At 39.9% G+C, this 288,358-nt stretch overlaps 1 protein-coding gene across 1 annotated transcript; it reads left to right on the forward strand.

Annotated features, from left to right (window-relative positions):
- The first annotated feature begins 5,647 nt into the window (after positions 1–5,647).
- On the forward strand, positions 5,648–138,257 carry Kcnn2 (potassium calcium-activated channel subfamily N member 2). Its single transcript, XM_059246502.1, has 8 exons — positions 5,648–6,927; positions 7,529–7,624; positions 37,307–37,725; positions 103,572–103,713; positions 120,519–120,629; positions 128,770–128,897; positions 134,970–135,039; positions 137,655–138,257. The coding sequence occupies exons 1-8, from the start codon at positions 5,650–5,652 to the stop codon at positions 137,940–137,942; spliced, it is 2,532 nt and encodes an 843-aa protein (XP_059102485.1). The 5' UTR covers positions 5,648–5,649; the 3' UTR covers positions 137,943–138,257.
- The last annotated feature ends 150,101 nt before the right edge of the window (positions 138,258–288,358 follow it).

A 288,358-nucleotide genomic window follows, 5' to 3' on the forward strand; every position in this document is an offset into this window, starting at 1 on the left:
GATCGAGAAGAAAAAATGATGGAGACTTAATGTGTCTTTAGTATTTAGGGCCATTTTAAAATTATGATCTTTGATTCCACTTTTGCTGGCTGTCTACCCCATCTGGGAGATACACGAGCCTCTCCTTGTCATGTAAAGTCTGGCTCCTTTCTCTTAATGTCACCAATCTGCCATGAAGAGAAGCAAGAATGACACAGGGTGAGTCCAAGAATGACAATAGGAAAAGCCTTCTGAGTTGCAAGACCATGAGCTCTGTCCTCCGCAGCTGTGGAAGACCAGGCAAAATAGCCCCCAGTAGTTCCAGCAAATAGTCTCACTGATCGTTTACTTTTTGCTAGATGTAGCCCCAAATAAGGAATGCCCTGGCTGGTAGCAAAGTCAGTGAAAGAGTATGGAGTATAGCTGAACATCTCAGAATCATGTTGTTGTTGGTTTAAAAAAAGAAAGCACACTTCTATTCCTGTATCTCTCTATGTATTTTTAATTGGGCATCTTGGACCAGCAGGCACAAAGTACTTCCATTTCCTCCACACTTATATTAAGTTCTCTCAAATTATCCTGTTGATCCAGTGAAGCCAACGAGAGGAGAAAGATCACAGGAAACAGAAGAGTCAGGGAGAAAACACTCAGAGGCACCGCTATCCACTCTTGGGTAAGCGGATGCAACCCGTGTGTGATTCTGCTGTGGAGCAAGGCCCCTAGGATGTGCAAATGACACACCACACAGACCCAAAAGATTGTCGAGAGATCTGGCTTGTCCTTGCCGCTCACCAGTGTCACCTTAGGCAGGGCAGGCACTATCTCCGGTGTTCTCCTTACCTGCAAAATGGAGATAACAAGAAAACCTTCTCTACCGTCTGCCTGGACTTTTTGCAAGATACAAATAAAACAATACATTAAGAAACAGTTTTGTATAATCCACTGGGCTTCAAACAGTGACCCCCCTCTCTCCCACCCTCCCTCCCACCTTTCTTCATTTCTAATAGCAAAGGGATATGTGTTTATGAAATCCGCAGACTTAAAAACCACTATTATTCAATAATTTCAGCGTTTTCATCCATTTAATATGTAACCTGAGTTAAATTCTGCTAGCAAGATTAATATGATTTTAACTTTTGTGTCTTGCTAGTATCTCTGGGACTTCTGTAGATAGGTTAATAAGTTGAGAAACAGTAGAAGACAATGAAGAGAATAAAAAAAATCAATAGAAAAGTTAATTAAATTAAGGACTGGGGCTCAACATGATTTATTAGCCTTTGGAAAAATAGGTTAATACAGGTTTAATACTTTATCATCATGATGCAGGTATGCATACATGCATCAAAATACATATTTTTTTAATGTTTGCCTCAAATATGTATTAATTGTGACACTAGGGAATATATGATTTAAAATAATGTTGTTTGGTGGACCTTTGAATTGTCGTCTTTCAGTAAACTTGCAACTATACTAAGAAAACAACTGATGCTGTCTTGATTCCCCGCAATCTATTGCCAAGGAAAATAAGCTCAGAGAGGCTGGATCTCATTACAGCCTTTAGGTTCAGTACTATCAAAGGATTGACTCAGCCAGGCAAACAAAACAAAAACCCATTCTCAAAATGGCTTAGTTGCTTGACCATGCAGTGTAGGAAACAGATTCTTTTGTTCTGACTGCATTTTAGAAACAAACCCAGACACCTAGGTCAAGAGAGTCCTGCCTTTTAAGGGACAACGAAGCAGAAAGTACAGACAATTCCTATGTAGAAGAAAATAATAAAAAAGGAACGTAACAGGGATTTGAATAAAATAAGACAGTGGCATAAAACCTACTTGAAACTTTTAAAACTAGGCATCTGTGGATCAGGAAACCCATTCTATGACTGTGTGTTTAGGGGCTGGTTATGTTAGATGTGTGCCTGTCCACAAGCTTGACATATAACAAATATGGAAAAACCACTCTTAGAAGGCATAAGAAAAAAGAATTATAGCCAAAAAAGGAAAAGAAAGGATGCTAAAATGGAGATGCTGTTTAACTGATGAGATTGCAAGTGCATTTTGTGGGTGACTGTGACCTCTGGTGTTAATCTAGGGGAATTCCAGCACTTGCTTGCCTTCATGGAAGAAAGGGGGAGAAATCTAAGTGTGAAAGCTTCTCAATGGAAACCACAGATCATTGCTTGAAGTATCTCCTTTTCCTCCCTCTCTCCTTTCCCACTTACTCGAAGGTGTAAGTGCAAAACACCATCCACATGAAAAGCAGTCTTTTTGCTTTAATTGCTTCACTTTGCTGTGTTTATTCCTATAATCCTATATAGCAGTGGTTCTCAAACTTCCTAATATTGCAGCCCTTTAATACATGTTGGAAAGACCACCAACCATACAATTATTTTTGTTTCTGCTTCATAACTGTTATTTTGCTACTGCTATGAATCCTAATGTAAATGGATTTTGGATGGAGGTCAAGACCCACAGGTTGAGAACCCCTGCTACATAGGACCACATTCCCACAGAGTCAGAGTCACTATAATTTAAATGTCTGCATGTGAACTTATGAAAATCATCTACCAGAGCAACACTGATAACAAGGATGTCTTAACCTGGCACCTGTCATGACATATGGCATTTGTCGATGGTGCCCAAGCATCTTTCAGACTAAAGATGAAACAATGGCTGCCTTTCTAAGCCCGTGGTTTTCACCACGAAAGAGCTTCCAGTCTGCCTCAGGCACAGCATGTGTTAGCAAGGAGGTGTTAGTTGTGCTCAGCTTACTCCAATGGAAGGACAGTGAGGGTCTCATTGGCCTGATCTCCATCTCTCTAGTCATAGTGACTTTCGCATTATTTTACAAACTCTTATGTTGGCCATGCTGAAGTTAGGTCAGTATGAGCTTTGGTGTTCCTGAGATCCCATTTCCTTTAATTTGTACATCTTCTTTGAGAAAAGTGAGGACCCATGTCTCAGTAACCCAAAGTATGCACACATAAACACAGAGAGAAAGAAGTGTGGGGGGGAGCACAAGGTTCAATATTGTTCACCCTTTTGTTTCTGAAGCCCGTGAGAAGCTTTGACTGTGATATTTGAGAAAGTCAGCTGAAGCTTAACACAAGGGGATGCAGCTTTTGTTTTCCGTATGACATTTTCATAAGTCTAGAACCTTATGTATAATTTAAAATGAGTAGCAGCTATTGTGATATTTGGGGAGACATCTCTAAAATCTTTTCTAAATTTATGAGCAGGTGATGAGCATATTAATTTTTGATATACTTCTTTGAAGTATTTAGAGATAAAGATGAGTCAAACATTTCACTCAGTCATCTACGAGGAGCAATGAAAAAGAAGCCTGTACAATTTGCTGTGAAGTACACTAATAGATATTGGGTGGATTTTATGCTTGAGTTAAATTTTTTCCAGACTTAAGGGTGAATAACTTGGAAGCTTTCATTTTAAAGTCCATGTATTTCTGTATGCGTCACTGTACCCGGCCCTTTGTTTTTCAAGACAGTAACCTCCTATAGTCCAGGCTGGCTTCAGACCCACTGTGTATGTGAGGGTGGCTTTGAACTCTTTTCCCTCTTGCCTCTGTCTCCCAAGTGTAGGGTCTCAGACATGCACAACCACGCCCTTCTTTCACTGGAATGATTTTCTGTAGTAATGTGCCTCATATGTGCATTTGTGCACTATCAGATACCTTCAAAAGATCAACAAATTTCTTCATTTTAAACACTATTTGTTTCCCACATTTGAGATATAAATCAAAAAAATCACAATAGATAATAAGAATAATGCCTTTGTTTTTAGCCACTAACATCCAATTTTTAACCAAGATCATTTAGAAATTCAAGCCCCGAGTATTCATTATCTCCTGTCAAGGACTATGGCTCTAACGGCAATTCTCTCCCTTTTCCTTCTTAATCTATTTGCTTGTGTGCACGAATATTTTCAATTGCTTAACACACTTGCAAAGAATATCCAGAAATAAATTATTCACTCAATGGCACTGAGCACAAACACGCACACTTTCAAGCAGATACCAGGTAAGCAACTTTAGGGCAGCTGCTGAGTAGAATGTCAAGAAATTGGATCCAGCTGAGAATTCCAATTACCTAATGAGAGCGATCCGCTTTCGCTTTAATGTGTTGGTCTAATCTGTTAGCAATCTCCATCACAAAAACTATTGAAATCACAATTTTAAATTGAAACATTTAACTGGCCAATTTCATCTCTCTTTTTTTTTCCTTTAGGAAGCTAGGAATTTCAATTCACAAAGAAATACAAATGTTAGACTTAATGATGGAATATTAATCAAGAGCCCTCAAAAAGACCTCCTACCGTTTTGTTTGTGTATAGCTCAATAAGGACACACCATGGCAAAATTCAAAGTGCAGTTCTACTGGTTTATTAGAGTATAATTAATCATTGTATCTAAGTCGAGTGAAACGCTCTGTCCGAGGGCAGCGATTATTCAGTCGAATCACCACCACGGTATTAACTGGCAGTCAGATGGCTATGGGCATCCGTCAACCTTCACCAGGCCCCTCGCCCAGCCGCTGCAGTCTGGCTATGACAAGGAAGATGCTTGGCGTCTGCGCATTAGTGACCCGCCTTTGCTTTGTGTCTGTACTGCAGGTCTGGAGGAAGAGGAAAACCGGAGAAGCTGGCGGTCTGCGGTGGCTGAGCTGCCCCCAGACCCTGGAACAAGACTCATCTGCACCACCAAGGTAGCCCTCGGACCTACCCACTCAGGCTGCTGGACCGCCTGAGCGCCCGAGCCCCGGACCCGGCGGCCAGGGGCGCCAGCCCCTCATGTTCCGGAGAACGCGCAAATGTGAGCGGGCGCTAGTGGGGAAAGCCCTCCGCCCCCGCCAGGGGGACCCGGGAAACCCGAGCGGGCTCCTCCCCGGACGCCGGGGATCCCCTCCTCCGGCCCCGCCCCCTCCTCCCCCTGCCCGGGCGTCGCGAGGTTAACCCTACCCGCGCCGCAACGCTCTCCTCTAAGAGCGGCCGCGCTGCCAGTCCCAATTCTGGGACTTGGGGAGCTGGGCGGCAGGGACAGATCCCTGCAAGGGGTCGGATATGATCCCTCAGAGGCCAAGCCGGGTATCCGGCGCTGGCTTGCTTCCAACGCTGATACATTCGCATAGGCAGTCGCCAAACTTCTTTCCCCGCTACCCAAAGCCTTGCCCCCGCAGTTCCTTGGCCGGCAGCCTGCAGCCCACTCTCGGCAGGATGATCGGGGGAGAGGGAGTGGGGCGAGCAGGTGCTCTCTTGCGGCCCTACAAGGCGAGAGGGCGGGAGAGTGGCTCGGGTTTCGCACCGTCCTGGCGCCTGCCCCATGACCAGAGCTGCAGTGCCCCAGGCAGGTCATTCGGGCTAGCGTGTCCCGCACCAGTCAGGGGGCCGTGACAGTAGAGCGAGAGGCACCGCTCTCGCTCCCACCTCTGCAGCCCGCCGCTATGCGTGGGGGAGCTCAGTCTTCCCAACCATGGTCCCGGACGCGCGCGATCCGCAGGTGGAACCCCTGCCCTCGAGTGTCCTCACCCCGGGCCAGAGCGGGCCTGCGCCCCCCGGGATATTCATTCTGCAGGCTCCCCTCCCAACCTCTCTCACACACATGCTCCCCGAAGCCGCGCGCGCCGCAAACTCAGTCTCGGTCCCCGCAGGTGATGTCATGCCCATTGTTTTGGTGCGCCCAACCAATCGGACTCGCCGCCTGGATTCTACCGGAGCCGGCATGGGCCCTTCCTCGCACCAGCAGCAGGAGTCCCCGCTCCCGACCATAACGCATTGCGCAGGGTGCACCACCGCCTGGTCTCCCTGCAGCTTTAACAGCCCTGACATGGAAACCCCATTGCAGTTCCAGCGCGGCTTCTTCCCAGAGCAGCCGCCGCCACCGCCGCGCTCCTCACACCTGCATTGCCAGCAGCAGCAACAGAGCCAGGACAAGCCGTGCGCGCCCTTCGCGCCCCTCCCGCACCCTCACCACCACCCGCACCTCGCACACCAGCAGCCGGGCAGCGGTGGCAGCAGCCCATGCCTCCGGTGCAACAGCTGCGCCTCCTCCGGTGCCCCAGCGGCGGGGGCGGGGGCGGGGGATAACCTGTCCCTGCTGCTCCGCACCTCCTCGCCCGGCGGCGCCTTCCGGACCCGCACCTCCTCGCCGCTGTCGGGCTCTTCGTGCTGCTGCTGCTGCTCGTCGCGCCGGGGCAGCCAGCTCAATGTGAGCGAGCTGACGCCGTCCAGCCATGCCAGTGCGCTCCGGCAGCAGTACGCGCAGCAGCCCGCGTCCGCCTCCCAGTACCACCAGTGCCACAGCCTGCAGCCCGCCGCCAGCCCCACAGGCAGCCTGGGCAGCCTGGGCTCCGGGCCCCCGCTCTCGCACCACCACCACCACCCGCACCCGGCGCACCACCAGCATCACCAACCCCAGGCGCGCCGCGAGAGCAACCCCTTCACCGAAATAGCCATGAGCAGCTGCAGGTACAACGGGGGCGTCATGCGTCCGCTCAGCAACTTGAGCTCGTCCCGCCGGAACCTGCACGAGATGGACTCCGAGGCTCAGCCCCTGCAGCCCCCCGCGTCCGTCGTAGGAGGAGGTGGTGGCGCGTCCTCCCCGTCTGCTGCCGCCGCCGCCTCTTCCTCAGCCCCGGAGATCGTGGTGTCTAAGCCGGAGCACAACAATTCCAACAACCTGGCGCTCTACGGAACCGGCGGCGGAGGCAGCACCGGAGGCGGCGGCGGCGGCGGCGGCGGAGGCAGCGGGCATGGCAGCAGCAGCGGCACCAAGTCCAGCAAGAAGAAGAACCAGAACATCGGCTACAAGCTGGGCCACCGGCGCGCCCTGTTTGAGAAGCGCAAGCGGCTCAGCGACTACGCGCTCATCTTCGGCATGTTCGGCATCGTGGTCATGGTCATCGAGACCGAGCTGTCGTGGGGCGCCTACGACAAGGTATGGGCTTCAGCCCCTAAGTACCCTCCCGGAGCGGGAGCCAGGTGGTTGGGATAGGCGCCGGCGGGAACCCTTTGCCTGCAGGGTCGCAAGTGTCCCCAAGATCATCAGAGTGCCTCCTGGAGCAGCAGAAGCAGCTAGGACGCACACCCCATAGTCAGCTGAGCAAGCAGGAGAGGAAAGTTCTCAGGGTTATGAGTGTCCACCGCATCCAGGTGTGTTAATACGTGGCTCCTGGAGTCGGTAGAGAAAGCGTGCGTGTTCCTCTCCTGGTGCTCAAGTTTCGGAGGCACCTGCAAACCTGAAGTGCTTAAACTCCGGAGGAACTTCTCTAGCCTTTAGCGAGCCAGGTGCCTTGTTTTAGTCCTTGATGGTGATGACCCCGCCGCCAAGCTCGGAGTTTTCCCTTGCACCTGGCTCCTCTCCCTTGGCTTTGAGGCCAAATAATTTGCATCCCAGAGCTAAGACAGATTGCCCCCCACCCCCGCACCTGCGTCCCCTGCAATGAGTTCAGGTCCACGTGCTCGGAACTGACTCTCATGGCCTGGAAGGTGCTTGAAAGTGCTTCTCTCTTAAAGTGTTCCATCTAACTGTATTGCAGGCGTCGCTGTATTCCTTAGCTCTGAAATGCCTTATCAGTCTCTCCACGATCATCCTGCTCGGTCTGATCATCGTGTACCACGCCAGGGAAATACAGGTAACACAGGCTCCCGGCTATTTTTTTTTTAAATGACCCAAAGCCTTGCAAACAGTGTAGGGGAGAGGGAAGCAGGGCAGCAGGGGCCTTTCCCAAGCCAGCCGCTATGTCCTTGCTTGAGGTTAGAGGAGACACATGCAGTGTTATGTCAGGAGGACCTGCTCTCTCAGAAAGTTAAAAAAACAAAACACCAACACAGCATATACACACGCAGACGCATTTGGTAGAGTCTCAAGATTTTCCCCAACTTCTTTGGGTCGATCCCCTTCCACTAGTCACATGTTTTTAAAGGAGAGATACACACTATCCTGAACCTGTGTGGCAATGTGTGTTCTTCATTGACACATCTTTTCTTAATGAGTAAGTCATTAGGGGAGGCCTTGCATATCGGTATTGCCTATAATTATAATAGAAGAAAATAAGTTCACGGTATCACTAGCCTATATCAACATGTGAAAAACACCACCCCTTTTCTCTAACACACTTTACAGCAGCTTATTTACTTCATAAAGTGTATATAACTAACTAATCTAGTTGATCATTAGCTGCAATCATTGTATTTTAAATGTCACTTGAAGGTTAAGACCCCTGCCCTCATGAGCTCTTACAACAAGAAAATATTTGCTTTGCTCTCTGTTCCAGCTGACTGCTGTTGATAGAACCCACTCCAAAAAAAAAAAAAAAAGTCTCAGTTGTTTTCTCTAGCCCATAGTTAACACACAAACACGTATTAAAGTTTGGGGCCTTAAGTAACTAGGGAATTCAAAAATTAGATTGATATTTTCAAGCTTGGAATTTATAAGAATATTTTTGAGCCATCCTTGGTCATTGGTAGGACTAGGAAACCTACATATTTAGGCTGCCTTTGAACATAAAATATTGTATGCATTTGTCAGGCAGTTTAATGTTAATTTAAATTATTTTCAAATTAGTAATTACTCAATGCACAGTAAGGATAGAAGAATTCAATCTCTTGGTTTGGTTTGGGTTTGGATTTTTTTTTTGTGTGTGTGTGTGTGTGTGTGTGTGTGTGTGTGTGTGTAGACAGGGTTTCTCTGTGTAGCCCTAGCTGTCTTGGAACTCACTTTGTAGACCAGGATGGCCTCGAACTCACAGAGATCCACCTATTTCTACCTCCCTAGTTCTGAGAACAAAGGTGTGCCACCATGCTGGGCTGAAGAATTCAATGTTAATGACTGTCCAAACAGAATAAAGAGAACTCTAACTCCAAGAGAAGAGGAAAAAAGACTTCATTTTGCTTCCTTGTTTGTTAAAACTTTGACAAGTGTGTTTTTTGAAGGGATGAGTTTAGAGAATGAGGGTAAAACCAGAGTATTTGGAGTGAGAAATGATATACTAAGGCACGTGGGGCTGAATTTTAATATTAGGACAGTATATAGGGTCGTCTTTAGTGCAGTCTTCACGATGGTGGGATTTTGAGATTCTTCCAAATGTCTTCTGTGGTGCTTTAAGCCTGAGTCTTTTTGGTATTTTTCGAGACAGGGTTTCTCTGAGTAGTTTTGGTGCCTGTCCTTGATCTCGCTCTATAGACTAGGCTGGCCTCGACCTCACAGAAAAAAGTAATTTTTACTTGAAGAGTGGAAGATAACAAAGGATTCTTGACTTAGTTTACAGACAGGGACAGTCAGAGGAAATGAGTAGCTTGCTAGATCAGGAGGTAAGAGGCCCAACTTGAAAACAGGTGTTGCCCTCTCCGCTTCCTCTAGCATTCTTCCTGCTGAGCCTTGCTGGTGCTAGCCAAGAGTCCTGAAACAGAGTGAGGAATTGATCTGTTTCCCCTCTAAACACACATATTTGATGTATGAACGGGATTGAGCTTAAAATGCTACTTTGAGTTTTTTTTCTAGGTTTGTAAGAACTAAATGGCTTAGAATGTTTTGCTTGGAGGACGGAGTGGTTTTGTTTAATTCATGATGGCAGGAGAGACCTTGTCAATTATGGCTTTTATGAATCTTAAGCTTTCCTAGTGTGGGCTCTTCCACCCAAAAGCACACAGCTAAATAAACAAGCATTCACCGGGTGGGGCTGGGGCGCTGCTTGTGTTATCCTGAAGAACAGAGGGTCTTTTAAAAAACATGAACTTCTAAAGAATTATATAGAGAGTTTTTTTTTTTTCCATAACTCCATTATAAGGGGATCTGCCTGAGATTAATTATGTGTCCTAGAATTTTGATACGGTGTAAGAGCTCTAGAAATGTATAGACACAAATAAATATAAAATATTTTAACAGATTATATTATGCTTGACACATTGCCCTCGTTTACTAATGTGTGTTTCAATTGTTTTGGATAGATAGTACAGCATAAGGGACGAAAGCGGGGACAAGGATTGGCCCTCTGGAGAGTACAGGCAGTAAGCTTATTTACCGTTCATGACACAAACATCACAGGATGCTAGATTTAAAGTTGGGCTTATTTATGATCTATGTGCTGCTGTTAAACCTGCCATGTTTACTAGGATTACTACACGGTAGAGACTTAGGTAATAATATCAGGTTATGTTGGATACAGCTTTTACAAAAGCTCATTATTTTATCAAGAGGGTTTTCACTTCCACTATTCTTATACAATGCTTCCTCAAAATTAAATAAAATGGGCCAGAGAGCTGGCTCAGCAGGTAAGAGCACATACTGCTCTTGCAGACAACTGAGTTGGGTGCCCAGAACCCACATCTGATGGTGTACAACTGCCTGTAACTTCAGCTCCAGGGGAATTCAGTGCCTTGGGTCTCCTCTGGCACTAACACTCATGTGCACATACCCACATACAAACACATAATTTAAGAAGTAAAATGTTTTTTAAAGTTCTTAAAATTTTTTTAACAAAATGGAAAGTAACGAATATATGTGGAAACTCTGAGCTAGAAGTCAAGAAGAACCAGAAAAAAGTGCTCATTTATCCAAAGAACATAATACTTTGCCCTGAAGCTCAAAGAAACAGTGTATGTAATTATGATCATCATGGAAAATTAGTAGTTGTACCCTTCTTTTAATGTTTTTTGTATCACCATGGGAAGTGTATTTCTTTCGTATAGATTTTTTAGGCTAATGGACACTTCAAGGTTTATTATAAAGAATACCAAATATATTGTTTTATCTCTGAGGTAAGGCAGCAGGCAAATACAGGGGGTGTGCTGCCATTCGGGGCATGCCCTTGAATGTAACATGTCATAAAAAAAATGACAGTTTTTATTTTTTACTTTTGGCATATCAGTATGGTGATTAGATAGTGACAGGTAGCCAGGGTGAGTTTCTGGTGCTTGATGTATTTTTCCACTGTATTCAGGAAAAGTGGTTTAGCTGATGTCTTGACGTTCTGTCCACGAGAATCCCTTAATCAAGCCTGGGGAGGCCCTGACATTTTCAACGGAGAACCTTGGAAAGCAAGACTCAGTGTGACCTTTGATAAAATGTTTATACACGATGTGGCAACATAAAATGGTTCAGGTGACTCATGGGTGGAAGTGTTTGGATTAAAATAGTGTGATGGGGAGGCTTTAGATCAGAAGAACCCAGCACAGTACAATTCAGCTTTGGGGTTATTTTTTCAGTACCACAGACAGCTCAATGCATGGGCTACCTATATAGTTCATTTCACTAATTACTTTCACTCCTCACAACCAAAAATGAAATTACCCTCATTTTTTTTTTTAATTTGTCAGCAATGCTTATATAGAATCCAACAGAATGGGGGAAGGTCTCTAGCTCAGGAGATATTGGACTTTTTCAAATGCCTATTTGGCTTTGCGTTCTGCATCAATCAGCAAATCCAGAGAGGAAAAAGAAATGCAGGAATAAAGTGAATATATAAATAAACAAACTTTAATATATGCTTATGCAATCACCATCTTTTGACAAGTCCAAATGACTATAAGGGTTGTGATTTATTCAATTGGAAACTTGTTGTGATACCAAATGAACAACTTGCTGCCTCCTTGTGCCTCAAGGTTAAGAGCAGAGGCATGATTTCTGGAGCCATTTCTTTGTCCTCACCCTGCAGTAGGGCTGGAGATATTTTTTTTTTTTTTGACAGAATAAATATAAATGAAAGTCTTTAAGAAAGTTCAAATACAGAGTTCATTTACTCTTTTCAACTTTATCTCCCTACCATTTTTTCTCATGGCAGCAACTTTATTATAAAAATGAGTTGTTTAGAATTTTTTTAGATTTGCCAAAACAAGATTGTAAAGTGAGAAAGGAAGCCCCTTGGAGTGCTACATGGTCTTTCTGGTTCTTACGGAATTCAGAAGACTGACAGGTCCTGTACTTTAAATTGGAAAGGATTTTTCCTTTGGTAATATAATTACATGATAAGTAGCACTCGGGAAACATTTAGTTTTCTTTGGATCATTTATAATAGAATTTCTCTGCATCTCTTTCAATCTCGGTTTTCAGAGATGAATGATCTAGTTCTATAACTGGAAACATTGAAATTAAGATTTCTCTTCACTTGTGAACCATGGCCCCGCAGAGGAGGAGGGCTTGCTGAGGATGGGGTCTTAGTGACCTGCCCGTCTCCCAGGCAGTGGGGGGAGGTGGTGGGGAGGGGAGGCTTGCCTTCTCACTGGCTGGTAGGCCTGGTGTTCTCCCTGTAAAGGAGGAGAGACATTGGCTTTCCCACTTCTACAGGGAGCATGCAGATCCTCCTAGACCATGTGGAAAATACCCCATGTAGTCCTTGTTGTTTTTACAAAGTAATAAATACCAGTAGTAAACATAATCCCAACAGCACAGAAGACTTTAGAGAAAACCAAAAAAGTTACATTCTTTGGACACTTAGTCTGTTTCTCAGAGGCAACCACTTTTAAGTGTCTTTCGCATCCCCTTTGGATTTCAAAATCAAATATTTAGAAGTAGCTATATACATATACAGCTTGTTTTTAATCCTTAATGCACTTTGGAGGTGTTTCCCATCAGTCCCTAGTGACCTGGCTCATTCTTTCCTTGAATAGCTGGATCATATCCTATTTTATGATGTGTTGTGGATTTCTTTGTCAGCCCTGTGATGAGTGCTGATGAATAATTTGAAGTTTTCTAATTTTTTCTAACACATATACATACATATTAATATATACTATATATAGTATATAATATGTTCTAATAATTTATTATAATAACTTATCTATATTGTTCTTATATATTGCATATTTAATATATATGTATATGCATGAGAATGATATATTCTAGCAGTAATATTGCTGACTCAGTGATAGGACCAGAGGTGTAGCTCAGTGCCCAGCATTGGCAAGACCCCATGTTTGAGCCTTGGCACCAAAAAACCCTTTAGACAGACCAGTGCCTCTGTCCCTGCTTTCTTGAACGTTATTATTCTTCCACAACAAGCTGAATCCTGGATGTTATAAGAGAGACTTTATTAGTTTTTTTTTTCTTTTCAAGGACTAAAAAGCTTATTATCTTCTTGAACAAAATATTTATAGGTAAAATGTTTAGAAAGGACCTCACAGGCTTATTTGCAACTACTTTGTTATATCCATCAGGCAGTATATTACATAGTATCCCTGAAATTGTATAATCATTGTAAAGATGTGGTCAGAAATGAATATTTTGAAAATTTATATTGTTTGACTTTAAAAATTTTGAATGAGGTTAGGGAAGGTGAAGAAGACTAAAAAGTTAGAAATTATCTTAGATTGGCCTTAGGTTCTGTTGTATCTATAAAGTAGATGGAAGCTATAGCTACAGGATGACTATATGGCTCCACAGTTGCTGGGGTGGAAGCTGCCTTGCTTCGTCATGTGATTAGCAGCTCAGTGGCGGATTCTATATTGCCCACAGCCTCCCTGTCAGTAGCAATGACACTCTGAAGCCTTTTGACTAGGTGTATACTGCAGTAACAAAATCACTCAGGACGAATTTTCTCCACCCGCCTGTGTAAAGATCTCTGCATTATTAATGGGTGTGACACTAAATAATGTGATCCTGGTGTGTTTACAGAGCAGCATCACAAATGAATGGAGAAGACAGCTTCAGGTTTACCGCTAGTGGCTGGGCCTGACCATCTGTCCCTTTTTGGGGCCACTTTGTGTGTAGCTTGAAGGAAGGGACACTGAGGACTGTCATTGTCCCAGACCATACTTGTCAGAGCAGGCTAAGGAAGCCTGCATTGATTTAATGCCAGCGAAATCATGTTTGGTCAGAATATGGTTTTATATGGATGCTTTTAGCGAGGATTTCTTCATGTCAGGGAGTAATATGTTATTCATTACTTTAAACCATATCTCAACCCAAACTTCCTTAAGAATTCTGTTGATAAAACAAGAAGGGACTGACCTTAGTCACGTTTTAGTCCAGCATTGTACCCAGCATGAGAATGTCCTTCATGTCATCTTGATAAAAGTGTTTAGCCAGTTCCTGTGTGAGCATCCTTCCTGGAAGGTTGTCTATTCCATCATTAAGCAACAGTTTTAAAAATAAGGAAGGGGTTCCGGAGGATTTTCTTCATAAAGTCCGGTTTTATTCAGTCCATGATCAATATTTTGAAGTTTTCCTGTCAAGCATGGTGGTACACATCTGTTATCCCAGCACTCAGAAGACACAGTTGGGAAGATTACTGGTAAATTCAAGGCCAGCCTGGACCAGATAGTGATGTTAAGTCTACTTTGGGATACATAGAAAACTCCTGTCTCAAAATATAAAAGCAAACAACAACAACAAAGAAAACTTAAAACAACAGTAATAAAACTTTGAGCTTTCCAAATGCAATGGTAAATAATATGGAAAGGTTCATTTTCTGGACCTAAGAGCTAGTGAAGAAGGGAAAAAATAGAAAAAAGAAAATAAATCCTTGGAAGTCCGGCAAATACCATGGTGAGGATATAAAGGACCGAGATGGAAAATTGGGGACCAAAGATGCTATGTACAAACAGAAGGATGAGTGGGATTCTCCAAGGAGGTGGTATTTAAACTAGGCATAGAGGAAAAGTTAAGTAGCCAGTATCAACAGAGTCTGTGGTAGCAGCCCATGCAAAGCCCTAGTAACTAGGTGGAGTTTACTGTACTAAGCAAATCAATGTAGCCCAAGCTGCAATGGAAAGGTACCAAACAAGGTTTGAGAAGATACAGGGACCTGCTGTGGAACCCTCACAAGGCCGTGGGAAAGATTTTTAGTACAATTCTCAAGTCACTGAAGTGTTTAAACTAGAGACGACTCGTGTTCTAACGTAATGTTCCAGAAGGGTTATTTTACTTTACACTGAGGGCATTACACTGACTCGGAGACTGCATAGCAGTCTTGGCAAGCTATGCCCTAGAGAGAAATGATGTTCACCGGCCTTGGGTAATGGTAGTAGAGAGGAGATGTGAGATCATTCCAGACCTGTACTGAAAGAATAGACTCAGATTCATGGATCTGAGGCAGGGGCAAGTCTGGATGTAGAGATCACTCTTGGAACTCTGTCTAGAGCAGTCGAGTTCATGGTGTGGAAAAAGGAAGATTTGCTAGACCTCGTGGTGCACTTTTGGGACCTCAGGTGCTGAGGCAGGAGGATCACAAGTTTGAGTCCTGCCTGGGCAACGAAGCAATAACCTGTGTCAAAAATACAAGATTGTACCAGTAATGTAGCTCAGCAATAGAGTGTTTGTTTGCCTGGCATCCACAGAACCTTGAGTTCATACCCCAGTACTGGAATTAAAAAAATAAGATTCACGTTGAAGGATAGGATATGGAATCAATGTAATATAGTTGAAACTATACTGATCATATATATACACACACATATATATATACATACATATATATATATACATACATATGTATATATGTATATATGTGAATCTGAAGTTTGGAAGAAAGATCTGTACTGGGAATTAAATTTAGGCATCATCAACATAAACTATTTAAGCTCACAGGAATTGATGAAATCACTGAGCAAGAACAGTGAAATAAGAGGGCTGCAAGGCGATCAGATCGTTTTCTGACATCTGGAGGTTGAGTAAAGGAGGCACTAGAAAAATAAAGGAGAGAGAGAGAGAGAAGGCACTGCCTTTGAGGTGGAAGAGGGCGAGATGGGGGTGTTGGAAGAAAAGCACTTCTCCCCACGTTGAATTGCTCAGGTCCGTTAATTGGAGAGCAGAAGAGCTTTTTAGATTTGGCAAGTTGAAGGTCATGGCTGACCTTGCTTTGCAGTTGAAGTACTGTGAACTGTAATTTCCAGTGTAGCAGGATAAATTGATTCTTTCACATTTACACATTGCTCGGGTCCCTTTAAATGTCCTCACCGTTAACCAGTCCTGGCTTTGTTCTTTAAATATTCCTCATCAGGCTTTGAATGCCCCTGTTCGCATTCTTCTGGATGTACACCATTTTGGTGAATTTCTTCTTCTGTAAATGAGGTCAGAAATGACCCAATGGATCCAGTCAGGATGACAAAAAAAAAAAAAAAAAGTACCACATTTATTTCAGCCGTCACTGGTCTCAAATGGCCATGCTTCCCAGAAACTGTCACCAAGTGACACTTAGAAGATCATTTATTGGATGAAATGATTGGCTTTATATTTTCAGATGCTGTTAAGTAGCGTGTTGATTTCATGGCAATGTCTCCGCTTGTCAGTATTGTTTGAGTCAGAATTCTGGTGTTCATGGGGCACACATTTCTTCAGGTTTGGAAAGGATGGTGTGTGGATGGTGTGTGGTGTTTGCTTGACTACAGTATCCACACTGGGGCTATGTTCTGTTGCAAGCAATGGGTCCTGATCAGTGGTTCTTAGTGAGATTCTATGCCTGCCCCTGACAAATGTACCTCCTTTTTCCTAGTTTTGGGCCGACAGAAAGTTTTAAGTGTGTGCCTTTAGAAACCATGCCCACAGCATGAGAGAGCCAAGACCTAGAATCAGGCCCCATTTTGTTGTTTATCACATGCTTGGCCATCAGTGACGTTTTGTCCAGCCTTTTAGGTAACACCAGCTCTGGGTGTTTTGACTATTAACCAACCCCAGTTTCTCTACTTTTGCTACAGTAGTATCACAAGGACCTGTCTGTCCTCTTGCTGAAAAGCTACGTATTTTAGGTGAACTGCAGTGTCACGACTGTCCAGCCTATTAACAATATCCAAGGACACAGGGGTAATTTGCTTCTAATTTTAAGCATTAGCATATGTTTCATGATCTAATGCCTTTTCTCTTAAAAAAAAATTGGCTTTTTTTTCCCTTCAGGCTATAAAATTAATAACTACTCATGTTGGAAAATGGTAAAGCATAGGAAAATATAAAATGGGCTACAAATACCACCACCCCAGAGGTAATGGTTTTTCCTGTTAGACTGGGCTCATATGGAGTAGATGGGTATGTATTTGCTATGCAGCTCTATAAAAGAAGTTCTTTTGATGTGTTTCTTCTTGCTATTTCTATGCCAGCACATGTGCTCCATAGCTGTGTTTCTCCCCGTCACATGTCTGTGATCAATGGGAATCTTTACCTTATTTTTTGGATCCTTAAAAAAGGATCAAACACATTTTTAAAAACTAAGTTTTTCTCAATCCCTTGAAGATAAACTGACTCAGAGTTTCTCTGGTGATTTCCTAAGGATCACCTATCAAGAGAGCAGTTATCCAGTTAAAGTATGCAGTTTCAACCAGCGATGGTTTGTAAAATTGGCCTCTCCAAACTTTCTTTCACCCCTTTTATTACTGGAAGTACTTACTAATGACTTCTTTAGTCACCAGCTTGGCATGGTCTGTGTCCAGGCCCAGAGAACCAGCAAAGTTTTTGAGTATTGTGCTGTGTAAATCTGGGAGAACTGCTTCTCTATAGCTTAGAAACTACTGTTTATTCCTCCATAGTCTTGGCTTTTAGTATTAGTTGACAGTTTAGGAGAAGAATATCCCTGTTTAATAATTAAAGTTTACATAGAAATCACGTGAAAGCATTATCTGAAGATAAGTCCAGCCCTCCCCCCAAAATCTATAATTTCTGAAATTTTTCTTATTAAACTTGCCTGCTGAACAGAACCATTTGACTCTCTTTTGGGTTGTTTACTGTTTTTGCAACATAGTCTCCTGGCTTTGTGTCCTGCCTCTGGAGCCAGTCAGTCTGGATTCCCTCCAGGTTCTATCACTAATTAGCTGTGTGACCTTGGACGAGTTGCTGAATTTCTCTGGGGTTGAGCTTCCTTGTCTGTGAAATGGGGATGATGGCGTACCTGCCCCACTGGGCTGTGAGGAACATTATTAAGGACTTCAACTGTTTTAATGGATTTCATGCAGATTCTGACTGCTGGTGAATCCTCTGAGGAAGAAAGCAAGTGGGCCTTTTGAGGTTGGGGTTTCCTGTCTGTAAACAAGTGGGGCTAACAGTTCTGACCCACCTCTGGCTTGGCTTCCACCTGGAGCTCTCTCTACAATGAATTAACTCCTTCATACCCACCTCTGGCTTGGCTTCCACCTGGAGCTCTCTCTGCACCTAGTTAACTCCTTCAGGCCTCACAGCTGGCTCCATCTTCCTCACCACTAATTAGGACCCTAGTGACTTAAAAGAGTTAAGCAGGCACGCTGAAAAGTAAGCATAGGGAATAATTTGGATAATGGAAAATTCTGGCATTAAACCCCTGCTGGAAGGAGAGAGGTGGAAAACAGCCCGAGGCAAACATGTAAACTTCAGCAATTGGTAGTACCTGGGTCTGGAATCACTGTGGGTCCACAGGTTATTTAAATTGAGTGCCCCCCTGTTCCTGCACTGACTTTACATCTAGTGAGAGTTTTATACAGTGTGTCTCCACCTGTAACAAGAGTGCATGGAGTCCAGTGGTCTGAAAGAATTGTGAGATTGTGTGTGTGTGTGTGTGTGTGTGTGTGTGTGAGTGAAACATGACCTATGATGCCTCAAAATGTACCCTCTTCAACGACTGGTTTACTTTTAACCAGGGAGCAGGATTCACTGCAAACAGTAATCAACTGAGTGTTTATTATGCTGGACTCAGGTTTTGAGCAATGCATTTTTGTTGGTTTAGTCTTGGACTTTGATTTTTAATTCATGGGACACATTGGGCCTTAAACTTTGAGAAATTTAGACTTCAACATGTAGACAAGCCCTCACAGTTCAATTTGTTCACCAGAAACTTCTCCTTTGCCTTCTTGAATATTCTGATCATTTTTACCTAATTATGTGTTCATCTGTAATGGCTGTCTTGTGCCAAAATGAGATTCTTTCTAAATAATTTGTCTACTTGGACATGGGTATAGGGCTTTGTTTAGTTACTCAGGTATTCATCATCTGTCAGAAGGCATCCATGTCCCAATGCCTAATAAGTATTTGCAAATGAGTTTTGTCACAAGTATACTGAACTCTTACAAGAAAGTATGTTTATTATGGGTTTGACCTTGAGAAACAATGATTTTTATTAAATTTCTATCTATTGCTATGAAAGTTAAATATTACATGAATACTAAATTTTTAAGCTATTAATTTTTTTCTGAATAGTTAGGGGGACTTTTGACCAAGCATTGGATTTATGTTTTATGGTCACAGAATATTGAAATCACTGAAAAATAATTATTATAAATTATTAGCCTATGTGCTGGTTAGTTTTTAATGGTCAACTTGACGTACTTGGCGAGAGGGCACTTCAATTGAAGAATTGCCTATATCAGGTTTGTTTGTGACCATGTCTGAGGCTCATTTTTTTGATTGCTAATGATATATAGGAGGACACAGCCCACGGTGGGCAGTACCATTCCTAAACAGGACTGTATGAGAAAGCTCACTGACCAGGAGCCAGGGAACAAGTAAAGAACATTGCTCTGTCTTCGTGAGTTCCTGTCCTGACTTCCCTCAGTGATGGACTGTTACCTGGAAGTATAAGCCGAAATAAAGCCTTTCATCCCCTATTTGCTTTTGATTACGGTGTTTATCACAGCCACAGGAAAGCAAGCTACAAGAGCCTATTATTGTTGAGATTGTATGCATATAAAACTGACGGACATGAGATTTGTGATAGTTATCTTAACGCTTTTCAGTAACTGGCACTGCTAGATATCTACTCAAGCAAAGCTCATAGTGGAAAATTTAATCTATGTGGAACTAGCTTTACGATTTTGACACTTGAATTATTGCTTTGCAATAACTTAAAAGTTTGCAACAGGTAACTTTTCATATGGAAAAAGAATCCCATACTTGGATCAAGTTCTCATATTACAGAGCAAAAATTGTTGTCTTTTGAGTTAAAATGAAAAAAATGCATATACATACATGCATACATATGTACTCACATATACACATACATATATGCACACATACATATATTCATACACATATCTTCTGCAAGTTATTGCTTTAAATTTGAGCTGACAGCTTGCACCTGTTGGTAACACTGTGATTATTAATGCTGTGAAAATATTCTGAATTATTTTTTTCTCATTAGTATTTTAGTCAAGTGCTTAACTATTCTCAACAATATCAAAGGAGTTATTTAATGAATATGTATTTGAGCACACAACCAAGATTTAAGCAGTAGTGATAGAAAGAGAAATCTCTGATATGCTCATTTTTTGAAAAAGAGAAAGCACCAACAATATTAGATTCATGAATGAAAGCTTTCTATTATTCTCTGATTTGATATTCACGTATTCCTGTGGATTTATCTCATTTTAAAAGGCTCCCTCTTCTTTATTCATTTCCTTTTTTCCTTCAGGATATGTTTTACAGTCTCTTTTATTCCTTTGGACAATGATTGTTCTTTTCGGCTGTTGAGTTCTGACCACGTTGTGCCTCTCATTTTAGGATATGTCCCTTGAGTATTCCCACCATCGGAGAACCAGGATCCAGCACACTGGCTGTCCTGTTCACTGTCTCACTTAGTCTGATATGGGGCACGCAGATTTCGTCAGTACAGCTGTTTTCAAGTATTTTAGCTGTTGAGTGTGTCTTGTTGCCGCTGTATTCACAGAGGGGAGGAGGGCCTGCGTTTTGGACTTAGTCCCTGGAACCCATATTAGAACCACCTGCAAGGACCACAGTGAGTAGCCAGTGGGCTAGCCTGAGCTCTGCAGAAAGAAGCCTTCCCTGTACAATGGTAGGAACCCAGAAGGCCACAGTAAGATGCTGTGTGTGAATGGAGAGAGTAAGCTCCTCTTCAGGCCCCAAGCTGTGATTTATTGCTCTATGGAAACAAAGTTCAACAGCATGGTAAGCGATAGGACCAGAGGCTGCTAAGGTGGGACCAGAGACCTATGGGGGATACACTCTGGCTGCATTCCAGGCTGAATGCAAGCTTCTATTGATTTGTCCTAATCCGCCCCACTTTTCTGTTGGTGTGAATGATGGTCTGTCCTTTCCCAATGGAATCTAAGCAGTTGGTGACTTTCCTCCATTTTCTTAAGAACAATGGGGTACTACAAAGCTAGCCGTCATTACCAAAATGATTAAAGAGGGAGCAGCAGCTTTCACGTGGAGTCTAGTGGCACAGACCTGTAATCCCTTACTCAGGAGGCTAGGTGGAACGATAGAAGTTCAGAGCCTGTCAGGGTTACGTAGTGAGTTCAAGGCCAGCCCTAACAACTTAATTGAGATGTCTCAAAATAAGAAGTTAAAAAGAAAGTAGGGGTACTGTTCAGTGGTAGAATACTTTCCTAACATTGCGAGGCTTTAGGATCAATCCCCAGTTAGTGCTCTCTCTGTCTGTCTCTGTCTCTCTGTCTCTCTCTGTCTCTCTGTCTCTCTCTCTCTCTCTCTCTCTCTCTCTCTCTCACACACACACACACACACACACACACACACACACATACCACACACACACACACATACACACACACACACACACACACACACACACACACACTTTGAAAATCATCTTCAGACTGTTTACCTAAGGAGTCATTTGAGGAGCAGCCTTGCCTCACGGGTTCTCCACAGCCCATCCACTTGGCACACTTGCTTTCAGCCTCTCTGCTTGTTTTCATTTGGGAATATTCTGGGGAAACACATGTTGTGTTTTGAGACTACCAGCCACGTCCGGATTCCCCATCTGCTGCCGGTCCTTCAGGGACTTGCTGAGGATACACGATGGTCTGTGGCCTCCAATACTCTTGAGTGTGCCACCATCCTCACAGTGTGGAAAAGAAGGCACAAACATACTATGTTCCAATCATGGTGGGTTGCATCTGTCATTTGTGTTTGTATTTATATTGAGTGTTAAAAAAGTTTGTGAGACCCAATGTTTGGAAGTGATAGAGAACAACTCCCTGGGCCTGTGACTATCCAGGAGGCTGTGAGGAGCAACACTGAGTAGAAACTCCCAGAGGGCTGTGTAGGAGGAAAGATCCAGTATATACCTTCCATGTTGACAATCACATGTGCGTCAGGATTGCAACACAGTGAGGACTTTGGCTCTGAGTCCCCAGAGATTTGGGTTCACTCTTGTGTTATCTATCAGGAGAAGTGATTATCACCCTCAGACTCATTTTCTTCATCCGTGGAATGGAAACAATTGTGCCCCCCATGGGAATATATAAGAAAGTTAGTGACATTGTGCTTGTGAAGAATTGACATGCACCCAGCATGTTGTCATGCTCAGGAGCTTCTCACCTTGCCTCTTCTCCCATCATCATTTTAAAGCAGAGTCCAAAGTCTCAAGTTCTGGAGGAGCCTACCAGAGGTTAATAATGGGATATAATTCAAGGGAGATGAACCAAGTTCTGTTAGGCAAGGATTTGGGGCAAAGAGAGCAAATATTGATTAATCAGTTTGGAGGTTACCAAACTATAGTCCTTTCCCTCCAATAAATCTGGCCTACCTGTTTTAAAAGCTAAAGTCTCATTGTGCACATGGCCCTGCACATTTAAGGGGAATGGGATATTCCTGCATTTTTGTTTTTATAGCTGAATCTAATAATTGCAACAGTGACCATATGGTAAGCAAAATAGAAAAATCCTTCCTCTCTAGGCCTTCACAGGAAATAGTTGACTGACCTCTAGGTTAAAGAATGGAACAGTCAACAAAAGCAAGGAGAAATGAGGCCAAATGGCTTCTGCACCAAGTCGTCTTGTTCTTTTGGCTCAGGTCTTTGATACTAAGGTATGGTGGGTTGAGGTTGAAAAGTACCCAACCTGAGAAATGGAAACCGCTGGGGTAAGGGCTCTGCTATGTCCTGAGTTCTCATGTTTTCTGGACATGAGGTGAGATGCCACGTGAACCAAATTGATATCACCAAGCAAGAATGCAATGGCTGTGCAAAGAGGCTTCTGGAATTTAGGAATTTCCAGTCATTCTCAGGGAGGCCTGTGAGGCAAGGCCAGTCTTATCCCATCTGCAATAAATCCAATATTGTGTAAGCCAATCATTGCAAAGCTGGTATCTGTAGCTAGGTAAAACGTTCATGCTGCTGTTGGTGTAGCTGGCCTCATTTGGGAAGGGAAACTCATGTGCTTATATTTAGATCCTCTTTTAGCTGACTGTTTCTAATCACAAAGTGGGAAGTAGTAAAGAATATTTTATTTAATTTCTTATGGTTGGTGTATCTGCCAGCACGTACTTTATTAGTTTGCTTGCTGACTTTTGTTCCTACTGATTAAAGGCATATTTCACAGAAATAATCTCTTCCACTCTCAGTGGACTGCTGGGAACTCCCCTTGGAAGTCCTCAGGGGGTATTTCCCATGTCCCAGCCAAGCTAGTCTCTCCAAGCTAGTCTCTCCACTTGGAAGTCCTCAGGGGGTATTTCCCATGTCCCAGCCTAGCTAGTTTCTCCCCCAGGTAATCCTCGGGGAGGGGGGCATTTTCCATGTCCCAGCCAAGCTAGTCTCTCCCCTAGGCTTCCTTGCTGCCTTTGACATTTGCTCTTGGAGAAGGATACCACACTCACTACCTAGGGCCTTGGGGAAGAGTTTGCTTTTTGTCCTGTCCCACTGGATCTTCTCTGTCCCCTCTGTCACACCCCTGGGTCCTGTGGCTGCTTCCTCTGTACTACCCTTGTCATTGTGGCTGCATTCTGCACACAGGTGCAGCACATTCATTCCGGTTATCAGACTCTGACCTCTCAGGTTCTCCTACAGCCTCTGCTGCATTTATATCAACAGGGATTTTATATTTGTACTATTTATATTATATGCTGTTCAGATACCTGTATCCTAATACTCAGTATATATTATGACCTATAATATGTACAATAGTTTATATATGATATGTAATGCATTAGATATGATATATAGAAATGATATGGCAGTCTATATTATATGCCAAATTTTACTATATACTTTAGTATTCATATAGCATTTTACAGTAGCTTAGTATTTTTGTTTAAACTTTTTCTTTTAGCCTCATCTTAAGTAACAATAGAGCCAAAGTAAAGAGAATATGTTGAGGGGTGATAGCTCTACTGTCCCTCTAAGGCTCAGGGAACATTATGGAAGAGGGGTTGGAAAGGATCTGAGGCTCAGAGGATGGGGACAAGTGTAGCACAGAGATGTCTTCTGGATATGACATATCCATGGCCACTCATGAACTCCCTGCAGCTCTGGTTATCTGTACAAGACACAAGATTGGGCCCCTCAACATTTCGTCATGTGTAGGGGAGGAACCATTGTGCCCCACTCCTCCCTGGGGAACCATTGACAATTTAAGACTGTCGGGGGGAAGGGTGTCGTTTTCTTCCCTTGTGTAGTGACAGTTGCCCTTGCTGCAGTAAATTACATCCCACCCACGCTCATCAAGAAAGTCTAATTAAACTCAGTGGGTCACACACAAAAACAAGACGTGAAAATGAGAGGGGCCTTGTTGAGGAGTTCCAACAGGACAAGGGGTGAAAACAAGTATTATTCATTATCTAAGTGTATGGAACTGTCAATACAAAGTATTTTTAAAAACTAGTATCCAGGGAAGTACAGAAAATACAATTGCTGTGTTTTCTAATAAACAATAAAGTAAAATTGTACATAAACAGACAGCATGGTCTGGCCCCATCTCAAAGGAGTGCCTGTGTAAAGCCTTAAGGGAGTTCATCCTGCCTGCTGCCCTCCTTGGTTCTCTGGTGTTATAACATAGTCTCCTTTGTTGCCATGTTACCCGCTGGTGGTCCACCCTCCCTGCTACTGCCGGAAGGTCCGCCCCAGATCTGATGTAACAATTTGACAATGCTTCCCTGACTTTATTGTTTCACTGTAGCATCATCACAATGTAGCGTAGACCTTCCTTTCCAGACCTGGCCTGACCTGGCCACTGCACACCCATTAACACCTCCATTCCCGTTCTTCTCCACCAAATTCACTACTTCTCCAGCGCCTGCTTGGGGTTCAAAGGACTTTACAGTGTTTCAGGCCCTTGGAGTCTAGAACGCCTTTCTGCCTTTGTTTCCTCAAATCCTGTTGATCCTTGAATATTTATGGGGAACCACATCTTTCAAGAAGCCATTTCTGCCTAACTTAACCATCCTGATTATTTAGCTGCTCTCTAAAAACAGACAGACAGACAAACCACTAATGCAGGGATAAGCAATCCCAAGGTGAAATAAAAGATGATCCAAACACGCATTTCTCTAACGTTGCTCCAGCAATGCATGGAAACCTATTAGCAACTCACAGCTTCAGTTTCTCACCTATAATCCTGGGGTCCATGTGACCTAGCCCACAAAGCTACTTGGAAATTAAGTTGCTTTTAGTCCAGTCCTGGCTAGTTTTTATGTAGATTTGCACAAGCTAGAATCATCCGAGAGGAGGGAACTTCAATTCAGGAAATGCCTCAGTAAAACTGGGTTGTGGCAAGCCTGTAAGACATTTTCCTAATTAGTGATGTGACAGGGCCAGCTCATCGTGGGTATGGCTACCTTTGTGCTAGGTGGTCCTGGATTCTATAAGGAACCAGGCTGAGCAAGTCATAGGAGAAAGCCTGCAAGCAGCACCCCTTCATGACCTCTTCATCAGCTCCTGCCTCCAGGTTCCTGTCTTGTTGGAGTTCCTGCCCTAACTTCCTGTGATGATGAACTTATGGAAGTGTGGGTGAAATAAACCTTTTCTTTCTTAAGTTGTTTGTGTCACGGTGTTTCATCACAGCATTGGAAACCCTAAGACAAGTCTAGTGCTGGACACAGCAGTCACACAAACCATTCTACTGGTGTCACCTTTACCATAATTAACCATTACAGTCACAATCATGTTTCTCCTAAGTGTCTGTTGATGAGGTGCTGTTTGATTTGTACGATGGATGTCTCTGGGAGTAATAAGGTGAAAGAGTGATGAAAAATACAAGATACAACAGTGACCTCCAGACTCAACTAATGGAGGTCGTTATTACCATGGGAACTGTCAGACTCTGTCTACGTCAACTGTCAGCCCCATGAGGACAAGTGTCACATGTGAACCTGATGGGCATTCCCCTGGCTGTGCTGTATAGTCGGCTTCCATGAAATAGCTTCATCTATCTTCCCTCCATGTCATTGAATGGCAGCTATGTAAGTGGTCCCTATGGCTTCATCTGTGAAGTAGAGGCAGCCAGCCACCCTTGCTCTTTTTCTGCCATTTGTCAAAGGTTGGTTGAGGATGGGTGTGAACCAAACCATCTCCGAGGAGGTAGGATGACATTCTTTCTGATGTGCTAAGAGGAGCTTAATAAATGTGCCTTTCCTTAGCGAAAAGCTCTTTCTGTGCTTTTGTGTTCTTCTGTCATAATGTTTGGGATCATTAAATAAATTTAGCTTTATAAACCACTTGTATTTAGTTTGAATTTAAATAATTAAGATGAATAGGATTCGAGTCAGCTGTCATTGGTTGAAATCATAGCTATGTGTTTGTTTCTGCTCTTTGTAGCTATCTGAAAAAAAAAAAGACAGATTTTGTTCAACTTGGTTTAAGGAACTGTGGACATGGATCTATCCACATGCTGTGGTTTATTTCAGCAGGCCTTGGGAACTGAGGCTCTGGTAGTTCTGATCATGAAGCAGGAAATGGAGACATCTCCTGGGGCCTCCTTTTTTATTTTATCCTTTTAGATGACTATGATGTCTCCTAATGTGGCTGTCCTCTTGGGCGTCTGTGTCTTTACAAAGTGCTCTGTTGACGTTTTTGTTTTCAGCACCCATTAACCAGATACCTCCTTGAAGTCTTGTCCAGTTATTTCACACACTTTATTCTTCCCCTTCCCTGAGCAGCATGTATGGGTGCTACTGGTTCTGAATAACTGAGTTCTTAGCACTCTGAATTAATCTCTGTGATCTGTTTTACCTTTTCCAGGGCTTTTGTACACCTGTTTGTTTGTTTGTTTTTCAAGATGGGGTTTCTCTATGTAGCCCTGGCTGTCCTGGAACTTGCTTTGTAGACCAGGCTGGCCTCGAACTCAGAGATCCACCTGTCTCTGTCTCCCAAGGGCTGGGATTAAAGCATTCACTTTGACCCGTAAGTTGGCCCTACCATGTCATTCTGCCATCCAGTGATTTTATGGAACTAAACTAGTGGGAGGTGGGAAAGGAATCGGTCTGCATCTGTTATTCACATCCTTCTGACAGCACAAGACCTTGCTTGCTGAGTAGTGTTTGGGTTTGGTAGGATGGCAGGGTTACCTCTGTTCATGGTCCAAGTTCTTGTTTAGCCTGCAACAGTGTGCTAACACTGACGGGTCCAGATAGCTGTACTCATGGTTTGGGATGCACTTGGTAACTGGCTTCAGCTTCAGTATAGAGCCCATCCTTTGTTTCCCCAGCTCTTCTCAATCCTGGCATTGTGTGAGAGCTGCTGCTGACTCCATCAGACCCTTCATTTTATTACTGCTTTCTCTTTTATACAGTATTCGGCGAGTCTTCCATGTCTTTTATGCGATGGCAAAGATAATGATGAAAGGAAGTGAATATTCTTTAGGGAACTGTGTTGAAAGTTTGACTGGGTGATGATAGGGATGATCTGAGATGGAAATGTCAGATGAGGAAAGATGCTAGAAGACTATGGGCCACTTAACCCTTTGTGGCTGAAGCTCATAGGGACAGAAAATTACTAACATGACTAATGCAGAAAATCATCCTGGACTTGTTACCTCCAGGCTTTGTGATTGGGAAAGTCTAGTAATATGTATGAGAATAACTCATATACTTTCTGTAGACCAGCCCTGTGCCAAGTACATTATACACATGACTTCATTTCAGTTCTTACTGAGCTAGTGAGTAGCAAAACTGGGACTCAGATTCATATCTTCAGATCTGTTAACTTCAGAGATTGTATTTTTAAGGGAATGGCTCCATATAATTTTATCTGGAATGTGTGAAAAAAGCTGTACCATTTTTTCCACTTCAGTTACAACCAAAAAGTTACCGCTTCCTAAAAATCTGGTGTCCAAACATTTGGTTTACTTTAATATAGATAAAGGAGATCCTTTCCTTCAAATGGTATTTTATGTTACCCAAAGTTCACCACAGTTGATTCAAGGAGACTGTAGTAATCTTTATCTATAATTAATTGTTCCATAAGATACGTCTTCTTTAGTGTTTTTCATCGGTCTCCAGGGATGACCACAGTGGTGGGATGGGAGCCAATACTCAATTACCCATGAAAGTGAAGTAGAGGGCAGGAAAGAATGCTGATGACCAAAATAAGATCTGGATACATCGAAGTCCATGCCATGATGGCACTCCTCTCTTGGACGTCCATCTGAACTCCCTTGTTTGGGTGTGACTGCTTTTTCCTCTGAAGTCTCATCTGTTATAGCCACCTTCCCATATTAGTTAAGTGAGTGCCGGTTTGGAAAAACACAATCTCTAATAATCTCCATAATAACATTAAATGTGTTACTGTGATCAAAAGTGGCCATGGAGTTTTCTTTCATACCCGACTTCAACTGAATGGTGGGCCCAACTTCCTTTCTGTGTACTATGCAGTTCTCTGTGATTTCCTGCCTCCCATTCCTTTGCCCAGATTGTTTATTGACAGCATGTACAGCTGTATGTTATTAGAGCCTCCTTTACGTGTTTGGAGAGACTGAGCCACGACATTCATTGCGATTTTTGTCCTTTTGTGCAAGCATTACCTTGAACTTGAAGTATACTACTATTCTGCGTCATCATGTACAGCTCAAGTATCATCCTGGAAAGCTTTCTGTGACTTTGCATACTTCGTTCTTCTGATTCTATGTGTATGGGTCTTTGGACTACATGTATGTCCGTGTACCGTGTGTATGACTGGTATCTGTGGAGGCCAGAGAGGGCAGCAGATACCCTGGAGTTGGAGTTACAGATGGCTGGGAGCTGCAATGTGGATGCTGGGGACCAAACCCTGGTCCTCTGCAAGAGCACCCACTGCTCTTGAGAGCTGAAACTTCTCCCCAGCCCAGATTGTTTCTCCTTCAATGGAACACTGAAAAGAAATTTTTACTGATTTTGAATCCAAAGTATAAAAATTGGAAAAACATAATAAAAATAACATTGGTCTTGATTGGTCCTAGCACACGCGTACTCAGAGATGGTCCCAGGTACTAGGGCTTAATTACAAGCATTTTGAATTTTGACAGAATTGCCACTTAATGTCTGTTTTGTCCTTTCTTCATAACCATGGAAGTATTAGTATAACAAGCATTGTGGTCATCAGGAATCTAAATAGAATATTTTTGGTTAGGAAGATTGGAAAATTAAACAGCAGCTACAATTGAGTGTATTTTTACTTAACCTTCACTCTTACTGAGGTGGGATCGACATGTTTCTTAAGGCTGTATTCTGATTTCAAGGGCTTAGCCTAGGAAACCTTAAAAGAGCTGCAGCAGTGTCACTAGGCTTGCCCTTGGACTTTTGTTCCTTGTAGCACACACTTCGGGAATGTGTTTCCCCAAACCCAGACTCTTGGCTTGAGAGCCCTTCTGGTGCCTTCTTTCCCCACAGCTTCTTCACTGGCTTCAGTCCCAACAGTGCCTTTTGGTGCACATGAAAAAGACGGGAAGAAAAGCCCAGCCACTGTGCAGGGGACTCTGCGCCTGGACTCCCCGACAGTTGGCAAGTTTTCTCCCTTCTAATCTTTGAGCTTTTGGCTCATGGCAGTAGAGGGGTTTGTTTGTTTGTTTGTTTGTTTGTTTTTTCATTTCTTCTCCTCTTAGGTTTTATTTATCAAAAGAGAAGATTACAACCAAAGCTAAAAGAGCCTCCCATTTTATTCCAAGTCAGGTTACCCACCATCTACCAGCAGCTGCAATGGTGATTAAGAATTTGTGTGTGTTGTTCCGTGGCATGTTCTGTTCGCTCTCTGAGTGAGACAGTATCTGTAAACGCTATAATCTGGCCACCTTTCTTCATGCTAATGCAGGGCTCGCCCCAGAGATTTAAAGTGTGCCCCTGAATTTGCTTTCAAGCTGCATGTTGGAGCTATAGTTTAGTTCATTTAACTTTGTATGGTACTGTTACATTTGTATCTATTTCAGACCTCTTTTTGAATTTGTTTTTTTTTTTTTCCTGTTTATTCTTGTTCTTGTTGTGGGTAGCAGGAGGACTTTCAAAATTCATTTCCCTCTGTAGTAGTCTAGAGGTTACATAATTTATATCTTCCATTTTAGTGATCATTCTTACTTTTTAGCAAATATGTATAGATAATAATGTTTAAGATACATCAGAGTCTCTGTCCTTGTATCAAGACGACACACCTCCAAGGTACCTTCTGGTCTCCATTTCCTTTCCCATTTGTATTATCAGTGTCCAGTATCCTATTTATATCTTGCTTTTCAGTGTTATCCAAATTACTTCAGATTGTTGGTGATTATAATTATTTATAGTTTTTATTTGTCTACTAGCATATTTTCTTACTCAACAACCCTTACTTCTGATTTCTGTTGCTATCTTACTACAACATGTTGTTTAACACTCTTTCTCAGTCTATGTGAGAATATTTTTCACACATCCTCATTATATGAATTTCCTGGGGAGATGCCAATAAACTTTTACCCAACCCAGATAGACTACTGTTGGCAAACCAAAGAAACGGTTCCACCAACACCTAGCTTGGTGAACCACTGAGTTTATTGGGGTTACTTGCAAGATCATGACTCACTCAAAGGCCACTACATCTCTGGAAAAACCCACCACATTATGAATGACAGCTCATGAAATTTGAAGTCTTGAATCTCCCTACACACCTTGCAATCAAGTCCATGGAAGAGTCTCTTCTCCCCAGATACCTTTTCTAGCCTTGGAGGTGGGGCACTTGTGAATTTTGGAACATTTGGGGTGCCAGAGCCCAACAAGTTTCATGAGTTTCCTGAATCTTTGTAATTGTCATTAGCTTCCTAAGTGGGAAGAATATTTTACCTCTGTGGAAATAGTTATGCAAGGCCTCCTGAAAGATAGCCTGGACAGTGTTTTCTTTGAATAGTTTGAAGATCATATTTAATTATTTCATACTAACTTGTATTTTAACAATATGGATAAAATATTTCTAAAATTTAGACACAATTATTATAAGTCTACACATCACTGACTTCACAGAAACGTTCACCTAAGTTTCATTGTCTTACTGAGGTCAGCACTGTTTGGAACATGAGGCTGTACTGCATTTGGACACAGTGATGTTCTTTGGAGACTGAAGTGTGTTAAATCGTGTGGCCTTTCATTAATTGTTTTAAGCCTGGTGCTTCAGAGATCTCTGGTGTGTGTGTGTGTGTGTGTGTGTGTGTGTGTGTGTGTGTGTGTGTGTCTGTCTGTCTGTCTGTCTATACTTCTTGACACACTGATTTACTTACATGTAATAACTCTTTCTCCAGTCAGTTGTTGCATTCCCTACCAAACTGGGCAAACACATGCAACTTAATTGGTACCATTGCTGGTAACATCTTGTTCTTTATAAATTTGTTTTATAACTACTAAGTGGTGACAAATGGCAGTCTCCTTACTGTAGAGATAGGTTCTGTAGAGAGATCATTTGGGTTCTTGTCCATCTCTGTACTTCATCCATATTACCCTAACTAGTTCCTTAATTTTTGAGCCTTAGCTTTCTCTTAAAGTGAAGGAAAAAAAATAACACTGTCTAAATAGTTGTCCACTTGACATGAGTCCATACTTATCTAACATACAGCAATATTATCTAGGTGAGATCTTTCAAATTCCGTCTCAAACATTGTGTAGAATATGAAGTTCTATACAACTGAAGTTAGAGACAAAGAGTTTTGCAGATGAAGAAGCTGTAACTTAGAGAAAGGCTGAATTAGGATGTGCTCCGTTTCTGTTCCCACAGGGCACAGGCCGTAATGTGGAAGTCTATTTCAATATTTGTTTCTGCCAGAGAATAAGAGGTTTTCCAAGAGCATCAGGGAGTTATATGTGACATTGCAGAAATCATAATGTAAATTAGGGGGTAAACATTCATTTGCTTTATAAATATTTGATTTCTTCCACCTTTTCAGAGTTTCCTGATGCTCCTGTCAAATTATGTGCATGTTAGAAAACCTGAACTTTAGCTTTGGGCTTTTCACTTACTCATGGGGTGACCATGACAAATCCTTTCAATTGCTTGTCCTTTAATTAAGCTCTTAAAGGGCAAATGTACTAATAATTATGAACTGCCTTTTAGCTAGCTTTTAAGTGCTTAAAATAACAAAGGTGATGATATTATATTTTAGCTATGTAGCAGTTATGAATGCTTCAAATGAAAACATACAGCCTTTTATTATTATACATTAAACTTTTAGAATGAAATGAATTTTCTCGTATTTAATTGTGGCTTTGCACTTTTTAGCCTTGCTTATAGTTTATTCCCCATCAATTAATTCCTTGCTCCCTTCCAACATCGTAAAATTGAAGATGAAGAAGTTGAGTCATTCTCTAGTATCATTGAGTTGAGGATTGGTGGTCAGTCACACTCAGACTGAGCTCTGCCTGGCTCCAGATTCTGGAGAATGAATGCATAGGCCACAGACTCTAGTATTTTCTGTGGTTTCCATTCTATTGAGAGAAACACAGCAGGGAATTTGAGCATCTCATCTTTTGGGAAGAGCTCACAAGTTCTTTGTACATGTACAAACTGGCATGAGCTGCAGTGCAAGGTGAGTGTAATTATGAGTGCCCAATGCATCAGTGCCCAAAAGTGGGCACAGTCGCCAGAAACCCCATGGAAGGGGTCAAGATTTGATTTTAATTATAGTAGGTCTGAAGGGCAGCAGGTTCCAAAACCATGTTAATCTCAGTTACCCCTGGATCAAGTAGATGATCCTAAGCTTTTATCTGTGACTGAAGCACTTGATTAGATGTGAGGAGGACACTCAGAAGCTCATGTTTCATCAGTTGATGAGAATTCCTTCAGAAGCAGGCACAAGGTGAAGCTTGTGGACTTCCTCTCAAGTCTGAGTTTACTCTGTTTTCTAGTCAACTTCTCTTCTCCTCCATGGTTAAATTTTCCACTTTAAGAACACAAGTTCTCATTTAGTTTATACAGCCACTTCTCTCGAGGGTCCATGGAATACTAACCTTATTTGTAGGTTCGTGGTTTGACTTTTATTAGCATCGACAGAGTAGGTGTTGCCTCATCATAGCCAAGTAAGGTTGACATTATTTTTATTTCATATTACAAATGAGCAGGTTTAAGTTTAGAGAGTTTAAATATGTTGCTCCAAACCATTCAGCTAGTAAGTGGTCCAGCATGTATTAAGTACAAGCTTCTCTGGCACTGCAAATCGTGTTTCCTATGACTCACACTAAGAGATTTCAGAGCAGTTGGTTGACACTTGAAAGTCATGAACAGGAGCCATCCACCCACCAACAGCTCCACCACACTCAGCAGCTTTCACATTTTACATTTCGGTATCTGAAATGCATTCCTTTTGACTGATTTCTTGACTGTTTCCTCCATAAAGTATTTCTTTTAATAAATAGCCTTTTTCCTATTACAGCTGTTAACACAGAAGTTTAAAATATACTAAGTTAAATGCAGTCTTAGTTTTCAGCTGCATAAATAACAGAAAATCCAGTTGATGGTGGGTGCTGGCTCTGTGGCCTCAAATGTCCAGGCTGTCATTGGTGTGATTCTTTCAGAATCTTTAGATTTGGCTCATAAGATGGGTGCTGCAGATCTAGGGTCCACCTGAAAGAGAGAAGGAAGATGCCATAGCTGGTTTGTTCTTTTTTCTTTTCTTTTTTTCTTTTTTAAACCAAAGGCATGCTTTTGTGGCCTCTAACAACCTTGTGCTTAGGACTGGAGATCCTAACTGCATCATGTTTGAAGAGTGTAGGAGAGAGAAAAAGAAGTGGCTATGGCTGTAGTGGGGAGGGACAGAAATAAGGAGTATGTGAGTGTTTTTGGCTCACCACTGCTCATAACAGAAGATGGGTCTTCTTTTATCCTTCCCAGCTGTGAGAAGGGCTTGGACAAACTCTAGCATGGCCCATGTTTCAGACTGGAATTCAGGAAACAAGATGAGCCCAGGTCTCCCTGCATGAAGGGACCTCATTGAATACTTGTTTAAAAGTTAACAAATATTATTATTATTTTATTCATGCTGTTGGCAATAGTTATAAAATGTAATCATTCAAGGTTTTGCTTAGTAAGGTTATTTTAGCTACAAATTGAATTTCTGTGTTTGATTCTGTATATGATCGCTCATAACAGCAGCCATTACTTTCTAGAATTGAACATGGAGACTGGTAGGAAGTATTTGAATGTCTAATGGCCTTCTTCAGTCTCATCTTCCTTTTTCTTATTTTAAATGATTTTTCCTTAATTTTTATTAGTTATTAATATTGTTCACATGCTCCCCAAATTAAAAGTACTTAAGTTTATTTTATTATCTGTCATTCTGTTCTTTCCAGTCCTCAGGACCTTAGTTCACCTCCTTATATGGTTCTTAGCGTTAATTTCTAGTCTTTTATCAGAGGAATATTATAGACATGAAATACAAATATGTGTTTCCCCATTCAAAAAAAACCTGCGTAAATGCTAGTAGATACATTGTTCCAAAAAAAATTGTTAGTACTTACTATATCATTCCATTTAATAGTTTTAAATAAATTTTCTTGATCTTTTTTCCCCAGGGCTTATTGTTCTGTTTGGGGGATGTCCAGAATTTCTTTAACCCACTTCTGTATTAAATTATTCACATTATCCCAGCCTTTTGCAAATATAAAAGCAGTGCTGAAACACTTGACCATGTGTTTGCTGTTGAGCACACATGCAGATATGTTGTTGTAAAGAGATGGGAACGCTTGGCCAATGAGGATCCGGCCTGATGAACTGGCCTCCTCAGGAGCTGGCAAAATTCACAGTTGCCTTCATTCCCAATGCCTGCAAGTACTGTCAAGTGCTGTTTTTTCCCCTCTTAAAAAGTACAGCCTGTTACGAAACTTCTACAACCTTTTGTTTTTTTTCTGGCACTGAGGATCAAACCTAGGGTCTTGTGAATGCCAAGGCAGTGCTCTTCTCCTACTCAGCTCTATCCCAGGGCATTCTTCTTCTTATTATTATTTGAAACAGGGTCTCCTTGAGTTACTCGGGCTGGCTTTGACTCAAGCTTCTGCCTCCTTAGTAGCTATGGTTACACAGGCCTGTGATACCAGTTAACCAGGCTACTTTTTTGAATCTAAGTTTAAAAAAAAAAAAAAAGTTGTCTGATTTTTCTTTTACATTAAGGTTAGGCATATTTACTTTAAAATGGGTTTTTTTAATCATTTTTTATTTTATTTCCATTCCTATATTTGTGCCTTTATTTTTCTATTGTGTTGCTGATTTCTAAAGGAACATCTATACTCAGAGTCTTTTGTGATAGAGAGGCAAACATCTCTCCACCTCATAGCTTGATGTTTGTTTTTGTTTTGCTCACTTTATTATGCTTTTGGCATGGCACAAAATAAATAATAAGTAAATAAATACTTAAATACATACATACATAAATAAAGTTTCCTAGAGTGAAATGTACCTGCGTTACTTACTTTTCATTTGTTTGTTTCATGGCTTAAGCCAGCAGCCCAGTCAGAAAGCCCTCATTTCTCTGAGCTTCTGGAAGAAGTCTGATCCGCTACCTTCACTGAGCTCTTGGGTTCAGTTTCATAGCAGATCTCTCATATGCGTGTAGTTTTCCTGGGGAGGGCAGGCCTCAGTCCTGGTCCCAGCTTTGTTTGTGGCGGCCCCTGGCTTGTCTGCAAGTAACTTTATAAGAACTTGGAAGTTAAGAGTGAAGACTGTCTTCCCTAATGAAGCTGTCTTCAGTCAACCTCACCAGTGGGTGAGGGACTGACGGCAGGGAGGTCCCCCTGGAATTAAAGGAGCCCTGAGAAAAACCAACCCCACCCAGTATAGACGGCTGGCCCTGCTTCTCTTTCGTGCCTTGTATTCTTTTGGGTGAGTTGGAATGATGCAAACTCATTTCCCTCTTAGGGAAGGCACGTGGATCCCAGGGAAAGTGGAGTTGGGTATGGCATTGCTTTAGACACATGGAGCTTGAGAGAAAAGCTGGGAGGAAAGGATACAGGGGTGTGGGGGTAAGAGCGTGCAGAGAAGGAACAGGGCCTTTTAAAAGTCTCTTAAAGATCCTTTGGAGTTGTGTGATTCTCAGCCCCTTTGGAGGTAGGTTTCAGTTTTACACTCTGCCTGTCACTCAGAAGCAAGTTGGTAAAGAAAGTAAGTAGACCCTCTAAATACTGACATATTTTTTATTAAAAAAAAATCTAATGGCTTTCTATCTCCTTGAATCCAGTATCACACAGAAGAAGCATTTTTTCCCCTCCAATACTGTTATTTTGTGAAGTAACAGCAAAGCAAGGAACAGTTTGGGTCACAGGAGAGAAGGACCACATACAGAATAGCTAAGCAAGAACAGGGACCTACCTGATGTCCATGGAGGAGAAGAGGACACACAGGACATAGGACACAGCCATGTGGAATCTTCCCCCAACCCCTCAGCAGCTCACGCATTGAGAAGGCAAATATGTACCCTTTGGTTGCTTTTACTCCTACTTCAGTTGACTACTTAGCAGAAGGAACAGAAGGACACCTTTCTTGGTGGGGAACACTATTGGCATCAGGGCAGAGGAGTCTTCCTAGTCTGCAACCATACAGCAGGATTGGCACCCATGGATTCCTGGACTCAAATGCCAGGCGCTCCCACAAGTCGTCATGTCAGCCAGAAAAATGAACACACATTTCCAAATGCTTTTGGGTACTCACGGACAGCCAGGGTCTGGTGTCCTTGTTTATAAACAGCCAGGGAAGCAAGGTATTCTTTTCTTAATTGTGGTATAAGAGAAGACAAACATAAGAAAAAGTAGTCTTTATGAAGGAAGAATTGAAAAAAGATATAAAACAATAGTGAGGGAACTGGAATAAATGTTTCTGCCACGTTTATCTGTGGTTTCTTGTGATTTTTTTTTTCTGAAGCCAAGAATAAGATTTCTCATAAGAATGCTTATGTGTCGCTGCATTCTAGGGTTGAAGTGACTACAGAGGCACCCTAAATAGCATCATGCATGGGTTGGAACACCGTCTCTTCAAATGGAGAGCAATCTGTTGCAAAGCAAATGTAGTTTATGATTATCCAGTAACCTGGACTCCCAAATACTTTGAGTCCCTCTGCAGCAAGCGGTTCGTTCTAAGTTTTGTGGAATGGAACCCCCCTCTGATCCCATTGCCCACTTCTATAAATAGTGTACCTGGCTAGAGTTTCCAAGCTGTCAGCTTTAGCTTGCCCCACTGCTAAGCATCACCTGTTGTCTTTTTAAGTTCTGCACTAACACTTGTGGAGCATTCATGCCATACTGAAGCTGCTTTTCTACTTTATTTTTTCAGTTATTCATGGTGGACAATGGAGCAGATGACTGGAGAATAGCCATGACTTATGAGCGTATTTTCTTCATCTGCTTGGAAATACTGGTGTGTGCTATTCATCCCATACCTGGGAATTACACGTTCACATGGACGGCCCGGCTTGCCTTCTCCTATGCCCCCTCCACAACCACCGCTGATGTGGATATTATTTTATCTATACCAATGTTCTTAAGACTCTATCTGATTGCCAGAGTCATGCTTTTACACAGCAAACTTTTCACCGATGCCTCCTCTAGAAGCATTGGGGCACTTAATAAGATAAACTTCAATACGCGTTTTGTTATGAAGACTTTAATGACTATCTGCCCAGGAACTGTACTCTTGGTTTTTAGTATCTCATTATGGATAATTGCCGCATGGACTGTCCGAGCTTGTGAAAGGTAAGTTTGCTTCTTTTCCTGAGAAAATAATTTGCCATATAGTATCTTCAGAAGTGAGAGAAAGAACATGATGTGCCTGAGTTTTGAAATTTTTTACTGTCTTTTAAGTAAGAGTAACAAAGCTTTCCAGAAGGTTCCTGTATAGAGCTAATGCATTGATGGTTGTGTATTTTGCTTTCTGATTTGATCAGCTCTCAACAGAGAGTTATCTTTGTAATCTATCAAAATTCAGAGTCCAGGACTTTTTGTTGTGGCTCTGTGTGGGAAATGTTAACATTGTTGAGATACTTCTGGCTTAAGTATTTATAATTATTGAAACAGGAAGTCTTGATACAACATGTTTGAACTTTAGGGGACCTGCTAAAGTAGTAAAGTTATTTGTTAGCCATAGTGCCAATTTGTACTACTGTGTGCATGATTACCTGTTAGAGACTTGATGGATGCACAAGCTGGTTTCTATTGAACATTCAAGAACAAAAAGAGACAGTATGTGTTTCTTGTCTGAAAAGCACTGGTGTTTCAGGGGTGCACACATACTGTCTGTATTCAGAGGCTGCTCACAGAGTCTGAACCAATCAATTATATCATCAACAATGTTCACTTCATTGTTTACTAAGCAAAATACATTTATGAATGGCCTATAGAAAAAGTCACTTAATGGGTAGTGAGTATGGTTATACGACTCTGGTAGGAAATTCAAGGTGAAATTAGCATATGAGAGATAAAACTGTTCCTTACTCTTGTATAGAAACCTTACCCTTGTATAGAAACAAAATTTCCCAACTTCACCATCCATATTGTGACAGGGAAAATCTCATTGTAGAACTCTTCCCTCCTCTTCATAGTTTTTATTTTTATTTTCTCTGGAATAAATAGCACTTCCTTTACTTTACTTTCCTTTGTTGTTTTTGTTTTTTTGTTTGCTTAGATTTTTTTTTTTTTTTGCTTCTGGCTCAGTTTTGTATATTCTTACAATGGAATCCTCTCTAAGCCTTACCTCGTTCTGTAAGCCTCCCTCTTTCTCTTAAAATATATTGAGCTTTCCTACATTTTCCCCTTGAAACAGTGGCTTTTAGAACCTTTTTTTTCTTGCTGTGTCATGTTGGAGAGGTTTTTTTGTTGTTGTTGTTGTTGTTTGTTTTTCCTCTGTGTGTGTGTGTGTGTGTGTGTGTGTGTCTGTATATGTGTATGCGTGTGTGTAGTACCTCTTATTTTTTACTTATGCTTTTATTTATTTACTGTGGGTGTTCATATTTCGTGATAATTTCTAAGAAAATGCAGTATGTGAGAGAATGACCTTGACAACATGGCAGTCTGTATTCCCAGATGATGTTAATGAACAGTGTGGCTAGATACAAGTATTCCAGACTGGAAAGTCATTCTTCAGAAAAGTGAAGAATTTCATTTCGCTTTGTGTTCAGAGTCCCTCAGTCTGATTCCATTCGCATTTTAATCTTTTTTTTTTTTTTCTTTTTCTTTCTGAAAGCCTCCAGGATTGGCATTCTAAACTGTACAAGGTTATGAATCTGTTTCAGTCTATGATACTGGGAACTTTCTTGGCCCATTCTGTTGTGAGAATTTTGATTGCACTGTGACAGTCTGAGACTGTTAAATAAAGTTTACCTTGAATCAGGGGCCAGAGCTAGTGACTAACTGACCGGAACTGGCCATACAGAAGCCAGCAATTTGGATAGAGAAGACACACTGGGAGAAAAGGGTGGGGGCTTGAGATTGGCTTTTCCTTTTGGTTTTGGGACAAGTGAGGAGACATCTCTTGCTGGGTCTCCAGCCAAAAATCAAGGTCAGCTGATTGCTTCTCGGCTTCTCTGATCTAACAGGTTTTTCACCACAAATCTGACTTCTGAGTCTTTGTTGATAAATAGAACGATAGAGACTTAGATTAAGCTACAAATTGCAGCCATGGCATAGTCCGGCCACTGGACCCAAAGGACCTCCTGGCCATGGCCTGAGTGGTCAGCGGGGTGTTCCCTATGGGACTGTGGGGCTGCAGACGATAATTAAAATATCAATAGATTCATGTACAGCCACTAAGCTGTAAGAAAAACATCACCATTCAGCATTGGGATTCTTGTTCTTCAATTCTGAGAAAGGAAACTGATTTCTTAAAGCTCCTGGATTTTGTTGTGTGGATAACGGTCTCCATATGTTAGTTTTTTAATGTTTTTCTTATTTTCTGTCTATGCTTTGCTTTCCATGTTGGAAGACAACTTCGGTTTTATTTTTAAGCTTTCTGTTAGGGATTAGGGGTATACCTCAGTGGTAGAGCCTTTGCCTAGCAGAGCTGGGCTCTTGATGCAATCCTCATTATGGTGAAAGCAAACAAACATGTAAACATAATTTTGTTTTTGGAATTAACATCCTCCCTGCTATTCATTAAATTCCAGTGTCTACTTTTTGACCCCATGTGCTCATTTGTGTCTGATAGCCTCCCACTTCTCTTTTACTGTTCTATAGGGTTGTATTTATCTGACAATGTTAAGGGTGCTTTCAGAATTCATTTCTCTTTGTATTAATAAAGATACATTATTTTCTTCTTTTTTTGCCTGCTGTTTTAGAAGCTTTCCTTAAACGCTTGGGTGTCCTGGGCTGCATGCTCATACTGAGGAGCTCATGTGAAAGAGTCTGTTGGAAGCTTTAGGTTTCTGTCTAGAACTGGCCAACTGTGGCCTTCACTGAAGGGAGATTTGGTTGACAGGAGGGACTAGCATATTTTATATATCCTCTGAAAATCTGACCACCCCATGAGCTCATCATTGGAGCCAGAGTATGGATGGCTTCTTTGCGGGAATTCCTGTGAAAGCAGGGGAGTTCTAGTCAGGGTGTGTTCAAAACCACTCACTCAGCCAGTTCACAACCCTGCTCTGTTCTCTCCTGACTACAAAAGTCCAGAGTCCTACAAGCCTGGCTAAGGGCAGCCCTCATTCCCAGAGCAGAAGAAAGGGTTATGTGTTTGTCTCTGTGCAGACTTTGGCTATCTTCTCCCATTTAAAGCTTGGCCATGTTCCTACCTGCAGTGGGCCGGTGTGGACCATGCTGGAGTCATATGGGGGCAGGTCCCCAGTGTCCTGAGAGCTGCTTTTGTTTAAACTCTGATCTAGAGTTCTGCTTTCTTGAGTCAGTATGAGATCAGCTTTCTGATATATTTAGTTCTGTGTTGCCTGCCACTCATTTTATCTTTATGGATTTATACTTTTTTTTTCTTATTTGCTTGAAGTTATCTATAGTCATTCTTAGAGGGTTAAGAGAAGGAGCCACAAGGAGCATGCATGCTGGGTGAGTTCATCTGCTTTTCTGCAAATTTGTCTGTGGCGAGGCTTTAAAATCATGCATCTGAATCTTTCTGGAACTTCTCTACCTAAGTATAGGTATAGCATTTGAGGGATTAAAGTGTTCCCTTTGTTTTTGGTTAATTTTTGCTATATTGGGAATCAAACACAGCATTTGCTCAACAAGCATTCTACTACAAAGCTCACTTCTCTAGTTCTTTTTAAAGAAAGGTAAACTGCTTAAGGTAATGCTTATCACCTAGCAATCATGGTATTTATGGGCTTATGATGTTTTCTACAGCAGATGTACTTACCAAGTTGAAGAATGACTATTAAAAACTTAGTACATATACCTATTCAGATTCTAAAGATTAAACCAATATTTCTGTGTAGCAGTGTGACTGTGGTGGGTAAAAGCATCCTTACTAATATTTGCATGAATTTGGGTGGTCTCTACTGTGATTGTTTCCAAAGACTAATTTAAGTCACCTCAAATTGTTCACCTGCTATGCATTTTCTTTTTCTTTAAATGGCTCATATCATCATCTTTATCCTAAGTATAGAAATTCTGGGGCAAGCTGTGCCACCTGACAGCAGAGCAGCCCAAAGGATATGTGTTTTTGTCAGGCTGAAATTGTGAGATGATAGCCATTCCTATCTTCAACAGGCAAGGGAAAGAGAAAGTGTCCCTTGCACCATGAAAAGGAGTCTACAGGCAGGAGTAACAGAAGCGAATCAACAGATCTTTGGTTTTTGTGGGAAAGGAGACAAATGCCAGGCTCAGGATTGCAACCGCAAGCCTGAGTCCCAGCTTGCATTTTAGAGGGTGGGTGACCTCAGGCTAGGCACATTACTGCTTCTTGCTCATCTTTCTTCATTTGCAAGCTAAATGATTTGAGTAGTTATTATTTAGCTTAACATTTTATAATTACACAAATGTGAAAAGACATAAAATCATTACCCAACACTTTGATAGATTTTCCACAGTTGAATTTTTTTTTTTCAGCAAATTTCCCATTTCGCTTTGGAAAATCTCCAGATTGTGACTTTTAGATGCAAAGATATGTATCTGTTGGGACTGGGCTCCACTACTCTGCATCTTGATTGGTTGTGGTTTTCTGTAATGGTCTCTCTGTTGGAAAGGGACGTTTCCTCGATGACGGTGATGCCTACATTCATCTGTGGGTATAAGGACAAACATTTAGAATGTAGTTAGGGATTATTCTGGTTCAGTGAAGTGGCTGTTGTAGGTCTTCCTCCAAGATTGTGTGTCCTACAAATGTCATAAGCAACAGCCATAAAATCTCACCAGCACAGCTCTCCAAAAGTTGAGCTGAACAAGGATGACAATAGACATTCTGATGTGCACAGGGAAAAGCCCTGAGGCCTCAACCCTACACAAGGAACTATAGGCAACTAAGGAATGCTGAGAGCCGGAGAAATAGTCTTCTCTGGGAAGATCACACCAATTGGTTATCCAATACCACTAGCCAGCCCTAGGAACACACATACAAGTAGTATTATACAGACCGAGCAGGCCATATTTAAGAATATTTATGTGTATACATATACATATATGTACGTGATAACAATCAATGAAAAAAAGGCCGCTATTTTGAACGAGAGCAAGATGGAGTAAATGGACAAGTTTGGAGGGAGGAGAGGGAAAAGTAAAATTGTACAATTATACTATGGTCTCAAAAAATAAAATTTAAAATCTGCAAAGATACATAAATTCTTTCACAAAGTTTCCATTTTAAATATTACTGTACAAGCCGGCCTTTTTCTCCTTGATGTTGGCTTGCCTCTGTCTCTCTCTTCCCCTTGCTTCCTCTGTCCTTTCCTCCCTCCTTTCTTCGCTCCTTCCCTCCCTAACTTCCTCCATTTTTTCTGCTTTCCCTCAATGCCATCCGTTTTCATTTGCTTTTCTAAGTATATACTGTTTCACATAAGCATAACTCCCTTATTCTTTTGGTCTAAGTGAACCACACTGTCTTATCTTTGGCCCATCTAAGTATCCTGTCTACATTAAAGGGAGATATTTTGTATCAAATAGAAATGTAGACCAATTTCTAAACAGTCTTATTAAACAAGAAACAGAGCCAAATACAGGGGTAATAGCTGAAGAGATCAGAGAAATAGCTAATAGCCACAATTAGCCTTTAGCTTACCACCTCACCATTGCTTCCCCAGAGAGAGTTTCTTCCTGTCTAAACTGCTTTTTATTGCCTTCCTGTTCTGCCTTCTCTTTCGCACTAAGCCCAGCCACATCACTTCCTCATCACTGCCTGTCTATACAGACCTCCAGGTCTCTATGGTTGGTACTGGGATTAAAGATGCGTGTCACCACACTTGGCTGTGTCCTTGACCACACAGAGAGTCTGCTTGCCATGTGATCAGATTAAGGGCATGGGCTACCACTGCTTGATTTCTGTTTATGGCTCCACCATGTGACCTCTGATCTCCAGGCAAACTTTATTTATTAACATGCAAATAAAATCACATTTCAGCACAAATAAAATATCACCACATAGAAATTCTCTTTTTAATTAGTTATAAGAATTTTAAGAACATTTAGAGGCTGGAGATATGCTGTGGCTGTTAAGTGTACTGTATATTGCTGTTGCAGGAGACCCAAGTTTGGTTCCCTGCAGCCACGTCAGGGGGCTCACAACCATCTGTAGCTCAAGCTCTGGAGCATCTGATGCCTTCTTCTGGCCTCTTCAGGTACCTGCACTCATCCACATACAGACAAACACATAGAAGCATAATTAAAAATAAGACAACCCTCTTAAAAATAATTCTAAGAATATTTTAAGATGAAGAGAGTCAGACAGCTTTCTGGAAAAGTTGTGTTGATCCCTGTCCTCCTACTAAGCACAGAGTTTCTAGCAGTTTCTTGAAAGTGTTCTTCTCTATTGATGGGGAAGGCAGCTATAGGTGGCATCTATTTTTCATCCCTGGTGTATTGTGTATTCAATATTTATTTGCCTGTGAATGTAAATGTATATGTGTATATTGTACTATGTATATACTATGGATGTGTGTATTGTATAGATAGTATGTATATATAATACATGATTTATAATTATAAAGTTTATATTTTTATACTTTTTATATGTATGTCTATACATATATATGCAAGTATTTATTGACTCATTTATTTGGGTGAATGATAGGTAAAAGCAGAGAAATCAGAATTCTAGTATTATTTCATTTGCCTCATTGGTTAGTAAGTATCTACCTTCAGCTAAATGAGAGTAATCGCCACACTCTGGTTCTGGTGTAGTTTTGTGTTCAAGTGAACATCTTTTCCGATGCAAGCCAAGAAGTGTGACATCATCCTGGTAAATGATCTGACATTCAAAATGGCTCAGATCTGGACATTTCATCAGGATACATCTGGGAGAAACTTCAGGGGACCTTGAGAAGCAGAAGAAACTGGAACACCCAAGCTTAAGTCCCTGGACTTTGGGAAGTACCCAGTCCCCATTTGCACCTCCTCGGATTTCTTTAGTTTTGTAGAAATAGCCTCCTCCATGGCCAAGTTAGCATGTGTCAAGAGATGCTGTTCTTAAGAGGTTATCGTAACTTGACAAGCCTCCATACAGGGGCTAGTGCTGTGTCACACTGGGAAGACCCCCTTGTCATTGCCTTGCTTTTATTGCTGTTGTCATCACCATCAAGGTCTGAAGAACAACTAGCATGTAAATACACATCAGGAATTCCAAGAGGGAAAGTGATACTGGCTTGTCTGCATCATCTGAGACACATTCTTGGTGTATGTTAAATAGTACTGAAGTTTTAGAGACTGGGAGGTATTACAACCTTCTGCAGTTTAAGAATCAATCAAGTGAAATATTTCTGTGTTCAATATATTCTTTTCTTCTTTTGACGGAATTTCAATAATCTGGAAGGGAAGACATACTCAAAGACAAATAAATACTGAGCACATGGAGCTAGGGACTCTCGTGCCAGTGTTTCCAAGTAAAAGTCACACTGTGCTACTGTCATAAATCAGAGGAGTCAGGAGTGTTTCTGTCGCTGGGGAAAGGGTCATGTAGTTAGGATATCAATGGCCAAATAACTGCATACTCTGATTTATTCATTGTCTTGTCTATAAACACATTTAAATAAATAAACTCATATGCATTAGTTGAGAGGGAGATGTTATAGAAAATCAGTTTGAAATAGTTTCATTTTGAAAGTGGGAGAGTTAAAGAAGCGAAGAGTGAACTTGGGTGTGACTTTCTTCTGGAACTGTGACCAGCATTGTAAACTGGTTGACTAAGTTCCAGCACTAAAACCTAACAGATAAAAATTAACATGGTATTTATTTCTCTCATGATCAAAGATAATCTGAGAACCAGAGACTTCCACTTCAATATGCTTATGATGTTAATAAGTATGTTATAATATTACCCAATGGAGTATATATTTATATTCTACTCTCTGTGTGATAGTTTCACTAATAGTCATTTACAATATATTTTCAAAAGTTTTGTTTTTAATCACAGATGATTTCTCAAATACATCTGAAACTTTGTTCTTATATATTGTCTGGTGGAATACTACAGGCAAATAATACTCCATAGTAAAATGACACACAGTTTAAGTTTTACACAAGTAGCTGTCTTCTGACATCAGTGTATTGAATGGGTTGTTGAGGGAATCTCCTATCAAACAGAATACCTCTGGTCTAGGGACACACACCAGTAGGACTTCCTGAAGAAAAAGAGCAATGTGTTTTGTAATTAGATAGTCTTTCACCCTTTTAGCCCTAACTTATAGATGATATATGGGATTTCACTCTCTATTGGTTATGGGCTCTAAATCATGTCCATTTATACTCTTATTTGTGAGAATCCAAAAAGTTAATTGTTATTAACATCTAGTACATCAGTTCAGCGTTACACTGATCCACTTTCTCTGCCTTAGTCTGTATATTCAAGATCATTCGTTGCTTACCCTTTGTAGAGCGTGCTTTAAAATAATGCCAATGGTAGGTTCCATTTGTAGTTGGAATGTTCCTTGGGCCTCCAACCAGCTCCCAAATAAAGACATGGAGACTTAATATTAATTATGAATGCTTGGCCTTAACTTAGGCTTGTCCCACAAGCTCTTTTAACTTAACTTAATGTGTTTCCATTCATTTACATTTTGCCTTGGGGACTTTTTCAACTTTCTTTCATTCTGCACGTTCTACTTTCCTTCTTCCTCTGCATCTATCTGGCTGTCTGGCTGGCCCCTGACATTTCCCTCTCATCTCCTTTTCTTTCTTCCTTGAGCCTAAATTCCTCCTCCTACTTACTCTCCCTGCCTGAAAGTTCTGTCTATACCTCCTCCTTTGCTATTGGCCATTCAGCATTTTATTAGACCAATCAGGTGCCTTAGGCAGGGAAGGTAAAACAGCAACACATCTTTACATAGTTAAACAAATGTTCTGCAACATAAACAAATGCAGTATATCTTTTCGTAGTTAAACTCAGCACATGTTTGCATAGTTAAACAAATATTCTGCAACAGCTTTCAACGTGTGATAACTGCATTTGGTGTGTATACATGGCTTGGATCATAGTCTTCACTTGGCTTTTTCTAAACGAGTTTGAACTTTTACTTTCCATTTTCATGTGACATATGCCAACTTTTGGAGGAGGAAGGATAAATGGCACGTGGATGTCTCACCTGTTCTATTATGGTTTTTATTCTTAATATAGGATTATATGCAGGGGACTATAATGGAGATCTACATTTTACTGTGCCGGCTCATTTTCCCAATTCATCAGCCAAGATTTTATCTTATATTTTCAGGAGACTCACCCAGAGAGGACTGCTGTCTTTAAAGCCCTGGCCTTTAGGGTTGCCTGGTTCTATCTCATTTGCTTAAATTTGAAACATGGCATTTCTGATGGAATTTCTTTAATATTTTTTAAAAGTGTCATTAACTATGCCTTGTGATACTAGGCAAACATGCTCTGGCACTTGGGGTTGTTACAAAGTACTGGATAATTATATTATTTTTCACCTCTCCAACTTCCAGCTGTTGCTAAGTCAACACCAAGCCTTTCATCAATGGATTTGTAATATGCGGCTGATACTAATGTAATACTTTGTTTACTTCCAGGGTCTGATTCATACAATACACTTATAGAGTTTTCACGCTCATAAATGAGTCACAGCTTTAAAATGGCCCTTCGAGTTAGAAAACTCTGCACTTTAGAAGCCGTCAGCATGCATTAGTGACTCGCAAAGCCTCAGTGCTCAGTATTATTTTCCCAAATAAAGTGGTCGTTAAAGTCTTTTAAAAAGAAAAGCATGGCCTCAGGCTCCATTTTCTCCTCATCCCTATATAGATCTATTTGGGGGGAAGGAGTCGACCTTCAAGATAACAAGCAAGAGTAATATTTGGAGCAGGGGGCTTTGATGTTCTTGTCTCAAGAATAAGGGGTGAAAAATGTCTTCAGAGGTTCTTAAAGCCACCACGACTCAAAGTTGAACAGCGTAGGCATCCAACCTTAGTGGACACCTGACATAATATTTCATAGCAGGCTTATCACTATCACATCCATGCTCAAGTCCAGATCTTATGAAGTATGAGCTCTGTCTTCTTCCCAGATTTGGGAAATCCCTGAAGTTCTATCCAAGTAGAATGTGTGTGCAAGGTATATACATGAAGGTTTGGTCAGGGAACTCATGCAGTTCAGTTTCACTGGACCACTTTGTTTTTTATAAAACTTAATACCTTTCTTAGACCTCGGGTTGGATTGGGGGTAAACAATGTTTATTATTTGTCCATAGATTTTTTTTTTTTTTGCATTCTATTTCTGTTTCGTTTTTTTGTTGTTGTTATTGTTGTTTTTGAGTTCTAGGCAACAAACCAAGGTCCTTGTCCATGCCAAGTGGTGTCTATTTTAGAGCTATACACATACCAGAGCATCTTATTCTTTGATTTTTGATGCTGTATTACTGTAAAATTGTATTAAAATAGAGGAGGAAAATTTTAAGACAAAGTTTCTTCCCATGCAATAAAATTTACACATTTTGGGCATGCTCCAAGTTTAGACAAATCTGCCTCATATTGTTAACAGTCAACTTTTATAACCTTAATCCATTAATGAAGTTATTCACTGTTAAGAGATAGAGAATGAGGCCTTTGTGTTCTATCCCAGAGCTGCTGTTAGGTAATAAAGCACCTACTGGGTGTCAGGAAGTCTGCTTGGCTGTTTTCCAATAAAGAGAGGCACGATCTACTTCTCTACTAGTTGCTAGCCTGGCAGGGCAACATCTAGTTCATGAATGGCTCTTGGATGCCAGGAAGGCCACAGTCCTTGAACTTCTGTACCCTGACAGTTGCAACTCTTCTTGGTCCCTGTGTTAAAAACCCCCATGGATAATAAATACTCTGATTGCTGCCAAATTCCCAGGAATGCTGGACAAAGCCCAGTAATGAGATATGGAAATTTAGTGTGGTGCTGAAATCAGAGGTACTTTGATCTGCTATTATTCAATGCTTAGTGAAAAGTACAGAATAATAATAATAATAAAAATAGAACTTAATTATCGAGAGTTTCAGCACAATTTTTGGCTAAAGTATATAAAAATGAGTATTACACAGTACTCATTTTAAAAACAATGTTAATGAAGCATAATTTATGTGTAATAAAATCTACCAATTTGAATGATTTAGTGCTGTGGGCTGGTGCAGCCACACCACAATACAGCCTATGAAGACAGATTTGCCTTTCTGAAGCATTCAGATCAGCAAGATCAGATAATAAAGCTGAAAACCCTCTACAGGTTTCTCAAGACACCAGGGGTCACAAATGTTTGTAAAACCTGTATCAGCATCAAGTTTGTACAGTTTTTTCCCATTGTTTTTCTTTATCAATACAACATAACTATATGTATTTGTGTTGTACTACATGTTAAGAGTAACCTAGAGATAATTAAAAACCTACAGGTTGCTGTTGATGCTATGCAAATACTATGACATTTTATGTAAGAGTCATTGAGCATCCATGGACTGTGGGTATCCACAGGCTCCAGTCTCCCATAGACACTAGATATGACATATTATTTCTTGCATTTGGCTTCTTTACTTTGCCTAAACATGATATTTATCTCTGTTACAGTGTGTCTGACAGTGTGCTCCTTTTTATTGGTGAACAGTGTTCTATTATAAGAACATTTTATCTGCCTGTTCATCACCTGATGCACATTTAGATGGTTTCCTGGTATGGGTATTATGGGTAGAGTTCTATGAATTTTTGTACAAAAGTCTCTATGTAAACATGCATTCTGACCCCAGGCAAATATCTGAATGTGTATCATTTTATATTCCTTTAAATATGGCAATATTTTATGTGTAAATAGTTATATTTTCATATTAATTTGTATATTGGATATGGATAAATAGCATTGGCCTCCATGTATATAAGCACACATACATAAATATATGTATATAAAGAAACGTACCTATATAAATTACATACATTTACTTACATAATATTACAGCCATCCTAAAAAGTAAAAAGTAGCCTGATATTATGTATATAATTTGCAGCCCTCTAGTGAGTAGTGATTTTGAATACTCTTTAGTGAACATTAGCTCTTTGTAAGTCTTTGGGAAAATAGCTATTCATTTTTCTCACTGGTTTTTAAATAGGTTCCTTTGTTTTAGTATAATTTAGGAGTTCTTTATGGAGTTTAGTTATCAGTTATTTATCAAAAACATGGCTTATACATGTTTTTGTGTTTTTTTTTTTAACTTCTCTTCTCATTGCTTTGTAAGTATGTCAAAGCCATGCAGATTGCCTTCTTCGGAATCAGTCTTGCCTCCACTTCTAAGACAATAGAGGAGAAGAAACTCAGAGACCTATCACCAACAGGTGGGACTCCTTGAAGACACCCACTCTCTTACTGAATTCTCTTTCCTCCAGGCTGTGCTTTCCCCATTCTGAAGTCTTTCTCAAAACCACGTTTTCTAATGTAAAAGAGAGGAAGGAACAAAGGAGATTTCCTTTCAACGCCACTAAAGATCTTCCCATTGAATTGATGATGTTGACAGCTATGAGACGTGAAGCCAGAATATGTCACACCATCACTTAGGGTGAAAGTACTCCTGGCTTGTCTTCCTTGGCAGATACTTAATGTTATTGTTTTCTTTTCCATTTGAAGCAATAATTCATTTTGATTTGTCTTCTGCTTTCATGACCAATGGCCAGATGTCTAATGTGCTTCCAAAATGTAGCTAGCAAGACATCGTGAATGGCTATGCTCCTCCTCCTCCTCCTGCTCCTCCTCCTCCTGCTCCTCCTCCTCATCCTCATCCTCATCCTCATTGTGTGCCTTGCTGAGTTTCTGACAGCCCATGCTCAGGACTTTAAAAGGGGCATGCTCTAGCTGTGGGCTACTGTTTGGCTAGTTGGAGCATCAGCAACAGATCGGCATAGTATAATGCAGAGAGATGCACCATATGCTTTGAACATGTGGTAGTAGTGATTCCATGTTGGCATGGGTGGAAGATGCTTGGGTGATTGCTGTCTGGTACCTATGCTTTCAGGACTCTTCTCTGGAAGTTGTCTTTTGAAAACTTTGTGTTGTATTCAACAAAATGTGCTGTTTTAGTTTTCTAAATTATACTTGATAAACTAGCAAAAAGATGCAATTTAAGTGTAAGTTTTTGCAGGCTTTTTGGTGTCTACATAACAGCTTTAGAACCTCATTTGAAAAGTCATGTAGCAGTCACAGTATGTTAATCTGAAAGTCACAAAGCAAGGCCTAAGTATCAGAGCCATTGTGTTTAGCAGAAAGTATCTTTTCTGTCAGTGATCATGGTAAAAGTTAAATTTGATGACCTACTTTCTTTAATGAGATCAAGGGGGTACATGGAAGTGGCTGTAGGGAGGAAACAGAAAGGGGTAGATGTTGTAATTATTTTATAATCTCAAAAAGTTATAAAATTTGGTTTCCAGTAATCCATGTGGTCACACTTACTGGTCATTATAAGCATTCTGTGTTTGAACAAAGCTGTGCTACCTATCCATAGAGTCCAGTTAGGATACTGTTAGCTCAGCAGAGCAGTGTTTAAACAAAGCAATACTGACTCTGTCCTTAGAATTTCTAACATGCTGTATTTCTGAGAATAGACGATGTTTACTACTGTTGTTACACTTATATGCCTACTGTATTCCCATTGTTATTTTTTTAATTATATATAGTTATGGGGCACAGATAGTACATGTATATAACATAAAGAACAAATTGAGGCATTTATATTTCTCTGTATAAATATTTTTTCTACAGTTTGATTAATAGAATAATTACACATATTTATGAGATACAGTGTGGCATTTTCAGCACAGTTATATAATATGTACTTGTCAATCAAACTAATGAATGTTTACATCTCTTTATCACTACTTTGAGCATGGAGTGCTCATGTTCTCTCTCCTAGTTATTAAGCATACAGTAAATTACTGTGAATTATAGTGACCCTATTGTGTTATGGAACTACAACTTATACTTCTTTCTGTGTTTTGTTCAATTTCCCCACAACCTGGTTACCTAAACCCTGCTAAGCCTTTAGTAATTGCCATTCTCTCTTCAGGTTGGTGTTTTTAGCTCCCATGTATAAGAGAGAACATGAGGTATTTGTCTACTGTATCTATCTGACTTATCACCTGCATGGTTCACACTAGATACAGCATGGAGGAAAATGATGTTTTTCTGTGGATAAAGGGTAAAGTAAATGTCCTATACAAAGCAATATCATGCTGTTCAGCCACAGAATGAGACTCTACTTTAAAAAACGAATTATAGGAAATTCAGAGGTTTCCGTGAAGTGAGAATTCACATTGCTGTTTCCTATTCCCATCTAAAGATGCTCATTTTTGTAATATCCTGTGACAGGTTGTGTTACTCGTCTTAGCCACCTCTTGTTGTATCATCCAGATCCCTCATCTCGTAGCCCTACTGAGGTCATTGGTTTATTTTGATGGGGCAAGTATTTGGTAGGCATGTGGTAACTGATGATTGGATAGAGAAAAGAGTAAAGATGCCATGTTGGAAATGTTCCATGTGGTCTGTAGAGCAAGGAAGATTACTGTAGTCAGTAGCCAGGAGATGGCTTAGTGATATTGGTACTTACTACCAAGAGTTCTATCCTTAGGAGCTACATAGTGGAAGGAGATAACCACCACACAAGTTGTCCTCTGATCCCCACACATACATCAGGGTGTGCACCCTGCACCCAGTAAATAAATGTCATAGAAAATACCCTTCTAGTGGTCCTATTAGGTTAAATTAGTTCAGTTTGGTGGTGTTCTTTAAGTGCCAATTGTGTCCTTCTCCTTGGTCAAATAGAGGTAAAAAGCTGTAGCTCCATCAATCTCCTTGGTGAATAAAACAAACAAAAAACCAAACAAACAAAAAGAAAACACCTTACCTGGTACCATCTTGATCCCCATGGAGCTCTTTAACAGACTTCATCATATACAGAAGTACATGTCCTCTACCAGGTCAAGAATAAGACTGACTAGTGTATTCCAGTGAAGATCTGTAGGCAAACGCTTCTGCACAGATGTGTACCAATCATGTCTATTAGATGGAAGGACTTAATGTATCAAAATTACACTCTGTAGTGTTCTTATGACGAGAATCACTAATGAGACTCTATGTTAAAGGCATATGTTAAAGTGGTATCATCTTCTAGAAAATGGTTCCTTTGCAAGTAATTAGTTTCTTGATTTAGTACGTTAATGTGGCTTAATGAAGAGTTCTGTGCTCATTTCGAACGTCTGTGAAGCAGTGGTGGAAGCGGCAGTTGTTGAATATGTGAAGATTGCAGACACATTGGTTTTGAGAATCTGAAGCCTCCCTCTGTGCTGGTCAGTGAGGGGCCTCACAGCAATGTGGCAGGCATGGTACAGCTCCGTTTGAAGTCCTGCCCTATGTTCAGGCTGGAGAATTTCTATTTCGTCTGCTGGAGCACACAGACTTCAGACAGAGTTCCCCTGTCTTTTATCTTGGCTGTTGCTTCAAGGGCTCTCAGCTCAGTACAGCTGGAGTCATTGCTGAATTACAGAGGGAAGACAGAGGGGATCCTGTTCTAAGGAGGCTTTAGTGACAGAGCCCCAAAGCAAAGAGAAATACCCCGATGGCTGTGAGTGACCCTGAGTCAGAGTTCTCTTTCATTTTTTTAAAGCTGCCTGTTGTAGATGACTGCCCTTGTGTCCTCTGTACTCGCCCCCCCGCCTCCTGTGTGTGTAATTCTGAGTACAGCAGCAGGAACAGGCAATCTGATGTCGATCTTGTTAGGAACACACAGGGGAAGTTCTGCTCCTGATGTCCACAGAGCTGAGAATCTCAGGCTGGTTGTGGGGGCTTGTGCCTATAACCCCAGTGCTCTGGAGGCTGAGACAGGAGGCCAAGCTAGGCTACATATGGAGTTCAAGGCCAGCCTAGGCTATATAGTGTAAGAAGAACTTGTCTACTCTCCTAAAAAGGAATGCTTTCGAATTCCCACCACCCTCTCTAGAGGAAAAAATCCATCATGAGGTTTAAACTACCAACTGTAACTTCCTCGTCCAAGAATATCTTTAACCACATTAAGAAGTCCAGGGAGCTTTGAAAGATAAGAATTTTTACACATAGTTCTCAATCTGGTTTTACTTTTGAAAAGAGATTTTATCAGGTTTGGTTTTTGTCTTAATTTGTTTCTTATGGGTAATTTCTTACTTTGAGGGAAAAATAGCAGAGACCAAGGAAATGAAAGTTTTATTTTCAGTGTGTTGAGCTAGCTAATTGAGGGGAAGACTAACTATATAGCCCATGGGCCAGATCTCAGCTACTACTTGCTTCTGAAAAGTGCACAGGCTAAGAATAGTTTTTGCATGCTTAAATTGAAGGGAGAAAAGAATGTGTAGCAGAGACCATATGGAGTCTGCAAAAGCTAGAATATTCCTTTGCCAGCCTATAATGGTGCAAGTTCATGGACCCCTGAACTGTAGAGGACTCTTCTGTTTATATTTTGTTGCAAGCAGAGTGTGGTATTTTACATCTTTTGGGGGGATTAGGTGGTGGCTTACTTTTTTCCTGCATCTTAAATCAAGTAAGAGCCCTCCCTGCCAACAATATTATCTCTAGGACTAAATATAAATGTTCAGTGATTGTCAAACACTGACATTGGTACAGTGATAGGATAGCTTATACTGATGTTAATCAGTTTCCTAAACCATCGAAGAGATTAGTGCCCACTAGATGCCTGCTTCTTTTATTTCCTGTTCTTGCTCGGCAGATCTACATTTTCTGTCTCCCCCTCCCCACCCCCACCCCTAAAGAAAATACAGCATGCTATGAAACAGTTGCTCTGATCTCATGGGGAATCTAGCCTCCTAGATTGTAACTCCACTGTCCTTGAGCTTTTCATAACAATTGCTGAATTGTTGAGAAATCTAAAATCTGGACAATGTGAGGACTAGGTCTTGGAAATGACGCCTCCAGTCATTGAAAATTTGGAGCATGACTTTAACTAGGAAAGTCACCTGGTCTTGAATGATCACTCTGAGTGACATGTGGACTCCCCTCCACACGTGTGAAGACCTCACTCTGTACCTGTTCTTCAGGCAGTGATAAGGGGAACATTATTTTTGTTGTTATTAAATAACAGGGAGTTGTAATACACAATCACCTTTGCCATATGGCTTCCAACTGCAAGCTTCCGTCTACCAAGTGAAGCCCATGCTTCTCAATATACACAAAACTGACTAGCAAGAGGCTACAATGGTCCCCATTAGGTTTTGTTGCAAAAATCTCTGCAGGGCTATGAATTTTGTATTGGATAACCTGAAATCATATACACTCAAGATACATCAAGCAGACTCAACAGGATCTCTCTCTCTCTCTCTCTCTCTCTCTCTCTCTCTCTCTCTCTCTCTCTCTCGTGTATGTGTGTAATAATAAAAAAAAATCAAAGAAGTCATCAATGTGAGAGGGAGTTGAGGAAAAAGGGAGGGCTTGTAACTAGGGTACTTAGGGGAGGGGTTGTAGTGAGGGAAGAGTAAAGGGGAAATTATATAACTAAATTTTAATTATTTCTTATTGTAAATTTAAAAAGACTCTGTAGGAACCTCTTGTGAGGTTTATTTGCTGTGCTTCTTTAGCATTACCACCTCCTTCACAAACATGATACTTATTCCTGAGAACATGAAGGAAGAAGGCCTGTGGTTTGACAGAGATACCAGTCATCTGGGACAGTGCCGTGGTTATCATGGCATGTTTGCATTAAGAAAGTGCTCACACAAAAGGTTTTATGAGAGATGCAGTACTTTAATGTCGATCTTGACTGATAAGAACTTCATTTTACAGTCACGTTTTAGTTCCATTCTCTTCCTTCTTCATTCCTTGTTATCCCCTAGAGAGGAATGTGTTTGGTATGTTTGAACTGATCCTGCCTAAAGACCATTGTTTCTTGGCAGTTTTCAAGCTATGGAAGACTAATGTCTCCCTTTCTTCTTCTTCATTTTTGATGGACACATTTTTCATACTCAGATAGATCAGGATGTGGTGGGGAACTGCATCTGTGCTCCTTTCTCAAAATTCTTGATATTTCAAATGTTGCAGATGTCTGTGCTTTTCCAGTATAGGCTGAAGTTGTCTTAACTAGTTTTCAATCTGTTCTGTAAATAGCCTTGGATATCCTTGATCTAAGCATACACATACACACACACACACACAGAGAGAGGGGGGGGGGAGAGGGAGAGAGGGAGAGAGGGAGAGAAAGAGAGGGAGAAACACAGACAGAGACAGAGAGAAAGAGACAAAGAGAGATCAGTTATTAATGAATCATCTTTGCTGGAAAGGTAGACACTCTGAGATATAACATGAATGCAGTACCGTACTTGAATAAATGTGTAAAAAATAAAAATAAAAAAAATAAACCCCAAAACAAACCAATGCATGTCTTAAGTGTTCTTAAAATAATAACATTTAAGGGCTAGAGAGATGGCTCTGTGGTTAAGAGCGCTGGCTGCTCTTACAGAAGAATTGAGTTTGGTTCTCAGCACCCACATGACCCCTTACAACCCTCTGTAACTCCAGTCTCAAGGGGTTTGACTCCCTCTTTTGACCTGTGCAGGTACTGCATGCATATGGTGCTTGTATATGCAACAAACACTCATACACATAAAAAGCACTAAAAACTAAATAAAATGGGTCAAATCATATAAAGATAATTAAGTTACATTTACATAGAATGTGTCTATAGTTTGCCTACTTTGAGTCAAATAAAATTAATCAAATTTAATGGGGTCTTTTATTTAAGGAAACAGTTTTGAACCACCACTATATTATCCAGCTTTTTATTATCAGTATTATTCACTGATATTTGACAAAAGCTTGGATCATTTAATCACAAGGAAAGTATATACAAGTCTTCTAGAGAGAATGAGACTCCATCTAGAGGAGAATTTGGAGTGCAAAGGCAGGTGTGTACAAATCAATGGGCTTGTGTAGACATGTCCAACTGCTAAAAGTTAGATAACAGCATTTATGTCCCTAAAACCCATTTGCTGACATCTAACCACTAACCACCAATGTGATGTTTTAGGAGATGTTACCTTTTGGAGGTGATTAGGTCATGATGGGAAAAACTCTCTTTGACAGGATTAGCACCATTGAAAAAGACACTTAGGAAATTGTCTCATTCCCTTTGGCCTTGTGAAGATACAGAGAAGATGTTTTTTGTGAAGCCAAAAGCAGCTCATTCTAACTGAATCTGCTTGCTACTTTGAACAGGGACTTCCCAGCCGAGTGAAAAATCCATGCCTGTTGTTTAGAAATCACGGTTAAATTGTTATAGAACCCTAAAGAGGTAAAGGCCCTTACTTGTCGTTACAAAATAAAAGAGACTATGCACATACAATGCTGAGGACTATAAATAGCTAAGCATTCAAGATGAAGAAAAGGTCCAAACTTTATTGGATGTCATCCTTTAAACATCTATTGGTAATCCTTACCATGTTATCTCCTGGTATTTGCACTGAGAGTAGTCATAGGCCATTTTATGTGTACAGAACATTGTTATAGACTCATAGGTGACTGGCCCAAGGCATGTGAATGTCTCAGAAAGTAGAGTTTCTTAATACTAGTTGGTATTTTACTAGAAAAATGATTGGCACTTGTGTCATCCTTTGAGTCCAAAGATTTTATGAACCTCATGGCTGTTATTGGTTGTCCAGACACTATCTTAAAAGCTAAAAGTCATGAATCATACTGTGTGCAGACAAATCAAGAACAGAGGAGACTGTCAGTCTCCAGGACCCAGCACATGAGCCGGTGTGAAGCTGGTATTCAATGACAGTCTTGTCCATGGAGAAGCTTCTGAAACAACCAATTACATTGTTTTTTGCTTTCCTCAATTTCCTAAGTCACAATGGACTACAGTTTAACTAATCCTAGTTCAGCTGCTTGAGTGCAGGAAAGATGGCTCTTCTGACACCTCTGTGCCTGTCCTCGACTATAACACATGAAGCAACGCCAGCAATCAGTCAACAGTAGGCAGATGAGTGTTGGGGGCTAATGCTGTTTGCTAATTTTGAGGTCCTCTCTTAATCGCGGTGTCACATCTAATTAAATTGAAATATAGATCTATGTCTGTGTTCTATCCCTAAAAAAGGTACAAACTAAATGATACCTTTACTAAGTTGGCTGAAAAAGGCTATCAAGGAGAGTTTCATACTGTCTTCCACTCAATTTAGGGTTGTCTTGACTTACATTAAGACCTGTTTCTAAAGGTAGTCACACAGTGGGATTTGGGATGTGAATTGATCCTCTACACAAGTCTAAGACAGGAAATGAGATAGAAAACTCCTGAATGCTATTGGGGATGTGTAAGAGTAGCATATTCTTTGCTCTCTGGGAATTTAAATGGAAGAGGGTAAGTTTGGTAAATTGTAAGTGAGAAGTATGCATGCACCTAGATGGACCAACACCAAGATCATTCAATTATAATTTTAAAACTTACAAGACGTTGTAGAGAAGAAAATGTTTGATTAGAAACTTTGAAGTAAAGTATTTTCAAAGACCAAACAGTAAGGCAGGGCAGCCAGACTCAAAAGAGGACATGCAGAAGGCATCCACAGAGTTAGTGCTGGGGCAAAGCTATGTCCGCCTCCCACATGAAGTGAAGAATTGATGGTTGTTAGAGATTAAGCTACCTACGGCTGAGCTGTGGCAAACAGAAGTCTGGCTTTTCCCCCAAAAGCACATCCCCAAATACTCCCTTGATAGTGTTTGTACCAATTCTATCATTATTTTTTAGAACATTGATTATATTGGTATTTATTTTTTAATGCTTTTATGTGACAAGGAAACTTACTGTGACTTTAGCAAATATTAAACCTCCGTAACTTGTTCTGAGTAAACAAACATGTGTAAGCCCTCTTCCTTTTGATTTGACCCAATATGCGAGAGATTGCCATGTCCCTCCAAAGAGATGACTGCCGCAGACAAGGGGAATAGACACAAAAGAACATGTGTTGATGACTTCTCTTCATGCTGTCCTCCCCAAGAGTCAATGACCCTTACACCTGCCTGCTCAGAGTGTGATTTCCAGCCGAGAGAGCCTCAGCTAGCAACACAGATCACGTTATGAAGAAGAAAAACTAGCAGTAACACATTCATTATTAAGAAATGTTTGGAGGAACACCTGAACTTGGGGCAGCAGTGGTGGGACTTTCTCCACTTCAGGGTCGCTCTCCTCCATATGACCTTAAGAAAGCTGATACAGGAGAAATGCTGAGTGACCTGTCCCAGGCTCTGAGCACCTGTTGCTCTTATCTACCTCTGAGGCTTACACGCCATTGGTGACTCAATGAGACGCTTCTGACGTCAGCTTCTGTTTTATCTCTAGCAGGTGTACTTGCTTCAGTCCTGTCTGGGCTACCTCCTCCCTCACCATCCTCAAGTGGCTGCTTCTGTTAGCTCCTAGAGGCACAGCTTTGATACATTTCACCTAAGGAGGGAGATGAGACTCTGACAGCAGATCCTCTGTGCATTGACTCCACCTAGATTAAGTCTAAAAAGTGATGTTTCTCTTTCCTACAAATATCTGGAAAATAAATATTTCGATATTATCAAGTCACAGACTATAAAGGAACGTGGACTCACACGTAGAAAAGAGAAGTAACACCCCCTTCAGCTGTGTTTGTGGGGTGAGTCTACCTGTTTGAGCTTCCATCTCTATAGGCTCTGTGATTCCAAAATTTCACTGAAAAGATGAAATATAAGGAGAAATGTAAAAAAATATATTGCTTGTTTCATAGACAATGCTAAATACTTATCTTTTACAAAGATAATTCAAATGAGCTGAGTGTATTGATTTATACATATAAGCCCAGTACTTAGGAAGCTGAGGCAGGAGGATCCTAAGTTAAGTAACAAGTTCCATTTCAGGTCTGGAAAACAATGTGAGACCTTGTCTCAAAACAAAAGCACTCATAATAATAAATTAATGTATTACATAAAAGGTTTTGAATCTTAGACTTCCCTAAGCTAAAGCTCATTTTGATTTTTCTTCATTACAGTTTCATAAGTTAAAAAAAGATACAATTTTTTTATGATGTATTTAGCTGAAGATTTTGCTTGTGGTTCCTAAGAGCCTCTTCCCTAAGAAGTGAGGTACAAAATGCCTGTCTGTCTGTCTGCCATCTGTCTGTTTGTCTAGCTAGCTACCCACCTACCTCAAAAAGGTCTCTGGCTTACTAACTTGGTGAATGAAGGAAGTGACTAAGGAGGCTAGTCCTTCTTAGCTCAGATTCTTTTGCCTTTGTGGTTCCATGATGACTTAGAAGCTCTAAGAAGGAGATATATGCTTAGTGCTGCGATTATGTTGTGTTGATCCCTGTGCACTGTTTAGCACAGTTGAGTCATGTATAGCATGGTCCAGCATTATAATAAAATGTAATCATTCTAATGAGTTTTATCCATCTTTCCTTTACTGTTGCAGAATATCCAAGATAACAATGTGAATGACAAAGGGTTTCTTGTGGCTCAGGTTGGAGGTTTCGGGCTCTAGTGAGTTGGCCTGGTTTCTGGAGGGCAGTGGTACAGTGGAGGAAGCTGCTAAACTCATGGCAGCAAAGAAGCAGAGAGAGAGGAAGAAAATGATCTGGGTCCCAATGTCATCTTCAAGGACACAGTCCTCATAGTTTAACACTTCTCACTAGGTCCTGACAAAGTTCCCGCCACCTATGAATAATGCTGATGGGGACTAAGCCCTAATAAATGGAGCCTAGAGGGACATTTAGCATGTGTATAAACTAAACATGAGTCAGCTCCATTTAAAAAAAAAAAAAACAACCCAGCCTTACTGTGCCTGATGCTCCCTTTCTCCTAAAAATGGAAGTCATTATCTCCTGCCTTCTTAGCAGGGAGGGGGAGTGTCACATGCAAATGGACAAACATGGACCCATAGGGAGCAGTAGGCAAAGTTTATAGTTTATGTGTGAAATATAGACATGGATGATAAAATGAGATCCATAGCATCTGTGGCACTGAAGTATATTGTCATTGGAAACATGGATAAAAATGTTCCTTTGGGGATGAAAATTTTCCAAAGACTGATACGGGCAGATTATCCTAGCACATCAGTTTTGGAGCTAGAGGTTCGGGGGTAAAGGTAACCCTCACTTCAGTTACCTGGCAGTTAGGTTGAGAGGCTGGGCCTCAGACCAGAGCTTGAATGACCCCAAAGACCTTACCTCACTGTTAATGTGCTAGAAGACTCTGTTTACGGCCAGCTAGGGAGACTCTAGGGACTCAGAAGCATATACTGTTTTCATCAATTTTAATCAAACGTTGAGTGCGCTGGCGAAGTAGTGAGGGGTCTATTAACAGCATTTTTAAGCAGGCTATATCATGCAGCTGTGTCCTGTGATGGTGAATGTGTCAGATTCAGTTTACTTATGTCTATAGTAGCCAGGCTGGACTTTTAAAAAAAATTGCAGGAATTCCAAGGTTTATAATGAGTACTCCACTGTAAATGTAAATTTAAAGCTCTTGCACATACTTTTGGCCTATGACATAGGCACAAGCCAAATCCATGTGAGTAGATCACAACCCCCATTGCTTTCTTTTGGTAAATGCCAGTTCTCAGCCCATGAGACATGTAATAAGACCCCAATGTAGGAGCTACTGAGTTCTTACTAGCTTAATGTAGTTACTGTACATGTTCATGTGGTGGCCAGCTAACGGCACAGGTAGAAGTGAACTGTAAGTCCTGGTGGTCATTTTAGGCCATTCATACACACTTAGCCAGAACTTCTGGAGTCTCTTTCCTGAGACTGAGACCCAGACCCATGAACAGCACAGCTCCTTGGTACTTGATCATAAGGACTCGCCACATGGGACTTTTCTGTTCCTGCCACTAAGGATGCTGCATCCACACACCCTTTGATACCACTAATCCTCCATGACAAGAAAGGATTAGGAGACAAACTAAAGCTGGTCCCTTTTAGACTTATTCTAATGAATGTGATGATTCATTCAGGACAGGAAACATCTAGAACATGAAAGAAAACAGAGAAAGGGGACATGTCCAGGAACAGGAGGGACTTCAAATTTCAGATCCCAGCAGGGCAGCCTTCATAGGACTCACTGCAAAAGGAACAGGGGATTGATTGCAAGAGCAAAGCCTTTGGCAGTGAGGCAGGGATCCTGTCAGGTGGAATCAGCTGATGTTAGAAGCAGTTGTGATGGATAGTTATGACATGGGTTTCTCTAAGCCTTTTTGAAAATATAGGACAGATTCCTTCTGTCTACTGTGAGGTTGACGTCTGTGTACCTTTGGAACCAACACAAGCTGCCTAAGGTTTCTTACCCCTCTGAGTCTCTGAGTGATGGAAGGGGTGGGTGTTCGTTTGTTATTTGTTCCTAGGTATCTTTTAAATATTGGGTTGAAGACAGCAGCTTGTGGTAGACAGCGTTGGTTGTACTGCAGAGTGATAGCCTAGCTTGGAATCCAGAAAATGTTCCCTACCTGTTTGGGATTTTGTAGACCTTAACCAGACTTCTTTGTGCCCCTGTTTACGTATCTGTAAAGTGGCTATATAATAACACCTGCTCTGTATGGACATTCTCAAGACTCAATTATTATTTTTTTTCTTTGTTATGTTTTGTTGAGACAAGGTCTCACTGTAACAGCTCGAGCTGGTCTCAAACGTGTTACTTTCCTGCCTCTGCTCTCTGAGTGTGGGGATTACGAGAACACTCCATCACACCTAGTTTTCAGTAATTTGATACTTTTAACATGATAGATGAAAGTTTATCTAAACTCTGTAAGCTGCTGAACTCATGGCAACAAGGTTTTTTCCAGATAGAGTTTCTCTGTGTACCCTTGGCTAATCTGGAACTCACTCTGTAGACCAGGCTGACCTTGAACTCACAAAGATCTGCCTACCTCTGCCTCCCAAATCCCGGGATTAAAGGCATGTGGCAGCACCACCACCCTGCCTAAATAAAAATATTTTAAAGACCTTATACAAAGAATTTGTTGTCATTGAATAACCTGTGAGTGTTTTAAATTGTATAGATGTATCACTCATATGTATGAGAAAGTGACTTAAATAAAGTGGATGCTTTCAAAGAGTTTCCTGCCTAGAGGTTCTAGTATTTGCAAAGCACGTTTGAGTTGGACCTTAAGAAACAAAACCTGCTCCTTCTAGTGCGTTTGGGTCCTTGGCCGCTGTGGGTCAGGTGGTGTGTTAGTATTACACTCTGTAACCCACACTGGCTTCCCCTGAGGACACAGCTCCTCCAGACGCTTTCTCAGATGGTGGCTCTTTTTCACCGACACCTCACCTACCTCCTGACTGCAAGTTCTGCTTCTAGACCCGTTGTATTCTTGCCATTCGCCTTAAAAGACCCCAGCCCTTTGGCAATGTATACAGAAGTACCCTGCTTTAATTCTCTGCTTGCCTCCCAAGGGACCTGCCTCATACCTTGGACGTCTCCCATGCATCTCCTCATCCCTCAGTCATCACTTTGGATGGTTTTGGTGCCCACATAGACAGCATGCTTACTCTCTGGCCTCCCGGGTCCTTGTACTCCCTGCTGTTCCACCTGAGGTTCCAGGACTCTGGAACAAACCTAGACCTTCGCCACGCTTTGGGTGTGAGATCTCCTGGGGTGTTTCTGCTCAGAGCCAGTATGGCGCCCAAGACTCTGCATTTCCTGTGGGCTCCCAGGTGACATGGATGTTGCTGGACCCATGATTCCGAAGTCTCCAGCTCAAGGTGTCCAGATTCTAAACACTATTTTTAAATTCTGTCTCCCCCAGTGAGGAATTCCAGACTATTGACCTCCCTGCTCAGCTTCCATGCTCCGTGGTGATAATTCCTCCTCTGTGCATATTCTCAGCCCCTTCTCTCCATCAGAGCCACATGACAGAAAGAACTCCAGCCTTGGTTAAATCTGTCTATCCACACTTACCTCTGTATCCGACATCAGATCTTGGCTGGAGGAAATATAACGTGCTTATGGGGCTCTCAGTTTTTCCCTCCTGCACAACCCCCATTGGGTCTTCCTACAGAATTGTACTAAGTCCATCCCACTACTCTTGGCTGCCTTTCTTCTCCAAGTTGCCACTGTTTCTCCTTCACAAGGGAAAGGGACATAAAAATGGTTCTGTAATTGCTGTCTGTCTGGACTTCTCAGGGTCATGCTTGAGCCACTCAATGGCCAGATATCTTTAAAGATTATAAATAAAATCCTGTTGCTTTTCTAATCAAAACCATCTCTTACTTCCTATTGAATCTTTGAATGAAGCTGAAGGCCATAATTCTCCCTACCCTTTCTTCACAATCATCAAGCCTGTCCCAGCCTCAGGACCTTTGCACTTCCCTCTGCTTGCAATGCCAGCTTCAGTTATGTCCTGGCCATCCTTCCTGATGCCTGGCTCTTGGATCAGGAAGACAGGTTCTGAGGACACCTTTTAAATTCTTCCTTCTTTCCCTCCATGTACCACTCCCGGACCTCCCAACATAGTATATTGTCCCTCATAGCACTTATTATTGTCTGACATTTTCTATACCAAAATAGCCATCATGTTCTCTGTGTATCAGGCATTATTCTAACTGCTTTACAGCTATTAATCGTCTTCACTTTGTGGTAACTCCGTTGTAGACCTCTGTTATTACCCTCATCTTACAAATGAAAATCCCGAAACCCAAAGCCGAGTCACTCACGGAAATAACACAGTTGTTATATGTGGGGGATGGAAATTGAACCCAGCTGCCCTGGCTTACAGATCTGTGCCCTAAGTCCTATCGCTATCCTTCGCTTCGTGTCTATGTGTGATATAAAGACTCAGGCTTAGAAAAACTACCTAGTACACAGTGCACATGTATGACTGTGGATGTCCCGCCAGTATGCAAGTCTATGGGGCAGGGACTTGGTATCTTCTAGTTACTGCCATATCCCCACTACTAGAGTGTTTGCCTGGCACTTAGATACTTCAAAGTATTTAGTCAGTAAAAAAAACAAAACAAAAAAACCCAGATTCTTCTGGTCTTGCTTTCTGTACTAAAAAGCATCAATTTGTTGTTTAAAGAGAGTTATGTCAAGATTTTTTTCAGGAAAGTCTGTGTGGGGCATTTTTCATAAATATAAGAGTATATTTCAATTGTGAATGTCAATAAAGTTATATAGTATTAAGTATTTAAAATCTACTTTCCCTTAGTAAATTAAGTAGAACCTATAAATCTCAATATATTCTTCATAAATACAGTAAAATGAAAGTGAGTAGCATTGTGATCTGTTTACTAATGGCTGATTAACTCAGGCTTACCAGACTCAGATTGTAAGTAGTCTCATTTGCAAACTTACTGAATTAAATTTCCTTCATTAATTAGGTTCTGTTATAATTCAGGTGTTCACTTTTGTTTCTTAAGCGTTTCAAAGGCCCAACAAGAAGCATTTACAATACAAACAAGCCAAATGTCTCGAACGCTTATGTTAGTTATACTAATTAAAATATCTTAGCCTGAAATCACAGTTTTATAAATAATCAATTATTTCTAAACTTAACATTATAAACAGCACCACAGAAGTCTGATATGCTGTGTTACGTCGACTGTGTTATAGGTCTTGGTAAATACTGGAACGCTTAGTCTGATTTTGTCCCCAGGAAATCTGAAATACTCAGTTTTTCACTGAGGTGGGGCACGGGGTACAGAGCCTGCTGCACAGAGGATCGCCGATTCAGACCCATAGGCCAGACCCGTTCTCCTAGTCGCTCAGCCCAGGACTCTGAAGGCCTCTTCTCCAGTGGAACTTGTCACTCTCATGCATCTACCTCTCCTACTTCTTATATAGTTTTCCAGCTTTTAAACTTGCACACAATGCCTTCCACATCTGTATGACTAAATTCTGTACCCACTGTCTCACACCCTGGATCCTGTTAATGACCATCCCCATTTAGAACCATGCATTTAGTCCATTCATGTTCTTTGCTAGAATAGCCTGACTGATAGATAACTGACGTACCATTTGGCTCATCCAGCTAGTGCTTTTCAGTAAAGTCACAGAAATGCAGATGTGTGCAACGCTCATTACAGGCAGTTTTAGAGTACTTGTATCACCCCATATCCATTGCCTGTCACCCGTTAATCTCTTCCTTCCTCCTCAAAATCAACTACTAACCTTATTTCTGACTCTGGAGGTCTTCCCGGGCTTCATATTTATGAAATGATATTTCAAGCTTGACCCATACAATATCATGTTTTAGTACTTCTTGTGTGGGTACCACACTTTCTTCAGCCCCTTGTCTGTAGTATGTAAGTGTTTTCCACCTCATGGCTGTTGTGATTATTACTGTCATAATCAGGCGAACACATATTTTTGTGTAGACATATGCTTTCAGTCTTTTGAGTATATACCTTCAGAAGTAGAATTGTTATGTTGCATTGATAGAGTTACAGTTACAGTGTTGTGTTGATGGAGCATTCCGAAGTACTATTCCATTGCTGCACACAGTGTTAATATTCCAGTCTCTCTCTAGCTTGCTGTTCTGAACATGGCCAAATTCTTTCAGTCTTTACATTCTACTTGGTATGAAGTGACATCTCACTGTGATTTTATTTGTATCTTGCTAGAGAATAATGGCACCCACTAGTGTTTATGTCCCTGTTAGTGATGTAGAATGCATCACATATTCTAGACGTATGTCTCTAATCAGATTGATCTGTAGATATTTTCTTCCTTCCTCTACATTGTCTTGTTCTTCATAGTGTACTTTGAACAATGGACATTTCAATTTTATGAAATCCAATTTATATATTTGTTCTGCTGCTGCTGGACCTGTTGATGCCAGATCTAAAAATCCATCACAAAATTCAGTCTCATGCACAATCATCCCTGTGCTTTTTGTAAAATTCATACTTTAGTTCTTCGCTTTAGGTCTTTCATCCACATTGAGTTAATTTCCATATACAATGTGAAATAAGCATTCAAATTCATTCTTTCACCAGCAGCCATAGAACTATCCCAGCACTGCTTTATAGCAACTCCTCACTCCACGGGCTGCTTTTACATCATTGCTGGACATTAGTCCACTGAGATCTATGGGGAAGTCCATCTGTGGATGGCCAGTCCTGCCCTGTTGCCTTTCTGCCACTGCCGCACCTCTGTCTCCTGTTCTCTGTTGCTTCACACCAAGTTTTGACATTGCAGTACTTCAGTTCACAGCCTTGTTCATTTTGTCACGATTGTTTTGGCTACCCTGAGTGCTGCCTGTGTGTTGGCAGGCCTAAGCAATTTCCCATGAACTTTAGGATTAACTTGTTTGCTTCTACAAAGAGCAGCTGGACTTTTTAGGGTTGCATTGAATCTGTAAGACATTTGGGTAGCATTTCTGTTTTAACAAAGTTGAAGGTACTGATTAGTAGACATTGTGTATCTTTTCATTTAATATCTTCCTTATTTTTCTAAATAGCATTTTGGTACTTTTCAAAGTATATAGTTTAAGCTTCTTCAATTTACTCACAATAACCTGACTCTGATAATATTTTTATTTTTATAGTTGGCACATGAAACTGTGCGTATTTACAGTACCCTATGTGATTTTTCAGTACATATATACTTTGTATATACTATGCACATCAAGGTTAGTATATGAACCTATTCAAGTATTTATTATGATCTTTTTTGTTTGTATTTTAAGTGTGCACACTTGTGGGGTACAGTGTGGTAATTTTTTATACATATTTACAATATGTAATGATCAAATAAATCAGCGTTGTTAGCATTCCTGCCACATTAAGCATTTAAACTTTTTATTAGCACATAATTGTACATATTTATAAGATGCAGTGTGATATTTTAATATACCTATGTACTGTATACTGGTCTAATGAGGAAAATTAACAGTGCTATATTGCTATCTCCTGTTGCTGCTTTATGTTTAGAGCCTTTGACCTGATCTTTTATTTATAAAATATTTGGTAGAGTATTTTATTTTTTAAATGCACTTTTTATTGTTTTAAAATAAAATATGATTATACCATTTCCACCTTCCCTTTTCTGCCTCCAACCCCTTCCATGTGCCCTTCTCACTCCCTTTAAAATTCATAGCCTCTTTTTCTTTAATTTTAAATGTTAAATATGTGTATAAATGTATAAATATATAAAAAAAAAGCCTGCTGAATCTGTTTAGTGTTGTTTGTATGTATCTGACTTCGGGGCTGACCATTTGGAATTGGATAACTCATTAGGGAGCTCATTTTTGGAATGACTAATTCAGCATTCCTTATTTGCCTGCCGTTCCTTATCTAGGTGAAGGGCTCCAAGAGATTTCTCCCTCCCTTGTTAGCATGTCTGGGTGGTGTGCTTCTTGAGGTCTTGCTGTGGATATCACTCTGTTTGCTGTGAATGTGTTGCTCTGATTGGTTAATAAATAAAACGCTGATTGGCCAGTAGCCAGGCAGGAAGTATAGTATAGGCAGGACAAGGAGAGAGGAGAATTCTGGGACAGAAAGGCTGAGTGAGGAGTCACCAGCCAGACACAGAGGAAGCAAGATGTGAAGGCAGAACTGAGAAAAGACACCAAGCCACATGGCTAAACATAAATAATAAGAATTATGGGTTAGTTAATGTAAGAGATAGTCAGTGGTAGGCCTGAGCTAATGGCCAAGCAGTTTTCATTAATATAAGCCCCTGTGTGTTTACTTGGGTCCAAGTGGCTGCAGGACTGGTGGGTGAGAGAGATTTGTCCTGACCATGGACAGTGGGACACAGGAAAACTTCAGGTACAAGGTCTTATTTAGGGAGCCACATTGTTGAGGTGAAGAGTGAGGCTTCCCTGTTGTTCTCTAATACAGTCTCACAGCGGATTTCCTGGTCCTCTGGCTTCTGGAATCTTCTGCCCCCTCTTCCATAATGTCCCTGAGCCTTAGGTGCAGGAGCTGTGTTGTAGATGTGTCCATTAGGTCTGGGCTACCCATAATCCCTTACTCTCTGCATTTTGACTCGTGGTTTCCTTTAAGGGTCTGATACCAAGAGGCGTTTCTACGATGCAGTGAGAACTACACTCGTCTATGAATGTAAGGACAGTGTTTAAAATGCAGTTAGGAATTATGTTGGTTTAGTAACGTGGCAGTAGAGGGATTTCCTCTAAGACCCATGACCCCACTCGCTGGAAAAAATTGGGTAACTTTCCAGTACCAGACATGATTCCCATGTTGTTGAGGGAGCCTTAAGGCCAATTAGATAGCTGCCGGTTGCTATAAGATATGAGTCCAACTATTGCACCCTTAGGGATATCTTGCATGCTTGTCATGGTTGTAGTTCATAGGAAGAGCTATCATTGGTCGCTTTCTTCCCTTGTCGGCTTGTACAGTATCGTCTGGTACTATGACAGATCCAGTTGGAATCCTCCAGGTCATGTGTCTGAAGTAAGTGACATCTGCAGCAATAGGGCCATTCCTTCACCAAAGGGAGGCCACTGAAGCCAACAGCAATAGCCTATATTGTTTTTGGAGACTCTTGGACATCCACCATGACCACAATGTTAGAGGTGGTTTCTCATACCTGGTGCTGGGGATTTGTTAGTCTGTGGATTTGGGCAGCGGAGGGTGGGTGGGCATTGTCAGCCCAAGTAGCATAACTTCATTTGTATACATATATATACATATATATATATACATATACATATGTGTGTGTGTGTGTGTGTGTGTGTGTGTGTGTGTGTGTGTGTATTATGTGTGACTTTAGGTAAATTTAAAAAAAAAACAGGATTATTCCTTATGGGTCCTTCCAACATCCATAGTGTTTTTTCCCTCCTCCTCCTGTCTTCATTTGTACTGACCTCCTTCCCAGTTGAACACCCCCTGCATTTTTTCCACCGCCCTTCATATCACCTGTGTCCTGCTATTCCCCTCCCTAGTGCTCCCTCTCCCATAGTTCCTTTATACTTTTCTGGATTGTCTGGTTACTCCAGGTAACGTATTCACATCTGAAAATTCAGAGCTAGGAACCTCAGATGACAGAGAACATGCAGCATTCATCTTTCTGTGTCCTGGTTACTTTACTTAGTGCTATATTTTCTAATTTCATCTATTTACCTGAAAATATCATTTTTCTTTATAGCTGAGTAGTATTCCACTGCATACTCTTGTCTGCTGCTAAGGATCAAACCTCAGGTCTTGCTTATGTTAGGAAAGTGATCTGCCACCAAGCTACCTTTTATTATTATTATTTTTCTATGTAGCCCAGGCTGTCTTTGAAATAATGTGCATTAGAACACCAGAATTTACTACTTCTGGCTGACTCTTTTTTTAATCACTTATATAGCGCCCCATCTTCCATTTCCTTCCCCATGTTTGCTAGCCTGTCATAATCCATATTGTACATGCAAGTATTATTTTGACATAGACAACAAATGAGTGAGGACATGTTACATTTACCTTTCTGTGTCCAATTCTACTGAACATGATGTCATCTCTTCCACCAGTTTTGCTACAAATAGACCTTGTTTTCCCTACATTTTTATCCATCAATGGGCATCTTAGTAGTTGTGAGTAGTGCAGCAGTAAACTTTACTGTGTAGGTGTCTCTTTAATGTGAAGACTTTTTCCTTTTTAGATGTGTACCAAGAAGTAGAGTAGATGGATCAGATGATGTAGCTGATCATTCTATGCAATATTCTGTCATGATAAAAAAACTTTGAACTTACTTAGAATAGAAGGAACTCATTGCAATGGAGTGAATGCTAGAGTTAACACACTCACAGCCAACATCACACTGAAAGGGACAAGGCTGAGCACTTTTCTTTAAGATCTGGAGTGTAACAAGAATGGCCGCTGTTACCACTCCTCCTCAACATGGTAATGAAAACCCTAGAGCAACTGGTAAAAGAAAATGATGATGGTATTTTAAACGGAACTGTTTTCTTAATTTTATCTTCAGAATGTTCAGCATGAGCATACAGCTGATACTTCATATTGGTTTTGCATCCTGCCACTTTACAGAACTTATTCTAAATTTTAGCAGATACATTAGGATTGCTTTATGTAGAAAATCATATTTGAGAATAAAGACATTAAACTCTTCTTTTCTATTATGATGACATTTGTTTGTTTGTTTGTTTATTTGTTTATTTGACAAATTTCTTTGGTAAAATGCAGTGTTGCTTGGAAATGGCAAACATGAACACCCTTGTCTTGCTTTGGACCTTAGGATGAATGCATTCCACCCATTCAGCATGCAATGAATGCCAAGAGGTTTCATAGTGGGCCTTTTTCAGGGTGTGTACCTACCCTTATATTCAGTTTGTTGTGTGCTTTATCATGAAGGGTGTTGGCCCTGGAGTTTGTCAAGTAATTTCCTGTGTCTGTTGAAATGATCATGTTTTCAGGCATAAAATCAAATTTGGATGCCTGGTAAAGGTCCCATTTGGTCACATGGCATGGTTCTCTTTATATGTTGTTTATTGGGTCTCCAGTATTTTGTGGGTGCTCTGGATGCATGTCTTCATGATGCAGAGATAATGGTCTGTATTTTTTTCTGGTTGTGTTATTGGCTTGGGTCCATAGTTAATATTGGCACTACAATTAGGTTCCTCGCCTCCCCCCTTTATTTTAGAGTATATGTATCAGTTACCTACTGGTGTGGTGGCACATATCTTTAATCCCAGTTCTCAGGAGCCAGAGGCAGGCTGATCTCTGAGTTTGAGGCCAGCCTGGTCTACAAAGTGAGTTCCAGGACAGCCAGAGCTACACAGAGAAACCCTGTCTCCAAGGGAAAAAAAGAGAGAGAAAAAGGAAGAGAGAGAGAGAGAGAGAGAGAGAGAGGAGAGAGAGAGAGAGAAGGTATCGCTTTGTCTTACCTGTGGTTTTAGGCTTCTCATCTGGTTTTCCAGCTCATTCTGAGCTTTTAAGATCCATACTGCATATGATTATGTGGAGCATTGCTGCTCATCTATGACCCAAGTTCACTACTGAATTTTTAAAGCTGTAGTTGTAACTGCTGTAAGAGGATAGCGACCCACAAAGAGCTCCTCTGATTTGTGTATAGAGCAGTTGTATGGGCGGGGGAGAGAATCTCTGCTCATAGCATGGTATGCTCAGTGGAGTTCTAATTTTGTCATCTCAATTCTCTCACTTGGTTCATAAGGCAGATTCTCTGATTGAAGCAAATAACTTTGTCCCTGGGACAAAGTATAAGAAGATTCCAAGGAGTGGAAAGCCTCCCATTTCAAGACTAGGAGGCATTTGCTTGTTATATGACAAGAAATGTCTACATAATTCTTATTCTATAACAAGCAGTGGGGATGTGCTGGTAGCCTGCCACCTGCCAGCACATGAAGTCATCTCTATGCCTCCATTACACACGTGTTTCATTCCCTCCTCATTTTATACCTTTTCTCCTTCTAAAATCAAACAGCCCAGAATTTTCTTGACCTCTAGCTTACCAGGTCCTCTCTTGTCTCCTTAACAAGTATGTTGATCTGACCATTTCTCTCAAAAATTTTCTGATCTTCTATTTTCTGTGTTTGGGTATAACCATTTGTGTATAGTACCCAAAGGAGGCCAAAGAAGGGTGTCAGATCCCCTGGAACTGGAGGTACAAATGGAGTTACCCTGGTCCTTTCATAGAGCAGTCAATGCTCTTAATCTCTGAGCTATCCTTTCAGCCCCTCTTTCAAATATTTTTAATTATCGTTGACCAAAAACATTAGACAGGTGTGTATAATAGAAGTGTCTACACTGCAAGGAAGGAAAAAGTAAAAGAGAAAAGATGTGAATGAAATGAGCCTGGGGGGAAGGAGAGCAGGTTGACCATGTCAAGATTACTCTGTGGATTGACCATGATGGGTTCCCATGACAGTGGAAGTCCCAGTGGCTCTCCAAATATTTCTTTCCTTGCTTCCCATTCTTGTATCCAACTCTGAATTATGTTCACGTTGTTTGGGGTTTATAACAGCTACACCCTGAATGTTTTGCTCCAGTTAGTGATAAAGGATAGAAGATATTCCTTGCCTGTATGTGTGTTGATTTCTCCTGGGATGTTTTCTTGCAGCTTTCAGTAAATGGGGTCTTCAGGAGTTAAAGTAATTTCTTCCTTGGAAAATCTTTGAAATTTGATATGGAATGCTCATTAATAAGGCCTTGGATGAATTAAATGAGGAATAGACCTTTAGACACTAAGGCTTATTCTGTTTAATATTTTGCCGGGCGGTGGTGGCGCACGCCTTTAATCCCAGCACTCGGGAGGCAGAGCCAGGCGGATCTCTGTGAGTTCGAGGCCAGCCTGGGCTACCAAGTGAGTCCCAGGAAAGGCGCAAAGCTACACAGAGAAACCCTGTCTCGAAAAACCAAAAAAAAAAAAAAAAAAAAAAAAAAATATTTTAATGATACCTTTTGGCCTTCTTAGCCTGACATCACAGCAGAGTCAATCCATCACAGATGATTTGGCTGTTTATCCATGAAGAGATAAATTACAAGCATTAATGTCAAGGTGCTACTTCAAATTCCTTGTGTGTCTCCACCTCTTACGAAATTGAAAGACATTATGAGCATCTGCCTTTAGATAAGAGCAATATGCATATTGATGAGAGATACTTTAAAAGATGAAAAGATTGAGCTGAATAAATAGTTCAAGGGTTAAAAGCACTGGTTTTTTGGTTTTAAGAGGACCTGGGTTTGCTCCCCAGCTCTGATGTAGAAACTCACAAACATCTGTAACTCCAGGCATACATATGGTGCATAGACATACATGCAGTCAAAACACCCACACACATAAAATAAATTAATATTTTTTAAATGAAAAGATAAAAACAATGCAATAAATGGAGACTCTTGGGCTATCTCTGTCTCAATTCGGTAGTGAACCAACCACACTCCTCATTTCTTTCAAAGGTTATTCTACATTTCTGGTTCTCTTTCTTTTTTTCAGTGCTGAGGACCGAACCCAGGACCTTGCGCTTGCTAGGCAAGCACTCCGCCACTGAGCTAAATCCCCAACCCTCTGGTTCTCTTTCTATGGGTCATATTTATTCAATGAAAAGGTGATAGCTCTTCATCTGTGTTCAATATCAATACTACAAAATAAATCTTAGGAAACTTTGGCTTTCTACTTCATACTTTTGGTTGTGTGAGGATGTTACTATTAGAATGATGCAATTATACATTCTAAAAATATATGGAAGCTGTAATAAATGCTTTAAAGATAAAAACACTTGGCAAATCTTAGCAAAATAGTAGTTACAATAATTGATTTCAAGTATTAAACTGACTTTGTATACTGAAAATAAATTTAATTTAGGCATAGATAAAAATTCCTCTTATACATCATTAAATTGAGCTTGCCAATATTTTATTTAAATTAAAACATAATCACATAACTTCCTTTCCTTCCTTCCTCAACTCGTACTGACTTCTTTCTCTTCAACCCTTCTTTACCAGCTCCCCTACCCCCACCCACTTAGTCCCTCTCAAATCCATGGCCTCTTTTTCTTTATTTTTATTGCATATACAAATGAATACATGTACATGTACAACCTGCTGATTCCTTCTAGTGCTGCTTGCATTTACATGATTTCAGGGCTGACCATTTGGCATTGTATAACCAACTGGGGAGCTCATCCCTGGGGGAAAAAATTCTCTGTCTCCCAGCATTCCTTGGGTGTTTATAGTTCTTTGTCTATGGGTGGATCCCTGTGACACTTGCCATGCTAACATTGCTGTTGGTGTGGTCACTGTCCAGGTCTTGTTTAGTCTATTACTAAGATGTCAGGAGTGTGGTGTCCCCGTCATTTCTAGGAAAGCCAACCAAATAGCAGGTTCGTCAATGCTTTAGCTCTTAACATCTTTCCACCCCCTCTTCCACAATCTTTCCTGAGCCTCAGGTGCAGGAGTTGTGTCTCGGCTGGGTCTACCAGGTCTAGAAACATCATCAGTTATTTCCTGCATTTTGAACAGTTGTGGTTTTCTGTAATGATCTCCCTCTGCTGCAAAGAGAAGTTTCTTTGGCAAGAATTGAGAGCTGCCTTTATCTGTGCCTAAGAGTGTTCAGGAAGCAGTTAGGAATGACGCTGATTTAACAAAATGGTGGCAACAGGTTCTCCTTTAAGATTCATGACCTCATTAGCCCATGGTAATTGGCTACCAGATAGACAAGGTTTCCCTCCTTCTGATCAGGCCTTAAGTACAACTAGAATTGATTTCCACTGACACACGGGTACCACTGTTGCACGTTGAGCAATATCGTTCAGGGCTGGTCACTGTTGGGATTGTTAAGCGTCATAGCTATTGATTGCTTCCCTGATTTGCCAACTTCCTCAGGGAGAAGGCTTTCAGGCCAGACCCAGCTCTGATCCTCTGGGACCTGTGTCTGAAGTGAATGGTATGTTCAGCAATAAAGTCTTACCTTCAACCTCTGGGAGGCAACCCAGGAGGACAGCAGTAGCCTACATTGTTTGCTAGTCTTGTGGGCTCCCCAGACCAACAGTTTAAAAGGTCGTTTTTCACACCTGGAGCTAAGGTTTCTGTGAGATGGTCTGTGGCTCTTGTGGGGAGCTGTGTGTGTGTGTGTGTGTGTGTGTGTGTGTGTGTGTGTGTGTGTGCTATGTATGTATGGGTGTGTATTATATGCAATTTCAGGTAAATATAAAATAATATATTTCCTTGAGGCTTTTAAAAACATCCTTCGTGTTACTTTTCCCTCTTCTTGCCCTCTTTCTGTACTGACCACTTTCCAATTAAAGCCCTTTCTCCATTTTACCCATCCCCCACTTTATATCACTTTTGAGGGGAGATTAGAAACCATATTCATGAAACATATCATCCATAGTTTTACTGCCTTTTAATGTCTTTTGTTCCGGGTGTTAGGGTGATCTTGACTACTATCTAGAAGACATTACAGAGAATCCCTGGACTTTATTCATTAAGCTTAGGGAGACTCATCAGCGTATTCATCTGAACCCTTAATGTTCAGAAAGGCCTTCAGCGACTCCCTGAATTCCATTCATTAGATGTAGGCCCATTAGGACTATCTGTGTGTGTATGTGGTTTCTGGAAGAATGGTCTATTCATCAAGTTTATCAGATGTGTGGTGAAAGTGTTGTTTGTAATTTTCCTTTATTAGACTTTTTAATATTGGTGGGTTAATGGCTTTTTTCCCCCTACTTCTGGTATTTCTGACTTTTTTTCTTCTCTCTTTTTATTTAATTTTCCTGGTATGAGATTTATCAATTTTTAACTGATCTTTTCAACAGCCCAAGTTTAAGTTTGGGCTTTCTTGACTTTCTCTAGTAGCTTTTGTTAGTTTGTCTCTAATTTCATTTCTAACTTCTAAGTTGCTTCTTCTGTTCTGGTTATGTTCAATTTCTCTTATGCCTCTTTTGTATAGTTTCCTAAAGCAGAAGCATTGAGAGCTGATTTTAGAACTTTCTGCTGTTCTAATACATACATTCAGGCCTAAAATTTTTCCTCTGAACCCTGCTTTTAGTGTTTTTTTTTCACATTTCAATAAACTTTTTACATATTCATTTATCAGAAATATTTTCACATGTCTCTCGAGAATTATTCTGAGACCTGTTTTATTTTGAAGTTGTTTAATCACCAAGAAGTTGCACCATCTGGCTGTCTTGACTTGTGGTTTTATTCCAGTGCAACCCCAAAGGATAGATTGTCTGATATCCATGCTTAAATGCCTTAAGGAGTGTTTAAAGCCCCCCAAAAGTAGTCTCTCTTGATGAATGCTCTGTGTGAGTTTGAGAAAAAAAAAAGTCTATGCTGCTCCCATGGTACAAAGTATTCTATAAAAGTCAATTAGAGGCCATTGATCGATGGTACTATTCAGTTCAACTCTCTCCTCACCAACTCTCGGCCCACTGGGCCTGTCTATTAATAAAGTTGTATGGAGTCTCCAAATGTATGGTGCCTTTGTCCATTTTTCCTTGCAATGACGTGGCTTTTCACGCCCCATATTTTGACATTCTCTCGTGAACCTCTCCACATTAACAGCCTCGTGCCTTAGTGGAACATGGACCTTTTCATCAGCTGCAATTCCCCTGGTTCTACTGTTGACCCTTTCATCGGTATGCAATGCCTCCTTTGATAGCTGATGCTTTTCTTTCCTTGCTCTCAGGTCTCCTATGTCGGAAATTAGTCCTTCTTTTGATTAGTGTTGTTACAGTGGGTATTTCTCCATCCCTTTCTTTTCCTTTACCTCTGAAGAATTTTTCTGGGCTATCGATTTTGTTTGGGGTGTTTTTCTTTGTTTTCCCTTCTCAGTTTGATCCTTGGCATTATGTGAGAATCCTATTGATTTGATGAAGCAGAGAAGTGTTCTCTTGCCCTGTGATTGGTCCCTGGGCTATGATTTTCAGAAGTGCCGCTCGGTCTTCCCTGCCTCCCTTTAAGTGAGACTGAGGGGGCTGGAGGTGGTGATTTTCCTTCCTCTTTCCAGTAGTACAACTCATTAAGTACAATCCGTGCTTGGCTAAGCGGGCTGGTACTTATATGCTAAGTACTGCCACCTAAAACTGACTTTAGAGATGGTTTCTGGGTGGGAGTCACTTGAGGCCACATGTGCTTCTCAGTATGTGTTTGTCTCTCATTTTGTGGTCATGGTTTGTCCTTGTTGATTTTCAGTTTTACATCCTTTATTTGTTCCTTGCTGAAAGATTGAGTGTGATGACTTCTGAACTCATTACACTGTGTAGCAGAATCTCATGGTCCAGAGGCTCAGTTTTGAATTCCAACATAGTACTCTACCAGGTGGTGTGTATATAACTCTAGAGAGCTTTATTTTTGAAATAAGAAAATCTAGTTTGATCAAAGATCCAGGTATAAGTATAACAGAATTTCTTGTCTTAAAAATTATCTCCCCAAATCCATGTTATTTTAGATGCTTGTAATTTAATTATACTTTTTAGACTCTTGTTTACTCTGTCTTCCACATTTTGAGGAGTAAAAGCTTATTTAAATGTTACAGGTAGTTCACACAATCATTTTGAGGATTCTTAATTTAAATATGGTGAAATTTAAGCATTCTTTCTACATGGGAAATTACCTTTCTTTAGGGGTTGTTGTCAGTGTGGCAGATGCATCAGCTGGGCAAGCCAAGAGCATTGGACTTTGTTGTGGCTAAGCTCTGTGTAAGGTCCCCCTTAGATCTGGCTAATCCCTGATTTCCACTGTCATGGGTTCTTAGCTCTGGAAACCTGGACCTGGTCAGCAGTGCAGCAAGCTTGTTTTCATCCTTTGGCCCTTGCTCTGCAAAGCTGTAGCTCACACTTCATCCTCTCACGGAACAGGCAAGGTCATCTCATTAGAGTTGAAATATGAAATGCTACCCTGCAGCTCATCATTCTCCCACTGAAACTGAGATGCTGATCTTAAGAACAGGCTTTGCCAGCTCTAGGCTTTAGTACCAAGGTGGTTATGATGCTGTTCATTGTGCACAGTGGCTTTTGTAACATTTCTTGGGTTCTAGTTACTTCATTGGAATAGTAGATGTAAGGATTTTCTCAACACCTTTGAGATGTTCTTGCTGGTACTATTTGGGACTCTTTTATATGCAAATGGTATGATAATAAATGTTCAAATGATTCTCTTCTTTTCTCTTATAGAACCGTTAAACAACTGTAAATTAGGAAGACAGAGAATTCCCTGAGTTGGACAGTCTTGGCTTTGTAATGCCCTTAAATAGCTATGGCCTTAAAAAATCAACCTCAAGAAGTCTGCATTGCAAGACTTGATTTGGCCTACGCTACTTAATTTGAAACTCCACCTCAGTGCACATGGGCCTGAGGGTTTGTCTCTATTAGGATGAATCTGTGTTTCCCATCTTTTGGATTGTGTCTAATATCAATAGGTAATGGAAAACATGGCCTAGGTTTTTTGTTTTGCTAAATGAAGGCATGTAAGCATGAAAGAAACTGAACAATGACTAGTACATTTTGGTTTCTAGCATTTTCCCCAAATCTACAGATGCTATAATCTATACTGTCCAACCATCTTCAGTGATGGTCCATCTTCAGTGTCCAATCCAGTCAGTACTGGCAGGGTGTGATATTGAATCTTTGAGTTACGGTTAGCGATACTGGAGTACTGGATGTATAGTTTACTTAGTGCTGTTTACCTGTTGATAATCATGTACCAGTAGTGGTGTACATGACAACACATATTTGGATTTTGTTGGTTGGTTATTTGGATTTTTTTAAAACTTCTCTGAAGAGAGAGAGAGAGAGAGAGAGAGAGAGAGAGAGAGAGAGAGAGCGAGCAAGCATGCATGAATACATTATAAGAATAAAAAAGGGTTTAAGTACAAATCTGTTATCCAGTGAAAGCCATCAAGGAGAAAAATAAATACAAAAACAATCAAATTGGGTGTATAAAGAGTGTATAAGATTTTTCAAACAAGCACTGAAAACACAGTGACTTTGGCTCAGAGACTTAAATGGATTTCCTTCCTGAAACTGTAGAATGATTATCTAGGAATTGAGAACAATGTTGTAAGAAAAAAAGAGGGGAACTAAGAAAGGAAAAAATAGATGGAGGTGGGAGACAGAAGCTAGGGCATTGAAGAACTAGCATTTCTGTGGGTGTCTTTGGGGTAAGAGACTTTCATGGCACTGGGAAGGAGCACAGGTCATGAGTCTGAGGGAGGGGCATCAAGGAGCCACCACGTGTGTGTTGGTGTGACTGACGCTGGAGTGTGTTAAACTTTCTGTGGGGTCCGTGAAACTTTGGCTCTCCTAGGTTTATTTCTGTCTTGGTGACTGTTCCTTCTCTCTAGTTATGTTTCTCTTGCATCTTATCAATGCTGAAGGACCAGGAGCAAAATAAGATATTTGAGTGTTTTGACCAGCTATACCAAAAAAAAAAAAAAAAAAAAAAGAAAAACAAAAACAAAAACAAAAGCTCTGAGCCTGTTCCTTCAGCCAATCTGTTCATGTATTTCCTCTCACCTTTATCTCCTTAGTCTTACTGAAGAAAACTGAGTAGCTGTTTATCTCCTTGGAGAGAGAAAACAGACTGCCAGTGTTCTGGCAGATTTGAGTGCTGTGGTCTGGTGTGATATATCGATTCCAGTAGAACACACAGACTGTATTTACAGTCTACAGTATAAGAGAGCTACAGTCACAACACCAAGAGAGGGTGAGAGCTTCCAGGAGATGGTTAGTACCAGCCTGGGTTGGATGTTCTGCTGTATGGCTCACTACCTGTCCTTCCCCATGTCTGGGTGGAATTTTGGCTCAGTCGGTGGCATTAGAGAGGATTAAGATAAGAGAAAGTGTAGAGTTCCAGGGATGGGACATGGCAGGAGCAGAAAAACATATTTTGGTTTCATCTTTTGATGTGTTGGGGACAGGACATGGAAAGGGATTAACAGTTACAATCCCTAATCTTGTTCTCCACTTAAAAATATTTATTTAGAACATTGGGAAGATGCCCCAGTATTCTTAGGGACTAGTTTGGCCTTACCAACTACACCAACTATTACAGACATATTTTTCATGACGCCTTCTTCTGTTCCCATTTACAGGGAGGAATGGCAACATCACCATGTGTCAGATGTACCCCTAGCCTAGCACACTAGACTGCTAGTTATCTTATCTTAGCACTTGATCAAAAAGAAAGTCTTAGTTCTTTGTCTTTCATCCCATGTGCATTTTCTTATTTCTCCATCTGGAAACTCTTGTTGCCCATGAAATGGGGGGCCCAAACTGCAAAGCTCTGATGCTGAAATTCTCTTTCTACAGAAGCATTTAACAGCCTGGGTTTGTTGATAAGGATGCATTTGGTCTATCTCCTGATGCCACCGTAGAACATGTTTATGCCAACAGAGTATAATCCCTACACATTGTGGATATAAAGGTAACTTAGACATTATAGTGCATGTTTTTGCACTAATATTCAGAGAAGACAGAAGTATATTAAGAAACCCAGGATTGGATATTCAGCAATATGATAGGCTTGATATCCGAATGGCCTGAGTTACAAAGTATCCTAAAAAAAAAAAAAAAAAAAAAAAAAAGCATGTTTCTCCGACAGTAGGAATATTGGCATTGACTGTCTCCCAAGCTTCTGCTGAGCTGTTCTGAGATCCACTTCTAATTTTCAAAACCTAGAGGCATTGTACTTTTAGTGCCACTTTTTCAAAGAAATAACATAAAGAATGTGATCTGTATTGAAATATGACATATAGTCACACCAACCTCTAAAGAACAGATTTTCAGTTCCCACTACAGATCCATGCTGGCCTATTCTGTGTTCTCTTGTGCTGTGATATATTTTGTTGCAAATGCTGTTTATGATGGTGGTTCTCAATCTTACCACTTAGCAGGCCACCAGCAGATTGGAAGAATATGCTTGCCCAAGTCCTATCCCAGTGAGTCGGAGTTTAATTGGTTTGGGGTTGTAGCCCTGTAATCGGGACTTTAAAAGCTCCCCAGCTGAGTGCAGTGGTTTGTGCCTGTAATTCCAACACTTGTATGGCTGCAACAAGAGAAGTTTCAGTTCAAGCTAGCCTGAGCTACAGTAGAGAGTTCCAGTTAGCCTGAGCTACAGAGAAAACTCTATTTCTGAAAACTAAAGAATGAAAGGTTGAGGGAGGAAAGGAGGTAAGAAAGGAAGAGAAAAGAAAGAAGAAAAGAAATCGAAAAACAAAACAAAATCATCACCATTTCCTGGATGATCTTCATGCATAGCCAGGGTATGGTCATATTTTTCTTTGGGCCACCAGCTCACAAAAGTGACATGGAGACTTCTTATTAATTATGAAAGTTTGGCCTTAGCCTAGGTTTGTCCCACCAGTCCTTATAACTTAAATTAACCCATTTATTTTAATCTATGTTCTGTTGCGTGGCTTGGCTTGTTACCTCATCTCTCCATACTGCTCATGCTGCTCTCTCCTGACAACCTTGCACTTCTTCCCTGAGTCCACGCTATCCCCAGAAGTCCCGCCTAACCTCTTCCTGTCTAACTATTGGCCATTCAGCTCTTTGTTAAACCAGTCACAGTGACACATCTTCACGCAGTGTAAAGAAATATTCTGCAACACCAGGGTACTAAATTAATTTCACTATGGCCTAAGGGAACTTCACTGTAGTTGGGAAACTCTTAAAGGGGTATATCTTTAGAAATTTAATAAAAGAATTGGGCAAATATTAAATATACTACCATGAAAGAGAATCAAGCAAAAACGTACTCCCTCCCAGTCTTAATGAAGCATGCATTTGGGGGGGCTGGAGGGGTAGAGAGTTGGCTACCTTGGAGATATATAACTGAAGGCGTACTCCAATATGCTTTTGGATTTACCCATCCCCACATTGAGAAACCATCATTTAAATGCTGTGGCAAAAACAAACATAAACCCTTCTGGAGGGATGCTTTGATGGAGTCCAGTGGGACCCTTTCTCCACATAAAACATAAGCTTCTCTTCCCCTCCAGCCATCTAAAATCCCCAAAGTACACACATTCGAGTCACTGTTGAACAATGTAGGAAAAATAACCAAAGAGTTTCAGTACCAGGCTTGACACTTCACATATTTAAATGGGAGGGGGCTCTATGTGGTCACTGATCGGAAAAAGATCAGATGAGAAGTGTAAAGATGATTTCTGCTGAAAAAGTCTACAAAGAAATTAAAAGAACCAGAGATGAATCTCAGAGCAATGAACTGTAAGGTGAAGCTAAAGAAATATTTGCTGAATATTACATATTCCTTTTGCTCTGAACACATCTCTGAGAAGAGATGGAAAATAAAAAACCACACACATAAAATGAGATAATTTCCAGAAGGGAAAAAATAATAAAATACAATATGGCTTAAAGATTTCTTTTTTTTTTTAATTTTAATTGAAATAGAATTATATCACTTTCCCCTTTCTAGTTCCTCCCAGATACCTTTTTTCTTTGGTTATTATTGTTACATTCATGCATTCATGTGTATGCACACACACACTCACACACTCACACACACATACACACACATATATAGCCACCTGCTGAGTCTATTCTGTTAGTTGTTTGTAAGTGGTTTCACAACTGACCACTCTGCGTTGGACAGGCCTCTCATTCCAGCAAATGGTAACCATCACAGAAAGCCACAACTGGATACAGTGCCAACGACAGATCATGGGAATCCCATGCTCAATGAACACATACCCATCACATCTGCATCTGTTGCTCAGGGAATGTTGTGGGAGAGTGGGAGGAAAGACTATAAAGCTGGAACACCAGGAAGTCCGCTGTAAAACAGTCTCTCATAGAAGCGGCGGCATAAGCAAGACTGGAGCAATGTCCATGGACATGTAAAGGTGGAAGGGGGAAAATGTGAGTCCCCTAGAAAAAGAACTATAGGCAGCTAATGACTGTTTGGAGAGGGATAATTAGCCTCTCTCAGGGATGAGCCCCCTTATTTGGTGGAGATTTCTTTTTAAATTAATGAGCTGTAAATCTAATTCTGCAAGTCCATTAAATCCCAAGCAGGGTTAAAAAAAATCTATTTTAATCTAGGTGGGCATCTCAATAGTTTAAACGCAGAGGAAAATACCAATGCCAAAGGCAGTAGCGCAATGCAGTAGCAAATCTTACAAAGCCAGGGCAGTAAGAGCCTCTTAGAATTCTATGCCTGCATGTTTCATTTTAAAACAAGAGCAAGTCAAAGATACTGTGTTGTAGAATATTATTTTAAGATGTGTTACATTTGTTTACAATGTGGAACATTTGTTTAATGATGCAAAGATGTGTTGCATTCTTTTATGTTATATTTGTTTAATTCTGTGAAACTGTGTTCTTGCCTGTCTAAAACACCGGATGGTCTATTAAAGAGCTGCATGGCCAATAGTGAGGCAGGAGAAAGAATAGGTAGGTGGGCTGGCAGACAGAAAGAGTAAATAGGAGGCAAAATCTGGGAGGAGAAGATCTAGGAGCAAGAGAAATAGGAGGACTCAAGGGACCAGCCACCCAGCTATACAGCAAGCCACAGAGTAAGAAGTAAAGAAAGGGATATAGAAATAAAGAAAGCTAAAAGCCCAGAGACAAAAGATAGATGGGATAAAGTTAAGAAAAGCTGACTAGAAACAAGCCAAGCTAAGGCTGGGTATTTATAATTAAGAATGGCCCTCCATGTGTGATTTATTTGGGAGCTGGGTGGCAGGTCCCCCAAAGAGTAAAAAGTCAAAAGAGTAAAAGAGCAAAGAGTAAAAAATAACCAATAACAATACTAGGTAGTGAAAAAGTGACAGTATTTTTACAGGAAGCAAGTCCTCACCAACAGGCTTTGTAAGAACTCCCTTCAGAGAGGAAGATAAAAACTCAGGGATAGCTCTTACACCTGCGGTGTCCGAGGAAATGATGAGAAAAAAGGAGCCGTGTGGGGAATATAAAGAAATGTGGCCGGGCGGTGGTGGCGCACGCCTTTAATCCCAGCACTCGGGAGGCAGAGCCAGGCGGATCTCTGTGAGTTCAAGGCCAGCCTGGGCTACCAAGTGAGTTCCAGGAAAGGCGCAAAGCTACACAGAGAAACCCTGTCTCGAAAAACCAAAAAAAAAAAAAGAAATGTGGACAAAACTGTGATAGCACTAGGAATGAATATGTTAGAGGGTCAAAGACATAAACTAATGTGTCGTGGAACAGGACAGGTGCAATGTGGGTAGATTATGGTCTTCTAAAGGACCATGCATTGTTCAAAGGTGAAGGGAGCATGCTACTTACTTTTCTTTCTGCCTTGACAACATACCTGGAAAAGGCAGCTTGAGGAAACAAGCTGGTTTCACTCACAGCTTGAGGGTACAGTCAGTCCATCACAGCAGGAAAGGCAGAGCTGTGGGAGCACGAGATAGCCAGTCACATTGCAGCCACTGTCAGGAAGCAGGGACCTGCTCAACCCACTTTCTTCTGTTTACTCACTTCAGGATCCCAGCCATGGGTGGGTTTTCCCACCTCAATTAACAGAATCTAGAAGTTTGACTCCTGCAAGCTTTTGGATCCTACCAAGTTGACAATCAGTATTAGCCATCACAAAGAGCTATCAGAATTTAACTGAAAGGTCGTAAACTCAGGATAGCTAATACAGATTTGATTAAAAACTAGATGTTTAATGCCCAAGCAGATAGAGCATAGAACATGAAACCCAGAGAGCCATAAGGATTTTCACAGAAGCTTGATAGATGAAAACCCACAGGAATTAGATATCCAAATGAATGATGCTACTAATCTTTGAAGTTCTACCTATAGAAAATTTACAAGAGATATATCATACACACACCCACACACAAACCTGAGTTGGTGGGAAATTAAATATTGGGAAAATATAAGACAAGTAAACATTAACCAAAAGTGATTGATTCACTGTATTAATATCACTTCAAATAGCCTTTTAAAACAAAGGCTTTATTAAGAATCAAAAAGTTCATTGTATTATATAAAATGCAACTTACCAGGATATAAACAGACAAAATTGGTTTGTATATGAATTTGTGTAATCTAAGATCTCATACAAGAAAACAATGAACAAATTCAAGCAAAAATGGACATGTTTACCCTCATATTTGGAGTTGCATAGAATTCCTAATTTTAAAGGACATGCAGATAAAAATGATCAAGATTATAGATAATTTAGTAACATTATCTATGCATATATCAAACCCAGTAATCAGAAGTTGCAGAATACAGATTTTTCTCTAGAATGCACAGACTTTCAAGGAAGCTGACCATATGAGATCCCATGAAATGTGTCTCAGTAGATTTCATATCATTAGTATCAGTGTGTGTCTTATGTTCTCAGACAAGAGACAGAGAAGCTAGAGAGAAAAAAGAAACCACCAGGAGAAATTAAATTTAAACAACAACAACAACAAAAAATCCTGTTACCTTTCCCTACTCTCTATAATACCGATTAGTTTCTGGGGAAACTCAGTGACAACATGAAGCTCCTATCCTTTCAAACTGTGTATTAATGTAGAAAAGAGGGGGGATCATTCTTGTGGTGACATCATTCTGTTCTCACTGCTCTGTTTTTTTTTTAAACTCAGCAAGCAGTCACAGATTTGTTCCCCCAGAGAACACACAGGTGTCTCCTTGTAACAGGTTACCAATATAAGAACATATCTAAAACAAGGGCTTCATAAAAGAAGCAGCTGGCCTTGTGTCACCTCAATTCACACCCAGTCGTCTTTTACCCAGCGGCTTGTTCATCCAGAATTCAGCTAAGCAAGAACCAAGACAGTGAATGAATAGCCAGAAATACTAGTGCTTCAAGCTGATCTGCCTTATTCATAGAAAAAATAATTGGCGGTCTCAGTGAGTGCCTTCTGCCTTTCATTAGACGCCATTGTGGAGCAGCTCAGAGTCCTAGTTCTCAAATAGCTGCAAATTACAAAGGGAAGGAAGCTGCTGGCGTGAGGCTAACAGCAGTTAGTGACAACCTGGCTGTAGGATAAACAAATCAGTAAGAAAGTGACTTCACTAGAAAATAATCTAGAGCCATTCAGGTAGGAGCCTGTGTCCCTCTAGTGCATCAATGTTATAGCCAAAGAGTGCTCTGTGTGTGTGTGTGTGTGTGTGTGTGTGTGTGTGTGTGTGTGTGTATCTGTCTGTCTCTGTGTATATGTGTAAGTGTGTGTATCTGTCCATGTATATGTAAGTCTGTCTAAATATGTGTCAGTTTTTGTGTGTGTCTCTGCCTCTCTCTATGTGGGTGTATGGGTGTGGGTGTCTGTCTGTCTGACTGACTGACTGACTGACTGTGTATCTATCTCTTCATGTGAGTCTCTTTGTGTCTGTGTATCTCTGTCTCTCTTTCTGTCCCTCTGTGTGTGTGTATCTGTCTGTGTGTGTGTGTGTCTCTGTGTGTATCTCTGTGTGTATCTCCATCTCTGTCTTCTCTGTTTCTCTCTATGTGTCTCTTTCTCTGTGTAACTCAGTCTGTGTGTAGGTGTCCATGTGTCTCTGTGTCCCTGTGTCTTTATGTCTCTGTTTCTCTCTCTCTCTCTCTCTCTCTCTCTCTCTCTCTCTCTCTCTCTCTCTCTCTCTCTCACTGTGTGTGTGTGTGTGTGTGTGTGTGCGCGCGCTCTCGCTCTCTCTTTCTCTCTCTCTCTGTGTGTGTGTGTGTGTGTGTGTGTGCGCTCTCTCTCTCTCTCTCTCTCTCTCTCTCTCTCTCTGTGTGTGTGTGTGTGTGTGTGTGTGTGTGTGTGTGTGTGTGTGTGTGTGTGTGTGTAGGCAATGTCAGTAGGAGAAAAAGAAGAATAGCTTCTGTTATGAGCACACAAGTTAAGACAGGGAACATTTACATATTGAATTGTAGAGAAAAAAATATAGGCAGGAAAAAAATATGTTTTGGAACAGATGGTTACCAGATATTTTGGACTGAATTATCATGAGTTTACCTGTCAGCTGAACAGTGGAAAATCCATTCACCAGGTGGGGACTCAGTTTCCTCAGTATTAGACATTCTCATGCTTCTGTGCTCAGATCACGTCTCCTCTCTGCCCTCATCTAGTACATCTCCATGACCTGCTGTTCTCAGCTGCTTGCCTGACACATGTTTCCAAGGCTTAAGAATGGCAAATGGTGGAAGCCCCACACTATAGACCTGACTTTGGGACTTCTAATCTAGAGCGAAAGATGAGAGATGTGTACCAGTTAGAACAGTAAGGACAGTAGAGAGACATATGACAAGACATGAAATGTTTCTTCCTGACCAGGAATAAGAATACAGCATGGGGAAGGATGAGGGGGACGCATAGTCAGGGATTCTGTTCAGGTGTGTAGCAGTGAGGCAAAGGTGGTAAGGGAAAAGCTGGCGCTCCCTTGGAGTTCAGATGCCAGGGGTTGGGGGCAGGGCGTTTTGGGTAGGGGCATGGTTGATTACCCAAATGCTGAGAATATGGGGATATTTAACACAGCACTAACAGTTGATTTAAAATTTTTCTGCTTCAGTGGAAGTCTTATAGGTTATTTTCGGCATCTGGCCACATAATGTTCATTGTTCTCATGAAGAAAGAACTTCAGAATCATCAGGAGCTGCTTCATGAAGGTTACATAAGAAATATCTTGCTTCCTGAGTCCAAATCAGATGGAAGAGTTAAAAAAGAAAAAGAACACAAGGATCTCAAATTATCCATTGCATAAAATATTTAATTTTCTATGAATAAATGGATTTTACTAAAATTATTTTTCTGCCCTTAAGGGCTCTCAGGAAAGCAGTTTAATGAAGGGCACTGATTTTAGAAGCTTTAAATTTTTTATAGTAGAAATAATCTGTGAAGGCCTATAAAACAGATCCATGGGTGGCCAGTATTGAATCCTGGATGTCAGTCTGCGAGCCTTGGGTTTACTGGCATGTCAAACAAAGCCTCAACTTGCATCGGAGCATGAAGAGGCTGGAGTGCAGACTCACCTTGGCTGACCATAAGCCTGCATTCTGAGAGAATTGGTTCACATGTCTAAGTCTCAGTTTCCTAGCTATTAAATAAAATTGAACTAGATAGCTTCTGGTGTTTACTTATTAATCTTAATTATAAGGAAATGGACAGTGGATATTCAGAAAGAAAAAAAAAAAAACTTCTGAGAGAAGACATGTGAGATTTCTTTCCTAGTGTACCCTAATGTCCTATCTGTCCCTAAACGGAAAGTGACAATGTACTAGTAAGGATTTTTTTTTTCTTTTTAGTTGTGTGAGATTTTTGTTTGCTCTTTTTGTCTCTTTGAGTTATAACATCATTTTATGGGTAGTTCTGGTTTTGTTTAAAATTGGTTATTTTTGTTAATTGCCATTAAAAATCAGACAAGTATGTGTCTACAATGCCTTCACTTTCTGAACAGCCCTGTGGGACCCTTGGTATTGCAGACACTGTAATGAACAGGACCTTTAGATTTTAAGAATGTACCTGTGGCTCTTGTTGTTATAAATAGGGACAGTTTGTCTTCTGTTACAGTGTCGAGTTCTCTATAGGCTGTTTCTAGCATTTGTCACATGATTTTCATTGTCATATGCGTCAATACCTTTAGAGTCATCAAATGCTGCTGTATTAGCATTATATAAGGAACATTTTCTTCTGCAGTCAAAATCCAACGATGTACTAGGACCACAAGTGCTGGAAAAATTTCATCACAATTGAGGGACATGTTCTTTTATATGGGGGAGACGCATTAATAATACTTTCCAACTAGTTCCATGGAGTTAGAATTAATTGCGCTGAAATTAATATAAAATAGAGGTTTCCTTCAAATTTGTTAATTTCTTCATGACGAATGACAATGGAAAACAGGAAGCTACAGATGAGTGTGTTGGCATGAATAATCTAAGTTATAAGTCTATTTGGCTACATAGCAGAAATACAGCTGTTACGTTTGATTTAGTCTGCTTCTATATTCCTATTTAAAGCAGTTAATTTCCAAATTGAGACCTCTTTACTTATTAAGCTTATAGGATTTTGACTCTTGCTAATCCACTATGCAAAATGTATTGGGCTCCTACTGGGAACTGAGTACTGAGTCCATCAGTAGGATTGAAGAGACATCCCCCTATGGGTGCTCAATGGTTAGCGGAAGAGGCAGGTGGTCCAATAAAAAAGGGAAGCTATAATTGAGTGCAAGGCCTCTGCAGCACATCTGGACTCCTGCCTAAGGGAATGGGGAATACTTCTCAGATGGGAAGAGCATTGAAGATAGAAATGTCAGCTAAGGACAGTTAGAAGCAAAGGAGCAAAAGTGACAGACTTGGCCATGTGGCTGATGACTGGGGAAATGCTGAGAAAGGTGAGTTCGAACCAAATTATTAGTGGCCTTGGATACTATGTTAATGAATGTAACTGTCTTTCTAGGCAGTATAGACCCACCCAAGGTGAGCAGACAAAGTAACACAGTTCAGCTTATGTTTTAGAACAGTGCTTCTCAACTTTCCTAATGCTGCGACCTCTAATAAAGTTGTTGTGGTGACCCCTAGCCATAAAATTATTTTCATTGATACTTCTTAACTGTAATTTTGCTACTGTTATGAATCGTAATGCAAATATCTGTATTTTCTGGTGGCTTTCTGTGACCCCTGTGAAAGGGTCACTGGACAAGGCCAAAGGGGTCGCAACCCACATGTTGAGAACTGCTGTCCTAGAAAGACTGTTCAGGCAACAGGGGAGAGGACAGTGTACAGAGACCACAAGAAAAGGAGAGACTCGTGTACTACTGAGATGTCTGCTCTATGCTCTGGCCTCAGTCATCTCATCTCTAGAAAAAGAAAATGGACACGGGATCTGCCTCACTCATCATAAGTCTGTGTTAAACATCCATCATGTCAGTTGGCATTCATTCTCTCTAACACGGGGCACAGGGCTTTGAACAACACAAGACACAGTGACAACCCTTTAGATGAGTGCTGGTGTCAAAGCAGTGGGACTGGTTCTGTGTACCACGCGGCTTGACGGCAGACAGTCTACAGGCCGTTCTTAGGAGGAGGGGGGCGGGCTGACAGTGCTGAGCAGTGACTTTGGAGGTAGAATATGAAGGAAAAGAAGCTCAGCTAAGGAAGAGTTAAGGTGTAAGAGAAAAAAGGGACAGCACATGAGTGCCCTTAGGAATGAGGGCAGCATGTGTCCCATGAATGGAAAGTCCTTCAGCTGGAGCCCAGGATGCAAAGAACTAAAACGGAAGAGGCAAGCAGGAGCCATGCCAAGAACAATGGCTCAATTTGGGAGCATTTGAAGGTGTATGTGTCGGAACATATGGCTCCTTGATTTCAAGGATGAGGCACAGGTAAAGACAACTCCATCTTGGGGCAGCTTGGTATTTGGAGACACAAGCTGAACAGATGGGAAGATATGAAGGGAAGCCAGCTGAGTGCTGTGCCGGGGTACTTAGGAGAGACAGCACCTACAGACATCTGGCCACTGTTCTGACCCGAAGCCTCAGCACAGCCCTGGGCGGACCTGCCTGTTCTGGTGTCTACACCAGAACACTGTGTCTCCAGTGCTTCATGTCTCATCTAGTGAGTCAGGAAAGCAGACACAACTTCAGAAAGTCTACATCTCTTCTGAGCCATCCTCAAGAGCTTCCTGAACTAATTGTTCTCTTTGTATCACACATTACACTGAGCCCAGTGACTTAGGCAGTGTGGGTCTTCATCATCTGGGCTGGATTCTGTTTGAAGCCCTATGTCAAGGCCAAAGTGTCATTTGTGCTCAGAAAGCTAAGTTCAGATTCTCCGCACATTATGTAGGATGGGAGATTACAATTCCGAATTCCATGTATCTCTATGTATATGTACACATGTTGTGTGTATACATACACACATAGAGCAAGAAAGAGAAATTGTGTGAGATATGTCCTGAACAATATATTAAAAGATAGTTGTCTAATAATTTCAAAATAATCAGCCCATATATTAATTACGTATAAGTATCCTGGGAATCAAACAAGCATTTAATAGCCAAAAACCAAAAATTCCATATAATGTACTTTATTTCCATTTAAGAAAAAATATGGCAGTTATTTCTGACATCTTTTTTGATTGTTTGAAGTCAACACTTTTATGAAGCCTTCAGCTGCCTTTATATCAGCAAGAGAATGTATGTTACAAACAAACTATATGACTTAAAACAATGAACATGTTTTTAAATCAAACACAAGGAAAGGAAATGGGCTGGATTGAGTGTTGCACCATGGAAACATGTATTGGAAATAGTTTTGACATATATTGAACATGAAAAATAATGAAGGGATCATCGCTATACTTGTTCTATGACTTTTGCATCATTTTCTGTCAACATACATATGATTGAGCAATATAGAAAATTATAAATACATGAATGGTGACCTTGTTTATGCTTTTTTTTTTTTTTAGTAAAATGTCAGATGAGCAGAGTGTGGATACCTGAAAATGGGAAGACTCTAGCATTTAAGAGGATCTGAAAAGTGTGTGATCAATGGGGCTCTACCCACAGCCATCCCTCTGTGCATCCCACCTTGCACACTGGCTGTATCCCAGAGGGTAGAAATGGCAGGAAGGATGGGGAAAGAAAAGGGGGCTGATTGCCTTCCTGTAGCGCTTAAGACAATCCCTCACCTTTCATGGAAAATCAGAACTGGTCAGTGAGGATTCTTGCCTTCTCCTCTGGCCCCAGCACCTGCTGTATCAACTAAAGTACTAAGGGAATTGACACATCTGTACCAATCAATATGCAACATTGAGTCAAAATTTGTGAATTCTTTACCCAAGAAGCATATCCCCAAAATAAGCAATCGGATGAGAGGGAAGCATCGAATGCTGTGTCTTAGGTCCCTGTAGCTGATGTGTCTGAGGATGTGGGTTATGTCTTCTTTCTTACTCCCATTTCACTCCAGCAGAGAATGGAGGTTCAGGGATTCTTGGGGATGGACTGTTGTTACTGCGTTGTCATAGCTCATGGTCTATGCCTCTCCCGCCGCAACTCAACTTCCCATCCTCTTTCTCCAACAGGGCAGTGAGTAATCCTGCATAGCTATTTGAGTTCATTTTAAAGTTCATCAAAATGAAGTGAAAAATCCCTATTGGCCAGCTCTACCCCAGTATGGAACTTTTTCATTCATTTTGTGAAGACTCCTTCTGGGCAACTGTGCTGCGGTTCTTACTTAGTCGAGTTTTTATGTTTCTAGGTCAGGTATTTTTTATGAACTGCCTGGAGAATGTCTATGTAGAACACACACAGACACTTACTTCGAGGCTGTCAGTTATCCCTGCGGTTACCAAGCTGCGCACATAGTGATTCCTAGCCTGATTTGGTGGAATATTGATGTTGATCCTTTTGGTTTTTGCCTATATACCTAATCCTTCACCATCACCACAGAAAGCAGTCGGCAGTTAGATCCAGCTGCTGCGCTTGGCCAAGGGGTTGTCATCACCCTGAGCTTTTCATTTTAATAGGAAATATCATGGGGCTGGCAGATTCACATGTGTGCGGTGTAGTTTAATGGGAGCAAACATCAGTAAAGGCTTGTGTTGAAGGATATCCAGCAAGCATTATACAACGGAGGACCAACCAGCACATCCATTTGTTTTCTTGATTTTTGGAATACTGCTCCTTGCTACTCTCTCTCACCTGCAAAACAAGGGGCAGAAGCTTCTTTTGCAGTACCATTTGGCATTGAGTCCTGAATTTCCTGAGTAGGAAGGTTTCTCTCACCAACCGGACAAGTCAAATTCATGGCTGTCCATGGAAAACTTTATTTCATCCAGGTAAAGTGAAAATTAATTTAAATATCCATTTGGGGTTACTGGCTGCAGTGATGGGTGAGACTCTTGCCAGTGATCTCGGTGAGATGGGTGTGTGGTTCCACTCACCAGGTATACACTCTCTGTCTTGTTGCTGCTGGCGAGAACCTCCAGGAAGCATTTTTTGATGACCATTCCAAATCCCTAAAACTGTTCAAAGCTATGTTTTAACTGTCCAAGCTGCAACTCTAGTAGGTATTCTGAAATTAGTTCTTAGAGTCAAAATGGGAAAATGTAACTGGTAAACTGTAGATGTAACCAACCTTCTTATTAAATAAACACAGAACCAATACAAAGAAGAAAGCCAAGAGGTCAGAGCTAAGAGCTAAAATCTTACCCTTTTTCCTGCGGTGGTCCTACCTCTCCGAACCAGAGCTACTTTCTGTGTTAAAGTCCTTATATAGAATTTTTGTTCTGCCTTCTCATTGGTTGTAAACCCAACCACATGACCGCCTCATCACGGCCTGTCTGTATAGACCTCCAGGTCTTCCATGATTGGTATTGAGATTAAAGGCATGTGTATCCAATATTGGCTGTATCCCTGAACACACAGAGACTTACCTAGCTCTGCCTACCAAGTGCTGGGATTACAAGCGTATGCCACCAAAGCCCTTCTTTCCTATGGCTTGCTAATAGCTCTGACCCCCGGGCAACTTTATTTATTAACATACAAATAACATTTTAATACAAATAAAACATCACCATAGTAAACCTTGAAAATGACCTAAGAATGTGTGTGATCCTTTTCATCAGCTTCGCTGGAGTCCCCTTCAGCTGCTTGTCCTGAGAACTTGCTCTACTCTGGGTTTAGTGGCTCCATTTCTCTGACTCTGTCACCAAGGAATAAAGCTACGGTGCTGAGGAACTTTCTACTTCGCTAGGAGCACAGCTCAGAACTGTGCAGGGCTGGAGGCGGGCCAGAGCATCTTGTCATCAGATGTTCCCCATGGCAGTTTTTATTTGATGGATTTTGAAAATTAAAAATTTAGTAGTGTGCCGTGGTGACCGCCTCCCATAGCTGTGGGCCTGTCGAGGAAGTGGCTTTGGGTCAGCATGGTACGTTCTTTTCAGTTGACCGAGAGCCCTAGACAGAAGCTCTGTCAAAATTTTCTCAAGGGTTCACAGTCCATACAGACAGAACCAGGGACCCCTGCTCCCTACTGACAGGAAGACAGAAGTGCAGTGTTAGCCAAGGAGGTACCTACGGACCGAGAGGGTAGCTGCGGGAAGGGATGTCTTTTCTTTGTGTCTACTTTCGCATTCTCAAAAAGGTCTTGCCCACTATAGAACACAGCATCCATGTAGACTTCATTTCTTTATCTTGATGCTTGGGAATATTTGATGAGGCAGAAGGTCAGAGTCTTGCATCTGAGGGAAAGTGAGGCTCAGAGCCCGAGAGTCCTTTGCCTTGGTTCAGACACAGCTAAAAGTTGGGCAGTACTTCGCATTCAGTGAATTCCCTTGCCCCATCTCAGATGCCTTTTCCATCCTCAAATGCGGATTCGTATCCAACATGGCCTGGTCTGAAACAGCCAGGGGGATTTTTATCTTTTTATAGATGGGCTATTAGGGTCTGACCTTTGATCTAGAGAATCCACGCTGGGTGAATTGTGGAGCTGTGCTGTAACCCTAGATCTATCTTTGACAGGAATAGAATGGATCAGCATCCAGAGAGAAAATCTCATTCCACCCCACCCCTGCCTCAACCACCACAACACACATTCAAGGGCCTCTCAGATTCTGAGTAACTACCTGAGCTGCTTGGTATAGGAGTGGAGAGGCCAGGTCCCCTTTCCTCTACCCTGATTCCGATGGTGGAATGCCACTTGTTTTTAGAGTGTCCAGGAGAGGAGCTTTTACTCCTGTGTCATAGAGACGGAGTGGGGCATCAGGAGAGGGCATTTCTACACATCACATTGCTTCATGGCACCAGCACCAGCCAGGCAAATGCCAGAGTGAAGGTGAGAATAAACTGATGTGGTACTGCCACCTAGTGGCTGCCCTTGGCCTCTGAGAAGTACAGCAAACAGCCAACTTGCTGTCACCCTTTGGAAAATCCTGGTAGGAATTCCCAGAACTAGTACCCACCCCAACCAATACAGAGGCACCTTCTCTGCCAGCCACAAAGGCTGCCACATGGCAAGTGTGGGCTATGCCCATGACAAATGTGGACTGGGCTATGTGTTCTAGTAAACTTGACTTTGGGCAAGGGGAGTTTTCGGCCTGGCCAAACATTGCTGCGTCTCCATACTAGAGTTCACTGACACTGGAGGACCTCACAGTTACATCAATGAAGTCTGCCCCAGAAAGTTAAAATAAGTCCAGTTAGGAAATCAGGGAGGAAACAGAAATAGTGAGAACCTTGGATAAGAAATGCCAGCCCGTCATAATTAAAAGGTCCTTCTGGCATTTGCTAGTCCCATGAGTCCTGAGAGTACAGTCCCAAACAGGCTTTTGTGCCAAATTCCAGACTCTCCTGTTTCACTGATGTGCTGGTATGTTTTGTTGTTGTTGTTGTTGTTGTGTGTTGTTTCTTTTTTGTTTGTTGTTTGTTTTGTTTTTTGAGACAGGGTTTCTCTGTGTAACTTTGCACCTTCCCTGGAACTCACTCTGTAGCCCAGGCTGGCCTCGAACTCACAGAAATCCACCTGCCTCTGCCTCCCGAGTGCTGGGATTAAAAGCGTGTGCTACCCCACCCTCCACCCCTACCCACCCCCGGCAGTGTGTTGTTTCTTGAGATAAGGTCTTACTAGGAATTCTTTACTGGCCTGGAAGATGGTCCTTTGGCTTCTATCCTCCTCTGGGATTACAGGCCTATGCTACCACACTTGGCTCTTCAGGTCTATTGATATGAAGCTTGCTACAACTTTTTCTGATGTCTTTACTAGAAACCCAGCTAGTTCCTCAATATATCCTAGGAATTCTTGATTTTTGTTTGTTTGTCCCTTTGGTTTTGGTTGGTCCCAGGTTAAGGTCAGGAATATTCTCTATTCATGGGACGACATTCCTACCCTACAAACTATTCCCACTTGACCTTGGAATGACCTGTTGAGTGTGTGCATGTAAAATTTTCTATTTGTGGTTTTTCATTTTATTTGCTTAGAAATAAAGCCATTTTAAATATGAACATACATTATTGACTTAGTTGTGATAGACATTTAATATTTAAATAATATTCCTAGAATATATATTGGAGAATATCAGAATTTGTTTTATTTAAAATTAGTCTCATTCCCACGACCTGGGAGGTAACTTCTCTCCAAGAGCTGTGCAGATTTCCCTAGCCATCTTAAGCAAAGAGAACCTGGAGGAGAAGGCCTTCTCTCTGTTAACAGGATGTTAATGTATTGTCAATCTTGTGCCTGAAGCGTTTGGACATAGTCAGATAGCTATAATTGTGTGTGTGTGTGTGTGTGTGTGTGTGTGTGAGAGAGAGAGAGAGAGAGAGAGAGAGAGAGAGAGAGAGAGATCAGATCTAAGACTGTTAACCTGTTGACACTAAACATTGCTGATATCACTTCCTCCAGCATAAATGAATACTAGACTCAGCCCATGAAACGTATTTGTTGTCTTTTCAGGGAAGCACAAGGGTCCTATTCAGTCTTGAAAACCTGTGTATGTTCTGCCATTCCCCTCCTTCCCTCTGGGAATGTTGAGCTTTATTTTAAGCTCGGTTCAGCTTATTTGCTCAGAACATATCCACTGATGATGGCGTCTATCCAAAACTGAATCTTCTGTATCCAAAGTATGAATGAAACTCCTATAGGCTAAGGTGGGAAGAAATCATGGATTTTGGAGAGACAGAGAAATAGAGACAGACACACACACACCATGCAGATATATATATATATATATATATATATATATATATATATATATATATATATATATAGAGAGAGAGAGAGAGAGAGAGAGAGAGAGAGAGAGAGAGAGAGAGAGAGAGAGCGCTTGACTTCCCTAAATCAAAAGAGGAAAAAATTCCAAATGTATAAAGTCAAAGGAACAAAATAAAATTGAGGTAATAAAAACTCACTTTACATCAATAAAGAATTACATAATTTTGGAAAACTTGTACTGGTCTGAGCCAAAAGTTAAGTTGGGCTTTAGAAGTAGCCTTGCGCTGTGTCTGTCTGCTGCTCTTGCTACTTTATATCTCTGGGATCCTCAGGGTCCTAAGACCTTATGTTTTGGACACAGTGATGCTCAGAAAGGAGGAGGAAGGACCCGAGAAAGTCGTGGGTTAGAGCAGTTCAGTCTCTGCTCAGAAATAACTTTCTGAGAACTGTTTCTAGAGTTGTTTCCTATTGCATACCATGACAGCATTTATACTTGAGAGCACCATCAGGTTTTTAGTAAAATTTTTACATTGGCTGAAGTTTATGTTTTAATCCTGATTTAAAACTGGTTCTAGGCATCCTCGCTAAAGTGTTACACAACCCTGTTGTTTCTTTCCATCTCTTCTATATATTTTCCCTCAGTATGTCTTTGCACTGTTTATTATAGATTTCCTATTCCCTTACTACCCACAATCATGTTTTGTGAACACAGTTTCTGTGCATTCTCTATGCCTCTAAAAGTGCCTTTATACATAGAAATATTCAATATCTGATTGAATGGGAATCCCATTGCAGAAGAAAAGAAAAGAAAAAAATCTAATGCCTTTGCAACTTTGTAACACACTAAAATCACCTGGGAAGCTTAAAAGACAATCCATCCCTATGTCATAGCGCCACCTCTAGAGAGTTGGGTTTAATTAGTAGAGGGGCAGTGGACAGTATTTTCTTAATGGTTCCCAGGAGACTCTAATGCAACAACTGGTGAGTATCCCTGACGCAGAGCGATGGAAAGTAAATGATTCATGTTCCCTCTCCTGTCTGAACCATTGGTTCTCAGCGCTTCTCTCCTCTGGACAGATATCTTCCTTCCTTGGATTGCTTCCCATTCTTATACATCTGGATTAGTAGAGTCATACATTTGGTCTGATTTTCCTGTAAATAGAAACTACACGCACAGAGTTGCATGTGCATGATGGAATCGTCATGTATATTCCTCTCATGTCTCTGAATCTGTAACTGGAAACATGGACTTTCAGACTTACTGACATTCACGTTTGCCACCAGTTAACCTATACTGAAAAGGCTGTCTGGTAGTCTCAAGGCTCACCGTGGAACTTGATGGAGTCATAGACATCTCTCACCCCCTGAGGGGTCACCTCCATTCCAGGCTAGCACTACACAGAGAACCGTATATAGGTTCTGTGTCTGTTCAGTGTGCAAACCAAGCAGAGTGGGCCTGAGAAATACCTGTTCAGTTCCTTGTTCTCCTGGATGCCCCATTTCCCCCACTGCAAAACCATAAAAAAAAATAGATTGCCCTTTCCAACACATCTATAATAGTTAAGTTTGGATCTATTTTTTTTAGCTTTCAAATCTTCTCCTTTGCTTATTATTTGCATTTCACAGTGATATCCCTTGGCTTAGTTGTTTATTATTATTATTATTATTATTATTATTATTATTATTATTATTATTATGTTTATAGATTCTCTTAAAATGTTTCCTTTAGGAAAAAAATGCCTGCTTTCCAGTTTTCCTGTTGAAGAAATAATAGGGCATTTCATCCCTTCCAGTCTCTATTGTTATGGAAAGGCAGTTGCTGATGCTAAATCTCCACTCCTGAGAAGATTTTTGGTTTTGGTTTTGTTTCTTGTACTTTTTCTCTCTTTGTGTTCTATTTTCTAGGCAATTTATTTCAGTTTGCATTGGAATTATGGTATGGCTGTGATTATATTGTAATTTGAATTGTATCACTACAGTATTCTCCTAGAGCCATCCGTGATGTAGCTTACAAAGCTAAGGCACTCTCCTCTGTCTACAGTGTCTCAAGGTCCTTCTGTGGTCCCCCTCTTCTCTACCTCCTCTATTTTATCTGCACTACTTCTTCAGAAAGCATAAAATGGGTGCCAACTGTTACTCATTTATATTGGAGAGGGAGATTTGGAAGACAGTTGGAAGCTCTGTTTTAGGAGAAAGGATATTTATCCAACAAGACTTGGCAAAGGGTGAAAGCTGATGTTGTATTAAGGAGTCCTCAATTTCTTAGTGTGAATGTATTATCTCTTCTTTGAAGCTGTTCCATTTTTTCAATTTTAAAAACTTCCTTTCTTTCTATTAGCAAGTTGTCATACTAGAGTCAGGGATAGGGAGAGAAGGGGGTAGAAATGGATGGTACCGATTCGTTTAAAAACCTGAAGTCCCAATCTTTCCCAGCTCTAAACATTTCTTCTGCCCCTCTCTGGACCCTGAGTCCCTGATTCTCCAATCTGCACCTAAAGAATGAGCTTTCTTACTCCTGTTAGTTGTTTGGAAGGAACAAGGAGAGCAGGTACCTGTAGATCCATCACCCCTTATCAGTCTTTCTGTTATCAGTTTTGTAACTTACTCGTTCCTTGCGTGGTTGATATCTGTGTAACTGGAGATAGCTGGGCCCTTTATATTTAATGTGATTGAGGATCTACTTGGATAAATGGGCTTCAGAGCTCTGTGTGCTTGATTTATCTCATCTGTTGCTTATTTCCCATCCTCTATTTCTACCCTCTTTGGAAGCAGTCTTTCATTTCTTCATGTTTTTTTTTTTTTTTAATTGGGTTATTCTTTGGTTTGTTGCAGTGGAATTTTGTGGAATGTAGCATGCCCATAAGCTTAAGTCTATGGTGTCTAAATTAACAGTTTTATCTCCACTTAATATCCTGTCATTTCCTGTGGTCTGTCTTTGATTGATGGCTCTCCATCACTGTCCATACGGGGCTTCCCTTTTCCGGCATCAAACAGTTTTCCATGAAGATACTGCACCACTGGCTGGGAGAATCAAGGAGGCTTCTGCAGAGCTCTTGAATCTCTCCCTCTGGATATCCCTTCTTTGGTTTTTGGCCCCTTAATACCTTAGCCTCCTTAGACTCTAACTGTCCCCTTCCATTCATGGAGGCCTCAGAGCTCTGCCTCTTCTCCTTCCCTGGGATTATTCTGTAGATTCTCTTTGGACATTAAAATAGGACAAGTCTGTAGTTCACTTTAGTTTTTCACCCTCTCTCCAGAATCTTTGTCTGTTCTTGATGGATAGACAATATCTTGTTACCCATTATTCCATTTTTTTCCAGATTTTTAAAAGTTTGTTTTATGATCAAGTAAAAATGTAATAACCTCCATTGTAGTTGAAAACAGGACACATTTTCATTCATAAAAAAGTTTCTTCCTTCTCTCTGGTGCCTCCTTTACTTTCCTTTGGTTGCTCTAAGTTTACATCTTTTTAATTGTGTTGCCATAGTTACGATGTTATTTCAGGAAAGAAGTGGTTTTAGGAGAGAAATGATGGTATATTGATCACATGCATTTGATCTCTGCAATGCTTGTCATTATATAACCAACTCTGAAATTTGAGACCAGAATTGAAATATTTTTGTCACTTTAATATTAATTAAATGCTTAATAGAGAAGCATTGATGAAAATAGTTTGTCAGCTGTTAACATCCACAATGGAATCATTTTTGCTGCTGTCAAAATAAGTTGTGCATTGACCTTGGGATATAAGATGACAAACATAACTTATGTTGACTAATGAGCAAGAATCATTCCTCTCTGTTGAATCTGTGAGTGACTTTGAGAGCCTAGCACATGGCCCAGGGAAACCCAGACTGAGACCAAATTTGACAGTGCCACATTAGTCAATGAGCACCAGTCCCCCTCTGTACTTTTCCCAAAACTGGCCAGCAGTGCAGAGTCGAATAAGGCCCAGTATTAGTCTTCAAATACTTCATTACTTTGATTCTAAAGGCAGCGTAGATGAGCACATTATATATTACATATCTTGTGACCCATATGAGTATTTGTTGAATGCTGTTAGGAAGCTGAGAGGAAGAGGACAAATGGAAGAACCATACTGACCCGTGCATAGTTTGGAGAAGAAGAACGATGAAAGAGAAAGCGTGAAGTGCTAGCCTTGGCCATGTAGTGCTGAAAAGCAGTCGGAGTGCTGGTCAGGGCCAGCCTCCCCCTTAGTGAAGGTAACCCCTGTGAACTTGAACAAATCCTCAGACTCACGTCAAGCTGTCATATCGGTTAAACAGTGCTCGACACAGTAGGCAGTGAATGAAGAGATGAATAAGGCATAGAAACTAAAAAGCGGAATCTCTTTTAAGGTGGTAAAGCTATAGAATTCCACAAAGCCGACAGTGCTGGGCACGTAGAAAGCAGTGCAAGTGTCTTTTGCTGGAACCCCTGGCATCCTTAAAAGCTTGACATCATGGGGCATTTCTCCCGCCAGTGTTACTATTATTTGGTGTACCTTTTATTAAATTAGCATTCCCATTGATCAGAGATTGCATCTAAAATGTGAGCAGTTTCTTCATGCCTTTCTCAGACAGTTTTTCTTGTGAAAAAGGTGAGTTATCTGACTCGTCTGTGAAGTGAATTACTATAAGAAGAGTTTACATACCTCTTTAGTCTTAAATTATATGCATTAATCATTCACAGCAGTGTGACTCTGGCATTGATCCAAAACCTAGGGATGTTCTAAGCGATAGTGTCACTGTGTTGATGAGTCTCATATAATATTTGGGTTTGAGTTGCTAAGAAAGAAATCAGGTGATTATTCTAATAGTGTCTAATTTGGTCCTTAATTACCTCACTTTGACTATTCACAACTGAGCCTGTCTAAATGTAACATAAACATTAGTATGAGATTTTTTTTCCATTCTGAGCTGTTTTCAGACAGTTTTATTTTATAATCAAAAAGAACAATTTATGAAATCCCAAGCTAAAAAAACCCAACTTCTAGAAATGTACTTGTTTCCAATTAGGCTTTTCGCTATAGGTTCATGGTCTCCGACACAGTATAAGGAGCATAGCATTTATAAATACCCACTAACAATGTAGTCGTGTCAATCATAGCATCTGACACAGGGATGAAGAAAGGGGAGATTTGTTATACATTTAAGATGCTTTATGATCAAAGGTCGGCACACTGAGGAAGAGTGAGCTGGACATTTCCAGTGAGTGCTTCAGGTTTCCATTGGTGGTCATGTACCACTCCACAAATTCAAAAACCGAATAAAAAGTGCTAAAAGAAGAGCAGATACATGGAGGTTGAATTTTCCTCATAGGCAGCAGTGAGAAAGGCATTCCCAGAGACCCCAAGTTGTAGTAGCAAATCTCAAACTCTTCTTTGCAGTCAGTTGTTTTGCCAAAGGAAGAAAAACCATGTGCCTAACTGATAAGTCTTCTGCTACTTACAGTGGTGGTATGGAAGCCATTCAAAATGAAGACTCACTCAGCATGTGTCTGACACTAGAAAGTGAGACTGTCTAGGACACAACTGTCAATATAAGGAGAGTTAAGAGTATAGTAATTTCAGCGAGTGATCGTCTAAGTTGTAAAATACTACATGTTAAAAGGGGGGTGGGTTGTTGAGACTCTACTGAGAACAAAATAAATACAATGTATTTATACATGGACTTTGGGAGATTAGAGATATGTGCTCTTAAGTAAATCATGCTTTGTCAAGGAGAACTTTAATTTCACAAATAAAATTTGAATAGGAAATGTGCTTCTCCTCTTATCCCTCCTGTGCAGCCCACACCAGGGGCACAGCAGTACGTGCCCCCGAGCAATCATGGCAGGGACTACGCAGTAATGTACCCTGACATCATGAATGGGGTATAAACCAAAGCTGACTTAATTATGTTTTAAAACAGAGAAGACTATGGAAACTGTTTAGATCATGTTATAGCTAAACCTAGCTCTAACCATATTCTTATACCTCGTGTATACACTATACCACAAAGATAATCAGTGGAAATGTACCCAATGGTCTCCATGGAATGCTAGGAATACCTCCTTGACTCTCTTTTGACAAGGATAGCTTCCTGGGACATCTTGGGAATGAGCATCTATAGCTAGAAAAAAGTGGTTACTCCTTGGGCATGGCTCAGTCAAGGTGACTACCTTATCCCTTATTTTATCAATACAGTAGTTGTCCTCACTCCTCCTTATGCTGGGTTTCTGATCACAGCAGCCTGTCACTTCTTAGTTGAGTACAAGTAGCAAAAAACAGGACCTTGGCTTCTCTTTATTTAGAAGGCACAGCAAGAAATGAGAAGAGTAAAGGACTCGCAACTAGTGTCCAAGAGAAAGAAGGACAGGTGGTCCTTAGTGGGAGGTGGGTACAAAGCAAAGAACTCTGTTGGTGACTACCGTTCAGGCTTGAGTGCTGTAGAGACCAAAGAGGGCCACTCAGCCTTGTAGCAACAGAGACATGAATCACAGCATGTTTTTCTGAGGTTGACGACCAAGGTGGCCTGATTATCATATGCATGTGTGTCGGACGGTGTGTACATGCTTCAACCTGAATTGATGGAGAATGAGAAAAAAAGGTAGCAAACATAGTCCCAGGACAGGACACAGCAGGACTCTTCTTACTACACAGGGAGCATGAGATCAGGGCAGGGCATGTTGTCACAAAGGCTGGGCACATCAGCTAGGAACCCCAAGGTGCTGAGACTGTCTACAAAGGTAAACATATGCCGTCTTGCAGCAGTGAGAACGTTGGTTTTCCTACTGTAAATGATTCCTTTGTGGTATCTTTTTTTAAGTCGAGGCAACTTCTTGACATTATTTGTATTTGTAATATCTCAGCACATCTAAACATAAGAGTTTATTGAAGATACGGTGAAGCCATCGAATTAATTGAATTGTCCTTAGCTGCTGTCCTAGAGATTAATTATAAAACATTGGCCTTGTTTGCTGTTTTTCAGGTACCATGACCAACAGGATGTTACTAGCAACTTCCTTGGAGCAATGTGGTTGATATCAATAACTTTTCTCTCCATTGGTTATGGTGACATGGTACCTAACACATACTGTGGGAAAGGAGTCTGCTTGCTTACTGGAATCATGGTAAGTGTCTTTCCCCTTCCATCTCTTTCATTTATGCTTCAGAAGAAACAGAAACCACTCAGTCCGTATGTGTAAATGATTGTGAGTTACTCATAAAAAACAGTTTTGAAATATGTTGGGAGCTTAAAGACCTCTATTGCATCATATGTAACAGAAGTTTCTGTCCCGCTCAGTCCTGTCTAGTTGCGTCTAGTCCTGCTACCATTCGGTCCCAAATAAACACACAGAGGCTTATATTAATTATAAACTGTTTGGCCTATGGCTCAGGCTTATCATTAACTAGCTCTTACAACTTAATTCAACCCATTTCTATTAATGTATGTTTTGCCACGTGGCTTCGTGGTGTTACCTGTGTTCCATTACATTTTGCCTCCCCACCCCCACCCCCCAGCCCTGGCAGCACTCAGCGTCTCCTCTGACTCTGCCTTCTTCTCCTTGTCTCTCTGCTTGGATTCCCTGCCTGGCCTGTTCTGCCTTGTCATAGGCCATAGCAGCTTCTTTATTAATCACTGGTAGCAACACATATTCACTCCCAGCATACAGAAAGACCATCTCACAGCAATTATATAAAGTTATTTCTTCTGTTATTGAATGTTGGTTGGGTGAAAGGCATAGGTCTGGGAACTGTACAGGGAGTACAGCAGAACTAGACACAAGCTGTCCCTGGGGGACTCCAGCAGAAACCCTGTGTTTTGGGAATGATTGGTAATGACACCTGAGTACATATAAAGAAGTAAATGTTTAGGAAACTGGAGAATAAGAATAGGACCATATCAGAGAAATAACCTATGGAGAATTGACTTTTAAGACGAAATGAGACTTCTGGGCCAGGAATGGGGTGCCATCTGTTTGAGAGCCACAAGTTAAAGAATGCAGTTTATTTGAACAAGGTAAGTAGACAGGAATAAAGGGGGGACATGGACATTCCTGAGTTGGGAAACTGGAGGTAGGTTTCCTGTAATGGTAAGTGATGGATCTTTTCCCAGTAGGCCTAACAAATTCAGGCATGTTATTTGCCCCTCATACACTGTGGTGTAGCCTGAACTGCTGTACCCCATTCACTCTATTGTATAAAAACTGGAAAGGCACTTCTACCGTTAAGTAAGGTAGCTAAGGCTAGAGTGCTTCTCCAGCCAAAGGACCAGCAGAGACCAGTAGAAAGGTTAAGTAAGCTTTAAATAAAAGCACTCATGGGGGCAGGAGAGGTAGGCAGACCATGAAAGAACTGGCTGCCCAGCCTTGAGTACCTTACAGATTTGATTGCAGATTAAGGTGAAGTAAGAGTGACCATGAACCTTTGAATGTGGTCACTGTGCTCTGCCTTTGAGCCTATTGTACATATATTGTGGCAGGGAAAGTCCTACACCCAGTGTATGGGGTAAGACCTCAAGTCACGGACTGCAGTTGGAACCATCCCTTGTGCAAGATTGTGTGGTGACCACTTAAAACCAGTAAGGTAGCAGAGAGGTCATGGGGCTTAAGAACTCAGATATGTACCCTAAAGTGGAGAACACCAACTCAACGTCTCTACACTGTCCATGCACTAGGTAGCAGGAGAGAATACCAGGTGGCCTTTTTAAGTTCCTTGAGTACTGTCCTCTCAGAATGGAGTCACCTGAAGCATTTGCCTAGGAAGATGGCTCCACAGATTTTAATTAGCTGAAAGGACTGGGAACCTGAGCATCGGGAGAATGGAGACATGCTTCTGCCCTTGGTAAAACTGAACAGAGATAAGGAAACTTCCCATGCCAGTTTTAAAGACAACAGCACTATCAGGATGACTATTAATCCCAAATTGTGAGAATTACAATTTAGGGACATAATTTAACATTGTTTTTTTTGTGAAATAAAAACACAGTTTTGTGAATTTAGTGAACTTCAAATTTTTTCATTATACTTGGTATATATTACTCATTAAATGTTTGATTCTAGAATATCTCCAATTTCCCTAAAATAATAGCATTTTATTGTATAGCATAAAACTTTGGGAAATAAAATATATAAAGGTGTATTTTTGGAAGGCCCCATAACAAGCCCACAAGGGATATGAATGATGCTATTTATAAAGACAGAACTGATAACTACAATCTTTCCCCCATGCCTCTCAAAAACAACTTGCTTGGTGTTCCTGTTTTGGCAAGAGGTACCCATTTTGTTATTAAAAGAGGCATGACTTTGGGGTGCATATACCTTTGTAGCAGACACAAATTTGACTTTAACCTTTCCTGGGCACAGGCACCTTGAGATACATCAGTCTTCTCTTAGTATTGCTCTGTCCCTAATGTCTCCAGAACTGCCCCTGCGAAGTCTTCTCTGGCAGCACAAAATCTCATGTTTGCCTCCTTCAACTGCTTCCTTGATTAGGTTCCACTATTGATCTTGGTTTTGGAGAAGAAGTTCTAAACATCTTTTAATCTGTGCAGATGAAAGAAAGGTCTGTGTAATGAAATGCACATGGCTTCATTCTTCCTCTGCAATCTCACAGCATAACAACAGTCCATTCCTAAACTCAGGGAATCCCTTGTCTCTCCCATATAAGAACAAACTGTTTAATTGATCCAATTAAAGAGTGTTTACTTACATACATCGAGAAATCCACAAATCTTTGAGTAGCCTTCTTATGAGTGCTTTGGAACAATGCAGTGACTCTCCCTTGGGGACAGGCAAATTTCCATAGTGTGAGGCTGCTGGGCAGTCTTCTGGAGTAAGCGTCTAAGGAGTGAATTATAGCCTGTATCAACTCCTTAGGGACTTAGAGCAATATTTGGAGGCAAACTAGATGTAATGTGGAGAATGTCTGAATGAGATTATAGATTTGTAAAAGAAAATAACTTTATGAAAGGCTAGTTTCTTCAAGATGAAGTATGTTTGACAAATTTTGTCTTTGCTTTCTTTTCATTAGGGGAAGTATAATACTACTCAGGGACTTAGCCCAAAATGACTTCCTATTTCAGTGTTTATTCTCCTATTCCTTGGACATTTGCAGCACATATTTAAGTAAAATATGGGTTGATGGATTTCCCATGAGCATCTCCTATCTGCCTGTCTCCCCTTCTCATCTCTAGCCTTTAATAAAGTGTGACTAAGAAATACAATTTACAATCCTCTGAGGAAAGCACAGGGTCATCTGGGCATCATCTTGAATATTGCCTCTGGAGTACTATGCCTTTTGTTCTTTTTTATCTCTTGGTTTCCCTACCCTTGCGTTTATGACATTTTGATGGAACTTACACCTTCAAGTAGTTTCTTTTCATTTTGAAGTATAGTTGGTCTACATGCTAACACCTACAAAGACTTGTCAAAGTCCTGCTTGTTTTCTTCCCAAAGCTAATTGGCACTGATAAATTAGAGCATGTCATCATCCTCAGTGCTTACATTAGTCAAAACTCAAAATTAGGGTATAATTTAGAAGTTTTCAAAAAGCTGAATTTGTGCCGTGGGTCATATATTTTTAGAGACAAGGACATTAGACTAAACTTACATCTGTACTACTCTGGGCAGAAATAATATTATTCAACCACAAGGAGAGATTATTTTCTATAACATTTCTAATAGAAAGTCAAATAGCATTATCAAAAATTAGCCTATCCTTACCTGAATTGCTTATTGTGAATTGATGACACAGAGCCTTGCCTATAATATCCAGCTGTGTTTACAATATTAGACACAGGTTATTATGGAATTCCTAAAATAGGGAGAGCTTGGATACTGCTAGATTTCAGGAAGAAATTAAACATTGGGATTGGGGACTCTGTCTCAGTCATAGTGTGCTTGCCTGACATGCTGAAGGTCTTTGGTTTGATTCCCAATATAATACATTCATATTCTCTCTCTCTCTCTCTCTCTCTCTCTCTCTCTCTCTCTCTCTCTCTCTCTCTCTCTCTCTCTCTCTGTGTGTGTGTGTGTGTGTGTCCTCTCTCTTCCTCTCAGCACCCCCTAGATATTATGTTTAAAACATAAAATAACTTAACAGAAGTCACACCACTTTTTTTTAAAGACAAAAACATTAAGGTTGTAATTACAGATTCTCCCCCTTAGAAGAATAATTCTCTACTCTTCCTCCATTTGAGGAAACACTGAGGAACTGAAGATTTCCTGTTTGGAATGTTTTCATAAACAATAGAATGAATTCTAACTAGTTTCCTACTTTCCATTGAAGGTGGTAGGCAAATACACTGTCAGGTTTTAGTGCCTCGAGTTTTTGTTTCTATCTCCAGTTTTACAACAGAATTGACCATTTTACTTAGCACTTATTCTTCCTCCCAGTTTCTGTCTATACAGGTGAATGTAACACACCTCAAAAGCTATGTATTTTCTTTTACTCATGAATGTATGATTGTTTCAAGAGGAACCATGGTGATAACGGTATTTTTCACTGTTACCAGAAAGGTCATTCATGTATTAACTTTCACTTCCCTACTTCTGTAATATGATTCTTCTTGGTCATTCAGCCCTTTAGACAATGGATGAATGAATTTTGAGACATAATTGCCTTTAAATATAGGTTAATATCTGTCCCTTCAAAGGTGTGGGCTGTAAGTGGTTTTTTAATAAAGATCTATTGAACCTTAGACTGAAGAAAAAATAACCACAGTGAGGTCTCCAGGTGACTTGGATTTCTTCTTTCTCACTAGCAATTCCATGTAAGGATTTCCCAGTTCATAACAATTTGAAAAGACCACACTAATTAATATTTTTTTTAACTATTTGGGAAGTAAAAAGAAATGTCAGTCCAGAAAAGAGCCTCTGTAACATTTTGCCTTTTACTCCAGAGCACTAGATAGTATATTCCACGAGAACACTAGATAGTAATTCCATGAGAACTAGATAGTAATCCCACTGGTACGCTAAATAGTAATTCCAGAAAACTAGATGGTAATTCCATGAGCATCAAATTGGTTGGCTGTCTTGGGTGTCAGTTGGGTGAGCACCCTCTGAACTCAGTTCAAAGGCATTCTGAACTAGAACAATGAATTAGCTTCAGGTCACGTTGAATCCAATCACATAATGCCCAATAACTATAGTGTATGTTTAAATTCATGTAGCAGTGCATTTTATGCATATAGAAAAGGAGAATTCTAGGCTTTTTCAGTAAGAAAACTAAATTCCTGCTCAATTCCCTAACCGGAAGTCTAGTTCTTCCTAGAATTATTACCTCACAGATAAATCACAGGAATTTTGTTTTTTTTTACAAGGAATGCGGCAGCTGATTTCTTCCATCTAAGGAGTTGTTGTGACCTGCCAACACATAACACCATCTCAATTTTCTAACCCTGCAACCTTTTAGTTTTCAGACACACGCTTAACTCTGTAAGTGTCTGAGCTCACCCTGGCACTCTTTCCAATAAGGAGCTTTAAATGCAGAGTGACTCAGTGCTGACGGCCACTTTGATACACTACTTCCTTCTTTCCAGCCCAAGATTACAAGCATGAGTTGACCTAGCAAATTACAGAGATGGGTTCCTAGTCCTGTGGGCTTCATCTCAGACTAAAACACTGCCCCCCCCCACACACACCCATGCATACACCCTTCCTTAGAAGGACACTTGAAATGGGCATCTGACCTCCGGTGGCAATGCCAACTTGATTTGAAGAAAATCAGGGAAGGACATTTTTGATAGAGGGAATTATTTTCATGACCCGAGGAAGTCCTGTAACACTCTAATGGGTTGTAATATTAAACCTGAGTGATTTGGAGAGTTTTATTTGCCAAAATTGATTGTTTTACATATTTATTATGAGAGCATTATTCTTTGTGTCAGGCAAGGGCAGTAAAATGTATTTATGTTTAACAATTGAATCAGTCCACCTCAGAAATACAAAGACAGGTGACAATGTCAAGTATGTGTTTACCTTCTTCCTGAAGAACTGACATATGAAATGATACATGAAAAGAAAAGGAAAGGGCTAAAAAGATGCCTCCATGTTCTTATAGAAGAGTTGGGTTCAATGCCCAGCACCCACATGGTGGCTTAGAACCCTCTGTAACTCCAGTTCCAGAGCATCTGATAACTTCTGACCTGTGCAGGCACCTGGCATGCACATGGTACACCGACATACGTGCAGACAGAACACTCAGACACATAAAATAAATTAACCTTTGAGTGGTTCTACTCATTTCTAGGTTAAACATGACATTTAAGAAGTATATTTTTGGTAAATCTTGATTATCATTGAATGCTCTAAATTGGCTATTAAAACGCTGTTTGCACTCTAATGAACTATTATACAAACCACACAAGGTTAATTTGAGCCTGAAATACTTTGACCATTAGTGGTTTTATCAGGCCATTCACCATAGCGGTAGGGATTCTGGAATTAAAAATAAAAATAATGCAGAGGGCCTAGTCCAGCACTGATGCAGGGGCTTGGCCCTGCCTCTATTGAATGTACCAGTCTCTGCAGACTACCTATGGGAGACCTTGCCTTGTTTGAGGAGGGAATGGAGGTGGATTTGGTGGGAGGGGGGAAAGAGGGAGGAGAAGGGGGATCTGTGATTAGTATGTAAAATGAATAAAAAAATTCCTTAATAAAAATAATGAATCCCATTATTAAGTTGGGTTTTTGGAAGATGACTTTTTATAAGCTATAATTAAAATCTTTCTGCAGTGCTCTATCAAAGGAGCTTCATTTTTTTATGGCTGTGTCTTTAAGTTAAGAAAATTTCATCCCAAAGAAGTGTTTCAAGATGGTTCCTGGAAGTGCTTACAGAATCCACCATCACTAGGTGACCTGAAATGAAAATGTCATGCTGTTGAATTTTTTGAGCATTAATTGAGGAATGGTCTTGGGGAGGTAGACATCTTCAACTTCTCTTGCATCCTAGATGTCAGAACAGCTGCTACTTCTGTTGTCTAATTGAGGACAGAGTGGGGAAGCTATCACTCTCATCTGTCACCAGTGAGCACCCTCCATGTGTTGGGGATGAATTAGAACTTATGCTAGCTCCCAGTTCAGTTTTATCTGGCTCATGGTTGGGATCGTTAGTACTGCTTCTCATGTCTTGCTTTTTCTTAAACAAGTTGACTCTGCCCCATTTAGCATTTACTTTGTTAGATGAAGAGATGATAAATTATGTAAGAAAAGAAAACTTACACTCTTATTTTTAATACATGGGTTCAGAAACACACAGTCTTCAGGTTAGTTTTTAGGTAACCGAAAGGCAAGTTAGTGATTTGCTTTGTGGTTTTTGTTTTGTTTTGTTTTTGTTTTTCATTTCTGTTTTTAATGAAAGAAAATGGGAGAAAAGAAGCCAAGATTTATTCCCTAACTTTGGTGAAAAGACCATGACTCATCGTATTAAAGGCATGCAGGGATCTTCATTCCAGAGAGGAACATATGTTAGTCCCAACTGTTTCGACATGGGTTGTGGTGGTGACAAGGCACTGGAGGAAATGTACAAACCACACTTCCATTCTTACGTTATGAAACGGAATCGCCCTGAAATAGACACTGGGTAGACAGCAGCAATGTGCCATTCCCTCAGTTACTACTGCCATTCACCTGCTGCCGGGAATTCTCCCCCAACTCCAAAAACTTTCTGACATGAACAATTCTGTTTTGCATAACTCCAAAATTTAAACAAAGTTTTTTAAAACATAATTCTACACACACACAATTTTATACATATCAAATCCTCTTATATTAAGAATGTAGATGGGTCTCAAGCTTATAGTTTCCCTAATTAAAACAACACTGAAACGTAAGGAGAAAATGGCTTTGTATTCAACTAGAAGGTTTCCTTTTTTTCCTCCTTTATTTCTGATTTTATTTATTTTATCTTATTTTACTTTTGGCTTTTTATCACTGGGTCTCTCTCAAATACTCAGGTCAACCTCCAACTTACTATGTAGCTGAGGATGACCTTGAACTCCTGTTCCTCCTGCCTCCCCAAGCACCAGGATTCCTGGTATGACCACCATACTCGACTTCAATAAATGGATCCTTAGTGCCTCTTTGGGGACAGTTTACAAGCATACAGTTAGGATAATGGAATGAGAAGTGTAGGTAACAGTTGAAAGATTACACAAATTATTGGATTCGCTTGCTTCTCTCCTTTGTTCCCAAGGTACTCATTGCAAAGCACAGTCTTCGGTGAGTGAGAGAGCACTCATCAAGAAATGGGCCATCAACAGGAAGAGTAAAGCCCAGAATAAGCACAAGGAAAAATTGCTTCCCAAGGCTCTTGATGCCAGTGATTTTCCACTCCTATTAGGATTTTGATTTCTTTCCAGAAGGATCTCAGCAGTAGCCACCTGCCCAGGGAGAAAAAAATTTCATTGTCTTGTGCCAACTGCCCTCTCATGGCTGGCAGTAGCAGTTTGGAGCCCCTCAGTTTTCATGTTTTCGGCTTATTAAAGAACCCTGACTGCCCCCAGTGAGGAGCAAAAGGGAGCAAATCAGCAGCAGGTGCCTGTGTTGGTCTAGCAAGTACTAGCCTGGGCAGAGGTGGGAGCAGGTGGCTAGCAAGTCGTCAGCCCATCATTGTCGGACGGAGTTGTTTAGACTTTGTGGCTAAAGTTTAAAAGCCAACAGCAAAGGTGCAGATGTTCCTTCCCTGAGTCTGTTCCTTTCTTTCATCAGGATCTAGTGCTAAAAGCACTTTAATTGCCTTCACGGAGCACAGTGTATTTTGGCATCGTCTTACCTCAGTCTTTTGTGTTTCTAATATCTTCACAAGTGAAATATCTTGAAGAGCTTTCACTCTTTTTAAGGTTAAGTGAAGTTTGCTATATTTTGTTCATAGCCTCCTTCATCTAAAGCACAGACTGTCAGGGAATCATACACTGCAGGACTGAGTAGATTGCAGATGTCATGTCTCAATGGTGTGGTTCTTACAAAATCTCTAAGTGAATCTAGTTCCTGATCAAGGCTGCGAACTATTGATTTCAAAGTTACACCAGTAATAGCGCTGGAGTCAAGGCTCAATGGTTAAGTGTGTGTACTGTTTTTGCTGAGGACCTCAGTGAAGTTCGAAGCAAACATATGGCATATGCATTAAAAAAAAATCAGCTGGGTGGTGGTGGCACCCAGGTGGATTTCTGTGAGTTCAAGGCCAGCCTGGTCCACAGAGCTAGTTCAAGGACAGCCAGGGCAACACAAAGAAACCCTATCTCAAAAAACAAACAAAAACCAAGTTAAACCAGTTATTAAATAAGAGTAGTGATGATTTATTTGATACTTATCCATCATGCTCAATAGATGAGCCTTCATACTTTGAGTTTACCTAATAAAATGAGACATTCATTTTGAAATATAATGTATGTATCATGCAGAAATGATTGCATGTGATACTGATAGATATCATGGTGTGGGGTTAAGGGGATGAAATGGAATCAAAGCTAATCTAGGTGCACAACTGAATTGTAACTTAACTCGGATTTCAATGGGTCTTAAAAGCCAAGGACTAACTATACAATGTCCAGGTCTTTCTGTGATTATAGCCCTTCCTTTCTGGTGATGCCACTTTCTTCACATGACTAGGTAAAAGAGGATTATCAAACACTCTGTAAATTGATGTAAAGAGTATCTGCTCATCAGGGCCATATCTCTGTGACTGTAATTATTGGACTATAACAAGGTGAATAAGCAGATTTATATTTAATTTTCCTCCTCTTTTTCTTGCAATAGCTCGTTTTCAGGGAGCCCCACCCCCACTCCCATTCCCATTCATTCTTTGGTTCCACAACTCAGTTCTAAGTCATATTTATTAATTCAAATAAAAATGAAAACATTCTGTAAACTTATAACAAAATATCTGTAAATTGAATTTACTAAGGCTTTTATAACTAATTGTAAGACTAGGTATTTTCTTAAAGCATAAATTTATTTCACTTTTTAAATGTTTGATTATTTATGCAGAATGTATATTGTTCATACAAGCTGCTGATTTCTTTCTTTCATTTTTTTAGATTATAATATATCATTTCTCTGTTTCCTTTTCTCCCTCCAAAACCTCCCAAATACCCCCTTCTCTCTTTTAAATTCATGGCCTCTTTTTTCATTAGTTGTTGTTGTATGCATATATGTGTATATTCCTAAATATTACCTGCTCAGACTCTATAATGTTACTTGTATATGTGTTTTCGGGGCTGACCATGTGGTGTTGGATAACTAATTGTTGTGTTCTTCCCTGGGGAAGATGATTTCTCCCACTCACAACATTCCTTGACTGCCTGTAATTATTTTTTCTGTATGGTTGAGGCCTTGCCTTTCCCATATCGACTTTGGCATGCCTATTGTTGTGTCCTCATTCAGATCAAGTTTAGATAGTCATGTTCGTGAGACTTTATGGATGTAGCTTCTCACAGTACTAGGAGATACAGTCTCATATCCAACTCCCTGATCCTCTATCTCTTACAGTCTTTCTGCCTCTTCTTCCACAATGTTCTCTGGGCCTTAGATGCATGAGTTGTTTTGTAGATATATCCATTAGGACTGGACTCCACAAGTCTGTATTTTGATAGTTTGTGGTTTACTGTAGTGATCTTCATCTGTTGCAAAGAGGAGTTTCCTTGATGAGGGGTGAGGATACACTTATCTGTGGGTGTAAGAACCAATGTTTAAATTGCTGTTAAGAACATGCTTATTTAGTTAAATGAAAGTTATAGGTTCTCCTCTAAGATCCATAACTTTACTAGTCCTATGTAGTTGGTTAGGTTTCTAGTTAAGGAAAACATGCACAATTTCCCTTTTGTTTAGTGTGTTTTAAGTCCAAATAGAGAGCTGTGGGTTACTGCCAAGGTATTGCCACTACCATACCCTTAGGTTATTATGCCATGCTAGTCATTGTTGTGGCTCATATGTGTCATAGCTGGGTAGGACTGTTGGTTGCTTCCCTCCTTTGGAAACTTGCATGCTTCTGATACCATGAAAACTGGTCCTCAGGGAAGAGACATTGAGATGAGTTCCAGCTTAGGGGCCTCTGGTTTCTTCAGCAACAAGGACTTAACTTACACCTCTAGAGGCCACCCACCAAGGGTAGTAACAATAGCCTGTAATATTTTGGGAGTCTCTCAGAAAACCCTAACAACTCAAAAGAGGGCTTTTCATATATAGTGTTGTGATATTTGATAAATGGTCTTTGGATGAATGGATGAGAAATTTTCATTTAAACTGTATTTAAGTTTTGTTTTTTTAGGTAGTTAACAGTATGGTCCCTTATGACTTTTTCAGACATCCTTCCTGTTGTTTTACCCTTCTGTATTTATCTTCATTCCCCCTCCTTAATTAGAACCCTCCTCTTAGAGCCTCCTGTTGTTTCTCAATTTGTCAATCAGATTGCTTATACCGAGTTATTCCCCTTTCTCTTGATTCCCCCACTCACCTATCACAGCAATGGTCCCTGTCTTAGGTAGGGTTTGTGTTGCTGTGATGAAGCACCATGACCAAAGCAACTTGAGGAGGGAAAGGGATTGTTTGGCTTATATGTCCATATCACTGTTCATCATTGAAAAAAGTCAAGACAGAAACTCAAATAGGGCAGAAACCTGGAGACAGGAACTGATGCAGAGGCCATGGAGGGGCCTCTATTCCACCAGTTTTGGAAGTCTCATGGACAACCCTAACCAACAACTCAAAAGAGGGCTTCTCATGCCTGGTGTTGTGGTTTGCTTACTGGCTTGCTCAATCTGCTTTCTTATAGAACCCAGGACCACCAGCCCAGGATTGGCACCATCCATCATGGGCTGGGCTATCCCCCATCAATCACTAATTAAGAAAATGCCTTACAAACCTGGCTAGAGCTTATGGAGACATTTTCTTGAGGGGCCCTCCTCTCAGATGGCTTTAGCTTGTGTCCAGTTGACATAAAACTAGCCAGCACAGACTCAGGGTTTTTTTTCCTGTTTTCCACTGTTAGTCTTTAGATGAGAGTACATATCTGTAATAAGTGGGAGCTTCCAGTGGGAGAAAAACTATGTGATGCTTTTCTTTCTGAATCTGAGTTACCTCATGAAATAGGATCTTTCTAGTTCCATCCATCCATACACCTGCAAGGTTGATGGTTTCATTTTTCTTTACAGCTGAATAGTATTCAGTTGTGTGTGTATACAGTATTTTCATAATCCAGTCACTGGTTGAAGGACATTTAGGCTGTTTCCATTTCCTGGCTATTGTGAATAGAGCAGCAGTGAACATGGCTGAGCGCAGAGGAGTAGGAGGTTGAATCCTTGGGCAGATGCCAAGGAGTGGTGTAGCTGGGTCCTATGGTAGACTTATTTTTTGTTTTTTTTTTGAGAATTCTCCACACTGACTTCTAGAATGGCTGCACCAGTTTAGAATCCCAACAATAGCAAATGAGAGTTGCCTTCCCCCACATTCCCTCCAGCATTTGTTGTCACTTATTTGGTGATTTTTACCATTCTGACTTTTGGTGATAAAATCTCAAAGTTGTTATGATTTGCATTTTCCTAATTCCCAAGGAGCTTTTATTTATAATTTTAGCCATTTTTTTCTATATTTGAGAACTCTCTGTTCAGGCCCTGAGACCATTTTTTGAGTGAGTATTATTATTATTATTATTATTATTTGTTTTTTTAAGTTCTTTATGTATTCTGGATATTAATCCTCTGTCATATGTCTAGCTAGCAAAGATTCTTTTCCATTCTTGTGGGAGTCTGTGGGAGACCAGCTCCGACTTCTCCCACCTATCAAAGGGTTCTTGTGTGGAGGAGAAAGGAATGAGGAAATATTAGGTAGAAAGATAGACCTAGATGATGCAGAGAAAGACAGAGACACAAGATAGCTTCAGGAGGGCCCTGAGTCAGTACCCAGCCATGCCCAGAGCTTTATTCAAAAGGGCTTTTTATAATATGCCAAGGGGAGAGGCAAAAGACCTCCCCCTTGCAAGATCAAAGCACACTGTACAGCCAATTGTAGACCCTTCAAAACATCTGGTAAACATGTCTGTGGCCAACTCATCCCTTTATGCAGCCCTGCTGGGTAAAGCAAGCTCAGATTCTCTGACCTTGAGTAAGGTCTCACTAGGAAGCCTGTATGGATCTCCACACATTCTATAGACTTCCTTTTCACCTGGTTGATTGTTAAGTTCAGCTGATGTATTGATGTATGCTGTCAGTTAGTTCTGATGTTTCCCTGTCTGTTGGATAAAGTGGGTATTGAAATTGCTACTGTTAGTGGGTTGATATTAATCTGTGTCTTTAAATCCAGTGATACATTTTTCTAATGAAAAAGGTGCACCAAAGTTTGGTGTATCTATGTTTAAGATAGTAATGTTTTCTTGGTTAACTAGTCACTTGATTAGAATGAAGTGTCCCTCTAGATCTCTTCTGATTAGTTTTTGTTTGAAGTGTTTTGTCAGATATTAGGATAGCAACACCTACCTGATTCATGGTTCCATTTGATTGGAGTACTGTTGTCCATCCTTTTAGTCTAAGGAGGTGCCTCTCTTTAAAGCCAAGGTATGTGTCTTGTAGACAATAGATCAATGGATTTTGTTCCTTGATCCCTTCAATCAGCTTGTATCTTTTGATAGACAGTTGAGGCCTTTGATATTAAGATGTATTGAATTGTGTTACTTGTGGTCTTTGTGCTGTTGATTTCTGGTAGTATTAATTGTATTCTTAGTGGTACTTTGTGTTTTCATAATTATGGCCTCATACTTCTTCCACTGTCTTTCTACTATAATAATTCCTCTCTTCAGCCAAAAAATATTGCTTCTTGTATTTTCTTTAGGTTTGATTTGTTGAATATAAAGATTTTTAGGCTATTTATATCTTAGTTTTTTTCTCTCCTCCAATTATGGCACATAATTTTGGTGGTTTTATTAGTCTAGGGTGGTTGTCATTGGTTTATAGTCTTTTAGACTTGGAATACGTTATTCCAGCCTCTTCAGGTTTTCAGTTGAGAGATCAGCTGTTATTCTGATGGGTTTTCCTTTATGTGGCTTCTGTTTTGTTTTGTTTCTCTTGCAGCTATCAACACACTCTTTGTTCCTTATACTTAGTGTTTTAACTATGATGTGCCATGGAGATTATCTTTTCTGGTCTTGTCTATTTGGTGTTCTGTGGACTTCTTGTATCTATATTAGTGTGTGTTGCCTTAATTTGAGTAGGTGTGTAGATATTGTTGAAGAGCTGGTCTATGTCTTTGACTTGGGGTTCTTATCTGTCATCTCTGCATATAATTCTAAGATTAGGGGGGAGGGGTCATGGTATCTTACATATCCTGTATGTTTCTTTCCTATGTTTTATTAAGTTTTTCATATTCCTTGCTTATTTGGACTAGATCTTCTACTTTATCTTCAAGTCCTAATAGTCTATCTTCTGCTTGGTTCACTCTACTTATAAGACTTCCGTTGAGTTTTCAATTCCATCTTCATTTCATGTTGAGTCCTCTTCAACGTTTCTGTCTCCTTATTGGATTCTGTCCTCGGGTCCTGGATTGTCCTCATCGTCTCCATCACCCTTGTGTTTGTGTTTTCTTGGGCATCATTCAGGCATTTAGTTTATTCTCCTTAATTTCATTGATTTGTTTCTTTGTACTATCCTTAAACTTCTTGGGTTATTTGAGGAAGTTTATGATTGTTCTTTTAAATTCTGTGTCCTGGGGTTCATCTAGGCAATTGTCATGACAACCTGGTAGGTTTAAAACAGAAGATACTGGCTTGATCTTTCATATTTTGTAGTTTTACACAGAGTTCTAGGCATGTGGAAAGGATGATATTGATATGTTTTTGGGACACACAGAGGACATGTGAGTAAATTGAGGCCTAGAGATTGGAAATGCTAAGTGTTGAATCCCATCAGATAGACAGAGGGGACTGGGCTAGTGTACAGGATGTACATTCTCATCCATGCCTAGGTATAGGTGTAAAGATGAATCTGACTGGGTGGAAAGGTTGGATGTGGCATGGGTAGGGCCTGTGGTTTGGGGTAGAGAGGTCCTGGAAGAAGTCTAGAGAATGCTTCTGGTAAAGGCATGGGAGGCAAGATGAGGCCAGGGCACTGGATGTGGCCATGGCTTGATCTGGTAGACTGGGGAGAAGGCCTGGATGAGGAGGGCCAGGGAGACCCACAGGGCTAGACTCTGGAGAATGGTGTGAGAGATCTGACTTGATGGAGAGTTTAGATGCTGCACAGATGGGATCTATGAATGATGGTAGGTATGACAGTCCAGGATAGACCCTGGAGAAGAATGTGGGGAGTTTGGCTGAGTAGAATGATTGAGTGCAGCACCAACTATTGATTCTAAATAACACAAAAAGCAAAACCAGTCACTGAAACTCCAAATATTCTGAGATAACCTCTTCTCACAAATGGACTTCATTCCAGTTTATTTTTATTTATTTATTTTTCTTTCCCAGTGCGATCCATTTAGAAATAAAAGTGAGGTCATTATGTAACTTGCCTTTTAAACATTGTGTTCTATCTTTAAATGTTTTTCAAATAAATTTTAGCTGTGAATGTGGCCCAACATAAAACTATAAGCTTTCTTAAAACTCTGTGAGGGGTGTGTGTGTTTAACTCAATGGTGGGCAGTAAGTTACATAACCATTATTCTTCAGTATTATCCATTTAAGATGATGACTGGCACATTTTGAAGCCACCAAGTTGTCATTTTAATGTGAGATTTTTAAGCCTGTTGGTAATGAGGAAAAGAATACTACCTTGTACAAATTTGAGACTAGCTTCAACTATATATCCTAGGAGCCCTCTACCATTTGGCAAAAATAAGGAAATGTTACTAGAAGCAAGTTGAGGTTCAAGTGTACAGGAAGATCCACAACCACAGTGTTGTGTCATCCTACTGTGTATGTGCCTCTTGCATGGATTCCTTAATGTACCTTGCCCTTTTCTTCCCTATTACTTGTGTATTGAGATTGGCGTAGGCACCTTATTCCTCTGTTGCCTCTCAAAACTGAGGTCATGTCAGGAGTTATGGCCTCCCTTCACGACCACTGCCATGACACCTTACTTACAAGGAGGTTTGCTGGGTCTCAGGCCCTTGAGGCGACTGCAGCATGGAACCTTGCATATGGTCCTGATCTGTTTCAGCAAAGATGTCACCCCCACTGTTCACAACTCAGGTTGAAGGCACCTTGACCATAGAAAGAGAGTCCTAGAATTCTTGAGGTGCCATACAGTGTCGCCTACACTGTTTTGTCTAAGATAAGCCAAATGGTCTATGATTTGAAAGGCAACATCATCGCTTCTCCAAATGAAGGCATCTCCTGGCTTTCTACACATCATGTCCTGTGTGGTCCAGGTTCGCGTCACTGCTGTCTTCAGTGACCTTGTCACTCCGATGCCACAGTCCCCATCCATGACAGTCTGCTGCTCTCACTCATTCTTCTTATGTAGCCACCCACTTGCCTGAAAGCCTGCTGGTCTCATCTCAGGAAAAGATTCTGAACTGTTAGTGTTTTTTTTTTTTTAATCTTCATTTCTAGTCCACGGACTTATGTTAATTTGTTTAATATGCTTATATAATTATAGGTGTATAACAGATTTCCTGTTTTTAAAGAAAATTTATGTCTGAAAATTCAGGAAGTTGGTTTTTAGCTATTTATTCCTTGTGGTAAAATCTTGTTTTATTCATTATTATGCTTTAGTGTTAAAAATAGGTAAACTGGGATTTTACACCTTAAAGGAACATTACTTACGATCGTTAACCACATACTTTTCTGTGATGTGTTGCTTATGAAAGACACTGAAAGTATCATTTGTTTTAGCTTGGGAAAATAAATGCATTTGATACAAAACAATGTATGTATGTGACTGGGATTAAAAAGTATGAATTAATTCTTGAGGTGCTCCTCTTTTTTTTTTTTTTTTTGCTTTTAGGGTGCAGGTTGCACAGCCCTGGTGGTAGCCGTCGTGGCAAGAAAGCTAGAACTTACCAAAGCAGAAAAGCATGTGCACAATTTCATGATGGATACTCAGCTGACCAAAAGAGTAAGTAGACACCCTCCCATCCTGCAAGAGGCTATCACTGTCTTGTTTGCACGTCAGGAAATGTGGTTTTTCACTAAAACTTCAGAAGCAGAGATGCCATAGATTGAAGATAGCAACACTCCTGGAACTGGCTCCATGCCTTCCATTTTGCAACTGGACTACCTAACCAGCTCAATTAGGAATCATTGTATATCCTTTGTATTTACATAAAAGTAGACCCCATAAATCTAGACAAGTAAGTATATCCAGCATTACAGCACAGTAACCCGTACTAGGTTGGGTAGAAAATAACACATTGTCTGTGAGAGATAGGAATTTTATGGTAAGATGGTTGGAGGAAATAGTGCTGAGCTTCTGTGTGTCTGTGTTCTAAACATGGGTGTTACAAACATAAAATGTCCTTTTTATGACTTATAGGTCATCACATATATATTAAAAATGCCATATCAGCCAGATGGAAGATCACCTTCCAATTATTAGAAGTAAACAAAGCAATAATCAGTGTTGAAAGAGCACCCACCTTGGCTATGTACAGGTGTGACCCATGTGTGAACTTCCTTCATTCTCAACAAGCTCATGAGGGAAGCCTTGTATGGCTATTTGATACAGTTTGGAAACCATGACACAGAAAGCTTCCACAGCCTGCTCACAGTCATAGCATCAAGGTTGAAAGCTAGAAAAGAAGAGAAATATTTTTATTAGACTAAGCTTTTAGCTTTTTCGATAGTCACTTGAAACATCAAAATACCAAAGTCAAAAATACCTAAAAAGGATCCTGTACCATCTTGTAGCAGTCTTCACTTCCCAAAGTAGAATTCCATCAAGCTGTTGTTGAGATAATGAAATGCATTGTCATTTGGTGAATCTGCCCACGAAAGAATCAATAGAATTTTTCAGACGAGGTTCCAACTTTCAGTATTTACCTTAGTCTTGATTTAGTTCTAAGTACAAAAGTGATCTTTTTAGCTAAACATGCTTGCAGTCCCAAATTGTCTCAAAGGGAAAAGATCAACTTGGGGCAGCCAAGCCAGCTTACTAGGACCCTGTGTCATAACAAATAATAGGCAACCTTGATTAGTATCTCCAATACAGCAGTCACTTTATTACAAATTCATATTTATACCGACTTATTTATGAAGGGGGAACATGAATTTCTGTAGCCTTGCTCATACTTCAGACCCTAGAGCTAACAGTACTTCCAAATATCTTTTTTTTATGTGTTATTATAGAGGGTACTACCTGTGCTGTGGAGGTATGTGGAAGTCAGAGAACAACACTATGGAGTCAGTTCTCTTCTGTCAACTTTATATAGGCTCCTAAGTTCAAACTCAGTTCGCCAGGCTTGCACAGGAAGCGTCTTTATCCACTGAGCCATCTCCCCACTCCTCTGCCCCAAATGGCTTTTATTTCTCCCAAGTTTCCTCTTACTTTTTTTTTTCAATTCCCATTTCCATTCTCAAAACTCATGAGTGAAGATTGGAGAAAAGATTGACAAGCTAGATGGGTACACCTCAGACTATATTTCTTTTCAAAGATCTAGAAACGGAAATACATTTCCATGTATTGTTATTAGGATGCAATTCAGGAGTGGTAGCATGCTCCTCTGTGTATCTCCTAGGGTTGGCCAATGAGGTTCTGTTTTGGCAGAGATTGTATTAGGATTCACAAGCTTTACCGTATTAAAGAAGGATTTCCATAAAGTCGTTTGTAACCCATGCTATTTTATCCTAAGCATTATACTTTTCTCAGGAATTAAATAAGCACTACAGTGGAGATGATGTTGCAGAGGGAGTCTTGTTGGCTTCTCAAATATTTTCTTACTAAAAGGCTGTCCGGGTTTCAAAAGTCACATTCAACAAGACACCCATGGGCTTTAATAATGTTATCTCGCTACTGCTTCTTAGAAGTGGAACTACTTTGCAATGGATGCTTACCTCAATCAGATACTTGGCACAGTATGTGAACACAGCCCTCCAATATTCATCTATTCAAGATGTTACGCAAAGTCATCAGCTTAATGACTATCATTTTCTTGGAACATTCTTAAGTTGGTTGTTTATGGAATTTCTAAGTGAAATCCATCTAAAAATTTAAGTAAGAGTTTCAAACTCCTCAACGATGTCTGAGGGAAACTAAGAGTGAATAAGGACAAACTCATCTTAGTCCAAACTCAAGAGCACTATGTAAGTGTTGAGAGAGAAATACAAGAATTCCCTTGCACACTCCAGAGGAGAAAATTTTTCCCCCAGTGGTTAGCAGGGGATATGGTCATAAACATTCTGATATCTGAACATGACTCTAAAGAAAAATCAATTTGAGTGTTGAAAGGATATTCTCTCAGGAATATGTGTAGATTTTTTAAGATTTCCAGTATGTGTCTTATTGAGACAAACAACAGTGATGAGGAAGTATTCACCGTGTGCAAATATCAAGGGGAATGATTTTACTAAAAAATCATTTCTCTGTATGACTATATTAACCAAATAAAACACACTATTCATTGTGTCCCAGTTTCAAAAGCGTTCATTCTAGGAGAATTTACTTGATCTTTTAGAATCAAAAATTATCCTAGAGGTACATGTGCCCAGATTAAAGATGTTATGTGACAGAAGGAGAAGACTGGGGGTGATGGCTCAGTGTCTGACAGCCCTTGCTGTATAAGCATGAAGACCTGAGTTGGGATCCCCAATGACCAAATAAAAAGCCAAGTTTGTCTCTGCGTGCCTGAAACCCCACCACTGGTAGCAGATAAGGTGGATCCCCAGAGTGAGCCTTCCAGCCAGCCAGCCTAGCCAGCCATGTGAGCTTCCAGTACGGTCTTCATGTAAAAAGGTGCAGAGTGAGACAGGAAGATACCAGATGTCCTGCTCTGGCTTCTACATGTGAGTCCTCATGTGCATGTACCATACGCACGCAAGACAGGCCCAGCTATTTAATAGATGTGTAGTCCATCATCTTACAGGGTCAAACTGTTTGCCATTCTGCATCTTAGATTACTATTACTACTGATTCAGGACTAAACAAGAGGCAATCTGAAGAGTTTGGACCCTAGAATGCCTTGGTATTGTAAAGAAACTTGTAAAACAAGCAATTATGAGAACTCTACCAGAATTTTATTTTTTATTTCTTTTTTTCTTTGAGACAGGTTTTCTCTGTGAAGCCCTAGCTGTTCTAGAATTCATTCTGGAGACCAGGCTGGCCTCAAATTCACAGAGATCCACCTGCCTCTGCCTCCTAAGTTCTAGGATTAAAGGCATGAGCCACCACACCTGGCTCAGAATTTTTTTTTTTAACTTTTTATTGATTCTTTCTGGATTTCACATCATGCATCCCAATCTCATTTATCTCCCCATCCCTTGACCCTTGCAACCTCCCCTTCAAAACAAAATTTAAAAGCAAAAACAAACAAAAAACAAAACATCTTGACATGGAAGCTGTAGTGTGGCCCAGTGAGTCACACAGTTTACCCTTTAGTCCATACATCTTTACATGTAACTGTTCATTGCAATGAGTCTTTGGTCTGGTTCAAGGTCACTGGCTTCTGCTATACCCTCCATACTGGGCCCTCACTGGAACGTCTCTTGAATATCCTATTGTTGCCTTCTGTCAATAGAGATCCTGTAGCTTTGGATCTGCAGGATCCCTTCACATCTACATCTCGGCCCCTCCACATACTACAGCAGTTCATAGATGAGGTTGGTGTTGGGATGGGCTACCTTATAGTCCTCATTCTGGGCCTGTGTGGTAGCTAGGTCAGTCAGCCTGCCAGCTTTCCCTCGTTTTCACCACCCAGGCAAGTTCTCCAGCACTACCCCAGCGAGCTCCCCCCGATGGAGCAGACAGCAGTGAATGGGGCCAGTTCTCCTGCTCTTGTGAGAGCAGGTCCAGCTCACCAGCACTCACACCACCAGGGCCAGCTCTACTGTTTTGTCCAGGTGAGGTGCAGGGCCAACTCTCTTGATTGCTGCATTTGGTGAGGGGTAGGACCAGCTGTACCATTCTCATGGCCCTAAGGTCTGCTCTCCCACCTGCTGCAGGTGACAAGGGTCGGGGGGCAGGACAGATTTCCCTTACCTTTGCCGTCCCATGGCATATGAGGGAAGGGCTAGGGGCAGCTCTCCTGCTCTCACATACACAGGCCCAGCTCACCTGCACCCCCCTCCAACAGGGTCAGCTCTAGTGTGCTGCCTGCTCAGAATTTTTAATTTTTAACACTTGCTATATAGAATATTTCCAAACCTGTAGTAAGATCTATCATAACACATTCACACAGTTGCCACACCTCGTCTTCTGCATCTCCATTAACAAAGTCTCCAGATGAGTTACTAAACACAGCTTTTCCATTGGCTACCCAGCTCATTGGATTAAAACATGAAAGGAATCATACCATTCCCCTAGATCGTGGATGTCTGTTGTGAAAACCTGGAGCAAGGACTGAAGCCAGGCAACCCACCCTCACCTCAGCAGAAGACACACTGGTTGCATTTCACATGAGCTTCCTACAAGAGGGGAGTGAATGAAAGCAAAGTGTGGTCATGTGTGCGTGAAGATGATATAAGGAAACCCACTGCTTTGTGAACTTTTTACAAAAGCTTCTAGGGAGACCCCCTCAGTTGGTAAAGAGCTCACTTATTATTGCAAGCATGAGGACCTTAGATTGCTTCCCTCGGGCCTGTGCCAAAATCTGGGCACACATTGTACGCCTGTAGTTCTTGGGCTGAGGACACAGAGGCCGGAGAATCATGGGCGCCTGCAGGCTACTCACCCCAGTCTAGCCAAATGAACAAGTTCCAGATTCAGTGAGAGACCCTGTCTTGTATCACAAGATGGAGAAGATGTTGAGGAAGACTCCCGGTGTCGGCATCCGGCCGCCACAGTCATATGTGCATCACATAGACAAAGACAAGAAGAAAAATGAAATCAAAGTTGAAAATGAAGACTCAAAGTTACTGAAATCAAGGAAAAGTATAAGTAATAACCCCTTGTTAGTAGTGACAAACTGTTAAAAAGCGTCTTTCTATCAGATAGGTTTATACAAAGTTTCATTTAAGCATTCATCTGCTACAAGCGTTTTACTGATTTTCGAAGCCCGGGCACCAGTTATTTTTGGTGCCCAGTACTGCAGAAAAATAAATGCAGTACCATATTTTATCTTATTAGTTATAGTTTTATTTTTAATTATCTGTGGAGGAGAAATGTGATACCAGGTAGCCTTTACGCCTTGGAAAGTCATACAAAGGCATCTGGACTGGTGTTATTGCCGCTGCCATCTCTCCTATAGCCTTTGTTTGAGCAATTACCAAATACTTGATTATTAGTATGCCTTTCAAAAGAATTTCCAGTGAAGGATTTCGATTAAACACGGAAATGAGTCGGACGTTTCTATTTTCCTTTAGTTCAGCATATGTTGGGACGAGGTACAGGGCAGTCAGTAGGGAGGAGACATGTGCCCTGGAGATCTTTCTCCTCCCTTCCCTTATTTTGCTATTTTCTATGTTTTCAGTCCTGAGGATCTAGCATAGAGCCTGTTAGATGCTAGGCAAACATTCTTCCACCAAACTATGTTCCCAGGCCTCTTCGTTTGCTCTAGAACTGCTGGATTTCTTCTTGGAAATAGTTTAGAGTTGTTCTCTAGATCTTGATAGTCTTAATTACAAGGATTCTTCCTGTGTGTGTGTGTGTGTGTTCATGAGTACACATGTCTATGTACAAATTGTGTATCCCATGATGCCCACTTAACACCATGGACATGTTTAACACCAGCTACGCCCAAGTCAGCTTGCTGCTTACCTAGATGACAGGGAATATGCACACTGGCTGTTTCCTGGGCTCTAGGATGTTTGTGTATCAGTTTGGTCCAGTTCTCCCAGGTGCTTTCTAATCTGTCTGCTTACTGTCCCATTTCTCTCAGCCCTAACAAGGACAAGAAGACCCACACGTGGAAACATCTCACTCAGTCACTGGCAGAATTTGGATTTTTGTTCTGTGGTTTAATTCTGGCACGTATTGTTTTGTAGCTTCATGCTGAAAAGTAACAGTTAAAGCAGTAATATGTTTTAAAGACTTTATTAGGGAATGAGAGAGAAGGCATTTTAAAATCAATTCACGTGTTTCAAATTTTTTTTAAAAGAAATGTCTGGGTTTCATTTCACTGAAGCCTGTCAGCTACAATGACTGCTTAGGGGACACAGATCCTGAGCATAAGGCTTCCAGGGCATCACCAACCCACTCTACCTTGAATTGAGATTCCCTGCTCCACTACAATCCCAAAAGGAAATAATGATTTAAAATGCATCCAAGAAACAAGAAGCCACCCTTTTCAAAAGTTTGTAGAATTTAAAAGAAATTTGAGGTTTTCACTTTGTAGGCAGAACTGTATACAAATCGGTTGCTCTGTTTAATGCTGGAGACATGTCCCAGCTGGAGACATGTCCCCCGAATTAAACTTTCATAATTAGTCTGACCATCTCTCCATCTATTGTCACTTGTACAGGTCAAGCCAGAAGGTCATATACCAGGGCTGCTGATCAATTGTCCAGATTTCCACAGCCACTTAGAGGGTTGGGAGCGCCCGTTCCCATAAGAATGCTCCCCAGTGGAGACTGCTGGAGGACTGCTAGCCAATCTCTTTCCACACCATGCTCTGTGCAAGCAGACTGCTCAAACCTCCATCTCTCGCACTGCACCAATTTCTTTGCCTTTGAAAAGACCCAAGATTTGGCTTTCCAGTCTTTTTAGCTTCTCTGGAGAGAGGCGAGGTGGGTGGGTATCGCTTTGACTCATTGCCATACTCTCCATCTCTTCCTGTTGTTTTCAAAACTACTGGCTTGAGGAAGCATCCTATGAAAGTGTCACAGCTGTTCACCGGAAGTACGTAACAGCAGGGTCACCCACAAAACCACTTCTTCCGCAAGAAACCAGTCATTTTCTTAAAATTGGTTTTAACAGTACAGTTTCACTCAGGAAGAAAAGGGTTCAATCCTGAAAGGTGGCATTTCCTTGCAAAAGCAGAAAGCTATAGCTGTAACCTTACCACCAGAGTTATAGTATAATTCCATGGCAGCTTCTTATTGTAAATATGAGATGACAGGACTTTAGTCATTGTCATCGCTAGCACGCTCATGTTAGAGAAAATAAAATGCCAATAGGCTCACCAGGCCCTGGACCCGACTTGGTTACTATAGACTCAAGGCCTCAAGACCCATTTCTTAACTGCAGCTTGCATGCTACTCCATCACTCTTTCTCCATCACTGCCTCTTCTGAGTTGTCTTCCTCCACCCTGTGCCCAACTAGCTGTGACTTTCTTCACTCCAGGGTATGAAGTGGGAAAACTTTCTAGGACAAGTAATTAGCCAATTAACTGGAGAAGCTCTGCCTTTCCAGGTCCCATCGTAGAGCCAGACAGAGGAGATCTACCCTACCTTGGTCTCTATCAGTTCCCAGGGCCTCTGGGGATTTTAATCAGATATCAGTTCCTGAGGCCTCTGGAGATTTTAATCAGAAAGCAAGTGATTAGATAAGATGACCAGCTTTCATCAGGTACAGTTACTGCATCTTTTATATCTGTCCATCTGTTTGAAATGCAACCTGTTTAATTTTCCCATGAAATCCTGATAACATCCCTACAAGTGAAAGTGTGCTAACAAGCAAATACAACAGTCATTCTGGGAGCTTACATGCATGGGGTGAACACACATATGGAAATATGCCTTGGCTGCACTGCACAGCCAGAGAGACTGGGTGAGCTTGCAAAAGACAAAATTAACCTTGGTATTTGCCATTTTGCCCTTCTCTGGGGAAACAGAAAGGATGAGGAGAGGAGTTGCCATATAAGTGGAAAATTCAGCATCTCTGAATTTTCTTTAAATGAGGTGTTGAATAAAAACGCAGTTTCCTGTTAGAGCAAGGAGAGTGTAATACAGAAAGGGGTCAGTAGTAGCTCCCTAATATTTCACTTGTGTCCCCAGGCAGACCTAAATTCTTGCATGAAGGAAGATATACTAGGAAAATAGTCTTTTGAGTAGCAGTTTCTAAAGCTCCAGTTCACCGTGGTTCTCGGGATGAAAAACACAACCGTGAATGAGTGTGGGGAATCTGCTTTAGAGTGTAGCGACGGCTTTTCTTGTGTTTTCTAAACAGGTGAAAAACGCAGCCGCCAATGTACTCAGGGAAACGTGGTTAATCTACAAAAACACAAAGCTAGTGAAAAAGATCGACCACGCAAAAGTAAGAAAGCATCAGCGGAAATTCTTGCAAGCTATTCATCAGTAAGTACCTGTTTTCGTTTCTGTCTTCTTTCTTCTTAGCCTTGGCTTTTGATTCTTGTGCTCGCTGGTCCTCCCTTTGTGAGGGAGGAAAAGAAAAAGGCATTGCCATGTTTGCTTCCAGGAGACATCTGAAAATCTAATAATGGACCCCAGAGAAAGGCTTAGTTCCTTTTATGGCTGGAAAGCATGTGTGCTATAATCAAAATATCTTTGTCTTTGGAGGCCATAATTTCTGTTAGAATTATATTTAATTAATGCATTTATTTTTATAGTTTGACCTGAAAAGTTCAGCTTGTATCCACGGTAGAATCTTGGGAGAAGTGGGGAGGGACATTATATGATCCATCTGGATTTTTACATGCTAGCAAATACCTTTATATAACATAGTATATTTAATTGTCTTAATTCTGTAATACTCAATGACTTCTTAATCAAAAAGTTGGGGCTTATCTATATGCTGTGTGATCATTACAGAGTTTAGAGTTGGTATAGTTCAATTTACCTTTATTAAGTTACTTTTATTCAACTGATATAAGCTGTTCATGCATGTCTTTCCTATATAATTACTTGTCTTTTAAGTTAACTGTCAGTACCTCATAAGATTCAGTGATGACTGAGAAACAGTCCTTTCCAGGCTGACATTGTCTTCACATGTGGGTATCCACTGTGACACCAGACAGACTTGCTCTTAATGCCCTTTCTTCATAGTCACATTTGTGGCTCAGGAAAGTGGTTTTCCTTGTGAGACATACTAGGGTAACAATGGAAATGTGGGTAAATATTAGGTCTTTGCCTGTGCCACACGATTGGCCTTCTCAGACCCAACCAGTACAACAGACAAGAAAGCTGTGAGTCTGGGATTTTTCTTTTACATATTTAGTTCATTCATAAGCAACATGGTACCACTAACCTTCTGTGAGGAATCCATAGACTTTCATTTTCTGACTTTTCATTGGTCCAGCCTCTGCCATGCTTGGTTGGGATATTAAGGTATCCTGGTAAGTCTACAGTGTGCCTATAATGATGCTCATGTGCATACTTCTATGGGATTGAAACCTCTATTAGTGCAAATAAAACCCAAGTAACTCTGGGATTAAAACAGAGCAAGCTTTGCACATGTGGTAGAATTGTTTATCATTATTGCTCACAGCTATTCACTTGTTCTCCTTATTGCCCCCCATGTACTTTCCTTAGAAGGGGATGGTATTTCTCCTCTACCTCTATGACTTCACTGGTACACAACTGCCCTCCAGCCTGTAAGGAAATGACAGGACTGGAATTTTTAAATTATTCTTTTTAAAGTCAGGGGAAAACAAAGAGGAGAATTATGTTAGAGCTGGCTCACAAAGCAGGAGCCTGCTTCTTGAAGTTACTTTTGGGACCCAGGGTCAACCCAGGAACACCAGCCCAGATGGTGGCATTCCTTTCATTCTCCGTACTAGAGGGGTGAGGCCCCAAGAAATATCTGGATTCCTCCTGTTTTCCCTGAGCCCATCTAGACAGCCACTTTCTCAGAGGATTCACTTGGAAAGAGCCCATTAGAAAAAGTCTGCCTTCTAAAGCCGTTCAACACAGTAACCCCAACATTAATATGAGCAATCACGGCAAACTATGGAGAGATCATTTTTGTACTGTTAATGTTTTTTGGTAGTCTATTTTGTTTGAGTATAAAAGCTTCCCTTTCTGGGTATGAGAAGACACATCCAAAGGTAAAGGGTATGCGAGATGAAGTAGGAGTAAGTATGTACATGTGTTATGATCATGCTTCATTTTGTGTGCCTATCAGTGAAAATACCTAAAAGTCATATTTGATTTGCCTCTTGAATAAAAAATCCAAAGCATGCACCAATAGATTTTTGTAATGCAGTCCTGTAACTTTGTGGGTATAGTGATTATTATTTAGTCTATTTTGTCAAGTACTTTGAGTTATAAGTACATCCATACTCATATGGGATAATAGTCTGGTATTTATTCATTGAAAAATCTTTTAGCATTGCTGTAAGTTTCTTTTGTAACAAAATATTATTTAAAAAAATTCTCTGTACAAGGAAGCTGATTTTATGAACTAGCCAAAAGTAAGTGGCAAATTTGCCCTATGGGGCATGTCAGCCTGATTGGAAGGGCACATGGGAGGAACTTCTATGGAGTTCTTCGCTGGCTGCTCTGGATAGTGTGACAGAAGTCACCCTTATTCTTCTTCTGCTTCCATCAGACTTTTCCCATTATCATCCTTTTCTTGACCTTTTTAATGCAATGTGTGCATCTAAAGCAGATGAGTTTGACGTAATTCAATTATGTTCAAAATTGTTTTATAAGTTAGTTTGGGGTTTGCTGAGTTCCCTGCTGTGGAGAATACTTAACGTTTATGAACAATTGCAGCAGAATAAGCGTGGTTACAAGGGCTGGGTTTGGCTAGATTATTCTACTGGTGCATAATCACTTGTCATGTTAACTTCTGTTGGGAGTTGTAGAGTGATGTCGTGAAAGACAGCACACAGGGCTCGATTCCTCAGGGCCAGGTCTTCACTGTCCACTGCTCAGGGATGCTCAGCATCATCTGCCAGCACTGCATGAAGTAGACCTAGTTGGACAAAAACTCACAAGTCATTGAGCTTGTCTGGCTTTTGCTACTCTCCCTGAGAGCCATTTTAGCACCTCTGTTCTCTTCTACCAGCCCCCTCTAGCTCAGCTCTTACTCTTTTCCATACTTTATGGCCTCTTTCCCAATATGCAACCTCTCTAGCCTCTGATGATGCTAAACTCTCTAGGTCAGTGCCCTCTTTTCAGTAAAGCATTTGTCTTTATGAATTGTCGCTCAATGCCATGCAGTGTTTTCTCTCTCTCTAACTTTCAACCCTTTTTCTGATAGCAGCTTTAACTTTTTCATTCTTCTGTCTCAACCATGGATCCATCAATCAACATAAACTTGTCTAGAGCCAAGAAAGCTAATGTGCATAATTTATATTAGAGGGGATTCTGAATAGCCCCGATATGGAAAAGATATGCTCTCCCTTCAAAGGAATCATTATATCTGTCATTCTAAGCCAAACTGTTTCCTATTATTCCCCTGAACACCAAGTATGAAGAGGCCAACATGACTTTTATGCACCTTCTTCATTCTGAATTCTGGTGTAAGAGGAAGCCCAGTGCTTTCAGGTAGGCAGAGTATAGTAGCAACAAAGGATGGTGATGAACGGAATAGTGCCAATCAATGTCAAGATCCTGCAGGGTCTTCCAGCTGATGAATCGAGCCCCCTGTGCACAGCTGAACACCACATTATGTTATTTTGTTTCGGAATACTTTACAGTTTCTTTTCTTTTGTTTTGTCTTTTTATTTCAACAAAATGAAAATAGAGCTCGGAAGTAAGTTGTGTGAGCTGTTCCTTTCAACATTTGCAGAATTCTCTACTGGCTGCATGCACCCAGCAGATCCTTTATTTGTGAATTTTGGTAGTCTGATTGCTGCTATGGAAATGTGATCCAAAATCATGATATTTTCCTGTGATAAGTGAAGTTCACAAGGAAGAAATCAACATCTGTTTCTTAATCTTTTGTGGGAAAAAAAAGTGTACTATCCATGTGCATGTTACCTTTTATTCTGGCAGCTGCAGCTTGAGCAAGGTTTCACTGTCTGCTCTTCTAACATCGCAGGTAGTCTAAGAAGGCAGTCCCATACCACAGGAAGATCAGAGGGCAAGACAAGCTCATTTAAGTCCCAAGAGCTAATGGAGTTCCAATCAGGGTCAGATCATTAATAAATCAATCAGATTTATTACTAATCTAGAAAGCTACATCATCTGACGTAGTTTTCTAGATTAGTAATAAATACCATGGGCAAAATTCTACTGTCAGTCATAGCTTGGAAATCCAGCTGAAGGACACCGGACTCCAGTGTTTTTGAAAAAAGTTTCCACTCTACCTAACAACCACCATTCTCCCCCTTTTCCTGTTTTCTAAGTTCAAGACTCTCTCTTTACTCACAAATTTCTGGAGGTATCAGGTCCAGAGCCCCAAACTTTAGGCATTATTGAACTTTAAAAGAAAACTTGACATAAGTTCCCGTCGTAAAAGGCATCATTCACAGTAGAAAGTAAAGGTGCCATCATCTGGTGATTTTAATCCTGGCATTGAATTATAGCCATAGGCTAGAAAGCTCTGAGCCAAGATCCTACCCATCTCCTGTGGGGGAAAATATTATAATCAGGTGTCAGGAGGTAGAGGTAAGATAGGACCTGCCTGGCACTTTTTTCTTGCAATAATCCAGACATTCATGGTAGTTAAAGGGAAAAGCTGTCTTTCCGCATGTTTTAGTATTAAGGTCTTATTTGGGTGTTACTTAAAGTCATTTATGATACCTCCAGCACTCCAGGACAGTCCTAATATAACACTTCATTCCATGCTTGAAGAAGCAAAGTCAAGTTGGGGTCAGTAAGAGTTGAGTCCCCAGCTAACATTGCGGCTTTCCCTACTAGACTTCTCGTCACTGATCCACAGACAGCCAAGGTTCTTTTTGCTTGACTTCCGCTGACTTTTCATAGGTAGAATTGAAGAGTTATAACCTTTCTTGGTGCTTAGAGAAAACTCTGTCACCAATATATTGAATTTAAATATGTGTTTTCTAGATTTCTTTTCAATTAGAACTCACTCTATTTCTACAGTAACATCAGAAGGAGCCATTTAACTTGGTTCCGAGTTTCTAATGAATACACAGCAACGAATTGATAAATCTGAACCATTTTAGATGATTCGAGACTGTAGTAGAGGTGGACGCCATTTAGACTCTAGCTGGCAGGAGCTGTATCTTCACTGTGGAGCAGACCCAGCTACATGCTGGCTCTCCTAGGTGCAAGATGAAATCACTAAGTGCTGTAAACACATTAGGAAAATCTCCCTGGCAGTAAAATCTTGCCCTGTGAATTTTTTATTTCTCTTATGTAGTTATTAAAAAGTATAAAATACTCTTTTTACTCATTGAAACCATACTCAGTAAATGATTCATTATCAAGCCCAAGTGAGATTAGCATGGATTTTCTTTTTTCTTTTGTCACAAAATAGCTCAGAGATACTGATTTCTTTTTTTTTTTTCTTTTTTCTTCTTTTTCAGTCAGGCTTTGAATGTCTGGCTTACAGAACAGTAACCTACCTCTCTCGTAAAGTCTTAATTACTTGAACATAAGAATCGTGGAATATCTACTGGGGTTCTACAATAAATAAGTTTAAAAAACCGGTTTTTATTTAGAAAAATGGCTTTTTAAGAGTGGCCTTGTGACCATCAATCAAATACATGCAAGGATATTTTAAAGTAACTAAAATTAATCGTCAATCAAATACATGCAAGGATATTTTAAAGTAACTAAAATTAATCTTAAAAATAGATATTCTACGAACTAGATATATTTTGTCATTTTTTTTAAAAAAAAAAACTACATTTAAAACTAAAAGAGATTCTCCCAAAGATATGGTCTGGCCTCTGTTTAAATTCAATGTCAGTTTAAGATAAAGTCAAGCAAAATAGAGTAAGAAAATTATATGTTTTGAGTTATCTTGCTGCTGGTTGAATAAAAGTGGTTTTTGTTAACAAGAATCTCACTTATCACTGTGTTTTCATCAGGTTCAAATACCTAACCCAATTCATTTCAGACTAAACAGGGTTAATACCTGTATCTAGTCACGTAGGCATAGGAAGGTGTTCATTGCTCCAACATGATGAAATTCTAGTTGCTTTGCATATTTCTTCCTATGTCTATTTGTCATGATACTGGAGCTTTAAGGAATGTTTTGGCTTTTTCTCATATGGTTAAATCCTTATGAGTCTTCCTGAACTCAACTTACCTGGTACATGGTTGTCCTGAGGACATCTCATCTCTTGCTCTCCTTTCTTTTTTGCGGTGTTGGGGAAGCATGCTTCTCATTGTACCAGACACATAACCAGTGTGGACTTTACCCCCCAAATATTCAAGGCATTATCCATGCAGTTATTTGCTCTTGTGGATTTTGTGCATGCCCTTTGAAAGCAGTGACCTGGCCAGAGAGACAAGAGGGCCTTTCTGATTTCAAATTCTGTCTTTTAGATTAAGAAGTGTGAAGATGGAACAGAGGAAACTAAATGATCAAGCAAATACCCTAGTGGATCTGGCAAAGGTAATTCAGAGGGGCTCAGCCCTCAAGGTTGTAGCCATTGAAATTAACCACTGCACAGTGATGGACAGTACTTCTGCAGAAGCTGCCACAAACTTAACACAGCTACCACATCACCCCAAAATGATGATCCAACTCAGAAGCATTCTTTTTCTATAACTCGTACTGAGTTCATATGCTCTTTCCCCATATACATTATCCAACCCCAATGCTAAAAGACTCCATGGGGACAGTGCACTGGAAATACTGTAAGACCACTTAGTGGAATATGAAATGATACTTCATCTGTAGAAGAACAGAACTACATACATCTTAGATGTGACTATGAGGTTCAGGGATAAGTAGAACTTATCATTCTTATTATTTTTTAATATCAGAAAGTATATTCTAAAATGAAATTTATGTTTCAAAAGAAATTATACTCACTTTTTATGTTTTTCTCCATTTTATTAACCAAGTATATTCATAGTTTTCTAGTTCTTTGTCACATCCAAAAGATTTATCTGCTTTTTTTATTGTTCCTCCATAAGTAAAAGCCACTCTGAAAATATGAATATTTATCATCTGTGCAAACATCACATCCTGTTCAGCTAGTTCCAAAGGAGACTCTAGAATAGAAGTATATATGTGTTCTGCCTTTTAGCACAATTGCTTTGGCAGAGGCAACACATACATCCTGTTTTATATTTGACAAATCATATTATGCTTTTGCCAAATCTTCAAGTATAATCTGTGAAAATTAGACATTTGGCCTAGTCTTATTAAATAATACTTCCAAATTATATTCAATATATGCATTATCAGTAACACATACTAGATACATATTCAAGGTAAGTATTCAGTGACTCACCTCAGGGAAGCAGACATCATTCACATAAGCTGGGCAGTATACAAGCAAGCAGGACAAAGACATCCTCCATTAATGTGGATTTCACTTGAGGTAGTGAAATAATATTTATGTGTTGCATCACTCCTAGGTTAAATGCTTAAAAATATTGGACATTAAAAAATAAAGCTGACTCCTTTAAGTTAGTATGAAGGAAAGGAATATACTGTAAGAATAGAGCAGGAAACTGAAATCTGCCCAACCTAGCACACATGAGCTCATGTGCTTGTACACCAGCACTACTTAGATACATAAAAGGTCTATACAAGGTAAAATATATTTGAGCTATTTATGCAGTACCATACTTACTCTGACCACAGGATGATACATGTCATAAGAGTTCAGTATTTTTCTAATGAATGGATGTTGTTCACTTTTCCCAAGAATGTAGTAAAAGTGAAGTTAGTGCTCTCTGTGTCCATGGCTCAACCAGAACAAAATGCCTATATTCTGAATGACTCTCTCAGTCAGTTCATTTATCATCTTTAAGCATCAGTGAAGCTGGAAAAGATACAGGAAGAAATGGAGTAGGAGGGGGATGTGACACAAGGAGTCTTGAATTTGGGAAAGGTGGTCCTAGGCTCAGTATAGCATCTCTATCCTTCCCTCTTGGCCACTCTTTTCTATCTCTAGCTCTGAGCTGTTCAACCCTGCAGCTCTGCAAGTTTCTTAACTTCTTCAGGAACTATAACTAAGACCTAGACTCATGACTCCCTCTGATCAATTTAGTTTTCTGTACAAGAAAGCATTTCACATTCCTACTTCAACCCATGTAACTCTAAGTAGACCATTCCAATAAGGCAACCGGTAAATTTTTACTTGTGTGGTGTACTGAGTACACACCCAGAGCTTTGTGCTTGTCAGGCAAGTGCTTGGCCACTGAGCTTTAGTCCTAGCCATGGACATGTAGTTTAATATTCCCCACAACTATTAATCTTATTGAGTATTTATATTATTTGACATTTTATCTGTGAAACTTTTTGTTGGATTCAATTTAAAGAGGTCTGAGATTTAGAACATAAACAAAAGATGTGTGAGTATTGATTGTTTTAAATTACTAAGTTATCTGCTCAAATCAATTGATCCTAAACTTTATTCCTACTCTCCTATCATGTTTTTATATTTCACTATCATCTGGGGGTTTTTTTGTTCTTTAAATCTTACTGTTATAAAAATTGGCCGTATTATGTCACATGTTGAAATGAATTTGATATGCTAACTTGTATAAGAATCATTACCACATAAATATTAAAATGAAACATTTTTATCTAAGTTTATGCCACCTAAAATCATTGGGCATTTAACAAGCAATAACTACACCATACTTCCTAAGTCATAACCAGTTAATGCCTGTCATCATTCATTTATATCTTCATATTAAGAATACATGGAACTTGCCGGGCGGTGGTGGCGCACGCCTTTAATCCCAGCACTCGGGAGGCAGAGCCAGAAGGATCTCTGTGAGTTCGAGGCCAGCCTGGTCTCCAAAGTGAGTTCCAGGACAGGCACAAAGCTACACAGAGAAACCCTGTCTTGAAAAACCAAAAAAAAAAAAAAAAAAAAAAAGAATACATGGAACTTGCTTTGCAACCTAAACTGTTCAGTTAGCAGACACACCTGTCACCAGCAAGAGGCTAGTGTTGAAACTGGAAGAGTTGACAGTTTTCTTCTGAGGCAAGAGTAATGAAGCCTCTTACTTCTCTGTTTCTGTCTTCTCGATCTTGTTTTCCAGACCCAGAACATCATGTATGACATGATTTCCGACTTAAATGAAAGGAGTGAAGACTTTGAGAAAAGGATCGTCACCCTGGAAACAAAATTAGAGACTTTGATTGGCAGCATTCATGCCCTCCCTGGGCTCATCAGCCAGACCATCCGACAGCAGCAGAGGGACTTCATTGAGGCTCAGATGGAGAACTACGACAAGCATGTCACCTATAATGCTGAGCGCTCCCGGTCCTCGTCCAGGAGGAGGAGGTCCTCCTCCACAGCGCCACCAACTTCATCAGAGAGTAGCTAGAAGAGAATAAGTTAACCACAAAATAAGACTTTTTGCCATCATATGGTCAATATTTTAGCTTTTATTGTAAAGCCCCTATGGTTCTAATCAGCGTTATCCGGGTTCTGATGTCAGAATCTTGGGAACCTGAACACTAAGTTTTAGGCCAAAATATGAGTGAAAACTCTTTTTTTTTCTTTCAGATGCACAGGGAATGCACCAATTATTGCTATATAGATTGTTCCTCCTGTAATTTCACTAACTTTTTATTCATGCACTTCAAACAAACTTTACTACTACATTATATGATATATAATAAAAAAGTTAATTTCTGCACATATTTGTTTGGTCTCTTCCCATTTCTATAACTTCACCTCTTACACTGTTTTCAGGGTAAAGTGACTGGCTATTATCTGATCCACGTTGATAATTTCAATTTCCAAAATGTATCCTGAAATGAAAAGACTAAAGTGTTCTATGCCTGATTTGAGAAGATTTTCCTTCCTGAAATATTAATATCACAACCACTTGGCCCTACCCTGCTTTCACTTCACAGCATATTTTAGTGTACTTTGCTTCCAAATGATGTGGAAACTTGGACAGTTTTATCAGGACATATGCAAACAAGGGGAAGAGACACTTTCAATAATTATTTTATTCCCATTTTATAAGCAAATATACACAAAGGAAGTATCAAGGGACATCACTGTGAACTCATATTGCAGAATTTCAGCTCTAAACTAGTGATTTCCTAGTTCATTTACCAGGAAAGCCCCAGGCTATATACTCTTAGATGTTTACCGTATACATGCCTAGCCAACTATCTATCAATTTGTAGATTGTCATCACAATAATAAATATATATGAGGCAAACCAAGCCCCTCACCTAACATATGGTCCTTTCTTGGACTCCACTAACACATGAGGTACAAGTAAATGACATACAATAAATTTCATAGATTTCCATACCTGTTTCAAGAGGAGCTGTAAGCAGTTTGCGTGAACGGGAACTGGGAAGTTAAGGCTGCAAAGTCACCATAAACAGAAGCTAGGTTTGGAAAGAGTAGATTGAGCGGACCACATAGAAGTGCCTCACTTAATGTTGTTCAACAAACCCAACAGGGGAAAAAAATGAAGTGAAAGCCAATGCATTGTGACAAGTTACAGCCTCTTTTGGACACTCCAAAGACAACCAACCTGCTTACGTTAGTCTGATCCTGGACATTATTTAGTTCGGGGAAGTCTGTTTGGGAGCTCACACTCTCCTCCTGATTGCACATCCTAGCCTCTGCTGTCAAACTTACAGTGACGCAAGCTGCAAGCATTATTATTTTCTTCTTTGGAAAAAAATGCAGTGATATATTTCTTCTGCTTTGCATAGTTCCGTAGAAAAAACTTCCACATCTAATCTCTATAACTTCAAAAAATAAATATACCATTGCCCAAGACCAAGTACAGGTGCTTGAGATTGCAGGAGACCTGCTTATCTACTAACTACCCAGAGTAGCTAAAACCAAGCGCTCTCTAGATAGATAGATAGATAGATAGATAGATAGATAGATAGATAGATAGATAGATAGACAGACAGACAGATAGATAGATAGTTTTTTTTAACACGGATGTTGGACAATGACAATGCCTGGAAAACCTTTTGATATCAAAGGACAGATGATATTAAACTGCTTATGGATGCATACTGCTGAGTTAAGGAAATGTCAACCTACCTCATCAAGATTTCTCATTTGTAGATGCAACTAAACTGTCTTTTTATATATTTTGTGTCACATGCAAGACTATAGCAAATATTTGGTACAAACATTGAAAAGAGAACATTTTTGAAAAGAGGATATATTTTTGTAATTGATGTAGTTAATTCTTGTGTTTTCTACCTCTGTTGTGACTAAAATCAGAGTCGACATAATTAAGTTTAATTAGCACTTTACTGATCAGTTGGCAATCTAAGAGAACAGGGAAAAATAATATAGTGCTCCTCTTATTGAGGAAGAGAGAAGAGAAAGAATAAATTTAGGCTGCATTATGTTCATTTTCTTCCTCCTTATCATAGCCCCTCTGCGTAGGGTAGTCTTTAGGGCTTTAAATTAACCTCACCTTTGCTATTCCTTTGTACAACTATATGAAGACTGACAAGACATATCTCTCCTCTCTTTTAATGCAAAACAATCACAACTTAAAAGAGGAGAGATCCATCCACTCTAAAGATATACCTGTCATGATCATGCTTCCTTAATTTCTCTTTATGTAGTATTATCAAATCTCCTTTCAGTTTTGAATATTGGAAGCATCCTTATGTCTGCAATGTGCCCTTCAGAATGCCCAGTGAGAATTGATTCTGTTGGTTGTTCGGCTGGCCACACTCTGCCCCCTGTCTCTATAGCCAGGGTATGTGTATCTTTTTAAAGTACAGACACTGTCCTCCTCAATAAGTTCTCCTATTTCCTTATGCACACAGTGTCTATGCTAGTCACTAGAAAAAAGGAAGTGAAGGTGGGTCAGATGCGTAAGTGGTGTTCAACGTGGAAACCTTAGGTGCCTTTCCCTGTATTTTCTCCCCTCTTTATAGCTGTTTTCCAAGAGGCTCTTCAGCAAAGTGCCTGTAATAATTGAGCCATTATGCTTGTAAACAATGCATGGGGACTGAAAAAGAAGCTATTGGTTAGAGTTGATAGGAATCTTCTTTTCTTTGTATTGTTTAAATTTTGTCCAGTCTTCAGAACTGACATGGTAAAATAGACTCTAACTGGGATTCATGATTTACTTCTGCTTCCTCCTAGTGCACTTGAATGATGTTCATCCTTTAGTTCTAAACCCCTACCCATCCATAGAATGGATAGCAGAAGACACATATCTGTGGAGCTCTATAGAGCCGGGTCTTGATCTCTCAATGGTGGGAGTTATTTTTATTACTGTGTTTGGGATAAGGTCACAACATTAAATATCCTCATTATCCACCTTTCTTCGTGTAGCTCCTAACACGTTGGAGTGCAGATTATAAATCCCATCCCCTCTGCTTACCTATATACTTCATTTTTGAAGCAAATTTCTAGACACTGGATTAGTCCATCCATTTCCACATCCTCTCACTATTGTTAATGTGAACCAGAATACTACTAGGTTGCTTTGTGTCTCAAATTCTGTGACTCCATTCTGTTCATAAGTATGATCCTGTGGAAGATGGGGTAGTGATGGAGAAGTCACCTAAGAGAGGACTAAAGGGTTCAATTCCTCTTCCAAATCTATCCTTGTGGGTCCTGGGCTCCAGCTTCTCCCAGGATATAACAACATACTGTTGTCACTCCTGTGTTCCATCTGAATTGTCAAGTCATTCCACTAAGAAAAAAATATTCATCTGGTTGTCTGACAAAATCCTGTGGGGAGGGGATTGACTGGAGTGTCCAGGAACAAGGACTGTGCCATAGACAGCTCTCCAGCCACTGTCATCACTGCTGGAGGACCCTCTTGTCATGGTCTTTATCAGTTTATTAGGCTAGGCAGAAAACAAACGCATATACTTGTGAAGGATGCCTTCTAGCATGGCTATTCAAGATGTTAAGTCAGTGTACCCAGAAATACTGAGTACACATTACAGTTTCACACGTTTCCCAGGTGACTTTTAAAAACCACTTGTACTCCCCTCCCCATAAAATGCCCTTTCTCTAGTAATACATTCTTCTGCCCCAAAGTGTATGCCCCCCAGATGACAGTGTGTGCAGCAGAGATATGACCCAACCATTCAGAAGGACTGAAGATGTGATGTGTTAGAAGCCTGCTCACATTTGGGTCCAGCTCAAACCTGAACACAAAGGGGCAGTAGCCACAAGCTGCAGCCAGTCAGAAAGATGGACAAAAGAGCTTTTCTACTGCTGCTCACCTGCCTCCAGCAACACTTCACAAGCTTAGGAAAGCCTTTGTGTGTCTTTCCATGACCCAGCTCTTTTTAACTATGTCAGAGACAAGTTTTATCTAATCCTTTCAGTAGCATAAGTACATTTCTATTGTACAGATGAGGATGCTTTCAGTATCTATTTCTAAAGTATATTTAATATAGGGAATAACTTCCTTTCCCATAAATGCATTCAGTTTCCTGAGAACTCCCACTCTGCATGCCCTAAAATATAAAATATAAGCTTATGAACAAGATAAGATTATTTAATACTTTCCTCCTAGTTTCTTTTCTTTTTTGTTTTTTAATCCTGGCTGCAGCCTCTCCTCTCTTTCCCTCCCTTGCCTCCTCACACTTCCTCCCCCCTTCCCCTACACCCCCTCCCTCAATTCACCCCTCCTCCTTATTCACTCATAAAGGGGCAGGCCTCCCATGGGCATCAGCAAAGCATGGTATATCAAGCTGCCTTAAGACCAAGCACCTCCCCCTGTATTCAGGCTAGGCAAGGCAATCCAGCATGAGGAATAGGTTCCCAAGAGCCAGCCAAAGCTCCAGAGACAGCACCTGCTCCCATTGCCAGGAGTCCCATAAATAGACCAAGCAACACAACTGTCATATATACGCAGAGGGCCTGGGTGAGTCTCATTCAGGCTTCCTGGTTGTTGGTTCAGACTCTGTGAGTTCCTATGAGCCAGGCTAGCTGTTTCTGTGGGGTTTTCCTGCAATGTACCTGACAGCACCCCCCTACTCTTACTCAATACTCCTCCCTCTCCTCAGCAGGACTCCCAGAGCTTGGCCCAATGTTTGGCCCTGCTCCTCTCTGAATCCGCCTCTATCAGTCCCTGGATGAAAGCTCACTGATGACGACAGTCACCAATCTGATCGGGGGATGGCCAGTTCAGGCTATGCATCCACTGCTGCCAGGAGTCTTAGCGGGGACCATCCTTGTAGACTCATGGGAGTTTCCCTTGTGTCAGACTTCTACTGGACTCTGAAGAGCCCCCTTTCCAGTCATCTCTCTCAGCACTCTACCCCTCTGCACAACCTAGTCCCTCAAGTTCCCATGGCCACCTGACCCCAGTCCAACCAGGAGTTCTCCTATATTTCCCCTTTGCAAGGAAATCTAAGCATCCACTTTGGGTCCTCCTTGTCACTCAGCCTCTTTGGGTCTGTGGACTGTAGTCTGGTTATCCTTTACTTTACAGCTAATATCCACTTATGAGTGAGTACATATCGTGTTTGTCTTTCTCAGTCTGGATTACCTCATTCAGGATGATTTGTTTTCTAGTTCCATCCATTTGCACTCAAATTTCCTGATGTCATTTCTTTTAACAGCTGATTAATACTCCATTGTTTAAATGTACCAAATTTTCTTTACCCATTCTTCAGTTGAGGGACATTTAGGTTGTTTCCAGGTTCTGGCTATTACAAATAAAGTTGTTATGAACATAGTTGAGCAAGTGTCCTTGTGGTATGATTGAGAATCCTTTGGGTATATGCTCAAGAGTGGTATAGCTGAGTCCTGTGGTACATTGATTCCCAATTTTCAGAGAAACTACCACACTGATTTCCAAAGTGGCTGTCCAAGTTGGCACTCCCACCAGCAATGGAGGAATATTCCCCTTGCTCCACATCCTTTCCAGTATAAGTTGTCATTTGTCTTTCTGATCTTAACCATTATGACAGGTGTAAGATGGAATCTCAGAGTTATTTTGATTTGCATTTTCCTGATGGCTAAGGATGATGAACATTTCATTAAGTGTTTCCCTGCCATTTGAGATTCTTCTGTTGAGAACTCCCTGTTTAGATCAGTACCCATTTTTCAGTTGGATTATTTGGTTGGCTGATGTCTAGTTTCTTGAGTTCTTTATATATTTTAGAGATCAGCCCTCTGTCAGATGTGGGGTTGGCTACCATTCTGTAGGCTACCATTTTGTGCTATTGACAGTGTCCTTTGCCTTACAGAAGACTTTCAGTTTCATGAAGTTCCACTTATTAATTGTCAATCTTAGTATCTGTGCTACTGGTATTCATTCAAGGAGTTGTTTTCTATGCCAATGCATTCAAACTTTCAACATAATTCCTTACAGACCTTGAAAGAACAATACTCAACTTCACATGGAAAAACAAACAAACAAAAAGGATAGCTAAAACAGTCCTATACAATAAAAGAACTTCCAGAGGTATTTTCATCCTTGATCTCAAGATGTACTACAGAGCTATAGTAATAAAAACAGCATGATATTTGCATAAAAACAGACACATTGATTAATGGAATCAAATGGAAGACCAGACATAAATCCACACACCTACGGTCACTTGATTTTTGACAATATTTAGCCAAAATTATACAATGGAGAAAAGAAAGCATCTTCAACAATTGGTGCTGGAATAACTGGGTGTCGACATGTAGAAGAATGCAAATAGATCCATATTTATCACCATGCACAAAACTCAAGTCCAAGTGAATCAAAGACCTCAACACAAATCTATTACACTGAACCTGATAGAAGAGAAAGTGGGGATAGCCTCTTAGTTTCTTGGGACAGGACCTTACTATTAGCTCAGGCTAGACATAAATTCACTCATGGTCCTCATGTTTCATTATGGGATTATAGATATCCACTACCATACTCTCTACAAACTGATTATTTCTTATTACCCAATTTTATTACTTAAAAACTATTCAAATAAAACTATTTATTTAAGGCTGAACACTCAACCATCACTTAGACTCAGTACCTTGAGTAGTCATTAACATATGTACTCGCTGACCTTCATTGTGCAGAAAAGTTTCTGTGATTATGACTGAGAGTCACATTTGTCTACGACTAGAGGCCTAAGTATTTAGAAGGCAAATTGGTACTAAACAATATCACTAAACAACAGTAGTAAATTCCCCTCTGAAGCCTAAGTTCTCCCCAGCCCTGAGTTTTGACTTGAATTTACAGTACCAGGCATGAACTTACTTTTGTGGATTATGGGCTCAGAACCAATCAGAAAGTTCATGGTTGTCCCCATAACAATCATGCCACTGTTGCAGTGAGGATGCTTTACCTGACAGGTTGGTATTGTAGCTCATATAGCTTACAACTGGGTAATACCACTGGTGCCTTTCTCTCCTGGAAATTCATAGTACATTTTTCTGCCACTATGAAAACTGGCTAGCAGGGAAAAGGCTTCCAGCTCAGTTCCAGTTTGATTTCTCTGTATCTTCTACCCAAGGTATACTGTGTCTTCAGCAATAGTGTCTTATTATTCCTTGGTGGGCAACCAAGAAAAATGGTAAGAATTGTTTAGGGGCCTCTGGGAGTGTCTCTGGCCAATATCTCCTAAGAGAGCATCCTATTCCTACCACTCAGATTGTTGAGTCTGGAGCTGAAAAGAAATATAGTCACCACCTGACACATTCAAAGAAGGAAAACATGAGAATATATTTATGCCTTTCCTTATTACAATTTACTTAAACTATTATTTTTTTTTTAAAAAAAGCCCCTTATAAGATCTGTGGGAGAAAAATTAGACAGAAATAAAAAAAAACATTAGATATTTATATTCCCTTAAGAATGAGACTTGCAATCTAGTGCTTCTTGTGGTAAGACTCAGGGAAAAGATGGAACCCATGAGACATGTGGAGAGGAAAGAAAAGGATTTGTGTCCCCAATCCCTAAGAAGATTTCAGAGGAGTGGCAAGTTTTAAGGATTTGTCACATCTGTCATACTTTAGGAACAGACAAAATGTTTGCATGTTATGTCTGAGGATATAGCCTGACACACTCTCACAGTGTTCTTCACACCATGCTTTGGCAATGGAGTAGCACAATGATCTATGTGCCAGACCCAAGCAAAGCTTCTGAAGCCAGATTAATGTAGAGGCAGCTCAACATCTCCTCTATGATAGAGATACTGACAGACTACTGGGAGCTGGGAAGCCTAGGGTCTTAAGGCTGTAACTTAGGATGCAGAGAACCTCAGGAAAGCAACAGTTAAAAATGAGGCATCTCATCAACAGGGTCTAGTCTGGATGATTACTCCCAAGAAACAATATCTAAGACATATACTGGTCTCTGAAGTAAAACAGGACTCTGGTTAAATCCTCAGTGCTATAGTTTAAATATGGTTTGCCCATCTGAAATGTATTTTATTCCCAACATACTAGTGTTGAAAGGCAATGGAGACTTCACGAGTTAAGATGGTTATGAGGATGGGCCAATGACTTTCTCACAAGACCAGAGGATCATTAAGCAAGTGAGAGCCTCATGGTTTGTCTATTCGGTAGGAGATTCACTTGTTCTACTGTTCTGCCATAGGAATGTAGTATAAGGCCCTACTCCAGTGTGGCCGCCCAATCTTCAACTGCCTCAAGAACTGTCAGCCAGAAGAAACCTCTTTTCTTTATAATTTTGCCAGTTTTACGAGTTATGTTATAGCAACAGAAAGTAAACTAAGACATTGTGGAACCTCAAATTAACCAAAATTATAGCTGTGTAGACTGAAATTTCTACTCATCACATAAGATTTTCTGGAGAATAATCCTAAAATGAGAACTGTGAAATGATTTTAGGGACCACATTTGCATTTAAGTTTGCAATTATGTGCTTGTCAAAAAGTCCAAACATCTTAGCAAATATATAAAAGAAGGTTTGCAGTAGTTAGAACAGAGAAGTAGAATTTATCTGTCATGTGGCCAGCCAAAGCACAAGCACGGTAGCAATTTTTTATAATCAGATATAAATAATTTACTTCTGTTGAATGCAGAATTTTTCAAATTTTATTGTTCCTATATATTATTTAATTAGTAATTATACTACATTACCAATTAAGAATTTTATTCTTTCTCATGATTGGATGAACTATAAAGACAAATTTAAAAGTCATTTCAATTTTAATCTTCTGTTCAATGAACAAAATAGTTTTGTAACTATCCATTATGTTTTAGTATGTTGAAAGTAGTTTGTTATGGTTTGACTCTAAAATATATTCCATAGTCTCATGTTTTCAATGCTTGGCCCCCAGACTGGAGCACTGTTTTAAAGACTACGGAGCCTTTAGGAAGTAGAACCTGGCTGGTAGAAGTGGGTTGCTGGGGGGAGGGTCTATGAAGGTCACAACCCAACAGAGTTCCAATCAGGTTTTCTGTTCCTCTCTGCTACCATGACACTAAGCCACGACCTTGTGCTGCCTTCCCTGCTTTGTAAACTGAAACCTCCCTGAAACCACGTGCAGATGTAAATCTTGCTTTCTTGGATCTTGGGTACAGTGGTTGTAACAAGAAAAAAGCAGCTAATGCTGAAAATTGGTCTATATAAAGGAGACTGAATTCAAAATGATTGACTTATTTATTGGATTTGGAAATCGTACGAAAGAATAACTGTCAGGCTATGTTATTCTCAAAGCTCTTTAGAGGTGGAGACAAAGGAATGGATGGAGGAAGGGAGTGATAGAGGGAGGGAGAAAAGGAGACCAAATAAGTACAATAAAAAAATTTTAAAAATGCACAGTTTGGCATGGAATGGCGTGTAGTGCGTTTAAAGTCACGACAGTGTAGACAAAGCAGAGGTAATAATTAAAGAGATTCATGTCAATAAAAAGAAACCAGAATTTTCATGGAGACAATACGAAAGCTTCCTGCTAGTGAGAACCCTCCCTGTAAAAGCCCCAGCATATGAAAATACAAACTCCTTTGAAAGACTTTTATTTGATAGGAGAGTGAGGGGCAGAGGAGGGGAGGCAGGAAACCTAAACAACGAAAGCTGTCCCAGATATTCCAATGGAAAAGAACCCTACAGTGAGCTGCTTTTACAAGTTTAGCTGCCCAAGCACTCGATCTTCCGTGGTCATGGTCCAAGTGGTCCTGGCTACATCTCACACTGGCAGCAGAGCGTGGTATCATCCATGTGGTAAATGGTGAGAGGAACATAAAACGTTTTGTAGGCAGGCAGAACGCAAGAGTGACAGCATCATGGAAGCTTGAATCCAGTTTCCAGAGAAAAGCCTGGGAGGCCAATGTAGAGATGGTTGGGATTCTACACAAAAACCCCAAACAGAATGACAACAGAAAGTTGTGCAGGTGAAGCTCTAGCTTCGGTGGAGATGTTTGAAAAGCCAGGAGCTCAGCATAAATTCTGAGAAAAGCCACAGATACCCAGTGGAGACCACTTAAGAGAGACTAGCTGTACCACAAAGGCCACACCATAGAGGTGCTAAGTCTCAAACCCTGGGACAAGAGGCTGAGGTGCCTACTTAACATACATATCAAAGCGCCAGGTTCTCCAAACATCCCTCAGTCACTATTTGTTACATGGTGTGGCGGGCATACCCCGCCCTTTCCCCAGAGGCTCTTCCCTGTATAACCCAACCATTTTGATTCCCTGATCCTTTCATCTACACTCCTTTGGGCCTCCTCACTGGCTCCCCTCTCTCCCCTCTGCCTTTCCCTTCCCCTCTCCCCACATGGCCCAGCTCAGTCTAGTCCTGTCCACTCCTGACTCTCACAGATATCCCTGTTTCTGGCTATGCTCTCCCTTTTATCAATAATAAACTTTCTCCTCCACCATACCTAGGAGCAGCCATGTTTTCTTTTCCTTTTTTATTTCTTTTTTCATTCAGAAGCAGGGAAGACAAACTCCATTAGAACACAGACTATTTCATGATGTTTCTGAAATGCTGGACAAAGACACGGGATTTAATGTTTGTCTTACCAGGTTTCAGTCTTACTTTGGTCCACATTTTCCTTGTTACCCTCCCATTATTCCCTTTGGAATGGAAGGGATTTATTTATTCTGTTCCATAGCATACAGAAACATGTAGCTCCCTTTTTATGTTATAGAGGCTCACACAGAAGAAGTTGCCTTGAATCTCAGAAGACAGTTTGGATTTTTGGACAACATTAGGACTGTTCTGAAGAGTGTGGGGGAGGAAACGGGTAACGTTTATGAGCATGCTTCATTACATTTATCTATGATGTTCTCATGAATAAAGAAAACTCAATATGCAAAAGACTATGAGCACTCTCAAACCTAGGCTAAGTGCATTTTGCATTCTGAGAAGACTATGGACATTGGAGGCCTGTAGGGTTGGAATGTAACTGTATAATCAGAAATGTCTCTCAGAGTCTCATGCTTTGACTGCTCAGTCCCCAGGTTGGGGCATCATTTTGAAAGCTGTGGATCCTAGAGGGGAAGTAAAGCCTGGATAGTGAAAGTGGACCAGCCTTTGAAGGTTACAGTTCAGCCTGTTCCAGTCTATCATGGTATACTGGCTGCCACCAAGTAAATAAACCACTAGTTCACATTCCTCCCACCAGAGGAGAAACTGTTCAGCATCGTCTTCCCTACTGTGGCAAACTGAAACCTCTGAAACTCTAAGCAAAAATAAACAAACCTCCTCTCCTTAAAGCTGCTTTGTCAGGTATTTTGTTACAGGAACAAGAAAAACAAATAACACACAGTATTCCATTTATTGTCATTGGCAGAGCACGTCATAGTGTGAGTTTATTTCCCTGAGTCAGGCAACTAGATGGGGTTCTTAATATTAAGAAGAATGAAGGTCTGAGTATAACTCAGTTGACATCTATGTGTTAGTTTGCCCAAAGTGAAAGAATAAATATAGGCACAAATATGTAGACAAAATATTTTACTACCAAATCTAATGTTGTTGATAATCATATTACCATCATTTAGAATGTTTCTTTCACATTTACAGATCAAATTTCCTGATTTTACAGCCTTAATTATATTTAATTTATAAATTTGCCCTAATCCTATATATATATTGAAAGAGCCATGAACATATAGAGCATATGTCTAGCTTATATTTATGTCTTTTTAGACAACATTAAGATGAGAAGTAATTCAGTGCTGGTATTGAATTACAGATAAAATATGAGTCCATACTCAAATTTCACTAATTCTGCCACAGTCCAGGAAGTACTACATAATTTTATCCTCTAAGTGGCTACCATCATGTATCACAAAAAAGTGTAGTTTTTATTATTTGAAATATTTTTAATTTTCTCCATGTATTTGATGCTTCTCAAGGATCTTGAACTATGTTGAACAGAATGCATCTCTTACTCCCAGAGCTAACCCTAAATATAGATATTGTTCTCTTCTTTTTTCAGATTAGAAGATGCAACTAGTAAGACGAATTACATTCAAAACCCTTCCCTGATAATTGGCTCACACGGGATCAAATCCAACTGACTCTAAAGCCTGACTGTGGTTTCTTGCATATTAAGTTTTCATAATTGAAAATTTAGTCAGTTTTGCTTTTCTCTTACTCACGTACACTAACCAACCAAATAAGCACCAGTCTGCCTTTGTTACATGTGCCCTTAGTCAAAGCATTCCTATTGTCTCCTTTTCCAGCAGCCTCTGATTTGCCCAGCTCAGACCTTTATGCGTTTCCTAGGCTGCTGCAACATTATCTTTCTGTTCTGCCTAGTTCAGTATCTTTGCATCACAAGCTATTCTGCCCAGGCCCCAGCCTCATCAGAACAAGTGTGCCACAGAACACATTGAGACTGACAATCTATGTGCAGATCTGTCATAAATTCCTTACATGGCTGAAAATGTTGTACTTTATCAATTTGCATATCCAAGTAATAGGCACACATTCTCTAGTTTTACAGTACTTCCATTGGACAGCTCCTGGCCCTAAACTATGCCCTTTCAGCAATCTTTCCTCAGCCTTCAAAGACTTACACATTCATGCATGAGTCTCTTCCTGGCTTCGGGCTAGATAGTCAGAATTCTGGCAATTTTATAAAAGCTCTCCTGACCACAGGATCTAGCTCTTTTGAAGTAAATAGGAAGTGAGAACCTATATGCTGCCTGACTCTCTGGAATCACTTAGTAGGATTTTTTTAGTTGTAATTAAGCCATAAATTTTGGCAATTACCTCCATTCTACAGATAGAGCTCCGTGGTCTCTGATCCTTCACACTTCTCTGACCTAAGACCAGCTATGATGAGTTGAACTAATCTTGCATAACTTCTCACTTTCTGGAAGTTTTTCTTCCAAAGGCTCTGTAGTTACTCTCTGTAATTTAGTTTCTTCATGGCCCATCTAACCTCTGTGATAGGCACATTTGTCTAGGCCAACCCAAGCATACATGCTACATCAGTTCCCTTCCCTGTTAACTCACATCCTCCAGCGAGTCAACAGCCTGTGAAGTACAGATATTGGCTAGTGAACTATACTACTGGGATGTCTCAGTGTCTATTCAGACCAAAGGGGATGTGCTGACGTTATTTAGAGATTTCCATGAATTTGCAAAATGGGTATTTGCCTTTCATGGATATCATAATATTCTTGCTTTCATTTATGATAAGAGAAAGCCATTAATAAGAGATCAGAAAATGGAGTTGGTTCCCCATTGGGGAATTCTCATAAGTGTGGTGCCTAAATTCCTAAACTGGTAGCCTTGGAATAATGGAATCTGATACCACAGAAGTGTAATGCCTAAGACCCACGAGCCTGAGCTTTGAGCCATCAGGATTATTTTTATTTGGATGGCCTGATTTGCGTGGTGGAGACTGCACTAGCTAGAAATTACCTGCATGGTGCATCAGGCTCACCTGCTAGAATGGCACAGCCATCATTCTAGACTGTCCTTCCATGCATGCTGCAATTTGCCTGCTGGAAACCCACACACATTCGTAAAGGTTTTTGTCCCAGAGGGAGCTGTCCACCCCAACGCCCTATCCTTCAGGGGATAGATATTCTAGTACCACTCAGCCAGCTGCCCTGGAGCAGCATAATTGATGGCAATTCTTCCTCTTGTAGGCTAAACATTGGATTCATTTCCTGCCTGCCATTCTCTTCCACTCTACCTCAGTGGCTGACCTACTCTACTAGTGTTTACAGTGGCTGACCACCAGCTAGCTCTGTTACAATTTAGTTCATTCTCTGGAATGCTTCTTCCTTCCCCTTCCCATTCTGTTGTGAGAATATGACTTCTTCTCTGGGGATCAGTTCAAATGCCACTTTCTCTACAAGCCTTCACTTCTCTGGCTTTCAGATTGCTTCCATGGAACTCTCTGACAACACCCTAAGTTCTTCAGCCAAGAACACACAGACCTCTTATTTGTAACAGAGAACAGGGCTTCACCGGGGTATTGCTCAATTTTATCAATAGTATCATGTTGAACTCTACAGTATGTGCCTTTGAATGTGTGTTAGACAGAAATGTGTTAGCCTTTAAAGCAGTACTTTATTAAGGATTCACAGTCCTGATTAAAAGAAAAATCCTCACTGCCTTATTATCCAGAGCTTTGGGTAATTCCATTCTCTGGGTACTATCTTGGACAGCCATTGTCTTCACTGGAGAGCTTGATCCTGCTGCTTGGAACCTACTAGCTAGATGAATGTAGCCGAACCATACCATGGCCAATATTCACAGATATTTGCTTTCAAACACTTAACATTTGCTTTGCGTTACCCTTTGATTAGGAAGATTAAAATTGAAAGGGAAGCAAGTGAGGCAAGGGCTTTCCTCTCTTCTTTCTGTAAGAACAGCTTGTTTCCATGACATTTATACAGTGAGCTTTTTCTAAATGACAAGCAGATTGGTAGAAGATGTTATTTTCTGCCTCTTTGCTTTGAATCTACACTTGGTGGGTGGAGTGTAAGAGAGACAGCCTCACTAAGGAGGATGACTGTCAGGTATATGGGTTTGGGAGGGAATTGGGTGGGGGGTTGTGAACATGTCCTTTGTGGGTTGCCATGGTAGCAATGTAACGGATTCTGGCTAGTTGTAAGATGTATTAGTGGGTTTTTGGTTTTGTTTTGTTTTTAATATTGAGTAATATTTATACCTATGTAAGTATCTCCTCTTTTTAGTTTTTCTTTTCTCTTTGAATAAAAATATATGCTTACAGCATATATGGTCCCTGTGGATGAAAAAGTCAAGAGGAAATGGCCGAGTTCACTCTGAATCAGAATTTGTCTTCTGCAAAAGAGAAACCAGCCTAGGAAGCATTCAGTCACATGCTTGCCCCTCCATACTGCTGACTCTGAGGCTGTGGTAATGGAGAGGGGAGGGATGAGTAGGCTCTCCAACACCAATCCCAGACACAGTCAACATCATCTGGTATTAAACATTTCTTCCATAATCCTCTGAAACAATTCCAATGACATGGTTTTATTCCACGTCAGAAGGCCTTTGTTTTTGTCATGCTCTTTTCTTATCGATACCTTGGGTTTAGACTTCATTGAACTCACATGGACTTGTACATTGTGTGTCTCCAACTCTTGCAATCAAACGTACTCTGACCTTCCAATGGGGATAAATTATCCAACAACGACAACAACAGAAACTATGTTGTGTTACTCCACCTAAGTGAAGAACTCAAGATAAGCTTCAAACTACTTCTACCAATTTAGAAGGCCCATCAACATGTAATTACAGAAATCCTTTCTACCAGGGTTTCCACCGCTAGGGACACCTGCCTCACACCTTCACCCTAACTATTCCAAATCTATGACTTCTTCTGATCATCAGATACACTGTTTAGGATGCCCACTATCATAGGTTGAAAGTAAAAACATACTCTACATGCAGATTTTTGTTTATTTGGAGAGAAGAGCTTTTAGGAAATTATTTTGAGCTTGAGTGGCTTTAAACGGGCACATTCTCTCCAATTTGCCACAGGCCCTTTTAATATTCCACCTACACCCTCCATTTTGCATATTTAAATCACTTGTCTGCCCCTAAAGGCATATGAATTTATGCCTCTTGAACAGGAGCTGCATTCCCTTCCTGGTAATTACATCTGCACCTTTCATGAGCTAGGGAAAAAAAAATATCACTACCAATTCAAAGCACATCACAGCCCACCCAGGAAGGGTGTGTTACTCTGTGTGCTGGTCTCCCCCCACACACTTTGTTCTTTCCTTTACAACAGTGTTGACAAAACTATTATAACATGCCCTTCCACTCAACCATGTTGATAGCTCTCCCCTAAGTCATTCTTATAAATTTCTGTGAGCACACTGGACCAGGGTGCTGGCAAAGGGAAGACGTACTGGATAAATGATGGGTAATAGGATGAAGATGAATAAGCATATCCAGGGACACCCCCATGGTAATTGCCAATGGCCTAATATGACTCCTGTCCTTCTAACTCTAAAATGAGACTTTTCACAGATCTCTGTACTAGCAGAACCTCAGGTAGTACGTCAGGCAGTACAAATGGTTATCATTCATTTGTTCTTGCCAAAGGTCAATGTGCTCTATGCAACACTCAAGGTGAAGAAGATAGCAACACAATACCAGAATACCCCCTCCATCTTCCTAATATAAACCTGTGAATGGTCTGCCGTGCGTCCAAAAGTAAGGAGAGAAACAAGAAGCAAGTCTAAAAGGAGGGGCAGATGGTTCTTAGAAAGGTATTAGGGGTACTTAGGGAATCAAAGACTGAAGAATGAAGGAGTAAAAAGGTAGAAGGAGAAAAGGGGAAAGAAAAGCTACCATGTTCAACATCCTTAGCAATAGAGGAAGTGCAAATGAAAACGACTTTGTGATTTCCTCTTGCTCCGGTCAGAATGGTTACAATCAAGAGCAACTGACAAAAAGGATGTGGAAAAGGGGAACCCTCATTCACTCTTGGTGGGACTGCAAACAGGTGCAACCACTCTGGAAATCTGTATGGAGAAATCCACAAAAGCTAAAAGTGTATCTACCACACGACCCCACTGTAGCAATCCCCAGTATATGTCCAAAGGACTCAAGGCCGATTCCATTGATACTTGCTCAGATGTGTTCATCACTGCTCCATTCACAATACTTGGGAAATGGGAGCAACCTAAATGTCCTTCAACTGATAAATGATGACAAAACTCTAGTATATATACACATTTTTCTTTTCTTTTATTTAGCTGTAAGAAAAAAATGAAAACCTTAAAACTTGCAGGTAAATTAATGGAATCAAAAAATATTATACTCAAGTCTGGCTAGCCTAGACTCAGACAAATACCACATATTCTCCCTTATTTGTGGATCCAAGCTCTAAATCTTTAAATGTAAGTATATAGCCTAGAGTAACCACAGAAAAAGGAAAGTAAAAGGGACCATGGGGCATGAGCTCTAGAGAGGGACATAGTAGGACAGAGATGCTATGAAGGGGGAAAATGGAAAAAAAAAGGGGGGGGCTAGCTGGGTAGCTGGGAAGGTGGAGGCTGAACCATAAAGAGGGAGAGGAAGAAAGGAGGGATAAATAACACTAAGGATGCTTGAAAAAGCCACAAGAAAACATTTTATGTTTGCTTAAAGAATGCCATATAGGGCTGGAGAGATGGTTCAGAGATTGAGAGCACTGACTGCTCTTCCAGAGGTCCTGAGTTCAATTCCCAGCAACCACATGGTGGCTCACAACCATCTGTAATGAGATCTGGTGCCCTCTTCTGGCCTGCAGTCATACATGCTCTATACATAATAAATAAATAAATCTTTAAAAAAAAGTATCATAAAAAAGAATGCCATATATGATATATATGTATGTGTGTATATATATATACATGTGTATATATGTGTGTGTGTGTGTGTGTGTGTGTGTGTGTGTGTGAGAGAGAGAGAGAGAGAGAGAGAGAGAGAGAGAGAGAGAGAGAGAGAGAGAGAACACACACACACAGGTGGTATTTTTTAAGTAAACTAACTTGGGGAAGTAAACCAACTTGGGGTGAAAATTTCATAAGAAACATAGACGATCTAACAAAAATCACAATTTCAAGCAGGAGAAAGCTCATTTCTAGTCATTTTCCAGGAGTTAAACTTCCGGAATAATCTGGGCCATTGCTGTTACTCTTGGCTACCTCCAGAACTTGACCTTAAGACCCTATTGCTGTAGGCTCTACACATTTCACAGAACTAGGAGGGATTGAGCTAGAACTGACTTTGCAGCTTTGTCTCTTAGAACATGAAGGTGCTATTTAAGCTGCCCAGGGAGAAAAGCAATCAATAGTCCTACCCATGTGCAAAACCCCCAAACCACAAGAATGGCCAGTAGATCAAGATTTCCCTAAGATACTATGGAGCTAGGCAATCCAAAGTTTTTTTTTCCTTTAAATCTTTCCTGATGCATCTCCAAGTAAGATGTTTCTGTTCAAAATTAACTATCCCATCATTATAAGTCTAACAGTCTCTTGGAGAAGGTACTTCCACTGAAAGCTAGGAAGAGATTTGACTTTCTATACTACACACTTTCTATCCTTAATGACAAAGAAAGATGTTACTTTTCCGAGAAAATTCTTACAATTTCATGGACTCTGGTTATGAAATCTGTATTTTCTATCATTCTATTCCTTCATTGTAGTTTTTTTTTCTTAGCAACAGTAAAGAGCTTTGTAAGTATTTAGGTTTTGATGTTATTTCTGTTACTTTCTTAAAAGTAGCAATTTTGGATACTTTGCCACCCAAACAAGTTGACAGCTCCTGGCACTGTAGATTTGATTTTTAAAATGCTATTCTTGGTATAGTTACAAATGAAATGTGCAGTTTTCTTTTGCTCACTGAATAGCCCTTCTGGTGAAATATTCAAGTCATTATCTGCTGAAGTCCATCCAGAGAGAAAGTAGTCAATTGTCTGTAAGGAAACGTCAACAGATTTTTATGGGAGACATTAAAATAGAATCTTTGAGATCAAGGCCCGGTGGAGGGTGGAACAGAGATGCCTAGAGGAGGTAGACAGAAAGACCACAAAGGCCAGGTGAGGCAGTGTATATATATATATATATAAATTCTGAGGAGATTGATGTCCAGGAGCAGGCTCAAAAACAACAAAGAGCATGAACAATAAGAAGATGGAACTTTGTGGATTTCTGTGGGCCTCTCTAGCACTTTGCTTCTTCCTATTCTCATGTGGTCTTCATTTACCATGGTCTCCTATTCCTTGTTCTCCCTCTCTGTTGTTGATCCAGCTGGGATCTCCCACTCACCCAAGCTCTCTTTCCCTCGACCCTCGCCCTTCACTACCCCCACTCATGTCCAGGCTGTTCATGTAGATCTCATTCCATTTCTCTGTCATTGGGCGATCCCTGTGTCTTTCTTGGGGTCCTGTTTTTCAGGTAGCCTGCCTGGTGATGTGAGTAGCAGTCCAGTCATCCTTGTTCCACATCTAGTATCCTGTTATGAGTGAGTACATACCATGTTTGTCTTTCTGAGTCTGGGATACCTCACTCAGGATGATTTTTTCTAGATCCATCCATTTGTCTGCAAACCTCATGATGTCATTGTTTTTCTCTGCTGAGTAGTATTCCATTGTGTATATGTACCACATTTTGTTTATCCATTCTTCAGTTGAAGGGCATCTAGGCTGTTTCCATGTTCTGGCCATTACAAACAATGCTGATATGAACATAGCTGAACAAGTGCTCTTGTGGTGTGATTGAGCATTCCTTGGGTATATGCCCAAGAGTGGTATAGCTGGATCTTGGGGGAGATGGATTCCCAATTTTCTAAGAAATCGCCATATTGATTTCCAAAGTGGTTGTACAAGCTTGCATTCCCACCAACAGTGGAGGAGAGTTCCTCTAGCTCCACATCCTCTCCAGCATAAGGTGTCTTCAGACCCCCACAACAGACTGCTGGCAATGGTCGAGAGACAGTCCGAACTGACCTACTCTGGTGATGGGATGGCCAAACACCCTAATTGTCGTGCTAGAAACCTCATCCAACTACTGAGGGATCTGGATGCAGAGATCCATGACTAGGCCCCAGGTGGATCTCTGGGAGTCCAATTAACGAGAATGAGGAGGGTTTATATGAGCGAGAATTGTTGAGACCAAGGTCGGATAAAGCACAGAGACAAATAGCCAAACAAACGGAAACACATGAAATATGAACCAATGGCTGAGGGGTCACCAACTGGATCAGGCCCTCTGAGTGGGTGAGACAGTTGATTGGCCTGATCTGTTTGGGAGGCATCCAGGCAGTGGCACTGGGTCCTGTGCTCACTGCATGAGTCGGCTGTTTGAAACCTGGGGCCTATGCAGGGTCCCTTGGCTCGGCCTGGGAGGAGGGGACTGGACCTACCTGGACTGAGTCCACCAGGTTGATCTCAGTCTGTGGGGAAGGCTTTGCCCTGGAGGAGATTGGAATGGGGGGCGGGCTGGGGGGAAGGTGAGGGAGGGGAGGGGGGAGAACAAGGAAATCTGTGGCTGATATGTAGAACTGAATTGTATTGCAAAATAAAAATTAAAAAAAAAAACTACATCCTCTTGAAAAGTTAGTTTTATGACTGGACATATGCAACCATATCTTTCTGCAATTGTGTAATATTTATACTATCTTTCAAGCTTTTGTAAAAAGTGTACCAAGAAAGCATTTTAAATAAAATCCATCTTATTTTCAGTTAAAAAAAAAAAAAAGAAGATGGAACTTCAGGTGACCCCCAAAAATGAAGATGAAGATGATGATGACTGCTGGTGAAATTATTAAGGCCACTCCACATAGTTAAAAGGGAGGTTTATTTAGTGCCGTAACTTACAAATGAAGGGATAGGTTGCAGGGTCTGGGGAAGATGTAGCAGAGTCTGGCGGTGTTCTCTGGAGAACTCTATTCGGTCTATCTCCAACGTCCAGGGTCCAAGAACCAAGAGAGGTGGCGCATCTGGATCTCGGGTCTTCAGGGTCCTCTCATGGCCCCGGCTTGTAGGCGTGACAGTTACCGAAGCCTCAATGGGGGTTGGAACTTCCAGATCAAAGCTGGAATGGCTACCCACTGCATGATGACTACCAGCAAAGGCAAAAAGGTTGGTACTGAGAACCCCAGTCAGGTGGCACAGACAACCAAGAAGGTTACGCCACTGGGCCTGGATGGGCCAAGGGAGAGGAGAGAATGAGAAGAGAGCAAAAGAGTACTACATGAAGATGCATTCGGCTGGGAAGACAGAGCAGGCCAAGGCTGACCTTGATTGGCTAGCGACCATGCTGGAGGAGGCAGCAAGAAAGAAGAGGACAGCCAAAGATGATGCAACTTTGTCGGGAGAACAAACGCAGTTGTTTTCCCTGACTAGGTAAGCTGACCTGTGGGAGGAGATGCTAGGAACTGGACCATGCAGTCTGGAGTCCGCAGTGTCTCGCCCACCCTGTACCCTTACACCACTGCAAAAGCCCCTCATGGCCAGGAGCCCCTACTGGTCTGGGACCCCTCCTCTTCATCTTGGCACAGAAATTGTTCAGGGGTATTGCGGGGAGGCTGTGGAGGAAATTTGTTATCTTTGAGACAGAAAGATGTAGGACAGCATTCTGTACATAACCATTTGAATGTTTTTGCTGATTTTAGAATTTGGAACTCTGGTTGAAGTGGTGTGCCTTGGAAGTGGGGCAAGGAGATTTCATTTGCCCAGTAGATTGCATGTTTGGGGTCGGGGTGGGGTAGGGTTGGGCCAGTGCTAGCAGGTAGCTGCTGTGGGAGTTGACTGGGCACTCACTCTTCTGGGCTGTCAAGGAGCCTGTGTCCCTAAGGGTCCAAGGTTTGTGCCTGGTCAGTTCTGTCCAATAGAGGCATCTCCTCTCTGACCTGCTCTACCCCTTTCCAATACACTTGGCCAGGGCCATTGTCCATTTTTAACCCTATTTTAACCCTACCTGTTGACCAGTTCAGGAAACCTCTGGTAACTGTGCATCACCCAGCCAAGTCAGGCTCCACAAATTCAACTGACGTATTTGGCAGATTAAACTACCTTATTGGGGGGCAAAATAAAACATAGAACAATGATTTAGACATAAACACTTAATGATATTCTGTCATATATCACATCCAGAACCGGGTAAGACATTTCCCCTTATGTAGGAGTCACAGCTGAGTTTTTGCAGAATTGAGATGAGATCTTTCTAGATGATGCCAGGTACATCCCTATGGCTTAAAATCTATACAAACACTAGAATTAGGTATGTTCTTCAGTGGTTCCAGTTTCTATCCCAGTCGTCACACTGTGATTTTTAGACCAACAAAATTCTGAAGTGAAAATCAGATAATGTAACCTATTGCTTTATCAACTAATGGCTACATGATATATCCAACCTTCCCAGACAGAAAATGGGAGAGCCCTCCTATAAGGATGCTGCATCATTTCTCTCAGTACCCACAGCCTCTAACAAAGTTCCTGGCAGTGAGTAGGCATCAGCCAACATTGAATCAGTGGATTCTGGATTTTATTTCCAACCCATCATAAGAAAGCTGCAAGTTTTGATTTTCAGTCTTTTCTGGTCCAATAACTTGAGTAATGGATAAAAACTGTATCCTTCTCAGAGAGGAATAAACACAATATAATGTTACATTACAAGGGACCCCCTGAAGCCCATCTCTGATCTAAACACTTGTAATTTTATCTATATATTTGAAAATTTAGCAAATATATTCCTGTCAGTAAATTAGTAATCCGATAACTGCTATTCTAATTGATAATTTCAGTTTCATTTAACCTAAGTCTACTAAAATACCTTTTGTAATTAAAAATACATATCTCAAGAAAAGCAGCCAAATTCCATTGGTGATGGAGCCAACCCTGCCACCAGACATCTGTGTGACTGCGGAGAAGTCCCCTGAGTCACCTGGGCTTTAGAAGGCCAGTAAGTTAAGAAGTTTGAATTAAAATGATTTCTGAAGTTCCTTATGGCTCTGAAATTCCCAGCTCCAAAGCACTGGAGGTTCCCAGATAAAATCGGGAATGTATCCAACGTAAATAGTGATTTTTTTCCAATCTGGCTTGAGGGGGAGGCACTGAGTTGCAAATTTAATGATTTTTTTTTTTAAAAACAGGACTTAAGTAAATTCTTCCAAATACATGCAGGAGTTTGGGAATCGAATATTTAGCTTAAATATATACCAATTGTCAGGACCTCTGGGGTCCTGCAAGGATTCCTTTGTAAGAAGGTGAGTGGGTTTCTTACCACTAGGCATTGGCTTTCTCGTTTACATGGGCTCTCCTTATGAACTGTTCTTCCCTGGGTTTATTATGTTCAGGAAAAAAGCTGACAATAGCAACAACTACAATGATTGACAGCATGCCACTGTTAACTGCAGGAGAAGACAAGTGCAGTTCTCTATGTGGTTCACAGACAGCAGAAATAGGGTGCTGGCTAAGGAAAATGAAGTTTATACTAATTCCAAGACTAGGTTTATCCATATTTAAATAGTGAAGTGAGAAAGTAATGGAAAAGAGGAAATATGAAGGAGAATATATATATTCTCATATATATATATATATATATATAACCTATATATATATATAGGTTAGAGGTATGGAAAGTAGAGAGAATATTATATATTAGATTTAGAGAAGGGAATGAAATAAATACCATTTCCAGTGAGATACAATTATTGTTTAATCCTTTGTACAGGTGTGTGTAATGTATGTGTATCTGTGAGTATATGTTTAGTGTGTGTGTGTGTGTGTGTGTGTGTGTGTGTGTTGACATGCATATATATGGAGGTCAGAGGACAACCCCAGCTATTGGGCATTGACACTTGCCTTCTGTCCTGTCTACTACCGTTCATTGCCACTGCTACGGCTTGCAAGCCTCCAGGGATCCTGTCTCTGCTTCCTAGCTCACCATCAAGAGTTTTGGAATTATAGATATATGCTACCACATCCAGCCTTTCTAATGGGAGTTTGGAGGATCAAAGTTCAGGTTCTTATGCTTTCACAAAGAGTACTTTACACATTGAGCCACTCCCCAAGAGATGGAAATTAAAATGAACAACAGAAGAGTTAAAGTACAAAAGTGCAAATGCTACAAATCTCAAAAAGTTAAAGGACATTTATAATGATTTAAATGAGCAGTAGAAAGCAGAAGGTGTTATGCTCTTGGTCAGTATTTCTTCTTGGATAGTTAGATATGCTTCCTCCCACTCTTTGTTTTGTCTTTTTTTTTTCATCAGTCTTCACAGGGGGGTGAAGGATCATTAGTCTCAGTTTGAGTTGGTCTCAGTAATTCAAACAAGCTAAATCAGTGTTTCTTTCCACAGAGGATTTCTATGAGCAAAGAGGACTCTTTTTTTTTGACAGACTTTTTCCTGCCTCTTTTCTGTGAGGTTGCAAATTAAAAATCCACCCCCTTTTGCTTGTGGGGGGATTGGTGGTTTGCAGAGGACAATCTGAGACAGAGGTTCTCAGGGACTGTTGAGGGTCCGCACAACTCTGTTCATCTGTGATCAGTCCATCGGGACACTGTAGCAAGTTTTACCACAAACTTCTTGCAATCCCATTCTCCTATGGCTTGCCCTGGCAATATTAGAGCTGGGTGGATATCAAGAATCCCTCATCTTCAGACTTTCTTACTATGCTTTGATGCTATCTCCGTTCTTTGTGCTTCTTGAGGTCTGTTATTATCATCAGACTATTACACCACAAGTTCTACCCTGCACTTCCTGTGACCTCTCCCTTTGCTTGTCTGGACAATGGCAGGGAAAGGGAGAATAGGGTATTTCAAATCTCTCAACTTCAGCTCCCACACCCCTCTTTTCATGCTGTGTATACAGCTTTCTGTGTTCCACACTCCCACAGGTTGTGTTGAGTCATTGTTGGAACCTAGCACTTCCTGGGCTGCTGGTTGAGGCTGGAGTGTGGCTCTTTAAAGAGCCAGCTTCTTTAAAGAGAAAATCGACCAAGTAGTATTTCTCTATTGATGTTTTGCTATTCTGACTTCCTTCCATGTAATCTCCATAGCTCCCAGAGGTAGTATCTCATCTGTCGTCTTGAAGTCAGAGTTCATCTTCATAGATGCAGGTCACTCAACAGCCACATTGCTCATATGCCAGAGAAATGACCATGCAGCTGTGACTTTAGGGTAAGTTTCAAAGTGAAGAATGAACTTAGGTGTTCAGAATGCGAGAAGAGGCTTAGCAAGATAGATTGTGGCAGTGCCTTTCATAATTATAGTTTTAAAAATGGAATCAAGCAGCTATCTGCCAACAAAAGAAGAAATGAATTGGGTATGGTACAATGTGATACAGAAATATATATATTTTGGAAAATGTTTATATATATATATATATATATATATATATATATATATATATACCACCATGCAACTACCATATTAAAATAAATGAAGAGCATTTGGGGTTATTTCCCAGTATGCCCTGACATTGCTCACTATGATAGTTAATTCTGTCAACTACATGGGGCCATGAGGTTCACATATTTTTTATAAACATGATTCTGGCCATGTCTGTGAATTTTGAGGAGGAGAGTAACATTTAAATCAGAAGACTGAGTAAAGCAGATGGCATGCCGTTGTGTGAGCACGCTCCATCCAAACAGCTGAAGGACTAAATAGAACCCAAAGTGGAATAAGAGAGATTCATTTTTATTCTCTCTCTTCCTCTCTCCCTCCTTCACTCCCCCACTCTCTCCACACTCTACTCATTCTGTCTCCCTGTCTACAAGGCAAGGCATTAGTGTTTTCTTGTCGTCAGGTTGCTACTAGAATTCACAGTCAGCTCATCTGGAACTCAAGCTTCTACGCTTGGACTTCACACCACAAGTTCTCCTTGGACTTTCACTTTCCAAATGCAGACCTTGCTACTTCTCAGCCCTAATAATCATGGATGGCCCTCCTATATTATACACATATATTATGTACATTGTAGTGCACATATACATCCCAGGATACCTACAGATGAAGCCATTCTTTGTGCTGCTTGGGCTCTACATAGAAGCTGTGCAGCTACACATTTTCAGATCACAATGTTGTAATGTCAAAACATTGGAAAACCCTGAAGTGAACTGAAACTCTATCAATAAACAAGGTACATGAAAAATCAAATATGACAGAAATAGTTAAACTCGAGAAGTCAATCAAGCAAAAGGAAACTAATAGCAAATCTCTTACTGTCTTCTCCCAGGATGATAACTTTGAATAGTGATGGAAAATAAGTGGCTAAAAATAATTGCAGGATAAGAATTAGGATGCCGCGATTGCAGCACAAAGACAGAAACCATGAGGGTTTTTAAAAACGCTCATTCAACAATTCAACAAATGTTGAGTGAATGTTAACTTCTCCTAGAATTGTTCCAGCAGGCAAGAACAAACTTGAACTTGTCAGGTTTGGGATAAGATGATCAGTTCGTTTTGAGATATTTAAGTTGATTCGAGATGAATCATAGCATGCAGGTGAAGTTGTCAGTATATAATTAGATACAGAAACTGGAGAGTAGGAAAAAGATCAGGAATAGAGATTCAAATTTTAGATCTCATAAAGATGAAATTTAAACTGCAACAGGGAAGATAAAAGATCCCATGAAACAGAAGAAAAAATGATGATGGGGAACTGGAAATTGGAGGTGAACAGAGGAAGACATGTAGCCAACAGTAGTAGAAGTCAGCAGAGACACAAACCAAGGTGAGAAGGACAGGATGAAAAATAGGGCAAAGGAGAAAATACTTTCAGATCTCTTCTGTGCTCCATCCACCCATCAGATTTCAACATTGTTCTCCAGGGTATAGCCCAGCAAATCTCCCTGGCCTTCCCCATCCATACCTTCCCCTCATGCTGCCAGATATAGCCAATGCTCCACATCTAGTGCCTCAACCTAGTCTCAGCACCACAACTTTGCTACAAACAACCTCTAGGCTTCTGCTAGACCCTACCTGCCACCACCCATGAATCACTTGTGGGCAGATTCCAACCTCTCTACCCAGACAGTTCTCTCACATACTTTCCTAGGTTTGAGCCCAGTGAATATTCCTAACCTTCCTCACCCAGTCCTTCTCCCCTATCAGTAAGGATTTCCCATCTAGTACCCCAGCATATTCTGTCTACTCCCTTCATGTATACCACCCAATGCCCCCCAGTACCTGCAACCACCTACAGGTACCTTCTACACCTCAACCAACCTCTTACCCAGAAAGCTCTTCTCCCTGACCCTCGCTGCCTGCCAGATCTATCCCAGGTGCTACATTCAGTGTCCTTGCCTAGTTTGGCCTCCCCTGTCTACCTGACTTCCCCAAACCATTTCCAATATCTAGACAAAGCCCACCCACATATACTCACTTTTTCCCCAGCCTGCTCTGTCTATACCAGCCTTAAAACTAACAAGAGAACTGCACATGCCCAGAACCAATCACAAGAATACAAACAATATAAAAAAGCAAGTCAGTGTCATCTCTTCAAAGCCTACCACTCCCATAGAAATGTTTGCCAATGAGAATTACCTAGAAGAACCCAGGACACAGAATTTAAAAGAATAATCACAAACTTCATCAAAGAGTTTAAGAGTTTAAAGAAGACTTAAAGAAAGAAATCAATGAAATTGAGGAGAGAGAAAATTAAAGAAACTAAACACCTGACTGATACCAATGGAGACACAAACAAAATACTGATAGAAATGGTAAAGACAATCCAGGGCTTTAGAACAGAATTCAGTAAGGAGATAGAAACATTGAAGAGGACTCAACCTAAAATGAATATGGAGTTGGAAAACACAATAATTCAGCTAGAAAACTCACAGGAAGTCTTACAAGTAGAACTAATCAAGCAGAAGATAGAACATCAGAACTTGAAGATAAAGTAGAGGATCTAGACCAAATAAGGAAGGAATGTGAAAATTTAAAAAATAAAATCTCACATGGAAAGAACATACAGAAAATGTGAGACACCATAAAAAACATCATGGAATTATAGGTATAGATAAAGAGATGAATCCCAAGTCAATAACAGACCAGATCTTCAACAAGATCATAGGAAAAAACTTCCACCAAACTAAGACACACACATACAGACACAAGAAGTACACAGAACACCAGAGAGAAAAGACTAGAAGAGAAATCCCCATGACAAGTCATACAAAAATACTAAGTAAGCACAACAAAGAAAGTATATTAAACTTTTCACAATACAAATAGCCTTAAAAAAATTTATATACAACAAATCAAATCTAAAGAAAATGCAGAAAGCATTATTTCAGGCTAAAGAGAAGAATGAGCATAGTGGAGACACTATAAAATAAAATACAAAGCAATAATCATTAAAACACAAAGTACCACTGAGAATACAAACATCACCACCAAAAATCAAAAACACAATGACCACAGTTAATACACATATATTTCAATAATAACTTTAAATATCAATGGCCTCATTTATACAATCAGAAGACATAGGTGGACTGAATGAATTCAGAAACATAAGCTCTCTATGTGCTGTCTACAAGAAACTCATCTTTAAAAAGATAGGCCTGGCCTTAGAGTAAAAGGATGGGGAAAAGTACTTCAATAAAATGCGGAAGCAAGGAGATGTTGCTATCTTAATATCTGACAGAATAGACTTCAAACTAAAACTCATCTGTTCTAATAACTAAGAAGTCATTACTATCCTGAACATAAATTCACCAAAATCTTGTGCACCTAATTTCATAAAAATGTACTACTGTGTTTTAAGATGCACATTAACATTAATCCATTAACAGTAGGTGATTTTAATACCCTACCCTCTCCAACATACAATTTATCAGAACAAAAAATAAACAGAGAAACATCATAATTAATTGACATAATTTATCAAACGGATTTAACAGATTGTCTACAGAATATTCTACTCAAATACCAAAGAATTCTACTCAGCAGCACCAAGAACCCTTTCTAAAATAGACTCTATCCTGGGACACAAAACAAATCTCTACAAACAGGAGAAGATTGGAATAACTCTTTCATATCCTATCTGACCACAATGCAATAAAAGTTAAAATTGACAGCAAACAAATCTCTAGTAAATACACAAACCTATGTAGATTGAGCAACTTGCTACTGAATGATGAATGGCTCAAAGAAGAAATGAAGAAAGAAATTTTTCCCTGGAACTATGTGAAAATGAGAACACAATGATATCAATGGGACACATTGAAAGCAGTCCTGCAAGAGAAATTTATAGATCTAAGTGCCTATATTAAAATATCAGAAAGAGCACAAATAAATGATTTAATGATGCAACTAAAAAATTTGGGAAAATGGGAACAAGTCAAATCTGGACTCATTTGATGGCAAGAAATAATAAAAATCAGAGCAACAATCAATGAAGTATAAGTAAAGAAAACTATACAAGGAATCAATGAATCTAGGAGATGATTCTTGACCCAACTAACCAAAATAAGTTATATTTAAAATATAGAATAATATAGAAAGAATAATAGGACACAAATTAACAAAATCAGAAATTAATGGAAACATTACAAGAGACACCAAAGAAATTCAGAATATTATAAGGGAATATTTAAAAACTTGTGATTCATTGAACTTGAAAATCTAAAAGATATTGATTAATTTCTACCAGCAAAGTTAAAGAAGTCAACAGCCTAAACATACCCATAACAAATGAGTAGATTACAGAAGACCTTCCAGCTAAAAAAAATTATCCAGGGCCAGATGCAGTCACAGAAGAATCCAACCAGACTTTCAAAGAAGGTCTATAGACAACCCTCCTTAAACTATTCAAAAAAATTTTTTAATCAGAAAGAACATTCCCAAACTCCTATGAACCAGTTTCATTCTAATATCCAAACCAATAACTCTGAGGAACATATCCTCAAAAACGCTCAATAAAATATTTGCAAAAAGAATACATTCACACATCAAAAAGATTATCTGCCATGACCAAGTTGGCTTTAACTCTGAAAGTCAGGGATGGTTCAACGTACTCAAGTCAATAAATGTAAAAAAAAAAAAAAAAAAAAAAAACACATAAATGTACTTGAAGACAAAAATTACATGATCATATCAATAGATGAAGAAAAAGCCTTTGACAAAATATAACATGGCTTCATAGTAATGGTCCTAGAGGATGTACAGCTAGAGGGAACATAATAAAATTGTAATCTCAACATAAAAAAAACTATATATGAGAACCCTGCAGCCAACATCATCCAAAATGGAGAGAAGCTAGAACTAATACCACTCAAATCAGAAATCAGATAGAGATGACTATTCTTCCCACTCCTTTTCAATACGGGCTTGAGGTACTAGATGGAGCAATAAGGGGAGAGTAGGAAATTAAAGGGATACAAATGAGAAAAGACAAGGTCAAACTGCCCCTATTTGCAGATAACATGATACTATACATTAGAGATCCCCAAAATTTTATCAGAAAACTGGAAATGACAAATTCAGCAATGTGGTACAATACAAAATCAACTTGTACAAATCAATAGCTTTTCTATACACTAAAAACAAACAGACAGAGAAGGAGATCCTGGACATATTCCCATTCACAATAATAATAATAGCCTCTAAGAAAATAAAATATCTAGGAATAAACCTGACCAAAGAAGTAAAGACCTCTATAATGAAAAAAAGATATTGTGTATATATATATATATATATATATATATATATATATATATATATATATTCATATTATACGTACAGATAGATACATAGAATACACATTATTCTCAGAAGACCACAGAACTGTCTGTAAAATAGACCATATTCTAGGCCACAAATTAAATAATAACAAATGGAAAATAATCAAAATAATGCTCAGGTCAGGGGAGAATAAAGCTATAAATAGCAAGAAAAACTTCAGAAACTGCACAGATACACAAAGCGAAAACTACACTTGTAAATGATGAGTGGGTCATTCTAAAAGAAATCATAAAGAAAAAAATTTAAATCCCTAAAACTGAATGAAGCTGAAAGTACAATTTATCCAAACCCCTGGGAATAACTCTAGCAGTTCTAGGCAGATGGGTGCTCACATTAAAAAACTAAAATGAGCCGGGCAGTGGTGGCGCACGCCTTTAATCCCAGCACTCGGGAGGCAGAGGCAGGCAGATCTCTGTGAGTTCGAGGCCAGCCTGGTCTACAGAGTGAGATCCAGGAAAGGCACAAAGCTACACAGAGAAACCCTGTCTCGAAAAAAACCAAAAAAAAAAAAAAAAAAAAAAAAAACCTAAAATGACCTTAAATAACTGAATTATACATCTCTAGCTCTTAGAAAACAAGAACAATCAAAATTAAAAGGCATATGGTAGAAATAATAAGTGCTAGTGTAGAAATTAATAAACTCAATCAAAGTTGGTTCTTTGAAAAACTAAATGAAACTGATGAACCTTTTGCCAAACTAACCAATGACCCAAATTAATAAAACTAGAGTTGAAAATCTAGAAGAAACAAATTCCTAAGTAGTATGACCCACCAAAACTGAATCAACACAATATAAACAACCTAACAGAGCCATAACCATCAGTGTCCTTCAAGTACCAGTAAAAAGTTTTCCCAATAGAGAAACCCCCAGGATGTGAAGACTCATGACAAAATTCAACTAAACCTTTAAAAGAGAGCCAGCATCAACACTCCTCAAAAGTTCTACAAAATAGAAAGGGAAAAGATACTATCAAACTCGTTCCTGAAGACTGAATTATACTGATACAAAATTCGATATAACCTCACAGACCCTGAATTGCCAAAGTGATACCTATGCAGAAATAGCAATACTTGTTCTCAGATTATACTTCAGAGACAACAGTGACAAAAACAGCAATAATCATACAAAACAGTTGTATAGATCAACTAAATCTAGTGACAGTCTACAAAATAAGTCCACATAGCTATAGTCATCAAACTGTTGACAAAGTCAAAATCATTTGTTTGAGAAAAGGCTATCTCTCCAACAAAAGGGTCCTGGGAAACTTGTGATGACTAGTGACTGACAGCTAGACAGGGTCTAGAAACCCCGAGAAGATACGGGTCTGGTCTAGGCAAGCTTATGACTAAGTTTCTAGGTTAGTTTAACTGTAGTGGGGAGGTACATTCTAAGTGTAGAAATTACTCTTTCATGCACTTGGGTCCCAGACTGTATAAAAAGAAGTAAGCAAGCCGGGGGTGGTGGTGCACGCCTTTAATCCCAGCATTCAGGAGGCAGAGGCAGGCAGATCTCTGTGAGTTCGAGGCCAACCTGGTCTACAGAGTAAGTTGCAGGACAGCAAGGACTACACAGAGAAACCCTGTCTCAAAAAAGAAAAAAAAAAAGAATGAATGACCAAAAGAAAGAAGCAAGCAGAGCAGCAGCATTCATCTCTTTCTGCCTAATCTCTTCCCTCCTTAAATTGCTTTTAACAGGTTTTTTGTCACAGTAATGAGAAGTCACAGACATGCATGTGTATATACATACATACATACACACATACATTCATATACATGTGTACATATATATATATATATATATATATACATGCATATCTGTGTCTGTGTGTCTGAATATATATATATATATATATATATATATAGTGTGTGTGTGTGTGTGTGTGTGTGTGTGTGTGTGTGTGTGTATTCTCACCTGTATTCCCAATTCACTGAATCAAACACCTTAATGTAAGGCTTGAAACTTTGAAAAGCTGCTTAAGGAAAACATAGGTGAAATATTTCATGATATGGGCATGGATAAGAACTTTCTGAAAAGGACTCCAATAGCACAGGAAAAAAATTTCAAGAACAAACAAACAGTATTACATGAAATTAAAGACTTCTGCACAACCACTGTGAAGAGACAACCTGTAGAATGGGGGGCTGGGGGAGAGGACTTATTGGTCAGTTACACATCAAGAGGTTATTAATACATAAGATGCACAAAGAATGGAAAGATTTGACACCAAAAATTCACTCAATCAATAAATTAGCTAATGAACTGAATAGAGAGTCCTCAAAAGAAAGAATTACAAACTAAAAGTAAATCCTCAAGGAAGTGTTCAACATTGTTAGTCGTTGGGGAAATGCAAATGCAAATTGTTTTGAGATTCTCTCTCTCTGCAGTGAGAATGGCTAATATCAAGAAAACAAGTGGAAACAAACACTAGAGAAGATGTGTGGGACGATGAACCTGACATATTGCAGGTAAAGAATATAAACATCTGAAGACACTAGGAAATCAGTATGGAAGCCTCTCAGAAAAGCTAAAAATAGAACTACCGTATGACTCAGCGATACCACTCTTGGGTATAGGGCCAAACAGCTCCAAATCTACGTGACAGGGATAACATCCAAATCTTTTGTTGCACTAGTCTCAACAGCCAGGAAATGGAATTAGCCTAAAAGTCCATCAAGAGATGAATAAAGAAACTGTGGAATGTACACACAGTGGACATATCTGGCCATAAAGGGAAATGAAATCATGACACAAATGCAAATCATTATGTTAAGCAAAATAAGCCAGCTTCAGAAAGTTACACACCATATACTTCCTCTCAAAGTGGAACCTTGATTGAAATTATATCTGTGCATATCTGTGTGTGTAACTTTATTATGCGTGTGTAGTTTATGAAACTAGGAATGGGATTATGACAGGAGGAAGAAATCTTAAATGAAGGTGGCAAAGAGTATGTATTAGTCACTTATGTATTATGTTATTGTGACAAAATGCTTGAGAATAAAACAGTTTAAGGAAGGAAAGGTTGCACAGAGGAGGGTACAATCCATCATGCAGGGGGATGGTGGAGTGTTGAAAGCAAATCTGGTCCTCAAAGCAAGAGTAAGGAATCTGGTCACATTGTATCTGCAATCAGGAAGTAGAGGGAGACCAATACTGATATGGGTGTTTCCATCAGTGAGAAACTCATTCACAGAGAAGCCCAGAGCTTTAAGTCTATGCCCCAGCAAGCTGATAATCAAGACTAACCATCACAGTGGGAAACGAATATCTAGGACATGAACACAAAGGGGGGCTATGTAATAGCTTGGGGTCAGTAACTTGAAGGGTACAAGGCAAGGGAAACAGACTAGGGCAAATTAGAATGACATTTCTGTATGAAAATAGCATAAATAAATCTGCTACTTGGTATATTAACTTAAAAATTCTTTTTAAAAAAAATTAATTTATTTTAAATTTTAATACAATATGTTATTGGCAAAGAGTAAATAAACAAAATGTTATTAATTTATTAAGACTTAAAATGTATCCCATAAGGTTGTTGTGAAAGTTGAGCATATTTGTGTTGAGTGGGAGAGTTCATATTTGTGTTGAGTGGGAGAGTTCTGAGCATGTGGGAAGCGGTTTATTGTCCTTGGTACTACAGACATTGTGGAACATAAATAAAAACTACGAACCAGGATAAAGAGTTAGGAAATAACATAAAAGGAAGAAAGAATAAACACAGAGAATAATTAATTGAATGTCTGAATTTGTGGGAAGGACCTCATGGACTTTCAGAATTGAGTTACAGTTGAGGCATGAAACAATTCACATAACAGAAAGGCAAGCACAGGAGCTGAGTACACAAGGGTAGCCGTTGAACTTATCACCTGAGATGGCCAGCTGTGGAATGAAGAGATAATACTTGTGAGAAAGTGGGAATGTGTATTTTAAAACTATAATAACAGTATTTCCTCAGCCCTGGCTCCCACTATACATGCAGTATTTTATTTTTTGGAAGTGTAAGCTATGAGGCATCTTTATAATTCTTCCAGCATTAGGGAGTGGCAGATTGACTTTAAGGGCATTCTTAACATTCAAATCCCCAAGTATAAGAGACTGATTGATGGCTCAGCTCCCTCTTCCTAGGGCTATAACTAGTGTTGCAAACTTTTGTGAAATCCAGTGACATCTCCTGAATGGGCTCTAGCCTAAGAAGGTCTAAAAGTTCCTCAGGAGTGACTCATGTGTCAGATACTGTCCTAGTCACATTTCTGTTGCTGTGATAACAATCAAGGTGGTAGCACAATTTGGCGGCACCTATGTGGGGCTAGTTTTGTGTAAGTGTGAGATGCAGGCATAAGAGAAGCTCACAGCAGGGTTCCAGAAAGGTGCTGAGGATAAGTAATACATAACAGGGCTAGATTTCGTGTGCAGAGCTCCCTAGTGGGCTGTTAAGGAAGCTACAAGTATGAAGCCAAAGTCACAACAACAGAGGCTGCAGGACACTGGAGATGGCAGAAATGTGTGGCACTTGCTGAGGAGAGCTGCAAGCACTGAGTGGAGGCCCCAGGGTGAGGAAAATGAGGCCTCATTTTATTTTCTGTGGGTAACAGAAGTGGATGGTCATGAGCAAAATGCAGTGTGGATTTAAAATGTTTCTCACAAGCTCCTGTACATGAACAGCTGTTGCCCAGTTGGTAGACTTATATCAGAGGTGATGGAACCCTTAGAAGGTGGGCCTCCATAGAAGTGAGTTACAGGTGGTAAGGCCTTGTGGCTTGTAGCCAAACCCTATTGTCTGTCTACTCACTGCTTCCTAATCTGCAGCTGAAAGAAGCCTCACACACCTGCCACCACAAAGACAAGTCACTTCCACCACCATGCCACCCTGTCATGACCAACTGTACCTTGAGCCAAAATAAACCCTCCCCCTTTAAGCTGCTTCTTGTCAGATATCTGATCAGTCACAAGAAAAGGGCTGATATAAGCAAAGTTCATTAGATAGATAGATAGATAGATAGATAGATAGATAGATAGATAGATAGATAGGTAGATAGATATCGAGATATAAATAGAGATATAGATAGATAGATGATAGATAGATAGAGATAAATAGATAGATAAATAGAGATATAGATAGATATAGAGATACAGATAGATGATAGATAGATCAAGATATAAAGAGATACAGATTGATGATAGGAATAGAGATAGATAAAGAGTTTATGCACATACATGTGTATATATGTTCATCTGTAAGAGGGTATTCACATATTGCATTCATTGGTTATAGGGAAACATTGAAAAATGCATCTGGAGATGATTCCATTGCATGCAAATACCACATAGTATGCACACACAAGCCAAGATGGCTACCGTATCACTAGATAATACCACTTATGATCCTATGTCAGTATATGCTGTCCATTGTTGGCTGAAACATTGTTATATGGCACATGAAATCGTGAGTTTCCTATTCTACATAATTTTTGCTTCTAATTAACACTAACTTTTAGTGAGCATAGATAATAAAAATGTAACCACATTTCATGTAGCCAAAAGAAAGCAGTGGTTTCATTATAAAGAAATAACAAGTGTTTAAGCAAATAAATAGGTTTAGCTTTATTTATTCATCATTCAATGTATATGTACTGAAATAGTTTATAAGACCCATAACTATGAGCATTTATTATTTATACTCATTGATAGTTGCTGATTATTTATGTCAGAAGTTTTAGATAAAGAAAATAAGTTTAAAAAGAGAAACAAAAACAATTAAATAAATGATATCCCAACCCATTCCTAGGAGAGCTATTCTGTATGGATAAACAAAAAAATACAAGTCAAATAGCATGTGTAGTAACAACTCATTTTTACAAATAATACTCTGTCTTGGTTTAAGACAATGAGTAAGAAAAATGGCATTAAGATCCACACTTATTATCTCAGCAATGTCAAGGCAGAGAAGGTTACTTAATTCTTTGTGCATACTTATACTATTTTACTTGTCATGATAATCATGCATTTATTTTGTAATTAAAAATATCTAATGTGAAAATAATTTTATTTCCAACAGAAACAAATAATATACATATTATTTTAAAGTATGACACATTATCTTTTAGTTTGCTATTTTATGATAATTATATGTACTTACTTAATGTTTATATTTAAAAGCCCATATTATTTGCATTAAATGCTACAATTATCAAGTCTACAATGAAAGTTGACAGAACATCCCAAGAAATGAATAGTATGTTCAAATCTATAGTACAGTTTGGGCAGACAGCCAAATGTGTTGCCCATGAATTCTCTGCACCAAGGCTTCACATGTTGACTTGTCATCAATCCTGATGACTGAAGTTAATTAAAACAGCACTACATATAATGAGTCCAAGGGGGCTTTCATCAATGTTTTAATCAACCAGTATTTTGAAAGCAAAACTCCAGGCTAAAGTGGATCTGTTTTTAACAATGCCAAATGTCAGTTCCATTTACAGCCTTTCAATATAGATCAAGAGAACTCGGCAAGGTGAGAAATGAAACTGATGAAAAGAGCCAAAGCTTGCTTCTCTGTGAAAACACCAAATGGCAAATGAGTGCTCAAGATAGGACCAGAGGACACAGGTACCCAAGTAGGATGCCACAATGATCTTAGTGGGGCAGTGGCTGTGATTGAGGCTTCATGGAAGTAAAGCCAAAGACAAAGAGTAGATCCTCTGCATTAAACTGAGCTCCCTGCTCAAGGACATAAAGATCAAGTCCCTACAGATCTGCCTATTATCTGCTGGGCAGTGGTGGTACACGACTTTAATCCCAGCACTTGAGAGGCAGAGGCAGATGAATCTCTGTGAGTTTGAGGCCAGCCCAGTCTACAGAGCAAGATCCAGGACAGGCACCAAAACTACACAGAGAAACCCTGTCTTGAAAAAACAAACAAACAAAAAATGTCTGCCTATTATCCCTACTCATTAATGAATCAAGATCAGCAGCTTTTTCTCACGAGCATCCCTAAAGGCTGTGGTTCTAAACACCATGCCAGTGCAGAACAAGACTTGGCTGGCCAGAAGACAGATTTAAGCCAAGACCAACTTTGATGCCATCTCCAAGACCTACAGCTGCCTGACACCCGACCCCTGGAAAGAGGCTGTATTCACCAAGTCTCCCTATCAGGAATTCACTGACCACCTTACAAAAAGCCACCCCAGAGTTTTCTTTCAGATGAGCTGTGGCTATCACATATGGTTTATTAAAAAATAAAAATTAAGTGAATTAAGTCGGATGAGGGGTGAGAAAAGAAAAGACAAGCTTAAAACAAACAGTTCTTTGTAGCCATACTTAGAGGTGTAGAACATCACAAACACATATACAAACAATTAAAGGGAGAAATGCTGGGAGGGGGGGGCACGGGGAGGAATATAGATTTAAATGCCAAGAAAAGTAAGCATGTTAATTTCTTTTGAAAAGCACTTAAGAGCACAATATGTTCTTCATCTATTAATCCTATGAACACTTTGTTTAAATTTCACATCCCACTGTCAATGTCTGTACTGCCTCTAAGGACAAGCTATGAAAAAGATTAGCCTGTCATCAGACCTCATACCATTTTTTTAGGAATTAGAAAGCATTGCTTTTTCCTCAAATGTTTCATTGTTAGTCTGCTAAAAACACAAGAAACACACATATCCACGAAAGCGGCTAATGTGAATGATTTCCCTGGAGTTGGGCAACACCTAAAACAAACAAAAGTCCTGGGGACCAGAAACAATGGTGGTATAATGATAGCAGAGGAGCCATCTCAGTGCAGCAGGAACCAGAGGTCTGGCAAAGTTGAGTCTTAATGCCTGCAGAATGTGTTCTTGAGCTGACAACTGAGCTGCTTGGGGCCTGTCCTTCAGACATAACATTCTTTATCTGAATGAACAGAAGAAGCAAATCACTAATAAACCCAGCCAAGGACCGTTAAAGGACCCCTGAAGTGGACCTTGTGACAAAAGACAAGGCAAATTTGACAAAAAAGGTACCGTTCCACCACTACAGAGTTAGTTCCTCTAGCATGAAGAAAAGCCCAGCCATGCCTTCCTTCTACAGCAGGTCTCAGCACTGTGGGGTTGCCATGTGGAGATGCTTCACAGCTCCATATTAAAATTACTTTTTTTTGTGAAAGGCAGAAGAAATGAGGAAAGCTGGGGCCACAGAACAGAATTCTGTGTGTTTCTAAACAGAAAAAAATGCAACAAAACTTCACTAGAGCACAAATGCTTTCCACTCTTAAAAAATTGACTGAGAATACGGATACTAGATTATTCGCTGAGACAGTATTTGGAAGTTAAGAGAGAGAATATGTGACTATTACTTGAAGGGGGGTAGGGTAGGTACAAGAAGCTTTCCATAGCGTTATCTAAATCAAACATTTTGAAAGCATCACTACTCTACATCTTAGAAATGAAAAGGTTTTCTCACACTGTTCTACATAGAAACACTTTTCAGGTATGGCTCCAATCCTAATACATAATTCATTTATTTCTTCCCATCAGAAGCACACATGTCAAGAAGAGAGAGATATCGCTGGGTGACCAAGAGCAAGTACACTTGAACAGTACAAGTGTAGGTACCTCCCTGGCTCCCAGTTACCCTGCATAAGAATGTTACCAGGAATTAAGAAAACAAAACAAAACAACAACAAAAAATAGGGTAATTTCTTGTCATATTTGTTCTTATCTAGGACTCAAAGTGTTAGATTCAAAATTCATGAGAATTAGTTAAATATATAAAAGATTTGAATTCCTGGCACTAAAAGTGAAAAAAAATGTAGGTCATTGACACCCTTTTAATATGTTTTTAAAAATTATACAAATTTTTATTGTTTTAATATTTTTAAGCATCCTTCAAACTATTTAATTCCACCAGGACACAATTCACATAGCGATAAGTCCTCAGCAAGATATAAGTGACAGCTTCTTTTGAAAAATAAAACACCTGCTTTCAAAATAACTGCAATGTTGTTTTTCCACACTGAGGCAATTCTTTTAATCAGTGATGTAGAACTGAGCTGCTGGGCAAATGTGAGTCTAATCCCCATTGTAGGTGCTAAATACATGGAAACTTAATCCAATTACAGTATTTGTAGTTAAAGCTTTGGGAAATGATTACAGAAAGGTAAGGTCCATCAGTATAGCATTCTCATTATTCAATGCAGGGGACAGTACAAGGAGAGCACACACACATATGCACATACATGCGTGAATGTTCACACACACACATACACACACACACACACACACACACACACACACACACACACACACAAACTTCCTGCATTCTGCTCTGTGAGGTCCTTTATTGTCCTGGGACTCTGCCAGTAGAAAAACCATCCAGAGGTGGCTCCAACCTAAGACCAGAACCATGAACCAGAATCATAAACCAAAACAAACCCCATTTATTTACTTAATTATTGAGAGTCAAATAATAAAAATACTAACATATCTATGTGCTATGCCACTATTCCCTTTGGATAGCTAGGTTAGCAGTTCCACCTGTTTTTCAGTTTCTCGTCTATCCTATAACCAACAGCAATATATCCTGGGACAGACAAACAAAGACACTCGACAAATTAAGAAAGATACTTGCCCAAGATTTTCTGAAGATTTACTTTAATAAGAAGATTTAGTCACTTTCACTAACAGTAACATCTTGTGCCATTCAAGGGAATAGACAATGGTTAACATCATGATTATTATAACAGCATTATGTAAATGCTGACCTGGAGGGACTGAGCTCCAAAACCTCAAGGTACTTAGCAGGAGAGACCAACACAAGACTCAGCTCTGATGAAACAAGACTTCAGAGCTAACATTGTAGAAAGCTGTCTGTAAGTATCTTATCTAGAAACACCCCAAAGTCAGGACTCCTCATGAAAAAAAAATACCTCCTTCAGAATCTGGTGACTAGAGCTTCTCGAAATCTATTATGGTCCCATTATGCTGAAATTAAAAAATGTATCACAGGATCTAAATCCCCACCTGAGTACTTCCCCATAGGGTATGTCCTCCCTCTATTTTCCAGCCAGGATAACTCTGAATGTGCCAGGAGTGGACCTCTAATACTTAGATATTCCCAGCCTCAAATATTACCAGAATGACAGTTAGGACAGCCCGAGAAGAGCAGCAAATACAGCTCATCTTAGGGTCAGAATAGAAAATATTAGGATGCTAACTTGAACATTATCAAAGAAGGGGGACTATCAAACTAAACATAATATGACGCTGCTTCCTCCTAGGTATTAAAAATATTGACTAGCAGGCATCTGATTGACAGAAAGAACCCACAAGAAGAGACTTGTGGGTCCTCATCTAGAATTATTCCCGTATAGTGATGACCTAATTATGAAGGTAGGTGTGTGTGTGTGTGTGTGTGTGTGTGTGTGTGTGTGTGTGGTGTGTTGAGTGTCTGGTATATGTATGACATGTATGCTTGTTACCCTGAGAGGTTAAAATTGGGCTTCAGATCCCTCGGGACTGGAGTCATAGGCAGTTGTTAGCCATCCTATGTGAATGCTGAGAATAGACCCGAGGTCCTCTGCAAGGGCAGCAAGTGCTCTTAACTCCTGAGCATTCTCACAGCCCTACACTTTCCTTCTGTCTTTTTAAATAGGCCAATCTAGACCTTGGGAACCTCAGTGAAATAAGGAGCCCATCACTGAATGTAGAGGCTTTGAGAAGCTGATGCTAACTTAAAAGCTTTAATGAATCGTCCCTCGTCTGGGTAACGGTAGATTAATGCTTCTGCTCTTGGCACTACTATCTTCATAAAAAATACATAGTGGAAATGTGAAGAAATGAAAGAGAATGATAAATGCACTCACATTTAAAGATGGAAGGGAGTGGAGAAGAACCTTTTCAAATGCCACAAGGGAGAAGAGCCTCTTTGCCATTCAGAGAGTGCTCATCACAGCCCCTGCCCATTTACTGAGCTGCACTTACACTTTAGTTTGCGCTGAGGCTTACAGCGAAACCAATTTGGGACAAAGACACAGACCAAGTTTCTAATGGTCACCACAATCTTAATCATTGCTTGTCTTCATTAAAAATTAAAACTAATAAAACAATATGGCTAAGTCCTACACATTAAGATCTTTTATAAAATAGATTTTGTTCAGATCTGTTTTAGGTTCACAATAAAGTTGAGCTAAAAGTACATACAGTTCCTGTGACCTTGCTACTTCTCTCTCCCTGAATGACCATCTGTCACCATATGAGGACCTTTGGTCTAGCCAGTTAAATTACACAGACACAGCCTTATCATATAATGTCTGTCATTTATGTAAGAATTCTTGGAATTATGCATTTTGTGAGTCTAGACAATTTTATAACACCATCTGTCTATAACATTAACTGCCCTAAAAATCCTTAGTAGCTAATCAATTTCTACCTTTCTTCCTTTGATCCTTCCCTGACAATAAAAGATCTTTTTACTTCTTCTAAAGTTTAACCTTTTCTACAATGTGATATGTGTGTGTGTGTGTGTGTGTGTGTGTGTGTGTGTGTGAAACAATACAATATTTATCTTCTCTGATTTCTTCCCTTTAGTAATAAGCACTTAAAATTACTCTTGTCATGCTCGATAGCTCTTTCCTTTCTGGTGCTGAAAAAAATATGACATCACCCAGATACACCACAGTTTATCTGTTTGCCTACTAAAAGACATTTCACATGCACCTAAAGTTTACCAATTATGGATAAAGCTTCTACAAGCATCTGTGTACAGATATCTGCAGGTGTTTGTGAGGACATACATTTTTAACTCTCTGGTAAATATCAAGGACAGCTCTTGCTGGATTCAAGGATAATTTTAGTTTTTCAAGAATCTGCCAAAATATCTTTCTCTATACTACTTTACACCCCTACCAGTAGCCAGTGAGAACCCCTGCTGGTCCATGTCTTTGACAGTGGTTGGTGATCAGTGTTTATAATTTTGGCCATTCTGATACGAATAATAAGCCTTTTGTTTTAATTCACATTTCCCAACTCACATAGAATACTGAACATATTTGTATATTTATTGACCATTTGCATGTTTTCTTTGCTAAGATGCCTGTTTGGATCTTTTCCTCATTTAATTGCACTGTTCATGGTCTCATTGTTGGGTTGTAAGAACTCTTAGTATATTTTGGATAACAGTCAAATTTGCTAGCTCCCTGTCACCATTACAACTGAGATGATCAACTATGAAGAGAAGACTCTGGTTGCATGTTGTAGGGTCCTGTGAGGTTCTCTTTGTTGGAGGGAGCAAGGAGGCATAGAGTCAATGACACAGACTCTGGGAAGATGGTTGAAAACCACAAGCTCAGTTTATTCAGGAAGAGGCAAGCCTTAAATACCCTCCACACTGTCCCAGGGGTAGGTCTGATGAATATGCATTTTCTGATGTAACATGGCTGCCTCTCATTGGTCCAGGTCATCTCAGATCATGGCTCAGCTGCTGTTGCTAAGGCCCTTAGGCAGACCCAGGTTGACTCTCAGGAAGTATTTTATGGGCATGCTCTCATTACCAGTTTGAGGGGTTTTTTGTTTTGTTTTTGGTTTTTTTTATCATTTATGGAACATGCTCAGTGGGACCTAGGGTGCATTGCTCTAACCTTGTTGATCCCACCTCAGAAGAGCTCAGAATAATGGACTCTGCCTGTCTAAGGTTGGCCTGTCAAACAATCTCTTACCTGTCATTGTCTACCAGCTCTCAAAGAGTGTCAATCCTGGAGAACTGTCCATCTGAGTGGTGGGCTTTAGGCAGTATCCTTCTGTATCTCAGTGAGCCGTGTGTGTATTACCTCTCTAGAAGGACTTTGTTCTGGTTGTCTGAGAGACAATGAAACCTGTAGGGTCAACTTTGTGGCCTCCTTCTGTTGGCAAATCTGTTGTAGAAGACATTTGAACAGGAGAAGAATTAAAAGTACCATTCTGCCAAGCAAGATATGCTTGAGGATCTGGGAGGGATCAAAGTGTTTCTTAATATTGTTCAGACATTAGTCAAAAATTCAGTCTCCAAGGACATGGGTGGGACCCTAGTCATATTTAGTAATTAAGAAACTTATCCAACCAGGATCCCTTCATGTATTGTGCCAATTGAAGTCTTTCTGATGATGCATTTGTAACTTTGTAGAGGGTGAGGCAAATTGCTTGATATCTAGGGTCACATGCTGGTAATGACATGATCCTTATTAATACTGCAGTAGTGGGGCAAATAACAATATAAAGGGTTAAAATAGCATAATTATCCTTCTAAAGCTTCTTTGGCCAAAGATGTATGTTGCTGGACATACATTTCTGAAGGGTATCAATATTGATATAGTGGTATTCTGGAGGAAAATTCAACATACCCTTGCCACTGGTTAATAGGGGAGCAGGGGTTTGCCATTTAAGGGTGATGGGATCTCTTCAATGCTCCAAGGGCAATGATGTCTCCCAAGGCAGGTAAGTGAGCATGTTGTCCAATTTGGGCTTGTGTGACAGGGTTAAAATATGGTCCTTAACCCATGAGCATCTCAACAGAAACAGCAATGTACTATATATTAAGTTGAGCCTGATTCTCAGCCTGGTCATGACAGGCAGTGTGCCAGTTGAGGAAGACTGCAGGCTCCAACACAGCCTTTACTAAATGGTACCAGTCATAATAATCTGTAAACGCATTGCCCATTGCCGTAGGACTTGCTCAAAATACATTGAGTCAGGACCTGATTTAGGTGGCCTTCCAGACCAAAGACAGGTGTGCAAGAGGGGAAGGTATCCATGGCTGGTTGGCCATATTGGGACCCACGTTAACTGGAAATGCCATGGTGGGCATGTGTGCCACCATAGGTGGAATAGGCTAGGAGGTGCTAGGAGGTACTTGGAGCAACTGGCTTGGTGAGCAGACATCAAGGCAAATAACTCCAAGGATACTGCTGTGAGGGGGTAGCTGCTCAATGCATGGAGGGAGCAAGAAAAGGGCTACTGATGTAGGCTTCGGAGCTACTGTAATCATTTCCTCTTTTTATCCCTTTACTTTACTTTCATGTGCTGGATATGCCTATTCTCCTCCATTTCCTCATCATCAAAGGTGGAAGAAATATCAGTCTTGGACAGAATGGAGGTGATAGATAAGTAGGTATTACATTGTTCCTGACAGTGTTTATTGTGGGCCTCAATGACCTCCTCAGTAGAGGAGGACTTTAGGCTAGCAATTACAGCCAACAAAATGGGAACAAAAGACAATTGGAGGGTTACTCCTGAGGCCATTTCCATTTTTCTAGCCAGGAATAAAACTCTCATCCAAAGATCAAGTTCCCACATGTTCTCTGGAGAGATCCATGGGGCAAGCACCACAGCCTCCATCCAAAACCTTTCTAGTTCTGGTGCTGTAACCCAGAGCCCTTGGATGGTTAGGAGGGACTTGAGGACTCCAATAGGAGCCTCTTTACAGTGAATGAGGAGATTATCCATATTGGGAGAAGGTGTGATAGACAAAAGAGAAAGTGAACGTGTGTGTCAGACACAAGAATCTCTAAACAAGGGTTGACTGTTGGTAGTCAGACCATGGCTCCCTTTCCTGAGGGTCCAGCCCTTATATGGAAAAGCCAGGTGAGCCTGAACAAAAGCATGTGCCACCCTACTGTGCAGACAGACTTACAAACAAGACAAACAACAAGGAGAGGAGAGGGGATCTCGGCAGTTACCAAGTCACCAGGACCGAAAACATTGAACATGGTGTGTGTGTGGGAGGGGGCTATTCACTGAAATGCATCATTCACTCAACCAGCACCTCGAGTGAAAAAAGGGAGACAAGCAGAACCCTGTTAGGATGCCAGATGTGGTAGGGTCCTGAGGGTCCCATGGGCAGATGGGGCAAGTAGGTGCAGAGTCAATGACACAGACTCTGGGAGGATGGTTGACAACAACACACTCAGTTTATTCAGGAAGAGGCAAGCCTCAAATACCCTCCACACTGCCCCAAGGGAAGGTCTGATGAATGAGCATCTGCTGATATAACATGGCTGCCTCTCATTGCTCCAGGTCATCTCAAATCATGGTTCAGCTGCTACTGCTAAGACCCTTAGGCAGACCCAGGTTGGCTCTCAGGAAGTATCTTATGCGAGTGTTCTCATTACCAGTTTGTTAAAGCTCTCAGGCTGTTCAAGTCCATGGTTTTGGAAGTTCTAGTACCTGCTAAGTAAGCTCTGATGTTTTACACTTGTGGTGGAGCAGTATGCCATGCTGGGAGCACAGAGAGGAGTAAAATTACACTTTATCATGAGGAAGAAAAGAGAGAGGTCATCAGAGTTACACACTCTTCCTTAAGGGCAAGTGCCCACTGACCTAATGACCTTCCACCAGGCTATAATTCCAGAAGACTTCAGCACATCCCAATAGTGCTACATTGAGGTCCAAGCATTGGCCACATTGGCCTTTGTGAGGACTAAAGTTCCAACCTATAGCAAAAGTCCTTTATCAAATATGCAAGTTACAAATATGTTTACCTCAGTTTTTGGCATGTCATCTTTCTCTCTAGACATATTGAGTTTAATTTCTTATAGACAGAGGTGTTTATGTAAGAGACTAGGATGTTTTGCTGGTCTTTTGTCTCTTAGGGGTATAAAAACATGCAGTCCACAATTCTAGAAGTAATAAATATTGTTAGGATCCTCCCACATTTCAAATGACAAGAATTTTGACTAGTATGTCATTATTCTGCTTCAAAGATTATATAGAATTGTTCCTCAATGTCTTTTATTCTTCCACTGCTTCATTATTTATTTTCCTATTAATTTCAAAATCAACACATTTTTATATCTAACTGATCTTTGCTAGAAATGAGTAATGGGTTTGGTTTTTACCTCTAAAAACTGGGAGGAAGAAAATCAAGTTGGAGAGGAAACTTATATACACATTGTTGTCCCTATTATTCCCAACTGCCTGGTCATGTTTGACTTTTTAGCAAGTTAATTTCTTAGCCTTTAATTCTGAGCCAGTCACAAAAAAAAGTAATTCTTGAGCACTATGTATGTGAACGCTGGAGATCAAAGCACAAGTCACTGATGGGGAAGAGAACTGCAGTTCCTCTGTTCTGTGCCTCACTAGAGCTCGGCAGAGGGTTTGGTCAACCTTAATAGTAATGACCATGAGAAGGAACATGATTGATAAAGATTAATATACATAAATTCCTTAGCCTGGGCAAAATAGGATGGAGGATTACCTCATATTAGTTTTCCTAGAATGAAAATCGATAGTTATCTTAGCAGAATATATGAAGGTTTTAGGACAAAACAGCCACCTTTTAGAGTTAAACAATGTATGTTTATCTTTTCCCAGAAAAAAAAAAACAGCTGAGAGGGCCCAGGAAATACTCTGCAGTGTTTCAGATGGTTTGAATTAAAGCCTGCTCTAAGACAAGCAAGGTTGGCTCTTCCTGCCAATTTGCTTTCCTCCACAAGAGGCATAGTTCATAGCTATTCCTGCAGTCTTACACCAAGTCCTTCAAATGGACACTGTTAGCCCAAACTGGCAAAGAATTACCAAAAGCTTATGCTCCAGACCTCTTCAGAATCACAGGGTCTTCCTTGATGACTTCTTCCAAATCTACACTGGGTAATGTCTTTCTTGGTCAGCCACAGACAACATATCCTAGTCTGCAAATCCCTGCTGTATGAAGGAACTTGGAAGGAGTAAACGGGAAGGGAAATTTATGGAGAGGAGATCTACATCTCCTGTTAGAAACTCATTTAAAATGAGCTAAGAACCCAGTTTCTAATAAGAGCTTTATAAAATTGATTCCCTCGCATATTAAAGGTAGACAATATGAAGAAAATCACATGTATTAATATAATCTTGTACAGGAAAGGAAGAAACAACTTAGAGAAATGCCCACTTTATGTCATCACTGTACTTCTTCGAAGATGCAAGCCAAGGGTCTGCTCTGAAAGCTGGTCTTCTAGAGCAAGCTGCATCACATCACCAAATTAGAAAAGTACAGACATTTTCTTAAAAAAAAAAAAAAAAAAGAATCTGGATGCCTTGCTCCTTTTCATAAATTGGAAAGTCTGGCAATATCTGATTGAGAACAAGTTCTTGTTCTCAATCAGAAGTCTACAGGGTGTGAGAAGTGCATGTTCCCTGACTGAGCTTGCTGTCACACCAGCAGTCCCTGTCCCTTTATCAGAAGCTCACATGTTCCTTTGTATTGCCAAAAGGACTCTTAAGGAAATTTAGATCCACAATTGCTGATATATAAGAAATAGATCCTCAGTGAAGCCAGAGTCATCCAAGGAATTGAGTCATAGAGTGAAGATCAAAATAGAATCACAGGGTCATCTTGAATGGTGGGCAGAAAATCTCCATAGGTTCAACCTTCCATAAAGCTAATGAAATTCCTTGAAAATTTGCTGAAACCAACCCTTTTGGAACTCTGGCAATGCATCAAATCTGCCAGTGACTCAGAGAACAATTTATTCAATAAAAAAAAATCAAGTTCTCAATAAAAACGGTAGAGTGGAGGCTAGAAAGATGGCTTAGCAGTTAGGAGCACTTGTCCTTCTTACAGGGAATCCAGGTTTGGTACCCAGCACCCACATCTGGTTCACAATTGTTACTCCAGTTCCAGGGGATCCTACACCCTCTTCCAGCCCGCACCAGCACTGCATGGAAGTGGCACACTGACAAATATGCAAGCAAAACACTCACACACATAAAAATAAAAATAAATAAATCTATGTTTTAAAGAATGATAGAACTTACGGCATTTTAACTTGGCCTATATCTTATCAATTTAGCCTTTAATACCAGCAACCTCTCAAATACAGTAACTATAAAAAAATCAGCTTGAATGTCAACAGAAAAGAGATAGAGTAAGCTTGAAGACGCTCAAAAAGGCTCACTGCTCCAGCATGGTCACTATTTGCTCTCAAACAGTGAAAAACTAAAATTCCACACGTGGGAGGGGTCACTTACTTACACAATTCAATCTCACTCTGTGGGAAAAGCCCATCTATGGGGTGTCTGTGAGAAGCAATAAGCTTTTATTCTAACAACAACTTTTTACTTTTTGAAATTAAAATACAATTACATCATTTCCCCATTTACTTTCTTCACTCCAACCTCTCCCTCCTCACATTCTCTCATAAATTCACTGTCTCTTTTGTTATTACACATATACATATATATAATATATGCACATGTTTCAAAATACATAAATACAATGTGCTTAGTCCATATAACAGTACTGGTATGTGTGTGTGTGTGTGTGTGTATGTATGTATATATGTGTATATGTGTGTATATACATAGATACATACATGTATAAATCATATATATATGTGTACACACACACACACACACACACACACATATATATATATATATATATATATATATATATATATATATATATATATATAAATTTCAGGGCTATGGAACAAAAACACTATAAGAGCCAGAAAAACAAACAGGAAGTTTTCTGTGAGATACTGTCTCCAAGAACTATCTAAGAGGTGACACCCATGAAGTCTCATCCACGGGGCTGCCTGAACAAGATCTGAACAATGATGTCACCAGTAGAGATGCTAACATGGAAGGGAGAAAGCTTGAGGCATCTCAACTCCAGACAAAGAATTACAAGCAACTTGGGAATGCAGAAAGTGGGACAAATGGTCTTCTCAGGAAAGAAGCCCTACACATTTTAATGTTTAATATTTTGCAAAGCAGTTTCCTAAGGCTTTTATTCCAGGGAGAACAAACAAGACCCCAACCAAAGGTAGAAAAGGAAGTTCTAGGGAATTAGATGAAAGTTCTGGAAGTCAGTCATATTCCTGAAGCTCTAGACAACCGCATCAATGTGTCCATGAGCAGGAATGTCCTGAGAGGACGCTCCATGTCTTATTGCTTCCTTACAAGGGATGCATGAGCAAGCTAAGCAGTCAAGCCATGGCCGAACAAATGCACAGAGTGAGAATGAAAAGATCTGACTGGTGGTGAAAGTTTAAAACTCTTCCACCATTAACTGACTAACAGAGAGAGGAGATTTACATAGACTTTATGGAATACTTGGCCTTGAGATCACTAACTCTTTTCAGAGAGTAAAGTTTGACTTGGGTCTTTTTAAGTATGAGTCAGGAGAAAAAGACAAAACTAAGGTAATATAGTAAGGGAAAGAAGGCTGTCATTCTAAAATCTGATTATATTACCAGCTCACTGAGAATAAGGAACTTCAACATAACTAATAAAATCGGGACTGTCCACAGAAACAGTATTTCTTCTCTAAGAGAAATCTCAAGCAAGCATTAAAAGGTAATTGAACTATGTCCATTTGGGGCCAGAATGCTTGGAATCTCCCAGCTAAATCAGCACTTCTCTCCTGTATAAAAGGATTTTAAGATCTGAAATTTTTCTTAAGACAAAATTTTATTCCAAATTACTTCACTTTACTCAATATGTTTAATCTACTGGCCCTTGCAGAACTCAAACTGCAGGTATTAATGTGCTTATGCTAGTGCACATCTTAATGAGTCAATTATAGAATCTGAGGTGTGGTTCAGGGCTAGAACACTTGCTTAGAGTGCTGAAGGCCTTGGATTCAGTCCCTAGCTCTTCACCAAAAATGAGGCAACAGAGAAAGAAGAAGGGAAGGAGAGGAAAAAGGAGAAGGATTGAGGTATGGATGCATACTGCAGCTGTCAAATCAGACAGATTAAAAGTGGATATTAGTTACCCCCCCCAAAAAAAGGATTTTAAGAAAAATAAGGAAACTAACTTGTAATTTTTAAACTTATTGATAAAACTGTGTTTAATCTTGAAACTTGGTTATAAGTCACATCTTTTGAACAATGGGACTTCAAATGCCATATAATCTCAACCTTTCCCCATTTTATTCTACTTACGTTTCTAAACAACAAAGGAAGAAAAGAACATAATGAGAATTTTGCGTTTTCCTAACTCTAACAGTATTTTCCCTCCCTGGAACACCACACAAGGAAAGGTCAAATTAATTGAAGTTCATATTGGTGAAATTCATCACTACTTGCATTATAAGCTTTATCTTTCAAAAAGCTCTCCTTCCCCAAAGTTATTAAAATGGTCACAAATACAGAAAAGCTCTAATTTTTAACAACTGATGCTATGAATTATAGTGTGAATACTTCATAAGCCAAAATATTGTACCATGATCGTGACTATGTTTGGCTTGTTTCATTGAGTTTGGTTATAAATAATGTCACTAATTATTAAAGAATGAGTTTTAACTTTAGGAACACTTGAACCCTTCTGATAATGACAATGAGTTTGATCTGGGCGTTATTCAGGTATTATATATTGGATAGAGTCCCTTATACCATGTGTCATGTATCTGAATGATTACAATGATCCATGCAATTGCTCTGCAAATAATTCATTTCATTCTGATAATCCACAGAGAGAAAACTTCTAGAATAATAACCGAGGCACTATAATGACAATCAATTATGAAAATAAATGCTTAAGTGGAGCTTTCATTTTGTACTATGGGCAGGCACCATGCTTTCAAGAGCAAGAAGGGAAGGTATGCAAGAAAGGACAGCTGAATGTGATAGACAAAGGGTGCAAGCAGCTTTTATAATGAAAGAACAAAGCAGGCCTTGGCAAGGTAGTGACAGTGCCCCCCAGTAAAGGCACAGCAGAGATGCCTACAGTGCTATTTTGTTGTAGCCTAATAAAATTTGCCTGAAGATCAGAGGACAGAACAAACCACTTGATTAAATATAGAGGCCAGGCAGTGGTGGCATGCACCTTTAATCCTAGCACTTGAGATCTCATGCCTTTGCTACCAGTGTTTGGGAAGCACACATGGGAATCCCAGCACTAAGAAGGCTGAGACAGGAAATGATATGGCTGGGTGGAGAAAGTCATATAAGGCATAAGGAGACAGGAACTAGAGCCTTTCAGCTGAAGACTCAGAGGCATTCAGTCTCAGGATTCATGGAGACAGGATCGGCTGAGAACTTGGACAGGTGAGAAGCGGCTATGCCTTGTTTCCTCTGATCTTTCAGCATTTACCCCAATATCTAGCTCCAGATTTTTATCATAAGACCATTTAGGATTAGTGCAACAGATGTCTTTGGGATAACAATAGGTTAAGGCAAGATTGGCTGAATAGGCTTGAAATAGCGGGCAAGAAAAAATGGTTACTAGGAGATTAAGAAAAAAAACTTCAGTAAACAGCAATGAAAATTCAATCAGTAACAAAGACCACAGAGAAAAGTGAAAAACCAGAATTTTAGAATTCTCAGAAATGACCAGAACAGACACCTTAAGCTAAAGTACAGACTATTGAGTCTAATACAGGAGTAGATAGTCTGGGAAAGGGCCGATTGTACTCAGTAAAAATACAAAAATGTAGACATGAAGTACCAGCAAGCTATGAAACAACACCCCACCTTATTTTTTTCTCAAAATTCAGACATTAGAATTTTCCCTATCCACATAGAAGCTTGTATCCTTGAGAAAGATTTATGTCTTTGTAGTTGGCTAAATTGCTAGAGGATCCGATCTACCAACAGCTCCGTGTATAAATTATTCTGTGTTGCTTGAGTTCAAAATGTATTACATTTTATTGTATTTCACTAAATTTCTGGTGCTAAACACTGAGTGCTTCCCAGGCCAAGGCCACTTTTTAATATAAAAAGGGACACAATAACTCTATGTGTCCTCAAGAAGGTGTTAAGAGAGTTTTCAGACAAAAAGAAATAGAAATGTTTTGTGTGGAAATGTGTTTTTTTTTTTAATTCTATTTCTCCATCTCCGTTCTTTGTTCTGTATTACTGAGTGACAGCATCCATTCTGATCCAATGTGTGTTTATGAGTGGAAATACATTTCTGAACAATAAAAGTTCAATAAACTCTGAGGTGAAACAGTTTTATAGTCTGGATTTTTTATTAAGAACACATGCATGTTGTAACTGCAGTCATGCATACACACACAGAGAGAAAGAATGTAAGGTTACACCTGTCCTGGATCTAGCCATGAGCTGAATAAATCCCAAAGGAGAACCTTGCAAATTCTACATTTAGACTTCGAGTGAACTGAGAGTGAATGATATACACAACACTCAATGGACTGAGAAGCAAGTCATTTAGATGACAAGAGTAACCTCTGCTTTCCAAGCTGTGGCAAGTGTGTGGAAGAATGAACATAGGGGAAGGAAACAATCAGAAAGGCGCTCTCTCTCTCTCTCTCTCTCTCTCTCTCTCTCTCTCTCTCTCTCTCTCTCTCTCTCTCTCTCTCTCTCTTTTCACACACACACACACACACACACACACACACACACACACACACACACACCCCGCACAGACCCCAATCATGACTACCACAGATAAATAGACCTCATTCTTTCCTCTCAACTCACAATGATCTCTTTTTCTTCCTTAGTGACCAGATCGAGACAAGATGTGAACTTGATAGATGCCCACTTCATACACATAGTACCCCACGCACAGCCTCTGCACAGTTTCTCCCATGCACACCCATGGGCAGTACTTAGTGCCCTCTGGCATCAGAACCTGAAAAAGAGAAACATTACTAAAACAAGGCAAAAAAACCCATAAAATTTATTTTATTTTTGATTTCTCTAAATATTATCTTAGCTATAAAAGTCAGTGTGACATCACCCACAGGAAAGGAAGAAGAAAAAACTGTAGTTCAATTCTCAAAGACAAATTACTTACTCCCATTTATTGCTGGAAAGAAAACAAGAGCAACTTTTACCTTAAAGAATAAGGAAGAAATGTTAAAGAGTAAGACATTCTCATCTTCCTTTCTCCTACAACTGTCTTGGCCATATGACTAAGGCAGACCAAATAACGTGGTTTGTTCCCTTTCTAAACTGTTGAATGATTATTTTGTGCAAGAAATTTGCAGTTCCAGGCTATAAACACCGCGAAGATGGCACCATCTGAGGCCAGAACCACCACTCTGTGTCTCATTCTCCACCAAGGCCCCCATACACATTAGTTCTGGTCATCAGGCTGTCACAACAGTTGGCAAGATGGTATTCAGTGTGACATCTCCAGACAAGGAAATTGAACCTCCAGCGAAATTCAAAGCACCTCATGAAACTTAATGAATGTCTTATCCATTTGAACAAATGAAAGCTTAAATTAGGTTGCTCTAGATCAGGGTGTTAAATGTGTGTACTTTTCAATTGACTCACCAGCATTGTTCCCCATAACCTTTTTTTACTCCCTTAAAAAACTGAATCCTGGGCAAATGAGGTAATAATGGAATGTTACGTGGGGTTTTAGATGAGGCAGTTAGTCAGCAGATCAGAAGAGGAGATCTCAGAAGGTCAGAAGGAAACATCACACTTTCTAAGAGTGACGGTTTAAAGGAATGCTAGGACCTACATGAAACACAATAACGTGTAATGTCACATGGAAACTAAAGAGTGTGACCTCCAAGTTGCACCTGAAGTCCAGGACTCACACTGTAGAACCCTGCTTCCTAGGCTACACACTGAACCCAATTTGGCTCATGTCAGTGGACTTTTATCTTCTTGAAAAGAATCTAGAAAAGGAACTCTTGCAGGGAGATAAGAAACATAAGGCTGTGTCTGAATTTGTATTAACACGAGATATTGAAAGAGAATATGCCAACAAAAGCTTTATGTTTATAAAACCCAAAACTATGAAATCCAAAAATACTTGGCTTAAATTATCTGGATCATCACCCAGATTTGTACCATTACTGCCAGTATAAACTAATCAAGATGAAATCCAGCATTCCTGTCCCACTCTGAGATGTCAATGTTGACCTCCTTCCACAGTGATTCAGCTGTGACAGTGTAACAATGCAATCGACGTTGTATAGGGTTAAGCACATTTACATATTTGCATTCTTCCAGTCGTGGAGACTGGTGGTGGCCATCTGCAGGTATCTAAGAAGGGGTAGAACTTAGGTGACTGACTAAGCCCATCCTTTATTGAAGGAAGGGCTACTCAAAAGAAGATTTAACACCGAAAAGTTTACAGGAAGCAAAATGGACTCATCAGGGAAAGTGAACGGGACACAGAGAGTTTGACCTTGGGTTTCTGTTGTAGCAGGATGATTGACAAGTCACCTGCACTCTTTGGGTCCTGATTTCTTCATGTGTGAAATTAATCAAGTTAAAGAATTGGGAATACATTTTAGTTATGTTTAGGATTTGAGGTTACATGCAGGACTTAATTTACTTTTGCTCTTACATTCTCTAATTTTTTATCTTTTTAAAATCTAAATAAATGAGAAAAATAGATGATGCATGACTTCTAAGACAAGAAGCAAAATCCTAAGTTGCCATGAAAATGCCTACCACAGCAAAGTGTCTTTGGATGAAGTGGATGCCTGTGCCCTAAGAAAGAATTCTCAATTCCACTGAATTAAGAGGGAAGTCTTCCCTCTCTACCATTAGAAGATTTTTCCAGAGAAGAGTACATAAAAAAATATTACCCCAAACCCCCTGAGGATAGGCATTTTCCTGCAATCTGCCCTCCTCATGCCTGTCGGATATGATGCTGGCCAATACAGAAACAGGAACCACATCTTCCCTGATCTGTGGACCTCACTGTATCCAAAATTAAATATTGTCTAGAAATATCACTCAGGTGTCAGTCTGAATATTGACCTGAGACTATCTCTATTCCAACCATTTGAAAATATAAAAAGAAAACATCAAATACGGCTTTATTCAATTCAAGCTTGGCTGGCCTTGGAATTGAGGCTAGCTAATGCCCGTGGCTATGTGGGAAATGAACAATAATAGGAGAGAAGTATTAGATGGCTATTGTGAGGATCACAAATTGATACACAGTAAAGACCTTTGCAATGGCATATCTTTTTAGAGGAATTCACTAGATCAATGATCCATTATTATAAAATTGGATACTACCCAAGCTGCCACTTATGTAAGACAATATGCTTAGCAAATTAAGTATAATACCAAATGGAAATGCTATCTCTTTATGGTACCTGAGGAGTTGGTAGAAAACATTATATATATATATATATATATATATATATATATATATATATATATATATATATATATATGCATGCCATATACATATATATATATATATATATGCATGCCATATACATATATAGATGGCATCATCAACCTGACCTTGCCTAGTAGACAATTTGCTTTTATATCATTGAAACAAACACATGAAGAGACCAGAGAGAAGGTAGCCTGTAAAGAGGTTAAATAATATAATACTACAGGCTGGAGGAAATGGGACTGTGAACCGGGCAGATACATAGAGAACAATGAGAAGGGGCATTTGAGGCATGCACAACACACAGAACTGGCAGCTTGTACTGACTGATGGATGTAGGAGATAAAGAAGGTAGATGAGTTAATAAGGGGAGAGAAAGAGAAGATGAAGAATATCTCCAGATTAGCAATGAGAGAAGATGATAAACTGCAATTTGTGTTTCTTTAGAAGAGTTCGGAGCTGAGGTTGGGCCCCTCCCTAGAGGAACCATTTTGTAAGAAGATTGCAGAGCCAGAGAAGAAACACTGAGGACAGATGTCTGAGGAAGACCCACACCTGAGAGTCAACGGAGGGAAATAATCCAGGATAAGACTGCTCAGAGCAAGATGGGGAATGAGAAAAGAAATATATCCTCAGCACTAGGAATTAAGAGCTATTTAAGTCAGAAGTTTTTGAAGTTGTCACTTGAGATAAACAAGGGATGGATCAGTGAGTAAAGCCCTTGCTATGCAAGCATAAGGACAAGAGTTCAGAACCCCAGTACCCACATAAAAATTTATGGGATGGCATCTCAGCCACTTTGGGGAAGAAGGCAACCTGAGGAGCCTTTAGAGTACTGTGCTCAAACGCCCCCTCTTTCACCTCTCACCTCTCCTTTTCTTTTAGATGCAATCTTTATGACCTCTGTTTGGAGTAGGGACAGAGACAGAAAGCATTCTCCAACTAATTCACTGAAAGCAGCCAGGAGAAGAAATCAGTCCGGGGAGCCAGAGGAGAAAGATAAGACCACACAGAGGTGACGTGCTCCTGCTACTGGGATGTCGCAGGCCATAGAGAAACAAGGTATGATGCAACCATTTCTCGATTTGCACAACTCAGTATTTACACTTGAGTTTCAATCTTCTGAAGGAAAGGGGAAATTTAAAAAAAAAAAAAAAAAAAAAAAAAAAGCAGTGTGAGAGCTAAATAAACTATGCCCTGAGCCTCCAGGTTGGGGTCTTGCTGTAGTCAACCTATCCTTTAGGCAGATGTAGAAATTTATGAGTGGCCAGTTTTGCAGACTGGAACCCAGCTTTATTTGTAGGGCTTGCCTACTCTTAATACATCATCTTTGCCTTTCCACATGGCTACAATCTTCCCCACACAAACAGCTTCTTGTGGCCTTTTGAAACTTGTCTCCTTAAACTGCTGTGTTCTGAAGAGTTACAACACTCTGCAGTCTTCAGGAAGGAAAAGAAGAACCACCCATGGAAGCTCTCCACCCCAGAGTGTTTTGGAAATTTTGGCTTCTAGAAGGCCCCTGTCTTTAAATCTCTTGCCATAATGGCTCAGGGGGCTAGACAGTGCTCATAGGAACCAGCTTTTATTACCCCATCTTACCAGCATGCTCAGCCTGGCACAATCATTTCCTTCGTAGGTTCTCACAGCATTTTGCAAACATCCATCTCCTGTGCTCACCACAGTTTCCAGGGAAAATATTAGTTGTGCTGATGAAAATTAGAGCTGAACAGAAATCTTAAGGCCTGGGAGAAAGAATGGAAGCCAAGACAAAAAGAAAAACTCCCAATATGGCCATTGCCATTGCCTGGATTATGCACCTTAACCACATGGTAAGGCCCTGTTGCTGAAAAGTATGTGGTATACTTTGGCTGTGGGAAGCAATCAACCTCAGACTAATCAGGAAACTCCCTCCCTGATGGCTAGCTTTCAGTGCCAAGAGGTGGGAGAAAAGACATCAGGGGTCTTACCCAGTGCTGGACCCCGCAATCTAAATACCAACTTGGTAGGTAAACTGTGCCTGCTTTTGAACAGTGAACAAATGCCAGCGCATCCACACTGTGAACTTTTCTTCAATAAAATAAATTGTTGAATTTAAAACAACTCAGATGAATCCCAAGAGTGTTTTGCTATATAAACAAAAAGGCCAATTTCCAAGTTATTTTGTTTCCATTTATGTAACATTTGTATGATGAAAATAATAAAGACAGAAAACAGATTGATGGTTTTTTAAGTTGAAAATGCTTAAAAACTAAGCTTACTGAATAGTGCAAAGGAAAATTTCTGTCTGATTAACTGAAACAGAATTCTTTTAAATTATATTAAAGGAAGATATTTGCCTCCTTCTAAAAGGTAATGCTTTTGATCTTAGAATTCCATACCAAATAGAAAGCATTTCAGTCATGACAAAAACATAAAAACTTTAAAATATACAAAGAAACAAAAAAAACTGGTAGCAATGACCATCTCAAGAACTGGTGGCATACATGAGTTTTATATATATAATAACATAAATATAATAACATATATGAAAAAGACTATATACACTATTGATTTAGACTCTAGCAATTATCTGGCGAATGACAGAAATAATTACAATAGAAAAAAATAACTTATTTCAATGGATGAATTTGGCTAGAAAAGCTGAAATAGTATAATTTCTCCCAGCCTCCTTTGTCTCTGAAACTATTTATTAGAGGATTTTCCATTTACACATGTATGCTTTAATCACCCTGCCTTGGGTTTGTGTGTTTCTGCTTATCACCTTTCTGACTTATTTCCAGGAAAAGGCCAGCAAGCATTTTTGGTTTTGGTGACAAATAATCTCTCTCTTTACCAAGTAACCCTGTCATTATGGTGTGAAGCGAAAAAGCCACAGATAATCCATAAATGAAAACATGGATGGGTTCCAAAAACAGTGTGCACTAATATTTGAATCTTGTATCATTTTAATATGACAAGATAATACTCTTTTTTTTTTCAACCACCTAGAAATTTTTTTTTTTTTTAATGCTTGGGGACCATACGGAAGTACTTGGATTTTGTCCCCAGGCTGTCCCTTACTAACTGTTTTCTTGAGCAGTTGTGCTCCTGTCAGTCTATTTTACCCTAGAAACATGATTTCCTGGGTATTGTAGCTACATTGGTTTCCTGTGTTTCACCTTTAGCACTAGTGAACATTTAAATAGTTTGGTTAAAAATTCACACAGGTTTGTATAATTCTACTTAAAATTCTTAAGAGTCTAACTGTCGACTAGTCCCAGCGTAGAAATCTTAAAATGACTTCAAGGGCTAAAGGAGCAGTATTATGTCCATTGTTCTTTAGATAAATAGTAGACCACAGGAATCTGGCAGATTAGTTTGAACCCCATTATCTCTTAATTGTCTGACTTGCATTAGATGCTGAAACCTGTTGGGTAATATTATTTGAAGGTGTGTTACTTTTGTTTATGTTGCATTTGTTTAACTCTGTGAAGCTGTGTTACTGTGCCTGTCTAAAACAACTAATAGTCTAATAAAGAACTGAATGGCCAATAGCAAGGCAGAAGAAAGGATAGGCAGGGCTAGCAGGCAGGGAATATAAATAGAAGGAGAAACCTAGGAGAAAAGAGAGAAGGAATGAGAGAGAAAGGAGGAAGACGTCAGGTTCCAGCCACCCAGCTATGAAGCAAGTCAGGGAGTAAGAGTGAAAGTAAGATTACAGAAGTAAGAGCAAGATAAAAGCCCAGAGGCAAAAGATAACCAGGATAATTTAAGAAAAGCTGGCTAACAACAAGCCAAGCTAAGGCCAGGTATTTATAATTAAGAATAAACGTCCGTGTGTAATTTATTTGGGAGCTGGGTGGTGGGCCCCCCCCCCAAAAAAAAACAGAAACAGAAACCTTAACATTGAGTCAAGTTAAATTGAAGATCTCTTCAGTTATTCCAAATGCCTCCAGTAGGTAGGAATAAGAAAGAAAGATAAGAAAGAGTTAAGATAAAGTATGAAAGATAAGAGAACTTTAACCATAATCTTCGGGGGAAAATAAAAGTCATACTTCTGCAAATATAACTTGATAGACACTCCCCGTAAACCATTCCCACCATGGAGGAAGTCTCTATTTACAATGTCCATATGTGTTTGTACGTGTTTTGTTTTAAACTTATTTTCAAAGGCACAGAGCCCTATTTCATAAGCAAATAGGAATTGTTCAGACTACAGCTGGTCAAATTCAACTGTGTTCTTTTGTTTGTTTATTTAGTTTTTCAAGACAGGGTTCTCTCTGTAGCCTTGGCTGTCCTGGAAATCACTTTGTAGACCAGTCTGGCCTTGAACTCAGAGATCCGCCTGCTTCTGCCTCCCAAGTGTCACCTGTGTTCTTACCCACCTCATTTTGGTTTGTGAAGGTACACAACTGTGCAACTTACCTTCTCCTATCTTTCCATAAAACTTTGGCAACCAGCGTTACTGCCTTTAAATTCAATTCATCCGATCTAGACAGCTCATTAATATGAAGTTTGACACAAGTTTGTTTGCTAGTATGTATACAATGCATTAAGAAAAGCATTTTCTCAACACTGTTCAGAATCTTTCCTCATATACTCCTCAGATGTACATAATCATCAATAGGCCTGATTTTCCTCACTCACTATATCACCTTCTTCTACTTTAAAATTCCTACCACACAGCATAGCTCCATCCCCCTCCAGGTAACCTCATTTAAATCAAATGCCTAATTCTAATATAAATCTCCAGATAGCTTTGTAAGAGGAAGTTAAATCTTTCTGTTTACATTGCATCTTCAAAAGAAGTTTATTTATCATATTAGAAAGCATTTAGGGAAAAATTAATTTTCTGAAATGGAATTTGGAGGCTTAGTTTCTAATTAAAGCAATATTACCAAAACAGTAGTATAAGATATTGACAATAATGATGCTAATCTGATTCTAGGGGATTGGATACATTCCAAGCCCTCGCTCCCCCAAATCTTATTCCAATTTATTCAGTGTTCTCTTGTAGTTGAGCTATAGACAGTGTCTACCACATCCCTACCCTCTTGAGGGTTTATGGTCTGTTCCATTTGTTTGGGATGTAAACACAAATTTTTAACTTTCTATCATACCTAGTTGTATTTTTATATTTCATCCCACTCCCATATATGAGCAGCATGGGTTATTAAGTTCTCGGATATCAGCAACCTTTAGCTAAAAAAAAAAAAAACAGAAAATATAACATTTTGGATTCCAAAAGGTAATTGGTGTATGTGGGGACAAGTAGAAAAATGATCCAGAACTCTATCAGCAGGTGTCACAGAACTCAGCACCTGCCAGTCAAAAATGACTACAAAGATAAGGGGCTACAATACCACCCATAAATACCTCATTCTTGACTTTTATTCTCCTGCCAGACTTGTTATTCTTGACAATGGAAATGTTGGAATCTAAGAGTCAAGTCTGATCCTTCTTTCTTCCTCTTCTCCCATCATTTACTCATCCGTGACTCTCATCAACTCAGCCTATAAAATATACACTATATCCATCTATTTCCCATTTCAGCTCTACCTCCTTAGACTGGGACATCAGCATTTCTCACTTTAAAACCCAATACACCTTTTGAATTGCATTCCTTACTATTCTCCTACATAAGAGCAGTTGATGATCATCTTCAACATACCAGTCAGAAGACTTATTTGAGAAAGAAATGCATAGTGCTTTTAGTGGGCTGCAGGTAGAAGACAGCATGAAATCACATAGGTCCCAAGGTCAGTGACAAAGGGTCCATCTCTCATATTGACTTCCTTTGGTCTCCAGAATTCCCAGAAGTACAGTCACGTTCAGGTACCACATGTACTCCTTATTTAAATATAAAAGCTCAGTTTGTAGTTGAGTCTTACACTGCCATTCCAGAAGTGCTTATGTGAGCTGTTACTGTAAACATTATATTGGTAATCTGTCACAAGCTGTCTGAGCTCATTGAGAAGCTAGTTATTGAGACAGGGTTGAGTCTCACCCCTATTTCAGATCTAAGCATGTTTGCCTCAAAGTGTCTTCCAAGGTCCTTTGTTGTGTGATATTTTGATTGTTTTCTGACAAATAAAGCTGGCTTGGAGTCAGAGGTTGGAGCTAGCCACTAGCTGACCATAGAGGTTTGAAGGACTGTAGAGAGAGGAGACAGGAAGTGGTAAGGCATGGCAGAGAGAGGATCTAGGCCTTTTGGTCAAAAGGACCAGAAAGGTAGGAAGTGACTGTGGCTGCTCCCCTGCTTCTCTGATCTTTCAGGTTTTTACCCTAATATCTGACTCCTGACTTTCTATTGATAAGATTAATTAGATTAACACTTCATCTGGTATCGATAAAGATTAGATTTGAACAAAGGAGACTTCTTGATTAGAAGAGGTGATAGTTCATCAATCAGCATGACCATTCAATCTAAACTAACTTATAAGACTAACAAGTGCTTTTCATTTGATCAGATATAACTTGCAAAAAGGGAAACTCTCCAAAGTCAGGGTTGGGCCAGGGGTTTGTTTCTGTCTTTCTAGGAGAATGAAGGCATCCAGCTAAGGAATCTGAAGACCACTGGACAAATGAGACATCTGAAGAAAAAGGACAAATAATCCAGAGAAAATGTCCCAAGAAAAAGAGTAAATTAGCCTATTGGTATGTCACATTTTCAACAGAATGAAATTTCATAAATCTTCCCAAATAATTGTTTCTGCTGTTCTCTACAGACACATAATACAAATGGTCTTTTTTGTAGTCCCAGTTCAATTAAAAATTAAAGCTGTCTTTGGAGTTGGAGCATGGCTCTCTCCTTCTCTAAACGCAAGCATCCTTGTTAAAAGGAAAATCCAAAATCTCTGTCTCATGTCAGAAAAGCCACTTGATATGGGACAGAAGAAAAAACAAAATTAAGGGATTATTCTACTGCCACTAAATCTCATAATCCCTTGGTTTTATTTTGACTCTTTAAAACTTTTCTTAAGGTATAAATATTATCTCAAAATTTATAAAACATATATATGTGTATATATATTCAACTTTTTATCATGATATTAATGGTGATATAAAGAACTAATTCTATATAAAGGCTTCATCTAGCTTCCTGTACATGATTTTGGGCTTGAGTCTCTATCAGGTAACTGGGAATTAAGTTTTTGTACTTTGGATGTACATAACAAATAATGGTTCTTTAATCTCTTTGAGATCTACTGCATATGACATTTAAAATGGTTAATGGTCATGCTTAACAGTGACCTTTGAAGTCTCCAAAAGGAAGATGGGGCCCCACAACGATGATTCCACCAGGACTATGGTAATGCTACTAAGCTGACAGCTTTGAACTACAAACTTCCCAGGACAATTTCAAGCTAGCTGAGATGGTTCAGCCTCCCAGACTACTCTAGCCAGGACTTGAGACAAGCCCTGCACTTTCCCATTATAGAGACTGGACAACAAATGATACAACTGCTCTCCCAGGACTTGACAATTATCCCAATTTTTTTCAGGGCGCCCTAAAGATGCTGCCACCCTAAACAACAGGAAGTAATTTTAAGAACATGATGCCCACATTCCCAAGAGGTGGGGTGGGTGGTTTTTGGTAATTCAGTGGGTTACGGATATTTGTCATCATTTAGGGGGCTGGCTACAAGTTGTTATTGGTAATGGTCAGGAAAAACACTGAACAAAAAAGATTAGATTCAGGGATCTCATTCTGAGAAAAAAGGAAGATATAGGAATAATAGGATAAAAGGGTAGATTATTGAATCTACTTTTGAACCAAAAAAGCAACTACTAGTCCTAAATATTTTACATTGGTATGTATTTTTGTATATTGATACAAATTTGAGGTTATGTTTGTTAGAACATACTGTACATGCATTTCTACTCTTGTTTAAGCTCATTTAACAATGTAATGTAAATTTCTAGTCCTTGAAAGTTATTATTGCAAACTATTTATGATAATAAAGAAATGCAAGTTAGTAGTTAGTCACCTATTACAATCAAACTTGTAGTCATGTTAGGTATGTTTTCAAGGTGAAACAGAAATATATTTTTAGATAGACAGGTAGTCTTCAAACACTCCAGAAATCTACAGAATATGGCATTTAAGATGTTTTAATAACATAAGGTTCTTTTTTTATGACAATGAGACATGTCTGCTACTGGCAGCACCAATCTACTTCAGAGAAGATGATGAGCATTGAAGGAACTCCATACAAAATTTACTTTCTTTGTTTCAGAAGTTAGCCACTTGGCAAGAAATTGCTCTTGCCTCAACATTGGAGAGTTTCCCTTTTTGCAAGTATGCTGTCTAAATTGGACAAGCAGGACACAAAAGAAAGTGACTGCCGAACTTTGCCAAGACAAGGTGGGATAGTCTTTTAAAAATCCTGCTTCACAGAAAAGTCTGTCAGATATTCTAGGCCTGTAGGCCAAAGATAGATGCCCCAATGTTACAGAGGAACCTTGGGTAACTGTCCAGGAAGCCAGCTGCTTCAGTCATTTCTTAGTTTTAGAAGTTGTTTGCTCTGTACTTCCTGTCTACTCAGGTAATATACCCTTCTCAGGTCTCTGATGGAGTTGAAGACTAGATAGTTATAGTAATAGTTTCACTTATTAACAAATTCAGAAAGAAACTCACAAAAGAGTTGAAAAGTATACAAAGTTGAGAGATCAAAAAATAGTTTGGGGTTGGTAGTGCAAGTTAGGATAGAAAGTGAGTTAGGTACAACACTTTGGACTCACCAAGGTAGGATAGATAATGGAATATTTTCTCTGAATTTGTCAAATGCAAATGGTCTAGACATTGTTAATGTAATTACTGCCTGTATATATTTATATATAGTTATATATACTTATTGTTATATATACTTATATATGTTACATATACTTATTTTATACCATTTTCCTATGTTAGCTAAAACTGCTTTTTATTTAGACAGAAAGGGGGAAATGTGTGATATTTTGATTGTTTTCTGACAAATAAAGCTTGCTTGGAGTCCGAGGTTGGAGCTAGCCACTAGCTGAGCATAGAAGTTTGGAGGACTGTAGAGAGAGGAGACAGGAAGTGATAAGGTGGGGCTGAGCAAGGATCTCAGCCCTTTTGGTCAAAGGAACTGGAGAGGTAGGAAGTGACTGTGGATGCTCCCCTGCTTCTCTGATCTTTCAAGTTTTGGCCCCAATATATGACTCCTGGTTTTTTATTGATAAGATTAATTAGATTAACACTTTCAGTCCTTTATCTGGGGATAGGCCATTCCCTTGTCTCTGTGACAGGGAGGGAAAAAAATAAAATAGTCCAAGAGTAAGACATTGTGCCCTTGAGAAGAGCTAGAAGGTAAACTGTTTCCTGCAGTTAGTACTGTTTGTCCCATGATATAAGAAGTACCTGCAGTGGGAAAGAGAAGCTGGAAGCTGAGCTATGGAATGCTCAGCAATGGACAGGAAGCTCAATTAAGTACTTCCACTGGCAGCCTCAACTTGCCAAGTTGGTTTCTGCTGGATATTTATAGTCCCAATTTGATAATGATACCTTCTTGTTGTTATTTGTTCTTTTACATGGAACCCTCTGCTGATGAGACACTACTCAACTGGGGACTCTTGTCTACTGGGAGCTTTAGCTGGCTTCCTTAAAGAGGCCTCCTCAGTTATTTTTGGTGGGTGTTTTGAGCACCTGATTTGATGATGTTTTGGTAACTATCAATCTGCTGTTTGCCATTTAGTCTTTTACTTTGGTTTGTTGTGTACTTAACAAATTCAGTCATTCAAAATCGAAAATATAGCGAATCATATAGAACAACTGCATTAGTTTTCTGTGTCTATTTTAATAAGTTACAAGTAGCAGCTTGTAACAACATAAATGTGCTCTCTCACTGAGCTTGAATTCAGGTGTCCAAAATGGTTGTCACTGAACCAAAATCAGCGTGTTTGCAAAGCAGAGCGCTCTCTCTCTCTCTCTCTCTCTCTCTCTCTCTGAATCTTCTAGAGGAGAGCCTTTCCTCACCTCTTTTAGTTGGAGACTGCAAACCCCCTTTTGCCTCTGACCATATTATTCTAGCCATCAGTATCTCCAGCTCCCTCTGTCTCTCACATATAAGAATACTTTTGATGACATTCAGAGCTCCTCCTGATAATCCAAGATCATTTCCCCATCTCAAGATTCTTTCTTACTCTCATCTCCAGAAGTGCTTTTCATCAGATAAGGTCATACACTGGTTCCAGGAATCAGGATCTGGTGTGACTGTGGTATTATTTCTCTGCCCACATCATGGAAACTTATGGTTTTTAATTTGAAGTAGTGCAGACAGACATTGGGCTCACTAGTTCTTGAACTAACTTCCAAAAGCACAGCATAAATCTCAAACACAGGGAGAGACCAAAACTAACACGCAGCTGCTGCTCAGGAGCACAAAGCCTTCACTTTCAAACTTACCAAAATGCCCACTTTCTGAACTCCCCTGACAGATTCCCACTGCTTTTAGAATAAACTCTAAAATCTTTATTGCAGCCTATAAACCCACTGTGATCTAGCAACCTCTTTTTTTCTCTGTCATCATTTCATCTTACCCTTCCTGTGTTCAGCAATTCTCTCAATAAATGGAAACTAGAAAGTATTTCCCACCCTGGGTCTCTGTCCACGCTGCCTCCTCCATCCAGAATTCTCTAGATTCAGATTTATTCTGTCAACTTTTGCTTCTAATTCATGTCTCAATACCATGTTTTCATAGGAGCTCCTCTGTTTTATTTTCTAATATCTTTTGCAATTATCTAAATTTTTCTCCCTTATTTATTGTTGTAACTATTTATTATAAATTTTATTAGAGTACAGGCTGTCTGGTAGAATCCTTGCTCATCCTTGTTTCCTAATATAGCCCAAAGGTTTGACATGGAATACATTTTTTAGCATGTTATAACAGTATGGGGCTGGAAGGATGGCTTAGGAGTGAAGAGTTATCTTAGTTAGGGTTTCCATTGCTATGAAGAGACATAATGAGCATGGACACTCATATAAAGGAAAACATTTAATTTGGACTAGCTTACAGTTTCAGTTTAGTCCATTATCTTCATGGTGGTAAGCATGATGGCACACAGGTAGACATGGTGCTGGAGATGGAGCAACATGCGTTCTACATCTGGATCCACAGGCAGCAGGAAGAGACTGAGACACTTTAGGCCTGGTTTGACCTTCAAAGACCTCAAAGCATGTGACAAATGTCTTCCAACAATACCATACCTACTCCAACAAGGCCACCCCTCCTAATAGTGCCAGTTCCTATGAGCCCATAGGGCCATTTTCATTCAAACTACCATATTCCACTCCCTAGTATCATAATGCAAAATCCATTTAGTCTAATTTTAAAAGTTCCCACAGTCTATAATAGTCTCAAACTTGTTTTCAAGTCAAAAGTTCAAACTCTCTTCTGCAATTCATGCAACCTGAACTGCAATACCCTATAAATATCACAATAAAAAATCAGATTATATATAATGGCATAGAACATACAGTTTCATTCCAAAAGTGGGGAAAGTGAGCATAGTGAGGAAATACTGGACCAAAGCAAGACCAAAAGCTATCTGGAAAATCTCTAAACTCTGTTTCTCCATTTCTGATATCAAAGTGATCGTCATATCCCAAACTATTCAGCTTTGTTGACTGCAATACACTTCTTTCTCTTAGGTTGGTTTCACTCCCTGCCAGCAGCTCTTCTCAGCAAGTATCCCATGAGTTTGGTGTCTCCAACATTTTGGGGTCTCCAAGGCAATCTAGGCTTCAACTTCACAGCTTCACACAATGGCTCTCTAGGCCTCCATGCAGGGACACCCTTGACACATTCCTTACCAAAGAGGCTTTCCTCAACTATGGAGGGAGATTTCATCAGCCTTTTCTTCAATCCTTGACTCTAAAATCAGAACTATTTGGCCAAAGCTGCCAAGTTCTGTGGCTTGCTAGGGGTGAAACATGACCCCTTGTTCAATTACATCTTCACTAGCTTTCTGGTTTCGATGGTTTAAGCGTGGCTGTCCTGAAACTTGATCTGTTGACCAGCTGGCCTTGAACTCATATATCCTCCAGCCTCTGCCTTCCGAATGATGGGATTAAAGGTATACATCACCACTCCTGGCCCTAAGATTTTCTTTAATTTCTTTTAACTTTTCTTTAATTCATTTTTACAAATTAGAAGCTTAGCAAGGTGGGGTCTTTCTCTGAGGTCACCACTCTCTTTATTCCACTTAGCATCATGCTTTTCTTTGGCTGTTTACTCTTCCTGGTGCTCCTTTTCTCCTCAAATGATACATTTTGTATTTTTCCTTGCTCAGCTTTCTCCTTTCATTATAAATCTGCATAAGAGTGAATACTAATAAGCACACGACAGAGTCCATACTAGGCTGTTTTGAGATTTCCTCTGCCAATGCAATTAATGGAAAACTCTTCAATTTAGCCTTAGGGCAAAGGCAAGAGCAGCCACATTCTTCACTAAAATATCACAAGAATAGTCTCTAAGCCACATACTAGCATTCTTCTCCTCTGAACCCTCCTAAGCTTGGCCTTCAGAGTTCAAATTAGCCCCAGCACCACTGTCTGCTATGTTCCTACTACTATGGCCCATTAAGGAGAGTTTAAAGCATCCCACTGCTTTCTTAACCCAAAGTCCACATTCCTCCAAACAAAAACATAGTCTGACCATCACAACAATATACCACTCCTGGTACCAATTTTTGTTTTAGTTAGAATTTATATTGCTGTGAAGAAACACCATGACAACAGCAACTCTTATAAAGAAAAGCATTTAATTGGGGCTGTGGGCTGGCTATTCTTGGTTGTCAACTTGACTATATCTGGAATGAACTACAATCCAGAAATGGAAAGCACACTTGTGATCTGTATCTTGAGGCTGGAATACATAAGCTTTTGATCTAGATCTTAAGATGGGATGACACAGACCTTTAATCCAGAACTTGGGGTGGAAAGGCATACCTTTAATCTATGCCACATCTTCTACTGGAAGCCAATATAAGGACAATAGAAGGAGGAAGGCGTTGTTTGTTCTTTGCCTGTTTGCCCTTGCCTTGTCAGCACATCCATTCCTTCACTAGCATTGGAACCTACTTCTTTGGGTCCCCAGCACATACAGAAGACCAGCTGAGAGACCCAACCTTGTGGGACTGAGCAACTAGATTCTTGGACATTTCATCACAGCTAGCCATGTGCACTGTAGCCTGTAAGTCATTCCAAAAAAATCATATGTGTGTGTGTGTGTGTGTGTGTGTGTGTGTGTGTGTGTGTATGTATGTGTGTGTTAGAGAGAGATTCATTCTGTAAGTTCTGTGACTCTAGAGAACACTGACTAATACAGGCTGGCTTATAGTGTCAGAGGTTTAGTCCATTATCATCATGGAGGCAAATATGGTGGTGTCAGACATGGCGCTAGAGAAGGAGCTGAGAGTTCTACATCTGGATCCCCAGGAATAAAGAAGAGACTGAGACACACTAGGCCTTGCTTGAGCTTCTCAGACCTCAAAGCCCACATCCAGTGACACACTTCCTCCAACAATGCCACACCTACTCCAACAAGGCTACACCTCCCAATAGTGCCAGTCTTTATGAACCTATGGGACCAAAAACTCTATAGAGGATATGTACAAGGGGGGCATCAAAAGCTAGTGTTATATAAATCCTCAAACATCCCTACAGAAAACCCTAAGATAGGAGGTGGCATCCATGTAAAAGCATTCAGGTGTCTTGGGGTTAGGTGGAGGCACATCTCAGAGCAAGAGAAAGCTAAAAATGAAAAGATTTTCCCAGTTTATAGTCACATCTCAACACTGTTGCACTTTTCACAAGGAGCAAGTATCTTCAACTGAGATATGAGCTTATGCTCCTGCGATAAAATATTAATGCATTCTGAAGCTAATGTGATTATCATCTCTATGAGGATATTTAACTTAGAAGAGAAGGAAAAGAGTGCTACGGTTCTTGCTATAGTACTTTAAAATTTGAGCTACAAAAGCACTTCAAAATTACTTTTGAGAAAAGTCTCTTAAGAGGCAGATTGCAAAAGGGTGTGTGTGTGTGTGCTGCTTTGTAACTGCAATCAGTAAATGATTATGATGGTAATATCCCAGAAGATAAAGATCTTCAAAAACAAAATCATCATCTACCAGATAGCTCTTCTTGTTGCATAGATGGTAACATAATCAGTCAGGAAGATACTTCCTCAGAACTCCCTTGAGTTCTAACCCTGTACCATACTTAAAAGTAATTCAAAAGCACCCTTGGTATAAATCAATTTCAGCTCTCATGTGGCATTAAGCATTTAATACAGAGGACAAGATGGACTCCTCCAAACAGACTCCACCCAAAGCTCTAGCCCAGGTTCCCAATTCTTCCATGTTATATGACTTTGCCTACATCTTTCCTACTTTCTAAGTCTTTTTTTTTATGCCTACCTTCTAAGTCTTAAATCTTAATAATCACAACAAGGAAATGCCGCCAAACACCTTTAAACATGTGTCCAATTGTTGGATTTGTTAGATATTTACTTATCTGTACTATCCAAGATCATGTTGTGATTGTTCATGAAAGACTCATGTAAGATGTATGAAACAGGACCTAAAGTCAAGTACTAGGCTGAGAAAGATTTAGAATTAATTCTTAATCCTCTGGTCCTACCTACTTTGGTCCTTTACATCAGGAAGTATGGCCCTAATTTCAACTTTAGTTAGTTACACATATATACATATAGCTATTTTTCATATAATATAAGTTATAAGCAACATAAATTGCAAGATATTTCTGCATAGTCTTCAAGAATCAGAGACCAGGAAATTCTGATATGGTTGCTCACAAAACCAGTTGAATGGACCACAGCCCTTAGGGACTGAATTTTCAGCACAGCTGCAGAAGGCTCACAAGTCATCATTGATATAAATTAATGGACCAAACTTATCCTGCCATCTGCACATCACTACTTCTGATCACACAGGATTAATGGTACCCATGGTTTACACATATGTATTATAAAACCAATCACAAGATGCTTTCCCTTTGGGGAGAAGCTTGATCCTGTTTCTTGGAAAGGGTGTATAAAATGTTCATGACTTTGTCACTAAGTACCACCTCTTGTCTTTTTTAGAAGACTGGCTCCACTGAACATAATGCAGCCTTTATGAATGTTTTAACTGGCGTTGCTTCTGATTTTTTTCCCCACTCACTAAAATGGAAAACAGGCTTCTGAGGAAGCTTTTCTGAGCCTCAGAAAATTTTAAAGAGTGTGTTTCCTTTTTCCACTGCTAAGTTTAGCACCACAAGAATGAGCCTAATCATCTAATCGCTACAAGACACACATTTCTGGAAACCATCACTAAAACGCCAGTTGCCCTCTGCAGACTTCTTCCAAGGATAGCAGCCCTTCTGTGGCCCATTCGCTATTCAGCGCTAATGATGTTAAAGGATCTTGCACAGGACCACCGAGTTCTCTCTGGAGAGCAATGGGCCTCCTGATACCATGTTTGTTCCCACTCCAGATGCTCAGGGATCATGCCACTGCTGCACAAATTCCAAATTCTAAAACAGAAAAAAACAACTGTCCTCAATGAGCCCTACTCCAGGATGCTTGGTTCTCAGAGACCTGTGAAGAACACTCTGTAACTAAAATCATATGAAATGAAATGTAAATGGAGAGTGTCTCATCTCCCTCTTAGGGGGCAGTGTTAATATCCTTAGAGTTCCAGGTGACTTGGGGTGTAAGGCTATGGTCTGGGGCATTGAAGGGACAGTGTCATTATCATTGACAAATGATAATGAGTAGTTGTAGATGAAAGTTCTCCTAATACCAAATGTGATTTGGGATGAGGTAGGAATGCATTTATCATTTTCAGCAGCATGAAGTGCCATGGGCCAAAGCTGAACAAATTCTAACCAGTCCCTCCATTCCATTCTCTTCTAGGTATTCCACCTGTCAACCATATTTATTTGAGCGGAAAGAAGACCATACAATAAGAAGTGCACCCCAAATAAAACTAGTTCTTTCTGCTCCCTACATCATCCTGGTGTAGAGACAACCACAAGAGAGAACTGAATCTCCTTCTAAAGACTCTGAAAAGCAAAAATAACTTTACTGATGGTTTCTTGACAAGGTGTCATAAAGGAGCATCATGAAGGAAGCCTTTTCAAAGCTCTTAGTTATACATACATCTTTCTCCCCAGTGTCCCATTTATCTCTCTGTTCCTCACTGTCTTCTAGGCCCTGGGTTGATCTTCCTTACTTTTTTCTCTAATCTTCTTAAGTGGGGTAATCTGCCATACTCTAAACGTGCATTATTTTCATCATGGTAGTCTCTTATTGGCAAATAGATACCCAGTTCTCCCCACCCCCGCATCTCTCTCAAATAAGTACAGGAGGTTTATCATCTTATTATGATAAAAAGGAGCTGAGGCTGGAGGAAGGAAGGGTCAATGGATGGAGACAGAATGAAGGGCGTATTTACCATCTCAGTCTCAGAAAAATGTCACCCTAGTCCTCTCAATAGATGTGATGAGTTGTAGTAATCTGAGTGTGTGTTAGCACTTTCTTCACTTCTAAAACCAAATGGCTACAGGAACAACGCTAAAGGTTTATGTTCTTTCATGGTTTCAGTCTCTGGTCACTTGACCCCGTATGTTCAGGCAGAACAACATGGAGGAAGAAGAAATGATGTAAGAGAACTATTTATTTAATAGACAACCAGGAAGGAGAGGGAGACGGGAAGGGAGGCAAGAGAGAGGGGAGAAAGAAAGAGAGAGCGAGATCAGCTCAGGATGATATAACCCCTCCAATTCACCCCCAATGACCATTTTCCTCCAGCTGAAAGTCAACCTCCCAAAGGTTCCCCAACATCCCAGAATGGTGCCAGCAGCTGGGGACCAAATTTTCAAGACATGAAACTGCAACAGACATTTCAAACTCAAACCATGACAGGTGGGAGATGGTACAAGAGACAATGACTGGAGCTTAGCACTTAGCAAAAGGAAGTAAACAGTGAGCTCATGCACCAGACCAGCTGAGCAGACACACTGGTGGGGATAGCAGGAAGTGGAACCTAAAATCAGCATCTAGGTAAAAGGTCCCAAACAAACTAGAGGTGCTCTCTGGACACCGGGCAAGTGGAGCACTTGATAAAAAGGGGTGTTGGCCATATACAGAGGAATTAAAGAAATGAAGAAAGACTCTAAAACCCAGGTGCTAAGGGACAGTGGCTTTAGAAATTCATAGCCAAAGAGCAACAACCTCAGTAGTTTAGTTGTTTTTTTTTTTTTATTTTTATTCAGGAATTAGGATTGATATACGAAAATAGTGACCAGGTGGAGCTACAGACAATACTGTGACTTACAGGCTTCAGGGACCACTCCTGGCAAGCAGATTTAGTTCCTGCCCCTGTAGTGAGTAGCTGAGGACCAGAAACATTCTGAACTCTCAAAGAGGACCAGCAATAACTGATTCCCAATGACTGCACTTTCTATGAGCCTCATGCATTGGTACTTAGAGTTCCTAGCAGCGCTCAGAAGTACCAAGAAACAGAATAGTCCTGTCTCTTATCAACAAACAATGCTGTCATATGACAGCCTGAAGACCTAGTGTGGTGATCTTGAGTTTCAGGAGGCACTGGATGGTCATGCAGATTAGCTCCTTCCTACCCATTTAAGAATTACCAAATAGGCTTGAACCCGAATCTCAATCTGACCAAGACTATCAGAATTTCAAAGCTTACATGATCAGGTTTCAGGCAAAATCTGAAACCCTGCCCTCATGGTTTCTTCTGCCTACCCCTTCCTATTCAGAAGGGTCCAGTTGAGTTCCCTGCCAGTCTGTCACCAGAGGCCAATGATAACATAAAATGCTCCACCCTATAATACAATGGTGGAAGCATCTCACCTTTTCCAGGTATTTGTATTGGAAGTAAGACCTGCTGGGCCAGGAAAGGAGGATTTGACAAGAAGAAAGAATTCTGACATTCCAAAGTTGGATCTAGAGGGCAATGAGAAGCAGAGCTCCCCTGGGGTAGAAAATTTTCCCATTCCTTCAAAAGCAATCTGCTCACTCTGGCTTGGGGTATAGCTGATAATAATTCTGCCGCAGGTATAGTGACATCCCTGTATGTTTTCCAACTATCTACTGCCACCACTCTTTGCAATGATTTTTCAAGCAAAAACAACTTTTTTTTTCCTCATGGAGGAATGTAAGCTATGCGGCAATACAAGATCATAAACTGGTCCACAGGGCACTGCTCTCAAGTTGTTACCAAAAAAACAGAGACAACCCCAATATGACCACAAATGTTATAGGCTTGGTTTTAGTTCCCGCATCTGGAAGTGGGTTCTCCACCAAAGTTAAGGTACAGGATGATGTTGTCAGTCACTCAAAAGAAAGAACATGGCTATTCTGAAATGAAATGATAATGAGACTGAGTACCCATCTGGTAAACAAGAGCTGCAGAACTAACCTCTAGTACTCTAACATCCATGCTCCTACAGAGACACACCCAAGAGTGTCTTCTCCATCAGTATGAATCAGCACAGCTCACTATCAGAAAACACATTTGTACAGACCTAACTGAAAATATTCAGCAAGTGATAATATTTGGAATGTACTCTGCAATTGATCAACATTACAAAATAATGTAGCAATGGATAAAGTTAATAACTTAGAAGTAAAATATCAACAGAAATAATGACAACTTAGAGCACTCAAAATGATGAGAAACCCCTGGTTACAAATAAAACACAGAAAAAAATATATTCTACTTTCATCTCCAACCATGAAAACTTTGTCTCAGTGTTCTCTGAGATTAAACTAATATTGTTCATTTGAATTATACTCATTTTGTAGTTTTTCTAAATTAACTTTGTAATTAGTTTTATGGTGGCTGAAACATTATAGACTAGAGTTGATTTCTAGTTTTATGTTTGTGCACATTTAAGTAATAGTATTCTAAAAATAATTTAAATCCATCTTTGGAGTTTTGAGATTTTCCTGTAAAGGGTATCTTTGCATAAGATGAGAAACGTTACCCCAATGAAGAACAGTAAAGCATGCCTGGTAGGGTTTAGGGCAATGGAGTCAGGCTAAGTTTACAGTTCTGGCCTCGCTGCACTCTGTGTAATTCTCTATCTTTATCTCTTTGAAGCTGTGTTTTCATCTGCCAAGAAAGTTTAATTATAGTGTCTCCCTCACAGTGTAGTGGTGAAATGAGATAAGACATACATACTTAAAAACAATGCCTAGCTAATGGTAATTGTTCAAAAGATCATAGCAATTAAAAGTCAGTAGTTCATGTCTAACAACTCAAAACTAAGCGGAGCCCAGGATGGCAATGTATGACAGCAGTCTTAGAACTTGGGAAGGGAAGATAGAAAGTTTATTAATTTGAGGCCAGCCTGGGCTCCTTCACAAGATCCTCTCTTTACAAAACAAAACACGCAGAAAATCCAGAGATGGGTTGTATTTTCTGGAAGGCCTTCAATGCATGAGAAGTCATTCTGGTGCATTAACATTGTCTGAGAGCTGCAGACGCTCTATGTCAGTCTAGAGGTGAGATGAAAGACAATGTCAGCTAGGTATGATGGTACAGGCTCATCATCTCACCAATCCAAAGGTTGGGGAAGAGGAATTATAATTTTAAGACTTCAAGGCAACCTAGCTATATAATTAAACCCTATCTAAATCAAACAAGCAAAACAACAACAAAAAACAAAAACAAAAAGCTGAGAAAGATAATTGTTTAGTAGTTTCCAAGCTCTGTTCCTTCTTGTGCAACATCAGAAATCTTTAGGTCAACAATGATTTGACAAAGTGAAGTTATTTGATCAACTTCAAGGCCAGCCAGATAATTACATGGGCTGCAAGTCCCAATTTCACAAAACCTTCCCATGCTTGGAGGTTCTGAGACTATACAGAATCCTAACTTCCAGATGGCTTTCTCAGTCTTCTCCATGCATTTCTGTAGCTTCATGCACTACCTTTAAATGACCCTTGACCTATCATTGTGCTAACCATTACACTAACTTGATACCAGCTGCCTGATGCATACTATATATTTTTTCATTCCTTGAAAATTTCATACAAATATATAATGAATCTTGGTCATTTCTACCCCCTACTCCCTCCAAATTTTGCCCCCCAACCCCTGACACATCTTCCTTCCAATTTAATATCCTTCTAAAAAAAATAAAACAGTGAATCCAACTTTTGCTGCCCATGTGTGATGAGTGTGAGCTCATCCACTGGGACATGGGAAACCTACCAATGGCTCTTTCCTCACAGAAAATAACTCTACCTCTCCCAGCATCCATCAACTGCCCATTGCTCCGCAGTTAGAGGTGAGACTTCAGGAGTTTTCCCTCCTTTCCTTGTGCAGGTCTTATGTAAATAACTATAGCCACTTCAATTTTAAAAGTGCAGTAGCCACATCATGTCAAGAAGACAGCATTCCATAGCTGTATCCCCCTCCTCCAGGTCTGACGTCATTTTACCTGCTCTTCCATAATGATCCCTGAGCCTTGTACCACTGGGGTGCCAATATAGATGCTCTAGCTATGGCTGAGCAGTCACCAGCACCTATTCCCAGGACTGTGCACAGTTGTGTCTCTGTATTAACCACTACCCATTACAATCAGAATCTCCTCTGATCAAGGTTGAAAGCAGCACAGGTGTATGGATATAAGCTTACACATTTAGAATGCAGTTTGACAACATGAGCATTTATCAAATAAATCTTTAGACCAACACCAACTTGCCAAAATGAAATGAGAAAGTGAAATGACTTGATCTTGCAGTGAAAGTAAAACAGTAAGTGATAAAAAGAGATAGTAGGACACAAGTAGCATGAAGGAAGAGTGGGGGTGGGGATTAGGAACTAAAGGTCTAAGTGGGGATGGAGGGAAGAGAAATATAAGGGGTGGGTTAACCAAAATGGCTGAGTGAAGAAGCCTTATGAAGTCCCACTAGCTTGTAAATTAATTCAAAGGCATTTGAATAGAGTTATCCCTTATGTGTAAACAATGCTGCTGAAGATATGGATTATTAAATGAAAACCTCAATGCCAGTAATAGTTCGCAATGGGTTATTGGTCAAGGAGACCCCAGAAGTACCCAAAACAATATAGGCTATTGCTATTGTTCTTGGCTGCTCACCATAACTAGAAAATAAGACCCTGTTTCTGAAGACCCTTTAGTTACATGGCATGGAGAAATCAATTGAATTGACCAGGAAGATCTCTCCCACTATGGAAGCTGGGAGGTGCTGTGTGAGCTGCTGGGAGAGAAAAGACAATAGTCATACCTAGTGCTGTACCACGCACCCCTTAATATTGACTTGCCAGGCAAACTATGCTCACTGGTACAATAGCTGTGTGATTGTTTATGGGAGTAATTGTTTATGGGAATAATCAATCACTTTCTTGATTGGATTTGAGGCATGTTGGACAGGAGAGAATTCATTCTGAGTACTGTAAATATTGCCCAAATCCATAGCTAGGGAAATGTATGCTATCTTTCTAATTAGGGTAAACAATTTCTCTTAGACCAATAATTCTCAAAGTGTAGTATATCAAACTTTTGATAGGCTTTCAACTTGTCTGAAAATTCAAGCTTCATTTTGTATTTTATGTGATAGATATAAACAGACATGATAGGTCAGATATTTGAATTATCCAAAGAAGTAATGTTAAAAAAAAAAGCTCACAGAATAACTGTTTTGACCCTAATAGTGACCTATAAGGGCAGGGTCCCTTCGCAATGTGGGTATTCCATGCTGAGGATCACCCAATGGATGTGCAACCTTTAATTTAGAGGGAAATTATTGTCACAACAGTATCTTTAAGAATTTAGAAATTTAAGAAACTTGCAGAATTTTATAGAGATCCCCCAGGAACTATATCATACAATGCATTCCCTGAATAAACAGCAGTGCTATGGCAATGGAACCAGGCTAAGATTGGAAGCTTGAGTCTGCCAATTCCTGCTTATGTGTGATCCAACAATACAGGATGAGTCCAACAGTATTATGTAAATCTCCCGACAGAAGATTTTACAATATAAGAACATTTTGGAAATGTAAGTCATTTACTCACTTGGTTTTTAAAATGAGACTGAATAATGAAAGGTGAGAGGAATATGAAAAATACATAAGTATCCTAAAATGTGTGTCTTCAATTTTTAAGGACACAAATTAGCATCAATATATCATGCTTCCCTTGGGTGTGTACTGTGCACTACTTACAATCTTGAAAACATTACTTTTGTTAGGAGCACTCAATGAGGTGAATGAGTCTTCGATTGTAAACTGGACTTCCATATACTCCACCATATGTATGATAGAGACACATTGAATTGCTTAAATAAGTGTGTCTCCAGCTGCCATTCAGATGACATTTCTTCTTTGATTTTGGGTTTCTCTGAGCCGCATAACCTAATACTTTCCCAATAACAAGCATTTACTCTAGGAATAGGTAAATACCTCCACAAAAAACAATGTCTACACTGTCTCGTGTGTGTGTGTGTGTGTGTGTGTGTGTGTGTGTGTGTGTGTGTGTGTACAGGTGTACATATGCAAGGGGGGTGCATGTACATTTGGAAGTCAGAGGACAACCTTGGGCACCATTCCTCAGGAGCTGTCTACCTTGTTTTTGAGACATGGTCTTCTCATTAGCCTGGATTTCACATCAAGTAGGATAGGCTGGCTAGCTGGCTGGAGAGCCCTAGGATCCAACTATTTCTACTTTTCCAGTTCTGTCATCCAATGTACTCTACACAATGGAGTTTATTATGGTCCTAATTCTTCCCACATGCAATGAAACAGCATCATACAAGGAATATACCACCAGAGGTAGCAACCCCAGATTCCATGTTGGAATTACCCCAGTGGTAGATACCTCCCTATGCTGAGCCTTCAAAGTTTTAACCTTGGGTTTCCTGACTGTTCTGACCCAGCAGACCTATAATAAACAAGACTCTCATGTTTTGTAGAATGTGCTGTTCATCCCATTCCCAAAGGGTAAAGAACAACATGACAGAAAGAGAAAACAACTATCATGTACATTCAAATGTGTGAGGAATCTTCTCTCCTTTTAGTTGAAAGTCAGAGTAAATTCATAAGAATGTAAAGAGCTTTTAGCTACCTCTTAACCTAAATTAATATAGAATACCTTTGAAGGAAATATACAGAAACATTAAATAGTTATTAAAATTAATGGATATTAAACAGAAAAATATACATGACTTATATAGGATACTTTACAATTCAAAATTATAGCAAAATCAAACAGTGAATTCAATAGCAAAGAGGCACGTTTTCATGCCACTCACAATAGCTTTCTCCAAAAGACCATTTTTAGGATGCCTGAAATAACAAGTGCACTGAACATCTGGTTCTTTCAGTCCATTGTGTGTGATAATTTATGGCAAATAATTCATATCTAACTCAAAAAGTATGTACTCCACTTTGCTCCAAGAATATTCCTCACCAAAAATACACAGAAACAAATTGGTTTTGGAATGCACAACAACTTCGTGATTTGGGGTTTTGTTTCCAACAGCTTATGAACAACAAAATGCCAGAATTTAGTTTTATTGCCTCAAAAGGAAGACGAAGTTTTGTAGTTAAAGGGAATGGTTCAACAAAAACTAAACAACAAATTTAAATGCCCTTAAGAGCTAGAGTCATTTTGAAACAAATAGATGGTTAACTCTCAAAAGTTAATCTGTCCATTTCTTGGCTGAGAAACACATTCCCCAGGAGATGCATGAGAAGGGGTAGAGTGAAGTTAAGCATATGAGAATCCATCTGCATTAGTGTGGAAGCAGGGACATAGTAAGAACCTTCTCTCTGGGTTTCAAGTGTATTCAATGTAGCTATAACTGGAAATCTTTCCATTCTTTGTTCATTTGTTCTTGGTTCATTTTAGTTTCATGAGATAATGCTCCTCCATCAAAAGTAAACCAAAATATCTTTTAGGAAAATTATTATTTTGGGTACAGGAGGCTGTCATATACCACCTATGTGTATGACAACAGAGTTACGGCTCTGGCCTGAGAGTCTTGGTCATTTCCAAAGCTGAGCTCCCACTTATACATGTCAAACATTGGTTTTGGGGGGGAGATACACACTACTAACTTCATACTTCCATCACCCATCAATGACTTCCTTCTGAAACACAAGCTACTTCTCCCTATTTCACTTCCCCAAATCCAGTCACTCTGCTGGTACAGAGGACATGCCCTCTTGTCTCTTTCTGAACATCTGACCTCCCTCCACTTTAAAAGAATTACATATTGAAGTGACTAGTCAGAAAAAAAATGCTTAAAAACAAGAGTTCAAGTGCTTTTTCTGCACATATTATGAAATTAGTAATATTTCAGACAACAAGAAAAGCTCATCAGTGATGCTAGGGACAAGAAAGCATTGGTGACTCCCTGGGCCATAACTGCTACATAGAAGTGAGGCACATAGGCTACAGAAAGGCATTTCCAGCACACATCTCACTGAGCTCAAGCCATTGATTTTCCCTTCCTCAGTCTCAAGCTAACTTCTCAGTAATGTGGGAGGCTCTGGAAGTAGGACATCAAAGGATCAGAGCCCTTTAGAGGTGGGAACAGTACTGCCTCTAGCATATTTTGAGGGTTATCAGAAATGCTCCTTTTCATCCAAGTAAATGATAATGTTGATAAGGCCAGTACTTTAAATATTTTCCAACTAATTCATAGGTTAATCATGTTTGCCCCTAAACACAGAGCTGCGACTAGAGGACATGACTGTCAGTTGCTTCTTTTCTTTGGAAGCTTGCAAGGTGCTTTCTGGTACCATGAGGCTTTCAGATCAGTTCTAGCTGTGGTGCCTCTAAGTCCTGTGTCTGAAGTGCATGATGTCTTCAGCAATAGGGAATTACCTTTCACTTCTGGGGGACAACAAAAGTCAATAACAATAGCCAACAATGTTTGGGGAGTCTCTTGGACAACCCTGACCAACAACTCAAAAGAAGGATTCTCATGACTGGTCTGGTGTTGGATACTTTGTTAGGTGGTCTTTGACTCTTGGAGGGAGCATTGTCAGCCTAGACAGAAAATTTTTATTTAAACCACATGCATGTAAGGGTATTATGAGTTTTTTGAAGTAGCTAATCGTATCACTCCTTATGACTTTTTCAGACATCTTTGCCATTATTTTATCCCATCCTCTCTCTTCTGTATTTATCTCCCCCTTCCTAATTAGAGCACCCCCCCCCGTTTTTCCATTTCTCCCATCAGGTCATTTGTACTCTGCTATTCCCCTGGGTATTGCCCCCCTACCTGCTACCCTGCCAATGGTCCCTTTATACTTTCCTGGTTTCTGCAGTTACTTCAGGGGTGTGTACACACACACACACACACACACACACACACACACACACACACACTTATATTAATACAGATGAGGAACTGTGGAAAATAAAGAAAAAACAAATAACCAATAATTAGGAAAGAATCGATTATCAACTTTGTAAACCAGCAAATCTCTAAGATGAATAAGGAAGAACAAACAGTACTGGAATGAACCTGAAAAGCAATCAGCAAAATTACAAGAATTAGTACATACCTCTCAGTAATATTTGGTGATGTGAATGGTCTTCACTCATTAATTAAAATATGCAGAATGGCTGACTGAATTTATAAAGAAAACCTCACATATTTGCTGTCTGCAGGAAACTCAGCCTGTGTGTCTAACAAAGACACAGAAATTACAATGGAATCTGAAAACAAGTAAGAACAGCTATACTCGTATGTCTCAAAGCAGACTTCATTTCAAAATTAGAAGAGTTAAAGGAGTTCACTACATACCAATAAAGGGAAGCCATCAAGAAAATATAATGGTTGTAAATATATGCACCAAACATTAGTGTACCCATTTGCATTAACTTTAGGGACAAAGATTTCACAATAGTAGTGGAAGATTTCAATATCCCATTCACAAATGATAGATGATCCAGACAAAAACCAGTAAATAAACTTCAGTGGTAAGTAAGATCACAGATCAGCCGGGCGGTGGTGGCGCACGCCTTTATTCCCAGCACTCAGGAGGCAGAGCCAGGCGGATCTCTGTGAGTTTGAGGCCAGCCTGATCTCCAAAGCGAGTTCCAGGAAAGGAACAAAGCTACACAGAGGAAACCCTGTCTCAAAAAAACCAAAAAAAAAAAAAAAAAAAAAAGAAAAAAAAAAAAAGATCACAGATCAAATGAACTGAACAAACATCCACAGAATGTTCCATCCAATAGGTGGAGAATATTCTTCTTAGCAACCCATAAAAACTTGTCTGATAGATGACATTTTAGAAGCAAGTATTAACAAATATAAGAAACTTAGAAATAATTTCTTGTATATTATCAATTCAGAATGAAATAAAAAGAGAAATCAATAACAATAAAATACATATAATATACAAACACACAGAGTAAAGAGTGAAGGTTCCTCTGTGGTGATATTTTGTTTGTGCTTTGGCAAATAAAGCTTGCCTGAAGATCAGAGGGGGGAGCTAGCCATTAGTTAACCATAGAGGTCTGGAGGTTTGTATAGACAGGAGACAGGAAGTGATATGGCTGAGCAGAGAGTGGAATATAAGGCAGGTGGAGACAGGAGCTCAGCCCCTTTTTGGTCTGAGGAGTCGTGGAGATAAGAGGCGACTTTGGCTGCTCCTTTACTTCTCCGATCTTTCAGTGTTTACCCCAGTATCTGATGCTAGGTTTTTGTTATTAAGACGAATTAGAATTCGTGCTACATTCCTCAAAAAGTTAAAGATGAAACTACCCTATCACTTAGCTATATCCACTCCTGGGTATGTATCACAAAGAACTAAAACTATTTTATATAATAGAAATATTCATTTATCCAAGTTTATTGTGGAATGGTTCCTCATAGCTAAGTTGTGAAATTAACCTAGATACCCATCAATAGATGAATGGTTAAATAAAATGTCGTAGTTACTAAACAAAGTTTTATTTAGTGATAAGGAAGGATGAAATAATTTTGCTTGTAGGAAAATGGGTAGAATTAGAAGTGAAGTGAATATGTCTGACAACAAAGGCAAGTACCACATTTTTTTCTCATAGTGAGATGGATGATAGACATGAAAATAAAACAGAATTACTAGAGATATGAAAAGGGGAAAGGAAGAAGGGGGATAAAAGATGCTACAAGGAATGAAAACCATCAAAATATGTTTTATGTATATGTAAAATGTCATAACAAGACATTACTTTTTTCAAACAATATATGTTAATAAATTTTAAAGGCTGGAAGACAATTTCATTAGAAAATAAGAAGGCTACCCACAAAAGGAAGAAAACATTAACATGTGAGCATTCCTACTAAGCCAACAAGAGAGAAACAAAGTAAAACAGATAATCCAACTAAAAATACTGGGATGTAAAAAACTCATATACTTTAAGAAAGATGTTATTCAAACATCCAATAGATTACAGTAAAGTGCCTACAAAATCAAGCACAGCAAAGACAAAGCCCATTTGGAATTCTCAAACATTAAGGAATGTACAATGAGTCTAATCATTTTGGAAAACTGTTTGGCAGTGACTTAAGCACCTAAATTTTTGTAGATCCTATGACCTGTCAACTCAATTCCAAGCTGTGGACTAAGAATTAAAGACACAGACAGGCAAGGATGTTCTCTGCCAGCACTACCACTAGGGTGAAGTAAGAGAGGCACTGGAGTGGATATTTAAGGAGATGTCTTTCAATAAAGAATGCATTCATACCCTTCTGACAGCCAAGACCACCTTAAGTTTCACACCTCACCTATCTCCCTGGACTCACTCTAGTTCAAACTTTGCTGTAGGAAGTAGTGTTCTTAAGAGACCAAACATCCAAACAATCTTCAACTGTAGAAGCAGTACACATGTTGTGTAAGATATCCAACATCCACTGTATAGCAATGAAAAGAATTAACTATCAATAAACAAGTTGCATTAATTTCACAAGCGTAATGTTGCACATCTGAAGCCTACAAGAAAACAGTTCATGATTCCTTTATAAAATTCAAAACCAGGCAAAGCCAATCAACTATAAGATAGATGAGCAGTCAGAGTTTCAGAAAAAGTAATAATGATAAAGATGATCCCAGGAGGCTTCTAAATGACTAGAACAATCTTTACCTTGACCACAATGGCAGTTGCAAGGGTACACACACTTTTTAAGAATCCACTATTAACACATGATAGATGGATAATAGATAAATTAGACAGACAGACAGACAGATAGATGATAGATGTGATATGATAGATTAGATGATTGATAGATAGGATGGGATAGACAGGATAGATGATAGGTAGATAGATAAATATATTACAGATTCTTATGACTCAATTCTCTAAGTACAATTCATCTAATATCTTCACTAAATAATTACCCACTGAAAAATTAATATAAAGTCTAAATTGTTCTGTTAAAAAAAAGGAAAGTAGAGTCCACATAGCTAAGAGGAACTGTGGGCTTCCTCTATATCTGTAATGCTTCATTCACTTTCAATAAAAGTGAAATAAATATAAAGAATTTAATAGGAATGAGAACTCTGTTCCATTACAGTTCCTTGTCTTTCTCTATGTTTTTCTGTTCTGGATGCTTCACCATTTTAGAGAACGCACATGAATGGTATGGAGTTAGTGGTAATCTGCTGTGAGGCCCTAAGCAATTACCAGCACTTTCTGAGAAATTCATAAATCACTGTCTTCCATAGCAGACATCTCATCTTCCCCCTGACAATGCAAAAAGAAACATGTAGCTAGTCCTTCAAGTTCTCTGAAGAAAATCATGCCAAATAGAGAGAGCTTGATTTTAGTTATCCTTTAATATCACAAATTTTAAAATTGAAGATTCAGAAGGAATGTCCTGGCTCTCTGTATGTCCATCAAAACTGTTGTCCCCTGAAAACCCAATTACAAGTGGTTCCATTCACCTCTCAGTGGTCTGAAATCATAGAGAATAAATGAGATTAATGTTACACTTGAGGGAATTTCTTTGTGACAGGCTGTCTGGTGGGATACACACATGGAAGAGTTTATTTGCACTCTTCTTCCCTGTCTATTTTACTTTATGAGAAGTGATCAGAAATGCTGGCGTATTTCACTGTGGCCCAGCGTTTTTCTCACTTCCATTTCAGAAGTGGTTTCCCTGTGTTTTTGAGATTGGATCACTGGAAATTATTCTCCAGCACCTGTGTCACCACTGAATGGAAGCTTCCTACATCATTGTCATGTTATCACAGAGGCAAGAGAGAAGCAGTCACACTAGCCCCAGCATCTGCCTCTAGCTGAGAACCCGCTTCCATTAACCTCTACTGACCCTTCCCGACTCGAGCTCTCTGACTGTCCTGAGCTTGGTTAAAGGGGATGGGAAGATCCTCAGTGATGGACCCAAAAGAACATGATAGCAGAGCAACCACATGCTCTGACAGGTAAAGATGATACAAAAGAAAGAGTAGTGAGTGGGCTTGGTTGAGAAGTCTGGCCTTAGAATTCTGACTTGAGAGATGGGACAGTGAAAACTATTTTCACATCTCTGAGTCAGCTTTCTGAAAAGCAAGACCATGTCTTCCACTTTCTGTTACTGTGGTATGTTTTTCTGCTGTGAATTATTAAGAATATTCCACGGGCATGAAACATTAGAAGAAAACGCCCACTATTGGCATTCCAAAGCATGAATTACTTTCCAAATCATCTTTGTTGATCTATTCTCCATACACTTTGTAGATGTACTGGCTAGTTTTGTATGTCAACTTGACATAAGCTAGAGTCATTGGAGAGCAAGAAGCCTCAGTTGATGAAAAGTCTCCATGAGATCCAGCTGTAAGGCATTTTCTCAATTAGTGATCAATGCGGGGAGGGGGTAACCCTGGGCTGGTGGTCCTGGGTTCTATAAGAAAGCAGGCTGAGGAAGCCATGAGAAGTAAGCCAATAAGTAGCCCCTCCATGGCCTCTGTCTCAGCTCCTGCCTCCAGAATCCTGCCCTGTTTGAGTTCCTGTCCTGACTTCCTTCAATATGACCAGCAATATGGAAGTGTAAGACAAATAAACCCTTTCCTCCCCAACTTGCTTTTTGGTCATGGCAGCAAGAGAAACCCTAACTAAAACATTAGTCGTTATATTGCGTTAAATATTCCACTGCTTTCCACAATTTATTAACAGGCTGTTTGTTATCTTCATAGTGAACAAGGTATTGGAGCTTTTGCTTGTGCTATCTACCCTTTCTTCATGTGTGCAAGATGCTGCTTTTCAGTTGAAATGAATATTGTGCCATTTGCAAGTTGACCATTAGGTCTCCTATAATAAAAGACAAGCAAACTCAGTTTTTCTGAGTTGCAGTAGGGATGGGGATCATCCAGATACGATCGAGAAAGGGTGAGATTTTGGATATAAGTGATTCTGGACCATTAGTGAGGAACTCTCTCCTACCCCAAAGAGGCCCCACCTCTCTGCTCAGACTGCATGCCTTAGCACTTCACAACAGTAAAACCGCTGAAGGTTGTTGTCATGTCCCTTTCCAGGGACACACAGCATGGGCCACTGGTAGATGGATGTTCCATCTAGTTTGGACAACTAGAGCTGCATTGCAATCTGAGTTTGATCCCTGGAACTCATTTCAAGGTGGAAACAGAGAACTGGCTCCACCAAGTTGTTCTCTGATGGTCACACACCATAATACCTGCCCTGCTCCATGTCATGCACATATACACACACAATAACAATGGGGACAATAAAATAAATCATGTTGCAAAAAGAGATGTTTATTCTCCTTGCCTCATATTTCTTCTGGTTTCTAGCTTGAGCTCTTTCTTCCTCCATTCCTTCATTCCTTTGTTTCTATTTTGCTTGATTCTTACCAAGGGAAGATGAGTCACCGATCTGGTTTTTCAGAACATGACAATGTCCTGGGCCCATGGCCACTGCTTTGGCCACTTGTTTTCATTCATCTTTAAAATGCAGAGTCACAGTTCTGACCAATGACAGGTGAGTGACTAACTTCATACCAGCAGTGGGTATGACAGTGTTCAAACCTCGGAGGAAGAAATGCTGACGTGATTTAACACCAACCCTAACCTTGTCTCCAATCCAGTTTTAGGAGCCATTCTTGTATTTGAGTGCCTGGATGCTTGTTATCCACTTTTCTAGAGAACATGTATATGTTTATCAAAGATATCAATAAAATCAAAGAGGCTTTGTGGGGGGCTTCTGTCTCCCTGAATCCCTAACAAAGTTAACATTTTACAGCTCGAATTTAGGATCCTAAGCTTCAAGCTACACTCTATAATTTTTTTTATTAATTCATGCCTTTTATTTTCTTTTTATTTTTTTATTAAATTTTTTTCATTCATTTGCCTAACACCCTATAATTCCTAAACAAAGAAGAAGTTCCCTGTGCTGCCAGGCCAACACCACTTTGCAATAGGTAAGGTCCTTGAATATCAGGTGGGAGATTTCATCAAATTTAGCTGTTCTTGAAAAGAATATCCTGTCTCTTTCAGGAAACAGGAGCAGATATTTCCCTTCCATGTGCCATGGAGCTAAATCATGAGACTTCCTGAGAAGCCTACAACATACCATCCTGAGCAATTGGAGCATAATGAGATTGCTACTAGTTTGGATCAGAGCCCAGACTTACCACAAGGCAGAATTAGGCATTAGTTTATAGTTGAGGGTCAAAAATCAGACAAGAGCCAAGATCAACTCACTAGGGAGTAACATCTGTCTCTCTTACCCACTGGACATCTGTTCCAAGTTCCCTAGTACATTACTGAGGATAAAGATAGTACCCAACAAGGTATATACTATTCTTTTTCCTATAGATACATATCTATGATAAAGTTTGCTTCAAAAATTAAACTTACCAAGAGATTTTAAAATAATAAAATAAAACTTACAAACTATTCTCTTCTGGAATTCCCCATTTCGTATTTTTGGACTAGAGTTGACCATATTCTGAGAGTGAGATCACAGGGAATGGAGGGCTACTATGCTCATGTGACATATGTGGATAAACAAAGAGAAGAGAAAGATCTCTTCTTAAGCATAAAGAAGACTTAAGGAATTCTGCAATTCAAGAGGATGTCAAGTGGTTGGATTTGAAATGGAAGTAGCAAATGAATATTAACCAAGATGTGAGCCAACATCGGCTCACATATCCTTCCTTCTTTTCTTCTTTTTTCCTGCAGTTCCTGGATGACTACAACCTGCAGGGTTTGTGTGAGCAAGTAACTAATATCATTTCTGTTCCCTTGGATATATGCTCTGTTGAGTAAAGCTAGTACTAATAAAACAGTCACACAAATACTCTGAGGAATGAAGAAGAACATGATCATGTATGACTATCAGTCATATCACATGCTGGCACAGAGAGCACCAGACAGATATTACTGGTGTCATAGAGTTCTGGTTCCCATTATTAGTGAATTTATCAGGTCAGCCATAAAATTTCTATGGACTCATTTTTTTCAAGGCATAAAAATCCCCATTACTGTTGTTATCAATATGTGCTCTGAGGCAGCAAGCATAGGGATAGCTTAGACACCCAGGCTCCTGCTTGGCTTGAGCTACACATATATCTCTTTTCCAACTAGTCCCTTGGCAACCTGGGACCTCCACCAACACTGACCTACATGTGCTGCCCTCTTCAAACAAAGCAAAATAGACCATTCCAATCTATAGTTCCATATAAACCCTTAGTAATTTCCTTTTGTGAACAAACTCATCCTAAAGAGTATCCTGGAATAAAGCACAGTGGGGAAATTCAGTCTGGGCTGGGTTTTTTTGGGTACATACTCAGTAAGGAAAACTATCCTTTGAGTGAATGTTTAAGAAAAATCCTCGAGACAATAAAAAAAGACATAAAAGGAAAATATCCTACTTCTGCCTTATGCTTCTGTATAATTGGGTATGAGTAAAGTCAGATGCATCATGGGAAAGGACATTCATGGTGAGCAAAAGCATACATAGCCCAAGCCTATCAATCAAACCAGAATACTAGCCACACTCTACCTCTTGCAATCAACTCCTTTTCCTCCTGGACTCACAAAAGGAAGCCTCCAGGCAGTGCAAAGGGACTGTTAAACAAATCCTATGCAGGGCCCACTGGTCTCCTGTAGTGTGTCCATTCTGTGCTTCTACTTTGCTTCTGAATAAAGTCCTTGGTAACTTTGCTTCCTCAATTCTTCAAACAAGATACCAAGAATCTGCAAACATGGAGGCTGGACAGAGACACCCAGAGTAGCTCTTAGTGAGCAGAGTGACTCGTAGATGTTTCCAAATAAACACAGCATTTAAACATAACTCACTTCAGCACAGGATGAATTATCAGGAATGTCAGGGTCTACGTCCAGATCATATCAAAATGACCTCTCACACAAGGAGGCCACAGAGTTACTCCAATACAGGTAGCCCTGAGATCCTCTGTGGAGCTTTCAAGAGCTGTCTGTACCATTAAACTAATTCCACAAGTACAAAATGCAAATTCTGGTTCTTGTAAAAACCCAAGGATATAAGAGGAATAGGAAGCAGCCTTTGCCCTCAAAGGACCAAGGCAGAAAATGAAAGTACAGCATGTAACATGATCACAGCATCCGAATAGCAACACCCAAATGTCGTGAGACCATTGGAGAGACTGTATACTTTGTGTTATATGCAGAACTAAGTTCCAGGTACTGAAGGAAAATGATTAGGGATGAAAAACTGACTTTCAGTCTTTCCTGATAGAAAATATTTAATGTTTTTGTTTTGACAGACTATCCAAAGATCAAAATTCTGACCTTTTTGTTGAGTCTATATTGCCTATGATATTTCTTGTTCAAACCTGAGCATGGATTAGAACATTAATAGTAAGAAATTTTAAGTCTGATTAGCTTAATGAGTCAGGAAAATTCTCTGCATATAGACATGGGTCACCATGACCTTCTCTTTGAGTACCTTGTGCTCATTGCCTCCACTCCCAGCATCCTACGCAGCAGAAACTAACTCCTCCATTGCTCAGTGGAGCTGGTGCTTTAGAGAGATGCAGAGAGGGGAAAGAACACAGCCCGCCCCTGAGTTTTCCTAGACACGACTTAGCATCCACAGCCAAGCAAACAGTACTCAATCTGCTGTATCTGTGCTTTGAGACGTGAAGTCTAAGCTGCCTCTCAAAGCTAGAGGAATCTGCTTTGTTTACTTGTTCAGGACTGGTCTCTAGTTGGAAGCAGCATGAAATCAGAGCAAGGCCTCATCCAGGGTAAAGGAAAGATGATGTGCTAAAAGGTGCTAAAAGGTTGCCTGAGGTAGAAACAGGAAAAACCGCCAATGTGTAAACTACTTCCTAACCAAACAAAAGTCATTTAGACAAGGCTCAGTGAATTCCTCACAGCCAAACTAAGCTAATACATCTTGTCTTGACTGTTTCTGTCCAAATGTGCCGGGATCACCTTCTTTGAAGCTAAGGGTGACACTGCTTTTGTTTCTGCACATTTATTCAGCTCTTAGGAGAAGGGTTATGTATGGGAGTTAGGGTATACTAATTTTTCTTTGAAAAAGTCAATATAACAGAATATGCCAAGGGATTTATTTACGTTCAATATCTATGAAGATTATGATGGCACACTTAAATTATAGTGATTAAGTATACTCCACAAGATTCTCAGCAAAGCTCATCCTTCCCTTCCAGCACCATAACCAGAAGCTGTCTACCTCAAATGCAAGTTAGGAACCCAGATCCATTTGCCTGCCTGCCTGTCAGCCACCCTCCCCACTATATCACCAGACACCATGACTATCTAACCTTGAGATCCAGCTAGAGATGCCTAGAACCAATCTGCTACTCCATTTACTATGATGTCCTGGGACCACATAGAGTCCTCTGATCTAAGATAAGAAACCCTTCTAGCCCCTACACCACCCACCTTCATCTGAGGACAATGTGGCATCCTACCTCCCACCCACACAGAATACTATCTACTCCCACTGTGACACCAGATTCTGCTACATGTAGAACAATAGCTATCAACCAACTTCTGAAGATCAGGGAATCTTATATGCTAGGAAAGGTTTACTTCTGAGCTCAGCTGTTACACTTATCCTTAGCAGAGCTGAAACTACTCTGATACCTCATTTCTACAACAACATGGGGGAAGGGGAGAGGAAGTAAGACTGAGCGCCAAGCACCATTCAACTGTTCTACAACCTGACTAGTTGGGGTGCTGACAAACAAGAATCCAAATACCCATTCAAAAAAGGTAAGACCATATATCCACACCATGAAACACTACCCATGACTAATTCGGATGCTTAGATCTCAGCACAAAAATGCAAACAACATAAATAACCAGGACAATATGTCTCCTGAGGAAATTAACACACACAACCCTGTAATGTTCTGTGGTAAAAGTAACTTAGCTAATACACAGGACAAGGATTTCAAAACAACAGTTTTAAGTATGTTTAAGATGGGGATGGACAGCTGAGTTGGTGGTTAAGAGTACTCAATGCTCTTGCAAATAACCCAGGTTCTATTCTCAGGACCAACATGGCAGTTTACAAGCATCCGTAACTCCAGCTTCAAGGAACCCAGAACCCTCTTCTGGCCTTCAAGGGTACCAGGCATGCATGAAGTAGAAATACATAAATTCAGACAAAACACTCCTACATGTAAAATAAAGATGAATATGTCTTAAAAATACATTCAAAGAACTCAAAGAAGATGTGAACAAATATCTGAGTGAGGGTTAAACTACAGAGTTGAATGAAATAATAAAAACATTTCAAAATATTAAAAAAATGGAATCAAATCTAAAAAGGAGAGAGAATATTTGAAGAAAAGCAAAAAACAAAAACAAAAACCTGAAATATACCCAAAATCTCAAAAATTCAAAAACATCAGAGGGAAACATCTCCAATAGATTGATCAAGTGGAAAAGAGAATAGACTATCAAGTCTCAAAGATAAGGTTGAGGAAATGGAACACCCAGTTAAAAGAAAATGTTAACTATAAAACAATTCAGGAACAAAACATCTGTGAAATCTAGAACATTATGGAAAGAATTAATCTACAAATAATAGATACACAGGAGAGAAAAGAAACCCGGGTTAAAGGTCCAAAAATATTTTCAACAAAATAATAAAAGAAAACACTCAAAATCTAAGGATAGAGATGCCTATGAAAGTACAAGAAGTATACAGACCACCTAATGGGGTCACAAAAGAAACTCCTCATGTACTGTAATGATCAAAACACTAAATGTGCATAACAAAAAAAGGATATGGAAAGCTGCAAGAAAGGTCAGGTCACATATAAAGGCAAGCTCATCAGGCTAACACTCAACTTTTCAATGGAAGCTTTGATGGCCAGAGGGGCCTGGACTCGTATAAGTTCTAAAAAACCTCAGATGCCAGTACAAACTACTATACTCAGCAAAACTATCAGTTGTCATCAAAGGAGAATAAAATATTTCAATCATAAAAAAGATTTAAGGATTTAGGTTCACAAAGCAAGCTCTACAACGAAATACTCAGTCTAAAGAGAAGATTAAATATAACCAAGGAAAAAGAGAGACTGTCAATGCCTATTGTTGTCTAGAGGAAGTGGTCCTTGATAAATAGGTTTCTTCTGTACATGAAACATAGCTATTATTACTAACATTTCCAGTCAGATGGTGTAACATTAGCTACACTAGTTTTATCACGTAAGAAAGGTTGACTCCAAGAACTCATGTCTATTGTCAGGTAGCTGGAAACACAAAGTAGAGACTCAAGAAGCTGCCATGCCGGAGAAAAAGTATATCAATGTCTTTGCATGTTCAGACCTCCAGGACAGGGTATCCTCACCCAGAAATGGTTCCCTCCTTGGTACATCCACATGGAGCTCCATCTCTCCACATCCATGGCCATTCAGGTACTCATGGAATATAATGTTGCAAAAAAAACTCCCACACTGATGCTTTAAATATTGCCTCCACCTTTCCACTAGTTATTTTGGAAAAGTCAAGTCTAATTATATCATTCTATTACTAAAACTTATTTAATGACTTGATATCATTTGATAGGAAAGAATAACTTCAAACCCAGAGATGGTGAAAATCTAAACTCCTTACTCTGGCAGCTGAGAAGGTTGCCACCTCACACAGTCTACATTCTCATCTTTATGCCAGTCAGTTGTATTTTCTATACCAGCATTTCATGCTTTAGGCACTCCAAAGTACCTCTCATCCTCAAATAAATCCAGCGCTTCTGTGAAAACCACAGTACCATCACCGAAAATGGAGCTTTCCACTATCTGCACCTGGAATGCTTTTTCAAAAATCAATCTGCCCCAAATCCTTAGGCAGAGTTATCTGTGCTCATCTAACACATTATATATGACTGTCCTCTTCACACAATGAATAAGTCATTTTAAATGTCTGATGTTTTCCATCACTGTACCAGACATTGAAATACTGTATTACATGGGAAAATAAGAAACCAGTTCTGCACTTCATGGTCTCTAACTGGAGGATGGAAATGTCAGTAATGTAAGTATCATTTAAGGAAGTATAGGTCTAGGGATGGAGTTTAGAGACAGAATGCTTGCTTAGTATTGTAAGACTCTCAGTTCAATCACCAACCCTACTCTAAATAGTAAAATTACTACAGTTGAGAGACACATGAGCTATGAGGATAAATAATGAGTGTGATAAGTTAAGGAGATAATGGAAAATTAGTTGTAATCTGGTGGAAAATGATATAAAGGGGGCAGTAGTCATATTCAAACATGGGGTCTTCCTACCCCTTATAATTTTAGAAATATCTATAGTTCTAATTTCTATATTACAGAAGTCTAAGGAGAATGACTATATGAGCATTACAAAGTAGAACTTTTTAGAACAATGTGACAGATAAATTTTATAGATCTTGAATCTTACATAAGGAAAGGCTGTATTTTATGCCTCTTTTATTTCTTTTATTTTTCTAGTATTTCATTTTTATTATACTAATAAAAGTATTAGTCTGTGGTTTATCATAAATTTAACAAACAACTGGCCTTTCTTCACAGGTGGTCTGAAGAGATATGACCTAGTCAAAAGAAGAATGCTTTAAAAGGGTATATTCTGGGAACAAATAAACAGAGTCACCCAAAGCAAGATAAAAATGGAAATAATGCAAAGCATGTACAAGGGATCTGTGGACAGCATCAGCTCACTCACAATGCTTAAGATATGATTAGTGTTAGTGCTTGCCAGGGGAAAATGAGGGATGGAACCTGAGGGAAAGATGGGTTAGAATTCTTCTCTGTAGAGGCCCCAAGGATTGTAAAGGATGAGTCCATATGAGAAATAAGGAAGCAGAACTGGAGGGTTTAGATGTTGAGAAGAAGAGTTGATCCCAAGAAGCCAGTATGCTAAATAGTTTCACCAAGTAGAATGTGGAATGCAACTGCACGAACAAGTTGACTAGAAAATGTCTTCGGGGTAGGCTGGAGATGTAGCTCAGTTGACATAGTACTTGCCTAGAATGCAGAAAGCCTGAGTTTGATCTTCAATACTGCACAAACCAGGAATGGTGGTACATGTCTATAATTTCAGTGTTTGGTAGGTGAAGGCAGGTAGCTGTTTAAAACTGTTCTTGATCTACATAGAGAGTTCAAGGCTAGCGCAGGTTACATAGATTCCCGTCTCAAAAAAATATTTGGATATAATGACACAGAGAACATCATTAGCTCTAGGAAAAGCAATATTATGGGAAGTGAGACTAATCTAGAAAACATTAAGGAATGAAGAAATTAAAGAAGATTATTAACAGTGAGACAGAAAAGAATCAGGAGCCAGGGAGCTAGAGACAGATGTGGTTTAAGTGTTTTGTGGTTGTAGCTGTTACAGTTTTGATTTCATGAAAGTTGAATATTTAAAGTTTAAAAATTCCTGTTGACTATAGAAGGAAGAGAGAAATAATAGCTTACTTTTCCTTTCCAAGAAAGTGGGTGAGTTTGGCATAAGAAATGAAGTCCAACTTAAACCCCAAGAGATAGTATTATTCGAAACAGTCTGTACATTCTAAGTTGCCTCCTCAGGAACTAAAAATAGAAAGTTGGATGTGTAGAAGGTAGATGTGTCAGTGGACTGAGGTGAGTGTGAAGATTGGTGTGTCTGGAAAACGATGCCATAGTGAGCTAAGAGGAGGAGTATCATAGCCACAAGAACGCTGTGGACATCCATTTTAAAAAAAAAAAACTATATAACCTCATATTTTTTCTGTTACTTTTTCTTAAGTGTTTTCTATTTATTCTTCCAGCCTTGCTTTGAAGAGTATTTGTCTTTGAGACAATGAAGACACCATTGAACCGGTTTCTTTTTCTACTGTAAGATGTGCACATCTTCTCATTTGCTTCTTTTCTACTTCTGGGAGCCATACCACACCTTTGCTGATTTATTTGCTCCTGTTTGCTGTGCCTGCCCATGGGTTGATAGGCTACTTCTCCTTTGGTCTTTGGGTCTGCAGCTGCTCCCATGGACCAGCTTTGCTCAAAAACAAGTATAGGGAGGAAAATGAGCCAGGGTAGGCTCAGTTTCAAGTTGAGTTTGTGTCCAACACTCAACTAAATTAGATGTACCATGAACTATATTTGTAGCACCTGGCTCCTAGCCTACAATGCTGATTTTGGAGTTTCTTGGAGACTCCCATTGGAGCCCTTGAAGTTCCAAAAACTCACTAGTGATGCTTGTTTGTCATTCACCCTACTCACCTCATGTCCACAAGACTCATCATGAGCAACTCCGCTTGTCATACTGCATATATGCATAACCAAGCCGCCTTGTCATACTGTAGAATTATGCATCTGTAAGGGCCCTTCTCTTCCCCTCCTACATATCATCAAGCCAAAGAATCATTAGATAGACCTTTAAAAATTATGACACTTGTCTTTTTGAGCTGGGATCATAGACTAGCAGCCCACAGATGGAAGCCAGCTGGCAGATATAATCTTATTGGGCCCACACAATTTCTGAAAGATAAGAACACTTCATTTAAAAATCTTTCTGGCTCCCTTTTCTAAAAAGTCTGATCATTTGACAATTTGTGGTGGTAATTTTCTGCATGATGAAAACTGACTGGATTTGGTTTGTGGCTGTCCCCTTTGGATGAACTTGACTATATCTTCCCTATTCCAACCTGTGTTGGACTTATCAACCCCTAGCAGAGTATGAAGGTGCCTAGTCATTGTCCCCTGGCTTTAGAATAACTATATGATATTGAACTAATAATCTTTTACATCTCACTATTTAGCACATCATTTTTAAGGGTTGCAGGTATCTCTTTTCCTATCCCCTCAAGGTGGATTTTCTTCTGTCTGTTTTGTATTTCGATTTTTCAAGACACTTTTTTCCATTTCAGCTATTTTTATTAGTATGTTTAAAGGATGAGGGATACCATAAAAACGCTTTTATTTCATCATAAAAACTTCCTTACCTGACTTTTTTGTAGTTTCAGAAAATGGGAAGTTATGAAAATAGCTTGTAAAATGATTGGATATCAGAAATGATGAAATCATTGGTACAATGCTTTAAGCCTTAAAACAATACTACTATATTATCACATGTAAAAATTAGTAGTGGCCAATACATTAACAGGAGAAATCAAGCTATACACCAGAAGGCTTTTAACAAACTCAGTTTTTTTTCCTATTTCATTTCATTAAAAGAAAATCATAGTGATCTGGATATGCAATAAATATAAATAGCTTTCTTTCAGAAAACATTTAAATACAGTGTCCCAGATGAAGGAATTTACAGACAGGACTCATAGCTGGGGGGTCATCCACTAGAAGACTTCAAGATGTATTTGGATTCCCAAAAATTCATGGTACTATACATGTTAATTTGAACAGCACCCACTTGGAAGAGGATCTGGGTGCTTGAAAAGAAAAGAACATCAATCAGATTTCAACTCTGTTACTGGTATTAGGATACAAGTCTCCTTAGCAGCTACCAGTCTCAAATTTTTCCCAACTACGGTATGTTCTATCACAGATCAGAGAACAGACTCTTCATAAAATAGGGATCAACTGGTGCCCATCTATTCAAAACATTCTGATGGCTACTCACTAAAACATAGAATCAGAACTAAACTCCTCAGCATCACCTGCAGCTTCCACAGGGTCAGGTGCTGTGCCTTCTCTGACTTGTAAATCTTCTACCACTCTGGTCCCTTCCACACTGTCCACCATCACATGGACCTCTTTCTGTTGCTGAACAAGCAAATTTTGTCCCCATGCCATTCTGCAGTGCTTCTTCCACTGCTCTTCATGAACTTGTTCCTCCCTGTTGTTTTCCTCTCAGCTCAAGTATCCCTGTGCCACAGCATCCTTCCCTAGGAACCCAATGTAGAAGTGGTCCTTACTGGCTCCTGTATGGCCTTCTGACACTTCATGTCATCTGGAGTTTTCAGTAATCATCTACGATCTTGGTGCTTAAGAGATGGTGTGTCTAACCATCCAACCATATCGTCTCCTTTAGAATGTAGACCATAACTTCTTCACTGTTACAGTCCCAGATTATTGGTAGAATGACTGAATTTATGAATGACAAAAAACAAGACTTAAAGAAAAGAATGGTCCAGGCAAATTCCCACAACTCGGGAAATCAAGTTAGAACTTTCTTAATAACTATTTAGTTTACTAACATGAAAATCCTGTAAAATATTTGGAATGTAATTAAAAGGGAAAGATGGACATCATGAGTCAATTTTATTATGTCAATCTTTTTAAGATGTTTATTTTGTAACAATGCTTCATTTACACACACACACACACACACACACACACACACACACACACTGCAAGCAATAAGTAATTTTTTCATAGCAAATGCACCCTGATAGACTCTAAAGGGTTCCCACTGACTTAAGTTTCATGAAATCTATCTACTCAACAGAGTCATTTAATTTTAGTATATTTATCATTACAATTGCATGCAATTATTGCTAGCTATTTTGTAGAAGCAATATTTATAATTAAAGAAATGGCATGTACAGCTATTATTCAGTATTCTACTTGGTTCTTTCAACTCCTTGAACTAACTTTCATAACAGCAATAACAATATCACTAAAGTGAAACATATGTAATTTCTTTATTCTTCTAAGAAGTCAAATTGCTAACAAGTTCAAATTTTCTTTCTCAGATTCCAACAAATAAGCAATAAACTACCAGAGTTGTTAATTGAGTAAATTACTCCTGAATGACTCCAAGGTCAAATGGATCCTTGTCAAGCTTGGTGATATGATTCTTCCCTTTGACAAAAACTCACTATTATATTCATAACTGAAAATTATGTCTTAGTAGCTCATCCTTGAATCACAGGGGTAGGGAACTCTAGTCAGAAGTTTTCCTGTGTCCCTCCCAGTCCCACAGCCACTCAGACCCAAATAAACACACAGAGGCTTATATTAATTATGAACTGTATGGCCATGGCTTATGGCTCAAGCTCCTTGCTAGCTATCTCTTATAACTAAACTCACCCCATTTCTATTCATCTATATGTCACCACGTGTTCCATGGCTTTACCTGTGTGCCATTACATGCTGCTCCCTGGACAGCAGGATGGCGTCTCCTCTGGCTCTACCTTTCTTCTTCTTCCTGTCTCTCTCCTGGATTTCCCACCCACCACTAAGCTGCCTTGCCATAGGCCAAACAGCTTTATTTCTCAACCAATCAGAGTAACACATATTCACAGCACACAGAAAGACATCCCACAGTAGGGGACACCAATTATGAGTTATCTCAGTGAAGTAAAAATAAGTCTTCTACCACAGTACCTACAGAGGGTTCTGTCACAGAGGAAACCATTCATCCTGCAGGATTAAACTAAGAAACAAATGGAGACTGCAAATATTTATCCACACATGACACTGATTAAAGATTCATGGCATTGAGAAGGGGATTATAGTCTCCAACTCAAATAGAAGAATCAGGTCTCTTTGATTCATGATTGAAGGAGGCATCCCCTGGAAGAATGTTGTCATCCTGTCCATTCCTTGCTGTGAACACAGGAGCTCAAGAGAGAGGCTTACTGGCTAGTGACTATGGCTGTTTGCAACTGATTGAAACTTCAGCACCAGAGTGAATGAAATCCAAATCCATATTATCTGCACTCACTTCCATCAGAAAAAGACAAAGGATGTGTACATTGGAAGAGTGAGAAGGAAGCCCGCTCTAAAGCCTTGCCACTCAATGAAGCTACCTTACCCAGAGCCAGACAACCCAGTTAGGAACTATGAAGATAATGGCACCATAAGAATGGACACTGGGGAAATCTGTGGTCCTGGTTTATAACCAGTCAATGTCAGAGTCTTCCAGACTTAAGACAAAGTTGCCTTCCAGATTACACATTATCTAAGTAAATGACATTGGTAGTTTGAGTAATTTGTACTGATATTTCCAATCTAAACACTGTTTTAGTTCTTTCCATTTTCTTACAAAAATGAAAGTCCTTTAGTCCTGGGTTCAAACTAAATATATATCAAGAATCCTGAACTTGGTCCATGAACCACTTTGTATGCTGTGCCCTCCCACAGAAAACTAAAACACAACGTATTACCTAATAATTCCACTTAGAAAGAGAAACATCCTTGCCTTAGGAGAGAAAATGATGAAATACACATGAACAGAGTGCTTCAGGGGAGGGACATGAGCCACACCAGGATGGAGATGTGTGAAGAAGCAGCAAAGACTAGCTATCTGTACGTGTGATAATCTACCACCCGGAAAATAGAAACAGTTCATTGGCATGTAGAAAGGACAGGATATCACCACAGACATGCTCGTACTGAGTTTCTGTTCACAACCTTCAAGGATACCAACGTCTTTCCACAGTTAAATCTGTCTTTGATGGTCCTCATGAACCTGGCATCTCTGTACCATCCAATTCATCACCCTCTGCTCCTAGAAAAAAGACTTCACTTCTATTTGAGGGTGACTGGCTACCCTTAGGCTATGAACGCTCCACAATCATTGCCTCATTCTATACCTTTAAAAAAAAGGGGATACAAAGTTTCATTTCAAATCTTTTATAGCACTGAAATTCTTTCTTACCATGACAATCCCAGCCTTGACTGTTTCTGTAATGGAAACCTCTTCCAGTTGGGTACTGCATCATTTGTTCCACTTCCCATACTCCCCGTAACTAAAATGAATAGAATCTAACATCTTCTACTTAAACACGTTTAAAACGTGACAACATAATAGCAGATAAGTTATTCATAAATTCTGACAATTGACTATCCAAGTTTCTGACCATTATTGTGTGGGTCAAACCCTATGATTTAAAATAAACTCTTAGGGGTAATGTTTTTGACACAATATTAGCTCAATGGTCTTTCACTTCATTGCAGTTCAAAAAAAAAAAGCAACTGTCAGTTATGGACTGTGCTCTTAACAAATCAGCCTTCCCACGGTGGTTCTTACGTTCCTGTACTCCCACAGAAGCTGCATTTAAACCTGTGTACTTGCTATAGTATAAGTTACCATATCTCACACATGTACAAGAAAGCCTGGGGAATCCCCTAAGAAAAGCCTAGGAGAAATCCCTTCTGCAAATTACAAGTCAACCCGCAGGATTCCCCAGCCAGACGGCAAGAACAGAAGAACATCCTTTCTTTCTTTTTATGTCTCAGAACCTGAGAATATCTGTTCTTTTTCTTCTTTAACTAGCTAGTTTCAAAACTCAGCGCTTGAAAACATCTGTGAATAACAGAAAAAAATCTAAAATGACCACCTCTCAGCTTTCCTACCTGTTTCTCCAGCCATTCCTATATGGACAGAGCTGAAAGGATTCTCTTCCTTCTTCATATAGTCTTTTCAGGGCTGCAGGCTCCAGTCCCTGTGGCTACTCTATCACTTTCCCTGGTATCAACCCAGAAGGGGATACATGATCAGATCGCTTTCCTCTGACTTGTGATGTATCCGCCCTGGGAAGCCAGAGGTTCAAGGTCACATCACTTAAGGCAACCGAGGAAGAAGGGAGGGTGGTTAGAACAGAGATAATGTAACCAAAGGACAGAGAGTTAGCCTGAAGGTCCACGGCAGGTACCTGCTGGAGATTGACCTTAATGTGTGAAAACACTCACACTGGTAGTGTGAACCGGGTTTTAGGCTGAGCTTTAAAGGCCTGCTTGCCCCAGCACATCTCCTTAAACAATATCCACAATTTCTCAATGCTATGGCTAGCCTTTTGTTTGATACATTCTTCCTAGGAATTCTATATTAAAATCAACTCAGGCTGGGCAGTGGTGGCATATGCCTTTAATCCCTACACTTGGAAGGCAGAGGCAGGTGGATCTCTGTGAGTTCAAGGCCAGCCTGGTCTACAGAGCGAGAGCCAGGACAAGCACCAAAACTACACAGAGAAACCCTGTCTCAAAAAAAAAAAAAATCAACTCTCAGATTTTAACTGAGACTTCTCTCGTCCTGCTTTTTCTTAAACCTGCATTTGGATTAGCTGTGATGCATCTCCAAGGAACATAGTATTTTCCTAAAGATTCCTGTTAATACTTAAGAATCCAGGTCTTTCTGGCCTTAACTGTCTCATATTGTGGTGGTTTGAAAGAAAATGGTCGCTGTAGGCTCATATATTTGAATGATTGATTCCCAATTGGTGGAACTGTTTATAAAAGATTAAGAGATGTGGCCTTGTTGGAGCAATTGTGTTACTGGGAATGGACTTTGAGGTTTCATATGACCACACCAGACCCAGACTCTCTGCCTCCTATTTGTGAACCAAATGTAAGCTCTCAGCTACTGTACCAGTGCCCTGCCAGTCTGCCTGCCCTACTTGTCCGCCTGCCACCAATTCCCCTATATATATGTATGTATTCAATCATGGTCATGGACTCACCCTCTGAAACTATAAGCAAGCCCTTAATAAAATGCTTTGTTTTTAAGTTGCTTGGTCATAGCAATAGAATAGTAACTGAGACACATAGTCAATGTGATAAAGTAAACCACGGGGCCTGACATACTACCAATGGAAATTAGTGGGAGGAAAAGTTAAAGGAACAAGAATCTGAGCTTCTATGGAAAGAGAAAGTTGACAAACTCTACCCACCCACACTGGGGAAGCTGGAGCTGAGTTCCCAGAGTTCTCTGGAGCCAGGTGCAGCCATGTCCCACCTACAGCTGAGTTTTTCCCCTGAATAGATACAGCTAGCAACTTTGAATTTTCTTCAATAACGTTTTGTCATTTTTTTATATCCTGACTTTTTAAATAAAACTATTACCCAATATAAAACAAATATATCTAAAGATATTCTTGGCATTTATGTGAAATAAATGATTTTCTAAACGTACATCTCTTTAGTGAAGTCATAACACCATTTTCAACCCAGCCATTACCTACTGAAATATCTACTGCAAACACTGAAGTGCCCATGACCAGCAGTTATACTAAAACTAATGTATTCCCCAAACACATTCTGTCTCATGTCTCCTGTCTTCTCTGGGCTGACACTTTATCTGGACAACATTTTCCTCCTGCCTAGCCCCTGAAACTGGTCTCTTTTCCTCAAAAGGCTTCCTGGTACAATCTCCTCTGTAGTATATTTGGCTCCTCTGACTACCTAGACATTGTTGACTCTAGCTTTGTAATTACAGTATTGTAAATGCTTCCACATCTGTCTCCTCTGTAAGGGTTACTGAAAACATGGCTATCATTCCTCTCCTCTTGACCAACACCCAGCACAGCCTCATCCATAAGAAGAATTTAATGATGCACAGTGGCCCTAGTCAAACCTATATTCCACATCAAAGTCAGCTGCCTTCACTCCGGAAGGCCTTAGTCCATAGTCAATACTAGAACTATACAGCTTTCTAGCCATCGCTTGATCCGCATCTGAGGTTTGCCTAATTAACATAATCAATCTCAAAAATCTCCTCTCTGTGGTAGAAAGAGGAGACACTGAGACTTATGAGGTGGCTAAATATTTTATGAGTTCGAGGCCAGCCTGGTCTACAGAGCGAGATCCAGGACAGGCACCAAAAACAAAACAGAGAAACCCTGTCTTGAAAAACGGAAAAAAAAAAGATTTATACTCACACTCTCACACTCCTCATAAGGGTTTATACATTTTTACCTCACACATTTACACACACAATCAACTCCATGCTAACTTTTGTGTGTGTTTTGAGACAGGGGTCCAACTTTATTCTCTTGCATACGATTGTGTCTGGCTTGAGACTGAGCAGATCTTGTACATGCTGCCACTGAATTCTTATGTGCAGTTGCCCTGCTGTGTCTGGAAAACACTTTCCTTGTAGTTATCTATCACCTCTGGCTCTTACAAAATGATCTCTGAGCCTTGAGATGAGAGAATGTGGTACAGATGTCCCATTTATGGCTAAGCATCCCACAGCCTCCTTTTCTCTGCATGTCCACCAATGATGGATCTTTGTGTTAACTGCTATCTAATGAAAAGATGTTTCTCTGATGAGGGTTGAGAGATGTACTAATCTATGGATAAAAAGATAAGCCATTAGGATTTGCTTTAATGCTATGTCCATTTAGCAGAGTAAAAGTAGCATGTTCTCCCCTAGGGCCTATGACCTGGCTAGCCACAGGTTCTTGGCCTTGATCTTAATAACATTAAAACTTTCCAACCATGACAAGATGTCTTTTCATTTCTTTTGATATTAATTAATTTCTTTCCATATTTGGTAATTGTCAGAACATAGAAGTTTAACAAAAATGAAACCTGTTAATTTAATCATTTTTGATGGTATTATAAACTGAATTATTATGCCAATTTTACTTTGCATAGAAAAAGTATTTAATATTCAAATACTTATCTTATACCTTCTCAACTTTGAGATGTTTTATTAGTTCTAATAATTTTTAGTGTATCCCTTAAATCTTTATTATACAATTTATATAATCTGAAAATCAATATGCTCTGCTTTCTTCTCAATCTAGATGCCTTTAATTTCATATCCCTGCCCATCTTGGTTAAACATCTCATATATTATATATTTGACATCTTAATTGTGTATTAATAGCTAGTCTATTTTAATGTACTTCTGTTTCAGCCTATAGTCAACTCTTACCACTCAATATAAAAGCAAATAATCTAAAATTTTTGAACAGGCAAAATTCTTGACAGACATTTTTTTCCTCCAAAGAAAATATAGAAATGACAAAAAGAAAATGCTCACCTCACTAGCCACTATGAAAACACAAAGTCACATGCAAGGAAGGCCACTTTACACCCAGAGGTGGCTAGCGGTGATGCTGAGAACACTTCATTTAAAAGGAGTTATGATGAATAGGTGTAACTCCTTGACTAAATTCAAAGCATTAGGGATTTCGGTGTTTGTGCCTTAAAGTATTACATGTTTAAAGCCTTTGAACATAACAAATTACTTAGAGTTTTCAAAACATCACTAAATCAACCAGTATTGCATTATGTTACAAAGGGATTTCAAATTCATGCAAATGTTTACTGCTGATCGTGTAACATAGGCTGTGTCAATCAATCACATTGGGTGGACTTTTTTTTTTCTCCTGAGTAGAAGTTGATACAGCTGCAACTGTTTGCCTTGGTGTGTTACTTCCTGTCACTTAGTTGTTTTGTTCCTCTGTGATTGGCTTGAAGTTAGAATAAATTGACAGTAGGTAATTATCAGCTAAAACTCAGAAAACAACAGTCTTGAAAAGCTTGACTTGAACCTGATTTAAAGGATACAAACTCACAGGGCTTTCTGGATGGTATTCCATGTCAACCACCAACATGCAATGCCGGTTACACTCACACATTTTGAAGCCAGAATCAAACTATAAATGTCTTCACACCTACCCTAACCCATGCTTTTCATTACAGTTTTCCATAGTTTTTTATCATAGGCACTCCGCAGGCTACCCATGGCTTTATCTATGACAACCCAGACCTATGGCATGTTCTTTTGTGGGCTTCTAAATTATTTTTTGCCATTTTCAGTGTCTTTCTTAAAATTTTAATAATTCATATCCAGCACTTTTTGTTTTAAAAATTCTATGTTTATTTTATCATTCTTATACCAAATTTCCTCTCACATCATTGATAAGTAAATCAACAGCCTCTCCTCACCTACATTCATTATGTTACCACATGTTTTCATAACTATTGTTACCTCACTTATCACACCTTCACAGCTTATTCCTATTTTTTACTAAATTGTGAAGTGGTGGTTTTATTTTTAAGTTCTTTTTATTAGGAATTTCATATACACATATAGCGTGTTTTAATCAAATCCACCCCAATCCATTCCACCAACTCCTCTACCACTTTTCCCTCCCAACTTCATGAGCTTTGTTTTTAAACTCACTCACTGAGCCCACTTGGTGCTGCTGCCTGGGCCTGAGTATAGGATCCTCTACTGGAGCATGCATAGCCTTTCCAGCAACACATTGCAGAGAACACTGACTCTTGCTGTGCCAGCAACCATCAATTGCTAGTAACTCCTCAGCAAGGGGTTGGACTTTACCAGACCCCACACACACTTGTGTGCTGAGGTTTGGGCTGATTCGATCCTCCGTGGATCTTGAACATGGAGTCACAGATGCTGTGAATTTGTGTGAGCAATGGTGCTGTCATGTCCAGCAGATACTGTTTCTCTGCAGATGTCTATTATCTCTAGCTCTTGTGAGGAGTCTTGAGAGGTCATGAGGTATATCTAGGCTTCTATTCCTGCTACTATGGTAAAATACAACTACAAAAGCAACTTAAGGCTGGAGGGTTTTATTCTGGCTCAAAGTTCAAGGTTAAGACCACCATGGGGGTTATGGCAACCAGAGCTTGAAGCAGCTGCTCACACGGCATCCATACTCAGAAGGCGGAGATGATGAATGCATGATCTTTCTCAGATCCTTTCCCCATGCATACAGTCTCAGATCCCAGCCAGGGACTGCATCACCCACAGTAGGTGTATCTTCCCACCCTAGTTAATTCAATCCGTTTAATGCCCTGGTATGCCCAGAAACCAATTTCCCTGGTTATTCTGGATTCTGGCAAGTTGGCAACTAACACTACCTATCATGAGAAGTTAGAACAAAACTAAAACATTCAAATTCTGTGTAAATACAAGCAAATAGCATTGTAAACGATGAAAAATCACCAGAAAACATTTGGAACTTAGGAAAAACAAGTACCCTTGGTACATGAGGAATTCTTATGAAAGGTAAGCTATAAAAAGTTCTGCTAAAAAGCTGGTGTGGCAAAAATGCTGTTGACTAATGCACATATTAACAAAATTAAAAAAAAATACAAATCAAAGGAATGTTTTATTCTCAGAAAAGCAATGAAATAATATGACTGATATTTTTTCCAATTCCCTCTGTTCATCACAAATCACCCCCAAAACCTGCTCACAGGTTCTAAGGGTCTAGAATTCTGAAAACGATACAGAATTCTGCAAAAGGTACAAACTAGTTCCTGTTTCACAGTAGTATCTGGAGCCTCCGACTCAAAAGCTCAATATACCACAGTGGCAGGGACAGGAAGTGCCAGAGATGGCCTCACCTTCATAACCAGTGGTGTAGACTTGCTGTGGATATTATCTGGTATGAAAGGCCAGGCTATATAGTGGCCCCGTCTTCCAAAGACGAGGGTCCCCAAAGAAGCAGGTGGCAAGTGTAATATGTGGGGCTCAGGAGTCACCTAACATCAGGTCAGCTGAAGTAACTCACAAGCCTGTCCAAGTTCCAACACATGCCGCCCACCAAGGAGAGGAATGCTATGGTCATACTGATGGAGCCAACACAGAGTGGGAAATACTGTTTTAGCCACCCTCACAAGACACAATCTGCCACTGAGGCAAAATGAATATGCTCAAAGACTGCCAAGTGTAAATTAGCATCTTTCTAAAGAGTGAATTGGCAATGTAAGCGAGAAGCATTAAATATGCCCCAACCTTTATTTGTGACATGATTTCTCCTCCCAAAAACATATTCTGGTTGAGGCATGGATAGAATATTTCATAGCTCAAATATCAGTTTATAATATTTTAAACATAAGTACTAGGACTTTATTGTACCTTAATATGGGTTTTTCTCTTGTAATAAGTTTTACTAAGTGAAGTCAAGATAACCACTTACATAGTCTTTCCACAAATAATGACAGTTTCTCCTAAGTACCACTCACCTTTGACCAAGCTGGTTGCTGTCCCTGTTTCCGTCAGTTTAAATCTACTGGAGAGGCAGATATCACAGAACTAATCACATAATTTGCCTTAGGAACTTTAAGAAGTACCTTTAAAATAATGTACAGGAAACGATGAGAGGATTTCAAATGAAATTAACTTACATGAGGACTCAAGGAGTTGACACTTAAAGCAAAAACTAACAAACACCAGAACGGTGATGAGCATAACAGCTCATACCTCTGTACTGGGCAATTTGGGCAAGGGGATGCAAAGGAATTACAGCTGAAGGATTGCTTGTGAGTCTGACGCAAGTCTGGGCAAAAGAGTGAATCAATCTCTGTCTCTTCCTTACACACACACACACACACACACACACACACAAGCAGTGGGAAAAAAATCACATGAAAGCCCTGAAGTATGACCCAGGATATTGAGTAAAAAGAAGAGCAGTGTTTGCACAATGTACCGAGTGAGGGAAACAGAAGGAAGAATTACAGATGACAGGTAAGTCCTGCGCAGTCCGCAGCTGCATACCCCCATTAAAGATTTCACATTTTCTTCTAAGCACAACCATTCTTGGAAGATCTTAGAGCTAGGGTGCCAGAGTATAACATGATCTCATTGGTGTACACTGTCAAGATGTTATTCTGACTTTACTCTTATTGTAACTATAGTGTGTAGATAAAGAAGAGGTTAATTACAAGTTCATTTTGATGGTCTAAGTGAGGGATAACTATAGTTTGGTGAGTGTGTCAGTAGCAGAGATGACTCAAGGTACATATTTGGTGAAGAAATGAAGTGTATTGGGCTTTTTAAGTTCAAAACTACAAACTGTTAATTTACTATTTTTAGCCATGTAAATGGGTACAATCTTTTTAGAAGAGTTGAGATTGTATTAATCTTTTAATGTTTCATTCCCTTTAAGATGACAATTCCACTCTTAGGCATTTAGGAAGAATAGTATTGGATATAGATAAGGAATTCAGGAGGGCATAAATGTGAGCTGAACAAGGTGACACCGATAGACAAACCAAAGTGATGAGGAAAACCCAGGGGACCTGAGTGCTGTATAAAGAACTATAGGCAGCTAAGGAATTTGGAGAGTGGGAGAAAGAGTCTTCCCCAGGGAAGAGCACATCACTTGGTTATGCAACACCAAGTGATCATCCCTGGAAACATACATACAAGTATTATTGTATGGACTGAACAAATTATGTTTATGTATTTAAGAATATGTGTGCATATATATAAAACAGTAACTAAATTAAAAGAGTTCATGAGTTTGCGAGAGAGCAAGGTGAGTATAAGGAAGAGTTTAAAGGGATACAAGGGAAGGGAGAAATTATGTAACTATATTATAATCCCCCAACACAAAAAATTAATTTAAAAAAGAGAAAAAAGTTTAGCCAGGCAATAATGTTATAACTAAAATCAGATGCTGCATAAGTAGTTTCCAGAGCTTGGTTTTTAGATAAGATTTTTTTTCTAACAAAATGACTAGAGATCTTTGGGGAAATGGTCAATTCTGGGTCTCAAAGAGGGGAAATCTAGGTTGAGCCTGGAGTCACAAGTATTCAAAAAAGAAAAGGACTAGAACCTACCTAGCAAAGGATGACAGGAATCAACATGAGAGAGCCCCCAGTGGCCAAAGTCGGGGTAATCTGGCGCACACACATTAATAACATCATATAAAATAAATACACACAAGTCCACAGTGATACAACTGCATATGGTTGAAGCGACAAAGAGGAGAACTAACACAGTAAGTTCTCACAGTTATGGCTGAAGCAATGAGGAGGGACTATGACAGAGCAACAACATGGTTTAAAAATATGCATAAGTCTGTGATGATATGAATATGTGGTTGAGACAATAAAGAGGGAAAAAGGCAAATATTTCTGAAAGAGCAACTTCAAATAATACATATCAATAAACACCCCTAAGGGACACATATTTCTAACCCTCTCCCTCATCTCCATCTTCTCATCTTCACTGAGCATGGACCAGACTTAGTGGCTTTGGATTTGGTAAAAGTGAGGAAGTCACCTTTACAGTGGAGAACATGGTATGTTCCACCACAGCCACGTTATCAAGGTTAATGTTACCAGTGGTGACGGTGAGTACTGGACATTCCCAACACTGTATGAGGAGAGCTCTTCACTTCTGTTCTTAACAAAAGCTGTCATTCTAGTCTGACCATGAGAGAAAGGAATCAGAAAATCTCAGATGAAGAGGCGGTCTATGAAACATCTGACCAGTACGTCTCAAAACGTAACAAGTGACAACAAACAAGGTCTAAGATGGCCAGACATGATGTGGGCACCAGAATATTGACCCTTGGACTAGAAAAAGCAGCCCTGGTGGGAATACTGCTAAAGTCCTAGCACACAGTTAAGGTTGTATAATAGCATTATATCAATGTCGAGTTCTATGTTTTCACAAATGTGTTATGGTTTTGTAAAGTATATTAATGATGTTAGGTGATTAATATTTAGAGACTCTCTGGATTACCTTTGTGAATTCTCCATAAAATTATCCCCAAATTATGTTTCCTTGGAGAATGAACTCACAGTGTTGTCTGAAGAACTAGAATAGCGCCCCTAAAACAGCTGGAGAGCAGTTACGGGTTGAAGCAGAATCCCACTGTTGGTGATTTATCGCACACACTGTGTTTTCTGCCTGAATCTCTATACTGTTTGCATATTCTGTTTGCCTGGTGAGTATAATTTTCTTCTGAGGCACCAGGAAAATGCAATAAGTCAAGTAAGAACCTCAGAAAAGCCTCACAAATAAGAATGGATCATGTTGGGACAAACTATTATGGCTTGAAGACAAGAGAGAAGAATTAATATGTGCGCTTAAATATCACTTCTTTAGAGATTTCAATGATTGGCCTATGAAAATAGTGCTTGCTATCTCTATTACTTGTCCTCAGAGTACTCTAATCACTTTATTGTATGACTTAATTGTTCTCTTGTCTACTTTCAATCTGTTCCTTCTAGAGTATACGCTCCATGACAATAAAGACACTGTCATCCCCCTATGCTTGGTACAGAGCCTCGTACTAGAGCAAAACATTATACTAAGCTGCCTGTTATTTTTTTTTTTAATTGCCACAACCAAGCACCTGACAGGAAGGAAGGAAGGGTTCATTTTGGCTTAGAGTTCCAGGGAGATACAATCCATCATGGTGGGGAAGAGATGCCATCAGGACCAGGAAACTAACTGCTCTTGTTACTTTAGTTAGGAAGCAGATGATGGATAATGGGGCTGGGTGGGCTGTGAAATCTCAAGATCTGTCCCAAATCTTCCACTTTGGCCAGCAAATCTCCACCTTCTAAAGGCTTCACAGCTTTTCAAAGCAGCCACCAGCTGGAGACCAAGTGTTCAAAGAACCTCTGGGGAACATTTCACACTCAACCCGCATCATCTGAGTAGACCTTGGTTGGATGGATAACCTTAAGACCCTCCACAGAGAGATTCTGGCTGATGGCTAGAGCCAGGAGAACACATTGGCAATATCCATGTGAAGAACGTAGAAAGCACAGGGTCCAAAACTAAGCCTTGGATTCACCCATCAATAAGGGCAAAACAGAAGCAGTAGAGAAGGTTAAAAAAAAAAAAAAAAAAAGAAGACAGGATACAGAAGCGCAAAGAAGTCCAGGATGCCTTCAAAAGGACTAAATGTAAAACTATAGGAACAGCGTATATATTGCCAGTGTCTGGGCTTAAAGACAGAGACTAAGAAAATATACAGGTTTTGAAAGCTTAACTCTGATCCCTCATGAGCATTGCCTGCTTGTCTGTAAAATAAAGCACTCAGACCTCTGTTCTGCCATCTCTTTGTCTTTCCTTATAACAAAACCGTGGCCATATCTGGCACATCTGAATGTCAACAAGAGCAGTTTTATTGCTTGGGCTACATTACTGCCCTATCATTCTGCCTTCGAGATGGTATGAAGTTGTTTCATGAAGAGACACCAACAAAGCTACACAACTTTGTAACACATTTTAAATGATTGACATACAATAGTGTGACCTATTGGAGACTGGAGGCTTTGGGTGAGTGTCTACCTTTAACAAGTAGAGCATCTCTAGCCACAAAACTACTCAATCAGTTCTTTCCACAAGACTTGAAAAAAATATAATACAGCTATTACAATGTGGCCAACAAAAATATCAGAAAATATTGAGCTAGATGTGGTGGCTTATGCTCATAATTCCAGCGGTTGGGAGGCTGATACAGGGCTATTGTAGAGTCTGAGTCTACCCCAAGTTCCAGGGCAGCCTGAGCTGCAGAATGAAAACCTGTCTCTAAACCAAAGAGAAAACAATTTGTGGAAACCATTGCAGAACATGAAATGATGCCTAATTCTTTTTCTTCCTTTTATATATAACTTAATATATACCATTTGACTTCATTTCTTTCAAGCTTTCAAAAATAAGTGCACATCACTTGTATTCCTACTTTGTATATTCAACATGCTTATCCAATTGGTCAAAAGTCAGATGAGATAATACATGTCATCTTACATACTCACCTTAAGTCCCCAGTATATTAGCTAGCTTTTGCATTAACTTACCCAGCTGTGACTGAAATACTGAAGGGTTAAGCTACAGGACAGCTGGTTGAGTTCTGTCCTACCAGATGCAAAGCCCTGGGCTTAATCCCTAGGACTATATCAACTGGACATGGTGGTACACATCTGTCATGCCAGCACTAGGTAAGTGAAGGCACACACAGCAAGTTCCAAGCCAAAGAGTAAATGAGACTTGTCTCAGATAAGACATAACAAAGTAAAATACTGAAGAGGGGGGAAAGGCAACTTAAAAGCAGGAAGAATTACTCTGGGTCACTGTTTCAAAGTGTTCAGTCTATAGCTTGGCTCCAGTGTGATTGAGAAGAACGTCGTGGTCGAGGGACTACATGACATAGGAAGTTCTTGACCTCTGACAACCAGCAGAGAGAAGATGGAAGGGTTCACAGACCTTAGAAGATAGAGATGCAGTGAGCCATTTCTTCTAGCTAGGCCCTATCACCTAACGTTTCCAAATTCTGAACATAGGACCAGGAGCTGCAGACCAAGAATTCAGCACATGAGCCTGTGGGATACATGTAACATTTGAGCCCTGATAACACTAACATTAAAGAACAACACAATGATGCTAACATGAATTATGAAATTTTATGATCCACTAGGACAACCTTCTCCCTCCAGACTTTACAACACTGAGTCTAAATCCTCTCCTTTTGCCAAATTGATTTAATCAGCCTAAGCCCTATTCAGGATGAACATTCAGAATGATTATTTCCATAGAGCTGCCAAGTGTTGGCCAAAGCAGCTTTCACCAGAATTCTCTTAGACAAGAGATAGCAGGATATTAAATCTTGTAGGTGATACCACGAAAGGATAAAAGTCCTTCTAGATTAAGAAATATTGATACCAAAAAGGTAAGGTGGCTGATTATTATTTTTAGTTGAGAAGCAAAGTAGGGGTAGAAAGCAGGGTATATGTTAGTTCTGGGAGCTCCAGGGAACATCCTGGTTTCTATCTTATTTCCTTCCCAGCTTCTGTCTCCTGCTGCGTCTCAGAAGGTTGCAACTGCCAGCCAAGACTCAATGCTGAGGAAGACCATCGCCTCACTGCTTTGCAATGTTTTAAATGATTTCCCAGGATCACGATGGGGGAGGCAACTTTATTCAAATTTTCAAAGGTTTCCAGAGAAACTCTTTCAGAACTAAATACTTTATCAAAAGGGAAGGAAAAAGAGGAGAGGATCTAAACAAGATACATACTAGGAGGGTAGTTCTGAGAAACCTAAATGATACCATGTCCCTGCAAACTAGGAAATGGCCCAGCTCTCTTTTGTCCTCTGCTCACTATTTCGCATCACTGTCCTCATTAGCTATCTTAGCTTCATTTGGATCAGGACACCCAGAGCCCTCCCCTCCTGTCAATATATTCTGACAATTACACCACCCACTTTGGCCACTGCTACTGACTCTGGAAGGCTTAACCTGACCCTACAGGTCTCCTTTCTTTGAAGGGGTATCTCCTTTACAAGAAAGCTGGTAACGTTTCAGGTTGACATGGTGAATGCATTTAAACATGTATGAGCCTTGACACCAGCGATCAAAATCTACCAGGTATCATACCTGACACCTGATCCATTTACTCACACAGCACAAGTGAATATCATTAGAACACAGATTAAGTTTTTGATGCTGCCAAACATAGTTAAAAAAAAAAAAAAACAACTAAGCTCCTAAGAAGACATTCTAAGAAAAAACAGTAGTTATGTTCTGAGTGTGCACTGGGATTTGCATGTCTTTTCCATTTTGTAGAAATTCAGAAGATGGAAACCAAGGGGTTGGATTCTGAGTACATCAAGTCTTCTCTGCTTCACTTCTGGGACATTTCACCCTGGAGAAAAGCTAGACTATGAAGGTCTCCAATCCTCAGGTAGAGGAAGAATTTTAGAAGCCCCACTTCTCAGACACAACAACGGCCAACTTCAAGAGAAAACAATCAGTAATTCATTGACTACTCCAAATATTCCCCAACTTTCATCACGGTACCTGCTCCTTCTCATCCCCTGGCTCTGAGATCCACTAACAAGAATTATTTGACTTAGATCTCAATGAGTCATGACAAAGATATAAGCACAGATCACAGAAATCACTGACAGACAGCACCAAGCCCACCGTTTATTTTGACAGGTTCAGAAGCCATTCTGGAGAAGCCATGTGACCAGTACAAAGTCATAAAGTCATCGTTCCATAAGCAGTGTTATTAACAAGTGGAATACTCTCATTCAATGTGTAAGGGTCTCATAGAGTTCCCAGCAGTAAAGGACTTCAGTATGCACCAGCTACTTCCTTTACATTCGTTCATCTCCCTCTACGCCTGTGGTCACCAGAGTGTTCCAGAGTCCCAGCAGGACCAGCATCAATCTTGAGCTTTTTAGAGTTGAACCTTCTTAGGCTCCACCCTGACCTACTAGCTCAGAAATTCTGAGGGTACAGACCCACCACCCACAGTTTAATGAGCCCTCCAGAGGATTTTTATACACATAAAATTCTGTGAAGCAGTGCTCCATATATTTCCCATACCTTTACCTGGATCAGGGTCTCTTTTCCTGCATTTTTGCTCTATATCTGAGATAATAAAGCATCTACTTTTGCTGGAACTTGGTACAGAATAGATTGCTATTTCTTGAACTTTAATGTGACTAATAATGACTTGGGGATTTCAGTAAAAGGCAGATTTTAATTCAGGGGGTCTGGGATAAGGCCTCAGACCCTGCCCTTCTAATAAACTCTAGGTTGGTATCGATGCTACCGGAAAGGACCATGTTTTGGGAAGCAAAAGGGTAAAGTAAATGAACCTTGACTGATTTTTCAAACTTGGGAATAAATATTATAGATTAAGAAGAGATGAAAATGACAATATTTGACCATTTGTGTCCTCATTCAGTGTCTCAATCCTAGTACATCCTGGATCCCTCTTTACAAGAGGGAAAATAGCCATGCAATCTGTCTTACCATAGCTCATTAGCTACTAGGCAGTGGTAGAGTGGAAGCGGTGTTTTTAGAACAGTACACAGAACTGAGCAGAGAAAGGTTAAGACCTTTGTGAAAAAGTGCAGGCCAAGGGAGCAGCAGTCTGAGCCCCTGGGGGAGTGGTCTGGAGGAGAAAGAGATACGGTACGAAAAAGGGCAAGATGGAAAATGCCATAGCAAGCATGACTTGCTTCACAATTGTAATAAAGTTTAGCTTAGGAAAATGGTGTGGAAGAAAGATAGTCAATCAACCAATCAGTACGTCTAAGCCAAATGGTGCCTTCATCCAAGATACATGTCTTGGCTTTTATCCTAAAACCACCTTCTGTGTTGTGGTTACTGACCACAGTCATCTCTGACCTGTTTTCTAAATATAAAGATGAAAAAAAGAAAAAACAACAAAAAATTAAGAAACCCTTTTTCTCATCCTTTCTTTCTTTATGTTGGAAACTTTCCTCTGGAGGGATGGGACATTTTCTGCACAGTTGCTAATACAGAAGTAATCCTAATGCCTCATCTCAGAAATGGTGTATACAAGGCCACTGGTGATTGCTGTGGGGTTTACAATGCTCCCTAGAGTTGACTGAGTGTGCACTGTGGTAGAACACTCAGTGCCAACGTGACAAATGCACAAGAGGAGACACTTGTGTGTGCTCTGGTCAGTAAGAAAGCAGCTTGTCCTCTCTGATTCACAGGCCTGCTCTCTGACATCAGTTTTCACTCTGATCCTTCCTTCTGACTGCATTGACAGTGGCATAGTCCAAACTTTAAAGGAAGATGCAAAGGGCGCCTGTGGTAGAGACTAGAGAGCACATTCCCAGGACAAATGTACCACACACACACTGTGATCACTCAGGGAAGATTCAGTGTTTCTCAGGTTGAATTGCCACTGCTGCCCTGGCAATATCAGATCTAAAGAGAACAATATCCCAGGGCATATTGCCAAACACTGACTCCACCTTCTGACAGAATCAAACTGAATAGGTCCAGTTTGCCACTGATGGGAGTCAGAATGGAAGAAATCCTCTGACTTATTCTCAAAGTGATTTTGGTAACACGGAGTTTGTAACACAGATTATAAACTTGGTAAAGCTGAATTGTTGCTTAAGAAATTTGAAGGACAAGACCAGAATGCACTTTCCTTGTCCTCTGCATTTTACATGGTGACTTGACTTTATGCATTATGAGCCTAGAAACCCAAGACCACACTTCTTGATGGTGTTCAGCAGTTGAAATTTGTGTCTACTCTCCTCTAGGCCAAAAGATTCTCTTTGCCTTTCCAAATACCCTGCCAAGCTCCAGAGAATTCTGGAGGCTATGGAAGTTTCAGGAAGTGAATTAAGGCTGCCAGGAATCTTCAACCAGGTTAATCATCTCTGTAGACTCTAGGAGAACGAAACAGGCTGGCTGGCTGAGTAATGCAGATAAGCAGATGGCTCGGGCACAAGTTAAATGAACTGAGTGTAGGCTTCCAAATTCTCCTGCCTCTCAAGTCATCAAACACCATGATGCTGCCGCAGATTTCATTATCGTCTTGATGAGCATTTGCCATGATGAGGAAGAAGGGTACAATAAATCCAATGCCTCATTACCCTTTAAATGTGAAATTCTCTTTGATGACATGTATCAAAACTGATTAAGAAAATAAAACGTTAAAGATATTCAAGTTTTTACTAAGGTTTTTAAAGATAATTCCGTATATTTTTTCTGAGGATTATAAGGCTATCAAGTAGACCTTTAAAACTAAAGAACAATTGTTCAATACAGATGGGCCAGAACTTTATGTAAAATGTGTCACACCTTGTTTAGACAGATGAACTTAGGAAATGAAAGGTAACATGTTTATATCATTGATAGGAGGCTCTAGTTCTGTCCAGAGATTCACACAATTTTAAGTTATCTCAATGAACTCATAGCAACAAGTGAATTTAGAGTATATAAACAAGCATTGCTGCTACGTTCTAACAGAATAAAACTCATAGTTCCAGAGTGTCATGGGTGTGAGTCAAGGAGACAGAGAAAGAAACATCCACCACAATGACAAGGGTAAGTCTGTTGGCAGATTAACTGTCCTTACTGGAGGGACTAAGGGCAAGCCTGAATCCATTATTGTGGAGCTAGAATACTGGTCTATGTTCGATTATATACTAGTGCAAAAACTATAATGGTAACTTATTAATCCAGGATAATAAATATTTATTAATTTGAAAAAAATCACTTTGAGAATAAGTTGAAAGATTTTCTTTGCTTGGTCTTCATGCACACTGTCCCCTATGTTTAAACAAATAAGATGGCCAAAGACCACAGCCAGGAGGGCAGGACCCAGTACATGGGCACACATAGAGACAGGCTGTCATCAGGAGGTCCTGACAGACCATTGTTTTTAGTACTGGAGAAATTCTTTTGCTATTCTGAAGGTTTAACTATTATTTAGAAATTTTATAATGGCCAGGGGAAAGAGGTTTTTTGTTTTGTTTTGTTTTTAAGTAAAAATACAGCAATTATAAGGAGAATGTTGCAAGGTCTGGATAACCCACACAGCCAGTAAAAGTCAGCATGACTTTATGGAGTATGTTCTGTCAAAATAAATTCCTACTAAAAACCAAATGAATCATGAGGAAGCAAGCAATTCATTACACTGACGTGGCCACAGCATTTTGTTAGGCGTCTGCTTTCTACAAATGTTGTCTTGGGTACTAGCAATATAAATGTTGAACTGGCACAGTATTTTATAGAGACAGAAAGCAGTTTCCCTTCTTCAGAGAATAGAACTACCTCTTTTTAAAGGGAAGAGTCTCATTCATATGGTAGGACCCCACCACTGCTTCCCCAAATACAGGAACAAAACTTGGCCTATAAGAGGCCAAGGAGTACCCTTGAAGACAATAACTTCCCTCAAGATGAGCACGTGCCTCTAGTCAGGCCAATCAGAGACTTGTTGCTAAATAGATACTTTCTTGAGCTGCCATTTGCCATGACACCACCATGGAAAGTATCTGACCAAGTTGTCGATCAGTGGTGACATGAAAAGACAGAAACTGCTGACTATCTTCAAGTTCACCTGAAACGCTTACAGTCCTTAGAACCACCAAATGTTCTTGAACTTTTCCTTCAAGTCCTGGGAGCTACCCTCGGTGGCCTTCAAAGAAGTTCCGTCTGCATTGCATTGAGATTTTATTGAGTATCTGTCTTGAAACCAGAAAACTGTTTTCTCCCGGCGTCACAATCTAGTGGGAAACAGCACTGATCACATAAGTAAATGGGTATTTTCAAGCTGGGACAGACAGATGGTCCCTGACTTAGGATGGTTTGGTTTTACAGCTAAGCAAAAGCAGTATGCAGTCAACAAAAAAGAGCACCTTATATTTGCTCTTTTCCCAAGCTAGAAAGAGGGGTACAACACTGTGAAGTTGCTGGGTGTGGTACTTAAAGCATTGGTCAGGCCCAGAGTGTCTCAACAGTGGAAGTCAATGATGAAAACTTCTACAGTTCTGCTTTTCACTTTTATATTGTAGTCAGTGACTTGTATAATATACTCAATGTTTTGTTACAAAAGGTGCTTTTACTAAACGCATTTGCCTAACTGGAGGCTATTGTGTTTTAAGAACATTTAAGGTAGATTAGGCTGAATGTTAATGTTTGGTAGGTTAGCTATGTGGTGATATTGTGTTCCCTAATATATAGTGCATCCTAATAAACTTATCTGGGGTCAGAGGACAGAACAGCCGCTAGAAGGACACAGAGGCCAGAAAATGGTGGCACACACGCCACCCAGATCTCTGTGAGTTCAAAACCACACTGGAAACAGCCAGGCATGGTGACACATGCCTTTAATCCCAGGAAGTGATGGCAGAAAGCAGAAAGGTATACAAGGTGTGAGGACCAGGAACTAGAGCCTTCAGGCTTTTAGCAGCAGTTCAGCTGAGATCCACTCAGATAAGGACTCAGGCTTCCAGTTAGAGGAAATAGGATCGGCTGAGAAGTTGTTGAGGTGAGGTCAGCTGTGGCTTGTGTCAGTCTCTCTGATGTTCCACTATTCACCCCAATACCTGGCCCTGGGTTTGTTTTTATTAATAAGACCTTTTAAGATTCATCTTACATAGATATATAAAATGCATTTTTGACTTTTACTACTTTCAACTTGAAGTGAGTTTATGAAGATGTGTACCCATAGTAACTCAACAGCAGCAGTGAAGGATGTTACACATGCTAACATTTTACCTTATAGGGACATTGGAACCTAATTGATGCTGAAAAATCTGAAAACTCTACAATGCATCTTCTTGCCACTCTGCTCTGAAGTATAGCTTCAGAAATTTCTTCAGCGAGGACTGGATGCTTTCTGATGGCTTGGGAACTCCATGGTTGTAAACATCTGAAACCTCACTAAACTTGGCATTCTTAGTAATAAAAACAAAAACAGACATATGCTACTATATAACATGAAGCACAGAGCCTTGGCTATGAGGTATTATTGTCAAAATAGGTGAGCCAGAATCCTATCAAGCTAGTAGGAATCTTCCATTTACTAAAAGAGCATAGTAGAAAAGCAAGTTAAGTGATAAGGTCGCAAATCCAGAGGTCAAAATCTGTAAGAACTAACTTGGCTCATGCAACAAGTCACCTACGGCAAGGCGGGGGGGGGGAGGAGGGGGGATGTGAAAGAAAGGACTTCCCAAAACTGAAATACAAAAGAGACTACTGGCCAAATTATTATGAACTTATTTGTTCTAATTAAGCCAACAACAAAACTACCTGTAGTGATAACTGAACAAATCTTACTATGAGGTAGGAATCATGTGATACCAAGCAGTTATGACCTATAACAAGATTATAGTTGTGTGGTGATTCATTTTTTCTTAGAAATGGATACTGATGTACACAGAAGTGAGATAATATAATGTGTTATTGAGAGCCACTGGTAGCAAAAGTCCATGAGAGTACACAGCAGTGACAACTAGAGTTCAGAAGGTCAACCTATCAGAACTAAGGGTTCTGTTAGAGGAAACCACCAGGCGAGGCATTTTGGAATTACCGCCTTTTGAATGAACTGGCTGTCTCTTGTTGTAAACTTCTTGTGCAATAACAGCTATGATTCTCCCCACGCATTTTCATGTTATGTGTACATGTAATCTCTTGATTGTATCTCAATCATGGGTACAACTCTCCTTATACATTTGGGGTAATTGGATAACTGTCCCCAACTGTGTTTATTTTTCATTAACATAAATCTGGTCAAGGCCATTCTCTGGAGAAAAGTATTTCAGCAAAGATACCTTTTTCCAACAACAAATGCAGAGCAATAAACATTAATTCATCTCACCTACAGATAGAGAAAATAACCACTAGCAATTAATCCTCAACTCCTTACCTTCACCCCAAGTTATTTACACAAGATCCTAACTTAAGAGATTTACTGCTCACATTCCTGGGATGAAGTTTTAGCCACTTGCTAGTTACTGAGTTAAGGTAGTTACTTCCCACTGACCCAAGGAGAGGGCACCAGGAAAGTATAGGTGCCAAGCTTCTTTCTTGTTCAAATTAAGATCTTATTCCTCCTCAGCCAGGTACTATTCCTAGATTCCCTAAATGATTTCAGCCTTTTGTTGACCCTACCAGAGAACTCCCTTTTAGTCACTCCCCTTTGGAGATGTAATTGGAAGCTGACAATTATTGCTTTATCTGTGGGTCCTTATCACCTCTCTCTGCAACCCTGAAAACTTCAAGCCTCGCATTGCTTTGCCAAAGAATTACTGCTTGTGTATGTATACTGGTTCTCTCAGAGCACTGGGGGAATAGATTTAGAAGAACAAAGATGAGGACAGAGATGGAAAGAACTAGAGAGAGATGAGAGAACAGCAGGAGGGACTGAGAGGAGCTAAATATGAGAATAGAAAAGAAACTGTGTAGATAGAATTGATTTAGAAGAATAAAGTGAGTGGACTAAAGAACTCAGCATGCTTAGATTCATTTGATATCCCTCAGATTAGAACCCTCAGCTGGTTGTTACTCTTCCACGGACCCTGAGAGAAAACAGTAAAGGCTGGACCTATTATTGTTTTTGGTAATGTGTAAAGTTTGGATATGTACTGCAAATGGGTAAAATTTGGCAAATGCTAAAATTGAGTAAAAGGCCAGTGGAGATTTATTGTCCTGTTATATTTATGAACATTTGAAATTCTTCATATTTATTTTATATCTTTTTCACAAAGAACAAGGATCTCTGATACTGCTGAGAGAATCAATTTAAGAAAAAACCCAGGTTGCAACTAAGCAACTTAATGGTCAATCAAGAAAAAAACAAGAGACACTAGCTTTCAAAAATTTCCTACTCAGTAACAAAATGTATTTTTTTTTTTTTTTTGGTTTTTCGAGACAGAGTTTCTCTGTGTAGCTTTGCGCCTTTCCTGGGACTCACTTGGTAGCCCAGGCTGGCCTCGAACTCACAGAGATCCTTCTGGCTCTGCCTCCCGAGTGCTGGGATTAAAGGCGTGCGCCACCACCGCCCGGCGAACAAAATGTATTTAAGAGTAGAACACTACAAGATAATTCACTGACTGATAGGTATAAATTCTTAAATTTTTAGCCAGGAAAGAAATAATTTGGGTGTAGATATGTAACTAAAGAATTGTTTAAAACAAATAGAAATTGTGTTTTCCTCATCTAAAAATTGTGAGGTTTTTTTTTTAACAAATATTAACTTCATATTTAGTCCTTTTAAAAAAATTTAAATTTGGATATGGAACTACAAAAGACCATGAATAGACAAAGCAATCCTAAAGATTAAGAACATAGTTGGAGGATTCACAATACCCAACCCCAAATTACACTATGGAGCTATAGTGACATAGATAGTCTAGAAGTGGCATAAAAACAGATCATTAGACCAACAGAACAAAGTAGAAAACATGGATATAAATTTGCAAAACTAGGGCTACCCACGTTTTAACAAACATGGCGAAAATCTGCAGTAGAAAAAAGGATTGCCTATTTAACGAACGGTACTGTCAAAAAGTGGTATACATCTGCAGACGTATAAAATTAGCTCCATAGCTTTCAAATTGTGCAAAAAATAAACTCAAAGGGGATCAAATACCTTAATTTAAAACCTGGAAGAATGGAACTTCTAAAGGAAAACATGGGAAATAGTCTTTAAGTTATTTTAATAGACAAGAACTTTCTGAATAGAATTCTAGTTGCACAGAGAGTAGCTTCAAGAATCAACAGAACTACATTAAATTAAAAGTTTCTATAGCCAAATAAACCATCTGCAGAGCGCAGAGTCCATGGAATGAGAAAAAAATCTTTGCCAGCTACAATTTAGACAGGGGACTAACATCCAGACTTCACAAAAAGAAAGTTCCCAAGATTAAATACCATGAAAACAATAAGGAACATGGGCTAATGAAATAAACAGTTTTCAAGAGAAGAAAACCAATGACCAATACCTTGTTAATGAACTCTTCAACATCCTCATTCTCAAGGTAGTACAAGTCAACAATACTTTGAGACACCAACTGACCCCAGTCAGAATGGCTATGAGAAATCTGTCAACAAAATTGGAGAGGATGTGGGGAATGCCCAACCTCTTTTCACACTGATGGGAGTACAAATCAGTACAGCCACTATGAAAATCAGCTTGGAGGAGCCTCAAAACATTAAAAATAGGACTACCATATTATCCAGCTGTTCCACTTCTGGGCATACACCTCCAAGATTCCATATCCTACCACAGTGATATTTGCACATCTGTGCCGTTCTACTTACAAGTCAAAGGAAATAAAACCAATCTAGATTTCCATCAACAGATGAATAGATAATACAAAACCAGGTATTATTCAGCTATAAAGAAAAGATGAAATTTTCAGGAAAATGGATGGACCCAAATTCAACTCAGAAAGAAAAAAGCATAAATTCATGTTCTCATTCATATCTTTGTGTGTGTGCGTGTGTGTGTGTGTGTGTGTGTGTGTGTGTGTACAGCTGGAAGTGTGGGTCTCACATTTAGAAAGGAGACCAAGAAAGGCTGACATTAGGTGATGAGGAGGAACAATACAGGCAAAAGGACACGAGTTAGCAAAGAGAATATAAATCACTGTTCTTTGTTTTGTTTTGTTTTCTAGTTTCAAACCTCTTTTTTTTCATTTTTGGTGGTGAATACCTGAATTCAACATTTTGAATACTCAAGTAGCAAGAAATATTTTTGCATTCCATAAGAACCCAGCATGTGTTATTCTTTTGAGGCAGTGGTTGTGAACTTTGGGGTTTCTTTTTAATTCCATTGACCAATAGTGTAATAGCAAGTAGACGTGACTATTACATTTGAAGAGCCAGAGGAAAGCATTTAAAAAGTTTTCACCATAAAACCATTGGTGACCTAATCATGGATCTCTGCATCCAGATCCCTCAGTAGTTGGATGAGGTTTCTAGCACGATAATTAGGGTGTTTGGCCATCCCATCACCAGAGTAGGTCAATTCGGACTGTCTCTCGACCATTGCCAGCAGTCTGTTGTGGGGGTATCTTTGTGGATTTCTGTGGGCCTCTCTAGCACTTTGTTTCTTCCTAGTCTCATGTGGTCTTCATTTACCATGGTCTCCTATTCCTTGTTCTCCCTCTCTGTTGTTGATCCAGCTGGGATCTCCCACTCCCCCAAGCTCTCTTTCCCTCGACCCTCGCCCTTCACTACCCCCACTCATGTCCAGGCTGTTCATGTAGATCTCATTCCATTTCTCTGTCATTGGGCGATCCCTGTATCTTTCTTGGGGTCCTGTTTTCCAGGTAGCCTGCCTGGTGATGTGAGTAGCAGTCCAGTCATCCTTGTTCCACATCTAGCCCCAGGTGGATCTCTGGGAGTCCAATTAGCGAGAATAAGGAGGGTTTATATGAGAGAGAATTGTTGAGACCAAGGTCGGATAAAGCACAGAGACAAATAGCCAAACGAACGGAAACACATGAAATATGAACCAATGGCTGAGGGGTCACCAACTGGATCAGGCCCTCTGAATGGGTGAGACAGTTGATTGACCTGATCTGTTTGGGAGGCATCCAGGCAGTGGCACTGGGTCCTGTGCTCATTGCATGAGTCGGCTGTTTGAAACCTGGGGCCTATGCAGGGTCCCTTGGCTCGGCCTGGGAGGAGGGGACTGGACCTACCTAGACTGAGTCCACCAGGTTGATCTCAGTCTGTGGGGAAGGCTTTGCCTTGGAGGAGATTGGAATGGGGGGCGGGCTGGGGGGAAGGTGAGGGGGGCGGGAGGGGGGAGAACAAGGGAATCTGTGCCTGTATGTAGAACTTAATTGTATTGCAAAATAAAAATTAAAAAAAAAAGACTTTACAATGAAAAAAAAAAAACCATTGGTGAACATTTAAGGATAGAGGTGGGTTTAACCTGATTTAGACTTTATATGATATGTTCATGTGTTGTAGCATCACAGGCTGTACATTCCATTAATGTACAGTTTTTATGTTATTGGTTAAATAAATTTAATTTTAATGTATTTTATATGTTTGTGTATTTTGCCTATGTGCATGTATGTGCACCACTTGTGTGCCTGGTACCCACACAGTCAAAAAAGAAGGCCGTAGATCCCCTGGAACTGTGAGTACAGATAGTTGTAAGCTGCCATATGGGGAGCTGGAATCAAACCCAGGTCCTCTGGAAAAGCAGCCAGTGCTCTTAATCACCAAGCCATCTCTCAAGCCCTAATAAATTTGATTTTAACAAAAATTTAAAGTAAAATATATTTACTGATTTACAAATTTTTTTTGGTTTATTGAGACAGAGTTTCTGTGTATAGCCTTGGCTGTCTTGGAACTCAATCTGTAGATCAGGCTGGCCTTGAACTCAGATCAGTCTGTCTCTGCCTCCCTGAGTGCTGGAATTAAAGATGTGCGACACCACACCCAGCTTTTGATTAACCAACTTTTCAAATTTTATATCTGAGCATGTGTGCATGTGTGTGCGTAGGTGTGTGCCACAGTGTATGTGGAGATCACAGGAACATTTGGGCCAGTTGATTCTCTCCTTCCATCCTGTGACCCAAGGTTCAAACTCAGGTCATCACACTTGTAGCACAAGTATCTTACCAGCCGAGGCACCTCACCAGTCCACATTGGCCTTTACCACATTTTTATTTACATTTTTTTCAAATCATTTAATGCAGATATTTGTTTACAATGTTATAAAAAATTCAAGCACAGAATTTAATAAAAATTTATTATTCCTTAAGAGCAACATTTACACTCAGAATGCTGAAAAACAAAGTAAGGCAGAAGATACTTAAGATACATTGACAACAGGAAAGTATACTGACAAGATGGTTTTCAGGAAAACCAGAGAACAACTGGATAAAATGAGCAGTCTCCTTATACCAAAACAACAACAACAACAACAAAATAAACAAAAAAAACATGAACCTTGTAATATGAGAAGTGAAGATTGCAAAAGAACCCGGGATAATTAGGATAAAAAAAATGCTCTGGTTCCAAAGAACTAAAAGAAAAGAAGGAAAAAAGAATGTCTGTCTGTTTAGCCTGTAGGAAGGTGTCTGTGCCTGTAATATTCTGTAGCATGAAGATTCACAATTAAGACATCAAACTACTCTTGTCTTCAAAGAAAAGATGCCAGGTTGTCCACTATGACTTGGAGACCACCTGCCTACTCTCCAAGGGGAGCTGTAAACTCTCTGGGTATGGCCACTAGCTGTATTTCTGTACCCCACTTGGCATCAACCAATACCACACACACATAAAAGACTCAAAGAAAAAATCAGATTCTTCTTTAAATTCTTTCTTCTTTGAACAAAAAAAGGTAAGTACACAATAAGAATAATATTCAAAATATATTTCAAATATTTCATTAGCTGACACTAAAATTCACTAAAAACAAATCTAAAATATTAAGAAGAAAAAGATGTTGAAGGCAGACGTTTGAAGAAAACGAAAACACCACTATCATTTGGCCCTAAAATGTTCTCATCTCTCGGGAGATGAGGTTTCAGTTTGGCACTGACTGTGAGATCATGAAGATGACAAATTACTCTAATGTGCGGCAATGTTTGTTCCAGAGAATATCACGTTTCTCTTCAGAAAAATAATTACCAAAATAAAAAAATAAAAACAAATCAATTATTTACTAAAGGTAAGCATTAGATGAAGAAAACGGCATCTTTTCCCTTGCTTATTCAGATGCAAACTATTGGAAATAATGGACTTTCCCAAACAGGGCCTTATCATGTACCTTAATAGTTCCTATTATTTCCAGGTGTGAAAACCTCATACCCCTTTTTCTCTGCCCCTCATTTGTTCCATCCAATGGGAAGAAGAGACGTTAATCTAACTTCTAAGACTATGACCATGGTCACCATTAGAGCATGCCAACTACCTGTGGCTATGGCAGCTAGAGGTTTCCTGCTCTATGCATGGTAAAGGATGCCTCCAACGCTGCCTAAAGCTGTGGTCTTACAACCCTGCTCACTGCCTTTCACCTTAACTCTTTTCAATGATGCTTCTACATAACGGCCCCAAAACTACACAAAATCACCATATTCTCCCTTTTTGCCGTACCCAGTGATTTTTTTCTCCAAATATATTTGTTCATATCTCACATTTCCCCAGCACCATTGTCTCTGGGGTCTATGGGCCACAACACCGGCTCCTGTCCTGTTCCACTGGCCATTCTCATCCAGGCCACTGAACTGCCCTCTCCCTCCCCACTCAACAATATGCTGTGCAATCAACATCCCATTCCCATCAGCATCTTCTTCCTTCTCTCTTTGTTTTGGACCACATTTTTGTTCTGACGACAAGACCTAAATTTTCTTTCATTGTTTCATTGATCAATAGGCTATTAGGATCATCTGTGGTCTGTAGGACAAAATAAGCAGTACAGATAGTTTCACTGCATATTGACAAGTTCTTAGAATGACCAAAAGCCAAAGCAATCACAGGACTTGCCTCATTCGAGTCCCTTCTGTAGGGCATTAAATTTAATCTGAAGGCAATACCTGTTCACCTTAGAATAAAATGTCTCCTGGAAGATAACACAATAGTGCTGAAAATATTCCATCTCTCTAACTCATCTTCTCTATGTTTCCAAGCTTGTTTGTTGTCACCAGGAACAGCTGTCTCATCACTACTCAAAGTGACTCTCCAATTGTGACCTTACTCAGTCATTTGGAAGTATGAGACGCCTTACTCCAATCAGATGGAGTGATCTTACAATGATTAATATCTATATATCTTAGTTACTAGAAGATATTATAAATGGCCAAAAAATTAAATGCAATGAACCAACAGACAGTTAGGTAAAGAAGAGAGACCGGGGATAAAGCTACACTGACTTGAACATTCAGAACGTGATAAAGAAGGCATTGCAAAGAAATTCAGTCCTCACTGGAAAATTCTATCATTAATTTAAAGAAGACAAAAATCCAACTCTAAACATATTGTTTGACAATATTGAAACAGGGTATAGATATTTCTTTGATGTCACCACTTCTAAGATGCCAAAATAAAACTATAAAAAATTATAAAACTGAAGATCAAACATTCCTCATAAACTTCAATGCAAAAATAAATATTTTAATAAATCAACACCAAAAGCACATTTTAAAGAAAAATAACACACTCAGTAAGATGTATTTAAAAAATATAAGTCTATGTATACATTAAAATTAATACAATTTGCTACATTAGCACACTTACAAAAAAAAATGAGTCTCCTAGATCTCTACCCAGTCCCATGCAGAGTCATAGACCTCTACCCAGTCCCATGCAGAATGCAAGAAAGTTTGGTGAGACCCCCTGAACTCCTGGGAATGCTACCTACACATTCCAAGGCCTATCCAAAGCTATAGAGGAAATGTCAGCTGGATGGGTCACCCAGACCTCTACCAAGGACCATCTGGAATCTCATCCAAGTGTGACACAACCAGGTGTGGTTCTAGAACCCTGTCTATACAACACACCCAGACACAGATCAAAAGTCTCAACCATTTGTATGCCAGTCAAATGACTCAACCTAACCCTCTTCCATGCCATCCCTCCAAGCTCAGGCCCAGCCAGGATTCACACTCACATACTCATCAGGGAGTCTTCCCCAGAGCCCTTAGCCTGCATTACCTCTCTATGTTCAGATGCAACTAGGGGCCATATTTACATACCTTGGGGTTGCTACTGAATGGGAATCAACCCAGTCTTTCCAATCAAAGATCAACACAAAATATTTGAAAGCCTGATCTACAAATTGCATTTGATCTGTAATCAACCAAGTTTGGGCAATAACAAAAACTTACACTCAACAGAAGTAGGATAGAATCTCTTATTAGACACACGCTATCAACTAGATAAGATCACATGCTCAGGTCACATCACAAAAACACAAGCAACATGAAAGGCTAAGGAAATGTGAACCCCTTTCAGCTCCCCAGGGACCTCCTTTCCCTGTGTGGCCAGCGAGGTTTGTTTCTTTCCACTCTAAAGGCCCACCCAGCCCTTTGGAGACTTGCTCCTTGTACCAAGTAGGCCTGCTCTCTTCTGTCACATAGACCTACGCGGGACTTCCCTTCCCTGACTCCCCAGGTAGGCCCTACTTCTCCCTACCCCAACAGTCTCCAGCTCATCTGGGATCTTCCTCCTCTGTTCGTCTCTGCTCCTCTTCACTCTGGAGGCAGTCCATCTCCTCTGTGATATCAATCTCTCTTCTCTAAGCTGCATACGCTTTGGCCTCCAAGTGCTGTCAAACCGGCCCTCACCCTCACCCCTCTGACTAGAACCACTCCTTCCCACCTTTTATGAGTTGCTAACTCCTTCCAAGTGCTCCTCTGAGGTAGGCCCCGTTCTTCCTGACTTTATACGCCCCTGACTACACACTCAACTTCCAGAGATCCCTTTTCCCCAACTACCAGTTGACCAGAGTGTACTCAAGTAGAACCATCAGACTTGGAGATGTGCACGAGCAGGGAGAGGAGAAGGAGGGCTGAGTCCATTAGCACAAAGTGTTGGATCCTCAAAAATAGATAGAATCTGCAGCCCTCAACCAAAGTTCCACAACAGAAAATAAATCTTACAGTGTACTCCCCATGTGAACATTGTACACACCTACAAAATAACAAAGGTGTTTTTAGTAAAAAGGACACAAGCAACAAACTAATTCATATGTACAAGTCCAAGCACAGAAACAAAAGAAACTTGGAAAATCAAGGCAAGATGTCTCCTCTCCAAAAGTAAATTATGAACCCCACAGTAATGAATCTCATTGACAACAACCTGAAAGATGTTCCAGGAAAAAAGACTTCAAAAGAATTATTGTAACTATATTCTAACAACTCAGAAGACATGAAGATAACTCGAGAACACAAAAATAAAGAGCTGAATGACATGCAGAAGTCAATCCAAGATATGAAAATAGAATTCAATAAAGAGAATTTCTAAAGAGAAGTTGAACTGAAATGATGTTGGAAATGGAAAACTCAGTAATCCAAATAAAACTTCAGTGGAAAGCCTCGCCAACTGAATGGATCATATGGGAAACAAAGTAAAGACTGAATAACAAATAGAGGGATTGAACTACTAAGTTAAAGACAATGAGAATTTTTTAAATATATAAACAGAATATGTGAGAGCTTTGGGACACTATGAGAAGACCTAGCCTTTGGATCATGGGCATAGCAGGAGAATAAATACCATAAAAAGGAATAGAGAATATTTTCAATAAGGTCATTGAAGAAAATTCTCCAACCTAGAGAAAGAGATGCCCATCCAGGTATAAGAGGCCTACAAAACAACAAAATGACAAGACCAGGAAAGAAACTCCCTTTGACATATTATAGTTAAAAGACTAAGTACATAGCATAAAAGATATTGAAAGCTACAAGAGAGAAAAGTCAAATCGCTTTTAAAGCCATAGGGGCTTCGAAAGATATATTCCAAGTTCTGAAATACTCCAACTGTCAACCCAAACTACTATTCCTAGCAAAACTATCCATTAAAATTGAAGTAGACACAAACTTCCTACGATCAAAACAGATTGAAAGAATTTATGACACAGGACAATAGGAGTTTTAAAGGAATAAACAAAGAGCTGAATGACGTGCAGAAGTCATCTCCTGATTCTGTGCTGGGCAAAACACTGCTGAGATCATAAAGCAGGATGTACTTCAGGCTCGCCAACCCCCTTCGCATACACTCCACACACCACAACAGCCCATTTTTCTGACTTCTGAGGGAAATTTGTGCAGTCATTGCTCTTCAGAGCTGAAAACCAAGTCTTCCACCTAACGACTATTTCTTCACAGAGTTCTCAATGTAAACTCAGTGCCATTGAGCCTTTGCCTGTTGGAGAGATTCACTGGTTGTGTGAGAGATGTTCTGCACACACGACCTGTGCGCCAGCATGCCATGGTGCAAGACCCTGAAGAGCCTGTCTGGTGCCTATGAGCGTTTCCCAGCACTTCGCATGAATCTGGCACATTGTGCAGACTTGGGCTGTAGTGCCAAATTCAAAAATAAATAACCATGTACTGGGGAGCCAGCAACTTCCCAATGTGTCAGACGCCTTGACTTAAAAAGCAGATACAGAAAAAAATAAATAAATAAAAAGAAGCCCCAAACCTGCTTTTCATCCCTTCATCCATTTATTAAAATATTCATAAAAGCCAGAGAAATGCAAACTAGAATAGCATGGGCAATATTAAACAGCTGCTCACAAGTCACCCAGAGGAATTTTGACTAAAAAAAGGGAAATGTTTCTGAAAGAGAAGAGCCAGAAAAGCAGACAGGAGGATACCTCCACCCAACACCACTGCAGATCCCCACTAGGAGCACAGCAGAGGGCTTCTCTGCCATAAGTTAGAAAGAGACCATATCCCTTCATCAAATGGCTTTTTTGACGGAGATAAAGGTCCCTTCCACCTTTTCCAGTGTCCAATCTGGCGTTTATGTGCATACTCTAATCCCTCTGGAAGGCGGCACATCTGATCTTAGAAATGAGAAGCACAGAGGGAGCAGGGAATCCTGAAGAAGTGCTTACACTGACAGGGGTACTGACAGGCAGCTCTCACATGTATATCCACAGGAACCAAGAAGCAGAAGGGACACAATTGTTCTCATTATAACAGCATCACACTAGGAAAGTTAGCAGGAATTTGTCATGAGACAGGAAGCTTCCCTGTCCTGCGTTAATTCACAAATGGCCAGGTCAGAGGAACAAGGTGAGCCTTTGCAGAACACTGGTCATTAATGCTGCCTCCATACACGGGCCAGTGCTTCTTGAGAAAGAACCAATGTGAACTGTGCAGATATTCCCCAACAGGGAGAAGAGTAAGTACTGCACGAAAGAATGAAGTATTCATCCGAAACAGAGCCTATGGAAGATGGTAAAACTTCCAAGAGAATCACATCATAACAAAGCTAACTCCAACTGAGAAACACAGAAGAGATCCAAGCTGAAGGGGTTGGAAATAAACAGACATGTTAGATGCACCACTGGAAGACAAGGAAGGCATTAAGAAACAGAGTTTACCTTCCTGAAAAGACAATCAGGATGTCATATGAAAAGGCAGTTTTCAGAATGCTGACAAAATGATGAAACTGAAAAAGCCAAGTTCTACTTGAAGGGAGAATAAGGAGTCCCCTGGGCATTACTGTGCTTCTTGAAGGTGGGTACTGGGCACGCCTCTTCTAATTTCCAGTAATCTGCCCTGACCTCCTTCCTTTACAGTATGCTCAGTCTTTTTTCCCACCTGGGCTAATGGGATCCAGAACTGCATCCACTGAGCCCCAAGTTCTCCTAAGGACCAGCAGGTGAAACATGTGCATGCTGACAGGAAAACATCCTCTTCCATTGCAGCATCTGAAAAGAAGCTAATTAATGTGCATCCTGAGCACTCATCTGAGAAATGCCCTAGGTACGTCTAGAATCCAGACAGCAGGGCTGTCCAGGGAGAGGGGTTCTCAGCCTCTCACCTATCTGTGTTTCTGATTGACTGATTATTTCACAGTGTGCTCTGCGGGAGTAATAATAGTAACATCTCCAATGTGTCAGATGTAAACCAGAAGATAGTATATAAAAGGTAAGATATTAGGGAAGCAGTGGTAACATATACCTTTAATCCCAACATTCAGGAAGCAGAGGCAGAGGAGTTCAAGGCCAGCCTGATCTACAAAGTTCCAGGATAACCAGAGCTTTTACACGAAGAAATCCTGTTGAAAAAAAAAAAGCAGCAGAAGAAGAAAAGATGGCTCAGTGGATAAGAGCATTTGCTGCTCTCACAGAGAAGGCAGAATTGGTTTCCAGTGTTCCAGCACCCACATAGTGACTCACAACCATTTGTAGTTCCAGTTGCAGAGAATCTGATACCCTCTTTTGACTTCTGCGGGCACCAGGCACACACATGCATACATTCTGGCCAGACACTCGGACACATCACATAAATAAATCTTATTAAGAGGTAAAAATAAATAAACAAAGAAATGAATAAATAAATAAGCAAGCCCTGGCAGAGTCTGAAAGGGTCTTTTCTTTTCTTTTGCATTCTTAGTATAAGACGAGATGGAGAGCAGAAAGAACAGAAAGAAGCTGGAAGAGTATTCCTGCCTGAAGACTTTTTTAAATGAGATATTTGTACCAATTGTTCAATAATTTGGAATGGTTTTCTAGTCCCATGTGGTATTATTTGTTACTGTTAACCACATGTACTATCTAAATGTCAAATATCAAGAAAAACACAGAAAAGAAAAACGGTGCATGGAAAATGTCTCAGCATCTGATATACAATGGATGACAGAAGACAAAGGAGATAATTCAAGGCAAGCAGATTCTCAGGGTAGGTAAGCAATGAAAAATTAATCAAGTACTCAAAATAGTACATATTACATACTCTCTCAACACACACATGCACACAGTACTCTAATGAATGTAGCCACATTCATTAGATTAGAAAATTTAAAACACACATCATAAAATTATATTACTACTTTACAAAGAACACTAAACAGAATGACTTACTATTCTGTAGTTACGGTAGTAAATAATATACACAAAGTAACTTTTCAAATGTGCCTAGGATAAAATAATTCAGAAACAATAACCCCATTCTAAAGCACAGATTATAAGACCATGATGGGGGGTGGGGGGCGTAACTCCAAATTCAAAAGAGTTGCCTCAATCTACAGGATGAAAAAAAAAAAACAGCTTCACAATTTCAATTGACAATATTCTATTCTTACTATTTTAAAAGTGAGACATCTGATTTTGCTGTATTTTAGAACAAAAATTATAGATATTTAGAAAGAGTCATCTCTTCCAAGTCACTAGAAAAATGACAGCATATTGAACTAATCAAAATTGTAAAGGACCACATTGCAGGCCCAATATTATTGGTTTTGACAATAAATGTAATACTAATGCTAGGACAGAGATATTGTCTTAATCAATTTAAAAATAAAATCCAATTCCAGTTGTTTTCTAGAAGCCACAGGTACAGTATAAACTTTTACAATAATGTTAAATGGTAATGGTGAACAAACACTTGATAAAGTGACAGTGAGACTCTCTCAGACAGATAAAGATACAGTGAATGCTGCTATTTGATACATAAGAGACCCAGGATTCAGAAAAGGGAGCTTTAAATATGTGGTTTTATGTAGTTTTTCCAATAAGGGAAGAATTGTTTTCCCAATTTTATAGATGAAAATATGACAGAAACATCACGTGTTTCCCACGTCAGGCAGACAATGACAGAGCAACTCTGGACTTAACTTCACTTCTTATTTTTCAAGGGTATTGGCTTCATTGTTGAACTTCCCCCAAACCCTATTTATAGAGAAACTGAGTAACCCCCATAGATTTCCTCAGAAAAGCAAACTATATCCAGAACAGGAAGACAGCATATAAAAACAATTCCAGTGATACAAAAACAATTTCAGTGAGGATAGCTACATGTTTTACTAACACCATTGCTGCTTCTAGAGCAATGATAAAAAGTCACTTAAGAATTTGAAAATTCATGATAGTAATTAATTTCAACTAAAGTTTTGCTTTACTGTTAGACTGACTGGCCTATCAATCCTAAAATGTGTGGATGGGGCTTTGGTTCAGAATTCCCAAACTCACTATCCCTGCCAGTATATTCTCTCCTTATATTTGAATAGCAAAGTTCATTGTTGGTGTAGATGTTCTCACTGGTATTTTCACTCTCTCTCCAAACAACTTATATTGGACTAGTGAGATGTCATCGGGTAAAGGCATCTGCAACCAAGCCTGACTACCTGGGTTTGATACCTGGGACCTATATGATGGGACAATTACCAACTCCACCAGTTGTCTTCTGACTTCCATACCTGCACCACAGCTACACACCCACTTCTCCAAAATAGACAAATAAATAACTGTGACAAACTCTACAGAGTGAAAGACATTTGGGCTTTAGAAGTCTTCCCGTTGTTATGATCTAAATCACTACAAGGAAGCCAAATCCTTTTCATTCCAGGATGGAACTACTCCCACACTTATTTTTCTTTTTCTCAAGATACTATGAATCCCAACTTCCACACTGGTCTAAGTGGTAGTTTGGCTGGCAAATGCCCTTCATTCTAAAACACAGATGAGTTCTTCAGAGTGTTTTGTTTTCAATACAGAAATAATATTTTTTTACAAGTGTGTAGTTCATCAAAGACTAGGCACAAAACACCTCAGAGAAAATCAGCATTTTTACAAAAACAAAAGTAAAGTAACTAGTAATTTAGTAATATGATAAACTCACATTTTTCTCCCATTCAGTTATACTCATATGAATAAAATGCATGTGTTCTTCAAAAGAGATTATTACTTTATATTTAACCCTGAATTTGTCTTCATTCTTACAAATTTAAGAAATGCATCTTTAAAAGTATTAAAATACAAGTAAGTTTCTACATCTCTTATGCCATCTAGAAAGAAGGCCGAATAGATGTCTTCAAGGCAGTAGGGTTTGGTATGAGTTAGCTTCAATACAGATTAAGTGTCATAAAAATCTACTTCAGGGGGCCTAGCAGGTGTGTTGGTCAATGAGACCATTCTGTTCCATGACTGGGGAAAATTGCTCCACCTGACCAAGTGAAGCCTCACCTCTGCCCAGCTTCTTTGGCCAGCAAATAGCACTGCCCAGTGCTCAGTTTTCAGATCTCAATTACTGTCTCTCTCCATCCTTTCCATACCCAGGTGAGCCACTTACAGAGCCTCAACTACCAGCTTCAGTCAAATGACACTAGAGTCTGGGTTTGCACATCTGACCTCCCATCCTACTCAGTCTTGACACTTCCAAGTAAGGGTTGGACGTTTTACAAGTGCTCAAATCTCACCATTCTGAAATTACTCACACCCCGCCCTCTCTCTGTTCTCCCTCCTTTCTTCAAGAAAGGTTCTCCATTTCCAGACATGGGTGCCTACCAGTGACACCACAATTTACAAGCAAGGACACTAAAAGCTTGTGACAGTGTACAGTACACCCTCAAATCTGTAAGATACTAAAGCATGAACTATTCATATTTCATTGAATCTGTGGGACACATGAAGCAACATGGCTGTTTTCTTTATGTAGATGTACCCAATCCATAAACAAAAGAGTTATTTCCAAATTCTAATATCTTCAGGTTATTTCTTCAGTACAATTTTTAATTTAAAGGTTGTCCGCATTTTTTAGTTTCTGAATTTTTATTTAATTTTATACAATATATTTTGATTATATTTTTCCCTCCCTCAACTCCTCCCATGTCCCTCCTCCCCTCCCTACCCACCTAATTTCAAGTTTATTCCATCTCTCTCTCTCTCTCTCTCTCTCTCTCTCTCTCTCTCTCTCTCTCTGATTTAGGACTAGTGGTTTTTTAATGAGGATGGATTTTGGATTTTTTTTGTTTCTTATCTAATTTGGTGATTGTTTTTTATGGACATTTTACACCTGTACTTCTATGTTTTATGTGAGTGGAGGCCAGAGGTCAACTTCAGCTGTCTTCTCAATCATTCCTCACTTTATTTTTAAGACAGTTCAGTCTCTCACTGAACCTTAGATGTTCATGCTTGTATGGCAGATACTTCCTCCTGAGCCTTCTCTCATTCTAAAAGTCTGTTAGTTCCTTTTAGTCATTTTTAAAAATTTTACATGTGTGTACGTTTTTTCCTGCCCATATTTGTGCTGGTGCCGACAGAGGCCAGAAGAGAGTGTTGGGTCCACTGGAACTGAAGTTACAGATGGCTCTGCACCACTATGTGGGTGTTGGGAACTGAACCTAGGTCCTATAAAATATCAGCCAGTGCTCTTAACTGCTGAGCCATCTCTCCACCTCTTTTTATAACTTTTGTACCCTGATTTTTTGCTGAATGTATTTATGTCTTCTGGTAGAGTTTGGGAATTTTTTAAGTGCAAGATTGTAACATTTGCAAATAGAAATAATTTGGTTTCTTCTTTCTTCACATCTAGGTAGTTTATTTATCTCTTGCCTTATCACTCTGGATAAGATTCCAAGCACTATTTTGAATGAGATAGGTGACCGAGGAAACCCTTGCTTCATTCTTGATCGTAGGGGAAATACTTTCAGTTTTTCCCTTTTTGGTATAGTGGTGGCTATAGTTTTATTGTATGTTGTCTTTACTATTTAGATGTATGTCCCTTCTGTTCCTCATTTCATTAAGGCTTTTCTCATGAGATGATGTCTAATTTTGTCAAGGGTCTCTTTTTTCAACAACTATTGAGGTGATTTTGCAAATTTTTGTCCTTGATTCTATTTACATTTCATGATTTGCATCCATTCAATCATCCTTGGCTTTCCTGAAACAAAACCAATTTAATTATGGCATATGGTCTTTTTAATATGTTGAATATTTTGCAAGGACTTTAAAGCATTTTGACATTAACATTAATCAAGCATATTGGCCTATAGCTTTCTTTCATGTTGATGTTCTGTCTTCATCTGGTTTTAGTTGGGGGCTAATAGGGATTCACAGAAGAGCAAGGGACCCTTCGCTTACCTATTTTGTGGAATAGTTTGAGGATAATTGGTGGTACTTTTCAAAGGTCTAGTAGCATTCTATAGTGACCTCCACTCCCTGGACCCAAGATTTTCTTTATTAGGAAACTTTTGGATGCTGCTTCAATCTCATTGCTTATTACCAAACTGTTTAAGATTTTCTTACAACACTTTTGTTCAATTTGAGCAGATATGTTTAGAAATGTATATATTTCTTCTAAGTTTTGTAATTGATTGGAATATAAATCCTCAAAACATTCCTAAATGCTCCTCTGGATTCATTGACAACCCTTATAATGTCAGCTTTCCAGTCTTAATCTATTCATTTGAGTCTTCTCTCCCTTCTTTTGGGCTGGTTTGGGTAAAGGTGTGTCAGGCATATTTATCCTCTCAAAGAATCAACTCTACCTTTTTAATCCTATGAATTAGCTTTTTAATACCCATGTCATCTAGCTCTCATCTTTGCTATTTCATTCCTTGTGGTAATTTGAGAATTGACTCAGTGACATAGTATTGATAAAGGGAAAGTTTCTTAAGGATTTAACAGCTATAAACATATGCACAACCAAGTGTTGGCATATCCAGTTTCATAAAACAAACATTATTGGACATAAACACAAAGACTCTATTCCAGAAGTAGTGAGTGATTTCAATATACCATTTTCATAAATAGAGAAAGCAATTAGAGCCCTGCCCCAGAAAACCAATAAACATGACAATTAAATTATGCAGCAGATCAAATGAACCTTAAAATATATCTATAGGATATTCTATCTAACATCTACTGAATTTCAGCAGCCAATAAAATTTTATTGAAAATAGTTTAGGACTTAAAGCAAGTTTGAGAAATATAAAACAATTATAGTTTCTCATATTTTGACATTTATAATGGGATAAAACTGGAAATCAATAGCAAGAGAACCCCTCCCCCTAAAAATCATACAAGCATATAAATTGAACACTTTTGGATGATCAGCAGGTCTTTAAAAATGTTAGTCATAGGAGAAATTTTAAAATTTGTATAATCAAATTAAAATGAAAACAAAACATACCAGAATCTGTCATATATAATTAAAGTCTTATAGCTAGAAGCCTGGAAAACATCATGGGGTATTTAATGGCAATGTTTTTCTACCTGCTGGTAATCTAAAATATGAACAGTTCTTGAATTCTGTAGTATGCTGAGGAAATTAGTTTTATGCAATTTTGTTCACATTTTTTATCACATTATGAGAAGACAAATTGATACTAGGTAATTTGAGTGAGATACAGACCAAAACAAAAATGAGAAACTGATACAATAATGAATGAATGCAGTCATTAAAAATATCTGGCAAGAGCATTGTTAGAAAAATGCATGCTGAGGATGAGTGTCTTTATTCTTATATTTTTATTAGTTCTTCGAGAATCTCATGCAGTGTGTTTTGATCATATTCACCCTTCATCCCCCAACTCTTCCAAGATCCATCCCTCTTATTTTATGTCTCTATCAAGTTCAATTCGTGTTGCCCAAATGTTCTTGAATGTGTAGTCTTCCACTGGACCATGATCAACTTATGAGCGGTTACACTTAGAGAAGACTTATCCCTCCTTTCCCAGAAGCTAAGAACTGCCAATAGCTCTTAGCTAGGGCTACAACCAGCCCAACTCTTTTATCAATGCTGGGATTTGGCCTGGCTTGAACTTGCATGGTCTTGTGCATACTGCTGCAACTGCTATGAACTTGTGTGTATAGCTGCCACGCTGTTCCAGAAGACACTGTTTCCTTGTAGTTATCCACCACCTCTGGCTCCTGTATTCTTTCTGTGGCCCACCCCCCATCCACAATGATCACTGAGTCCTGAGAGGAAGAGGTACAGTACATGTGCTCCACTTGGGGCTAAGCTTTAGTCAGGATGTGGAGCTTTAAAGAGAGACTTCCTGACATAGGTAACAGGTAGAATGAGGAAGCTATAAAGGATGCCATGGCAAAATAAGGAAATACAAGCCTTAAAGGATACAATTTAAGACATTGTTCTATGGTGATATTTTATTAGTACTGAAATGTGATTTTATTTGTATGTTAATAAATATAGTTGCCTGGGGGTCTGAGCTAATAGCAAGCCATAGCAGAAGCCGGGCGGGCGGTGGTGGTGCACACCTTTAATCCTGATCACATGGCAGGCAAATCTCTGTGTCTTCAAGGATACAGCCAGCATGGAGACACACGCCTTTAATCTCAATACCAACCGTAGAAGACCTGGATGTCTGTATAGACAGGCAGTGACGAGGAGGTCATGTGGTTGGGTTTACAACCAATGAGAAGGCAGAATAGAAAGCCAATAAAAAGACAGATACACAGGAAGTAGGTCTCTTTTGGAGGGGAAGGATGACAGCTGCAGCAGCGAAGGGTAAGAAAGGGTTTTAGTCTCAGCTCTTGGCTACTGCTCTGACCTCTTGGGCTTTTAACTCTGCATTTGGTTCTGTGTTTCTTATTTAATAAGACTGTTACATCTACATTGTCCGATAATTAAAGATGCTGCCTACCTATGTCACTGGATGTGACAATAACCAATATATACACTAGGAGTATTTGTAACCTTCAGAATCATCTTTTTTTTCCACCACAGACAGAAAACTAAACTTATCAACAACACAGTTCACAAACAGATACAAACTGCCACATCCAAGACAGATAGCTTATTTTATTTTCATGGCAAATTATACCATTTCATCATGTTATGTTACGATAGAATATCTTGAACCACCTCCTCACTGTGAAAAATTGAACATCTGCTCGTATCAGACGCTGTTTAATGATGTGTGCCAAACGGAATGCAGCTTCCACCTGACACCCCATCACTTATGCTTAAAGCACCGTCTTATTATACACCCGCATTCAGGAGTGTTCCAATGTTGTTCTCATCAACTGAGCACTGCAAAAAAATTAATTCACTCATTAAATACTCTCACATGTTCTCCGTTCTATAGTACATATGAGGAAATAAATTAAAAATCCATCGTTTCCACTTCCTGCGTGAATCAAGATATCAGAAAATTGCTTTCATGGGACTACAGCTACCTCCATCTTTGCTTCGGCCTTTCACAGAGCAAATGTTATTAAGGAAGGGAAATGCTCAGTCTGAGGATTGCTTAATGATGACTTAGCAGCTCACATTGGCAGGGGATGGAGGGGTGAACCCATTACATTTTTACCCAAAAAAAGGGGGAAAAAACCCTTGAGCAAAGGAGAAAACTTTGGCAAAACAATGCAAGAATCCATGTTAACCTTCACAATTCTCATTATAATTAAAATGTTTTGTTAGTCTCCCTTCATCTTTTTGGTCTGTATAAGCAAATAAGTGTATGTGTGTGTGTGTGTGTCTATGTCTGTCTGTCTATCTGTGTCTGTGTGTCCGTATGCCCCAGCCAGTGGGTTTGGAGGCCAGAGGACAAGCTCTTGGCAATTTTCTCCTTTTACCACATAGGTCCAAAAAATTGAACTTCAGCAATCAGGCATGGCAGCAAGCATCATCTCGCTGGTTCAAAATGTTAAAAAAAAGAAAGAAAGAATGAGATAGAGAGAGAGAGAGAGAGAGAGAGAGAGAGAGAGAGAAGAAAAGAAAAGAAAAGAAAAGAAAAGAAAAGAAAAGAAAAGAAAAGAAAAGAAAAGAAAAGAAAAGAAAAAAGGGCCTCCTCTGTGAGAGACATGTAAGTCATACCACTGTACAGAGCTTTATTCAAAGCAGGAAGGGTTGTGATAGGAATGTCAGTGGGATCATCACAGCTCAGTGTCTTTACCTCATAAACTGTCCCTATCTGTTAGGTGCAGGTCTTGCTGACCATACATGCAGTTTATTGTCACCTCTAAAACTCTAGAACCTTCATAAGTTCCCAGAGGGAAAGTCCCACTTGCCTATCAGCTCCCAAATAACCACACAGAAGCTTCTTATTAATTATAAATGCTCAGCCAATAGCTTAGGCTTGTTACCAACTAGCTCTTACAACTTAAATTAACCCATATTTTCATTGATCTAAGTTCTACCAAGTAACTTTTACCTCTATCCCATTTTTTGTGTTGGCCTTGTTCTGTGTCTGTCCGGCTTCTCCCCAAGTCTCCACCAGTCTTCCCAGTATCCTCTCTGCCCCAAAAATCCTGCCATTATTAAACCAATCCGAGTGACAAATCTTCACAGTGTACAAAAAAGATTATTCCACAACATAACAGACTGATATCCACTCAAAGTTTGCATAGCTCTTGTGATAAACCTTCTTGTTTTCATTTCTTGCTACTTGTACTTGTAGAACTCACAAGGAAGAAGTGGGATTATAGCATCCAACTCTTAAAGTTCCCACCACCCCACGAGTGTTACATGGCAAACACATATCCCTTACTTTGTTTCTTAATGGGTTTGTCTGATCAATGTGTCTTTCATGCTTTGTACCATGATTTCATTTTCCCTTGAGAGTTTGTCCTGCCTGTTTTTGTTGAAGGGCAAATGCCAACCTATTTTTTTCATAGTTTGCATCCCATACTTCCTGAACAGCCTGGAGCTTGCTTGCTTCCTTCCTTTAATTCAACCTTTGAACTTCTATCCAGAATAGGGGAGTTTAACCTATTCATATTTACCAAATACTTCTCTTCTAATTTCCATGTTTTGTTTCTTTCTCCCTTGCTTCTTGTTCAGTTTGGACTCAGTTCAGACATTCTGAGATGAAGCATCCTACTGGCATATCAATGTCTGTACTTTTTTTTCCCTAACCACATAGCATTAGTTAATATCATCTGGTCTTACTGAAAAAGAAATAAATGTCATTTCACATTTCCTTTAATTTCTTTCAATTTTGCATAAAAATAATACAGATTTTTTTCTACTAATGAACAATTATTTAGACATAACTACAATTATTTGTGTATTCTCTAACTCCTGAAACTTTTTGCGGGGGAGGGAGGGTTGAGACAGGCTCTCACTATGTGGCTCTGGTTGTCCTAAAACTCAATCTATAGACCATAGCCAAGGCAGTGGTGGTGCATGCCTTTAATCCCAGCACTTGGGAGGCAGAAGCAGGTGGATCTCTGATTTTCAAGGTTAGCCCAGTCTACCGGGTGAATTCCAGGACAGCCAGGGTTACACAGAGAAATCCTATCTTGGGGGAAAAAAATCTCCCTAATTTCTTAAATTGTTTTCTTTGGGCCTACTTTTTATTTTTCTGGAATGCATACTGTTTTGATTCTTTTCACTGAGGTTTCAGGTAATAGACTTCACCTTTTCATATGTCTGAAAAACATTCGGCTCTTGTAAGTGAATCAGTTTGGCTAAACACGGCATTACAGGTTCAAAACTTCCTGTCTTCCTGTGTCTAATGCTGCCTTGAGGAAGTCCAATGTCAGTCCAGTTCTTTCCACTCTGTGTTTGTTTTCTGTCTTTAGAGATGCCCGCTTCCACTTGATGATCTGGGATTCTCCTTGATATATTATATCTAAGAGAGGGGTCTTTCATGTCCTCTATTGAGCTAGGCTTCAATCTATCCCGACAACCAGGGTCTGAACCTCTAATTTGTGGGAAGGATTGTGAGTATTTCTTGGAGTATTTTTTCTTTTAGATTTGCTTCTTCAGGAGCTCCTTTGTAGCTTGTCAAACTCCAGGAGAGAGGGATCTTCATGTTCGCTTTCCTACCATGCGATTCATGCCTGTGTCTTCTTGTGCTGGTCCTGCTTAATATTTTTATCATTTTGAGGCAGGAATTGTGCACATTTTTCAATTTAAGAATGGGATTTGGGGGTTCACAATTTAAATTTAGATAATTTTATTTCTATTCATAAGCTCTCTGAGTAGTAGTACTTATGGTAGTCTCGTAAATAAGTATGGTCTCCTAAAATCTACATCTTAAAGTTCTTGTAACCTTGGGTATTAGGTCTTCTGTGTAGTTGGTGATGTTCTTCAATCAAGGGTTGTCAGCTGGTGTCTATGTTGACTCCCTGTTAGAATATTGTCTTAAGTCATAGAGGAGAGTATACGGTGTTACTGTATACTGATAGCTAACCATCTGGCAAAGGTAAGACATGAAAAAGGGACAGAGGATGAAGCTAGGGAGGCCTTATGTAAAGCCTTAAAAATTATCTTACAAGAAAACCCATTTGGCAAAGATGAAGGCTGCCAGTGTAGCCTATGACTCATTATAGTACTAGAGCATGTACCCCTGGGTAGAGACTTAATGGGTAGTGTTAACGAGACATGTGACCCATGAAGGTGTATATAGAACTACATGTAGAAGAGCGAGAAAAAGCTCACATTATGCACACAATGGGGCAAAGGCCCATGCTGAGGTAAAGCCCTACTCTTCACCAGACAAGGTTGTTGGCTGCTAAACCCCCTCCTTAGTCAACCTCACTGTCTTCCCCACTAGAGAGGGGACTATCCCAATAGGCTACTCTGCTGCTTATCCAACTGTATGCTTCACTCTTTGTTCAGAGACACGGGGACCTGGAACAACTCCCAGCAGGTGTCCCCTGAACCCCAATATCAGCTCCTTACTCTTCCTACTGGCAAGGGTAAGAGGTTTGTCCATGAGCTGAGAAAAGCATCAGCCCTTTAGTGAACCACTCCTTCACCTGACATCAAAACCAAGTTCAGAGAACTTCTGAGTCTATCTTCATATGCAGCAGCCTCCTTTGTTCCTACTCTGGGCTGCACTTACCTATCAGTTTAAACTCAACTTTCTTCTTTCTATTAATCTGCAGATCTTCCCCACTGTTGGCCCTGGGTTTCCCCTCTCTTGCTTCCTCTTCCTCCCTCTCCCCCCCTCCCTCCTCCCCTCTCCCTCTTCCTCTTCCCTCCTCCCTCTCCCTCTTCCTCTTCCCTCCTCCCTCTCCCTCTTCCTCTTCCCTCCTCCCTCTCCCTCCTTCCCTAGTTCCTCTCCTCTCCCTCTTCCCCATTCCTCCTTCCCTTCCTCCTGATGTTGGCTCATACTTATTCATCTTCTTTTATATATATGATACATTATGTGGGTCTTAAACAATGGAAAAATGCTTTGCCCAGAAATCACACCTGCACAGAAGAGTTTCGGAGTCTCTGAGTCCCCAGGCTCTAGGCAGAATGAACACAAGGTACTACTCCTGAGTGATTTCTTTTTGATCTGTTCAGACCAGATTTTCCAAGAAAATACAACTTTAAACCCCATCTCACAGTTTCTCCCTGACCTTGAATTCACTCTCAGGGTTCAGGAGCCACACTAAATTTCTAGCAGTGATCCTCACCTGGTGAAACTGCCAAGCCCTCTCCCTGACTGTGTTTGATGCTAACACGAATGTTCCTTATGTTGGCTTTCTTCCTACAGCCACAGCCCCATACCAATGACCATGAAAACAGCTTGGAAGAAAGAATAAAAAGAAGACAGAGCTGTCATGACATAACTGAGAACAGAGTAGCCGGGTGGTAGAGTGCCCTCTGGCCAACAGCCTCAGCTGGGAACAATCACTGGCAGTAATGAATGGTGTGACAGAGGGTCATCATTGCCCTGGGAGACAGGGATAGCACAGGATGACAATGAATATGCTGGAGAAACAAATAATACAACTTCATCCGGTATAGATGGGTGGTATTAGCATTTAGGCTGCTGGATGGGAGAGTACGTTGACATTATTTATAGCTACAATGAAGAGCTGTGACATAGATCCATTGTAAACAAGGCCTTCCCAGGCAGCTGCTTTCCATTAAAAACATATAACACAGAAGCATCGGTATGGGGTGGCTTGGGTTGGCAGCATTAAAAAGGGAAGTCATCTTTGCTAAATCTGGGGCTCATTTTCATTCCTATTTTTATTTCCATTTACATTTTTCATATCTAAGCAAGCTTTCTAATTTTTTAAGCAGCAAATTAGGAGGGGAAAAAAGTGTGGCTCTATTTAGAGTTCTCATTACTTGAAAATGGGCCAAGCAACATATTTCTCCAAATACAAGGGAATTTGATAAGGGGGTGTCTCTAAACCCCCACAAAAATATTTCTCTGTATTAAAAGCTTTAATGGCCAAGTCTAATAAAGGATTGTCATTCTCAGAGGAGAAGTTTTACTTTGTGTGAAAATAGGTTAAAAGGTCATTAAGAATAATAAAAAAATCTGATTATAAGTGAAAAGAAGCTACTAATATCCTGAGGGTAGAATACATTAATTGTGAAACATGACCTAGATAAGTCTCCATATATCTAATGCCAATCTCCACTTGTAAAACCACAGAATCTTGACATCAGAGGAAATGAGAGTGCCTGAGGTGAATAATATTGAAAAGTTCTCATAAAGATAGGAGTGTGGGACTTCTCAACCTTTCACAAGATTAACTTCAAAAACCAAAGAAATAGATTTCAAAACAAAATATGTATAAAGCTCTTGAATTCCTTCTCCCACATTTCCATCTCCTTTTCTGGTAGATCAGTTCTCTCTGTGGTACTGAAGCCAGCCCCGTAGTCAGAAGCTCACATCGAGGTCTCTTGCTTCTCCCATCTGCAGAGAATCCTCAGCCTCCCTAGATTTAGGTGCAGCCTTTCATTGCTTTTATACTGTGAGGCTAAGCAACCTGCACTCTTAAAACGAATCCAGTGCCTCCCTTTGTGCTAGTCTTTTGATCTGTGCTTCTCATCTTTTCTCCATGATCACAATAATTTATATCCATGGTTCATCTCGTCATCTTCTCTGGCCCAGGACACTGGATGAGGTAACAATAGCCCCAGAATTATTAATGCAGTAATCTAGACTGGCCTCCTATTCATATTCATGTGAACTCTAGTTCTCACTCTTACCCAGCCAAAAGCCTGGGCTTGAATTAGCGGTCACTTCTTTTTCAGGACTGCATCCCTTCTCCCTTAGTAAGTTCATCCACAGAGCTCATTTGCTCCCATAGGCTCTCAGACCAGGCAGCTCTTGGCAAGTGGTCCTCAAGCGGAGATCCCAAATACAATGTCAGAATAGCCAGGAGTACAACCACTGGCAGTTTGGCTTCTCCAGCCAGTGCTGGGTTCTGTTGCCTGCTAACTGAGCGGCCTCTCCAAGTCATTCATTCCTTTTGAGCATCAGTTTGTCTACGAGTAGAGGTAATCACATTTCTTACTTACAAAGTTTTTACAAGAAAAAAAAATCAGTCAATGCAAATGGTATCATTATTGGACAACTTTTCAACCAATATTAGGATGCTTTTGCTCCTAAATGATTATCCTTTGTATGGACTGGCAAAATTAAAACACAAAGAAAAAGAGTGAAACCACCTGTCCCTGTGAAATAAGACCTAAAACAAAACCAATTTCACAGTTATTTAACTCTTCTCAGAGAATAGTGACATTTGCTTCCCTTCTCATGGCACACTTGATGTGCAAAGGGCCTTGTTCTTCATCTGAGCTTTTGGTTCTCAACGTTGAGCCATTGGTAATTATGTCTATCAACAGTTCTCATATACTGCTAAGTATTGTCAAAGCCTAAATACCCCATGGGACTCATCACGGAGAAACAGGTTTCAATTTGTTTCCAAGCTCCATCCTCAGAACACCCTCCAAAGAGTTCTCAACAGGACAAACAGTAGCTGGTGTTGCTGAGCTAATCATCATTATCACAGAACCTTCTGGAGCCATGCCAGGTGCAAATGATACATCACCATCTACCCTCTGGCAGAAAAATTTATCCGTGTTATATCGCAAACAAATTATTCCCTCTAAGCCTTAGGTTCATTATCCCTACTTTGGTTTTGTATGTCTCTGTAGATAATTATGATGAAAAATGGAAGTTTGAGGTAAAATACAATCACTTAAATGTATTACTCATGTGCCCCCTCTACCCCACATACAATCTAACCAGGCTCCACCAGGGATCCAGGAAGGCCAGGGTGAGTTTGGAGTTAAGTGCTTGCTATGGTCTGATAAGTGTTCAAGTCTCCACTATGGGTAAGCAGGTAGGTGCATTTGGCTCTTTTACATATCCCAGGCCTGAGTAGACACACTATGACTCCAAACATTACAGTTTATTTCAGTTCCACTAATCATTCAGCCTGAAATTCTCAACAAATGTCACTGTGAAGAGAAGGCCACCTATTCATTTAGCCAACATTCCAGAAGATCCAAACTCGAGCTACAACCAACCCAAGTACTCAGAGTAAAAAACTGAGTCTCTGCCCAGGAAGAGTCTGTTCTTTATTAAGTTCAGTTAATAAGAAAATGGGCTATTTTAAGTGACCAATGAACACACTATTAGTCAACCAAGAAAGCACTGTCAACCCTAAGTGGGAAGGAGGCCAGAAACATCGTAGGCAGCCATTAGGCTAGTGTGGAAGGAATAGAGGCTGAACGTAACCTTATAAAAACCTTATAAGACCTTCCAAGTATAGAAACAATTGATAATAACAAACATGTATCACTCATTAGAATCTTGAGAGAAAGTATTTAGAGAATGCGATAATTCAAGATGCCTGGTCCCAAGTAGTATGTTTATGAATCAAGAATGGGTAAAGCCCCGGGCGGTGGTGGCGCACGCCTTTAATCCCAGCACTCGGGAGGCAGAGACAGGCGGATCTCTGTGAGTTTGAGGCCAGCCTGGTCTCCAAAGTAAGTTCCAGGAAAGGCGCAAAGATACACAGAGAAACCCCGTCTCGAAAAACCAAAAGAATGGGTAAAGCTATGAAGGGTAAATCTCAAAAGAGCCAGGAGGAACAGAAAATCATAGGAAACTCTGAAAGTCATGCTAAGTAGTTTGAAGGGTCATAATCTGGATTTAATCAGAGAAGTTCAAAAAGGAAGAGAAACCTGAGCTGGTACAACAACAGTTATGTAAGGAATGGAATGAGAAGACTGAAATAAAGCAGTGGGAGAGAAACGGGTTTGTGGAACAGCATTAGTCCCACACAAGCTCACTATAATTTACCATCACAGTCCTTAGAAACATTAGCCATAGTTTCAGTCACTTTTTAAAGAGGATACAGATCATCATCACTCATATTAAATACTATTTAGGACAATTTCATCAATCAAACCAGTGAAGAGGAAAAAAAATAGAAAAACGTGAAGCAGGAGAAGGTTACTCAGTATTTTCAAAATGGCTTCACATCTATAAGTCCCAAGAACATCAAGTGAATTAAGAGAAATTGCAGCCCCATTCAGTAATGTGCCTGGTTATGATATAAATAGATCAATGAGCCGGGCAGTGGCGGCAAACGCCTTTAATCCCAGCACTCGGGAGGCAGAGACAGGCGGATCTCTGTGAGTTCGAGGCCAGCCTGGGCTACCAAGTGAGTTTCAGGAAAGGCGCAAAGCTACACAGAGAAACCTTGTCTCGAAAAACCAAAGAAAAATAAAAAAAATAAATAGATCAATGAGTTTCTGGTGAACAGTTAGCAAACTCTAAGAATCGGTTAATTTACACTATCTATAAAAAGGTAGAATACATGGATATGATAGGGAAATGTGCAAGAGAAATCTGGTTCTAGAGTAAAACTTTGAAACACTAAGGGAAAAAATACAGGGTTGGGAAGAAATAGAGCTCTTATTCTTAAGTGAGGGGAGACAGGGTGTAAGGTGTCAGATTTCTCACTCATTTTTCAGTTAATAAGGAGGTGCTAAAATCATATATAATCAAAATGACCATCAAGACAAACACTGCCTTCTACATACTCATCCTGACTCCTGAGGTAGGTACAGCCCTTACCTCCCATCAAAGAAGCTCCTTTGTGCGGTGGTCACAGGCTCAGAGAGAGTTCCACAACTGGTCAAACACAGAGGATGAGTGTCAGTAGCTCCAAACCCCAAATAAATCATCTACAGCACAACCTCCACACCTAAGCTCCGAGAGCATCCAGGAGGGGAAGAGAAAGACTGGAGGACCACTGGGACACATGCTGCAAGCTTGTCATCTCCTGGACAGGACAGGGGCTGCATTCATGAACCCCTAACAATATGGCTCCAAATTTTCCTTAGGGTAAGGAGTGTGATAATTCCCCAGTGCCCTGGATTATGGTATCTGTCTTAACATCATGGATCTGAAATTCCTTATTATGCACTAACTTTGTTTTTAAAACTCTGCTCAGTTATTCTCTTCATGAGTCACCAGTACTAACCACTTCATTTGTGATATGTTATATTATTAACTGCTATCACCAAGTTCCCTCTCAGTACTAAATAAATAAATAAATAAATAAATAAATAAATAGAGGAACTTTCCCTCCTCCCATGCTTTCCATGTACCCATTCTCAAATCCACACTATTCTATAATTATATACACTCATATATACATACACACATACATATGTTTACATGCACATATGACCTACTGAGTCATATTAGTGTTACCCTTATTTTTATGTGTTTAGAATTGACCACTTAGGATTGGGACGGAGTCTCTGAGGATTCTCTGTCCCCTAGCATCCAGTGACTGCCTATAGATAGGGGTGGGGCCTTGAGAACCTGTTCCCTATCCATTCAGCATGTTGACTGGTGTTTGTGCTTCCCAGGTCTGAGCCTGGAATCCTGCCTTTGTGTTGCAGACCTCAGCATCCTCCCCCGGGGTTTTGACTGTCCCTCTGCTCTTCCTCCCCTTCCTGCACAGCCTTCATCTTCTCACCTCTATGGGAAAAGTCAACTTCACTAATTCCCATCCATTCTCCCCACCACCCCCAGGCCTTCTCTGGAAGCACTTACATTCAATGGATGTAGAATTATTTTTTCTTTCATTTTTTTTTTTCAAATGGAATCTCATTCTGTAGCTTAGGCTGGCCTTAACTATGCTATCTTCCTGACTCAGTCTCCAAAGTGCTGGGATTACAGGCATGTGCCAACAGCCTGAGAAAATCTTTGAAAAGTAAACTTCAGAACACTAAACATTCTTTAGTATTTTCGTAATCACAATGAAAAATTTTGAAAACTAGAAACATTTGTTTGAGAGGAAGAATATTATGGATGGGTCCAAGGTTTGAAGTATGAACCTTCAAAAACTGCTGAAGTGTGATTGGCCAGTTTTATCATACAAAAATACACACATACATACAGAATAAAACTAGACAGGAATGGGCACACATGAGCCTAACAGTTTGTCATCAAGTAGAACCATGGGTACATTTATTCCTATTAATTTTTAATATTTATAAACATGGATAAACTCTAATATAAATATCTAGTCATTATAAGCAAATCAAAACAGTCAGATAGAGCTAAAGAAATCAAGTCTATTCCACAAACCCAGAAAGGTATTGAAAAGTTCATGCTTTCTCTTTTTATAGCATTTACACAAATTTCATGTGTGATGTTTAGAAACTGCTTTTTCTCACTCAGTCTTAAACATCAAACTTTCCATTAATCCCCACTTAAAATTCCAGAATATCTCATGAGCTAGATGATGACCCAAAGAGGGGTGACATCATAATTTCATTTTATGTGTTCCACACAGTTGAACATTTAGAGATCATAATGCATATAAAGTCATTGCCTAGGGTACATTTTTGCAAGTAGAATTACTATGTCAAATAAAAACACTTTCATACCAGGACATATATTCTATAATTGGCCTTAATGATTTTATTTTTCAATATTAATCATGTGCAATACTCACATTTACAATCTCTTTTTTTCACAGGATTCCCAGAAGGCCAGATCCTGTGAAATAAGTCTTCAAAGAGTTTCAACTAACTGGTTCACTGACTCATACCTCAAAAAAATATATATATATTATTATCTTTTTCCCATCTATTCTATGAAGCCTTGGGAGCAAAGCTAAATCAGACACCTCACATAATGGGGACTGGAAAGGTGGCTCAGCGGTTAAGAACACCTGCTGCTTTTGTAGACAATCCAGGTTCAGTTCTCAGCATCCATATGAAGGATCACAACTGTCTGTACTTCAGTCCTTGGGGATCTGATGCCCTCTTCTGGCCTTCACAGGTAGTAGGCATGCAAGCAATGCACATACATACATACAGACTAAACACACATACATGTAAAATAAAAATACATGTTTTCTTAGATTTTTTTAAGAGTCTTCTTAACAAACTTAAGTCACCTAATGTAAGAACTCAGTAAACCTGAGGTTCTCAGAACCTAAAACATATGCCAGCCCTCTTTAGAATGTTAAAATGCATAGCCAGGCTGCATCCCAGGAGCTTCTAATTCAGCAAGCCAGGGTGAGGCCTACAAAACCAGCTTGTAACAAGGCTGGTATTGCCAATCTGGAATGGTATACTAAGAACCACTACCCTAAAGGGTTACATATTGGATCTTTATTATGTCAGCGGATGACAGCACATGGTTCCTGCCATCAGAGTGCATTCTAGTAAGCTAAACAGATGTCAGGTGGTTGGTAAATAACCAAATGAGCAGGGTTTGGGGGCAGAGGGGAGAGTTAAGTCTCCTCAGGAATTCTCTAGGGTGGTTAACAATAAGGAGCCATGAAAATCACATTCTCCGTGTATGTCTCTTCTTGCATTGGAACCAGAAAGAAAGCAAAC

This window comes from Peromyscus eremicus, chromosome 19 (assembly GCF_949786415.1).
Source record: "Peromyscus eremicus chromosome 19, PerEre_H2_v1, whole genome shotgun sequence".
Taxonomy (NCBI): Eukaryota; Metazoa; Chordata; class Mammalia; order Rodentia; family Cricetidae; genus Peromyscus; species Peromyscus eremicus.

Bases quoted from the DNA above. Each gene is read 5' to 3' on its own strand.
- Kcnn2 (XM_059246502.1), top strand. From the start codon at position 5,650: ATGCCCATTGTTTTGGTGCGCCCAACCAATCGGACTCGCCGCCTGGAT. The intron at 6,928-7,528 runs GTATGGGCTTCA...ACTGTATTGCAG, and splicing joins CGTGGGGCGCCTACGACAAG to GCGTCGCTGTATTCCTTAGC. The intron at 135,040-137,654 runs GTAATTCAGAGG...CTTGTTTTCCAG, and splicing joins CCCTAGTGGATCTGGCAAAG to ACCCAGAACATCATGTATGA.